Source organism: Mustela putorius, unplaced genomic scaffold (genome assembly GCF_011764305.1).
Source record: "Mustela putorius furo isolate JIRA1106 unplaced genomic scaffold, ASM1176430v1.1 tig00000129_pilon_pilon_pilon, whole genome shotgun sequence".
NCBI classification, from domain to species: Eukaryota; Metazoa; Chordata; class Mammalia; order Carnivora; family Mustelidae; genus Mustela; species Mustela putorius.
Genome location: NW_025421290.1, coordinates 51007289 through 51260764, shown reverse-complemented (window position 1 = coordinate 51260764; position 253476 = coordinate 51007289). Strand labels below are relative to the sequence as shown.

Below are 253476 nucleotides of genomic sequence, written 5' to 3'. Positions count from 1 at the left end.
ATAAAAATAGGGACGCCCGGGAGTCTCAGTTGGTTAAGCAGCTGCCTTCGGCTCAGGTCATGATCCCAGCGTCCTGGGATCGAGTCCCACATCGGGCTCCTTGCTCAGCAGGGAGCCTGCTTCTCCCTCTGCCTCTGCCTGCCTCTCTGTCTGCCTGTGCTCGCTCCCCCCCCCCCCCGATAAATAAATAAAATCTTAAAAAAAAAAAATAGGGGCGCCTGGGTGGCTCAGTGGTTTGGGCTGCTGCCTTCGGCTCGGGTCATGATCTCAGGGTCCTGGGATCAAGCCCCGCATCGGGCTCCCTGCTCCGCAGGAAGCCTGCTCTCTCTCTCTCTCTCTCTCTCTCTCTGCCTGCCTCTCTGCCTGCTTGTGATCTCTGTCAAATAAATAAATAAAATCTTTTTTAAAAATAAATAAAAAAATAACAATAACAATAAAGGCACAAAGATGCAATGGGCACAGGGCACTTGTCCCTTGCCTATTGCCACCCTGGGGCCTGGGGCAGTGAGTCACCGGCCGCCGGGGCCCTCGCCCTGAGGTCCCGCGTGGGCACCCCCACAGCCTCCTCATGCTTCCCTCCCGGTAGGCCAGCTTAGGCAGGCGCAGCGCACTCCCGGCAGCCCTCGCCTCCCAGCTCCAGATGCTCACTTGCCCTGGGACACCCAGCTCTCCGCTCTCCCTGCCCACCCCGACACTCAGAAGAAAGGAAGTTGTCCCCGAACCAACATGGCTAGTGGGGCGGGCCTGAGAGCCGGGCTGTACCGGATCCGGCAGCGCCTGCGGGCAGACCACAGCCCAGGCAAAGGCCTTGAGAGTCCGCGTTGCTGGCTGTTGGGCGAGCTGCGGGCGCCTTGAGGGGCAGGACCGCATCCGGAATCAGAAAGTCCCCAAGAACAGAGAGCCAGGTGTGATACAGCGACTCAGGTGGCCCGCTGGGACCCGGCGCTTTCCCCGAGGCCCGACCGCCACAGCTCCACCAAGCCTAGCAGAGACTTGTCCCGTGGGTGTCCCTCCCCCGCTAAGCCTGGGCGACGGCCGGTTGGGAGGGCGCCTCAGGGGGCCCCTCCCGTGAGAGCTCTAGGGGACAAGGAGGACCCGACCAAACCCTCCGCCACCCCCACCCCCCCCCCCCGCCCCTGGCCCTCCCCACAGCCAGCCCGCGCTGTCCCCGCACCTGCTTGGCACGCGGCCCCCTTGACCTCGCGGGGCCCGCGCTGGTCGTGCGCTGCGGGGAAGGGCGGCCGCCAGGCGGCGCCCGCGACCCGGCGTCCGGGACCGGGGTCCTGGCCGGGTGGAGGGAACCGCGGAGAGCGAGCCGCGGGCCGGCCGCGCAGCTGTCGCTCCTGGGTCCCCGCTGAGCGCACCTGCCCTCGCGCTGGCGGACAGGTGGCCGCGGCTCCGGGCGCGAGCTGCTTGCCCGTGGGGGCTCCGCGACCCGTCAACGCCACAACCACGCGCCACGGCGGAAGGTCGGCGCGCGGCCCCGTGGTTCTCGCAGCTTCCGCCGCCCCTCGGAGCTGGGTCTGGCGGACCCGCCTCAGGCCCCACGGGGTGCAGCGCCGTCAGCGTGGGCCCCCGCCTGGCAGACAAGGAGCCCACGCTGCCTGCGCCCTTCTCCCCGCAGGCGGGTCCCCCCTCCCGGGTAACCCCAGCTCCCCCTTCCTGCCCGCAGCCCCCTGCGCCGGCCCCTTGGGGCTCTGCTCTGGCCTTGGAGAGACACCCCCTCCTCCGCGTAATCTCCACCCCCTCCTCTGTCCTCAGGCCCCACTACAGCTCCTGTGTTTCGGGCTCTAGGGGAACAGGGTGGAGAAAGTCAAGAAAGAAGTTGAAAAGAGGGAAGGAGCCCACAGGTGTACCTGGGCTGGGGCCTGGACCCTCAGGTCAGGAAGGGCTGCTGTGAGAACGGAAGGTGCTCCTCCCCCTTCCTGGGCCTCCCTCTGGTTGCTCTGGAGGCTTATGGAGCCCTGCCATCCTGCTCTTCTCCAGCCTCAGTTTCCCCCCAGCAGGCCTCCCAGGGCTGTCCCCAGGCTGACAGGGCCCCCACATGGCACTGTGGGGTCAGCAGCAAGCAGGGCAGCACAGGTGGTGGTGAACCAGGCAAAGAGCACCTGTCACCAAGCACGGCAGGCCGGGGCCAGGGAGGAGCAGGGCACAGGGGCTGATGGCACCAGCCCTAGCATGACCTCCTGGTGACCCAGGGTACAGCTGGCAGGTGGAGGACCTTAACTCCTGGCCTCCGGTGTGGCCTCACCATGGCCCTGAGCTCCACACAAGGGAAGCCTCCCTGCCATCAGTTCTGCCCCAGGAGAAAGGAAGGCTCTCTTCCTGCCTCCTCCCCTGACCTGGGCTGACTCCTGCCCTGCCCCAGCACCCTGGTTCCAGCCCCTGCCTCTGCCCAAGGAAGCCTTCTGGAGCCTCCCAGCAGCCACTGCCTCTGTCCCTGCCCACCCTCAGTGGGGTCCTGCAGAAGCTCACAGAACCTGGGTCCCTTCCCTGATGTCCAGACCCCACCCTTTGACATCAGGTGACAAAGGGAGTCAGGGCCAGCTGCCCAGGGCCCCAGGGCCTCTCTGTGGTCCACTGGCCCCGGTGACAGCCCGAGGCCTTGGCCAAGGCAGCTACCCACCCGTGTGTCTCTGGGCCACTGTCTGTGAAGGGGGCCCACGTGGAGCCCTGGGGGTGGCCGCAGCCATCACGTGGCAAGGAGCCCAGTAGGTCCCAAAGCCTCCTGGAGGCAGACCTCATCTGAACTCAGAGCCATTCATGTCCTCCTTTTAGACCAGGGTGTCCCCTAAGTCCTAGTCCAGCAGAGCCGCCTCTCCTCCGCAGCACTTGGCAAGCAGAGGAGGCCGGACATCTTGCCTCCCGTTGCGCCTGGGGGTGGACGTGAAGCTCCTGGGGACTCCAGGGCAGTGGCTCCCGCCGCTCCGCGGAGCGCCTCGTGCGGTTGTGTGTGTGCACGTGTGTGCTCTGCGCGTGCACGGGTACGCGGCGCGGTGTGTGCGTGCGCGCGCGCTGGCGTGACGGGGTGGGACAGACGCGGTCCGCCCTGGGACACCCCTCCCCACCCCCGCCCGGGCAGACGCAGGTGGGCCGGGGCCTGGGGCTGGAGCGGGGCTGGGCGACTGGGGGCAGCCCCTGACCCGGCCGGAGCCCGAGTCCCCGCAGCGGCAGTCCCGGGAGGTGCGCTGGGAACGTGCACGGGGCGGCCCGCGGCGGCGCCATGGCAACGCGGCCCAGAGCGCTCCCCCTCCCCGCTCCCGTCCCGAGTGCGCGGGCTCCCGCTCCCGCTCCCGCTCCCGCTCCCAGCTTCGGAAGGGCGCAGGGCTTCCCGGCCTGGGGCGGGGGAGCGGGGCTGCGTGCCCCGGCGTCTGCGGGCCCCCTCCTGGCCGGCCGCCCGCCCCCGGATGCTGGGCGCAGCCCGTGGGTGTTCAGTGTCCCGTTCCATTGAAGGGAGGGGGGTGCAGAAATGCCCAGCATCCAGCAGGTGCCCAGCCACCCCAGGGTCCTTCCCGCTTCCGGGTGGGCTGTGGTCTCAGGGGTTGCAAAAGAGCTTTGAAGCCGCCCAGAAATCTCAGGGCTCTCTGTGCTGCTGCGGTGACAGCAAGCTTCAAAATTCTCTGGACCCCGACCCTAGGCCTCAGGTCAAGGCTTCCCAGTGTGGGAGGGGCAGCCAGGAGCACTGTGGAGAGAGCCCTGAGCTGCACATACGTCCCCTCAAGGGATGGGACCCATGGGAGGGCCAGTGCCCTTCACCGGGTCACATGCCTTCTCAGCCTCGGTCATCAGCAGGGCCAGGACACCAGGGCCAGACTGCACTCAGGGCAGGCAGGGCCGCCATTCTTTGAGGGAGAGCCCCTGGGCCTGACAGTAGCCGTGCCTGCCTCTGGGACCTAGCTGACCGTCTAGGGCCAGCTCCAAGCCCACTGCCTCCGCCGGCGGGAAGCTTGCCTGGCCTGAAGCTGTCTGGATGGGGACAAGTGTTTCCAGTGCGCAGGGAGGCTAAGCAAGTTGCTGGAGGAGACCTGGTGCATTCATGAGGTGGCCTGAGGGACAGTGTGGTGACCCATGCTGACGTCCACATGGGCCTGCTGCCGTTGGCCACCCTGGACCCCTTCCCCCCTCATCCCAAGGGTCTCACACAGTCATCCCTGGGGCAGGGGCAGTGCCCTGGGCAGGGAGGGCTGAGGGTCAATACGGCTGTGAGGATACTTTGTGGAGCAGGAGGGACCCTGGAGACAGGAAGCCCTTGGGCCCCCAGGGGGTGGGTGTCACAAGACACCACTCATCTGAAACCAGTTGTTTTCCTGACCTCACCTGGTGAGCGGGAAGGCCGAGACACCTGCCATGGGATCTCAGGCCGGGGCACCCGCTGGACCTCAGGCACCTGCAGACAGGGAGCTCTGGGGGTCCACCTGCAGACTCAGTCCCAGCTCCCGCTGGGGACCAGAGTCCCTGCGCCCAGGGACGCCCGGCGCCCAGCAGACGTCCTCACTGCTTCACCAGCAGATGCCAGCGCGCCCCACGCGGGAGGAATGAATGAATGAGGCTTGCACGGGGGACAGCCCCATGCACCAGTTTGTGAGTGGGGGGGTGGGGCTGTCCGTCTGTACGTTTGCACACGCGCATGGGTGTGCTCTGCCTCAGGCGCCAGCTGCAGCTGCCCTCCCCTCCTCCACCTCAGGCCCCCTAATTTATGCCATGAGGGGGGCCGTCCACTCACTTGTTCCCCGCCTGGCAGCGGCTTTGTCCCCAGGCGGATTCCCAACGGCCGCCTTTGGGAAGAAAGGGCCCTTCACTGGCCGGCAGTGAGGTCACCAAGAGGGGCCGGACGCACACAAAGGCCGCCGTGCCCCCCCCCCCCCGCTGGCAGCTGCCTTTTTGTCCCCAGCTCTCAGCCTAAAAGAGACCCCAAGGGGCCCCAACTCAGCCTAGGCCAGGCCCAGCCTTCCTCCTGGGAAAATGAATGGCATGGGGGAGGGGCGGAAGCCGCCCGTCCCTGGGCATGGCTCCCGAGGAGTGACAGCACCGGCTGGGGTGCAGACCCCACCCCAAACGCTATGCTGGGCCTGGGGCAGCTGTGGGGGCCTCAGCTCTGTTGGGGCGTGTCTGTATCTGGGTGTTCCCCGGATAGGCAGGCCACCAGGCTTCAGGGGTGGGGGCCGCAGGAAGGGGAGAGAGCGGGGTGTTAGGAGGCTGTCCTGAGGCAGGCGTAGCCGCTGTGCCACGGGCCTGGGGCGGGGCTTGCTCGTGGGGGGAGGCTCGAGGCAGAGCGCCTCGCACTCTGCCACCCAAACTGGCTCCTCCCGGGATCCCGTGATGCCTGGCCTGTGCGTGTGTTTGCTGTGCGTGTGCGCGCGCACGCGCTCGCGTGTGCACATGCTTGCACGTGCGCGGGAGCGTAGTGGGGTGAGAGGGGCTGGCGGCCTCCATTGGTCTCTCCGGGCTGTGAGAGGAGCCGGGGGAGCCCTGGTGCAGGGGACCCAGGGGGGGAAAAGGCGCTGGATGGGAGATGCGTGGGCAAAGGTCTGGTGGCCTGACCTAGGAGTTCAGCAGGGCTGTGGGGTGGGAAGCCGGCCGCGTGGACACGTGGACCTCCCTCCCTAGCCTGCTGAGCCGCCCCCCTCCCCCGCCAGCTGGTGGCACTTGGGCCCAGAGCTCCTTAGCAGTCTCTCCGCGGAGGGAGGAAGTGGAGCCTGAAGGGAGCAAAACAAAAGCCCTTGGCTTGTCCCAGACAAACAGCGGCCAGGCTGGACACCAGGGACAGCCGCTGGGGGCCCACGGCCCTGCCAAGACGTGGTTGCGAGCAGAGCCTGCCCTGGCCAGACTCGAGGTGTGGGTGCCAAGCGCAAGGGCCAGGGACAAACAGCAGATGGCAGAGGACTGGGGTCCCACCAAAACCTCTAAGATCTGCCCAGGGCCCCCTGAAGTCCCTGCATCTGGACTCCGGGCTGGGGGCACCAGCCAGGAAGCATGAGCAGAGGCGGCAGAGGCTGGGGGCAGGGAGGGCGGGGTCACCCCGTGTTGCAGGAGCCCAGCTCCTGGGCCTGGGTCAGGAGGCGGCCGCAGGGGATCAGGCACTGGGAAGAGGCTGCACTCTCCCCCGAGGGGCCAGGCACCCTGTGCACCTTCAGGTTGGGGGGCAGCAGAGCTGGGGGATAGGGGAGGCGGGGGCCTCTGGTTCCTACCCCTCCCCGGGAAACAGCTCCTGCCCGGTTGCCTAGTGCCCGGAATGTCCATTGTGCGGGTAGCTTAGCAACACGCCTCGGTCACCCCTGCCGTCCCCGCCCCACAGCCCGCGGCCCGCATTCCTGGGCCCAGAGTCTCCACAGGCCTCCCGCGTATCCAGCAGCCCCGAGCCCTCCCCGCCTCTGCGCCCAGCACCTGGGAGCCGCGGCCACTGGCACCGGCGGGTGGGGGGAGGGGCGCCTGCCACGTGCTTCCTCCCGGCCGCGCCTGTGCCTCTGAGGCCACAGCCCCGGGTTCCCCCGCGCTTCCTTCCCGCTTCAGCCCCGTTTAGGTCCACCTTCTCGCCAATGTGGTGACTGTAGGGAGAGCCACAAGCGGCTGTGGGGAAGGCAGGGGTGAAGGGGCAGGGACGGGAAAGGGGCATGGGTTCCAGGGGACGCCTGAGCCAGGAGAATGGCCTGGGTGCCCCCACTGCATGTGCATTACACTGTGATGAAAGGGATTTCTGAGCCATTTTCTGGGGGACAGATCAGACCCGTTGGCAGCAGTGGAGCAGGGGTCCGGGGCTGAGGAGGAGATGGGGTGGTCGCCCGGAGCCGAGAAGCCAGGGCAGGCGCTACCTCCGGCGTGTGGGACGGAGCCTTCTCGGGGGTGGGAAGCAAGGGACCCTGCTGCCCCCATCTTCCTGCACCGGGGCCCCTGTGCCAGCCCCAAACCCACGTCTGGGTCTGCGGCCGCTGGATCCGTGCCGCTGCGGGGAGCAGAGAATGGACGGCTCCGTGTCGCCCTGCCAAGGACCAGCTCACTGCCTCCTGCCCGCCCTACAGCACGTGACCCCGCTGCCCCCCCCCAACCCTTCCCCAGGCTGGAAAACCCTAGAAAAGCACCAGGGCCCTGACCCCAGGAGGGGAGGCTGTGAGCGGGAGTCTGAGCCCCCACAGGGGCAGGGCTGCTGCCCCAGAACCCAGAGCGACCAATTGGTTGGAGCAGCCCTGGGCATTTTCCCCTTTAAAAGAAGGCGTCATGGGAAATGTCAGGAAAATACAAATGCCGAGAAAATGCACAGCCTTCCAGGTCCAAGGAGGGCCGAGAAAATGCACAGCCTTCCAGGTCCGAGGAGGGCCGGCGCTTGTGCTCTGCCCGCCGCCTTGACTCCCCTCACCCCGTGTCCAGCCACTTTCCCCGTTCAGGGGCTCATGATCGTTCCTTCAACCCACGGAATAGCCACTCAGGCTTCCCATTGCCCAAATGTCTCATTTTGTGAAATGAGCTGGAGACAGTCGTCTCAGGGGAAGGACTTGGGGACTTGACACAAACATTCCAGCCAGGCTGAGGCAAAGTGGAGCCCTAATTGACAACAGCCTGGCCTTGGAGAGGGAGGTCGATGGTCTGGAAGCTTCCCTGGGGCTGGCTGGGCTGCTTACGCTCAGGATGTGTTGGGTTTGCTTAAGAAACAGGAGGAGGACGGTTGGGGAGACGCCAGGTCCCCTGGCAGGGATCCCCGCGCCCCCCCACCCCGGGTTCCACATTCTGTAGGTCCGGGGTGGTGTGCTGGTCCCTGGCGGCCGCGGGAGAGTCGCAGCCCCAGGGAGGGTTCCTGGACCCGCGTGCGGCCAGGGTCGGGACGGGTCGTGCCGCGGGGAACAGGAGAACCGCCGAGGGGGTTTGCGAGGAGGGCCCGGCCCGCACAGAGCACGGGAGTCCGCCTGGCGGAGGACACGACCTTCCTCCACCAGGGGAGGAAGGGGGGCCCTGGAGGGGGTCACAGGGGGTCTCCGGAGGCAAAGGGCAAGGTGGGCCAGCGAGCTGGGGTGGGGCGGAGCCCCCTGACCCGCCCGCGGGCCGGCGCGGCGGCGGGGCTGCCGCGGGTGGGGGCAGCAGCAGGTGGCCGGCGGGGGGCGATGGGGTGGCCCGCCTGGCGGGGCGGGGGTGCGGGGCCAACCCGTGCGCCGACCCTCCTCCCCGCCCCGGCCCCTCGGCTCCTTCTAAAAATGGGCGTGCGCCCAGCCCGTCCCCCTCGGAAGGGACAGATGTCAGGGAGAAAGCTGATTACTGTCGGAGGCTGGAGGCTGTGACCGGAGCTCCGGGTGAGGGTGACCCAATTCCGAGCTATTCTCGGCCTGGTGGGAGCCGAGCTATTCCCTCCCGCCGACGCCGCGGCTCCGGGGGCGGCCTGACTTTGAAACGCCCTCGTCGCTCGGCGGGGCCCGGGTCCCTCGGCCCGCCCCTCGCACCCCGCCCGCGGGGTCTCCCTCCCCACCGCGCCGGCGGGCGGGCCGCGTGACCGGGGCCGCGGCTCGGAAGGGGCCCGCCCGCCCCTCCTGCGCGCGAGGCCGCGGCCGCCGCCGAGCAGGGCGCGCCCGAGAAGGGAGGAGCGCGCGGCCGCGGCGGGCGGGGGCGCAGCGCCGAGGTCCCGGCGGACCTGGGAGGCCGGGAGAGGCCGGGAGAGGCCGGGAGAGGCCGGGAGCCCGCGAGAGGCGTGGGGAGCCCGCGAGGCGCGTGGGGAGCCCGCGAGGCGCGTGGGGAGCCCGCGAGGCGCGTGGGGTGGGGGCAGGCGTCCGGGGCCGCCGGGGCGGGCGGGTCCCCGCGGTGCTCGCGGCGCCTCACGTCGCGCTTCCCTCGGAGCGCGGGGGCCACGAGGGCGGGGAAGTCTCTCTCGTCGTCCTCAAGCGCCCCTGGGGCCAACCGCCCTTCAAGGCTTGCCTCAGGTCGCAAAGGACACGCTCAGATGGACCCAGCAGCCGCGGCCGAATTCTGGCCGCCTGGGAATCTGCCGCAGGGCCTGGGGGCTTCCTGGAGGCGGCAGTGAGAACAATCAGACGTTCCAGGACACCGGGCTGGCTCCGGCGGACGAGTGCGCCATCGCGCCACTCCTGATCTCGGGGCCGTGCGTCTGAGCCCCACAATGGGTGCAGACATTATGTTTTAAAAAATAAATTTTAACTTAAAAGAAATAAACCAGAAATGTTCCGTGAGGACTGCGGAGCAAATGCTGACTTGATCCTTCAGCTCATGGCAGCTCCTCCCCACCCCCAGCCCAAGGCAGGCACTGTGTTCGTCGTCCTCTGCCAGGAGGAGGGAGGTGACTTGTCGCCATGGCGCCAGAGGGAGGACGGGAAGCGGGCAGGCTCAGAGCCTGCGCCCATCAGGGCTCGCCTCCCCCCGCAGAGGAGGGCAGAGCGAAGTCTGGCCATCCTGGCTCCAGTTCAAGTCCAGATTCCGGGTCCCTCTGGGGCTGCAGGGGCCACCTGCTGGCAAAGCCCTCCTGACAGTCCCAACCCCCAACCACACCCACCCTGACCCCCAGAGTTTAACCCCTTCCCCTGCTTTGTTTGCTCCCACCGTGCACTTCTCACCTGCACAGTCTGTGCCTGGTTCCCTGCCCCAAGGACAGGCCGGGCTGCCCCAAATGTCTGGGTCCTCAGCACCAGGAGGGGCATGGTTTGCACTTGCTGGGTGGGAGCACCCCGTGAGAGGCTGGCAAGGAGGGCAAGGTTCTGAGAATCGGGCACAATCAGCCCCCACCTGCACACTCCCTCCTGGGGGTCATCAAGAGCTAAGACCTCCAGCAAGGCTGACCCGGGTACCCTCACATCTGAGGCCCCGCCTGGAGGCAGGGCCATCCCCAGGCTGCCCCGTGAGCCCAGAAGCCTTTTGGCAGAGTGGGGCACTGGGTCTGGGCGGTTGGCCTGTGCTTGGAGCAGCCTTGCCAACAGGGCAGGCAGCTCCCAGCCTGGAGGAGGTGTCCTAGACACCTAGTGAAGCTTCCCACCAGCACTTCCCATCTTACTCTTCCCGGCCTGCAAGCTGGTCTCCTGCCCCAGGCCTACCCACTCCCACCTGGCGAGGCTTCCTGCTCTGCCTCCTCCAATTTCCACCCACCCTTCCAGCCCCTGTATGACTCTTCTGAGGAGTCTTCCAGGATTACAGCAGAGATTTCTCTCCCCTTTGGCCTCTGGGGTCACAACCTAGGGGACCACACAGGGTGGGAGAAGGTCCCTGGTGGGCAGGCAGAAGCTAGAGGTCTGTATCCCGAGTCTCATTTCCTCTGGGCCTCAGTTTCTCCACATGTGCAGTGAGCTAGGGTGGGTCAGGAACAGGATCATCTCCCTGGGCCTGGGGTCCCACGTTCCTTGGAAGACAGGGTTAGGGGTTGGGGGGGGAAGGTTGGTGGGCCACAGATCTAGAGTAGGGGTGGGGGGCAGGTGTGGGGAAGTCCACCCGCTGTCTGTCTTCACGGAACAAACAGCCCTTCCCTGTCACATGGCTAGACAACGTGTGGCCCCCAGGGGCCTGCATCCACCCAGTGCCTGTCGGAAATTCAGGCTCAGTCCCAGGACCCTCGCCGCCCCAGGGGCTCCCGCTGGGGGAGGTGAGCCCCTCACAGGTAGGGAAGGCAAAGCATGGGCTCAGGCAGCACACACCAGGGCTGACGAGGGCAAGGCGGGAGGGCCCTTCCTGGGGGAAGCGGCTGGAGCCAGCCTCCATGGAGACCGAAGCGGACTCTAATCCTGTCCATAGCGCAGGATCCGGGGCTGCCGCCCAGGGACGGGGTGAGCCAGGGACTCTAGGCCTTCAGGGACCCTAGGCCTTGGCGGGGGTAGAGGCAGCAGGATGTGTCACAGCGTGAGTACAGGAATTTCCAGGAAAAACGGAGCATCACAGGGAGCATCTGGGTGAATCCTCGCCCTGTGACCAGCCCCATGCCGCTGACTTGCAGGGGTGATGACAAAGACCTGCAGACTCACTCGCCACGGGCGCTGGTGGTACCTCTGGACCCAGGACCCCCTTCTGCAGAACCGAGGCGCACTCACCGGGGATCGCGGGCTGGGCGATGCGGGAGAATAGTGGGGCAGCCCGAGACTGCTGGTGGGAGGCACGGAGACACCGGCGTGGGTCTCAAAGGGTGCACAGGTGTTCCTGGGGGGCTTAGGGTGACATGGAGCTCCAGGCTGAAGCTGAATGGGGCCCGGAGGTTACCTGGGGTGAGACTGATGCCCAGGGGCTTGTGTGGGGCCTGGCAGCACAGCCGAGGGGCCAGAGGGCCCCCCCGGACTTCGGACCTGCCCCGGGCCAGGTGTGAGGGTCTCCTGACCTCAATCCTCTAGCTCCCACAGGCCCAGGGATGCGCAGGGCTGTAGTCTAGGCCATCCTCAGGCCGCGTGGAGGGAGGAGGATGCTCGGGCAGGTCCGTGCGCTCTGCAGAGCATGGAGGGTTATGACCTGGGCCAGGGGTCTCACCCAGCTTTCTTCAAGGCCAGCCCAAGGCACAGGTCCCTCCTGTCCCCCAAGCTAGGCATTTGCTCAGAGGTCGGGACGAGTGTAAGAACACTGGGTTGGTGGTTCCAGGGCCCCAGAGAACTCTGATGGGACTCGGTTCCTGTCAGGAGCCTGGGCAGGAGAGGGGAGGCCCCCCAGGCCTCTAAAGCTGCCCCAGGAGCCCAGTCCTCCAGCAGGCCCACCCCACCCGGCTCCTTTGCGAGGACTCACAGGCCTGGGGCTGGAAGGGCAGGCCTGTTTTTGGAGGGGGTGGGGGGGGTTCTTCTTGAGTTCTAGGCCCTTCCAGAAGCACAAGAGGCGGTCCATGCTGTAAATGCCATGCCAGGCCGGGCCGTGAAGGCAGGGTCCAGTGCTCTGGGACACACAGAAGGACAAGCACGCACGCGCACACACACACACAGGCAGACCCCCCCTCCCCCTCACTAGGACAAGTGGCCCTTTCTGCAGCTGAGTGGGGGTGGCCACACACTTGCCCCTTTGTCCATCATGTCCCAGGCTGCTGTCTGACAGGGAGAGGAAGCAGGGGGGCAGGGGCTGTGTGTGGGGAGGTCCAGCCTGGACACTGGCACTGGGGAACAAGGGTCTGGTGTGAGGGTCACCGAAGAGACCAGTGAGCATGGCCGAGACAACAGTGTTTATTTCCAGCCCCCCTGCCAGCACCTTCCCTGGGGCTCTTGTCCTAATGGGGGAAACGGAAGCTCTGGAGGACGGGGGAGGCCAAGGGCAGACGCTCAGGCCCTTCATGCAACCGAGGCAGGCGGGGATGCCGGCCGCTCGGCCCAGAGCTGGCAGCCAGGGCTGCTGCCCTCTGTCCCGGATGCGCCCCCCGTGCCCCTGGCACTCCTGTGAGGGGCAGAGGCACCCAAGCAGCCCCGGGGCTGGCCAGCCGGGGTTCCAACAGCTCTGAGAGGGCTGGGTGGGTTACCTGAGGCACTTCACCATCCCCCTCAGGGTCCTGGCCGCGTGGGCGCTGTTCTCACCAACACGCCAGGGCTCTGGCTGGACTGGGGCCACGGAAGGCACTTCCAGCTGCGAGAGAAGCGCGGCAGAGGAGCAGGGCTGCCAAGGGCCCCCTCCCTTCCATGGGAGGGGGTACAGGGCACCCCCACTTGGCCTGCAGGGCACCTCACGGGGACAGGGATGGGGGTGTGCTCAGGCCTGAGGCCACCTAGAAAGCCTACCTCTCCCGCCCCCAGCCGGGCACAATCAGCTCTGGGGGCCCCCAGTCCCGGTGGTCCTCCTCCTCCTGGCTCCAGCCCTGCTCCCTGCCAGTTTGGGGCTACCTGGGAAGTGGTCAGACCCGGGCCCCACCACCTATAGCCCTTGGTCTCAACAACCAGAAGAGCAGGAGACTCTGTAGCAAGAGAGCAGCAGCGGGGGGTGGGGGCGTCCAGCAGGCTGATGGGCCGGAGGCTTTCCTCTCCAGAGAGGCTGCAGGGAGGGAACCAGGCTGTGGGAGGCCCTGCCCCGCCCGCTGCAGGCCCCAAGGTCCGTCTAAAGGCAGGCCCAGCAGGCTCACCGACCATATAAGGCGGCCTGTGGCCAGCTCCCCGCTCCCCGCAGCTCCTGGCAGGAGGCCCACTAGCCCGGGGTCTTGGTAGCAAAGGTCAGGTAGCCCGTGTGGCCCACAGCCTCCTTCATGGGCGTCCCGCTGCGGAAGGGGTGCACGTCGGGGTGCGGGTGGGCCCCCAGGTCGGGCGCGGGCAGGCTGACCGTGCGCACGTTGAACACCTGCGGCAGGACCTCCAGCGTGCTGAGCTCCGAGAAGCCGCGGGCGGCCAGCGCCTGGCAGGTCCGCTGCACTTGCTCGATGCACGGCGAGAAGGAGCAGAAGCGCCCACCTGTGGGGAGCCAGGCTTGGGGTTGGAGGGCTGGGGGTGGCAGGGGGGAGGCCGGGCCCCCCACTGTCCCCGGGGCAGCGGGGGTGAGGGGGGCAGGGGTGGGCCCAGACCACGGTGGGGCCGCAGCTCCCCTGGAGCTGCGTACAAGGGACCGCTTAGAGCGAGCCCACGACCCTGATTCCGTCTGGACTTGGGCACCGCTACCCTCCACTTCCACAAGGAAGCCAAGGCCTGGGGCCGGGAGGAACCACCCATCAGGGGTCAGGGCGGAACCTCTGCCTGGCAGCCGCCAGATCACCCTCCCAGAACAGATCCAGCCATGCAGTGCGGCAGCAGCGGGGGAAGGGGTTCACAGGCGGTGGGAGCTGCTGCTGTCATGGGAAATTAGAGGCTGTCACCTGCTCGGGGGAACAGGAGGCGCCTACTCCGAGCGGAGCCTGACGGCCGAGGATGACAGGGTGCAGGCGGAGCTGACAGCCCTTCCTGCCTCCTCCCACCACGGCCCACCCGCGGTGTCCCTCAGCCTGGCCCAGGGCCAGCCCACATCCCTCTCCTAGCAGGGAGGGTGTGGGGAAGCTGCGGCGGGGACAGGGACGTGGCCGGGTGAGTCCTCAAATGGCCCGGAGGCCTGGTCAGCCACACCTGGGGACAGAGACACCCCCCGCCCCCGACAGGTCTTCAAGAAGGTGTGGGCCTGGAGGAGGCACGAGCAGTCTGAAGCCAACCCAGGGAGGGCGCAGGGTCATCCCCAAGAAGGAACCCGACCCAATGCGTACCACCAGGAAAACAGGCCCCACCAGGCGAGGGCCCAAGCTTGCGGGCCAGCCCAAGTTCCACAGAGCCTGGGGACGGCCCTTCGTGGGGGTCTGCACAGAGCAGGCAGGGGAGCCACTGGAAAATGCAAGGCCCACAAGTAAGTTGGGAGCCTCTGGGACCAACAAGATCAGACACAGCAAGAGCCCAAAGGAGGGAGCTTAGAGGAGCTTGGGGGATGGGGACGATAGATGGCACCCAGGGCCAGCCACCAGGAAGGAAGCTTCGTGACAGGAAGAAGGCCCAAGAGTGTGACCCCCTGGGCTTGGCCCAGGCTGGGCAGCTGGCTCCAGCCTCCATGGGACTGGGACCCGGGACTATGGTGCCTGAGGGCAAAGCTGGAAGGCATGCAGGTGTGGGGAAGCGAGGCCCACCTTGGCAAAACCCAGGGTCACGGTCACAACAGGGGACCCCCTGGGAACCGTTGCCTGGAGCCCCTCACTCGTGAAGCCGCGCCTTGGCACCTCTTTCGGAGGGGCGGCCCTTCCCCGGGGGCCCCCTGGGCTCCCCCCCTGCTCTCCTGGCTGCACTACTCAGCAGGGAGGAGGGAAGGGGCCCTGCCTGGGCCGGCTCCTTCTCCAGAAAAGGGAAAAACCCAGGGCCTCACCAGCTCCTCCCTGGCAAAGAGCCAACCTTCCCGCCTCCACATCCAGCATCTTCCCTAAAAGGGGCCGTCAGCCGGCTTGTGGCTGGGGGGAAGGGAGACTCTACTGGCAAGGGCTGGGGTCAGGGGCTGACCTCCAACCCCTGAGATGTTCCCTGGCATGGGCCCCACATCTCACCGAGGTGGAGCTGCCACATTCCCCGGCAGACTCAGACCTCACGTCCGCGCGAGAGTGGGACAAGGCCAAGGGGCAGGGTCAGCCGGGGCTGCCTTCTCCCCGACCCTACTCCTTCCAACCTCCCCTCTCATGGGCTGACCTCAATGTTGAGTCCTCAGCCAGCCTGACCCACCCCTATTTTGGGCCAAAAGGGGCCCTGGCCTGGCCAGGCTGCGTGGCCTGGTGGTTTCTGACCCCTCTGGACTTCAGGTGGCCCAAGGCCCAGCCCAAGAGCTTAGCCCCTGGGCCGCACCGGAGCCCGCACTGTACCTTCCACCTTGAGGGCGTCCCAGGCATGGCCCACGGCCTCCCAAGGAGATGGGATGTCCAGGAAAACCGCATCTGCCACCTGGGTCACGCCGAAGCCGCTGCGGCACACGTCGTGGTTGCGCACCGTCACCCAGCGGCCCACCCGATGCTCCTGGAACTCCTCCCGGGCCTTCTCCGCGCGCTGCTGGTGAAACTCCACCGTGTGCAGGTGGCCCGTGGGCGCGATGGTGCGGATGATGGCGTGGGACACGGAGCCACTGCCAGTGCCTGACGGGACGGCACGCATGTCAGGCGGGCCTGCTGGGGACACTCGAAAGAACTCCACCCTCACCCTGAAAGACCCACACAGGCCCCGCGGGGACAGACGATCCCAGTTACTTGGGGGCATTGCTCCCAGAGCGGCCCGTCAGGTCCCGGCCGCCTAGAGTCTGGTTAGCTGGGGCTGCACCAGGGCTGGGTGGGGACAGGAGCTGGGGTTTATTTCTTGAGTCTGCCCTGGGCCTGGGGGGGCGGGGAGTGGCAGCCCTACCCAATCCCACGCCAGAGGCAGGGTCTGGACAGAGTGGACAGGGCAGCGCGGGCCTGTCCCGTACCCTCCACCCGGTGGCGGGTCCCCAGCCCCTTCCCCCAGCTCCTGGCCCGCTCAGGCCGCCCATCCCTCTGCCCCTCACCCACGTCCGCCACACAGGGGCAGCGCTGTCCTCCTCCCCGCGGCCTCACGGCAATGAGCTGGGACACGGCAACCACCTGGCGACACGGCGCCAGTCTTCCCCGCCACCGTGCCCTGGTTCTCTTCCACCTGTTCTGGCCACTCCTTAGCTGCCTTCAGCCACCCCTCAGCTTGGACTTCCTACCTGGCAGCCCCCAGCGGGGCTACGGCCCCACCCCCACAATGACCCCCCCCCCCCGTGGTTTCAGATGCCAGCCTTGATGAACACGCTGCAAGGCCATGTCCCTGCCCTCCAGACTCCTACCCAGTGTCCAGTGCACACGCCTCCCCCACCCTGCCCCAAACAGCTGACCGGCACTCAGCAGGAGCAAGAGCAAACCTGGGCCCGCTCCAATCCCAAACCCCTCCCTGTCAAGCCTTCCCAGCCCAGTCAAAGTCGCCCAGAGCTCAGCCAGACACCCCGAAGCGCGCTCGGTGCCCCTCTCCACCCAGCATTCAACCCACTAGTCACTCGTGTCTCCCCTCACTCCCACCCTGCCACCCCGCTGCCTGGGGTGACCACCACCAGCTGGCCCGGCCGCCCTCTATCCCGCCTCAAACACAGCACAGGGTCTCTTCACCTCAGTCACACCTGCCTTCCCCGCCCCACACCATGCAGGGTCCGACCCCTAATGGCCGTCTGACCTCACTGCCTGCTCTGGCCACTCGGGCCTCCTTGCTGGGCCCGCACTTGGCATGGCTCGCCCGTAGGGAGACGCTCTCCCTCGGCTCTTGGCAGTGCCTCCTCATCATTCCCAGCTGAACATCTTGTCAGAAGTTTTCCCCGACCAAACCAGCTGGAGGGACCCCTGGGAGTCGCCCTCAAACGTGCAGCCTTACGACAATCAACTCAGCACTGAAATGGTGACACTGGGCTGACTCCCTGCTCGGGGAAGCAGAAACCCGACCTGTGCTACTCAGGGCCGGACCCACAGTTCCTAGACCAGGGGCCGGCACAGCAGAGCCCAGAAGCATGCCCACCGCACACACACAGTAGCAGGGGGTGGCACCGTCTTGCAGTCCTACTGTCCTGCCGCCACCATCACCCCAGGTCCCCTGCGGATGAGCAGATGGCCACTGCCCAGCCCCTGCCCACCCTCTGACCCTTCCCATTTCAGAGTGTTTGGCTGGGCAACAGGAACCATCCAATTGTCCACATGCAGAAGGGCGAGATGGCCTCGAGTCCTCAGAAAGTTGGAAAGTTGGTGGAAACTTCGTGACCTTGGAGCCCAGCTGCGCAGCCCATGTCGAACGTGCTGGAAATCTAGGTGCACGCGTGCCTGGGCTGTTCCTGGCTGCGGTGTATGCTTCAATCTCCGTCCTAGCTGGTCCCATTGCCCATGTGTATGTATGTGTGTGTAAGGGCCAAGACGGACCTCAGGCCCCGGACTTGGTACAGTGCTGCCGGCCGAGGATGAGCTTGAGGCAGTCTCCCTACCTACAATGAGCACCTCAGAGCAGCTCTGGCCTCCCTCCGGGAAGGGGTGGTTAGGGACTGCTAGGCCAGGCGCTCCCTGCTCTTCTGTCAGCAAAGAGGTAGGCAACGGCAGTCGGCAGCCAGGCCAGAGCCGAGAGGCACTCTGGCCCTGCCCCACCAAGGCAGGCAGGACCCTCACCGAACACCAGCTCCTGGCGGAGAAAGCGCTGGTCCTGCCCCATCAACTCTCATTCAGGTCACAGCGTCAGCCTCCTAACCAGTTCCACCCCGTCTCACTCCCTGCAGTTAGCCCCCCAGAGACTTCCTGCAAGAGACAGGCGGAGCACCCACAACCGTCCTCAGGAAGGGCAGGCTGGAGGCTGTCTCGATGCTGGGTCGGATCTCCATGTTCACGTCACTTTTCTAGAAACAGAACTGAGGTAGCCCACAGAACTCACCGGATTCACAGACCACAGAGCCAGGCCGGAGCTCCAGCATCATGGTGAGCAGAGCAATGTCGGTGGAGTAGAGGATCTGCGTGCGGTGTGGCAGGTTCAGGGTCCAGAGCTCAGGCGTGGGGTGCAGCACATACACCCAGCCACCGCGGCCACAGGTCACCTTGGAGCCGAAGGGGCGGCCGATGAGGTCTACGGAGTGCCGCAGGACACCATGCCGGGTCTGGGTCTGTGCCCCACGCTGCACGCGCACTGCTACCATTGCACCATGGCCCAGCGACAGGATGGCCGTGTCACCCTCTTTGATCAGCTCCTCATAGGCCACGAAGCTCATGGTGTTGCGACCGGGCAGGTGGCTGGGACCTGGGAGGAAGCGGGTCGACGTGAGTGCGCAAAGGTGCCGGGAGGGTGCACCTGGAATCTGGGCGAGGGCTGTGAGGCCCAGAGCCCCGCGGTGCGAGTGGGGCGGCTGCCTCGGTCCCTGGCTGCACCCTGGCTGGACAGGTTAAACCCTCCTCGGTCTGGGTCACGAGGCCCAAGTCACCGGCCCTAATCACAGAGGGAGGAACGGAAGCGGGGCCACGGCGGAGGACGGGCCCAAGGTTTCCCACCAAGCAAGGGCCGGAGCCCAGCCGACTGGCTGCCATGCTCCGGGGGCGAGATGAGGGCCCGGCCGCCGCGGGGCAGCGGCCGCTGGTCTGCGCGGTCACCTCCAGGCCGGGCTCCATTCCGCGAAGCCCCCCTCCCTGTCTCCCCCCAAGCGGGCTCTCAGGGGGATGCAGGAGCCGTCAGGGCGCCCCGGGAGGGGTCGGGGTGCGTCAGGCCGGGTCGGCACCCGGCGGGGGCGGCCGGAGCACAGTCTCACCCGCCTCGCGCGGCGGGGGCCGCTCCCGGACGCTCCGCACGTGCCGCCGCGACGGCGGCTCCACGCTTCCGGCTCCGGCCCGGCGCCCGCCGATGACGTCACGGAGCCCCGCCCCCCGCGCCCCCGCCCCCCTCGCGGGACGCCGGGACCCGCGGGCAGCCCCGCCCGGCCGCCGAGCGCGCCTCCTGGGCGCCTTTCCGTCCGCGGCGGCTTCCCTGTTTACACAAGCTCGTGCGGGGACCCTCGGGGGGCTGCAGCGTCCCCGCGGCCGGGCTGCCGTGGGCGGGCACCGGGGCTGGGCTTCCCGGCGAGGCCGGCCCTCGCTAGCTGCCCAGGCGCGTCGAGGCGCTTTGCCTCGGCCGTGGTGCCCGCGGGACCGCCCTGGGAGCCCCTCGGACCGGGCCCCGGGGTGGACTCCGGAAAGTGGCGTTGCAGACCGGTGGGTTGTCCGGGAAGGTGTCCCGACGGCCTTAGGCCGGGCCCGGGCTCCCCCGCGGGCACGTCCTCCACTGCAGCGAAGCCGTGGGGCAGGGGCAGGGGCAGGGGAGGGGCAGGTCGGTGGTGCCGAGACGCAGGAGCTGGGTTCGCGCTGGGGTCCCGGAGGCCCAGGCGAGCGGCCTGAGCGGGGGCTGGGGGCTGGGCAGCGGGAAGGCGAGGGCCAGAAAAGGGAAGCGCAGCCCTGTTCTGTCTCAGCCCGGCTGACTCAGAGCCAGCTCCTCGGTGGACAGTGGGGGAGGGAGCACGACGGGGCCGCGGGACGCCTTTCTGCGTCTCCCAGCTTCCAGCAGCCAGGCCTTGGCCTGTTGGCCTGAAAGGGATAGAGACTCTCCCGCCGACCCCTGCTACCCAGAGGCTGAGTCAGGGCTTAAACCAGGGCCAGCTAGCAATGACCCCCGGGCCACACCCCAGGCCCACATAGCTCCTGCCTGGCAAAATGGGAGTGGCCAGGCCTGCCAGAGGGTCTGTGGCCCTTGCCATGGATCCCACAAAATCCGTGGTGGAAACCCCTGCCTAACCTCAGGTCCACCGCCCCCACCCTGCCCCCACCATGCCCCTGCCCTGGCTGGACCTCGGTCTGGGAACCTTCCTTGGGGGGTGGTAAAAAGTTAAGGGGACTTAGGCGGCCTCCCATTCCCCGTGGTTCATGTTCCTCTGGGATCAGGTGCCTGTGTGTCTCATCACGGTCTCCCTGCCTCTCTGCCCCTTGCTCCCAGCACTGAGACCAGCCGCCCCATTTGCGGCTGCCTCTGTTCCAGGTGATCTTCGCTCCTTTCGTGATGCACCTGCCTGAGTCACCGCCTAATCGCTCCCCTGGGAGATGTCAGCGTTCAACTTCTGGGGGTTCCTCTTCCTCAACCTCTCAGCTGCAGTACGGAGCTGGGGCTGGGCGCCTACTAAGAGTCTAAATTAGAACTTGGTGACTCCGCCGTGGTTTCCTGTGGTCCCAACTTCCCACTTGCCTCTGTCCGTAACTGGCTGGCCCAGCTCCTTCCTCCAGGCAGCCTACCCAGAGTTGTCCGTCTGTCCCATCCACACCTGCCCCAGCCCTCAGTCTGTGTCCTCAAAGCACCAGCTTCTCCCAAGCTCCAGCTGATGACCCAGGTCAGGTGGGCACCTTGCTTTGGGCAGAGTTTACATATTGAGGCTTCACTAACAAGAACTGATTCTGTATAAGCCCAGCTAAGTCTCATCATATTAAACTCTCTCCACAATCCTATGGAGCAGGGGACTGCGCGGGGGTGCGGATCAGTTTACAGATGGGAAAATGCAGACTCAAGAGAGGTTAGGTAGTTGCCTCAGGTCACATAGGCAATGGGTCCACAGTTGGACTGGAATGTAAAGCCAGTAAATCTTGACTTCAGAGAACCAATGGTAGGTCTGAATAAAGGTGAGAGCAGGCAGGAAAAAGACCTTGGAGAAAAGGGTTAGAGTCACTCTGGGGGAAAGGGAGAAGCTGAAGATTCGCACTGGGGGAGGCTGCACCTGGCAGGGACCAAGCTCCTCCCCTCTCTGACTAGCCTAGCCTCCTGCCTCAGAGTGCTTGACCCCAAAGCAGCTCCCACTCCTCTCCTGACCCCAAGCAGCTTCCCCTTTGGTTCTTCAGAACTAGGGACAGAGCACAAAGAGGAAGAAATGCTCAGCCTGACTGCCTCCTTTTTAAAAAGATTTTATTTTATTTTATTTATTATTATTTTTTAAAGATTTTATTTATTCACTTGACAGAGATCACAAGTAGGCCGAGAGGCAGGCAGAGAGAGAGGAGGAACCTGGCTCCCCGCTGAGCAGAGAGTCCGATGCGGGGCTCGATCCCAGGACCCTGAGATCATGACCCGAGCCGAAGGCAGAAGCTTTAACCCACTGAGCCACCCAGGCGCCCCCAAAAGATTTTATTTTTAAATAATCTCTACACACAGCATGTGGCTCAAACTCACAACCCCAATATCAAGGGTTGCGTGCTCTCCCCACTGAGCCAACGGGGCAGCCCATACCCTGACTGCCCTCTGAGGACAGACTCTGAGAATGACCTCTGGCCCCCTGCTTGGCTCTCCCATCTGGCCTGCCTCTGCATGCCTACAGCTGCAGCACCATTAGGCAGGCTAAGTCCCACAGGTGCAAAGCTGAGGATTCCATTGAAGCTTCCCTCCCCCTCCAGGGCCAGCTGGTTAATGTGCAACCAGCTGTGATTTCTGAGGAACCTGGACCATAAACTGGTTGGGTGATGTCACCCAGCTTCTTGCCCAGACACTGCCAAACCGGCTCCTTGGGCCCTGGGGAAAATGGAGGGTCCGCAGGTAAGGGTTAGGCCACTGGGGCAATGTTATTCTAGCTGCGGTGGAGGCTGGCACCATCCAGGCCTCCCCACCCCTTGCTCCTCTGCTCTGGGACCACCCAGGCTCCCAAGCAGCCTCTGCCTGGTAGGGGCCGCCATGACCTTTAGGTCTAAGGGCCTTGAATCTCTCCTCCCCTTCCCCCAGCACAGCTGTCGATCACCCATGCTGTGAGTCTAGTCCAGCCGAGGCTTGGCCTGCCCCAGGGGTCCCCAGGATGGGCTCCAGGTTAAGTTAGCCCAGGGCTGGGCACTCCCGGACCATTGAGGGTTTGCTGGACCTCTGACCTGTCTCTCCCGTCTCCCACCTCTGGTCTTCCTTCACTTCTCTGCAGCATGGTACAACACCCATGTCCGAATGCCGAGGACTGCTCGAGCCTCCGGCAGGAGGGTCACAGGGGCCTGACCTTGAGCAGGGCAGCCCCAAACCTCTGGACTGCCCCTCGCCAGTGTGGGCCGAGCTCTAGGGAGGAGAGGGAGCAAGACTTTCCGGCCTTCCACCCAGTAGGCCAGGCCCATAGTGGCCTGAGGGTGGAGAGGGGGTTCTTCTGAGAAGCCCCGAGTTCCACATCCCCACCCCCATGTCTGAAAGCCAAGTCAGCCTCCAGACTTCCAGAAACAGAAACTTGAGCCCATCAGGCTGTGGCTGGGGGTGGGGAGGTAAAGAGAGCAACTGCAGATGATTTCTAAAACTGGAGGAGGGGCTGCCCGAGCACAGTGCGCAGAAATTTCAGTCTTAAGGGACACCTGCTATCTGGGCAGCCCGGGGCCATTTGCCACTTCGCGTTGCTTTGTTTTACGTACCTGAGAGAATGCCGACACGGAACAGGTCAAAGCATGCTAAGGCGCACGAGGGAAGGGGCTGAGCGCAGGGACTGCCTGCCGGCACTGGCCCCGCGGCGGCGCACGTAGGCAGAGGTGAAGGGACTCGCTCCTCCTCTGGGTTTTTGCTCCAGTGCCCATTCCCCAGAGGCACCAGAGACACTGGGACTGCTCGCGCTGCCTGTGCCCCGCCCCTGCCCAGCAGCACCCATCTCCTCCCCGATCCGCCAGTATTTCCTTCTGGTTTCCTTCTGGTTCGGGTGGCCGCTTGCTTGGGGCCAGCCTTCGGGCAGCGGCGCCACGTTCACCTCGCAGCCTGCAGGGATGCTGTGCGACACACACAGTGCTACAGGCTTCGTCTCCTTTCCTGCTTTATTCACAGGACAGTGTATGGTGGACATGGACACACAAGCTCCAATTCACTTTTTTCCCCTTTTTTTTTTCATTAAAAAATAAAAAAAGATTTTATTTACTGGGACGCCTGGGCGGCTCAGTGGGTTAGGCCTCTGCCTTTGGCTCAGGTCACAATCTCGGGGTCCCGGGATCCAGCCCCACATTCCGATCTCTGCTCAGCGGGGAGTCTGCTTGCCCCCCCCCTTCCGCACCACTTGTGCTCTCTCTCTCAGGTAAACAAACAAATAAATACCTTAAAAAAAAAAAAGATGTAATTTATTTATTTAAAGAGGCCACGTGAGTGGGGGAAGGGCAGAGGGCAAGGGAGAGAGACTCTAGAGCCCCCCACACTGCAGGCAAAGAGCCTGTCTTGCTTTGGAGCCTGATCTCACCACCTCGAGGTCATGACCTGAGCTGAAATCAAGAGTCAGAGGTTTAACCGACTGAGCCACCCAGACGCCCCTTTCTCTTCATTTGACCGCAGGCAGGAATTGCATTACTCCAAGCTAAAAGCAGACCCCAATGGTTACATTATGTAAGCCACGAGGTTTCTGAACTTGCGATAAGGGACAGAAGGGAAATTCTACTCATTGCAAGGAAATCCTCATGTAAGCTTCAGTGAATCAAAAGCACTTAAAACCCATGAAACTGGGGCGCCCGGCTGGCTCGGTCGATGGAGCACGCGACCCTTGATCTCGGGGTTGTGAGTTGGAGCCTCACGTTGTGGGCTGAGATTACTTAAAAAAAGATGAACAACAACAACAGCCCAGCCTCGCAACTTCCGCTGGCCGTCCTTAGTCAGCCCGGTCTCTGTGAGGAACTGGTGCATGCTTTCGCGCGGTCAGCCTGCAGCGGAATCACTTCTCCGTATTCCGGGTGCTCGTTGCATCACCGTTGTAGGCAGGCTTCCTCTTAAACACCTTCATTAAGTTCTTTCTCTTGTAATCATTGGTGACTTGGAAGTAGGAAGGGTCTTCCTGCCCTTTCTCTGTTGAATGCTCTTATGGATGTGACCCGCAGTGCCAGCAGGAAGCAGATCATTACTCTTATGTGCATTAGCAAAGGGTTCAGAAGAGTGGAGGTTCTGGAGGGCAGACATAGGACAGGATCCCTTTTCCTCGGTGGAAATGGCCGACAGAAGGCCTCCTGGGAGAAGGCAGGTGGATCTTCAAGAGGTGAGGGGTTTGAGGGGGAGGCTGCTGAGTCCTTGCTGGTGGCTCAATGACTAGGGGTCTAACTCATTTTTTAAAATAACTGTGTAATACTCCATGCTGGGGACACGCCTTCCTACCCCTGGCCAGTCCCCAAGTGATGGGCATCGAGTTCTATCCAAGCTCATTTGTATGTTTCTCCCACTGCACATCTCTATCCGCAAAGAGAAATGAGACTGTCCTTTCTACAGGCTGGATTCCTAGAAGGGGGATTGCTGGGTCATGGAGTACAAGCAATTTTAATTTTAATATACTGCCAAATTACCTTCCAAAAAGGATGTAGCCGTTCACAGTTGAGCAGTGTGTGAAGGCCTGTCTATCCACATTCCAGCCCGTAGCCAGCCCTGGCTGGTGTCAGTCTTTCACATTTTTGCCATCTGGGTGTATTGGGGGCAGTGGAAGGAAGGTATAGTCCTAGTTTTAATTTGGATGATTCTGACTTTTAGTGAGGGGCGGTTTTGGGTTTTGTTTGTTTTTAAATGTCACACATGCTTATTGTTTGTTCGTGTTTCCTCCCATCTTTGCCGAGAGTCTCTGGGGCCTGCCTTTGGGGGTGGGGTGGTGAGATGACCCTGTCCCCGGTGGAAAGGGGCCAAGGCTGGGGTCTGGAGGCTCTGAGGCTGTGCAACCCCGGTGGCCTCCAGAGCCATGTTGTTCTCTCATCTCCCAGGAAGGGCTGAGCCGGGGGTCTCTGGCTCGGGTCCCCCGGAGTCGGGGCACTTGCCCAAGGTCAAGGTACCGCGGGAGCCGCCCCGCTGGACCGCAGCCAGACTGCGCCTCCCGGCGCGCCCTCGCTCTGCACCAACATTGCCCGGGAGATGCCTCCGGACACCTTGAGGAAGGTCGGCGGCTCCTGGCCGGCTCGGACCGGGCGGGGGTGGGGTGGGGGAGGGTGAGTACCTGCTGCGGGAGCGCGGAACGTTCACGCCTGGCCCCTCGTCGTGACGGCCGCGGGCCCCGGCGGGACCGGGGAAGGTCAGAGCCCGGCTGCAGAGGAGCCCGAGCGCCCTCAAGTGCCCCGCGGCTCCCTGCCTCAGTTTCCCGCCCGGAGGCAGCGTGGGAGGGAACTTCCAGCACGTCCAAAGGCTTGAGGTTTCGGCCGCGGGGTCCTGGGCGGACGCCGGGCGGGGTGGGCGGGCTGCGCGGGGTCCCGGCGAGGAGACAGCAGGGGTGGGCGGCCTGGGGGGGTTGTCGGGGGCTGCGGGCGGCGGACAAAGCGGCGGCACCACCCCGCAGCGCGGGCCAATGGAATGAATGGGCTATAAATAGCGGCCAATGGGCGGCCCGCGTCGCGCCCCTTAAGAGCCGCGGGAGCGCGGAGCCGCGGCTGTTCGCCTGCGCCGCGCCCGGAGCTGCCCACGGACGGAGAGCCCCTGCCCCGCCCGGCCACCCGGTGAGTGGGCCGGAGGACGGGCGGAGGCCGCCGGGGCGCTGGGGCGGGGGCGCTGCTGCGCACGAAGGGGCTTGTGGGCCGCAGAGCCCCGCACACCGGGGTCCGCCGCCTGCAGCGCGCGCCGGCGGGGCCTGGGGTCCCGGGCGGTGCGGGAACGCCCTGCGCGAGCTGCGGACCCCGCTGACCTTGGCCGCGTCCCAGGGTGACCAGGAGCCCGGGCAGCGAGGCCCCGCGCGGCCTGCGCGTCCCCGAGGGGCACGGTGCGCCGGGTCCTCCCTGACCCCCGAATCTCCCCGCAGCTCGCCGCCGCCGCCGCCGCCATGCCCTTCTCCAACAGCCACAACACGTTGAAGCTGCGCTTCCCGGCCGAGGACGAGTTCCCCGACCTCAGCGGCCACAACAACCACATGGCCAAGGTGCTGACCCCCGAGCTGTACGCGGACCTGCGCGCCAAGAGCACGCCAAGCGGCTTCACGCTGGACGACGTCATCCAGACCGGCGTGGACAACCCGGGTACGCGCACCTTGGTCCCGGGGTCAGGGTGCGGGTTCTGATCCGCAAGAAATCTCCGTGGGGCTAGGGTCCAGCGCCTCCCCCAGAACCCCGCTCGGGCCGGGGTTCCGCCGTCCCCCTTCCCGGGCGCAGCTGCAGGGTCCTGACGCGCTCACCTAGGCCTGGCAGTGACGTCACTGCCCCATCCCGCGTCCCCCCAGGCCACCCCTACATCATGACCGTGGGCTGCGTGGCAGGCGACGAGGAGTCCTATGACGTGTTCAAGGAGCTCTTCGACCCCATCATTGAGGACCGGCACGGCGGCTACAAGCCCAGCGACGAGCACAAGACCGACCTCAACCCCGACAACCTGCAGGTGCGGGGCGGCCCCAGGTGGCGGGGCGGGCTTGGGGAGGGGTCTCCCGGCGCTCACCCCGGCTCCGCCCCCAGGGCGGCGACGACCTGGACCCCAATTACGTGCTGAGCTCGCGGGTGCGCACGGGTCGCAGCATCCGCGGCTTCTGCCTTCCCCCGCACTGCAGCCGCGGGGAGCGCCGCGCCATCGAGAAGCTCGCGGTGGAAGGTAGGGGTCGGGCCGGCCGGCTGCCCCCCCCCCCCCCGGTCCGGGGTATCAGTCACCCCAGTCACCCGAGCCGCCGCTGCCACTCTCTTATCTGCGCGCCGTGTCCGGTTTCCCGGGGGGACGGAGGCCCAAGGCCCAGCGAGGTCGCGGTCTCGGACCAACGCCTGGACCGGGCTCACACAAAGCCGGGCGGGCGTGGGGGCCGGGGCCCGTGGGTGTCCTCCTGAGCCTGCGCCTCTGCAGCTCTGTCGAGCCTGGACGGGGACCTGGCCGGCCGCTACTACGCTCTCAAGAGCATGACCGAGGCGGAGCAGCAGCAGCTCATCGACGACCACTTCCTCTTCGATAAGCCCGTGTCGCCCCTGCTGCTGGCCTCGGGCATGGCCCGTGACTGGCCAGACGCCCGCGGTATTTGGTGCGTGCCCCCCTTCCCCTCCCGCGGGTCCCCCTTTCCCCTCCCTTTGGCCCTCCCCCCACGCCGCCGCCGCCGAGGAGGAAGAGGGAGGGGCCGCACTCCTGGGACAGGTTTGGTTCCTCCGGGCCGCCTCGCAGGTGACCTTGACCGCGCAGGTACGTGAGAGGGACTCCAGCTGGAGGCGGCTCAGGCCTCGGGGGAGCTTAGAAGGGGGCGACGGGTGGCGCTGGCTTCTCTCCTGCACCCTCCTCTTGGGAGCTGGAGCTTCGTGTTTTCTGTCTCCTTTCTCCTCTCCTTCTCCACCGGGACTTTGCCAGGTGCCGGGTGACGCAGACGCGTCCCAGCGGGGGCTGGGGGAAGGTTACAGCCTCGGGCCTGCGCTGCCTGCGAAGGGCGGTTTCAACGTCCAGATACGCCACTTCCCTCCGCCCCTGACCGCCTAGGTGGGGCGCTCCGCCCTCCCCCACCCCTCAGACGCGGGCCCGGGACTGGCAGGGCGGGGCGCAGCTCAGGCTTCTGGGGACAGCTGGATTGAGCACCTCGGGGACTTGGAGAGTTCCTGGGGCCTGGGGTCCCCCTAGAGCTTTATTCTGGATGTGTCCTAAGACCATAGTCCAAGGAGGAGGCCTGACTGGGCCCCTCCCCCAGGCACAACGACAAGAAGACCTTCCTGGTGTGGGTCAACGAGGAGGACCACCTGCGCGTCATCTCCATGCAGAAAGGGGGCAACATGAAGGAGGTGTTCACCCGCTTCTGCAGTGGCCTCACCCAGGTCAGGCCTGACCACCCCGAGCTGGGGGGGCACAAGTGGGGTTTGGGGCCAGGGAGGGGCCAGGGCCAAACTCCAGAGCTCAGGCAGGGAGTGGGTGTTCCCCCTGGGTCCCCCTGGGCCCTCAGGTCCCAGCTAATCCCTTGGTGGGGGGCTCTCAGCTAGGGCTCACCTCTCCCACTTCTCAAACTCCAGATTGAAACACTCTTCAAGTCGAAGAATTACGAATTCATGTGGAACCCTCACCTGGGGTACATCCTCACCTGCCCATCCAACCTGGGCACAGGCCTGCGGGCAGGTGTGCACATCAAGCTGCCCCACCTGGGCAAGCATGAGAAGTTCCCGGAGGTGCTCAAGCGGCTGCGGCTTCAGAAACGAGGCACCGGTGAGTGGGGCAGCGGCTGCCGGCAGTCCTCCCTCTGGGGCAGCCCCCCACCCGACTCCTGCTGACCTGGTCATCTCCCCAGGTGGTGTGGACACAGCTGCTGTGGGGGGCGTCTTCGACGTCTCCAACGCGGACCGCCTGGGCTTCTCGGAGGTGGAGCTGGTGCAGATGGTGGTGGACGGCGTGAAGCTGCTCATCGAGATGGAGCAGCGGCTGGAGCAAGGCCAGGCCATCGACGACCTCGTGCCGGCCCAGAAGTGAGGCCCCGGCCCCCACCGCCACCACCACCAGCCCTGCCGCTTCCTAACTTATTGCCCGGGCAGTGCCCGCCATGCACCCCTGATGTTCGCCACTTGGCGGCTGAGCCCTTAGCCTCGCTGTAGAGACTTCTGTCGCCCTTGGTAGAGTTTATTTTTGTGATGGCTAAGACGTTGCTGATGCTGAAATAAAACTAGGGTTTCGGCCTGCTGTGAGTCTTGGAGTAGTGTGTCCCCTTCCGGGCAGATGTGGTGCCCAGAAGCCAGGCTGTGGGGGCCTCCGTCCTTTCTGCTTCGCTTTCTCTAAGAAGGGACTGCAGTCGGGAGGCCGTCGCCCTGCTGTGCCCATCCCTCCTGTTCCCAGAACAACTCCCTTGCCGCCCTGTCTACTTGGCTTCCTCGCAGGCCTGGGACGGGCCCGTGGGCCGGCGACAGGGAGAGGGAGGAGCTCCTAGGTGGCAGAGCCCCACCCCCAGCGTCTAGGGGCTTTCGGGCCTGGGGGGTGGAGCCTAGTACTTAGCCCAGCCCCATCCTGCGCGAGGGGGAGGTGTGGATGCCGCCGGGGGTGGGCAGGAGCCCAGAAGAACGTGCCCCGCTCCAGGTTCTCTCCAGTCTCTCCCCTCGGCTGCCCTTCCTCTGAGCTTCCTAGGCTGAACGGGCCTGCCCTTCAGTCCTCTCAGAAAGCCCTGGGGGCCCCTTTGGAGCTCCCTCTTCCCTGCAGCCTCCTTTCTAGGGCCTCATGGGACCCCCACCATATGGGCCCTGGGCAGCAGTGTGGGGGTCGGGCCTGTTTGGGGTAGGGGCTCCTTGGTCTCCGTTTCGCAGCCAGTTCACAGCTGCCACTGTCCTCAGCTGCTCTTTCGCTGTGGGGGGCTGGGCCAGGGCGTGGGGAGTAGGAGCCGACCCGGTGAGCCAGCCAGGGGCAGGGCCCGGCCTCCAGCTCCACAGTTCTGGGGGCAGCCTGTGCTGCCACCTGCTGGCCAGGGCCACCTCGGACTTGGTCCCCCACCCGACTTGACTAACCACCCCTAAGGTTACCCTGCAATTGGGCAAAGAAGCCAGGCCTGGCCTCTGTGCCCTCTGCATCCTGGGCCGGGACAGTCTGGCTCACTGAAGCTTGGGCTTTCGTGTCCACCACCCTGGGGCCCAGGGCCCGCAGTGCAGAAGCTCCAGGAGGGGGCAGGGCCCCTGGTGCACATGGTTGACAAGGATAGGGACTCTGAATCCATCCTTTGGGTTTGGGGCTGGCACTTGGTCCCCACCTTCGCTGACCGGCCTGGGTGCCCATCAGTACGGCTCCTCTTTTTTTAGCTTCAGTCCGTGGGGACTGGGCCAGACAAGAGTGTACACTGCAGACTGCAGAGTCCGGTAATTTAGGAGAAAGGGCCCTGAGGAGCACAGGAAGTATGTCCCGCTGGAAGCGCCTTCTGCTGGCCGCCCCCCGGGGGGCCCGTGCCCACGCTCCTTCTAGGCCAAGGCCGTCCTGCTTGCACAGGCTCAGGGATGAGCGATTGTTCTGCTCTGCCCTGAGGTGTGGACAGGCGTCAGGCAGGCACTTCACCTCCTGAGAGGTTTCTATGCTGTCTGGACCGTTAGAATGGGGCCCCCTTCCTTCACTACCAGTGGTTATGTAAAATAATGAGCTGGAACCTCCACACCTGTGCAGGCCTCGCAACAGGACACCCGGGAAGGCCTGGCTCAGGACTTCTCGCAGGCAGGGAAGCCTGACCTCCCCCAGAGCCGGGCAGGCCCGGCCCCACGCTCCTCACCTGTGCTGCCCCCTCCAGCGCCTGGGTGCTCTCAGGAAGCTGGGCAAACTGGCGTGCTTGCCACGGGCCCAGAACTACACCTACTTTTATGGGCCACTTGTTTTATTTCCCCTGTAATTTTCTCTTTGCTCACTTTTATTCTCATTTTATTTGGTGCTGCTGAATGCACTTTTCTAGCTGAGTCAGTTCTTTCTGGGACAAAGTGGGGCTTACGGTGCTCTCCCCTCACTGGGGGTACCTCTGCTTGCCTGTCCCTGGACCCTCTGACCAGAGTCCCTACAACCTCCCCCTTTAAACAGGGTGAATTTAATTTTCCTTATGAAATCACAGTCAAACATGGGAAGTCTAAGAACACCCTATCACACCACAACATGGAGAAAACATTCTTTTATTTGCTTCCGGTCTCGGATGGACACCCACCAGTCAGCAGCACTAAGAGCATCTATCCCTGTCCCCCGCCCCCCCCCACGCCAGGCCGGGGCCCCGCCAGGACACGCCCCCCAGGCAGGGCTTCTCAACTGTACCCACTCACACCAGGCAGGTGACTCTTGGGAGGGCGGGGGCTTCCCTGGGCACTGTTACCCACCCCCACCCGGTGTGAAGGCCATGCAGACATGGCCAAACGTAACCTGAGGGCCAAAATCTCCACTTGCCTCTTTGAATGGGAATTAATTTTTTTCTTAAGTAAGCTCTGCATCCAACATGAGGCTTGAACTCACAACCGCAAGACCAAGAGCCACACGCTCTACTGACTGAGCCTGCCACGTGCCCCACGCTCCAACTGCCTCTGGGAGAACCACTGCCCTACAGAAGTAGTTAAGAGGTACAGTGACTCAGAATGGGGAAGAACGGGTCAGGACTGCTGGTTACAAATCCAGGCCACCTCCCTCTGAGGGGCGCCATGCAAGCATCCCAATCGTGTGAAGAAATCCGCGAGACGGAGGCATGCTTAAAAAAGTTGGAAGTGTAAAAGCAGGTTATAAAACAGCTTGTACTCTGGATCCCAGAGCATGTATGGAAAAAACCCCGAACAGTAGTTAACTGTGGGTGGTGGGGTAACAGGTGATTTCCTTCTTTATACTGTTTTCCAGATTTTCTACAGTGAACATGTATTACTTATATAAGTTGAAATAAATTCTTTTTTAAGTGGTGTTTAAAAAGATGCTCTCATGTGTCACAGTTCGTGGGAGACCACTAAGGCAGGACGTCACTGCCACCGCCCGTCCGTTGCTCGGCACAAACTGATCACCGCCCCTGGGGTGGAAACAGACTCGAGGCGAGGGAGGAATGGCTCCACGGTCACCGGTCTGAGACCACACGTTCCAAGTCCTGCGCTCTTTGTGCTGCTCCTTGACTTTTCAGAACATTCTAGACCCTCAGTGTGCAGCTCCTGCCACTCTGAGCATCGACCGCACAGGCAGCAGCTGCCGGGTGCCCACAGGGAACCGTCCTAAAGCAGCCTGGAGTCTGCGCCCTGCACTTGAGCGGATTCTGAGCCACTTTCTTCCTCCACAGGTAACAAAGGGAAGCAGTGTGTGGCAAGACTCATCTTTGTGGCCGCGAGGTTTCCATGGATGAGGGAAGCAGCCTGTCAGCGTGGAGAACTAGGGGTTTCACCTGTGAACTGGAGGACTCTGCCCTTGGTTCCTCAGTCTGGTCCCAGACTGTCTGCAGGGCCCCATGCGCGGTGCATACACTCCTTCCCCCTTTCTCCCCAGACCTGTCTTTGTAGAACTCATTCTGCTTCAGTGAAGTCTTTCAAAGAACCAAACATGATGTTTTTGGTTTTGGAAATAGGACTTTCACACCCTTCTCAGAGTTGGGGGCTTGTCAAAACAACTTAAATATTTAACTTTAAGACCCAGAATTGCTTCAAGTACTCCTGGCTCCTCCCATTCACGCGAAATCCGTCTCTTAGTAGCCATTCTCCCCTTCTCCTTTCAGAGCAAAACCCCGGCTCTGAGCCCAGCATGCAGCTGCACTGCTCGAGGAGCACATTTCAGAGACGCCCCTGAGGCAGCTGTAACCATGGGGATACAAACGCTCCAGCAGCCATCTTGGGCTGTGAGGCAAGGGCCAGCTAGGGCCAGCAAACGAACACCTGCACATGTGCAGTGCACGCACCTGGCATGCACACGTGCCACGGCCAGCCCCGCTCCTGCTGGGGCGATGGGGACTGGGGTGCTGCCCTGCCGTTCATGGACCCAACTGCAAGGCTTGCTGGTCTGGCAGGACTTCAAGGTGAATCTGTCCAAGACTTTGGTTGGAACTCAAACCAGTAGCTCCAGAAACACAGCCTGGGTTACCCCTCCCCTTCCCAAAGCCAGTGTGCACTCGGCACGGCAACATGCGAGAGGAGACACACAGCAGAGCCACCAACACCTCTAGGCCTGCTTTCATTCGCTGCTTTTGGTCTGACCTCGAGCTCCCTCCTGCATGCCTGTTTCCTGCTTTCCACATCTGGTCCACCCTACCGGAGGCCCACCTATGCCCAAATTCCTGGGAAACTCTCCCTGCCTGCCCTAGCCCTCCTTTTGGGAAGGACCTCAGTCCACACATGTCATTGTCCTTGGGCTTTATCCTTTAGTCACTCTCCTGTCATATCCTGCTTCGCTGTGACTTTTCTCTAGAACCCGGACTGTGGGGTCAGGCTTCGGGTCTTCCTCCGTCCATCCTGCCCCACCCCAAGCGGGCTGCTTCCATTACTGGGAAAGGTGGCCTGTGTTAACACATCCCCTGGGGTTACTCCAGAAACACACGACTTAGCAACAAAAGACAATGTCCATTAAGTTTTCACTAAAGTGAAAAGTCTAGTTTTGTCAATACTTTTGACCCACCAACTGCCCAACACATTCTGAAGCACTTCAAACGCTGTACCCTTTCGAGAAGAAATAATGACGGTGGCCCGTGTTTAACCACACTCGAAACTGCGGACTCTGTGCTTGACAGGATCCATCCGTGCTGCTGCAGCAAAAATCAGAGCAACATGCTTACCTTAGCGAGGAAATGCTCTGGGTACAGGGAGGCCCGAGGTCCTGCCTCGTCCTCCTCATTCTTCCCGGAGACCAGAAAGGAGGGCCAAAGCGCTTTCCATCTTCTCCGTTCTCCTCGCCCGAAGAACACAGGAGAACAGGACTTGGCCCAGCTCCAGTGTTTTGGTCTAACTTATTACTGACACGATTCCAGGAAATGCAGCCCAACAAAATGTGCCCTGCATCTTTAGTGATGTGGGGACAAAAGACACATGGCGGCACCTTTCTGGGTAGCAGAACCCTGCCCGCTACATACAGGCTGGGCCGCTGTTTGATGGGCCGCAAGACAAGCCCAACAGGATTCTCCAGAGTTCAGAGAAGGTGGGGAGAAGACCCAGTGACCCAGGGCTCTGGGGCTGAGAGGATGGGAACCGCAGAGATCGGAGGCAGCAGGTGACGAATGAGCTGGGTGCTGCAGAGCGAGCAGAAGCTGGCCAGGAGGACAGGAGCAGAGGAGGGACCAGCTTGATCAGTGCCCCGGGGTACACAGAGCAGCTCCCGGTGCCACAACAGGAAATGGCCCTCAGGGGCACCGTCTACCAAAGGATTTTGGGTGCCATATTCATGAACAGGACTACATATGCTCCTATTTCCCAGCTTATTTCCATGCAAAACACGTCTGATTTGAGAATGTATTCACACCTACCCACACCTGCTGGCAGCTCCCTTTAGAGAGTGAGGGAGAGGCAAGTCAGTGCAGACCTCACTCCAGAAGGAGCTGGCATGCTGGTGCCCCACACTGGCCAGGATGCTTCCACTTTGGTCCCTGGGACCTGGCTTCCTAGTGTAGCAGGGTCTATTTTTGTCTGGCGACAGAACTCTACCCCAATCCTGCCATGTCACTTCCTGAGAAAGTACTGGACCAAAGTCCTCTTAAGAGAACAGAGGTGCATTGTCTGACATACTTTACTGGGATGGTGACAAGACAGAGCCTGTTCAGCGGGGCACTGGCCATGGCACGGCCCCTACACGCGTGCTGAGTCTGAAGTAGGATGAGCCTTCCATGGCTGCCTTTGCACACTCACAGCTTCCCTTTCCATGAGCAGACCAGGGGGTGCTTCAGGCTGCCCCTGGAACCTCCACCCCCTCCCCTTCGTGTAGCACTGACCATACCACATTTCCAGACTCTGTGCGCCTCTCCCGGTGAGAGCGAGCTATTAGCAGACTTAGGTTTTACCATAGTTCTTTTAGGATCCCCAGAGTTCAGCATGGGGCCCTCCAGAGTAGCTGTCTCACTCTGACCCTCCAAAAATGCATGTTGAACCAACCTGTGAACAAACCACCATGAAAAATATTCACATTTTGTCCTGAAACACCTGAAAGGAACTGGGGCAGTTTAACTTGGGGAAGCAAAACTCAGGAAGAAACACAATTTTTATCTTCAAATATTTGAGCCCTGACTAGTGAAACCTCCTAGGAGTAGGAGGCCACCAGGGCTGGGCAAGAAGCTGCTTGAGCATCAGGAACATCCGGGACCAGACAGGACTCTCCACCAGCCCCCCTCCCCCAGCCCAGGGTGTGTGCACGTGCGTGTGCACACCCTGGCACTGAAGGTGCCCAGCAGAAGCTGGACAAGTTCCCGATGAGCAATTCCACATTCCCCTCCAGCTCGAGGGATGCGTTCTAGAGCTCTGGCTTAAAATAGCACAGAGAGGTGGGTTCAGCGGGTGGGAGGCAGAGAGCAGGAAGCTGCAGAAGGCACGAGCTGGGGGAAGGGCTGCGGCATGATCAGCTGTCCCTGCTCTCACTGACGCCCCCCAGGAAGGCACCTATTTGTCAACCCACTTGGTGAGAAGGTATCTCACCACGGCCACAAACCACTGCGATGAGTATCTGGGGAGCTGGAAAAAGACAGGAGAACCTCAGAATTTGTAACGAATCAAGCCCCACCACAGAAACAGCAAGACAAATCAACAAAGCAATCCAACCAAAGCCAACAGCCGTGGAAGGGCCTCCTGTAGCCCCAGACTCCCTAGCCTTCCCGGAGAGACCTGGGTCATCTCAGCAAGCTGTGCTCTAGTCTCGCCCCAAGGAGCAGGCTCCCTGTCTCAGGCAGGAGGTACCTGAGCTCTGCGCCTCCTTCCTGTCTCCCCTCCGGCTTGGTGCCTGCGACCAAGCACTGGGAGCTGAGGGCTACTGTTCACACCCCAAAGACTACTCCAACCTCCAGCTTGCCACTCCGCTGCCAAGCCTCGCACGGCTGCTCTCTTAATGCCCTAAGCATCACGCTGTGCATCTCTGCGGTGTGGGACACGGATTAAGGGTCTAAGCCAAGAGCTTAAACCCCCAGTTTCACATCGGATGGCAAATGTCATATGATTCAGGACCTAATCCTGGACGCCCACAGCACCCACCCAAGGACTGGTGTGTCTTCCACCTGACTTGACCGAATGACACAATATAGGCATCAGCTATTTGGACAACTCGGTGAAGAGAAAAGCACATTCCCAGCCACCTCTGAGCCTTGACTATAAAACAAAGTTCTCTCAACTCAGACAGTTGCTGGAGACCAAGGACAACGGGCCACAAATCGAAACACCAGTTCCTACAGCTGTGCTTGCCTCATCCTTGGGCCTTGGGCTATGGGGCAACCTCAGTAAGAGTTCTGACTGAAGCCACTGAAACTGCCTTGTGCTTTCCAGGTATTTCTTGCCCATTCTACAACTATTACTACTTACTACTACTACTACTACTTCTCCTCCATCAACACCATCATCATTATTTTAAATGAATACTTATTTTGTATTAAGTACCCGGATTTAGGGGGAAACACACACAAACCAGGGCGCCTGGGTGGCTCAGTGGGTTAAGCCGCTGCCTTCGGCTCAGGTCATGATCTCAGGGTCCTGGGATCGAGTCCCACGTTGGGCTCTCTGCTCAGCGGGGAGCCTGCTTCCCTTCCTCTCTCTCTGCCTGCTTCTCTGCCTACTTGTAATCTCTGTCAAATAAATAAAAAAAAAAAAATCTTAAACCCCCCCCCCCAAAAAAAAACCCACCACAAAACACACACACAAACCACCCTTCCCCTTGGGGCCTGATTTCTAACAAGGACAGGGAGGGACAAAATGCATTTGTCCGCCCTGCTGATGTAGCACAACATGAAGCAGCAGAGTGGGATGACAGACCTGGGCAAGCTGGTTGGAAAAGCCGGTGTGGTGTGGTGTGATTTTACTTTATTTCTTAAAATGCAGGCTGCACGTCCAACGTGGGGCTTAAACTCATGGGCCTGAGATCAAGAGTCACATGCTCTGTGGACTCTGGGACGGCCAGGCACTCCTGAACCGATGGGATTTTAATGTGATGGCAGGGGCATGTGGGCAGCTTAGTCGTGGCTGGGCGTCCGATGCTCGAATTCAGTGCAGAGTCTGCTGGAGATTCTCCCTCCCTCCCTCCCTCGGCCCCTCCCCTCGCTCTTGCTCTCTTTCTAAAATAAATCTTTAAAAGTGAAGGCAACAGTAGGCCTGTTGGAGGAGAGGTGACCAGCAGTCTGAAGGGAGGGTGGGGTGGGGTAGAGCGAGGATGGGTGGCACCATCTGCCTCCTCTGCCCAAGCTCTTCCACCAGACTCACACTCTTCCCCGACCCGAGGACATATGCCAAAACCTGGAGCCTGGAACACAACGGAACAGGCTGGTGTCCTGTCATCAGGCTCAGAGACCAGAACTCTACATTTTAGAAATTGGGGTAATTCCCCCCCTTTTTAAAGTATGTACGTATGTGTAAGTATTTATTTTTAAATTTTTATTTATTATTATTTTTAAAAGATTATTTATTTATTTGACAGAGAGTGAGAGAGAGAGAGAGATCACCAGCAGAGGGGAGGGTCGGAGGCAGAAGCAGACTCCCCGCTGAGCAAAGAGCCCCATCCCAGGACCTTGAAATCATGACCTGAGCTGAAGGCAGATGCTTCACTCACTGAGCCACCCAGGTGCCCCTTTTCTTAGTAAGTCCTAGTTGGGAGGGCAGAGAGCCCAGTGTTCAAGGACTTCAGGCTATGCTGGGTGGGGCGGAAGAGCACAGGGTTAGCTGGACTTCCTGTTTGAAAGGACCTGCACTGAGTCACCTAGGTGGCTCAGGTGGTTAAAGCCTCTGCCTTCAGCTCGGGTCATGACCTCAGGGTCCTGGGATTGAGCCCCGCATCGGTCTCCCTGCTCAGCGAGGAGCCTGCTCCCTAACCCAACTCTCTCTCTGCCTGCCTCTCTGCCTAGTTGTGGTCTCTGTCTGTCAAATAAATAAAAAAAAAATCTTAAAAAAAAAGAAAAAGAAAAAGAAAAAGGGCCTGTACCTGTGTGAGCGGCATAGTCACTAGCATCTGCCAAACACCCCGCTCTGCACTTGCCACCCAGGGGACTCTGCCAGTGACCCAGAGTGAGAGATCATCACTACCATACTTTAAAGAGGCAACCTCAGGTCATGAACCCAGAGCCTGGAAACCAGGCAGCCTTGATGAAGGCCATATACCTCAACTGGTAAGCCACGTTGCCTAATTCAGGTTTTTTTTTTTTTTTTTTTAAGATTTTATTTATTTGTCAGAGAGAGGGAGAGAGAGTGAGCACAGGCAGACAGAGAGGCAGGCAGAGGCAGAGGGAGAAGCAGGCTCCCCGCCGAGCAAGGAGCCCGACGTGGGACTCGATCCCAGGATACCGGGATCATGACCTGAGTGGAAGGCAGCTGCTTAACCAACTGAGCCACCCAGGCATCCCGCCTAATTCAGGTTTAAACAGGGCTCTGATGTCTGAGGGAAGTGAATTCTGAGAGGTCCTCTGGCCTGTTAAAATCCATCCTACACCAGCCTTCCCGGCCATCTAGACCCATCTAGACCCTACTGTAGTAACCAGCGGACAGACCTCAGCACCTCTGCCACTGCCCGCAGCTCACCTCCCCACAGAGTTCTTGTTACTGGGAGTTCATAGAGGCTTCCCTGCAGCGTCCGCTCCGCTATCCTAGCAAGCTGGCTCCCACCTTCAGAGTCTCAGCCCCACCCCCATCCCCTTCTTCCCCATCCAGTCCCTCTGATGGTTTCTTTCCCTTGTGACCGCCCTTCCCCAGGGGGAGAAGCCAGGTCCAGATGCCCTGCAGGAGCTCTGATTTCTAAGGAGCACAATGCTGGTTTGACACTGATCAAGCCCAGCTTCCCCCCCGGCAGTGCCATCACACCAATGGTGCACATCCCTATTCCCTCCGAGGGATTATCCGCCCCCCCCCTCCTTGCCCCCCCAGGTTCTGGTCTCTCAAAGTGGTAGACCAAAGACTCATTTACAAAGCTGTGAAAATCTGTCCTCTCTGTTGACTGGAGAGAATTTCGGATTCTACTCTTGGGGAGAGTCACACCCAGACTCACTGGTGCAGTCAGGGCACCTGCAAGGAACATCCTTCACTCACTGTCATTCCCTTTGAGAGCAACCATTCCCCCCAGTGTAAAGTGGGCTTCTGAGCTCTTTAAAGGGTCTCATGGCAAATCAGCAAAAATAAACCAAACCAGGGGTGCCTGGGTGGCTTAGTGGGTTAAGGCCTCTGCCTTCACTCAGGTCCTGGGTTCGAGTCCCGCATAGGGCTCTCTGCTCAGCGGGGAGCCTGCTTCCTTCTCTCTCTCTGCCTGCCTCTCAGCCTACTGATCTGTCTGTCAAATAAATAAAATCTTAAAAAAAAAAAAAAAAAACCAAACCCCCCAACCCCCAAAATAACAAAAACATCCCGCAAAAAGCCAAGTTTTGAGCAGGCAGACACATCTCCCTGCACCCGTGTCCCCCACTCTGTGGACACTGAGGTCACCATGCACACCACTCACAGAGCAGGAACAGCCAGGAAAGGGTATTCCAGGGACGGTTTCCACAGCAACCGTAAAGTGCTCATAAAGCACACGCAGCGAGATCTTTCTTTCAAATACCCTTCTCTAGGTTTCTGGGGAAACACACAATGTGAGAACAGTCACGGTTGTGCTTCTCACAGGCAGACATGTTCCCTCCCAGCTTTCTGCCTGGGTCTTCACTCTTAGAAATGAAAGGCTGGCTCAAGAGCCAGACAAGTCATTAAGAAATGCTGTCTTGGGGGCACCTGAGTGGCTCAGTCATTAGGTGTCTGTCTTTGGCTCAGATCATGATCCCAGGGTCCTGGGATCAAGCCTCGCATCAGGCTCCCTGCTCAGCAGGAAGCCTGCTTCTCCCTCTCCCACTGTCCCTGCTTGTGTTCCCCCTCTCGCTGTCAAGTAAATAAATAAAATCTTAAAAAAAAAAAAAAATGCTGTCTTGAGTCCTCTGATTCGCCTGATCCAGACGCGAGTCAGCTTACCGGAACCGTAACTCTGGTTTCGGGAGTAGGTCAACACTCCTGTCACGTAAATAAAAGCAGTAGCACCACCCCCACCACATTCCTTGCCTCACCTCTGAGGGACTCCAGAGCAGTCAACAAGGGAAAAATGTGGCCTTGTCATTGCGTCTAAAGTGATTTTCAAGTACTCTAGAATATTCCTTTCCAAAATTCATGTATGCGGAATAAAAACACATTATAAAAATGTACAATTCTAAAGGAAAGGCAGGGGCCCTTAGTAATCGATTTGATTTCATGTTTTAGCTGCAGTAAAGGCAACGCTTTCTTTGCTGCCACTGAAATCAAACCGATGTCAGTCAGTGGTAGAAGCTTTTAAATGAGACCCACCTGAACGACCTCTGTGAACGGTACCCGGTCTCACCGGATTAGTAGTGCATTCATGTGCCCACACGCTTCGGACAAACCAACAACTGACAATAACGTGTACACAGAGTGGTCATCTCATCAGAGCACACGGGGAATGAACTTCTCTCAAAGGAGCCTAACTTCCAGTCTTCAGTGTGTCCTTGAGGACAAAACGATGGCAAACGTCAGCAGAGCTCGGCTTCTCCCTCTGCAAACTTCCACAGGGCAGTGGCGGGGAGAGCCTGCGCACGCAGAGCTGGGGAGGAAGTGGGTGTGCAAAGGAACCGGGTCTAGAGGAGGAACTAAAATTCCCCCGGTGAAAGGAGGGAGCGAAGTTTGAGAGCCCCCGTCAGGTCTACAGCCGTCCCTGAGGGCGGGCCCCTCCCGCCTCACTGCTCCTCCCAGGTCACACCCCTTTCCTGGGAGCTTCTGTCCCATATCCGCATAGGATCCACCCAAGGGGCTAAGGGGCTGAGGGCTTCTGGGGTCCCTCCTGGGTCTCCACATGGTGTCTGAAGGACCCCCCAATTTATTGCATTCAAAACCACTCTCTTGCTCACCCTCCCCCCACAGTAAGCTGCCCCATCCCAATGGGCAGCAAACCTGTCCTTTCTGCTGTTCAGGCCAAAAACGTGTACAGCCTTGGGCTTCTGCTCACTTGTCCACAGCCAGCCCAAGAGCAAATGCAGTTGCTTATTTCAGGACATCGCCATAGCTGACCACGGTCTCACTGGGCAGCAGTAACTCTTGCCTGATCACTGCCTACAGCCTCTGAAAGGCTTTCCTGGCTTCCCCTTGCTCCCTGACAGGACAAGCCACAACCCCATCCCCCCCAATTTAACATGGCACCAACCAACCCTCAGGTCTCTAGGAATGCCTGAGCCCACTCTGCATTTTTTTCTTGGCACTGACCACTTAGTTCCTCCGTTGACTTACTGTTCACAGGCTGCAGTCCTACTAGAACATCAGCTTCAAGAGGCTATAGGGATGTTTGTTTTGTTCACCGACTCGTCTCCAAACACCTAAAACAGTCTTCTGCCCGTGGCAGCGTATATTTGACTGAGTGACTGTCCAGACGTTCATACTTTGACCACCGACAAAAAACCCAGAACTCAAAAGAGCACCACAATCAATGTGGCAATTTTCCCAAGAGACTGAAGTGTCACCCTAAGTGATGAATTCATTACCTTACTCCTTCTGTATAACCATGTAGGTGGTGGAAATAAGCTGTAGAATTGATTTATGCTCTGAATCACAAAAAAATAAATAAATAAATAAAAAGAACCCAAGAGAGGAAAATTACATACTTCATGGAGAACCCAGAACCGTCAAGACCCGGTGTCTCTCTGCATGGGTTCACGGAGGTTCCTGATTCCCTTCCTCCTCAGGTCGCCAGGAGGGCCGACTTCTCCCTTTACTGCCTTTGGAGAAAAAAGATGCTAGTAATCACAAAATGCTGGGCTCCACGGTAAGGACAAAGCGGCCCCAGGCCTTCATCACTTTCCATTTGCTTTTGTTCAGTCAACTTGGTGGTGGAGGCAAAAACATACTTTTTAGTCACTGCCTTAATCTGAGTCTTAAATACAGTATTAGGAGACAATGCAAGATTTTACTGAGAAAAAGTGAATTTTTAATTATCTTGTGAATCTACTTAGAAAAACACAAGCAATTTCACAACTATAAATTTAAACCTTTTGCACTAAAAAAAAAACACAAAACAACAAACACAAAACCACAGGCATGAACTGTAAACCTGTATTAATTATCAACTAGTCTTAAGGTTAATTCTTAGTAGTAATTCAATATTTTCCTCCTTGGCAATTTTAATGTTTTAGCACCAAATGATCTCCCACAGAGGTACTTGTAACAACTCTGGCTGCCAGCGTAAGGAGAGCCGTCCATATGCACTACTTCACACGCACAGTCCACGCTCACACCACACAGACAGGAGGCCCGTGGCGATGATGTCACACGCTGACTTTCAGGGCAATGGAAATAAGACAGAGGGCATGCGTGTCACACATCTTTAATGTAGTGCATTTGTAGAAAAAAGGCCAGCTTCCGCTCCCAGGCGTGCTCTCGTCCTTATATTTTAATATCATGATTTAGAAGATGCAGACGTTATTACCTAAATATTATTCTATACATTTCCATCAGTGTTCAAGAAAACACTTAAAATTGCTACTTAATTTACACTGTAATTACTGGGTTACAGCTTTAGCTCATTGGCAATTTTGGAAGCAATATTTTTGAAAGCTATGGATGTCCCTGATATCCGCTTAAACCGGACCCCATTCAGAGACAGTCTTGGCAGCTTGCACACCTCCATCTCCCACTGCACGAGGTTCTCTGCGTGCCCGTCACCGTGGACACAGAAGAGTAAGAAGCGCTCTCTCTGCTCGTAGTCACAGTTATTGGCGTCCAGCACTTTGCGGATTTCCCGCATCATGTCATTGGGATCCATGGAACTAGTGGTTTTCATGCTCCAGGTAAAGCGCAGGGAGCGAGGTTTTGCTTCTTTGTTTTCATCCTTTTGCTCAGCAGATACGTTGCGACTGAAATGCACAGTGGCAGCTTTATTTTTAATTGCACAGAAAAACCAACCTTTTCTAGTCCAGCTAGTTCATAATCAACATCTTTGCTCTGACAGAGTAACTGGCCCCCACGCTGCTCTTGCACAGGCTCCCATGTGGTGATCTGTTCCTTTACTGAGAAGCATTCCTCTAGTACTCATCCCCCACGCGCTTTTCAAACCATGACCTACACACGCAAAGCTCTACCTGGCTGGAAAATCTTCGCCAGCCATCTATACTTAATAACATGAAGAAAATAATCTATTAAACAGAATCCCTGGAACTCAGGTGAAGGACAGAGCTGAGCACTTCTCCAAGAAGAGCCCAGCTTTCTTCTCCAGGCTGACTGCAGGTGGCAAGGAGCTGGCGGGCCGCCAAAGGCCCAGCTTAGGGAGGCGGGGTCAGCAGGCCAGCCTCTGGCTCTGACCAGCACGGCTGCCCCTGCACCATCACTTCTCCTGTTGGGTCGGCTCCTCATAACCTTCACTCAGGACAGCCAGGGCCTCCACTTCGTTCAAAATCATCTTCCCCGCAGGTGGCCCCTGATGCTGTGTATACTGTGGGGGGCGGGCGGGGGCCTTCTCTCCATTCCCTCCACCTACCTCAGTATTTTTTCTGCCGCTTTGTTAAACCACTAATTCTATGGTTAAAAATAATTCTTAGATGACATTATCTTACTACTGAAGCAGAAAAATGAAATGTTAAGGCCCATTTGCTGCAGAGCAGAGCACTCCAACAACCGATTGGAATGCAACCTCTACTGACCCGGAGTAGACGGGGTGGTCCGAACATCGACAAGGGGATGTCACAGTGGTGCCCCCGGCACAGTTCTCTCAGAAAGTCCACGACTTTCTGAGTCTACCATATTTTGCTCTTCATGGCATTTAATTATCATTGCTACAAACTTTTATTTACAGTCTCGTGTGTACACTGGAATGCTTCAATCAGGACAATGCCAGACACTCTTGTGTATTAAAAACACCCAGTACATGCATGTTAAAAACACTTCATCCTGTGGCAAATTCGTCAGAGCCGAGGGTGGGCCACAGGTTTACTAGGTACGTAGCTGCCCATGTGGTGGCAGAATATTCAATTTAGTTAAAAATCCAGTCAAACCAGTCAGAAGCTTCCTACGTGCAAAATGCTGTATTAGACACTAAACAGGTTACGAAAATGAGCAAAAGCTCTCAAGCTAAGTTGGGGCTGGGGGAGGGAAGACTGACCAGCTCAAGGCAACAGCAGCAGTACAGGAAAGGTAGGAGCAGTCCGCAGAGGGTGGCAGGACAAAAGGTGGAGCCTCTAAAGGGAGGGGTGCAGGGGGATGCGGAAATGGCTTCCAGGAGGGGTGGCTTCTGGAAAGAGCAACCAAGAAGGATGGGATTCCAGTACAGCGGGGCGGAGGAAGAGAGCTCGTGTGCCAAGCAGAGGGAATGTCTTAAGGGAAGGCGAGGACGTATAGAAAGCACAGAGGACACTGAGTGTACAGATGGGCTGGAACTGGGGGCACAGCATCACCCCTACGAAAGCCGCGGAGTACTCGTGGCAGGCAAACTCAGAACAGCTAGAGCCTGCTCAAGGCTGGCACGGGCAGGCCTGGGTTGGGAGTGACGTCTCAGCTGGGGTAGGGGTGAGGCTGGGAGAGGCCAGGGCTGCTGAGGCCACCTAGAGCAGGTCAGGCAATGGGGCCACTGCAAGTTTTCAATCAGAAAAGTCCCATGATCAGAGCTGAGCTTTAAAAAGACCAGCAGGAGAGCAACTGGGTTCACAGGGACCCGAGACAGCATGTTGGCGGTAATGGGTATCGAAAGGGCCTAAGTGGACGAGATCTGCAACCACAGAGGCCTGTCTGAGCCTAACTGGTGAACTCCCCCAACTTCCAAACCTGTGTAATGAAATACGGAATGATCTACAGAATGTAAAAGCAAATTGCTTGACTACATAATCATTCTTAAACATCTAATTTAAGGGGCGCCTGGGTGGCTCAGTGGGTTGAGGCCTCGGTCTTCGGCTCGGGTTGTGAACTCAGGGTCCTGGGATAGAGCCCCGAATCGGGCTCTCTGCTCAGCGGGGAGCCTGCTTCCCCACCCTCTCTCTGCCTGCCTCTCTGTCTACTTGTGATCTCTCTCTGTGTCAAGTAAATAAATAAAATCTTTAAAAAAACAAAAACAAAACAAAACAACATCTAATTTAAGACACGAAAAATTCTTCTCAATATTCTGCTTTCATTCTTTGAGACCAGAATCATGCAGGAGTTATGGACACGCCAACAGGGCTCCTACTGACTCCCAGAGCTACTTTCAGGCTGTCAGTGCCCAGGCAGGAGGGCTCCGTATTGCACCACCCAAACACCAGTGGAAAGCCCTAGTCAGTCTGGGAGGCGGAAGGCTTTCACCAGCGGTTAGCCATGGCACTCTGGTGCCCTCAAGCGGCCACTGGGAGGCGGCAGCAGTGACACTGGTGCTTCAAGAACCATAGAACGTGGACCTCACCAAGCAATCCTACATTGACAGCAGGCATATGATGCAGGACATTCAGAAAAGAGCATCGTTTCTGCCACACACACAAGGTAAATACCTATAAAATATTTTAAGTAAAAATCATTTCCCTCACCTTGAGCCCTCATATCTCCCGTTCCTCTCATATTCAGTTGGAAGCCTCAACGAACAGAATGCAGAAGCACAGAGAAGTGGGAAAGAGAAAAGAAATCTTACAGACCAGTACACGACCACCCATATACAAATACAGATGTCATGAATGAACAAATCCAAAGCAGTTTAGGTCACCGGCTGTGCTTGTTAAACTCGTCCCGTCAAGGGGGTGACTCGGCCCCCACCATCCTTCTCCATGCGCGCTCACAGGTGGGGTGGGAGGCCCCGGCCACACACCTGCATCACATCTGCAACAGGTACTCTTGCCTGGCTTTGGAACTGGAGATTTTATTCTGACTTTTTAACCCTTGCCCCAAAGTGTAATGGGTTTTAACTAAAAGGAAATGAATTCTATCAGTTAAATCCTACCTACAACTACCAAATTTCCTGTACAAGGAAAAATTTGGCAACGGGGAAGATTAAAAAACAATCACGTAGTGGAATTTCCCTTAGAAGGAAAGCACTCCTCCCACAGTTTTAACAAAGAGCTCATGTTCACATAGCTTTTCAGTGATCCACTGACCTCATCAACACACAGACCCCCCACAGCCTGGCTTTCTGGGCACAGGTGGCTCATATGGCAGATTTTCTGCTTCATTCTCTGTGCATTCCAAGACGGTGAGCAACATTTTTGTTCTCTTGACTTATCGTCATCAAAAAGTAATCATCTGGTAGGAATATATAAGATTTACCACATGCTTTCAGTAAAGTAGTAAGGCCTACTTCCTTCAGTGGTTGGTGGAAAGCAGGTTTTAGACAGAATACTATTTACTCTTCAACTCTCTGAAAATATTAAAACTTTTCTGCTGTAAGCTGCCCACATCTTTATTTCTGAAAACCTCAAACCAAATGAGGCTATAGGTTTGAATTTTGTGCTTGTTTCGCATGTAAAAATATTAGCTAATTTCCCAGTCATTTTAAAGTGTTTTGCTAATTCAATCCTTCATGGTATAAAAGATGGCAACAGTTACCACTTACCTTCTGCAGGCTTGAGGCCAATCAGTAATTGTACATTAATATTACTGAACAACTCATTCTTCAAACAGAAGCATGCTAAGTGTTATTAGTATGAAGACAGAATTATTTGGATGCTAAATAATTCTAGCAAAGAAAGAAAATGCACAGAGCATGCACAGGCCTACTGTTACGTGGGTGCCACAGTCCCTTTACAAATGCCTGACAGAGTTAATCTATTTCTTTCCAAGGTTTCCTTACAAAGAAATAAGTATTTAGTTCTGAGCAGAAAGTTTAGTTTTTAAGAAAACAAAACAAAACAAAAAAACAAGGCTAGAAAGCCAAACCTGATGTTAATTGCAGGAGCCATTTTGGGGTAAGGATCGGAAAAAAAAATGTGTATATATAAATCCTACCTTTTGATAAACCTGAATGACATGTTTCTAAAAGAAATTAAGCCAAAAACAAAATTAACAAAAATGACTTGCACAAATTAAATAGAAAATCTAGTCAATTATAGAGAGAAAGAAAAACAACAAATAAAATAGGGCTCCTCTTCTGTCTAAAGAACAATGGAACAGAGACATTTGTTGAAAAAGTAAAATTACAGGTAACTGAGTATGTAAAAATCTGTACTTGTAAGAAAAATTCAGCAATAAATATTGACATTAGCTGTAATTAAATATATTTAAGGGTTTTCAGAGAGATATACTGTAAGATGATAAAATCCAACATCCTATGTTAAAGAAGTGACAGAAATCATCCGCAGTACGATACAGTAAGAGGGTAACACCTCTCGATCCTCTTGAGAATGTCTTAGAAACAAAAACCTCACCTTCTTATATAACATTAAAAATTTCATTTAAAAGTGTTCAACCATTAAGAGAACCTTTACTTATCTCAGGAAGATGATTTAAACATTCACAGAATGCCTATTACAGTGTAGGACATAAATCACTTTTTAAGAAAAAACTAAGTGATTGGGATTTAAAATGAAGCGGACTTTTCGGAGTTTTAGATGGCAAAATGAATGGATATTAAATAATAAGATAATGGGGTTTTCAATTGATGTTTTATGGAATAAACTGGAAGAGCTGTATTGAGAAGGGGCTTTTTGCTCGTTAAAAATTAAGGAGATGCTTAGGTTGTTCTGAACAGAATCTGACCAAAGAAATTCCAAACTACGAGTCAGGCTTGCACGATCATGTGGTCAGCATTCCTGGGCAAGTGCAGGCTGGCTCACCTAACTATTTCTGAAACCTCCCAGTTCTGTGATTAAACAAAGGGTTCACTCTGCGTGAACGAAGGGATGAAGGCCTTGGACTTGTTGTTCTAACATGGATAAGCTGGCACTGCTTCAGATACAACCACTTAAAAAACATCTAACTAGTGCAGATACCAGCCAACCACGTCGTAATCAAATCAGAAGCAGTACACAGCAGGGTTACACGCAGTAGAGAAGATCACACACATGACAGTACTTTGTAAATAATTAAGCACTACATAAATATAAGGCAGGAATTATGCAAAAGATTATTTTAGTTGAAAACTGATTAAAAGGTCTTTAAGATATATATATATTTTTTAAAGATTTTATTTATTTATTTGACAGAGAGAGATCACAAGTAGATGGAGAGGCAGGCAGAGAGAGAGAGAGAGAGAGAGAGAGAGAGACACGCAGGCTCCCTGCTGAGCAGAGAGCCCGATGCGGGACTCGATCCCAGGACCCTGAGATCATGACCTGAGCCGAAGGCAGCGGCTTAACCCACTGAGCCACCCAGGCGCCCTTTAAGATGTATTTTAATTTCCCAATTTTCTACCTGAGTTAAGTCGGGGTTACTGGTCAAGTGCCGTAGGACTGTTTTTCTTCACATTTCCTGCCATGAATCCCGGTGGTGTATAAAGAGGAGCAGCGGCAGGACTGAGGCTTGGTTCATGGGGGCCCGTGAACCAATCTGAGGCACACAGAGGCATGAACATCCTGTCTCAGGGTATGAGCACCCTATGTCCCCAGGAGGGGACAGCCTCACTCCTTCTGACTACTGAGGTGGAAGAGCACACGGCTCTCCGGAGCCCCACATACTCAGGGCAGAGTCAGAGCCACGAGCAGATGCAGACCTGGTGCCGGCTGTCCTCCCACCACACCTCAGCAGCCTCCGATGCAGCACCTCCAAAAGCACCCCTGCGCCGCCTCTCTCACAGGCACCAGGACTCTGATCCGCACAGTCATTGTTAGGGCGGGATTAGCAGCCTTCGCTGATCTAACACTTAGTTGTATCAGTGTACCTCTAAAGGACAGTAAACTGAGGCTACAGACCTCAGTGTGCAAACTTTAACAAATAGAAGACTATATTTCTGCCAATCTTTAGGGGTAGAAATTGCCTGGAAATGTAAAGTAAGATAACCCCTAAGATTTTTCTAAAATTAAACCAAGAAAGCTCAGTCTCCAATTTTAATTCAAAGACATGAAAAGAAAATTAGACATTAGAAAATGAGGGACAAGGACCCACACTGTCCCTGACAGCCTTGCAGGGCAGCACGCACAGCGGACTCAAGGGCCTCTTCTGGAGGCACAGACCTGGCTTGGCAACTTTTGGCTGTATAACTTTGAACTTAAACTCTTAAACTCTCTGAACCTCATCTCCCACGTGGTCCTACAAAATTGGGATAATATCTATTACACAGGCAGACTGTGGAGGAGATTAAATGAATGTAAGAGAATGTGTGCGTAGACATGTGCATCTTTATCAACGTAAAACAAGTACATCTCTATAAGTCTATAGACATCTGTTCACCTTAGCACTCGATAAGCAATCACGAAATGTTAGCTGATGTTACTTGTAACAATGATAGCATTAGGATGACCAAAAAAGAGCACAAAGGTAACAAATAAATTCAAGGATATTCTTGATTTGTAAGGTTTTATTTAAAGAGCCCATTAGAGACTGAAGCGTGAAGACAAACAGCGGCCTGTCCTGAAACCAGCTCAGACAGATCTGACTGGGTGCGTCCCCCACTGCACCCAGGGCTCTCCCCGTGTATAACACCAGTCAGCAGTAAGCAAGGCCAGGGAGCGAAAAGCCAGCAGGACGATAAATGGCTCGTTCCCTACCACCTGAGTTTCAGAGGCAGATTCCATTTCAGTTTAGTCCACAAGGAAGAAACTAGGGAACAGAGAGGCCTGGGACAGGCCCTAGGATAACCCTGAGAGGGAGGAAGAAATTATTCTGGAGGTCACCAGACCCTTCTTGGATTCAGCTCCCTGCTTCTCTTACTGGTCCCAAGTGGGTGCCCCAAACCTGGCAAAGTCCTTTGGACCATTCTACTCTTCTGCCCAGTTGGGAACAGGGGGTCTCAGCAAAGGGGTAGAGTAAGAAGCTGGACTGTAACTTCTGGCCCCCCTCTGACCTCCAATCAATAAGATAAAGCAGAAGTCCTCCCTAATCCGGTCGCCAGTGTCCTGACGACAAGCAGATTACCTGGAGAAAGGTAGCTGAATGTGACTTGGCTAAGTTCAAGTGATTGATCTAAAAGAATTTAACATTACTGGAGGAATTAAGGAGACTGAAAAGTGGGATCTGGCTTACAGGTTAAATACCAAAGATAGCAGGAAACAAAGCAGCCAGCTAGTGAGCCACAGGGAATGTGGAGAAACAGAGGAGGGGGGTGCCAGCCGTATCAGACTCTGTTGTTCTGAGTAAAATAAAAATGATGCACAAGAGGGTCTGCAACATGGGAGCTGCAGGACGCCCTGGACATACTACTCCATGGTGAGGCAAGATTTTACTTATTTATTTGAGAGAGAGAGAGCAGAAGCTGAGGGAGGGCAGAAGGGGAGAGGGCAGCAGACTTCCCACTGAGCAGGGAGCTTAATGCTGGACTCAATCCTGCGACTATGGGATCATGACCTGAGCTGCAGGCAGACCCTTAACAGACTGAATCATCCAGGTGCCTGTGAGGCTCAATTTCTGGGAAACTCTTCTGGGAGTCCTGAGAGTACAGTGGCATTCAGGTCTCCTGAGTGTGGTCCTAGCTAATGGTGCCTCTGCCTGTGCGCGTATGGTGCATAGAGGCACTTTTTCTTCTTCCTCTTACAGCAGTCAATGATTCTAAGCCTTTGCAGCCTCCAGATTAGGTTATGGAAATAAAGTTCAAAGTACCTAAAGGGAAAAATGATTTTTATACACCATCAGATGCTAGCTTCTTGCTGAGAAGAAATCAGGAATTTTATCTGCCAAACTATATGTTTAAGCAAGTTACCTTGTTCTTACTATGACTTACTGACAGAGAGAACAGTTTTAAGATTTAGACCTTCGGAAACTTAGTGTTCTTCAATGACAATGACAGGAGGTGAGAGAGGTAAGAGAAGAAATGTCTCTCTCCTCCATGTCCAGACCACACGCTGTCTTTGGCAGCAACTGCCCCTGGAGTGCCAGCCTATACTGGAGGTGGGGTTTTACTGAACTGCAGTAAACATGCCATGTGGACAGAAGTGTGCAACAGCCTCCTTAGTGCTGGAGGACTTTTGGTGCTGTGAGGATTCTGAGCTCTGTAATTCCTACTCCAAAAGGTTTTAAAGTATAAAGTTCTATATATAAACCAGAAAAACATGAGCTAAAGACAAAGCGAAAGGTGCCTGGGTGGCTCAGTCGTTAAGTGTCTTTGGCTCAGGTCATGATCCCAGGGTCCTGCGATCGAGTCCCGCATTGGGCTCCCTGCTCAGTGGGGAGCCTGCTTCTCCCTCTATTCTTCCCCATTGCTCGTGATCTCTCTCAGCAAAAAAAAAAAAAAGTTAAAGACAAAGTGAAAAGTATTTGGGCAGTTGCTTCACACAACAGAGAAGACGTTTCTTGTTTTGCTCTTATATTCGCTCCAAACCACCAGCACAACCCAGCACTTACCTCCTTGTAAGTTTTGAAGTTAATTTACTAAAAAGATTAGTGGAGCCTCGGCTTCGAGTCTGTGACAATGGTGTGGCTTCGTGGGACAGGCTGGGTGAGGCAGGCGGGCCATTATACGTGGCAGTCCGCCGCTCCCGGGGCTGGCCATGGAAAGTGCTGCGACTGGCTGTGCCCCGTGGGAAGCGGAGTCGGTCTGGCGTGGCTGCGCTGCTGACACTGTGCGTCGAGGCAACTGGAGTCCTCGGATCAGGAATAGTGCTAGAAGATCAGAACAGAATGGTCTCACATCTTTGTTCACAAGAGCCCAGCTTTGTGGCAAACATGGCACACAAAAATCTACAATAGACCTCTTATATATGGTGGAGAAAACCAGTTCTAATAAATGTCTAGACCCATGGGGGTGTTTTATAGGGTTCAGGACCAAAAGGCAAGCTAAACAGGAGGGTATCAAATAAACAGTATATAATGAAACACAGCCTCATGGGGTTTAAGGTAATAGGACATACGTATTTTCAAGGACAAGATAAATGCAGGGAAATTCTAGGACAAAGGAATGGCTAACTCGAGCTTTTCCCTTTGCTTCCTTCTCAGAGTTGCTTACATGCAGAGAACCTTGCCAATATAAAATAAACAGAGGCTATGCAGGTGAAATCGAAGAATAGGCAACTAAAATGTTTTAGAAGCACACAAACACGAATGGCACGTTTACTATCAGATCCCACATGCTAAGAGCAGCACCGTGGAGAGGAGGGGGATTGCTTACACCCTTTGCAGTATGCAAAGGCATGAAGACACACAGACGACCAAGGACACCATGACACAGGATGCACTTAACTAAAACCACACACAGGAAGGGTACTTTGTGCACAAGAGTAACGACCCGTGGACTATAAAATCCACAGCACAGCATGGAGCAGCGGCGGGCACACACGAGTCTCACGAGGAATGTGCAGTTGTCTTACACAGCCTTGCTGTTATCTCCTTCACTGTCTACTGGAGGTACCATCATCGTGGGGTGCCCCGAGGCTGACATGGACATCGACTTCTGATGTCTCAGCCGACAGGTGGAAGCTGTGGCACAAACTGAGGCAGGGCTAGCTGCGTAAGCGAACAGTTCTGTCAGGCTGGGAGGGGGTTTGGGTTCAGGCAGAGGCAGAAACAACAATATGATGGCGCAGTGACAAAAAGAGCGACCTGCTATTTCAAGCACACACCTTCCTCCCCAAACCAGCTCAATTTTGCCTTAGAACAAAAATCTCTTAACCCTGTTTTAAGGATTCAGCAGCAATTACTAACCTGTAGCTGCTTTTTTCCCAAACAATGAAAGATGTTTTAGCTTTAAAGAAGAAAAATGACATCTTGTTTGAATATTTATGAGAGGGGCAGTGTTTTCTAAGCTGTGTACAAAACCAAGCCTCTCCCGAAAGAGAGGCTCCATTCCAACTGGAGCCGTCAAGTGAACCCACAACGTGAGCACACTGTGCCCTACCTGGTCTCCCAGCGCACAGACGTAGTTTAAATGGACTAGTAAAAGGATAGAAATAGTAACTAGGTGCATTTATCCAAGGGTCCTATGCTGTTTAAAGACAGATGACAATCTTCCTATGCAAAGGGCATTCACTTCTTTATAAACAAGTCAAAATCCCTACGGGGTCAACAGAGCCCCCTTTTTCAAGGCAGAAAATCTAGCATGAGTAGTTCAACTGCTCGCAGACAAAGAAAGAGTAACAGACGTGGCTGTGGACCCCGACGGCTTCACCTGGCCCGGAGTGAAGGAGCCTCACCATGGCCACGCTGCTTCTTAATTCCAGCTCAGTCATCCTGTCCTTGTTCCAAAGAGGCAGTTTCTCTCCTTTGAGGCGAGCCAGGGATTCAGAATTCTGATTCTGCACATCAGTCTGTACACCCTCCCCACCTCTACCCCAGGGTCTCCCCACACAGGGTCTTCCCTCCTGTCCCACACTGGCCTATACCTTAGCACCCGTCTTCACTGGTCTCCTGGCCTTCACTGGGTGCTCATCGGCTACAGCCTTTCGAAAGCACGCTGTGTCTTCAGGACCAAGTTCAAACCCCTCAAACTCCTAGCTACACCCTCAGGCACCCACGGCCCGGCCCTGGCTGCATCTCCAGGCTCTACCTTCTGCTGTTACCTCTGGGAACTTGACTTTTGGAAGCTCCTATCATGTGCAATCCCTTGGTCATATATCAGGTCAAATAACTTTCATAGGAACTATTCTCTGTGCCTGGAGAACAAGCATCGTCGATTTTCATAAAAATTTAACGCAGTCACCCTCTCCACGAAGTTTCCCCTGATGCCCTCTCCCATCAGCAGCGAATCACCCCCTTTTATACTACCTTCATCTGCTACTATGCCCCATATTATATCACAGTGACCCTTCCCTGCTAGACTGTCCTGCAAGCATTGTGCTCAATAAATGCTCTCCTCACTGAAAAGGTACGTTCGAGAGTCCCTGGCATTCTGACAGTCCTGACTGAGGGGGTGAGGAGATGTGTCTGTAATAAATTTCTCAAGAAGATAAGTTGTCCCTGCATTTTTGTTTGAGAATTCTGTCTTCTGACCTGGGAGAAAGGCTCTAATATAGTCACAAAAGAATTGGAAACAAATGTCTTATGAAGATAAATACAGATTCGATTTCATGTTTTTGCCATTCAGCATTGACTCTTTTTCCCAAGCCAACGACACTTGAATTCCGCTATGAGGGAAACCAAGCTCCGAGGCTCTGGATTCAGACTCCACCCCAGACTTTCCCAGCCACTCTGGCCAGTGACAGACTGGCCAGAACCACACCAGCATGGACCCAGAGCCAAGCCCAGGGCTTCTGTCTGAGGAGAGCTCAGTGGGAAGATGCCAAGCCAAATGCTGCTGAGCCCAACCAGGAAACCCCTACAGAGAAAGCGGAATTAGGAGACGGACCCTGACTCCTTCCCTGCACTTTTCTAGTGATAGGAACTCAAAAGATGCACTTTTCAAAAAAAGATTTATTTGAGAGAGTCAAGTACATGCGAGGGGGTGAGGGACAAAGGGAGGAGCGAATCCCAAGCAGAATCCCTACTGAGCACGGGCCGGATGCGGAGCTCAGTATCACAACCCTGAGGTCACAACTGACCCGAAATCAAGAGTCGGTTGGCGCTCAACTGACTGAGCCACCCAGGTGCCCCTGATTCAACTTTTTATTTTTATTTTTTAAAGATTTACTTATTTATTTGACACACAGAGATTGCAAGTAGGCAACGCAGCAGGCAGAGAGAGCAGGGGAAGCAGACTCCCAGCTGAGCAGAGAGCCCAATGCAGGGCTCCATCCCAGGAGCCTGAGACCATGACCCAAGTGGAAGGTAGAGGCTTAACCCAGTGAGCCACCCAGGAGTCCCTCAACTCTCTTTGAAGACTAGTCAAGTGCAGTAGTGAGAAGCAGAGGGAAAACAGCAGAATAAGGAGTGATTCAACTATTTGAGAAATGCTTGTTTCTCATACACACAAACATACATATATATACACACAACTTCATTTTTAAACAAGTTACAAATAAATATGATGGTCTTTTGTGCTCTATTATCTTTTTAGGGCAGGTCAAGGGTCAACCCACTTGATGCCTCTGCCCAGCGGCTGACATTCTCCTGCTCAAATTAGGAGCTAGGATCAATGCGTGCATTAAAAGCAAGGGAAGAAAGACGGGTTTTCTGGCTTCTTCCCTGGAGAATATGAATGATCCCAAAGACCTGAAGAAGGAAAGAGCTTTTAGTGAGCACACAGAGCAAGAAGATGCCTGATCTACTGCCTGCCAAGGTACCCCGCTCAACGGCTGGACTGTGCAGGCAAGACCTATAAGGCACATAAGCATGGCAAGACTGGATACTTTGCAGCAAAACAGTGACCCTCCTTAAAGTTATAAACTTTTCTCAAAAGGGAAGTGTAAGGGGCGCCTGCGTGGCTCAGTCGACCAGCCGACTCTTGATTTTAGCTCAGGTGGTGATCTCAGGGTCCAGAGATCAAGCCCCAAATGGGGCTCCACCCTCAGGGTGGAGTCTGCTTCTCCCTCTTCTTCTGCTCCCCCTCCACAGCTCTGTCTCTATCTTCTCTCTCTCTCAAACAAATAAATAAAAGCTTTAAAAAAAAAACAACAACAAAAAAGGAGGGGGGTGTGCCTGGGTGGCTCAGTGGGTTCAAGCCTCTGCCTTCAGCTCAGGTCATGATCTCAGGGTCCTGGGATCGAGTCCCGCATCGGGCTCTCTGCTTAGCCAGAAGCCTGCTTCCTCCTCTCTCTTTGCCTGCCTCTCCTCTCTGCCTACTTGTGATGCGTATCTCTCAAATAAATAAAATCTTAAAAAAAAAAAAAAGGTAAGTGTAAGTTGATATTTCATTGTAAATTTTTAAATTTTTGACACACTAATCCTGAAGGAAATTAAATGAATTATTTTAGAAATTTAATCCCTGTCACATCACGAGTTTCACAAACCGAGCAACAAGACATGTGGTTTTTTTGTTTGTTTGTTTGTTTTTACTTCTACAGTAGGCTTAGAGCCTTGATTTAGGAAACAGTAAACTCACTAAATGTCTTTTGAATTTCAAATTTGTACAAAGTCACAAAAAATTTTTTTTTAAAGATTTTATTTGACAGAGAGAGAGAGAAAGAGAGAGCGTGCAAGAGTGTGCACACAACCAGGGGGAGCAGCAGGCAGAGGGAGAGGGGGAAGCAGGCCCCCAACTGAGTAAGGAGCTTAATGTGGTGCTTGATGCCAGGACCCTGAGCCAAAGGCAGACGCTTAACCAACTGGGCCACTCAGGTGCCCCTTAAGTCACAAAAATTCTGTTTATAACAGACAACCCCAGTATCACACTGGGCTGTATATTCTAAAAGAAAGCTAAGAAAACTGGACAAAATGTTACCAACCAAAAAGTGCTAAAAATGGTGATTATATTTAATAGATTAGCCCATAATCATCTACATCAGCAAAACAGCAGCTGCATTACATTTTTAGAATTTCTGGGCCCAAGGGAAAACCATTTTCTTTTTCAAAAGATTTTATTTATTCATGTGAGAGAGAGAGAGAGAGAGGCAGAGGCAGAGAGAGAAGCAGGCTCTCTGGAGCCCAATGCGGGACTTGATCCCAGGAGCCTAGAATCATGACCTGAGCCAAAGGCAGACCATGAAAACCATTTTCAAACCTTAACCAGCTCAAGTTGTACGAGATTCTTGTTAGTCTAATTGCTCTGTATTTATGTCTGTATTTTTGTCTTTTTTGGAAACTACTCTACCTACAGCTAGTTACTAAAGGATAGGTATTTTGAATTCGTTTGATATGACATTTATGCCATATTGGAACACTCTGAAATGGAATGTTTTGGTTGCTGATTCAAACCATACTCTGTAATTGGGCAAAGGCAGAATTAAAAATATAACCAAAAGATACATGTGTGAACTTTCTCTGCTCAATCCCTATACCTTGATTCAGGACAAAGGGATAAATGGATAAAATAACAGAGACATTTTACAATTTTAAAATCTTACCTAGAATATCAAATACCTAAAAACTTCTCTGAAAAGATTCTGTTGTGCTTTATTGTAACTATATCACACTACTTCTTTGGGGGCCCTCAAATGAACACTTCAGTAGTCTCTGGACATATCTAAAAGTATAAGAAAGAGCAGGACAGGGTCCATGTTATGTGTGGAGGTTAGCAAAATAATTAAGAAGTCAGTGTAAAGTAAGATTCAAGACATTCTTCACACTCCCATCTGAATGGTTTACTGGTGCGTCCGTCCATAAGCCAGGATGTGTTCAGCATCATATGTCAGTCTCTGTGCTAACTGGTTTAAGACTCGCTGTAAAGAACTACACAACTGTGATACAATCACACAACTGAAGTTGTGGTTACACTCTCTCACGCCTAGTTTATACGGACCATTGGTCACTGCTGGAAATGCGCCACAGTCAGAGTCTGCCATCAGAAGGCAGAATAACTACATCAGGAGACAGAGCAGAAAGGAAGCTGGATTTTGGCATGCCTGGTGTCAAAACAACGGTCTAACTCAGAAAACAGTTCACATGTTCTCAAGCCAAAGTAACAGTTTGCCAAATCCTGTAACTTCTGTTCTTTAAACAACAACGATTTCTTTATTTTCATACAACAAAGCTGATAAAACAGAACGACTGTACTGGTAAGAATCAATCCATAAAATCAATTCTAAAATCAAACAACCATGACATGGCCAATGGGGAGAGCTTTAAACATCGCCCCATGCTCATGGCAGGCCTTGGACAACAGCAGAAGAATTGTGTAGGATATGCATAGTTTCAGTTCAGACTCGCACAGCCTTTACTAGCCATGCTCAACATTGGAATTCTGTATAAACATACATCCATATAAGAAAAAAGTCCCACATATTCATGGCTAAAAACAAAAATGAAAGTCCTTCTTCAGAATTTTTTTTTTAATATTTTATTTATTTATTTGACAGACAGAGATCACAAGTAGGCAGAGAGGCAGGCAGAGAGAGAGGAGGAAGCAGGCTCCCCGCCGAGCAGAGAGCCCGAGGCGGGGCTCGATCCCAGGATCCTGAGATCATGACCCGAGCGGAAGGCAGAGGCTCAACCCACTGAACCACCTAGGCGCCCCCCTTCTTCAGAAGTTAACAGGGATCCAGGCATCCTGTAGCTCACTGCGATTTTAGTCAAGGAGTCAAAGATCTACATCTCTCTACAGAGAGAAGAAAGTAACTGTCTGGTTAAAAAGTCATCTGGGCACAGAGAAGAAGCAGTGGATCTGATTAAAGACTCAGCATCTACTTTAGGGGTGAGAACGTTCTAACACTTACTGCCCTAACTGAAGGTAAAAAATATGACTAGTTTGGCATTCAAGCCTCTAATAATTTCCCACATTTTTTCAATGAATCTGTATGATAAAAAAGAAAATCCAGATACTATACAAATTTGGGGCCTTGTCTTGAGTGGTTTGACATTGAGACTATTTGGCTAAAGATAAAAAACAAAACAAACAACAACAACAAAAAACCACTTTCAAAAGCAAAACATTTAAATGAAGCTCATGGAAGCAATGAGGCCTAGGCTGGGATACGAGAAGTCGGTCTCAGCAGGGAAGACACAGACAGGTGGTGACTCCAAAGAAATTAGAGAATTCTTCAAACTATTTCCGAAGAGTGAGTCGAATCCTGCAGGAAGGGACAGTTAGAAGACCATGTGCACACATACAAACATAAGCCAGAAAGCAGGGAGTAGTAGATCCTGGTCTTAAGAGCCTTTTAAAAAGTCTGACTCTATACCTCAGAGAAATGTATTTCCTAAAGATCAAGAAGAAGCTGGTAGAACAGTTCAGCAATTTAGAAGAATTTCCGAAAGGAAAAAGAGTCATGAAACAACATTTACATTAGAAGCTTCTAATTGTCTTCTACTGAGAAATCTATTAAATAACACTGAACTAGAAGAAATCTGATAGATTTGAGAATGTAAAAGAAAGAAACTTTACCAGAGAATAGACTACTATTAAATACCTACAAGCTATATAGCACAGCTGCCATCACATACTCAAGTTATTAACAGTTCTTAATCATGAGGAAAAAGACAACGTTAAAACAAGTACACATACAGGAATCAGAAGAGAGAATCCTGAAATGTAAATATTTAAAAAAATGCACGGAATAATCCACATAATCTCACACAATAAGGTTTTAGCTTCATGTCAACTCAGAGTTAAGTAGTCTATGGGAGAGGGAAATGATGGTCTTGTTTTGAGGATGGAAGAGGAAAGCAGAATCTTTGCTTAGGCCGTGATGGAAGTTAGTGACCAAACATTTGACTAATGAGATCTTGAGGGAACAGAAACCATACGATGCATCTTCAGAAAGTAAATATCAGGAAAAAAGAAACCATTTTGATGCCAGACATGGGACTGTGACGAGACCAGACAATGTTCAAGTTAGGTGGCCAGGGGACAACGAAAATGGCGGGAATTTACTTAATAGATTTCTACTCCAGAACTTCGCTTGCGCATTGTGGCTTTACCTCACCCCTCTGCATTTAATTTATACTCTACTCTTCCTGATAGAAGAGAAGGAAATCCATGCTTGCCTGAGAAACTTCTTCCATAAAGGATATATTTAACTACTCTACCAATCCCAACCTCTTTCTTCTCTTTTTTCTCTCCCCCTAAAGGATGGTCTTAGGCCCTACTCAATCCCACTTTTCCCACTCAGCTTCTCCACTTGGCCCCTCTGGTCACCTGCTGGCCTGTTCCTGAAGGTTCCCCACATGCCTCACACCGTGCTACAGAGGCTTGGCTCCCTGCGCCCTGGGTCCTTATCCCTCCCCGCTTCACCCTTCGTTCAACTTGTTAACGCACACAAAATAATGTCCACTTCCCTACTTGTTACTCTACAATTATAACACAGCTTAAGATGTGTCTCCTATAGGAAAGCTCCCTCATTTAACTCAATCCTTTCCACTACCACACGTACAACCTGCCAGGAAAACAAGCTCTGAACAATGACAGGAATTGGAATTCTAGTATCTTGCTCAAAATTTCCATCATATTTAACTTACCGTGAAAGAATACTTACCATTATTATCTGAATTTTGATTATAAAAATTGAGAAGTAAACAACATGCTTCCATTTCTTTTGGGAAAAACAGATTTTCTTGCAAACAAGTGAAATTTCGTACCTGTTTTCTTTCCCATTCTGAATTACTGAATGTCTATCAGCTGTGGTTCTTTCACTGCAAACGTAAGTATTTCGCCGTGTCATTCCACCAGATGCTGTATTACTCTATTAAAAAAAAGGGGTGGGGGTTGCCTTTTTACCATTTAGTAATAAGGAGGTACAATGAGGAAAAACAAGCTCATTTAAATACACAAGAATAATTTAGTCTTTGAATAAACCAACAGTAAGCTATCAGTGGTACTGGCTAAAAGATCACAAAAGAGGGTGGAAGCAACAGCCTCTGCTGTCTCCTGGCAGAAAGAGTGAAACTTGGCTATGGTAGAGCAACTCTTAAAAAGCCAGCTATGGGGCGCCTGGATGGCTCAGTAGGTTAAGCATTTGCCTTCAGCTCAGGTCATCAGGGTCCTGGGATCGAGTCCCATATCCGTCTCTCTGCTCAGCAGGAAGCCTGCTTCCTCCTCTCTGTCTGTCTCTCTCTGCCTGCCTCTCTGCCTACTTGCGATCTCTCTCTGTCAAATAGATAAATAAAATCTTAAAAAAAAAAAAAAAAAGCCAGGGGCGCCTGGGTAGCTCAGTGGGTTAAGCCTCTCTGCCTTCGGCTCAGGTCATGACCTCAGGGTCCTGGGATCAAGCCCCGCAGCAGACTTTCTGCTCAGCAGGGAGCCTGCTTCCCCCCCCCTCTCTGCCTACTTGTGATCTTTCTTTCTGTCAAATAAAGAAATAAAATCTTTAAAAAAATAAATAAAAAATAAAAATAAAAAGAGAAAAAAAAAGCCGGCTACAATAATCCATAAATTAGTTCATATATTACTTTAAACAGAGTGGGAAGATAGAGATCCACTGTTTTTAAAAGCTAATAATTTTAAAATAAAAATTAAAAAAGGATTAGAAACATAAGGTAAACATACAAATAAAATAAATATCAAGCATGAGAATAATAAGAGTGAAAAACAAAAGACTAAACATAAGTATTAAAAATATAAAATTATTAGTAAAGACACAGGGGTAAGTCTGTACAACCTTGCATTACACAGATTCAGAGATATGACACCAAAGGATGAATAACAAAAGGAAAAAAAAATTGAACCCCGTGTCAGGTTCTTTCAGGTCATGACTTGAGCCGAAGGAGGATGATTAACAACTGAACACTAGGACCCAGGCGCCCCCCGCAAATTTCTTTTCTTTTTCTTTTTTTTTTTTTTTTAAAGATTTTATTCATTTGACAGTGAGAGCAGGAACACAAACAGGGGGAGTAGGAGAGGTAGAAACAGGTTTCCCGAAGAGCAGAGAGCCTGATGCAGGGGTTGATCCTAGGACCCTGGGACCACGACCTGAGCCAAAGGCAAATGCCCAACGACTGAACCATCCAGGCGCCCCCACACCTATTTTTGAAAAGCTAATGCTTTCAAAATTAAGCAAGGAAGAGGCACTTGGGTGGTTTAGTTAAGCATCTGCCTTTGGCTTGGGTCATGGTCCCAGGGTCCTGTAAGCAAACCCCATTTCAGGTTCCTTGCTCAGTAGGAGTCTGCTTCTCCCTCTCTCTCCTGCTCCCCTTGCTTATACTCTGTCTCTCTCTCTCTCTAATAAATAAAATCTTTAAAAAAAAATTAAGCAAGGAAAGAAATGCTTTCAAAATTAACAAGCAAGGAGTTAACAACTACAGAATTTTATTAGATTAAGAAGAATTTTTTTTTTCAAAGATTTTATTTATTTATTTGACAGACAGAGATCACAAGTAGGCAGAGAGGCAGGCAGAGAGAGAGGAGGAAGCAGGCTCCCTGCTAAGCAGAGAGCCCGATGTGGGGCTCAATCCCAGGACCCTGGGATCATGACCTGAGCCGAAGGCAGAGGCTTTAACTCACTGAGCCACCCAGGCGCCCCAGATTAAGAAGAATTTTTTTTTTTAAGATTTTATTTATTTATTTGACAGAGATCACAAGTAGGCAGAGAGGCAGACAGCGAGGCAGGCAGAGAGAGAGAGAGAGGAGGAAGCAGGCTCCCCGCTGAGCAGAGCCCGATGCGGGGCTCGATCCCAGGACCCCGAGATCATGACCTGAGCCGAAGGCAGAGGTTTAAGCCACTGAGCCACCCAGGTGCCCCTAAGAAGAATTTTTATACAAAGAGAAACACAGCCACCTTTAATACAGCACAAGGAGACCACGTACAGGGAAATTCCAGTCTAAATGGGAGAAAATTTTAGTAACATGACTTTTTTTCTTTTATAAATAATCAGATACGGATGACTGATAATACTGGGGGGTGTATCTTCAAAAGGGAGGTATGCAGTTGAGTAGAGCAATAGGGACAGAAAGTCATGAGGGCAGAGGACAGGGTCTTAGCTTGCTCTCACAACTCTCAACAAAAGCTGGAGACTGAACTGAACTTGTAGGACTGTGACATGACAACCCAACTTTATGGCATTAGGAAGGCAAAATCAAAAACCTTGCAAATAGGGTTTACTCTGATAAAACACAAGGTCAGAGGATGGCAGAGACAAACCCCCTGGGGCCTCTCTATGAGCTCCTATCCCCAGAACAGCACAAACAAGAGCGTCCGGAAAAGAGCAGCTGAGCTTCTCCGTGGGCCCCCACACTTTGGGTTTTCTGAGGTAGAGAGAGGGCTGTGCCATTGTTAACTTTGAAGGAAAAATATGTGGTTATAGAATATTCCTAATACTGTATATCCTCTGGAAATTCTTTCTAAAATTACTTCAAGAGTGTTAAGAATTATAATCATTATATTAGTCAGATAGAACATGTTTCAATTCACAGAAAAGTTCCTGAAACTGAATAGACTGAATTTAATTTAATAAATACTACCAACTTAAGGGGGAGATTTGTTAAGAATAGGGATTAAGAGATGGATACAGATCAGCAGTATAATTTTAGGAAATTACCTAACTTTTCTTCATTTTCTCACCTTAAAATTTTAGCTATTACATGGAGAAACACTTGCACAGTCCCTGGTACGCAGTAAGGACTCAGTCAAATGCTTTTTGCATCTGAAGATGCACACCACATCGCTGGCCCTCAACCAATCAGACCTCCCAGTGTCCTCTGCACACTCTGTTAGGCTTCTGTCTGCAGCCGTCTGCCTGCTCTGTCGTCATTTGGTTTTATTTATTTCCTGGCAGGTATGAGGTATTTCTATTTCTCAGCACCTGATATGACCTAAAGCTCAGCAGATGTTTGTGGAATAACCAGACACAGTCCTTGGCAAGAAAGATCTGAACACTCATCTAGTGGGATGGGGCTCAGCAAGAAACACCTTCAACCCAGGTACTGAGGGTGATCTCTACAGGCTGAGATTGGGCATGGTGGCCTGATGAGGACAGCACTGTAGGTGGATGAGAAGAGAGGAACAGAACGTCCAGACCGCCATAACCCTACAATCCTAGGAATGCTCTCTAGCTTAACAATACTTACACTAGGGACAGTAGAGCTTTTCTTGCGTTCAGGAATATCGGCCTTATTGGGATTACTTGCGTTCCCAAGCATGGGACTGGCTGGAGCAATTCCCTTTCCTCCCACGGCACTTCCGCTTGACTTCCGGGAAGGAATTCCGTCTTCTTTGAGGTCACTATCTGCAGTGCTGGTCTGACTCCTTTTTGGATATGCCACAACTGAAGGAATAGCCGGTCCAGCTAAAATGAAGAGTTTACTTTTTAAAAGTCAGAATACAGTTTTACAATTTATTCTGTGAAAATAAACATATTTTATAAGAGGACCTAAGACTGCTATCATCTAAAAAAATACGAGAGTCAAATCCTGTAAGAGGATGTTTCCCGTTCACATATAATGTCGACCCCTCAAGAACAAACCAGTTCCCCCTCACCCCAGGACTTTACGAATAATTCCCTTTAAACTGGGTGATTCAGAACAATCTGTAGGCATTTTGCTAAATGTCCTGTTGTTCAGAGGCACTGAAAACCTCTCCTTAAAAACTAACCTGAACATGAACAAAGAAAGACTCAGATCAATGCTAGGTTTATAAATTTTTTTTTTTTTTAATTTATTTGATAGACAGAGATCACAAGTAGTCAGAGAGGCAGGCAGAGAGAGAGGAAGGAAAGCAGGCTCCCTGCTGAGCAGAGAGCCCGATGCAGGGCTCGATCCCAGGACCCTGGGATCAGGACCTGAGCCGAAGGCAGAGGCTTTAACCCACTGAGCCACCCAGGCGCCCCAACGCTAGGTTTATAAATGTCATGTGCACATTCATAGGTTACAGGCAACATAAGTATGTACATGTGCTCGTGCGTAAGCAAGCACGTGCGTGTGTGCGCGCGCACACACACACGTCTCTGGATCCCCACACGTGGGGCTGCCTAGAAGGCAGAAGAATTGTTAAGTTTGGTAACCATATCTCTTAGGGTCCAAAGCCTCAAAAAAGATTCATTTCTGAATCTTAAATATTTTAAGATTGAGGATGTTTAGTCACATCAACAGAGTGTGTGGCTGAGAACAACCCAAGTCAAAAATTTAAACCAATGGGGCGCCTGGGTGGCTCAGTGGGTTAAAGCCTTTGCCTTCAGCTCAGGTCATGATCTCAGGGTCCTGGGATCGAGCCCTGCATCAGGGGTGAAGGCGGGTGGTCTCTGCTCAGCAGGGAGCCTGCTTCCTCCTCTCTCTGCCTGCCTCTCTGCCCACTTGTGATCTCTGTCAAATAAATAAACAATAAGTAAGTAAGTAAGTAAGTAAATAAATAAATATCCTTAAGGAAAAAAAACTTTAAACCAAGCATGGCAAACTGGGGTACTATATGTTTTCCATGGAAGGCCACATATAGCCACATAAATTTAGCTTAAGCAAAACTGAAAACCATTTTCCCAGTTCAAGTGCTCAACTGCCACATGTGGCCAGTGACTACTCTATGGGACAGAACAGATCTAGAACATTTTCACCACTGCAGCAAGTGCTGGACAATGATCAGGAAAGTAAATCCAATGCAGAGATGGGGAAGAGAGTGAAACAGAGGACCAGAGACGGAAGCAGGGGTACCAGAAGAGTTAGTGTACCAAGGAGATCAGAGCCTTGAGATGTTCATGCCATCATTGGTAGGACTGGTAGGAAAGAAATGCCCTGAAAAGAAATCAAGTCAGTTTCCCATCCCAGGAGGCCTAAACCAAAGGCTGCTTCCCAATGTCAGGAGGTCTCTTGTGTAAGGGGAGACTGCAAGGAACACACTGGAATGGTCTCAGACTTACCATGGTCACTGTACCGCCTCTGCTTCTGGCTGGAAGAAACACTTCTCTGCACCTTGTGGTGAGGAGACTGGCCAGTACTGTTGTTGAGGTCACTGCTTGGCCTAACCTTAGCAAGTGAAAGATTGCTGCTAGAACTGGAGTCACTAGCATCCAGCTAAGAGGAAATGAGAAGAACAGAGCAAAAACCACAACACGGACCCAAGTGGTATGTTAGGAAACTAAACTTCTCGTAACACACAAACCTCTCACAAACAGTTCATTCTACAGATGAAGAATCACATCACATTATAGATGAAGAATTCTGTACAAAAGTACACAATTTGTACAAAAATGACAACCTTCAATTTGGGGAAAAATATTTTTCTGACTGATGAAAAAGCTCACAAAAGGATAGGTGTTTATGAGATTCGTTCTAGGCGTTTTCATATAATTTAAAATGCTCTCTGTTCACTCATCTCATACTTTCTTTACATCATTTCTAAACTACTAATGACTATAGGTTAACTTAGAACATTCAAGTTTGGTATAATACCCACCGTTAAGGTTCTACCTCAAAGTTAAAACAGTAGTTTGTAATGGTCAGAGCAGTTAGGTCTGTCATTTGCAGGTAAATTTAAAAATGATACATCAAATATTATACATAGTAACGAAATAAAGTCTAAGAAAAGAGCTTATTAAACTCATTTACCTAAAAGTCATGTTAGCTCTTTCTGATTACTCTTACCTCCGAAGATTTTCTCCCCAATAGCAAATACGTAGCTGTGATCTCATCATATTTCATCTTACTAAGAGATTCTTGAATTTCTTCTTGTGAATATCCCATTCCCACCATAATATCTAAAAGAAGGACATAATATAGTATATGTGTTTTGTTTGGATACAAAATCACTGTGTTACAGGATAAAATTTCCTTTATTTGACCCAAAATGTTGTAGATTTTCTAACCTAAACGGGCGGTTAGCTTATTTCTGAGTTACTAAGTGATATTTTACACTATAGTAAGTTCCTAAATATGACAACACATAAGGTGAATCATGTAACTTATGTTTAACTTCCTATTATTCCCATTTTAGCATATCCACAGGCGTCAATACAGAAATATGTTACTTGCACACACACAGCATGCAGGTACAGAGTAATTACCTATTCTTTTCTGGTCTGAGATGTCTAGCTCTGGTTCAACAAATGGTTTAAGTTCATCTTCTTCGTGGCCTGCATTGATCCATCTGTCCTTCATGATTTGCTGAAAGGTGAACTTTTCATTAGCAGTGTAGAACAAAACATACTAATATCCATAATATTAAGAAAAATTTATTTTCAACATTTCAAGGATTATATCTCAAAGGGTAACTTTCAGAAAAACCTTTAATGTCTCAATTTCTGCTTAAAAAGACCCAGAACAGTATTCAGTATGTCCTACAATCCAAGCAAAGTTCTAAAAATACTATAAAGATTCTCCAAAATCGTTACTTATTTTGCACTTATGCAATTACCTCTAGAGTGCCTCGTTTTATTGGGTTTAGCACCAGGAAGCGTTTGAGAAGGTTTTCACAGTCTGTGGACATGTAGAAAGGGATTCTGTATTTCCCTCTTAATACTCTTTCTCTCAGTTCCTTTGCGGGGGGACAGGGAGAAAAGAAAACTAGTGAGTCAATTTTTAGGTTAAAAAAGAACCCACTTAGACCCCATCATACCAACAGATTATTAAAATATTAATCCTAATCATTTAATAAAATGTTTAGCATTCTGAAGAAAGTGGATAACAACTGGTTCTTATACCTTTAGGTTCTGTCCATCAAAGGGGAGTGACCCGCTGACTAGAGTGTAGAGAATCACGCCAAGGCTCCACACGTCCACTTCTGGCCCATCGTATTTCTTGCCCTGGAAGAGCTCTGGGGCTGCATATGGAGGACTGCCACAAAACGTATCCAGTTTACTGCCAACAGTAAATTCATTGCTAAAACCAAAGTCAGCTATTTTAATGTTCATATCAGCATCTAACAATAGATTTTCGGCCTAGAGGGAAAACATCAAGACAAAAATGAAATTTAACCAAAATAGAATTAGAACTGTGATAGAATTAGGCATTTCATAAAAGCTTTTTGTAATGATATAAAGTTAATATATCCTAATGAAAAAAACGAGAAAACATTCTTTCTAGAGGAAAAGCAAAAAAAAAAAAAAAGGAGATAAATTAGAATTTCTAATTTTATTTTAAAGTAATCACTATACCCAATGTGGGGCTGGAACTCACAACCCTAGGATCAAGAGTCAGATGCTCTACTGAGCCAGCCAGGCACCCCAAGATTTCTGATATAAGAGTAACGGATATAAGGTACAGGTGAACTCTGGCAATATTTTAAACAACAAATGCCCAATGATCAAAAAAAATCATTTATATAGCTTTCTTAACTAGTAAGTGGCTTTAAAAAAATGAATACTTGCTTTAAATGGCCAACCACGTTTTATTAAAAAAATTGCTAAAGAGCTGTGCAGTGGCTATCACCGGGGAGGGGAAAGCCCCAGACCTCATTCAAGATACAGATCATAGTCATTTTCATTTATTTCACCAAATATCCACAACGTGCCAATGACACATCTGGCATTATATATTTGTGTCTGAATATGTAATGATGAACAAGACAGACAGGGTCTGGCCCTCAAGGAGCTGTTAGAGGGGGGAAGGCAGAAAACCAAGCAGCTGCACTCTGACCTAAATGCTGTAACTGAGGATGTGTGGGGAGCTGGGGGCTTGGCACTGAAAGGCGCAGGAAGGTTTCCTAGAGGGGGTGAAATCAAAGCTGTTGCCCGGAGCTTCGGTAAAAACAGTCTGAAAACCCAGAACATGTTTTACAAGAAACTGAGACAGTGTGTGTGAAAGCGGTGCAGGGGACATGGCCATGGCCAAATCACAAAGGGCAGTTTATTTTTTTTTTTTAAAGATTTTATTTATTTTGTTTGACAGACAGAGATTACAAGTAGGCAGAGAGGCAGGCAGAGAGAGAGAGAGAGAGAGAGAGAGAGAGAGGAGGAAGCAGGCTCTCTGCTGAGCAGAGAGCCCGATGCGGGACTCGATCCCAGGACCCTGAGATCATGACCTGAGCCGAAGGCAGCGGCTTAACCCACTGAGCCACCCAGGCGCCCCGTCACAAAGGGCAGTTTAATGACCAATAGAAAGTTCAAGTTTTCAATCTAATGGCAATGGGGAGCCGTTAGAGTCACTCAAGCAGGAAAACAACAATCTTATTTCTATTAAAAAAAAAAAAAAAAGATTTTATTTATTTATTTGACAGAGAGAGAGAGAGAGATCATAAGTAGGCAGAGATGCAGGTGGTGTGGGGGGTGGAGGGCGGGGGGGTGCGGGGAAGCAGACTCCCTGCTGAGCAGAGAGCCCGATGCAGGGCTCGATCCTTGTTCCCAAGACCCTGAGATCATGACCCAAGCCAAAGGCAGAGGCTTAACCCACTGAGCCACCCAGGTGCCCCTCTTATTTCTATTTTTAAAAGGCCATTCTGGGGGCACCTGGGTGGCTCTGTGGGTTGGGCCTCTGCCTTTGGCTCGGGTCATGATCTCGGGGTCCTGGGATCGAGTCCCGCATCGGGCTCTTTGCTCGGTGGGAAGCCTGCTTCCCTTCCTCTCTCTCTGCCTGCCTTTCTGCCTACTTGTGATCTCTGTCTGTCAATAAATAAATAAAATCTTAAAAAAAAAAAAAAAGGCCATTCTGGTTGCAGCATGTAAAAGAGATGAGGGAGGGAGACACGAGACTGGAAGCAGGAAGACTAACAAAAAGCTGGTGAACGAGATATTGGCAGTCTGGAGGAGGACAGTGGTCCCAGGGAGAGAAAAGAGCGGGCTCAAGAAGTATGGGGAACAGTAGCAAAAGGACCCGGAGACTGAGCGGATGTTAGAGTACAGGAGAATGAGGCACCAAGGGACATGAGGTGTCAGAACAAGAACATTCCCATTCAGGAAGGAAGAAGGTAGGCTGCGAGCCTGCTGAACCCGAGGGACAGGAGCAGAGTTTAGCGGGTGCCTATCTGTCACCTCAGGCTGCAGGCATGGAATCTGGGGGTCATCAGCACACAGGTGGCCACTGCAGCTACTAGAGTGGACGTGTACACAGCACAGATGGGTGTGGAGAAGGACAAGCTGATGATGATGACATGCGGAGAGGGAGGAAGCGAGTACCGACAAACACAGGTGGTATTTAGGGAGATATGGCCGTGGAGCTGGAGAGAGAAAGCAAGCATATGCGGAAGGGGACTTGGGGTGGAGGTTTTTTGGTAGAATATGGTCCAGACTTCAGCATGATTTTATAAATGCTGCGGGTGGGAAGCCAGTAGGTAGAGAGGGACCAGAACCCAGAGGCAGGGTCAGCTGAGCCAGCCTACTGACTGTAACAAGAATGTTCTGAGAGGTGAAGGGCAGGTGTTGGCGCAGCTTACTTTGCAGGTTTGCTGGGAAACTGAAGGAGTTTCTGCCTGGCATTTCTATGTTATCTGGGAAACAGAACCTTATTCTATGCCAAGAGTGAGGGCAGGGGCAGGTCTTCAGCACCACTGTTAACAGGAGAGAACACTGGCCAGAGACAGAGAAGACGTAGCCAGGTGGTACTGAGGGCACCATCTAGGTGACAGCAAACATTTCTGGAGGTCCCCCTGTTTGGTAGTGTGATAATATTTCTACAGAGACCAACTATGAGCTACCTTCACTAAAACGTAAGATACTTTTACAAAAAATTTTTATTTTTTTGTATGTGTTATATATGTGTTTTGTATGTGTTTGTATGTGTTATGTTAGTCAAAATAAAATACATCATTAGTGTTTGATGCAGTGTTCCAAGATTCATTGTTTATGCACCACACCCAGTGCTCCGTGCAATACATGCCCTCCTTAGTACCCACCACCAGGCTCACCCAACCCTCACCCCCGTAAGATACTTTAAATAAACTTCATATTTCATTAATACCAAAATCTGATTAAAAGGATTAATTATTATGTAAGTGATGGATCAATAAATTCTACTCCTGAAAGCAATAAAAAGATCAATTATTATAGGATTTACTTTGTCTTAATAACACAGTCTAATTAGTGACCACCAAGAGAACTGACCACATACAGGCAGAGAATACTCTCACAGACCAAGGGCCCTGCAACTCACCTTGAGGTCTCTGTGCACAATCCGCTTTTGGTGGCAGTACTGGACTGCAGAAACAATCTGCACAGGAGAGACACAGGTTAATCATCATCATTAAGATGAAAACCTCATTAATGTTCACACATGCAAAATACTCTGTGAGCACCTGACTCTGGGTCTCTAAAAATAATTTTCTTGTGCTTTGAACTTTCCAATTGGAGAAATTCAGGGGTGAGGGTAAGAAAAGATAGGTGAGGATGTTCTTCTTGCTCTCTCTAGTTTTCAATGGGTAGTCTCCTCTTGGGCTTATCCCCTGACACTCTGGTAGTCTGTGAATATGATGCCATGGCCCAAGAAATCACCAGGATCTGGAGGACCCTAGCTGCCCCCAGAGCCAGGATCGGATGGTTCTAGTGCAAGCTTTCCATGTCCATGTAATTAATTCAAAACCAAACTGTTAGTTATAGACTATCCATGGCCAGGCGTTCATCCAGGTTGGGTCTCCTCTGTTAATTCTCTTCCCAGTCAGGACTGCTCCTTACAACAAATACTCATGTCCTTTTAGCTGATGTGGATTCCAAGACAGCAAAACTTACTCACCTCTCTGATGATCAGTTTCCTCTTCCTTAAAATGGAAGAGTAAATGTAATATATGTGAACTAGACTAGGTAAGTTATCATGTGCTTGATCTGTAAGGGTCCCTTCTACTCTCAGCAAATGATGTATATTTTTTATTACTTATTTAGTAAATTTTGGGTCACTCCTGTTGATTAAACAACTATTTTGCTGAAATTTTACACTTATTTGTAATTTTTAAGAAGCCTTCTTTTTGGGGGCACCTGGGTGGCTCAGTGGTTAGGGCCTCTGCCTTCGGCTTGGGTCATGATCCTGGGACCCTGGGATTGAGCCTCACGTTGGGCTCTCTGCTCAGTGGGGAGCCTGCCTCCTCCTCTCTCTCTGCCTGCCTCTCTACCTACTTGTGATCTGTCTGCCAAATAAATAAAAAATTCTTAAAAAAAAAAAAAAAGCCGCCTTTTCTTTCTCTCTCTCTTTTTTTTCTAAAGATTTTATTTATTTATTTGACAGACAGAGATCACAAGTAGGCAGAGGCAGGCAGAGAGAGAGAGAGGGAAGCAGGCTTCCTGCTGAGCAGAGAGCCTGATGCAGGGCTCCATCCCAGGACCCTGGGATCATGACCTGAGCTGAAGGCAGAGGCTTTAACCCACTGAGCCACTCAGGTGCCCCATCTTTTTCTCTCTTTTTGAAAGATTTTATGTATTATTTATTTGAGAGAGAGAGAGAGAGCAAAACAAGCGGGGGTGGGGTGGGAACAGCAGAAGTAGAGGGACAAGCAGGCTCCCCACAGAGCAGTGAGCCTGATTTGGGGCTTGATCCCAGGGTCCTGGGATCATGACCTGAGCTGAAGTGAAGCCAGACACTTAATTGACTGAGCCACCCAGGTACCCCAGAAGCCTCCTTTTCTAATTAATAAAAGTTTTATATGCCTATTACAGGAATTTTAGGAAATATAGAAAGGTATGCATAAACGCATGCCTGCTAACATCTCTTATTGTTTTAGTGTGTCTGCTTCTAATCTTGTTGGTGTTATGCCAGTGTAACTACATATGACCACATACATGCAAAACTGGAGTTCTAATGATAATACTGCTTGTTTCTCCAGATCACCATCAGCTTTTAACTGTAAGCTCCACACAACAACCTACATTGAACATAAACCCTCAGAGAATGCTGTTTTTTGTTTTTAGGGAGGCTTCATGCCCAGTGTGGGGCTTGAACTCATGACCTTGACCTTACTTCTGCCTCATCCAACTTTCCCTCTTCTCTCCCCAACCCCATTAATACTGAGATTTCTCCTACAGGTTACTTTCAAATTCTGCCTTTGAATAAGTATTTGACAATTTCCTACCCTTTCTCAAAGTGATCAGAGTTGTTCTCCTTTTACCTCCAAACAACTCAAAGTTAACCTTTTTAAAGCCACAATAACCTGAAAATATTCAACCTTAAGTCACTGGGTTTTTTGTTTGCTTTGCATTCTTTTAAGCTGGAAGCAGTTATTTCTTTAAAAAGGTTGAGGATCTGGATGTTGTCCAGATTGAAATATGAATGCAAACTTAATTTACCTCTAGTCAGACAGGAAAAAGCAGAGGCAGCTACATTACCAACCCACCAAGAAAGAGGTGAGGAAAGATGAAAGCCAGGAATCTGTTCTCTTTCTTTGAAAAGAATAGAGCTCATTCAAAAGCTTAAAACCACACAAATGGTCATTAGGATGAGAATGGCCGAGGAGGTGGGAAGGAGACACTATCTGCATTTGGATGCGGAAAGAAGGGCCTGTTTCTGACAGACAGTATTTTCATGAGGAGTGTACCTTGTGTATGGCATACCTTCCTCTTTGCCTCAGAGAGGAAGACTTCTTATTCAGTCAAAGTAAGAATGGCTTATAAACTTTTGTAAAGCATGGCAATTTATAATGGAGCACAGTGGAAACACCAATATCCTGATTGATCCTTCCAGGTTTAAATGAAGGATGTTTAGGAAATACTAAGGCAAAATGAAAGGATTACATTACATTGTAAACAGTATAAATCAAGCCATTAGCTGTAAAAGCACATAAATTATCTTTCCTTGACCATCTTACGGGTTCCTCAAATAAAGACTACAGAATTTCTGCAGGGAATTTATTTATTTATTTATTTATTTTTAAAAAGATTTTATTTATTTATTTGACAGAGAGAGAGAGAGAGATCACAAGCAGGCAGAGAGGCAGTCAGAGAGAGGGGGAAGTAGGCTCGCAGCTGAGCAGAGAGCCCGATGTAGGGGTCAATACCAGGACCCTGAGATCACGACCTGAGCGAAGGCAGAGACTTAACCCACTGAGCCACTCAGGTGCCCCGAAATGTATTTATTTATTTATTTTTTTTAAAAAAGATTTTATTTATTTATTTGACAGGCAGAGAGGCAGGCAGAGAGAGAGGAGGGGAAGCAGGATCCCTGCTGAGCAGAGAGCCTGATGCGGCTGAGCCCAGGACCCCCGGGATCATGACCTGAACCGAAGGCAGCGGCTTTAACCCACTGCGCCACCCAGATGTCCCGAAGTTTTTTTTAAAGGTTATTTATTTTTTTGAGAGAGCGAGAGAGCATGAATCGGGTGGAGACACCAGAGAGAAGGAGAAGCAGACTTCCCGCTGAGCAGGGAGGCCGACTCAAGGCTTGATCCCAGGACTCTTGAGAGGCCCCTCTGCAGGAAATTTAAAATAAAAGCCTGCGTGATTGACTCCACTGGTAGGTTAGTAACTGTCCGAGTCCCTCCAACAAGTCAGACCCTGCCAGGGGGATGGGTGGAGATGGAAGTAGTGAGGAACAGTCAGTCACAGGGTTGCTTCCTTGGAGATGGTCAGGCTCAAACCTGCTGTTCCTCACAGTCAACAAACCATATTCACATAAATGTGAGTCAGACAGATTCAACTTAGTGGGAAGGGATTTAAGAATTATGAGGCAAAAAAAATCTCTTGGCTTTTAAGTGGTCAATTTATAAAAATGAAGAGTATAGTTATGGAAAGGGCCAAACAGACTTTGTTTTATCATAAAGAGAAACTTGTGCTTCCCTCTGTAGATCACAGAATAAAATGATATCAGAACTGGAAAGCACTAGGGGCGCCTGGGTGGCTCAGTCATTAAGCGTCGGCCTTCAGATCACGTCAGGATCCCAGGACCCAGGATCAAGCCCTGTATTGGGCTCCCTGCTCAGCGGGAAGCCTGCTTCCTCCCTCTTCCACTGCCCCTGCTTGTGTTCCCTTCTCTTGCTCTCTCTCTATCTCTCTCTTTTCTCTTGCTGTCTCTCTCTGTGAAATAAAGAAATAAAAATATTTTTTTAAAAAGATTTTATTTATTTTTTTGTCAGAGAGAGCACGCACAAGCAGGCAGAGCTGCAGGCAGAGGCAGAGAGAAGCAGGCTCCCTGCTGATCAAGGAGCCCAATGTAGGACTCAATCCCAGCACCCTGGGATCACGACCCAAGCGGAAGGCAGCGGCTTAACCCACTGAGCCACCCAGGTGTCCCTAAATAAATAAAAATCTTAAAAAAGGGGGGGGGCGTGGCGCACCTGGGTGGTTCAGTGCGTTAAGCCTCTGCCTTCAGCTCAGGTCATGATCTCAGGGTCCTGGGGTTGAGCCCTGCATCGGGCTCTCTGCTCGGTGGGGAGCCTGTTCCTGCCCTCCCCGCCTCCCCGCCTCTCTGCCTACTTGTGATCTCTCTGTGTCAAATAAATAAACAAAATCTTAAAAAAAAAAAAAAGAATTGGAAAGCACTTCAAAACTAATCATCAAGTATAACTTCCAATCTTTGTAGGTAGAAAAGTTGAGGATACAAAGAGTTAAATTATAGCCAAAGATTAGTCTTAAAATTTGTTATTTAATAGGTTTTAATTAAAAATACCATTAGTATTAATGTTTTTAAGTTAAATTTAAGCCTACTCCTAGCTTATGTGAGACAAAAATTAATGAATTTTGAGATTGTGACACTCTTCTTGTTAAAAACTGGGAAATGGTTTTAATTAATGCAATCATAAATGTTTTGAAAGACTCTAGATTTTTGAGGCTATTGTCAAAAACTAAGGTTAAGAGTGAGGTGAAAATCTTGAGAAAGCTAGAAACGGAACCCATCATTGCCTCTTACACAGTGCCTTAGGCATGAAAGATAATTAATAGATAAATTTTTGTTAAACTGAATGGCCAACCAACCACACCCTGCTCCATCCAGTGGGCCTTATAACCATTTAGAGAGGCAAACATTGTCTGTTTCAGGGTTTAAAGCAAGATTACTTTATTAAATGAATAAAGGTGCATTAATTCATACCTGTCTAAATTTAGCTCTTGCTTCCTTTTCCTTCATTCTTCCATGTGCAACCAAATAGTCAAACACTTCACCTGTAATCAAGAGAAATAAAAGTAGCAGAAGTCCTACTTCTGAGCATTAATTTTCCCATAAACTGATGATGTTTCACTTTTAGAAATGCTCTAATTTTTATTTTTAAATACAGGCATGAAGATAACAGAAACGTGGATTTTGAACTTAAGGCCTAGCCTTAAGTTTAACTACAGGCAAAAGATCTTTGATAAAATCTTTAAACTAGAGAAAAACCTTAAAATTAAGCTTTCCTATGTTTATACAACATTTTAAGGGTTATATTTTCAACGTGTTTTAATAAAAACTGAAAGTTAAAACGGGAAAATGATATGTGTTAAAAGAGGATGGTATCTCCACTGTAGGATTATTAAAAAAGCAGTTCCTGAATATAATAATTAATTCAACAAATATTTATTGAGTGCCTACTAACTGCCAGGCACTCTTCTAAGCTCTAGGGAAATACAGCAGTGAGCCAAGTGAAGTCCTTTTCCTCATGAAGAGTTTACATTCTAGTAGCGAGAGAGAGGTAATCAACAAACATGAGAATGGGACGGCAGCTGACAAGGACTGTGGAGCAGATGTAGGGGAAGAAAGAGAAGTGTGTCCGCCTGTGCAAGAGCTTTGGGGACTACTGGGAGGGAGAGGGCACTGTCATTATCAGGGAGACGTCTAGGCGGAGCAAATAGCAAAGAGCAGTAAGGCTATATAGCCAAAGAAGTATGAACAAGGAGAAGGACATTACTGGATGGTCATGGAAGATGGGAAGGAGGTGTCAGGCCATGAAGAGTCCCGCAGGCTTTGCTCTGAGTGAGAAGCAGCAGAGGAGGCTATGAAATGACCGACCTCTTGAAAAGGTCACTCTGGCTGCCAGAGAGGAAAAGAGGTCAGGGTTGGGGAAGAGACAGAAAGATAAGAGGGAGTAGCACAATAATCAGGGCAAGAATGAGGAAGGCTGGGCCTCAAGCGGGAAGTGGCAGTGGTGGGGAGAAGTGGGGGGGTTCAGGATTCAGTGGGAAGGTCAAGCCAACAGAACATGCTAGTGGACATCCACTTGGTAGTTTATACAGTAATAATTCCTCAGGGAAGAGGTGGTACTTCAGGAAATACCTTAGCATTGCCAATTGCTTATCAATTGGGAATAAAGAAACAATACCTCTCATATCAACAGAAAAGGGTACTAATTGAGCAAATTATGTTTCCCAAAATATGCCCTGGGAAAGAATCACATCTACTTTATACAAATAAAGAATACTTCCAGCAGCTGAGTGACAACATTCAACTAAAGGATTCTGATAATTAAAAAAATGCTTAGTTTCGGAACATAACATACTTTTGAGGAAAAAGTTACTCTGAATTATATATTAGTATCTCTAGCTTTTAAGCTTCTAGCCTAGCTGAAACATTTTAAAATAATGGATGGGCATAAATATTTTTAAGTTATCACCTGATTGCATAATGATCTTTTAAAACACATTACAAACTGTTAATTTACACAATTCGTGTAAATGATATGTGTTAAAAGAAACGTGTTAAAAGAATATGTGAAGTTAAATGTCAGCTCAATAAAGTGTCCACATTTTCTAAGCAAATGACCTTTCTATTTGCAGAATAGTATACGATGTCAAAACAAGTGGTTAAAAAGTGAAAGCAACTAAACATGTGTTCATATCATACAAAAACCAGTTTCGACTTAAAAGAAATTAGTTGACTGAACCCACTAGTTGCTGTACCCATTAGTTGCTGTAGAGTAACTTGGAGAAAAGTCCAAGCCTGTCAAAATTTTTAAAAATATTTTTATAAATTCAAGAGCAATATAAACCTCTTAAGAGATTTTGGAACAATAAAGTCATACTCATGATCACTAAATTATATATCAGGAATTCAACCCAGAGCTCTTTATTTTCCTTATTAAAAATGTATTAGCTCAGATTAAGAAGCTACACTGAAAACCTCAAAAGGCTATTTGTTGGAAAAAGACAACAAACAGTGGCTCTTCCCACCCAGGTCAGGGACCCTGTGGTTGAGAGGACACTGAACAGGTCAGTTCAGAAAGCCCTCGGTCCCAGCTGGGGTCCTGTCACTAAACATGTGACGGAACTGCTGGCATAGAACCACCTTCCAGAGTGGTTTCATCTGTAAAAATTAGGCAGTTGCCTTGGATAGACTTCTAAGATTCCTTCCAACTGTAAAATTCCATGATTCTACCAAACTGAGAAATACCAGGCTAAAGAGGACTAGGTAGTCAATTTAGTGACACTTTGGCTGTCCAGATGACAAATGTGCTGGGGATGATACAATGAAACAGATGTGCTGGGGACTGGTAGTGCTTTGTTGAGCTGATTAAAATAGCCCAAAGCCAAGAAAGACCTATGACTGAGGAGTGATGTTATAGCGCTGAGCAGCATACTGAGCCCTCAGAGGACGGCTGTGTTAGCACACCACTAAGAAGCTCAGACACTGCTGACTCATCAGGTCACACTGTCAGTGAGAGGTCCTGCATAGACTGACCCCATGTCCTTGTTTTCAAAAGCCCACCCTCTTTCTACAAAAATTGGATGAGTTGTGCCCCTATATAAGAAAAAGGGTTATGACCCTAATGCCTAGATGAGAAAGGACAGCCGTGACCAACTGACCAATCAGGAGAGCATATCTACTGTCAGAAGGCTAGGGCTGAGGGCTTGGCAGGGTGACCACAATGACATCCCGGTTCCCGTTTCCTCAAGGGTAAAAGCCCATCCTTCCCTGTCTGGCCACATCATGGAGTCCTTGTGAGGATCACAGGAGATCTGATGAGAGACAGCACCTGTGCACTGTAGAAACTATAGTTTCTACAAAGAAAAGATTATGACCTTAACTCTGTAACACAAGCAGAAAGTACCAGAACTCCGTATAGACTTGTGGTGCTGCAATTCAGTTTCCGTTCTTCTACTCCTCCCCAATGTGAAAACACCCAACTAAATTCTCAAACCACACATCTGAACTCTGAATCAGACAATAATGAATATGAGAAAGCTCATCAAAGGTTTTCCTACTATAACTCATTCCTGCCCACAGCAGGTTTATTATAATCTATTTAATTGTTAATTCATTACAATGAGGCTGTGGTTTTGTCTGATCAAAATGCTGACGATAAAATAAAACTAGTATAAGCAAGAGAGTCAAAGCTATACTCATGTCCCTAGTTAAACAGAGTATGTCCCCAGTAGAAGTCCCCACACTTGAATTCTTATTTGTTAAGCATCTGCATTGTGCCAGGCACTATGTGGAGGTATCAAGGTAGGGAGAACACAAAGACAAATCAGAAAGCTTCTGCTCTCCGCAGACAAGGAGACTCACATGTGGTCCAAAAACTAGAAGCCCAACCCAACCTCAACCCCAAAAGCAGTATCTCTGTAAAAGAGAACAGTTATATACATGCATTTCAGAAAAATGACTACATGTATATAACCTTGTAGGCAAAAAATGACAAGTCCTTGATCTTTAAGGAACATCTGAATATATGCATTGCAACCACCACTCTGGCCTTTGAAAAGACGAACATCAATGACATTAAAATCTGATAAAGAGAAAAAAAAATCTGATAAAGAAAACCATCCAATAGGCAGTACTGCATATTTATAGGCATATTTATTTTAAACAGGCTAATGCACTGACATATTTAAAAATCCAACTTCTTAAACAAAATGTGGTGTGCATATATACATAATGGTATATTACTGAGCCTTAAAGAGGAAGGAGAACTCTGACATGGATGAAACTTGAGGACATTATGCGGAGTGAAACAGGCATAAAAGGACAAATGCTATGAGATTCTACTCATGTGACTACCTAGAGTCACATCCGCAGAGACAGGAAATAGAATGGTGAATCCCAGGGGCTGGGGAGGAGGAAAGGGAAGTTAGTGTTTAACGGGGACAGAGTTTCAGTTTGGGAAAATGAGAAAGTTCTGGGGATGGGTGATGGTCATGGCTATCCAACAATGTGAATGTACTTAATGCCACAGAACTGTACAGAACTGTATGGTGAAAATGCTAAATTTTGTGTTATGTACATCTTACCACAATAAAAAAAAAATCCAAGTTTTGGATATTATTAATAATGCTAATAGTGAAATACTTAATAGCAACCCACAGAAGAGCCAAGACAGCTTTACTGATTGTCATGCTACCGTATTACAACTCTGGATGTTAAACGAAACCTTCGCAATGATCCACATGGCAGTGTGGTTGTGTGTCCTTCTAAAAGGGAAGAAAGAAAGAACAACTATGGAAGTTTCTTACCTCCACTTGCATACTCCATGATTAGGTAGAGCGTTTTGTCAGTTTCAATGACTTCGAACAACTTCACTGAGGAAGGGGAGGCGGTACCGAGAAAAAGAAACAAAGGTCTGTATGCATATACACTGTACATATAAACTGTAAGTACGAAAAGTAACTTTTAGCCTGTTGAAAATTTTCATAACTGGCTGTGGTTTAATAGAATGTTTTGGGGGAATTTTATCATAAATTACAACACATTTTATAAAAGCACGGAATTCCTTAAGAGTCAAGATATGTCTGGGTCCTCAAACGGCGTAACGTGGGCATGCACTCAGCAGTCCAGGCTGTGTACCTACTCGCATCTCCTCTGTCCTCATCCCGTATGGTGCCTACACTGGCTAGCTGCCCTCCCTGCTGACTGTGCCTCTCCCTCAGGAAAAGGGTTCTTCACATTCAATCTGCAGGAACTGCTCAGATCTATTCTACTTCTCCAAGTTTAAGTGCATTCACTTGTCATTATGGCTTTAAGGATATATAGAACAATTTCACTTGAGACTTCTGTTGCTTGGGAAACTTCTGTTCACTTGTTCTCAGAGAACAAGATTCTTTTGTTACTATTCTGAAGCCAGAGATGGGAAATAGAAGGGATTATGCTATAATTAACTGAAAAGGACTTTTTAAAGAATTATTTGCCCTGGGTCAGTGTGACTTTGTTATATAGCAGTCTCTTGTTACGGATCAAAATAAGATTTCTATTAGTTTTAATTCACAAAACCAAATCAAACCAATATATACATATTTTAAAATGAAACTGAAATACATTTCTAAAGCTATTGAATCACTACTTTTTATACCTACTTTATTTTGGTAATATATACTCTAAAGTTAAATTTACCAAAAAATGGGGGATGGGGTGCTGGTCTCTTATATTGTAGGCTATTTTCTGACACTTTAATATAGAGTATCAGACCAAATTAAGTGCCTTATACAGTAAGTAATATATGTTTGTTGAACTGATGAATAAAACTATCATATCATTTCTAAAATAAGATGTTCAGGTTGATGGGAAAAATGATTTAAAGAAATTTAAGGCATATATGCTGGTAAACCATCAACATACAAATAAAACTTTTCTAAAACCAACACAGATATTGGGTCTTCTGGAAAAACTATCTGAATCCAACAGAAATTTAAATTATTAGAATTATTAAATTATTAAATTAGAATTATTAAATTACTATCAAAGATATGCTATTTGGGAGTAAGTAGAGAGAACTCTAATCAGGGCACAACCTAACTAAAGAACAAAATAACTACGTTTAAGTAGGCTAGTTCTAGGATGCAGTGATTGGTTATTTGGTGAAAACCTGGAATCTGAAACCAAGAATTAGCCAGGTAACCCCCAGGGCTGAAATGAAAAGTGAAGAAAGGTTTTCTTCCCATGATTATATTCCTTGTTACTTTTCTCCAAACATTGGATTTCACTGATTCTAAGATTAAATTTTTTCACATTTTAACTAATATCACTAAGAATAAGATGACAGCTTGGCATAATTTTTTCCTTAGTAGCATGTAAAATAATGTCTTTTAAATGATGTGGCTTAGACCTGATGAAGTGGCTTGTGTCTCCATTTTATCTTCTATTCTTGTGCCTTAAAATTTTTTTTTTTTTTTTTGCCTTAAGAATTCTTGATATGATACCCATAACATCAATTCGTGCCCCCCACTTTCTAGAACTGATTTTGATACTAAACTGGTAAAAGTGCCTGTCTTCATAGCTACTTCATTCTTGAAATAATATTTTAGATTGTAGGAGCTATCACTGTATAAAAAAAACAGATTATTCAAAAAGAGCTCTAGGGAAACCTGGGTGGCTCAGTGGGTTAAGCCTCTACCTTCGGCTTGGGTCATGATCTCAGGGTCCTGGGATCAAGCCCCGCATTGGGCTTTCTGCTCAGAGGGAAGCTTGCTTCCCCAACCCCCTGCTCCGCCTGCCTCTCTGCCTACTTGTGAATTCTTTCCCTCTGTTAAAATAAATAAATAAAACCATAAAAGAGCTCTATTATGTTATGTATGGGATCAAACATTTTCACTGAGATGAATATACAAAATACTAAGTAATTTGCATAGTTTCACTTTGCTCCCATGATTATGATGAGAGCAGGACATGATGACCCTTCCTCATCCTTACTTACTTATTTTTAAGTAGGCTTAACACCCAAATTGGGGCTTGAACTCATGACCCTGAGATCAAGTCACCTGCTCTACTGACTGAACCAGCCAGGCACCCTATACCCTTCCTTTAAATCCACCTCATCAAACCTAGCACTGAACTATGCACACAGAGGGCACATGAAGCAAATCTGTGCTGTATAAAACAATTCCTAAAAAAATTCCATTAGATAGCAGGTGTCCTATATCTTTTAAAATATGATTCAATGGACAAGTAATTTCTTAAGAACACTGCCACAGCAAAACCTGTTACGTCTGAAAATCTTAACTCTGATTTAATTTCTTTTCCCATATATGAATTAAATAAAATTACTTTCTAATATGCACTAAAACTTGGAAAGTTATGATCTGATTAGAGTTTCTACTGCATTAAAACTTTAAATTCAAGAGTTTCATACCTAAGGTTTTAACCTACCTTTAGTAATCGCAAAAAGTTAATACAAATGATAAACAATTTATATAAATAAATATTTTATGAAAAGTATACCTGGGCTAGGAGGGGGGAAGGACTCTCCTATCACTCTTGGCATATAGGTTGAGACCCCAAATGGAATGCATTTAGACCCAAAAATATTTAAGAAAGCAGAAAATACCTATGTTTGGATGATTTAAAATCTTCATTATTCTTACTTCTCTGAAGAGCTAAAAAACAAACACATAGTTCCCCAACACAGGTTATTAAACATTCTACTCCACTGTTGCAACATAAATTTAAACCTTCTCTTAGACAACTGCCTCACTGAGAGTGTTCAACAGTCTACATCTGACGTGAGCATGCAAGTCCAGAGCAGCTATACAGACTTCAGTTTTGGCTCTGGGAAAAGCAGAAGTTGCAGAGGAGGAGGATACCACAACCTGAATTACATTTTGCTATCTTGAACATGTAAGATCGGATTTAGCCAAGAATACCTTGTGATTAAACTCAGTCTGATTCAATATATCACTGCAAATCCAAATGTGTACAGTCCTGAGGAACTACTTCGTGATTGTGTTAGAACTGATGATTCCAAGTAATTCTATGAGAAGATTTTGAACAAAACCACTGTGGGAAATCCTTGTTGGAGAAGACAGGTAATTTAGCACAGCAGCTATGGCAGACGGTTCAATTATGGTCCTAATGAGTTCTGCCTTGCATGTTTACACTTTGGTATAAGCTGGGTGACTTGCTCTGGCCAATGGGACATTATCAAATTTGAAAACAAGAAGAGAGTGAGTGGATCAATGCTTGCGTATGAAGCACTTGCTCTCTTGGAATAAAGATGCCATGATATGAGGAGGCCAGTTTGGCCTCTTTGAGGATGAAAGAGTACATGCAGGGAAAGACCCACTGTCCCACCCGAGTTCAGCCCCATCACTTCATCAGCCGAATGCTGCCACACCAACGAACCTAGAGGATGCCATAAGAAAAACCATCCAGGTAAGACTGGTGGAGCTGCCAAACCATCACAGAGAATAAGGAGAAATATTAAACTTTGTTGATTAAACATGTGCTGTGAATTCAGAAGAGAGCTGTGGTGTTACGGCCTAGGCTAGTATCAGAAGATCTCAGAAAAGAACAATTTTAGAGGTCATCTTATCCAACCCTCTTGCAGACAAGTGGAAACCAGGAAAGGAGAGGAAAAGATCTCCCAAGGTCCTGCTCTCTTTCTGTGGGGAACTGGGCCAGAACCAAAGTCTGCCAACAACCAGCATATATAACCGCTGGGAGGCATGGGCCGGGAAGAACTTGGAGGGAGGAGGAGAAGCTGGCTATGTGGGAAGAAATCTGGGGAGAAATCACAGGTTTACTACACTTGTCCCGTCTATCACATCTAACCTAGAACTGAATCAGTACTTCACAACTAAGAGCATGGAGATGGACATGGACCCATCTGAGCTCTAAACTGAGCTCAGAGCTTAAAAACATGGAGTCAGATGAGTAAGATTCCTTTCCTGAATAGTGGATCATCTCTAAAGGCTGAAGCACTTTTATTCCAACACAAATATCTCCTGTTGCTGTTGTAGTCATTCCCGCGTTTTGTGTTCTGAGATGAGAAGACAGCTACTCTGACCACCACTCAGGCTTGAGTTCTTAGTTTCCCTCTGTCAAGCCAACACAGAAACCCTGTCTTCCAATTCATTATAGTTGAATTTGTAGCTTATAATCTGAATCTCCCAGTTATTCCCACAACTGCTAAAGCAGGAGAGTTCCAAGCTGGATACAATACCAACACAAGTTAGGACCCTGCATTTAGTGTAAAACTCCGACTACGGCCATGGCGACTTCTACTATCCCTGCAACACGAGCTCCAGCCAGGCTCTTCCAGCCACCCTGATTCCTCTCAGGTATCAAAACATTTGAACTGCTTCCTCCCTTCGAGTCTTTTCTCCGTTCTGTCCTTGAAGTCTCTAGCAGATTTCTCTGAAAACCTTATCTAAGAAAATCTCCCTTGTTTTGCATCATAGTGGTCTGTTTACTTCTTCTCCAGAACGTCTTTCAAGTATCAAGATCCATTTCGGTGTACCTGTTCATTGTTGCCTTGTCACCCACCTGGGCTGGGGAAAGGCAACTGGCCTCCTTCCACTACCAGATACTTGAAACCAGGCCTGGCACACAACAGGAACACTTTTGTTTGACAAATGCCTTTATGAAAGTACTAACTACCAAGAAGTATGGTTTGAACCGGCCTCCTTAGCATTCTAATGACCACAATGCTTTTAAATCCCGAGTACCAGAATGCTAGGTGCAGAGTTGTCATAATTCTGCTGGCAGGAGAGCAGGTCAAATGAAGGCAATCATTTTTAAATCCCTACTAGCAATGCAGCACTGAAACACAGTAATCAGAGCCACACAGCGGGAAAACATAAAATATTACAGGAATTCAAGAAAGGCAGAGCTCACTTTAATTTGGGGTAGCAGGCACCACTGGACGTAACCAGATTCATGCAAGACTCCAAACGATGTCCACAGTAAAAAAACGAGCTATGTGTGCTTTGTATATGTGGTTGTGGCTAATTAAGACCATTTATTTAAGAAAGACCAAGTGATCCGTCTGGCAGAAAAGCACATTTCGGAGTGTGGGTTTCAGGCTACCGACATCAGAATCATGAGTGTCTATGCAAACTCCAGGTCCCTGGGCCCTACCTCTTGCTAGATCTGAAGTGGGACAAAGAATCTTACTTAGAGGAAGCACCCTAGGTATGGTGGTTTTAAAATATGTCCACAAATTCTTTGACAATCCTCTGCAAAAGGTAGAAGTTCATATCCCTCTCTTCTGAGTGTGGGGCGCACTTAGTGAGTGACTCACCGAAAATGACTAGATACTGGGGCCCCCTCCATGCTCTCAGAGATCACTTGCTTGTGTGTTGTGGGGGCATTAAACACCTCGATGGACAGACGCCAGATGGCAAGGTACTGAGGCCTCTTCATGCCCACAGCTGGTGAGGAACTATAGCCCCTCAACAGAGCCAGGTTAGAGGGCCCTTCTGGAAGCAGACCCACCAGCCTAATCAAGTCTTCAGATACCTGCAGCTATGGCTCTTACCCAAAATTTCCTAACAGCACCTGTGCCATCACTCCCAAACACACGACTCACAGAACTTCAGGGTAACAAATGGTTTTGTTTCAGTTGTTCAGTTTTGGGGTAATCTGTTAGAGAGCAGTTGGAAACTAAAACACTGCAGACAACCCATGAGTTACACCAAGGCACATGCTGTGAAATCCCAGAGGAAAGGTAAACGGTACCAGACAGAGGGCTGGGTCGCACGAGCTTAACTCTGGAGGCAGGAAGAATACCCACAGATTCCCTAGTAGAATAGTGTCAGGATATTACCAAATAACTTTACATATTTGCTGCTATCAGAACTGTTTCAAGCAGAAATGAGTAAATAAATCTATAGCAAGTTAATCAAGGAGGTGGAGAGGAAGCAAGAAGCCAAGAGCTACGAGGTATCCGCTGTGTCTGAAGCACAAGGCTAGATGCTTCCACCTATGATATAACCCAATGTTCACAACTCTGTCCAGCGACTCTGATCAGGTCCAGTAGACATGAAGGAGAACTGAGTAAGTTGAGAAACATGTCCAAGGACTCCCAGTTAGTAGGTGCTGGAGCCAGGATTCCAAGGTCCACGCTCATCTCATGATGCCATGTAGCTGCCTTTGAAATTTAAAAGTAAAATCACTGATAAGATTATAAACTGCTGGTTCAGAAAATTCCAGAGCAACAGATGGGCACTGGCACAACTTTTAGAAGTTGACAATCTGCATGTAAGTGATAAAAATGTCAGAGATTCTGGGGAAGATGGAGGAAAAAAAACACTCAAAAACCCCACAAAAACACGCCAGAGATTTCATGTAATTGTATCAACTGTGAACCATAGCTGAAGACAGTTAAATTTGGACAGAAATAACTTACTGAAGAGAAAGCATGAAATTTTAGGAAGTCCCTATTGGGATTATACAACGTGTATTTTTTTTAAGTTTTGTTATTATAAAAGGACACTTAACGAGACCCTATCTTAATTCAACTTACTTCTCTGCATTCTTTTTCAATCTTATGCAGATGCTAGTTATAAAAAACAAAACGAAAGAACACAACTAGTTGAAGTGCAAAAATTCTCAATTCGCTGACCAATTTGCAACCTCCCAACATCTTCAAGTCCTCTAGGAACCGGTATCCAGGAGGAGAACAAACATGTTCGAAGGCAGAGATCGGGGATCCTGGTGATCAGAACACCAAGGACCCCAAATGTACAGTACCATAGACTGAAGAGATGTCCCAACAACCAGGACCTGGAATTCCCAGGAGTTATCTTTGGAAAAAGACAATTTAACAAGCAAAGGAAAAGTAAAGTGAGCACATAAAAAAGAACACGGAGGGTGGGGAAGGGAGGTCACATAAGACTGTGATCTAGATCATGACGGTGAAAGTATTCAGACTCCCCTCTCCAGATACATAATAGGTACAAGAAGGAACAGGCTGTGACGGTGAAAGCCTGTGCTTTCATGGCAGCAGAGTGACAGGCTGAATGACAACTTATGTCAGAAATAATGAAGCAAACATAATGACCACCCTCTTCTTGCATAGAAAATAGTCATGCTATAAATCTAAGATTTGTGGGTAATTACCAGCACTCTTGGATAAAGAAAAGGAGACACAGTAAGGAAACAATCAGAGAGTAAAGAAGAGGGAGGCTGAGTGGGCGCGGATACTCCTAGGTGGGTCCACGTGCCACTGTGAGACAGAGAAGACATGACAGGCTGCAGCAAGGCAGACGGAGCTGCTTCTGGACGTGCAGTGTGAGGGCGCTTGAGGCCAGTCAGAGTACATGGTATTTGGGTCTGAAGCTCAGGAGAAAAATCTGGGCTAGAGATACGTTCCGTAGAATTACCAGCATAGAAATAGCATCCTTGGGAAAGAAAGAACATTGCCTAACTGTGCAGGATGAAAAGACAGGAACTCCAAAAAGCAAACAGTTCAGAGAAGAAACAACTCGAGTCCACAATGGAGACTCAGAAAAGGAGGCAGCCAGAGACACAGAATGAAATCCAGACACTGGAGCCTAATGCCTAGAACAGACCTACACGTGCGGCCCATGTTCTATTCAAAAACAGCATCCCAGGTCTTAACCCGTCTCAAGGGTGCTTCAGGAAGGAAAAATAGAAGGATGATGGACCTGCTTTTCCTCTTCACCTTGCAGAAACCTCTGTCCCTTTGTCCTACTACACTGCTACCGCAGCTCTGCTGAACAGAAGAAAAAATCAAAGACTCTCTTAGATGACACCAAGGGAGAGAGGCTGGCAAAAGCTCACAGAGTTAATGCAGAAGAAACTGCGAAGAAAACACATTGTGTAAAAAAGGAAAATTATGTCTTTCCTTTTCTATACACAGAATATCTCTGGAAGGACAAACAGAAACCAGTGGCACTGGTTGTCCCAGGGGCAGGATCAGGGAGGTGGGTAGTCAAAGGCTGAATGAAGACCTTTCCTTCAATACTCTTTCTGTCCTTTGAACTTGAAGACACATAACTGTATTATCTACTTCCCTTCCCTCAATTAATCTGATTTTTAAGAAGGGTTGAGAATGAACAAAGAAAAGGTTTTTGTTTTTGTTTCTTAGGCTAAAAGGGAAATTCTTGAAAAAGACAAGGTAGCTAGGAAAGCTGTATTTTGATCATTCTTTTTTTTTTTAAATTTTGATCATTCTTAATAAGAAGAGCATTTCTAAAAGAAAAAAAAAAAAAAGAGGAAGAACATTTCTTATCTCTTTTCACCATGTGGGTGGAGGATGCCAGTGGGTGAAAGGCAACAAAGTCTTCTAGGGAGTATCTCTGAAGTAAAGTAAATATGAGAGCCACTGTTGTAACGCAAAATTTAAGGCAGATACAGATTGGAGTCACTCTCAGAATCACTCCAACATTAAATATTTTAAAATTAGGAACAGAATAGGAAAGTTAGAGAATGATAGGGAAATAAGATAATTATTAACAGCATAACCAAAGACCATTTGTCTAACACTAGCCAAAAGCAGTAACTACTCCCACTCAGGAAGAGAGATCTATAGATGTGGAGATATGACAGTTCTGTTTATTATGATGTATTTAACTAGAATTTTACTGATGTCATATAGGTCACGGACACATTTTTGCTAATATCACAGTGAACATCCTTGTACAGTAGTCCCCTGCCCCCCAACCTTCTCTGCACTTTCAGTTCCCTGCGATCGGCTTCAATCCAGCAGATGATACTCCTTCTGGTAGATGGTCAGAAGGTCAGTAGAGCCTAACGCTGCGTCATAGAGCCCACCTCATTTCAACCCATCACAAAGTCATTTTATTATCCTGCATCATCACAAAAAGGTTAAGTACAGTACAATAAAATGTTTTGAGGGCGCTTGGGTGGCTCAGTGGGTTAATAAGCCTCTGCCTTCAGCTCAGGTCATGAGCTTAGGGTCCTGGGATCAAGCCCCACATCGGGCTCCCTGCTCAGTTGGGAGCCTGCTTCCCCCCTCTCTCTCTGCCTGCCTCTCTGTCTACTTGTAACCTCTCCCTCTGTCAAATAAATAAATGAAATCTTTAAATAAAATGTTTTGAGACCGCATTCACATAACTTTACTACAGTATATAACTATAATTATTCTTTTTTTTTTTTTTAAAGACTATTTATTTGACAGACAGAGATCACAAGTAGGCAGAGAGGCAGGCAGAGAGGGAGGAAGCAGGCTCCCGGCTGAGCAGAGAGCCCGATGCAGGGCTCGATCCCAGGACCCTGGGATCATGACCTGAGCTGAAGGCAGAGGCTTTAACCCACTGAACCACCCAGGCGCCCCGGCTATACTTATTCTATTTGGGGGGCTATACATAGCCAAAGGGGCAGAGGCTGAAGGAGAGAGAATCTCAAGCTGACTCCAGGCCCGGTGCAGAGCCCCATGCAGGGCTTGATCCACAACATTGAGATCATGACCTGAGCTGAAACCAAGAGTTAGACACTTAACTGACTGAGACACCCAGGTGCTCCTATAATTGTCTTATCTTATTATTAGTTTTATTTTATTTTATTTTATTATTTTATTATTATTATTATTTTTTAAGATTTTATCTATTTATTTGACAGACAGAGATCACAAGTAGGCAGAGAGGCAGAGAGAGAGAGAGGAGGAAGCAGGCTCCCCGCTGAGCAGAGAGCCCGATGCAGGGCTCGATCCCAGGACCCTGGGATCATGACCCGAGGCGAAGGCAGAGGCTTTAACCCACTGAGCCACCCAGGCGCCCCCCCCCCCTTTTTTTTAAAAAGAGAGAGATTTATTTATTTGAGAGAGTGTGTGTGTACGCAGGGGAAGGGCAGAGGGAGAGAATGTCCAAGCAGACTCTTGCTGAGTGGGGAGACTGATGTGGGACTTGATCTCACAAGCCATGAGATCAGGACCTGAGCCAAATCCAAGAGTTGGAAGCTTAACTGACTGAGACACCCAGGCGCCCCATATTTTATTATTAGTTATTATTACTACTCTTTTACTGTGCCTAAGTTATAAATTAAACTTTATCATAGGTGTGTATGTACAGGAAAAACATAGTATATATATATGGGTCAGTACTATTCACAGGTACAGGTATCTACAGGGAGTCTGGGAACATGACACCCTCAGAAAAAGGGGGACTATGTATATACAGGGATATACTACTTGTACACTCAAGCAAATATTCTGGCAGGGTAGGTTCTTAGAGATAGGATGGGGGCCAAAAGGCATACTGGCTTTCTTTTTTCTTTTTTTTAAGATTTTATTATTTTTAAAATTTTTATTTATCTTTAAAGATTTTATTTATTTATTTGACAGCAGACAGACAGACAGGCTGAGAGAGGAGGAAGAAGGTTCCCCACTGAGCAGAGAGGCCGAAGCAGGACTTGATCCCAGGACCCCAGGATCATGACCTGAGCCGAAGGCAGAGGCTTTAACCCACTGAGCCACCCAGGCGCCCCTAAGATTTTATTTTTTAAAGTTCTACACCCAACATGGGGGTTTGACTCACAACCCAAAGATCAAGAGTCACATGCTCTACTGACTGAGACAGCCAGGAGCCATGCATGCCCTCAACACTTTGCTAGTGCTGTATTACTTGATTAAAACATATTATGCTATTGGGGTGCCTGGCTGGCTCAGTGGGTTAAGCCTCTGCCTTTGGCTCAAGTAATGATCTCAGGGTCCTGGGATCCAGCCCTGCCTGCCTCTCTGCCTACTTGTGATCTGTCAAATAAATAAATAAAATCTTAAAAAAAAAAAAAACCAAACAAACATATTATACTATTGGCAACAGTGAGATTTCCTGTTTCCCTACAGTCTAGCCAACATTATGCATTATTCGTCTCTTGCAGATCTGACTGGTGAAAAAACGGTATCTTTAGGATGTTGAATATTTTTACTTGAATACTGACCATCTGTCCTATTAATTACTTAAGTATATCTTTTGATTATTTTCTATTAGATTATATATTTTCACCGATTTGCACAACCTTTTATAGAGTAAGAAAATAAGACTGGTGTATGCCAAGGCAGATATTGTTGGTTACTTATCCAACCTCGCCCCTGCCCTCCTCTTCTGTTTGTCCCTCTTTGTGAAGTGCCCACAGATAATCCTTCCAACTTTTTAAAGTATTTCATCTACTGTTTACCTACTTATTTCCAAGGATTTTTTGAAAAAATTTTTTAATTAAAAAAAAAGATTTATTTGTTTATTTGATAGGGAGTGAGATCACAAGTAGGCAGAGTGGCAGGCAGAGAGAGAGGAGGAAGCAGGCTCCCTGCTGAGCAGAGATCCTGATGTGGGGCTCGATCCCAGGACCCTGAGATCGTGACCTGAGCGGAAGGCAGAGGCTTTAACCCACTGAGCCACCCAGGCGCCCCTGTAAATCTCCTTTCAAATACTTTCAAACAGTTCAGTAATTTTTTTCCCTCGTAGATATTCATATTCTGAAAGCCTTTGTCCTGTTCTCAAGACACACTCTGTCGGACTTCCCCCTCTGAACCCTACGCTTTCTCTTATTTGGAATTCTCTCTTGTGGTAGTGAAGGACACACCACCAATATGCCCTGAGGAAGGGTAAGGACACGGTTAACTGTGAAACCCTGCGTGCCCCAGAATATGTGATTCTATCTTTAAATGTGACTGACACTTTGGCTGGGTAAAGAATTCTAGATGAGATTCTTTTCTCTCAGAAAAATTAACCCCCCACCTTTAATAAGATATAACTGACATGTAACACTGTGTAAATTTAAGGTGTACAATGTAATCGTTTGAAACACATATGTATTTTGTGAAATCTTTACATGAGGTTGGTTAACACATCTTTCACCTCCATAATTACCATTTTGTTGTTGTTATGGTGGTGGTGAGAACATTTAAGATCCATTCTCATAGCAGCTTGAGCGTATGCAAACCAGCATTAACCACAGTCACCACGCTGTACATGAGATCCCTGACACCTATCCATCTTGTAACTGGGAAGTTTGTTCCCTTTGGATCCATATGTCCCCACTTCCTCCACCCCCAATCCCTAGCAACCACCATCTATTCTGCTTCTAGGAGTTCAGTTTTTAAGATTTACATTTAAGTGAGATCATACAGTATTTGTCTTTTTCCATCTGATTTGTTTAGTGCACCCTCAAAATATGTTGCCCCAAATGGCAGGATTCCCTTTTTTATGGAATATTATGTAGAATAATATATATTCCTGCATGTGTGTAAGTAATCTCACATCTTTATCCATCATTTGTAGACACTTAATGTGTACCAATGTCTTAGCTATTGTGAATAATCCTGGAGCGAACAATGGAGATCAGTTATCTCTTTGAGATGTTGATTTCACCTCCTATGGATATATGCTCAGAAATGAAACTGCTAGATAACCACGGAGGCTCTACTGTTAATTGGTAAAGGACCCTCCACACTATCTTCCATAAGCAGCTACAAAGTTTACATTTCCACCATCGGCACAAGGGCTGCCATTTCTCGTTCTTGCCAGCATCGATCACTTTTTGATAATAGCCATTGTAATAAGCTTAAGGTGATAAATATTTCATTGTGGTTTTTATTTGCCTTTTACTGATGATGAGCGATACTGAACACCTTTTTATTTTTAAGATTTTATTTATTTATTTGATAGAGATCACAAGTAGATGGAGAGGCAGGCAGAGAGAGAGAGAGAGAGAGAGAGATGGAAGCAGGCTCCTGCTGAGCAGAGAGCCCGATGCGGGACTCGATCCCAGGACCCTGAGATCATGACCTGAGCCGAAAGCAGCGGCTTAACCCACTGAGCCACCCAGGCGCCCACTGAACACCTTTTCATGCACATACTGGTTATACGTAGGTCTTCTTTGGGAAAAAAATCTATTTAAATCTTCACCCATTTTAATTATATTTTTGTTTTTGCTACTGAATTATAGGAGTTCCTTATCTATTTTGGATATTAATCCCTTACCAGATAAACAGTTTCTAAATATTTTTCTCCCATTTTGTGGGCTGCCTTTTCACTTTGTTGACTGTATCTTTTGCTGTGCATTAAGTTTTCTGAAATTCCACTAGTTGGTTTTTGCTTTTGTTGTCATACCCCAAAAATCATTGCCAAGTTCAAGGGGGAAAAGAGCTTTCCCCCTACGTTTTCTTCTAGGAGCTTTATGGTTTAGGTTGTCTGTTTAAGACCTTAATCCACTTCAGGTTAATTTTTGTGGGTCGTGTAGGATAGGGGTCCAATTTCAAACTTTTGCCTGTGAATATCCAGTTGGTTCAGAATTTTAAAGACCTGGATCCATATTCTTTTAGCTTAAAGCAATGCAGACGAGTGTAATGCCATTTTGTTACAATTCTGTTTATGACTTTATTTTTCCTCTTCATTCTCGTTAACCTGGATATATTTAAATTTTAACATACCAGAGATTTTGATCTGTGGTACATTAGCATTCAAAACAGATACACTGTGAGTCTTCTGGCATGTTTGCACTGGGCGCCAAGCCTTTTCCATCTGAAAATTTAGGTTCCACAGTTCTGGGAAATGACCTTTTGTTATTCCTTGATAATTTCCCCTCCCATCCTCAGTTCTTTTTAGCATTCTGCTTTATCACAAACTACACCATCTAGACAGATACTTCAGTTTTATATCTTATCCTCCTTAATTCTCAAGTCTTTGAATTTGTATAGTATTTTCTGAGAGATCTTCTTGACTTTATTTTCCAACCCTTTTACTGACTTTCTTCCTACCTTCTTCTTTCTTCTTAAAAGTACCTTCCCTCAATGGTCCTTTTTCAGTGCGTCATATTCTTCTTTCATGAATATAACTGTTGTTGTACTACTGTCTGTCTCTTTTTTAAATCTTTGGAAATAAAAATTGTAATTTTCCTTTCCTTTCCTTTTTTTTTTTTTTTTTTAAAGTAGTCTAGTTTCCTCTTCTAGTTTTTCTTTTTTATTCTTATTTATTTTAGTCTCTGGTTATTCTCAAATATCCGGAGATTTCTGTTTGTCGTTCCGTATTTCCATATTTAAGAGAGGCACCAAAACTCTGGACTGAGTGTTACATACATGAGGGCTGGACTCTAAGATGACTGGGCAGAAATTAGGAGCTTCAACTCAACACCCAACTGTATCTGTATTCTCTCTTTTTTTTTTTTTTTTAAGATTTTATTTATTTGTCAGAGGGAGAGAGAGCGAGCACAGGCAGACAGAGAGGCAGGCAGAGGCAGAGGGAGAAGCAGGCTCCCTGCCGAGCAAAAAGCCCGACGTGGGACTCGATCCCAGGATGCCGGGATCATGACCTGAGCCGAAGGCAGCTGCCCGACCAACTGAGCCACCCAGGCGTCCCTCTGTATTCTCTTTTAAGTCAGTTTTCCCAGAGAAGAAATCTATTCTCTTTTCAGGCAATACAAAAGGGGCTAACAAAGTTCTGGGAGGTGAGCAAAGAAAGTGAGTGGAGAAAGTGTCTCACCACTCAGTGGGTCCTTGTTTGCAGTATGAGATCCTCAAGTCTAGATGCTCTTTGATTTAGCCTCTTTGGAAAACAAACTGCTCCATTTCTAACTGGGAGGTGGCTTGGAGGCCCTTGTATCATTTTTCAGCTGTTCTACTTGTAACCCCACCCATAAAAGGAGCTCAGAGAACTTATTTCAAAGCTTTCTGAATCCTGTGGCATGACTCAGCATGATTCTTCTTGCTACCAGCCTACCTACCTTCGCCCTTAACTCCTGCTCTTAGAGGCTTGGTTTCCGCTCCCTCTGGTTTGCTGTATCTATTAAACATTACACACACACACTTACACACTCCATCTGACAAAACTAAGTTTAATTCTTTGTCCTCTAGTTCTCTCCTATTCTGACACTTCCACTCATTCATTCATTCATTTTGAGAGAGAGAGCGAGCGAGCGCACGTGAGAGATGGGGAGGGGCAGAGAGAGAGAGAATCTTAGGCAGGCTCCACACCCATCCGAAGCCCAATGCGGGGCTTGATCTCACAACCCTGAGTCATAACCCAAGCCGAAACTGAGAGCTGGACGTTCAACCAGCTGAGCCACCCAGGTGTACCTGACACTTCCTTTTTAATTCCTTTACCACTATTTAGTGAGTGGACGGAGGGAGCAAAGATAAATGTGCTCATGTTCAATTCTAAGTCCTAGAGCTAATATTTTTAATTCCTGGTTTTGAATGTATATGAGACTGAACTGTAGTTTTCTTCCCTGTTTCCAACACATTTTGATAGCAGTGTTTCTGAATTTGAGAAATGAATCAGGAGCGTCCCCTTCTTTCTCAAGTTCTGAAACAGCTGGACAGAAGTGGTACTACCTATTCAGTGAAGGTATGAAAGGAGTCAAACATGAAATTCTGGGTTTGGCAATTTGAGGCGGGCATCTGGCCTTTCACCGATTTCTCAATTTCTTTTATAGTTAATGGTGCATATAGATTCTTCCCTAGAGTTAATTTTGGTAACTATGTTTTCCCTTTAAGAAATGTTCACCCAGGGACGCCTGGGTGGCTCAGTGGGTTGGAGCCTCTGACTTCGGCTCAGGTCATGATCCCAGGGTCCTGGGATCGAGTCCCACATCAGCTCTCTGCTCGGCAGGGAACCTGCTTCCTTCCCCCTCTCTGCCTGCCTCTCTGCCTGCTTGTGCTCTCTGTCTGTCAAATAAATAAATAAATCTTAAAAAAAAAAAAAAGAAAAGAAAAGAAAAAGAAATGTTCACCCAGGGGCACCTGGGTGGCTCAGTGGGTTAAGCTTCTGCCTCCCACCCAGGTCGTGGTCTCAGAGTCTGGGGATCAAGCTCCACATCGGACTCTCTGCTTGGTGGGAGCCTGCTTCCCTCTCTCTCTGCCTACTGTGATTTCTCTCTCTCTCTCTCTGTCAAATAAACAACAACAACAACAACAGAAATGTTTACCCATTTCTTAGGTTGGTCCTAATTTATTTGCACAAAAGGTACCCTGTGAATTATCACCCTTGTGATAATTTTACTTCTTTTCTATCTGGTCTTTTCTATGCTCCTCATTCCATACTTCATATTTTCTTTCCCTTTATTTTTTTTATTGCCTCCTTCTCATCCCCCCTCAAAAATAACAACAAAATCCAAAGCTTTAGATTTTTTTCTGTTTTTCAAATTCACGAATTCCTTAGTTTCTTACGTAATTATTATTTATTTATAACAGATTTATAACACATTTATTCTGTTCCCTTTCTAACATAGTTTAATATTTAACATTTTCATACTTTTTTGTTTAATAGTGTGTTTGAAGCTACAAATATTCTTAAACAACAAAAGCAGTATTCTATAGGTTCTGATATGTAGTTTGTTAGTGCTAATTTCTAGATATATTGCACTTTTGGTGTGTATTTTAATATTTGATCTATGAATTCTATGTGTTTTAAGTTCTACATGTTTGTACTTTTTGTTTCTATTTTTACTGCTCTTCATTCAGAAAATGTAGCCAGAAGGGGGGCCTGGCTGGCTCAGGGTGGAGTGAAGATCTGTGATCTCCTATTGTGGCTCAAGTCCCATGCTGGGTTGGAGACTACTCAAAATAAAAAGTTTTTTAAGAAAAAGAAAGAAGAAAAAGAAGTAGGAGGAGAAGAAGGAAGAGGAGGAGGAAGAGGAGGGGAAGAAGAGGAAGAGAAGAGGAGGAAGAAGGGGAAAAAAAATTGTAGCCTAGAAAGATTAACAGAACCACTGCTTATGTATATGTACTGCTTAACCCTAAAGAAATCATTTACCTTGTAGCCATCATAAATTTCAATAGTTACTACATTAAATCCTGGCACAAAGTTATAACATATCCTTAGAAAGGGGTGTGTAAAAAAAACCACACCAAGTTGTAATATAGGCTTAGTATATTAAGATCTGTATCTTTTTTCCTACTTAATGTGTCATGCATGGCCTGAGAGAGGTCAAGTCTTTTGTCATGTGCGTTAATTTAGCTCAGATTTGACATGACATGTACTTTGGGGTTCCATTTATTATGTGCCATTCTTCTATTAAAAATAAAATGTAGGGGGGCACCTGGGTGGCTCAGTGAGTTAAGCCTCTGCCTTCAGTTCAGGTCATGATCTCAGGGTCCTGGGATAGAGCCCCATATAGGGATCTCTGCTCAGCAGGGAGCCTGCTTCCTCCTCTCTCTCTGCCTGCCTCTCTGCCAACTGTGATCTCTGTCTGTCAAATAAATAAATAAAATCTTTAAAAATAAATAAAATAAAATAAAATAAAATAAAATGTAGGGGGGCGCCTGGGTGGCTCAGTCATTAAGTGTCTGCTGTCAGCTCGGGTCGTGATCCCAGTGTCCTGGCATGGAGCCCCGCATCAGGCTCCTTACTCAGCGGGAAGCCTGCTTCTCCCTCTCCCACATCCCCTGCTTGTGTTCCCTCTCTCGCTGTCTCTGTCAAATAAATAAATAAAGTCCTTAAAAAAAAAAAAAAAGTAGGGGCACCTGGGTGGTTTAGCAGTCCACTCTTGATTTTGCCTTAGGTCATGATCTCAGGGTCAGATCATGAGACAGAGATTTTAAAAACTTTAAGACAACAGAGACAAGTATCTTTATGGCCCTAGGCAAGGAAGAATTTCTTAAATATATATATATATATTTTTTTTAATTTATTTTTATTTATTTGACAGACAGAAATCACAAGTAGGCAGAGAGGCAGGCAGAGAGAGGAGGGGAAGCAGGCTTCCTGCCGAACAGAGAGCCTGATGGGCTTGATCCCAGGACCCTGGGATCATGACCTGAGCTGAAGGCAGAGGCTTTAACCCACTGAGCCACCCAAGCGCCCCAGAAGAATTTCTTAAAACTGAACAAAAGACTCAAAGAGGCACTTCACAGAAGAAACAAAAAACAATAAAAATATGAAAAGATGTAATACTTCCCAGTAATCAGGGAAATATAAATAAAAATCATAAGGAAATGTTATTTTTATATCCATCAGATTGGCAAGGATTAAAAAAAATCAGACAAATTCAGCGGTGCCTGGGTGGTTCAGTGGGTTAATAAGCCTCTGCCTTCAGCTCAGGTCATGGTCTCAGGGTCCTGGTGATCGATCAAGCCCTGCATCGGACTCTCTGCTCCGCAGGGAACCTGCTTCCCCCTTTTCTCTGCCTGCCTATCTGCCTACTTGTGATCTCTCTCTGTCAAATAAATAAATAAAATCTTAAAAAAAAAAAAAAGAATTAGTGTTTTAAAAAGAAAAGGAAAAAAAAAAGAAACTCTTACACAAATGTACCAGGACACATAACAGGACAACTCACAGCAACAATGTTTGTAATACAAATAGCTCTAAGCAATCTGAAGGTCTCTGAATCAGAGAATGCGTATGTAAATCATGGTATATTCATGTAATAGAACACCATATAATCATGAAAATGAGCAGAGTAGAGAATGTGAATTAGCTAAATATGTCAACATGGAACACAATTTGGGTAAGAAAAAGCAAATAGGAGAAGAGTACATATGATTACGTTTACCTAGTATTTAAAACCTTTACAGTATTTTTTTAAAAGATAAAAAAAATAAAACCTTTACACTATTTTATTTTATTTTTAATTTTTATTTATTTATTTGACAGACAGAGATCACAAGTAGGCAGAGAGGCAGGCAGAGAGAGAGAGAGAGGAGGAAGCAGGCTCCCTGCTGAGCAGAGAGCCTGATGTGAGGCTCGATCCCAGGACCCTGAGCTGAAGGCAGAGGCTTTAACCCACTGAGCCACCCAGGCGCCCCAACCTTTACACTATTTTAATGAGAGAATGCATATATGGTGAAATTATAAAGACAATCAAGAAAACAACAAGGATATCCTCATCAGTGGTTACCTGGTAGGTGGGAAAGGAAGAAGGGGAATCAAGTTGGAGAGGGCCGCAGTGTGAGCGATTTATAAGGTACTGATGATCCATTTCTTGAAGTAAATGGGTGTTTATTTCCCATTATATTTACACTATAAACATCCAGCTTTTTTGGTATGTAAAGCAGTTAATAAAAATTAAAACTAATTTAAAATAATTGCTTAGATTTAACTAATAAAATTAAGCAATTTTTAAAAATTCAAAATAGGGGCGCCTGGGTGGCTCAGTGGGTTAAGCCGCTGCCTTCGGCTCAGGTCATGATCTCAGGGTCCTGAGATCGAGTCCCGCATTGGGCTTTCTGCTCAGCAGGGAGCTTGCTTCCTCCTCTCTCTCTCTCTGCCTGCCTCTCTGCCTACTTGTGATCTCTCTCTGTCAAATAAATAAATAAAAGCTTTAAAATAAAATAAAAATTCAAAATAAAAGCAGCAGCAACATGGATTTTTATATTAAATATTTCCAAGACAAAGAGATTCTTCCACTCCCCAAAATCCCAGGTTCTAGTGGTCAAATTCCTGGAATCAGGGTAATATGAGATGATATTTTAGTGTTAAAATAAATTTGGCACTTAACAGATTTTACTGGGTATCCACCATATACAAGCTGAACTTCAGTACACTCCTTTGCTATCCCCATAAGGAAGGGGCTGGACCTGATCCCTTCCAAGGGGACATGGTGGAACAAGGCTCTAACTCTAGTGCAGTCGCTTCCTCACTGGATGACTGAACAAGCTGCAAAACGCTAGAAAACTTCAGTCTGCTCATCTGTAAAATATAGATTAAAAAAAAAAAGCTGTGTCACAGGGCTGATGTTAAAAACAGGCAATGTGTGATATAGGTGCTGTGCACAGTCATTAAGAATTTCAGCTCTGGGGAAGCCTGGGTGGCTCATCAGTTAATTGCCTGCCTTCAGCTCAGGTCATGATCGCAGGGTCGTGGGGCTGAGATCCCATGTCAGGCTCCTTGCTCAAAGGGGAGCCTGCTTCTCCCTCTGCCTGCTGCTCTCTCTCTCTCCGACAAGTAAATAAACAAAATTAAAAAAAAAAAAAAAAATTGAGCTCTGGAGCACTACACCTGGCCCAACCTGACTCTAGCACTCACTGAGTGAGTCTAGGTGACGTGACCTTCCGGGGATTCTGGTGCCCTCATGATTAAAGGAGTCTAAGAGGTGGGAAGCTTGGAATAGTTCCTGGCACACAAGACACACTCAGTATGGGGTTGTGATTTTGGCTGTTGTTGTTAGTATGACTCTCCCAAAGACCTAATTTGTGCCCAATTTTTGATTTTCTACAAATGGGTCCATGCCATGCTCTAAGTTTAACCGATTTAAAATATTTGGTTCTTTAGGGACTTTTCTAAAATAGCATAATGAGGGGTGCCTGGGCGGCTCAGAGAGTTAGACCTCTGTCTTCGGTTCAGGTCATGGTTGCAGGGTCCTGGGATTGAGCCCCGCGCATCATGCTCTCTGCTCAGCGGGGAGCCTGCTTCTCCCTCTCTCTCTGCCTGCCTGTCTACTTGTGATCTCTCTCTCTGTCAAATAAATAAATAATATCTTTACAAAATAAAATAAAATAGCATCATGAATCATGGCTACAATTATAATATATAGTGGTATAATTATAATTGGTATAAGAATTGCTATAATTTGGGGCGCGTGGGTGGCTCAGTGGGTTAAAGCCTCTGCCTTCGGCTCAGGTCATGATCTCAGGGTCCTGGGATCGAGTCCCGCATCGGGTTCTCTGCTCACCAGGGAGCCTGCTTCTCCCTCTCTCTCTGCCTGCCTCTCTGCCTATTGTGATCTGTCTGTCAAATGAATAAATAAAATCTTAAAAAAAAAAAAAAGAATTGTTATAATTTATAAAAATAAATTATATATTCTCAAATTCACAATCTACTTGAAATATCAAGCTGCATTATTTTCTACTGAAGCAAAAATAAGTCTTGTAATAAACTGAAAAGTTCCCCATAAAGCAGTGGCAACACTGAAGCTCTATTTTCTTGCATTTCTTTCTTTTTTTTTTTTTTAAATCATGAAAAAACTGTATTTAGATTTAGCCAGCTGGACTCAGTTTAGATGATCCCAATTTTGTTGGCAACATCCAAAGCATCATAGTCAGGGGCCAGCCGAACGTATGCCTTCCTCTCTCCATCAGGCCTGATTAAGGTGCTGACCTTGGCTACATCCATGTCATCGAGCTTCTTCACAGCCTGTTTGATCTGGTGCTTGTCGGCCTTGACATCCACCATGAACACGAGTGTGTTGTCTTCTCTTTTCTTCATGGCGGACTCAGTAGTCAGGGGGAACCTGATGATGGCATAGTGGTCAAGCTTGTTTCTCCTGGGGGCGCTCTTTTGAGGGTATTTGGGTTGCCTTCAGAGACGCAGAGTCTTGGGTCGTCGGAACGTAGGTGATGTGCGGATCTTCTTTTTTTTGTGACTGTGGACGCCTTTCAGCACCACTTTCTTAGCTTCCTTTGCTTTGGCTTCAGCTTTGGGAGGGGCAGGGGCTTCCTTCTTAGCTTTCAGTGCCATCTTCGTAAAAGGGATTTCCCTATTTTCTTGCATTTCTATTACAGCTTTTGAAATTTAAAAATAAAGAAATATACATATATTTTGTCTCAATACTTTGAATATGTATAATCAAGAAGAGTTTTATTTTTTTAATTTTTAAAAAGATTTTATTTATTTATTTGACAGAGAGAGTGAGCAAGCACAAGCAGGGGGAATAGCAGAAGGAGAGGAAGAAGAAGGCCTTGAGCAGGGAGCCTGATGCAGGACTTGATCCCAGGACTCTGGGATCATGACCTGAGTCAAAGGCAGATGGCCAACCATCTGAGCCACCCAGCACCCTCAAGAAGGGTTTTAGATTTCATGTACCCTACCCTGTTTTTTGAGTTTACCAGATTCATTACACTGATCTGGATGCAGGCACTGTACTGGGATTGAGCCAGTAAATAATAAACAGAACCCTTGTAACTACTGTTGTTAATGTCCTAAACTGCTAGCTTGCTACAAGTCAAGCTGGAAAGAAGAGGTATACAGAAAAGATGAACAGACTTGTTCAATGAATAAGGTTTCCAGAGCGCCTGGGTGGCTCAGCCAGATAAGCAGCTGCCTTCGGCTCAGGTCTTGATCCCAGGGTCCTGGGATCAAGCCCCACATTGGGCTTCCTGCTCAGCGAAGAGCCTGCTTCTCCCTCTCCCTGCTGCTCTGCCCTACTTCTGCTCTCTCTCTCTCTGTCAAACAGATAAATCTTTAAAAAGAAAAAAAAAAAGAAAAAGAAAAAGAAAAAGGTTCCCAAAATGACTTATGCCTACCTGATGGGAAAGGGGAAAGAAAGAAGTCCAATACGGAGGCATTCCAGGAAATGAGATGGAGAGGAGGTGAACTACTGGCAATGGCAGCGACAGCAATGTCTAAGACTTAGACCACCGAGGGAAGAGTCATTTTTAAAATGACAAGGTGACCTTGTGGGAGATAAGAGAAATTATGAACTTACAAGGGAACCAAAGCCAAATGGTCTAGAAGCCATTCTCACTTGGGCTGTGTACTTTGGAACCTTCCTCTTCACCCCAGGCCAATCAAGCTAGAACTGGGGAGGTTGGGTGTGTTCTGAAGGAAACTTTTTTTTTTTTTAACTCCACAGATGATACTACTACACAGCAAGGGTTGAAAATGACTGGTTTAAGAAGTCTGAAGCAAAAAAGACCCAAGTAACCCAGTGGTAGTAGCAATAAAAGTAACTACATTGTCTAGACCACATGAAAAGCACGAACTGGGTTCTCTCTCTGCCTTCAAATTATACAGTTCCCTGATTTGTCCCACAGCGAACATTCTCTGGGATGCCAAAAAGGCCACTACTGTTACAGAGCTCTGAGCACTAGCAGTGGCTCCAAAACAAACACTTGCTTTAAAAAGAAAACATGCTGAGTGGGTGTAAGTAGATTTCCCTAAAAACACCCTTATAAAAGGAATCTGTAGTCAACAGTAATTAAATAATCCTTCAGCAACCTACTGTATTTTGCATATACTTGAACTTAGTGTCCATTCTTTTTTTTTCCTTCATTAATTTTCACTAAATTATTTTTAAACACAGGATTTCCCTTTCTCTCTTCCTAAAAGTCAGACTGAAGAATAGTCCTTGAATCTTAACTCAAAAAGGGCTTTGCTACTAGGTCAGCAGGATCAACTAAAAGATGGAGTCTTCACTGAAGGGCCTTGTCAGATACTTTAATTGGATCAAGACATCCTTATCTAGTTCATGCAGCACCAAACTAGAAGTGACAGCAAACAGGAGACTCACTATTCAAAAATAAGTCAATAGACTGGAACTGTGGCAGAAATCCAATTAAATGAACTGTAGTAGTTACCAAACTCAGGTAAGAAAAAAAACAGTTGCAGGTATCAAATAAATTGGGCCTGTGTCGAGAGCAATTCCTGTGGCTGGCCCAAGAGGCTGAGTATTGACTCTGGAGAAGGAACCAAGAAGACTCAGAAGAGCTGGCTATGTCTGCAGTGATAGATTTGACCTCTCTAGCTCTACATGGCAGAATAGAAAACAGTGTTGTAGACATTTCTAGAAGACAGATGCTAGTGCAAACTAAAGGGGAAAAAAAATCTATTAACTAGAGTCATTCACCACTGGAACAAGATAACAAGATGACGTAAGGTAAGAAGTGTGCCTCTGTCCCTGGATGTGTTTAAAACTGGCCAAGTAACTAGCTGTCATAAATACATATTCTGAGCAATTATTATAAATTTCTTGCTTTAAATTAAGGGGCTCCAGTTAAAAAAAAAAAGAATTACTGTTTAAATGAATTGTGGCAGAGTATGGTGACAATTAAGTTTCTGCCACCAAGAAGACTGAGTATTTCTAACATAAGAAAATCTTAGAACAACCCAAGGGAAGGTCAGGGAATCACTGAAAAGTTTACTGCACATAGATGACTGTTCCTTAAAAGCACTGGGTACCAGGGGCTCCCACAGGGCCCGATGGGAGCCCTGCAGCAGCCTCCTACACGCACTACTCTGCAGTCACTCAGCTCTCCCTAGCCTGTTGCTGCGCCACCCCTTAGGCTGTGCATGCAGTCCCCCTGCTAACACTTAGTGCTCCCACGCCAACACCACAATAAGACTACAAAGGACTTTCCATCTTTTTTACTCGGTAAAAACTATTTATTGTAATAATAGTTACTATTATTATTATAAGTAGGCTCCAGGCCCAGTGTGGAGCTCAATGTGGAGCTTGAACTCAAGACCCTGAGATCAAGACCTGAGCTGAGATCAAGAGTCAGTGCCTTAACCAACCGAACCACTCAGGCACACTGGTAAAAAAATATTTAGATCCTTCAAGGCCTATGTAAAATTTTATTGCAAACCACTTGGGTTCACCCTTATCACCAAATAAGTCCACTTTATCTGACTCACTGGAGACATCACAGACCTTGGTGCAGGAGGACACAGATGTTTCTTAAATAAATGAGTAAGAGGTCACCCCTACTTTTCATTCAAATCTACATATTCCTTCAATATTATCTCTTCAGCCTATGTTTTAAAATGTAGGTTTTACTATTATTTAGGTATGGTGAGCCAACACATCAGGACTGGCACTAAAAAGGTAACTGTTATTAACAGTTCACAAGAGAAGGGGGGCACACAGTGCCATCTGGAGCCACATGGGAAAGTACCAGGCTTAGTCAGGAGGCACAAGGAGCAAGGGGAAAGCATAGGAAAGAGTATCTTGGTTTCCACAGGAAACGCAAGGTCAAGGAGGGTAGACTGGATTATCTGGACCATTTCAGTAGGCTCTGGGGTATAAATACAGTCTCTAGCTGTCTGGCACTTGGGCCTGGGATGATTAGGGCAAAGGAATATTGCCTCCTAGAGTTTAAGAGCCAGATAAAGGAGGTGGTTCTGAGTATGAACTCTGGATTAATGCGTCTGCACATACACAGTACACTCACAGGGGAGTCGTCTGCTATTTCTAGGAATTAGCTGCCCTGGGAGGGGCGGTCTCTCCCAGGGCGGCACAGTCCTAGGTGCTAGAATATTAAGAAAACAGGAAATAGGGAAATACAGTTAATACACCTTGCTTTATTTTCTTCATAGCACTGATGTGACAAGACATTATGTATCTGTTTGCTGCCGCTCTCCTACTAGGATGTCAATTCCATTAAAGCAGGAACTTAACATTGCTTAGAACAGTGTCTGGCATATAGTAGGTATTTAATAATAAGTGTATTAAATGAATGACTGAATAGATAAACAAACCTGCATAAAAACATGGCTTATGTAATGTTTGGAGAGAGAGGAGGAATACAAGGCCTACTTCTCTTATGTACTTGAAATATTCCTCCCAACTTTAAACTACTAACTTCTTTACAGGAACCATAAAGGAAGATCTAGGGTTAGTTCCAGTTCTAGTTCTCATAATCCTGAATTGGGGAAATTTAACTAATCACAGTAAGGAGACATGGGTGTGTGTGTGTGTGTGTGTGTGTGTGTGGAAAGAGTTGTATTTTGGAGTCAGAGCAGGATTTACATGCTCACCCCGCCACTTACTAGCTAGAGAACTGAACTAGATCTACTTCTGAATCAGTCTCCTCACTGGAAAATCAACAGAGCATGAAGATGAAAACATACCCATCAGACTAGCTAATGTGAAAAAGTTCAACACTTCTATGTGTAAGAACATGGGAGGCACAGGCTATAGTATCTAATGACAGTGAATCCCCTGGTAACAAACATTCAGTCGTGACCTTAGGCTTACCAAAGTGCTCCGTTATCTCAACTGTGGCAAACACATTTGCATTTAGAGTTCAGTAATGCTTGATTCAAAGCTGACTATACCTGCCCTGGAAGGATTGCCCAAGTACCCATCACTTGTAAGTTAAAAAACTGTGGGCAGGTTTTCAAATCTCCCTGGCCTTTCTTTCCTGAATAATGAAACTTAGCTGACAAAGTTGTAAAGGGTGAATGAATGCTACGGACTGAACTTGAATCCCCCAAGATTCATATGTTGAAACCCTAACCCACCATGTGACAGCATTTGGAGATGGGGCATTTAGGAGTTAGGTAGGTTTAGATGGGTCTTAGGGTAGGTCCTCACAATGAGATTAGTGGAGACATCAGAGAAGGTGCTTTCTCATTCTCCCTCTGCCATGAAAATACAGCAAGATAGCAGCTCCCTGCAAGTCAGAAGGAGCACTCTCACCTGAACCCCATCAGGACAACACCCTGATTTTGGGCTTCCCAGCCTCTAGAACTGTGTGAAATAAAGGTCTACTGTTTATATGCTACTCAACCCATGGTATTTTGTTGTAGCAGTGTGAGCAAACTAATACAATGGGTTCATATAAGTCATACACCCAGAAAAATGCTCAGCATTAAATGCTCAAATATCTGTGGCGCCTGGGGGGCTCAGTGGGTTAAGCCTCTGCCTTTGGCTCAGGTCATGATCTCAGGGTCCTGGAACCCACATCGGGCTCTCTGCTCCTTGGGGAGCCTCCTTCCCCCTCTCTATGCCTGCCTCTCTGCTTGCTTGTGATCTCTCTCTCTCTCTCTCTCAAATAAATAAATAAAAATCGTTTAGATGCTCAAATATCTGTCATTACCGGAAATAGTGCACTGCAATTAAGTCCTACAAAAGAGACTGAGCCAGAACCTACTGCTCAATTCTTTTTTTTTTTTTTTTAAAGATTTTATTTATTTATTTGACAGAGAGAGATCACAAGCAGGCAGAGAGGCAGGCAGAGAGAGAGGAAGGGAAGCAGGCCCCCTGCTGAGCAGAGAGCCCCATGCGGGACTTGATCCCAGGACCCTGAGATCATGACCTGAGCCGAAGGCAGTGGCTTAACCCATTGAGCCACCCAGGCGCCCCATCTACTGCTCACTTCTTAAGCTTTATTTCCTATAAGGGGAATTTTTTTTTTTAAGATTTTATTTATTGGACAGAGATCACAAGTAGGCAGAGAGGCAGGCAGAGAGAGAGGGGGAAGCAGGCTCCTTGCTGAGCGGAAAGCCCAATGCGGGGCTCGATCCTAGGACCCTGGGATCATGACCCAAGCTGAAGGCAGAGGCTTTAACCCACTGAGCCACCCAGGCGCCCCAAGGAGAAATTTTTAAACAAACAAAAAACATCTTTTACCAAACCCAAGCAAACAAAAACCTAGTATTTAGCAGGACACATAATAATGACAAGCATTCATTCAGTCCTTATCGTGGGTTAGGGACTATTCTCTGTTCTTCTAAGGGTTTTTAAATATTAATTTATTTACATAGTAACTTTAAAAAAAAAGATTTTATTTATTTATTTGACAAAGAGAGACAGTGAGAGAGGGAACACAAGCAGGGGTAGTGGGAGAGGGAGAAGCAGGCTCCCCACTGAGCAGGGAGCCCGATGCAGGGCTGCATCCCAGGACCCTGGGATCACGACCTGAGCCAAAGGCAGCTTAACCCACTGAGCAACCCAGGTGCCCTTAGTAACTTCTTTCTAGATACTTCTCCTGAGGCAAGGGAAACAAAATAAAAAAACAAACTACTGGGACTACAGCAAAAGAAACAATCAACAGAACTAAAAGACAACCTACAGAACGGGAGAAAAGATATCTGTAAGTGACACATCCAATAAAGGGTTAGTGTCCAAAATATATAAAGAACTGGTACAACTCAACACCCCAAAAAATGAATAATCCAATTAAAAAATGGGCAAAAAAAATGAACATTTTTCCAAAGACATATAGATGGCCAACAGATACATGAAAGAAACTCATCATGACTTAGTATCAGGGAAATGCAAATTAAAACAACAACGTGGTATCAACTCAATACTGCCAGAAGGGCTAAAAACAGAAGATCAACCAACAGCAGGTATCAGGTATTGGTGAGGACATGGAGAAAAGGGAACCCTCTTGCACCACTGGTAGAATAAAAACTGGTGTAACTGTTGTAGAAAACAGTATGGAAGTCCCTCAAAAAGTTAAAATAGAACTACCCTGTGATCTAGCAATTGCACTACTGGTATTTACCCAAATACAAAAATACTAATTCAAAAGGTTACACACACCCCCATGTTTATATCAGCATTATCTACAATAGACAAATTACAGAAAAAGCCCAAGTGTCCATCAACTGACAAATGGATAAATAAGATTTTACACACATACACAGGAATATTACTCAGTCACAAAAAAGAATGAAATCTTTCCATTTGCAATGATGTGGATTGATCTGAAGAGTATAATGCTAAGCGAAATAAATTAGGCAGAAAGAGACAAATATCGGGTGCCTGGGTGGCTCAGTGGGTTAAGCCGCTGCCTTCGGCTCAGGTCATGATCTCAGGGTCCTGGGATCGAGTCCCGCATGGGGTTCTCTGCTCAGCAGGGAGCCTGCTTCCCTCTCTCTCTCTCTCTGCCTGCCTCTCTGCCTACTTGTGATCTCTGTCTGTCAAATAAATAAATAAAATCTTAAAAAAAAAAAGAGAGAAGAAAGAGACAAATCTATGATTTCAGTCATGTGTGAAATTTAAGCAACAAAACAAACAAGAAAAGGGGAAAAAAAGAGGAGAGGGAGGCAAACCAAGAAACAGATCCTTAACTCCAGAGAACAAAGGGTTACTAGAAGGGAGGTGGGAGGATGGATAGTTGAGGCAGGTTTTGGGGCTGAAGGAGCACACTTACTGCACGGAGCACTGGGCATTGGATGGAAGTACTGAAATGCCTCTATTGTACACCTAAAACTAATATTACATTGAATGTTAAAACTAACTGGAACTTAACAAAAACTTAAAAGAAGAAAGTAAAAAAATAAATGTCAACTCATTTAATTCTTACTATAGCCCTATGACCTACTACTATTATTATTCCCATTTTATAAGTAGGGAAACTAAGACCCTGGGGAAGTTAAACGACTTGTCACACAGATTAAGCCTGGATTTGAATCCATGTGGCCAGGCTTCACAATGCTCCTAACCATCACTCCATATTCTCTCTTCATGTTAACATTCTACTCCGAGACTGAAAAAGAACAGCAGTAACTTTAGATGGGATATACTGGGTATACTGGAATGTCTTAAGAGACTAGCATTTTTGAAGATTTTATTTATTTATCTGACAGGGAGAGAGAGATCATAAGTAGGCAGGGAGGCAGGCAGAGAGGGGGTAGCCCAATGCGGGGCTCGACCCCAGGACCCTGAGACCATGACCTGAGCCAAAGGCAGAGAGGCTTAACCACTGAGCCACCCAGGTGCCCCAAGAGACTAGCATTTTGAATAGGTAAACAAATTTCTAAAAATGAGCCATAAGTTGCTTAATGACAGACTAAAATAAGACCCAGCAAAATTACTCGCATAGGGGCGCTTGGGTGGCTCAGTGGGTTAAGCTTCTGCCTTCGGCTCAGGTCATGGTCTCAGGGTCCTGGGATCCAGCCCCGCATGGGGCTTTCTGCTCAGCAGGGAGCCTAATTCCTCCTCTCTTTCTGCCTGCCTCTCTGCCTACTTGTGATTTCTGTCTGTCAAATAAATAAAAAAAAAAAAATTAAAAAAAAATTACTCGCATATACCAAACCAAAGCTAAAAATAACTCTGTAAAACCAAAAAGAAGACTAATATATTTCTTATACCTGCTGCTTTCAAAACCATTATAGGTACACATTTAAAAGGCTGACCTTTAAAAAAAAAAAAAAAGCTGATCTAACTCATAGTTCAAAGTTCAGAATACCTCTTACTAGAATCTAACATGAAGAAATGAAGAAATGAATCTAACAATGAAGAAACCTGTCTGTGAAAGTAACACTAGTTTGCAACGTGCACAATTCAATGTGTAAGCCTGAATAATTTGAACATGTTGAAAAGGACACTATTTTAACACCTGTGTTAAAACACTCCTTAAATGAGACAGTCCACATTTTTTGGTGTGGCAGCACAAAAAAATTGTATTTTGTTGATGGCAGAATGTTCCTTAAAGTGGATGTTCGGGGCGCCTGGGTGGCTCAGTGGGTTAAGCCTCTGCCTTTGGCTCAGATCATGGTCTCAGGGTCCTGGGATCGAGCCCCGCATCGGGCTCTCTGTTCGGCAGGGAGCCTGCTTCCCTTCCTCTCTCTCTCTGCCTGCTTCTCTGCCTACTTGTGATCTCTGTCTGTCAAATAAATAAATAAAATCTTAAAAAAAAAAAAAATAAAGTGGATGTTAGCTTCTAAGGTGCTATATTAGTTTCAGGTGTACAATATGATGACTCTATATATTACTTGGTGCTCATCATGATAAACACTGAGAAATGTATAAGCTTCATGGCTTAAAATTACAATATAAAGATTATGATGTGATAAAACTGTGCTTGGTGCTGAGGAACAAAAAAGACTGTAGGAAGTACAATTCCAAGAGAAAGGACCCCATGTAAACTCTACCCTGTGGGAACGTCTCCATGGAAAAGGAATTCAATGAAAAACAACTGTACAGAAATATATAGAGAATGCTTCTAATATATAAGAAAAGAATATGAACTAATACATGCAATTTAAACAATGCCCTAAATTTCAATAAATGGTGCTGGGAAAACAACAGAGCTACATGCAAAAGATGAAACTGGAACAGTATGGGGGAGATTCCTCAAAAAAGAAAAAAAACAAACAAAAAAGAGAGAGAGATGAAACTGGACCACTTTTTTACACAACACACAAAAATAAACTCAAAAGTGATTAAAGGCCTAAATGTGAGAACTGAAACCATAAAACTCCTAGAAGAAAACATAGGCAGTAATTTCTTCGACACCAACCAAAGAAACAGTCTTCCAGATTTGCCTCTTCAGGCAAGGGAAACCAAAGCAAAATTAAACTATTGAGGCTACACCAAAATAGAAAGCCTTTACACAGCAAAGGAAGCCATCATCTTTAAAACCATAAAGCATCAACAAAACCATAAAGCAACCTACTAAATGAGAAAAGATATATCCAATAAGGAGTCAAAATCCAAAATATATACAGAACGTATAAAACCCAACACCAGAAAATAAATATTATCCAATAAAAATGGGCAGAGGATCTGAATAGACATTTTTCCCCTGGAAGACATCCAAATGGCCAACAGATACATGAAAAAGATGCTCAGCACCACTCATCACCAGGAAAATGCAAATCAACACCACAATGTGGTAACACTTCACACCTGTCAGAAAGGCCAGAATCAAAAGGACAACAAATAACAAAAGTTGGGGAGGACGTGGAGAAAAAGAAACCATAATGCACTGTGGGTGGGTATGGAAGCTGGTGCAGTCACTATGGAAAACATCAGGGAGGTTCTTCAAAAGATTAAAAATAGAATTATTGTTAAGATTAGTAATTCCACCACTGAATATTTACCCAAAGAAAATGAAAACACTAAACTGAAAAGATACATGCAGCTGTGTTTCTTGGAACACTATTTACAATAGCCAAGATGTGGAAGTAACCCAAGTGTCCATTCACAGATGAGTGAGTAATGAAGATGTGTATACACACACACACACACACACACACACACACACACACACACTCACACAAGAATATTACTCAGCCATAGAAAAGAACAAGATCTTGTCATTTTCAACATGGATGGATCTAGAAAGTAGAATACTAAGTGAAGTAAGTCAGAGAAAGACAAATACCACATGATTTCGCTCAAATGTAGAATTTATGAAGCAAATGAACAAAGAAAAAAAGAGACAAACAACACTTGAAAAACAAAATATTTTATTTATTCATTTTTAGAGAGAACAAGGGGAAGCAGGGAAAGAGAGACGTACAGACTCTGTACTGAATGCGGAGCCCAACATGGGGCTCAATCCTGCAACCTGAGATCACGACCTGAGCCAAAACCAAGAGTTGAACACTTAACCAACTGAGCCACCCAGGTGTCCCAAAATAATAGACTCTTTAAAAAAAATTGTTTAAATTTGTTATTAACATGTAATGTATGATTAGCCTCAGGGGTACAGGTCTGTGAATCACCAGGTTTACACACTTCACAGCATTCACCATAGCACATACCTTCCCCAATGTCCATAGCAAAATAACAGACTCTTTTTTTTTTAAAGATTTTATTTATTTATTTGACAGACAGAGATCACAAGTAGGTAGAGAGGCAGGCAGAGAGAGAGAGAGGAGGAAGCAGGCTCCCCACTGAGCAGAGAGCCCGATGTGGGGCTCAATCCCAGGACCCTGAGATCATGACCTGAGCTGAAGGCAGAGGCTTGAACCCACTGAGCCACCCAGGCGCCCGCAAAATAACAGACTCTTAAATACAGAGAACAAACTGGTGGTTGCCAGAGAGGAGGTGGGTGGGGGGCGGATGAACAAGGCAAAGGGGATTAAGAGTGCACTTACCATGATGAGCACTGAATAATGTACGGGACTACTCAATCATTATACTGTACCCCTGAAACTAATATAAAACTGTATGTAAATTATACTTCAATAGAAAAATAAAAAATAAAATAATGGCCGGTAAGCTTAAAATACTATACTTATCAAGTTATTTAACCTGGACAGATCTAGCTTCTTAAGGTCTTACCTATTATATTATGTGCCCAAATTAATAAGCTGATATAAATATGCATAATCACACTATCAGCCTAACCATACAATCTATCATGTACTAAACTGATATTGATGTGACAAAAATAATTTGTAATAACAATAATAAAAGATGGGGCGCTTGGGTGGCTCAGTGGGTTAAAGCCTCTGCCTTCAGCTCAGGTCATGATTCCAGGGTCCTGGGATTGAGCTCTGCATCGAGTCCTGCGTCGGGGTCTCTGCTCTGTGGTGAGCCTGCTTCCCTTTCTCTCTCTGCCTGCCTCTCTACCTACTTGTGATCTCTGCCTGTCAAATAAATAAATAAAATCTTTAAAAAAATAATAAAAGAATAGCAGCAATAAAACATTCTTAGCCAAAATAATGAAAAAAAGCAAGGAAGGAGGGAAAAATTACAATCAACTAAAGATAAAACCACAATAAAATTCTTCCTAGAAAATTGCTAGAATTCCAGTTATCTGCAAGGATGCTTGAATAGTGTAAGATTTGTAACGTTAGGATACTGAAGTAGAATCCTCAGTAAACTTCTTTATATGTTGATTTTAGTTCTGAATACCAAATTTTAGTAACCCCTAACTTACTAATACCAAGTCTTTAGATATATGAAGAAATAAAAGTTTTAAAATAATAGACAGTTTTATATTCATAAGAAAGGACTGGAATTTTGGGATCCATTCCAGGGCCATCTTGAATGCCATTAAGACTCACTCCCGCCTACAGAACCACTTGTTAAGTACCATTTTTAGCGCAAGGTAAAGTCCCTTCCTCCCCACCTCTCTCTCTCACACACACACACACACACACACATACACACAGACAGGACTTCAACATTATGATGATACAAACAGACAATACCCATTAGGAAAACACTAGGAATTTATATAGGGCAATACACTTACAATATCTTATACGTGAAATGCTATGAAGTTTACAGAGCTCTTTTAAGTGCATTATTTTACTAACACAGCCATCCTGAGAAGATGAAGTTATCACTATTTTAAAGACCAGAAACATGAGGTTAAGAAAATTAACTAGGGGGAAAAAAAAAAGTTAAGTAAAGTAACTGGCTCAAGGTCAAATTAGACATTTGATTATGTGGCAGAGCAGGTATTAATTCAGACTTCTTGTCCTAGTTCAAGGTCGCTAAAACCCCAACTACTACAGGCCAAATCTAGAAATTGAATGATATAAAGGCTTTGGAAGACTAAAAAGAACTAGAAGGATTTTATTGTGAAGATCATTTGCACCAGTGAAATACCTATGCCAAGGCCTTAACCTGAGCAATAACATCTCTCTGGACTAGTCATTAAGACATTGCAAAGAGGTCCACAGGATTCTAACATGCAACACGGTTGAGGACTTCTGATCTCTATCAGATGATACAAACTGCAACAGTGCATTACAAGCATGTTTTCAACTATCATTTGTATTTTTATATTTTCCTTTCATACAAATTAATCACCACTCCTTAATTAGTTACAGTGACAGAGTTTAATAAAGCCAAAGTGCTGACTTTAAAGACCTCAGTATTAGCTATGAGAAAGGTGTATAATGCTGCGTAAGAGTAATTACACAAAACGAAACGCTCTGTTCTAGCCAATAGCTAGAATATTCAATTAAAATGTACAGCCTTCAATTTGTGCTACTAAGAACATTTAAAAATCATTATCTTCATCTGAAGGAAAAAAAATCCCACAACTTCTCCTATAATATTATATCTACAATGCACTCACTGAGGAGCAGGAAGCTACTACACCAAATGTAATATATGCAAACAGCAGCTGAGGTCTTTGTGCGACATATTAGATGGCAATTAGCACCGAAAATCATTTTAATAAATAATGGATATTGAACCAACCTTACCTTTTGTAGACTTGTCGGATTCAACTGAGTTTTGTCAATTATTTTTATTGCAACCTAGAAAAGAATAAATAAATGTTTACAGATTTTACAAATTTAGTAATTATAGACTAACTGGTAATAGTTTTGTAAATGCTCAGACATGTGGGACATCAGAAAGACAGAGCGAGACTGATTATATAATGAAAACACTTCTAAAAACGTAGGACAATGAAGCAAATCTATTCCCTATTTAGTGATACTTAAAAATTAAATTTTTTTTTTTTTAATTTTAATCCAAAGGCAGGAGTGGGTGGTGGCTGCACCATTCCTGGAAATACTGCAATACCAGGTCAATGCACGGAGTAGACGGAGCAAGCTCCTATTCCATTTCCTAGTTCCCAAAATCCATCTCATGTACTGTCCTCAGAGAGAGGATGTAGCAGATATTAAACTGATAAAGAAGAGATACTATACTTGATCTTAGCCAAAAGGCTGAGAAGCAATCCAATATTTTAATTTCATCTGATGCTGGGATCCAAGGGCAGGAAGCAGAGCTTTTACAGATTTACACAGCCCAGAATGCCTTGCTCACAGTGTCTTGCATACAATAGGAGCTTGATAATTAAGTAAATACATGAACTAATAGGTTGGAGTTCAATCTGAAAACTTTAAAAACATTTTACTAAAAAAAAATAGAAAAGATCTTTTGGTAGTTAAAAGAAGGAAAACAGACTAGTTCCAGAACAATCTGTAGGCTAACCAAGTGAAACATGTACAGAGGCAACAAATGGATTACCCGGTCACTTTTGTTCAAAAAGGGCCAAGTAAACCCCAAGCAGTCTTAAAATAAGCCACTAAGATACAGAAAGAAAGATCTACAGTTTCCAGCCATAAAAGCTTATCTTTAAAAAAGAAAAAAATTAGTTTTACTAATATTTACTAAGTGGACCTACAGCGGTGTCCTTATCTGATATATTGTCATTTCTAGAATAAAAGTGACTTCTAGGAACTAGGGATATCATAATGAAGGGAGAGGGTAACAAAAGGGGATGAAAGGGAACGTAAGTGAAGAAAGAGGCTTTTTTTCCATTAGCATATAATGTATTTGCCCCAGGGGTACAGGTCTGTGAATCCCCAGGTTTACACACTTCACAGCACTCACCATAGGACATAGTTTCCCCAACGTCCAGAACCCCACCCCCCCTTCTCCCAACCCCCTTTCCTCTGGCAACCCTCTGTTTGTTTTGTGAGATTAAGAGTCTCTTATGGTTTATCTCCCTCCCGATCCCACCTTGTTTCATTTATTCTTTTCCTACCCCCCCCCAACCCCCCATGTTGCATCTCCACTTCCTTGTATCAGGGAGATCATATGACAGTTGTCTTTCTCCGATTGACTTATTTCGCTAAGCATGATACCCTCTAGTTCCATCCACATTGTCGTAAATGGCAATGTCCACAATAGCCAAACTACGGAAAGAACCTAGATGTCCAACAACAGATGAATGGATAAAGAAGATGGGAGATATATATATATATGCAGCCATCAAAAGAAATCCTTGCCAGCATCTGTCATTTCCTGACTTGTTAATTTTAGCCATTCCGACTGGTGTGAGGTGGTATCTCATTGTGGTTTTGATTTGTATTTCCCTGATGCCGAGTGATATGGAGCACTTTTTCATGTGTCTGTTGGCCATCTGGAAATCATCTTTGCAGAAATGTCTGTTCATGTCCTCTGCCCATTTCTTGAATGGATTATTTGTTCTTTGGCTGTAGAGTTTGATAAGTTCTTTATAGATTTTGGATACTAGCCCTTTATCTGATATGTTATTGGCAAATATCTTCTCCCATTTTGTCAGTTGTCTTTTGGTTTTGTTAACTGTTTCCTTTGCTGTGCAAAAGCTTTTGATCTTGATGAAGTCCCAATAGTTTATTTTTGCCCCAGCTTCCCTTGCCTTTGGTGATGTTCCTAGGAAGAAGTTGCTGCGGCTGAGGTCAAAGAGTTGTTGCCTGTGTTCTCCTCAAGGATTTTGATGGATTCCTGTCTCACGTTGAGGTCCTTCATCCATTTTGAGTCTATTTTCATGTGTGGTGTAAGGAAATGGTACAGTTTCATTTTTCTGCATGTGGCTGTCCAATTATCCCAACACCATTTATTGAAGAGGCTGTCTTTTTTCCACTGGACATTCTTTACTGTTTTGTCGAAGATTAGTTGACCATAGAGTTGAGGGTCTATTTCTGGGCTCTCCATTCTGTTCCACTGATCTATGTGTCTGTTTTTGGGCCAGTACCATACTGTCTTGATGATGACAGCTTTGTAACAGAGCTTGAAGTCTGGAATTATGATGCTATCAACTTTGGCTTTCTTTTTCAATATTCCTCTGGCTATTCAAGGTCTCTTCTGGCTCCATATAAATTTTAGGATTATCTATTCCATTTCTTTGAAAAAAATGGATGGGATTTTGATAGGGATTGCATTAAATGTGTAGATTGCTTTAGGTAGCATAGACATTTTCACAATATTTCTTCTTCCAATCCATAAGCATGGAACATTTTTCCACTTCTTTGTGTCTTCCTCAATTTCTTTCATGAGTACTTTATAGTTTTCTGACTATAGATTCTTTTTGCCTCTTTGGTTAGGTTTATTCCTAGGTATCTTATGGTTTTGGGTGCAACTGTAAATGGGATTGGCTCCTTAATTTCTCTTTCTTCTGTCTTGCTGTTGGTATAAAGAAATGCAACTAATTTCTGTGCACTGATTTTATATCCTGACACTTTACTGAATTCCTGTACAAGTTCTAGGAGATCTGGAGTGGAGTCTTTTGGGTTTTCCACATATAGTGGAAAGAGGTTTTGCCACGAACTGGAGAACATAATTAACTCAGCTTTGCAACTGAAGTCCAGGACCACAAATGGTCTCACCATACACTGAGGATGCTGTATTCCTAATGTGCATCCTTCAGGACCAGATCCAGCAAGAAGCACCACTGAAGAAAGGGAATCAAAGTCTGGGGAAAGTGCTTTGAGACTGCCTCGCAAACTTTTTGGTCTCCTTTACACTCTTAAAGATTACTGATGATCCCAAATGTGGGTTATATCTATTAAAATTTACCTTATTACAAATGAATACTGAGAAATTATAAAAATAAGTATTGTACATAACAAGATTCATTTCAACATAATATTTAACAAATGGTGCTGGGAAAACTGGATATCCACATGCAGAAGAATGAAGTTGGACTCCTACCTAACATTACCCACAAAAATTACTACAAAATGCATCAAACACCTAAATTTAAGATTTAAAACTATCAAACTCTTAGAAGAAAACATACAGCAAAAGCTTCACAACACTGGACTGGGAAGTGATTTCTTAGATATGACACAAAGGCAAAGGCAACAAAAGAAACAGCCAAATTAGACCTCATAAAATTTTTGTGCATCAAAAGACAATATTAATAGGGGAAAAGGGCAACCCAGACAATGGGAAAAGTATTTACAAATCATAGATGTGAGAAGGGATTAATATCCAGAATATAGAGAGAACTCCTACAACTCAATGACAAAAAACCCAACTGAAAAATGGGCAAATGACTTGAAGAGACATTTCCTCAAAGAAGATACACAGCAGACCCCTGAACAATATGGGGGGGGGGGGCACCCATATTGTTGAAAAATCTACGAGTAACTTTTGACTCCCCCCAGAACATTAACTACAAATAGCCTACTCTTGATGGGAAGCCTTACTGATAATATATACAATTGATTAACACATCTTTTGTATGTTGTGTGTGGTTTTATTTTTTATTTTTTTAATATTTTATTTATTTACTTGAGAGAGGAGAAAAGAGTGAGGGAGCATGAGAGGGGAGAGGGTCAGAGGGAGAAGCGAACTCCCTGCCGAGCAGGGAGCCTGATGCGGAACTCGATCCCAGGACTCCAGGATCATGACCTGAGCTGAAGGCAGTCGCTTAACCAACTGAGCCACCCAGGTGCCCCTGTTGTGTGTGTTTTTACAATAAAGTAAGCTAGAGAAAAGAAAACGTATTACAAAAATGTTAAGAGAAAATACATTATAGTACTGTATTGCATTTATAAAATAAAAATCTATGTATAAGTAACCTGCCCAATTCAAACCATGTAGTTCAAGGGTTAACTGTACTAACAGCCAGTAAGCACATAGAAAAGATGTTCAACATCACGGATCATTAGGGAAATGCAAACCAAAACTCCAACATACCACTTCACACCCATCAAGATGGCTACTATAAAAAACCAAAACCACCTCCCAGAAAACAACAAGCAGTAAGGATGTAGGGAAACCGGAACCTTGTGCACTTCTGTTAAGAATGTAAAATAGTACAATTGCTATGGAAAACAGAACAGAGTTCCTCAAAAAAATTAAAAACAGAATTACCATATAATGAAGCAATTCCAAGCAACCAAAAGCAGGGACACAAACAGATCTTTGTAGACCCATGTTCACAGCAGCACTATTCACTTAATAGCTAACATATGGAAATAACCCAGGCGTCCACTGTGTGATGAATGGATAATCCTAATGTAGTGTCTCCATATAGTAGGTATTTTTCAGTCTTTTTTTTTTTTAAAGATTTTATTTATTTATTTGAAAGACAGAGAATGAGTAAGCGAGAGAGAGAGAGAGAGAGAGAGAGAGAAGAAGCTGGAGGAGGGGCTGAGGGAGAGGGAGAAGCAGGCTCCCTGCTGAGCAGAAAGCCCAGTGCAGGGCTCAATCCCAGGACCTTGGGATCATGACCTGAGCCCAAGGCAGACGCTTAACTGACTGAGCCACCCAGGCACCCCAAATATTTTTCAGTCTTGAAATGGGAGGAAATTCTGACACATGCTATAGCATGAAGGAACCTTGAGGACACTATGCTAAATGAAACAAGCCAGACACAAAAGGACAAAATAATGATTCCACTTTATGAGGTTCCTAGAGAATTCACATTCATAGAGACAGAAAGTAGAATGGGGTAAGGAAAGAATGGGGGAGTCAGTGTTCATGGATACAAAGTTTCAGTTTTACAAGATGAAAACAGATCTGGAGATGCATGATGGTGATGGTTGCACATTATAAATGTATTAGATACTACTTAAACATACACTTAAAAACATTTAAGAGGTTAATTTTAAGTTATGTGCATTTTATCACAATAAACTAAAAAAAATAAGCCCATGATATGTTAATATAAATAACATTTTTATGAAATTCTCACATATCCTGTATTCAATGTGTTGTGATACCACATGTTATGTAGCCTCTGGAAATTTTTACTTAAGGTTCATGAATGAAAATGGAAAAAGTACTATCTTAATGGTATTACAAAAATAGTACTGACTTTGCAGACTCCCTAAAAGGTTCTCCAGAGAGACCTCCAAGGGTCCCCACACCTACTTCAAGAACTGCTGTACTTATTCATAGTAACACTTAAAAACAACGACCCCTGCTCTACTTGGTCTAAACTCTCCATCTGCCTAAGTTATCTATTACTTCCTATGAGTCCACACGCTGAACCATGCTGCTAACACGGCACGCAGTGAACTTGACTCTGGAAAGTAAGGACCCACCATCCCAGCACACCCCAACTGGGGAGAAAAAAGAAATCAGAATTGGAGGAGGGGCGGTCAGTCAGCATGCATGTTTGAAAAAAGCAAAGATAGAATTCTGATTTCATATGTGGAAAACTATAGTTAAGTCTTGGTGGAAACTATAGTAAAAAAAAAAAAAAAAAGTGAAAGGCAAAGTCAGAGGCTGGAATATATAAACAAAGACCTTGTTCACATCTCCGCTGGGGACTGGCATCCTGTTAAGAGTTCCAACATGCTACTAGATACATAAGAAGCATCTGATAAATGCTTCCTGAGCTGATGTGAGGCCCTGAACATTCATACTCAGTAACCACACGTGTTTGAGATGGAGACAGAAGAGTGAAGAAATAGGGTTTCTGGTGTTTTAGCAGATATCAATGTAATTTTAAAAAATACATTATTTCAAGGATGCTTGGTTGGCTCAGGCGGTTAAGCATCTGCTTTCTGCTCAGATCATGATCTCAGGGTCCTGGGATCAAGCCTGCATCACATCCAGGCTCCCTGAATCGGCAGAAGTCTGCTTCTCTCTCTCCTGCCACCCCCTCCCATGCTCATGCTCTCTCTTGCTTGCTCTCTCAAATAAATAAAATCTTTTTTAAAAAATTACATTATTTCAAGGTTTAATGGATTAATTTTCTTCAAACTTTACTTTCCTAAGTAATTTTATGTGGGATCCATGGATCTCCTAATTTCCAAAGAAACCCCTTAGATATACCTTCTCCTTTCTGGCAACCTTCTGTTTTCTTCCTCCTTCTGATTGTCAGATCTATCAAATATGCTGTCTTTCTGGTTCTTCTTCCCTCTGAACCTCTGAGACCTGGTTTCTATTCTCATGACCACATTCCTGATCATTAGCTGCTTCTGGCTCTATTCAGTATCCGCCTTCCACAGTAAAGATTCTATTCTTAATCATTGCCTTTTTCAAATACTGCTATTCAAGCAGTATTTAAAGCAAAAACAGGAGCTCAAAATATGTTTCATTCAGCTAAATCAAACTGTCGAAGAGAGTCATTTTATTAAGTCATTTATTAAAATAAGTGTCCCTTAAGTGAAACACTGTTACTTAGAATGATGTGAGTTTGTGTGGCCATGAAGCCTGAGGGGGAAGCCCGTAATGCCCTCTTCCTCCAGTTCCCTGCTGGGGTGACTCAACTACCAAATAACCTTGGCCCAGAACTGGAGCCTGGGGGAGACCTCAGACCTCAAGTCAATAAAAGAGGAAGCAACTGTGGGGGCAACAACAATGCCTGAGAAAGACGGGGACTGGAGAGACCACACACGTGCTCCCAAGGTTGTGGAGTTTTGGGAGGTTTTTTGGCGGGGGGGTGGGGGGGGTGGGGGGTGGCATGTGCATAGCAAAAGCCAGGGGAGCTCACTGGCAAGGAAAGAGGAGTGTCCCTGCCACTTGTTGCATAAAGTTCTGGGAAATTCCATTTATTCACCCTGATGCCAGAAACAAAGTGGAAAATTACAAAATAGGAATAAAGAGACCTCATGCAAGAGAAGGGCTTCCCCCAATATACGTCACCCTAGAGGGCCCAATAAACCTGTAACAAACGCCCACCAGAGAAATAAATACCCTTATCTTCCACTTCCTGTCAATCTTCTACTGGTCAAAGGTCCCAATATCCTGCTTCCAACATGCATTAAAACATCCATAAACACTAAAATAGCAGTCAAAAAAAGATCCCATGTTCTTTAAGAGGATGCAGAAGCCCGGAAGGATGCACTATTAGTCAGCTCAGGCTGCGATAACAATAATACCATAGATCCAGTGGCTTAAACAACAGAAATTTATTTTCTCACAGACTGGGAGTCTGGAAGTCCAAGATCAGAGTCTGACCAGCACGGTTAGTTTCTGGTGAGGCTTTTCCTCTTGGCTTGCAGATGGCCCCCCTCTAACAGTGTCCTTACATGGTGGAGAGGGCAGCTTTCTGATGTCTCTTCTTGTAAAGCCACTAATCTTACTGGATCAGGACTCTACTTTTATGATCTAATTTAACCTACTTCCACAAAAGCCCTATCTCCAAACACTGGGGATTAGGGATTTAATATATGATTCTGAGAGACACAATTCAGTCCACAGCATAAAGACCAAGCTGAACTACTACGACACATGGCTACAACATAAAACTTCAAATTAAAGCACAGTGCCCAACACACGAACGACACACAATATGGAATAGCATCACAAGCATAAAGTGCGGTAAGAGACACGGAATAACACGTACTGCATGATTCCATTAGCATGTTAAGGAAAACAAAAAATGAACTACGGTGCTAGAAGTCAAGACAGTGGTTACCCTGGGGAGGAAAGATAGGAAAGTGATTAGAAGAAGACAGAAGGGAAGCTTCTGGGGTTCAAGTCACAGTATAGTTCTGCCCTGGGTTGTAGTTATGCAAATGTATACTTTGTATTAATTCATCAAGGTGTACACACTTATGATTTGGATACTTTTTCTGGATGTGTGTTATATTTCAATAAAGAGTTTATTTTAAAAAAATCAATCATGACACTAAATAATCATGAAAAGACAGTAAATAATGCCTAAAACTGGAAAACTAAGTAAGAGCATGCTGTGTGTTAACTATACTTCAATAAAAAAGGTTTTTAAAGAAAAAAAGCGTTATAAAGATACAAGTAAAACATAAATAATCAGTTAATATTGTACACCTGAAACTAATATAACACTGTGTGTTAACCAACTGGAATTAAATAAAGACTTAAAAAAAAAAAAAAAGAACCAGTTTAAAAGACTGAAAGTGACCACCTTGGAAGATTAGGAAATGAGGGTGGGGGATTAAGTGAGACAGTTTTTATTTTTATTTATTTATTTTTAAAAGATTTTTATTTATTTATTTGACAGACAGAGATCACAAGTAGGCAGAGAGGCAGGCAGAGAAAGAGGAGGAAGGAGGCTCCCTGCTGAGCAGAGAGCTGGATGTGGGGCTCGATCCCAGGACCCTGAGATCATAACCTGAGCTGAAGGCAGAGGCTTAACCCACTGAGGAACCCCTACGAATAAAAACAGAATGACAAAGAGAATGGGAGAGGTGTCATCAGGAGACAAGGGACTTTAAACAATTTCTGGAAGAAAAAATCTGAGGGCACATACAAGCCTAGAGTGTGCCCAAAGAAGGGCACAATCCAGGGAAACCTCACTGAGAAAATCACTTTGTGCTGTGTATGTGGCAACTTTCCTACTGGCCACCAGGAAGCTTAGCCAGGCACCTGACCAGCAGCCTCCACATACCCTGTCCCATACAGAAAGCTCCCAATTTGCTTCTTAGTGCTCCCCACTTGAAAAATTAACGGCAAATCAAAAATCACAGACAAGGAAAGCCTTTGATTTTTTGATACCCTTCTCCATATATGTGTTAGGGGAAAACACCAGATAACTGATGCTTCTCTTTCAAAAACAGAGATAGTTGTTTGTTGCTGAGTATGGTAATTATGTTCTACAAAGTCATTGTGAATACTGCTCCTAGAAGAAACACAGAGTTAGGTTCCTATGGGCCCCTGGTCATAACAATTTTCATCAACTGATCAATATATAACCTTGCTTTATGTGTGTTTCTTTTTTTTTTTTTTTTAAAGATTTTATTTATTTATTTGACAGAGATCACAAGTAGGCGGAGAGGCAGGCAGAGAGAGAGGAGGAAGCAGGCTCCCCGCTGAGAAGGGAGCCCGATGCGGGGCTCGATCCCAGGACCCTGGGATCATGACCTGAGCCGAAGGCAGAGGCTTTAACCCATTGAGCCACCCAGGCGCCCCTGTGTGTTTCTTTTTAAGAACATCTTATTTACCACACATCATTGCTTCATTAACACTGAACTGTCAGCCAGCCACAGAACCTAACTCCTGTCTGAATGAAGCTTATCTAAAAATGTGTTTTCTCTATCAGGCACATCTCAGTCTTGCACTTAGAAACAGTAGCTAGTACTTCAGCCCTACACTTAGGGGCCATTTGAAACAGCAAAACTGACAACAGAAAGCACAAAAAGGCAAAAACCGTGGAGTAAAAAGACCGCAAAAAGAGCATCTGTTTCGCGGTACGGAAGCTGAAACAAGGCACAGCATCATCCCTTGGCTGGATCTCAGCCGAGGATGCATACCTTGGACAATTCAAACTTTCTGATGCTTTATGTATCTTCACAAATACTGCAAAAGCACTGCCAACTATTGATTATGGAAATACGAACAAATTGTAGTAAGCAGGTGAATCTTGAAAATATGGAATTTGCAAGTAAGATCAACTTTATCTATTCTAGAGATGGGTGATAGTGATAGTTGCAAAACAATGCAAATTTTTTTTTTTAAGATTTTATTTATTTGACAGAGAGAGACAAAGTGAGAGAGGTAACATAAGCAAGGGGAGAGGGAGAAGCAAGCCTCCTGCTGAGCAGGGAGCCCGATGCGGGGCTCGATCCCAAGACCCTGGGATCACAACCTGAGCCGAAAGCAGATCGACTGAGCCACCCAGGGACCCCCATCAATGCAAACGTTCTAAATGCCACTGAACTGTACACTCAAAAATGGTTAAAATGACTTCATACTACATATATTTAACCACAATAAAAAAAGCATAACAGTTGTGTAATTAAGTGATTTTTAATTTGTAGAAACTAGGTTCAGGTGAGGTTTTCTCTTTTTCTGCACAACTAAATACTCCACCCCCAGATTGTACTAAAAGCAAGATGAACATCTTTATGCTTTTCAATTATATCTATTACTGGAACAGGAGGCTCTCTTTCACCCTTCCGCTCACTCATCTCACAAATCTACTACTATTAATTTTCAAATGGAGCAAACTGTTCTGGATACCAACACTTTTTGGCAATCACTGTAACTGTTCTGAATAAACATTCCATTAATCATTGCCCCCTCTGCCACCAAATTACTACTTGCTGAGTTATAGTAGAGTATCAAAGAACAATATTTGCAATTATCTGAAAAAGGGAATTAAGACCTCCTCTCTTTTCTGGTTATATTATCTGTGTGAGGCTGGATTTTCCCCATAAACTTCAACCAAAACAATATACTGACAAAACTTAAGTGTAGAAGACTATATGAAAACCCAGCTACCTTCTATTAAGACAGACACTAAAGAGATTTGCAAAAAATTAAAACAATGTCACTCTTTTGAATAATTTGTTTTGTCCAACAGGGGTTTCTTTCTCATAAAAATGTCATTTAAATATAGTAGGTCTGTTATTTCTTTAAACGAATATAGGTTTAAAATTTTTTAGTGTTAATTTCTAGCATGGCAAATCTCAGTCTGTACAACCCATGTAAACAAAGGCTTTGGGGAGTCCTCAATTAAAAAAAAAAGATTTTATTTATTATTTATCAGACAGAAAGAGAGAGAGAGAGAGAGAGAGAGAACGCGCGAACGCGCGCGCGTGCACGCACACCAAGCAGGGGGAGTGGCAGGCAGAGGGAGAAGGAGCCTGATTCGGGTATTCATTCCCCAGGCCCTGGGATCATGACCTGAGCCAAAGGCAGATAGTTAACTGACTGAGCCACCCAAGAATCCAAGGAGTCCTCAATTTTAAAAGTTCAAGGCGTTCTGAGACACAGAATTTGGGAACTGTTATTCTAATCAATGCAACCCCGCACGACCACTAAACCTGGTACAGTGGCATGCAGAACTGCTCGGCATGAAATTCTGAGGGAGAGAAACCAGAGTACAAGACTATGACCAAGGCCTTTACTACCCACTACCCGCCCAGGGAGCTAACAGAAGAAACAGCATTCATGATCCCACAACTGAATACTACACAGACAAATAATCAGAGAATAAGAGCGAGCTGGGAGAGGGGCACCTGGGTGGCAGCTCATTTGGTTGGGCATCTGCCTTCAGCTCAGGTCATGGTCTCAGGGTCTTGGGATCAAGTTCTCCCTCTGCCTGCTGCTTCCCCTGCTTGTGCACTCTCCCTCTCTCTGACAAATGAATAAATAAAATCTTTAAAAAAAAAAAAGAAAGAGCTGGGAAGAAGGGGGAGGACATACAAATTTAACAGAAAGATGAAATTAAAGACATCCCCCAGAAAATAAAATAGAAACACACATGGAGATCAGATTTTTAAAAAAAATGTCAAGGCTCTTTTCCAAGAGTTCCAGTCTCTGATAAGTAAGAATTATAGAATAAAGATTTTTTGGGCACCTGGGTGGCTTAGTCAGTTAAGCATCTGCCTTTGGCTCAGGTCATGATCTCAGGGTCCTGGGATCAGGCCCCACATCGGGTTCCCTGCTCAGGCGGGAGCCTGCTTCTCCCTCTCCTGCTCCCCCTGTTTGAGCTGTCTCTCTGTCAAATAAATAAATTTAAAAATCTTAAAGAAAAAAAAAAAAAGATTTTAAAATAACAAAATGACACAATTCTATAGAACTGAAAGATAAAGAATTTCCAAACCACAAGGGTCCAATGAGCAATCAAGAAGAATGGATGTAATGGGTTAAAGCCTCTGCCTTCGGCTCAGGTCATGATCCCAGTGTCCTGGGAACGAGCCCCACATCGGGCGGTCTGCTCCACAGAGAGCCTGCTTCCTCCTCTCTCTCTCTCTGCCTGCCTCTCTGCCTACTTGTGATCTCTGTCTGTCAAATAAATAAATAAAATCTTTAAAAAAAAAAAAAAGAAGAAGAAGAAGAATAGATGCAGACCAACTCCTGCTACTTCACTGTGAAATTTCTGAACAGCAAGGATGAATGTGAATAGTCTAAAAAGCTTCTAGAGAAGAAAAAAATACTCACACAATTGAGTCAATTATATTGTATACTCCAATCTCTAGAACTACCAATACCAGAAAACTCTTCTGACCTTAATTTTGAGCTTCCCACTTTCTATCACCTCCTCCGCCTTTCCTCCATCTGTTTCTAGAACGCCAATAACTGTCTGAAATCATCAGGGTCCATAATCCACTGATCCCACAACCTTCTTATGATTTGTCTTCTCCCCCAAGTTATTTCCTATTCAAATCTATAGTCCTTCATTGTAATCACTCCCTGAGGTATTCCAAATCAATGTCCTTGCTCTGTTCCCATCCTCTACACTCAGTGTGACAAAAAACCCAACTATCTATAAATGCGACACCTGTGTCTGGGTAATTCCCAGCCCTGCTGCATATTCCCACTTTGTATCCGGGATCATCCCCAGCGAAGCCTTAAGGCCACCTGGCAATTCTACTGCATTCTTCCAGTCTGCTAACTCTTCTGCTGGCCCAGTTATTACTGTAACTTCTCACATCTCTATTTTCTAGCTCCTCAATAATCACAGTGTCAGCTGAATGATCTTTCCATTTTACTTTAAAAAAAAAAATAGCTGCCACAGGAAGAAAACCTCCCCAAGCTCCCACATCACCACACAGAGCCCTGAGCTACACCTATGCCAGGGTCCTTTACATTTCTCTGGTTTCTATGTAAGAACTGTCCACATGATCAAGGCCAGCACGTCCACCATGCCCTCTCACCCTCTTAAGTGTCTCTCCCACAGCACCACTTTCCCCCTTTCTGTCAGATTATTCCCATTAACAGATAAACATGTTGGTATTTTGCCCATCCTTTCAAAAACAGCTTGGTATGACATTTCTCTGTGTTTACTCTTCAGTATCCTGATTATGGTGGTCGTAACATGAATCTATACATGTGTTACAATTCAGAGAACTGTATGTCAAAGGAAAAAATGATGTGTAACTTTAAAAATAACAAAAACTTGATTAATTTTGATGTCTAAAATGAGGGTGAGTATAAAGGGTGCTCTGATATAAGATGTTTTACACATGTTACAGCCTTCCCATATTGTTCATAACAACAAAGGCAAAAATGCCATTCACAGCAGCAACAAAAATTTTAAAATACCTTGGAATGAACTTAAGAATTATGTAAACCATTTACCTAATCTGTAGAATTTATTTGTAACCCCCTTAAAGAAAAAATGATCCAGAGCCTAGAGGAAGAAAATTACAAACCCCCCAAACAAAATTGAGACATATTTCACATCCTATAAAGAAGGACTTGATATCATTAAAATAACAAATTTCCCCCAGATCAGTTTATAAATTCAGTTAATTCCGATCGAAATTAATCTTACCGAATTCCAGTAAGACTATTTTTGGGACATAGTATCTTGACTCTAAGATACACACTAAATGGCAAGAACGGGTATGAAGTTTTTAAAAAATAAGAATAATCTGCAGAGCATTTAACCTACTCTAAAACATACAAATGTAAAATTCAAAGCTGCAGTAATAAAATTACCACCGTATGGGTACAAGACTAAACAAACAGATCAGAGAAACAAAAAGACATATATGGGAATTTGGTATGTGAAAAAGCAGGTATCTTCACTTGGGGAAAAAGACGGATGATCCCAGGACAAGTGGTAATCCACATGGGAAAAAAAAAAGTTTGATCCCTACACTTCATACTAATCCCCCCAAATATATACCAAATGAATGAAACATTCAAACGTGAGCCATAGGAGTGTTTGAAGAAGATAACCATGTTTTAGATCTTGGGACAAAGTAAACCTTTCTCACCAAGTCATGAAACCCAGACAGATCAGACTGATACATGAAACACATAATGGGTTTAAATCACTAAGATTTATTTACTTTTTAAAGACTTTTATTTACTTATTTGAGAGAGAGGGAGAAGAGGGAGGGAGAATCTGAAGGAGACTTCCAGCTGAGCACAGAGCCCAAGAGGAAGCTCAATCCCACAACCATGAGATCATGACCTGAGCTGAAATCAAGAGTCAAACACTTAACTGACTGAGCCAACCAGGCATCCGAATCATTAAGATTTGAAAGAGGAAAGAAAAATGGATACAGGATACAAACGGGAAACTTATTTTAAGAAGCAAATATGAATGATGAAAATATCATCAATCTAGTTATCAAAAGGAAGCAAGTTTTAAAAAGATACCATTTTTTGTCCATTAGATAAGAATTATCTACATCGTATTAGTAAGGGTATAGAAGAATGGATACTTTCATTCAGTATGGCAGGATAATGAAGTACTCTGATATTTTCTCAAAAGCAATTTAGCAGTACCATTACAACGTCAAATAATCATCCTTTTTGACCTAAGACACCCACTTCTTGGAGTTTATCCTACAGAAACACTCTTAATAAGAGTAGACAGTTATGTTAAGGAGTGTTCACTGCAGATGTTTACAGCAGGAAAAAATCAGAAACCACTCAATGCCCACTGACAGGGGATAAACCATGGCACCAGCACACACTGGAAAAAAGAATGTGTCATATCTATGAGCACTAAGATTCAGATATGGTCAAGTATGTTGCTAAGAAAATGACTATTCTATCCATGAGTCCCTTTGTTAAAATAAACAAAAAGTTGATGTCTGTATAAAAAACTGTGGGAATATACACCAAACTGCTGAAAATGCTGATTTCTTTTTGAGGAGAGAAATCTCAAGGAACTTGTACTTCCTACATAATAAATTTCTATAATATAGAAATACAATGTTTACATTTTCCATGATTCTGCTTAATATCTACAATAGGGCAAAAACAAAAAAGTAGAGTAAAATGGCTTAATTAAAAATTTAGGGTAAAAAAGAACAGAAAAATTTTAAATTAAGCCACTCTGCTAGTCAGATTCCAGATTTCTGGAGAGAGAACCTACTAGATACAAACACAGTGGGCCAAACTGCAGCTAAGGAGAAGGGTAGAGGGTCTGTCTGTCCCATTCCTCTTCCAACCTACCAGCTGCCCATGTAAGGAAACTGGCCAAGTAACCAACCACCTAGAATTGGTGGGGCCTAAACTCAAGAGGTTTTTTCCTTATTTAGGAAAGTTCTGATCAAGGACAGCAAGGAAAGCCCCACCTGCTCATGCTTCTCCTGACTCTAAAGCAACCCAGGTACCTCAACAAGTACTAACCAGGGGTCTGTCATTTAAGTGATCTGAAGGGCGCCTGGGTGGCTCAGTGAGTTAAGCCACTGCCTTCGGTTCAGGTCATGATCTCAGGGTACTGGGATCGAGTCCCACATCGGGCTCTCTGCTCAGCAGGGAGGCTACTTCCTCCTCTCTCTCTCTCTGCCTGCCTCTCTGCCTACTTGTGATCTCTCTCTGTCCAAATAAATAAATAAAATCTTTAAAAAAAAAAAAGCTTTTTTCTGGAGTACCTGGGTGACTCCATTAAGTGTCTACCTTTGGCTCAGGTCATGATCCCGGGCTCCTGGGATGGAGTTCCTGGGTTCCTTGCTCAGCAGAAGTCAGTTTCTCCCTCTGCCTGCTCTACCTGCCACTTCCCGCTGCCTGAGCTCGCTCTCTCTCTCTCTTTCTCTCTCTCTGATAAATAAATAAATAAATAAAATATTTTTTTTAAAATTAGGTTCCTTGGGGTGCCTGGGTGGCTCAGTGAGTTAAGCCTCTGCCTTTAGCCCAGGTCATGATCTCAGGGTCCTGGGATCGAGCCCCGCATCGGGCTCTCTGCTCAGTGGGGAGCCTGCTTCCCTCTCTCTCTCTCTGCCTGCCTCTCTGCCTACTTGTGATCTCTCTCTCTGTCAAATAAATAAATAAAATCTTTAAATTAAAAAAAAAATTTAGGTTCCTTCAAAAGTACCATTATGGGCACCTGGGTGGCTCAGTGGGTTGGGCCTCTGCCTTTGGCTCAGGTCATGATCTCGGGGTCCTGGGATCGAGTCCCACATCGGGCTCTCTGCTCAGCAGGGAACCTGCTTCCCCCCAACCCCCTCTGCCTGCCTCTCTGCCTACTTGTGATCTCTATCAAATAAATAAATAAAATCTTAAAAAAAAAAAGTACCATTACAATCATTCAACATGCATTTATTAAGCACCTACTATGTGCCAAACACTGTGTTAAGTATGGGTATCTGCCCTAAAGCCTGGAGAGAAAGATTGGGAAAAAAGCAGTTCCAATGTAATATAAAGCATGCTATATTAGGGGAAGTATCAGGATTTTTAACCTGAGTCCCATGCCTGGGAAAAGAGAGTCTGTCAACAACTCTTCCCCAGAAGTGATCCCACACAAAAGGGTGAAGTGTATTTCAAGCAGAGGGAAGAGCAGGCATAAAGATCTAAATGAAAGAAGTCGGGACGCCTGGGTGGCTCAGTTGGTTAAGCAGCTGCCTTCGGCTCAGGTCATGATCCCAGCGTCCTGGGATCGAGTCCCATATCGGGCTCCTTGCTCCGCAGGGAGCCTGCTTCTCCGTCTGACTCTGCCTTCCACTCTGTCTGCCTGTGCTCACTCTTGCTCACTCTCTCTGACAAATAAATAAAATCTTAAAAAAAAAATAAATAAAAATAAATGAAAGAAGTCAAAGAAGCAAAACAGGTTCTGTATTATACATGTAGAACAGGAGGGAGTCAATTTAGTAGTTTTAACCAATGTACTTTTGATAAACACAGAATGGAGCTGAACCGAAAGCCAACCACAAAAGTCGGGAAAGCATATGCCTTCCTACACAACAACCAATCAAACATAAGCTTTGAGAAAAGTTTATCTGGGAAAATGAGAAACTTCTTTATGATAAAATCTCTAAGAACAGACAACACTATTGATTTGCAAGTACTATGAGCTTATACATGAAGTTCAGAGGAATTTTTACTCTGGTGGCAGAGGTTTACACTGAAAAACAAGACACTACCCATTTTTTAAGGCAAAAGCTCAAATACTTGATGTAATACTTACTTCATTTAAATAAATGAGAAAGCAAAAGAACTCCCAGATAACTAGTATGTAAGTTTCTTGTTCTTAAAAACAATATTTAATTAGCTTAGAAATTAACTCAAATATATACATTATCTTCCCCTCTCTCTCTCATATGAAACTAAATAGAGTTGGTGTCATAAGAGAAATTAGGCTTAATATTTACCTCTCTGCCTGTAAGGATGTGTCTTGCCAATTTCACTTTTGCAAAATTCCCCTTGCCGATTGTTTTCAACAGTCTGTAGTTTCCGATGTGAGGTTGTTCATCAGCACAGGAAGCTATAGAGTTTCTACACCGAGCTCCAGAGCGCCCAGTGCGAGAAGAAACTTCTGGCCGCCCATCTCCATGTGACGTGTGCTACAATATAACATACACAAAAATAAGGAAATGAAAGAACACATAGTACTTGCCAAATTTTAAAAGCCCCTAGTTGAAGAAACAAAACATTACTGCTTTATTTTTAATCTGAATGCATCTAGCACTTTAAAGGAATTTGCCCAACATGATCTAAATCTATGAGGAAAACAAGCAAATGCTGAGAAGAAAAATATCAAGGGTTGAAGTGGGTGTTCAGAAGGAAATGAGATATTTTCTGTATGTGCCTGCAACATAAAATAGGAGTAACAAGACTGCATTACATCAGAAAGAATGTAACCTGTCCATCAGCTATTAAGTGCACTTGTACATATGATCCCTCACCAGAGGAGGAGATTTTTGTGATTTATTCAGGGCCATGTCACTATTTAGTGAAAGATCCAAAGAGAATCTGTATTCCCAATTTCTTTCTACACTATGCTGCTAACAGTAATTCAAAATAATGTGTTTCAAGCAGCAGCCAGATTAGACAGCACAGGCAATTAACTTCTCTGACAGAGGCTGTAGCAACTTTTTTTCTGGACAGGTCCCCTGAGGCAAGGGAAACAAATGCAAAAATAAATAACTGGCACTACATTAAAATATAAAACTTCTTCACAGCAAAGGAAACAATCAATAGAACTAAAAGGCAACCTAGAGAGGGGTGCCTGGGTGGCTCAGTGGGTTAAGCCTCTGATCAGGTCATGATCCCAGGGTCCTCGGATCGAGCCCCACATCAGGCTCTCTGCTCAGTGGGGAGCCTGCAACCTCCTCTCTCTCGGCCTGCCTCTCTGCCTACTTGTGATCTCTCTCTCTGTCAAATAAATAAATAAAATCTTAAAAAATAAAATAAAATAAGGCAACCTACAGAATGGGAAAAGATATCTGCAAATGATGTATTTGTTAAAGAGTTAGTATTCAAAATATATAAAGAACTTATCAAATTCAACACCCCAAACCCAAATAATCCAGTTTTTTAAAAATGCGAAGATATGAACAGATATTTCTCAAAATATATACAGATGGCCAATAGACATATAAAAAGCAGCTCATTATGACTCATCATCAGTGAAATTCAAATTAAAACTACAATGTGATATCACCTCACACCTGTCAGAAGGCTAAAATCAACAACACAAGAAACAACAGGTGTTGGTAAGGACATGGAGAAAGGCGAACCCTCGTGCACTGCTGGTGGGAATGCACAGTGGTGCAGCCACTCTGGAAAACAGTGCAGACGTTCCTCAAAAAGTTAAAAATAGAGCTACCCTATGACCCAGCAATCACACTACTGGGTATTTACACTCAAAAAACAAAAACACTACCTCAAAGGGGTACATGCATCCCTATTATATAGCAGCATTATTTACAACAGCCAAGATGTGGAAACAGCCCGATGTCCACAGACTGATGAATGGATAAAGAAGATACAGGGGTACCTGGGCAGCTCAGTCCATTGAGCTCAGGTCATGATCTCAGAGTCCTGGGATTGAGCCCCAGGTCAGGCTCCCTGCTCACGGGGATTCACTTCTCCCTCTTCCTCTGCCCCACCCCCCAATGCTCTCAAATAAAACTAAAAAACAAAAAAAAAAAAAAAAAGGAGATACACGCACACACATACACACACAATGAAATACTATTCACCCATAAAAAAGAATGAATTTCCTATTTGCAACAACATGGATGGATCCAGAGGGCATAAATGCAAAGCAAAGTCAGTCAGTCAGAGAAAGACAGACACCATATGATTTCACTCATATGTGGAATTTAAGGAACAAAACAGATGTGTAAAGGGTGGGGGGAAGAGAGAGAGAGTGAGTCAAACCAAAGAACAGACTCTTAACTATAGAGAACTGATGGTTATTGGGGGGGAGGTGGGTGAGGGAATGGGGGAAAGAGGTGATGGGGATTAGGGAGCACGCTTGGTTCAACGAGCACCAGATCATGTATGGAGTTGTTGAGTCACTGTATCATACACCTTTAACTAATATAACACCATACATTAACTGGAATTAAAATAAAAACTTTAGGGGTGCCTGGGTGGCTCAGTGGGTTAGAGCCTCTGTCTTCAGCTTGGGTCACAATCCCAGGGTCCTGGGATTGAGCCCTGCGTCGGGTTCTGTGCTTGGCGGGGAGCCTGTCTCCCTGCCCCTGCGCCCTGCCCCGTCTGCCTCTCTGCCTACTGGTGATCTCTGTCAAATAAATAAATAAAATTTTGGGGGCGCCTGGGTGGCTCAGAGGGTTAAAGCCTCTGCCTTTGGCTCAGGTCATGATCCCAGGTGCCCTGGGATCAAGCACTACATCGGGCTCTCTCCTTGGTGGGAAGCCTGCTTCCTCCTCTCTCTCTCCACCTGCCTCTCTGCCTAGTTGTGATCTCTCTCTGTTGAATAAATAAATAAAATCTTAAAATAAACAAATAAATAAAATTTTTAAAAACAAAAATAAAAACTTAAAAAAAAAAACCAGCAAGACTACGTGGTCCTTGATCAATGTTAAATGAATACTCAACATGCTCCATAAAAGTAGAACAAAGCATACATACCTCTAACCATATTAAATAGAAAAGTACTAGAATTACAAACACCCACTGTGTACAATCCTGCATGCATAAACATCCAGCTGCTTCGTGCTTCCTTTTGCCCCACATGAAGGATGCTGTGGCCCACTGCCTGCCTCTAGGGCACTGCTTTCTCTCCCAGCACTCATACGTACACAGGAAATCTTCATTCTTTTCTCTTTTCTTTTTATGCAGGAAAATGTCCCTTCTTTCTCCTGGTTCTCGCACTACTAGATCAAAACAAGCCTGAATCTAGCTGACAAACCTAAGAAACTACGTTGTAACACACATATCAAGGAAAAAGGAAAAACAAGTGTTCTAAAGTAAAAGCTTAAGCATTTGTGCAACTAGCTTCTGAAGTCTTCAAAGATGTTTTTCAGAATTTCCCTGTTAAACTCCATCTACTTCCTCATATCCTCTAATTAAGTATTTCTCCCTCATGTACCAGGTTTTAGGACAGTTCGCTTCTGTTTTATTTCATTATCATATAAAACTGCATGCACACAATTTTTTTGTTTTTATTGTAAATGTATTATTTAAAGTAAAATAGGCTTTTATAAACCAGCTATAAATGTAAGTCATTTGTAATACTGTTCCTATAACAAAAAGGATTCTAATTTCCAAATAAGAACTTTGGAGAAATAGCCTATTTATAAATGAGGACCTGTTTATCAAAGAAATAAAACTAAAATAGCAACTAAGTTATAAGAGGAGAGCTTCACACAAAACAGGTACACTCGTAAACAAAACGTGCTGCTGGGGCGCCTGGGTGGCTCAGTGGGTTAAAGCCTCTGCCTTCGGCTCAGGTCATGATCCTGGGGTCCTGGGATGGAGCCCCGCATCCGGCTCTTTGCTCAGCAGGGAGCCTGCTTCCCCTTCTCTCTCTGCCTATTTGTGATCTCTGTCAAATAAATAAATAAAATCTTTTTTTTTAAAAAGTGCTGCTGTAATGCAATTTTGTATATCAAATGGAATATGGTTTATCTATCTATTTATTTATTTATTTAAAATATTTTATTTATTTATTTGACAGAGAGACACAGCGAGAGAGGGAACACAAGCAGGGGGAGAGGGAGAAGCACGAGAGGGAGAATCAGGCTCCCCACTAAGCAGGGAGCCCAACTCAAGGTTCAGTCCCAGGAACCACAACCTGAACCGAAGGCAGCTGCTGAACTGACTGAGTCACCCAGGCACCCCAGATTTTATGCATGTATGTGCCAGGCTTTGTTTTGGGTACTAGAAACACAGCAGTGCATAAAACAAAAAACCTGTTCCCATAAGCTACGTGTCAAGTGGTTTTACTATTTACACAATGAAAATACAGTCATTAAAATTATACTACTATCTGGGTGCCTGGATGGCTCAGTTGGTTGAGCATCTGCCTTTGGCTCATGTCATGATCCCACAGGATCAAGTCCCACATCAGTTTCCCTGCTCCAAGGGGAACCTCTTCTCCCTCTACCTCTGCCTCTCTGTCCCTCATGAATAAATAAATTTAAAAAAAAATTATACTACTGGGGCGCCTGGGTGGCTCAGTGGTTAAGCCGCTGCCTTAGGCTCGGGTCATGGTCTCGGGGTCCTGGGATCGAGCCCTGCATCGGGCTCTCTGCTCAGCAGGGAGCCTGCTTCCTCCTCTCTCTCTGCCTGCCTCTCTGCCTGCTTGTGATCTCTGTCTGTCAAAGAAATAAATAAAATCTTAAAAAAAAATTCTATTAAAAAATTATACTACTATCCAAAATTTGGGTTAAAAAGCTTTTGTAATGAAAAAATTATTTTTTTAAAGATTTTATTTATTTATCTGACAGACAGAACTCACAAGTAGGCAGAGAGGCAGGCAGAGAGAGAGAGAGAGGAGGAAGCAGGTTCCCTGCTGAGCAGAGAGCCCAACGCGGGACTCGATCCCAGGACCCCAGGATCATGACCTGAGCCGAAGGCAGAGGCTTTAACCCACTGAGCCACCCAGGCGCCCCTAAAAATTATTTTCTAATTTAAATGTTTTATAAATCCAGCTTTTCATGCATTACTTTCTAGAATGAGGCACAGTTAAATGGACAAAATATTAACACGTGCAAATCAACTGTCTTCTATTGCACGTAAAATACAAGTATTAAAAGAATCTTAAAATGCACAGGTGTCCAAAGTTTATACCTTTGCTTACTCTTACTTCCCAACCTACTTATGATAAAAAGAGTACCTCTTTAGCATCCACTAGATGTAACCTTCAGGAGGACAAGGATTTTTGTCTGTTTTGTTCATTATCAAATACTTCCAGAACTTGGGAGCAGTATCTGGCACAGAGCAGCTGTGCAATACATTGTTTCTGAATGAATGGGAAAAGAATCCCATGTTCTCTGTGATCTAATCCATTCCTCCTTTCAGGATACAGCATCCACTACTCTGTAGCATGGTCCTGGTCCCTCAGTTTGAATGCCCTTTCTTCTCTTCAAACCTAAGAAAACCCTACTCATTCCTTTATCTTTGGATCGTATCATTTGTTACTGTCTTTGTGAAGCTTTCCCAGACTTTTCCTGCAACCCATCAGATTTTTTTTCTTTTCCTTTGGGCTCCAGAGATACTTTGTATCTATCTATATTATGCTACTTTTTGTAGACAACTATTATCCACCATATTGACTCTTAAGCTTCCGGGTTTGTGGAGGAGTCCACTGACTTCACAAAGGGACTCACACCAGCTTCCCTCATTTGAGTTGGCAAAGCCATGTGCCTAAGTGTAGCCAATGGGATGTAAGTGAAAGTGACATGGCATTCCCAAGCAGAAGCACTTAACTGCTGGTGCTTGACTCCAACCATTTTCTGCTCTCCTGAATCCTGAGCATTGCCCAAAGGCAGAAGGAAGGGCACAGGACCAAACTGGCCTGGGCAGGGAGCTCAATCTTCATGGAGCCAATGAGCCCTCTGGCAAACTGTGTAAACAAAGGTTTTTACTGTGTTAATCCACTAGAATTTGGATTGTGTATGTTATCACAGTATAACTTAACCTAAACTAATATACTCATTTATACTAAACTAATATACTCATGCAAATAAACAATCATAACACAAACCAAAAAAGAAACTTTTATTTCCCCCATTAGCCTATAAACTCAGACAACGGATTGAAATACATGATGCCTGTTAAATTACAAGAGAGTTAAACTTAGTATATTTAGTTTGATGTTTCCTTAACATAAAGCCCTTAAATTAAAAAATCTAATGGTGCCTGGCTGGTTCAGTTGGTAAAGCATGGAACTTTTTTTTTCTTTTAAGATTTTATTTATTCATTCGACAGAGATCACAAGTAGGCAGAGAAGCAGGCAGAGAAAGGAGGAAACAGGCTTCCTGCTGAGCAGAGAGCCCGATGTGAGGCTCGATCCCAGGATCAGGACCCTAGGATCATGACCCGAGCCGAAGGCAGAGGCTTTAACCTACTGAGCCACCCAGGTGCCCAGAACGGGACTCTTGATCTCGGGGTTGTGAGTTAGAGCGCCATGTTGGGTATACAGAATACAAATCTTCTTCTTCTTTTTTTTTTTTTTTTAAAGATTTTATTTATTCATTTGAGAGAGAGAGCACAAAAAGGGCAACAGCGGAGGTAGAGAGAGAAGGAGGCTCTCTGCTGAGCAGGGAGCCCAAGGCAGGGCTTAATCTCAGGACCCTGAAATCATGACCTGAGCCGAAGGCAGACACTTCACTGACTGAACCATCCAGGCGCCCCAAAATCTTTTTTTAAAAAAGATTTTTTATTATTTGAGGGATACCTGGGTGGCTCAGCCAGTAAAGCTACTGCCTTCGGCTCAGGTCATGATCCCAGGGTCCTGGGATCAAGTCCCTCATCGGGTTCCTTGCTTGGCGGGGAGCCTGCTTCTCTCTCCACCTTTGACTGCCACTCTGCCTGCGTGCTCTCTATCTCTCTGACAAATAATTAAATAAATAAAATCTTGAAGGAAAAAAAAAGATTTTTATTATTTGAGACAGACAGCAAGAGAGAGTGAGAGAGTAGAAGCACAGGGAAAGGTAGAGGGGCAGCAGGGAGCCTGAAGTAGGGCTCCATCCTGGACTCCGGCATCATGACCTGAGCTGAAGGCAGACACTTAACCAACTGAGTACCCAGGTACCCCTTAAAAATAAAATCTTAACAAAAAAAATTCTCTCTTTCTCTCAAAACAGAAGCAATGTATTCATCAGGGATATTGGCCTATGGTCTTCTAGTAGGGTCCTTTTCCAGTTAAAACTGATTTCTTAAGCAGGCTTCTCAAATTTCAAGTTGGTGCTTTCAGGTAGGTAGAAAGGCAAACCTGGAATCATATTTATTGCGTTAAAAAAATTAAAGATAATTTCTGGGGGTATATGTGTGTCTAAGGTATATTCTCATTTGTGTCTTCCAGCTACATAATTATTTAAATTTGATGGCTCTTATCCATGGACACATTTTTAAGTCAGAGGTATAACATAAAATGGAATGCATTCCCCATTCATTTCTTATTGCTTCTTACATTAGTTTGATATGGCCCTGTAACAGTTAGCAGTGCTTCTACTTGGCCTTCATTTTATTCTTCCCATGCTACTATCAGTGACCCTAAAGGAAAAAAGTTTCTAATCTTTTTTTTTAGACTTTTTTTTTTTAATTTTTATTTATTTGACAGAGAGAGATGACAAGCAGGCAGAGAGACAGGCAGAGAGAGAGGAGGAAGCAGGCTCCCTGCTGAGCAGAGAGCCCGATGCGGGGCTCGATCCCAGGACCCTGGGATCATGACCTGAGCCGAAGGCAGCGGCTTAACCCACTGAACCACCCAGGCGCCCCAAAAGTTTCTAATCTTATATCACTCAGTATGGATACTAATCATTTTAACAAATAATTCTAAATTCTTGTACTAGCAGCCAATTAGTTCATGCACAGGCTTTTTTTTTTTTTTTCCTTCTCCCTAAGGAGCCAGCCAGTAAACAACGTGAGGACCAAAAAAAAAAAAAAGGTTATAGAATTCTTCATTATTCATATTACAACATTGTGTGGCAGCACTAAGCATGTAATTGGTACTCAAAGCTGTTAAATTTAGTTCTTAAAGATTGAGGGAGTCCTGAAACTTCTCTCCCATGGATTTGAGCTTACATCACTTCAGCCACCATGAAAATGAGATTACGGCCACTGCTACTGAAAATAATCAAAAGCAAGCCAAGGACAGGAAATTATTAACAAATTCATAAAGTGTCCATTTTCAAACTAAAAACCCTAATGCAAAACATTTAATTTTCCAGGTGATATATGGAAGCAAAGAATGGAGCAAACAATATAGCTACCTACTCAGTATTAAATTCTCCCTTCTTCATTACCAAGAGAACCTGGATGTGTTTGGCAAGGCTACAAGGCCAATTAAATATTTATCTCCTCAAACTTCTCTGCAGTTAGATGTACTGTATGGCTTGGTTCTGGCCAGTTCTCATTAATGAAGGCCGGGGGGTGGGGGTTCTGGGAAAATCTTTTGTTTCTCATAAAGGGGAACAGATACACTAGTACGGTCCCTTCCTCCTTTATCGAGCCTTCAAAAAACAACCATAACTGAAGATGGAGAAGTTATCCTGCAGCCATAAGGTCTCAAACATGAAAGAAAAAAGTTTTTTTTTTTTTTTTTTAAACCACCAATTCCAGGGTGCCTGGGTGGCTCAGTGGGTTAAGCCGCTGCCTTCGGCCCAAGTCATGATCTCAGAGTCCTGGGATGGAGTCCCGCATCGGACTCTCTGCTCAGCAGGGAGCCTGCTTCCTCCTCTCTCTCTCTCGCCTGCCTCTCTGCCTACTTGTGATCTCTCTCTGTCAAATAAATAAATAAAATCTTTAAAAAAATAAAAAATTAAAAAAAATTAAAAACCACCAATTCCAGGAGCACCTGGGTGGCTCAGTTGTTAAGCGTCTGCCTTCTCATGATCCCAGGGTCCTGGGATCAAGCCCCACATGGGGCTCCCTGCTCCGAGGGAGGCCTGCTTCTCCCTCTCCCACTCTCCCTGCTTGTGTTCCCTCTCTCACTGTCTCTCTCTCTGTCAAATAAAATCTTAAAAAAGAAAAGAAAAGAAAAAAATAAAAACCACCAACTCCAATATTACTGTACTACTGAACCAAAGCTAGAAGCTCCCTAGATGTCTTTTTTGAGAAAAGCAAACCCCTATTTGGTTAAGCCATTATGTTTGGGTTTTTTACTTTCAGCCGAAGTATTACTATCTATCAATGCTAATGTAAGAAGCAATAAGAAAAATGAATGGGGAACGCATTCCATTTTATGTTCTACATATTAGTTTTTCTCTAAAAAAAAGTCCGTATGTAAGAGTCATCAAATATAAATCACACAACCAAAAGATACAAATGAGAATATACCTAAGGTACACACCAAATTTTATTTTTAATTTACCATAATAAATACGGTTCCAGGCTTTTCCTTGTGTCTATCTGGGAAACCATCAACCTGAAACTTGAGAAGCCGACTTAAATCAGGTTTAAGTAGAAAAGGACACTACTAAAAAAAAAAAAACAAGAGGCCAAATCCCTGATGAATATGATGCAAAAATTCTCCATTCTTAATACTAGCACACTGAATTCAGCAGCAAAGTGAAAGGACCGTTTACCATGATAAAGAGGGATTTATCCCTGGGATGTAAGGATAATTTGGTATATCAATCAATGTGATATACCACATTAACAGTAAAGAAAATAATTGCATGATCATCTTGTCAGACACAGAAAAGGCATCCAACAAAATCCCAGACTTAAAAGTCAACATCCATTTATGGTGATAATGCTTGGCAAATTAGGCAATGAAAAAACATTATCTTGACATAAGAAGTCTATATACGTGAGAACTACAGCTAATATAATAAATGGTGAAAGGATAAGCTTTTCCTTTAAGATCAGAACAAGACAAGGGTACCCATTATCAAAACTCCTATTAAACATAGTACCAGGGACGCCTGGGTGGCTCAGTTGGTTGAGCCACTGCCTTCGGCTCGGGTCATGATTCCAAGGTCCTGGGATCGAGTCCCACATCGGGCTCCTTGCTTGGCGGGGAGCCTGCTTCTCTCGCTGCCTCTGCCTGCCTCTCTGCCTGCTTGTGTGTACTCTCTCTCTCTATCTCTGGCAAATAAATAAAATCTTTAAAAAAACAAAAAAAAAACAAAAAAAACATAGTACCAGAAGTCCTAATGGGAACAATTAGGCCAAGAAAAAAAAAAAAAGGTATCAGAATTGGAAAAGAATGGGGTGTCGGGGTGGCTCAGTGGGTTAAAGCCTCTGCCTTCGGCTCAGGTCATGATCGGCAGGGAGCCTGCTTCCTCCTCTCTCTCTCTGCCTGCCTCTCTGCCTACTTGTGATCTCTGTCTGTCAAATAAATAAATAAAATCTTTAAAAAAAAAAAGAATTGGAAAAGAAGTAAAATAGTCTCTATCTGCAAAAGATGATTTTATGGGGGTGCCTGGAGGGCTAAACTGGTAGAGCACATGACTCTTAATCTCAGGAGTAAATTGTAAATTCAAGCCCCACACTGGGTGGAGAGATTACTTTAAAAACAAAATCTTGAAAAAAAAAAGACATGATCTTTTATCTTTTTACCATAGTAAATATGGTTCCAGTCTTGGCCTTGTATCTATCTGGCAAAGCACCAGATACAGAAAACCCTAAAGACTCAACCAAAAAACTGTTGGGATATAATCAATATTCATATAATCAATGAATTCGGTGAAGCTGCAAGATATAGAATTGAATAAAAAAAGCAGTAGTGTTTCTATAAACTAACACTAAGATTTTTATTTATTTATTTGTCAGAGAGAGAGAGAGCATAAGCAGGGGGAGCAGCGGGCAGAGAGAGACGCAGGATTCCCACTGAGCAAGGAGCCTGACGAGGACTCAATCCCAGGACCCTAGGATCATGACCAGAGCCAAAGTCAAATGCTTAATCAACTGAGACAGACACCCAGGCATCCCTAATAATGAGACCTTTAAAAGGTTAATTAATTAATTATAAATCACAAACAAGGGAGGAGCAGAGGGAGAGAGAGAATCTCAAGCTGACTCTGTGCTGAGCCTGAAGCCCAATGTAGGGCTTGATCTAATGACCCTCAGATCAGGAACTAAGCCAGAATCAAGAGCCTGCCGCTTAACCAACTGAACCACTCAGGTAACCCCACTAACAATGAGATTTCTGAAAAGAAAGAAATCGATCCCATTTACAACAGCATCAAAAAGAATAAAATACTTCGGAATAAATTTAGGATATGAAAGATTCCATACTGAAAACTATAAAACACCAAAGAAAGAAACTGAAGACAACACAAATATCCTGTGTTCATGTGTTGGAAAAATTAATACTGGTAAATGTCAATACTACTAATAGCCATCTATAGGGGCACCTGGGTGGTTCAGTGGGTTAAGCCTCTGCCTTCAGCTCAGGTCATGATCCCAGGGTCCTGGGCTCTCTGCTCAGCAGGAAGCCTACTTCCCCCACTCTCTCTGCCTGCCTCTCTGCCTATTTGTGATCACTGTCTGTCAAATAAATAAATAAATAAATAAACCCTTGTGCACTGTGGGACTGTAAATTGGTATAGCCAATATGGAACACAGTATGGACAATTCTCAAAAAAGTAAAAGGTTCGATAATTGGATATCGATAATTTGATGCAGCAATTCTACTTCTGGGTAAATATCTAAAGGTAACAAGAACACTACCTCAAAAAGATTCCTGCATATAGCAGCATTATGTACAATAGTCAAGACAGGGAAACAAATTTAGTGTCCTTCCCTGGACAAGATAAAGAAACTGTGGTATATATATGCAGCAGAGTATTATTCAGCCATTAAAAAACAAGGAAATACTACCATTTGCAACAACATGGCTAGATCTTGAAGGCAATATGCTAAGTGAAATAAGTCAAAGAAAAATACTATACAGTTTCACATGTGAAATACAAAGCTGTAAAACAAAACAAAAAACAAAAACAAGAGCGCCTGGGTGGCTCAGTGGGTTAAGTCTCTGCCTTTGGCTCAGGGTCCTGGGATCAAGCCCTGTGCCAGGCTCTCTGCTCAGCGGGGGGCCTGCTTCCCCCGGCCTCTCTCTCTGCCTGCCTCTCTGCTACTTGTGATCTCTCTATCCAATAAATAAATAAAATCTTAAAAAAAAAAAAAAAAAAAGGAAAAGAAAACAAATAAAGGCTACTAGAAAAAGAGATCATACTTAAGATTACCAGAAGTTATAGGGAAGGGAAGGGAGAATTGGAGGAAGATGGTCAAAAGGTACAAACTTCCAGTTTTACAGTAAATTAAGGGATGTAATGTACACCTGGTTATTACTGCTAACACTGCTGTATGATACCTAGAAAAGTCATTAAAAGTGTAAATCCTAAGAATTCTTATTAAAAGGAGAATTTTTCCCCTTAATTTCTTCTTTCTTTTCATTGCATTTATTTTTAATTTTTATTTATTTATTTGACACAGAGAGAGAGAGATCACAAGTAGGCAGAGAGGCAGGCAGAGAGAGGGGGAAGCAGGCTCCCTGCAGAGCAGAGCCCGATGTGGGGCTCGACCCCAGGACCCCCAGATCATGACCTGAGCTGAAGGCAGAGGCTTAACCCACTGAGCCACCCAGGCACCCCTTTTGTATAAGACAGATGTTAGCTGAATGTATTGTGAGTCATTTCACAATGTGCATAAATTGAACCATCCTGCTGTATGCCTTAAACTTATACGGTGATCTATATCAATTACTTCTCAATAAAACTAGGGGGAAAAATCAGGTTTGAGAGTTTAAAATAACAACTTTACACTGTTTCAACTCCTCCTGAACAGAGCTTGGTCCCTTTTGTAAAACACAAGACATGTACCCAACACATCCTTTCTAATACCTAAAAAAAAACAAGCTACCTCCATAACACAGGGCAGGTTTTTCAAATGTTAAAAAAAAAAAATCTACAAAGCTAAATTGTGATGATAAAGGGCTGTCCCCCAAGTATTTTGTACTTTAGAGATACTTAGAAAATCAAATTCCACTTTGAAAGCAGTGGGGTGATTATTTCATTCACTACAGAAAAAAAATATGCTAAGATTAAACAATTTGTGATTTAAGAAACTTTCAGCAGACAAGAAACAGGATGGAACTTCCTTAATTTGACAAAAACCATGGACCAATGTGACTGGGTGGCTCAGTTGATTAAATGTCTGCCTTCACCTCAGGTCATAATCCGACAATCCTGGGACCAAAGTGCAGGAGGTATGTCTCTCCCTCTGGCCCCCTTCCCACTCATTCTCTCAACCTCCCTCTCTCCATTAAATAAAATCTTAAAAAAAAAAAAAAAATCATGGACCAAAAACCTTAAGTAAATACTACACTACGTGGAGATACTTAAGAATCCTTTGTTTAAAATTAGAAACAAGACAAAGCTGCCTATTATCACTGCTACTATTTAACATAATACTAAAGGTCATGGCCAGTACTTTAAGGAAAGAAAAAAGTTGTAAGATGTGAGAATCAGAAGGAAAGAGATAAAACTGTCAAACCAACAGAATCAGAAATACCACTAGAACTTGTGAAAGAGTCTGGTAAGATACAAGATCAACCTACAATGATATTTCTTTACACCTGTAGTAACCTGCCACAACATTTAACAAAAAATAACCATCCATTATATCAATAAGAAGTATAAAGCAGGTAGAAACTACCTTAATCAAGTATACAAGCTCTCTGGAGAAAGCTTTAAATTTTTAATAAAAGACATAAAGATACTCAAATAATGGAAATTCCATGCCCTGGCATACTAAAAATTTTATCCAAATTAATCTATAGGTTCAATGCAATTTCAATTAAAATTTCCAGTTAGTAGTTTCCAAATCAATTTTTTTTAAAGTTTTTGTGTAATTTTAATCTTACTCTGAAGTTTACATGGATGAATAATTGCCAGGTCAGTCTTGACGAAAGAGATTAAAAAAAAAAAAGCTCAGAAACAAAAAGTGATCAAGGTTAGTTAGCATAAGCATAACAAAACATATTTCTATTATGTACTCTCTAACAGCATTGCACTAAGAGAGACACGACATCTTTTCTGAACATTCTTGCCAAAAATATATAATCTTAATCTAATTGTGCGAGAACATCAGACAAACTTAAATTGAGAGACATTCCACAAAACAACTGACCAGTACTTGTCAAAACTGTCAACTGCAGGGGTGCCTGGGTGGCACAGTCAGTTAAGTGACAGACAGGTGATATCAGGTCAGGCTATGATCTCAGAGTCATGAGACTAAGCCCCACAGCAGGATCTGCACTCAGCGGGGAGTCTGCTTGGGATTCTCTCCCTCTCCCTCTGTCCCTTCCTCCACTGGTGTGCGGGTACTCTCTCTCTTTAAAAAAAAAAAACTGTCAAGGGGCGCCTGGGTGGCTCAGTGGGTTAAGCTGCTGCCTTCGGCTCGGGTCGTGATCTCAGGGTCCTGGGATTGAGTCCCGCATCGGGCTCTCTGCTCAGCGGGGAGCCTGCTTCCCTCTCTCTCTCTCTCTCTCTGCCTGCCTCTCCATCTACTTGTGATTTCTCTCTGTCAAATAAATAAATAAAATCTTAAAAAAAAAAAAAACTGTCAAGAGCATAAAAGATAGAGACAGAGGAATCATTACAAATTGGAGAAGACTAAGGAGACACAACAACTAAATGTAATGTGGGATCTCTGACTGGATTCTAGAAAAGAAAAAGAACCCTGAAGAAAAACTAGTGAAAATTCAAATAAATTCTGTAATCATCATCATTAACACTGTCAAACCAGTATCAATTTTCTGGCTTTCACAACTGAACCATGGTTACGTAGGTGTTAACATTAGGGGAATCTGGGTGAAAGGCATAAATGAACTCTGTACTACTTTGGCAATTTTTATCTAAGTTTACAACTATTTCAAAATAAAAAGTTCAATAGAGAAGATATATATACAGATAGTGAAATAAATCAAAGACAAATACTATATGGTCTCATATGATAGACTACAAAGCCACAGTCATGAAAAAGAACAGAAAACCTGTGGGGTATTGGCAAAATGGACAAACAGCCCTGTGCACCACAATACAAAACTGTAAGATATAAGTATGTAGAAATATAAGATACAATGAAAAGCGACCTATAAGCCAGTGGGAAAACCTGTTCACACATAAGCCTATGAAGAAAAATAAAACTAGATCCCTACCTGAGACCATATGCAAGGCACGCTTGGTCTAAAGGGATTAAAAATATACACATGAAAGGTAAAATGATAAAAGGTTAAGAAATGAAATAAAAGAGAATATCCTTGTGATCCGGGTATTTGAGTATAGCTTCAAATTAAAAGCACAAAAACAAAGCAAAAGCTTATGTTGGTAACACCAAAATTAAGGATTTGTTCAATAAAGGGCATTACAGAAAGATGACAGAAGGCGCCTGGGTGGCTCAGTGGGTTAAGCCTCTGCCTTTGGCTCAGGTTATGATCTCAGGGTCCTGGACTGGACACCATGTAAGGCTTCCCTGCTCAGGGGGGAGTCTGCTTCTCCCTCTAGCTCTGCCCCTGCCCCTATTCATGCTCGTTCTCTCTCTCTCTCAAATAAAATATCTTAAAAAAAAAAAAAAGGAAAAAACCCTAAAAAATAAATAAAACATATATCAGAGTAACATCTAGAAAATGAAGGAATGCCTAAGAATCAATAAGAAAAAGACAACAACCCAAGAGAAAAATGACAGAGGAGAAAGAGCAATTACAGAACACTCCAAAAGCCAAGGAATATATAGAGCTAATAAGAATCATACAGAAATACAAGTTAACAATGAGCTATCGCATTACACGTAACAGGCTTACAAAAAATTAAAACTGAATAATGCTAAATGATGCCAGGAACTAGGGATACTCTGCACTACTCACAGGAGTGTGGACTGATGTAGCCATCCAAAAGGGCAACTTCTGGCCCTATCTATATTTTCTGTCAAAGAGCAAGTCCATTTCTAGCTATAAATCCCAAGAAATTCCCACACAGCTCTGTAACAGACACACATGAAGATACTTACTATAGCATTTTTGTGGCTGCAGGAAGTGGAATGTCTAACCCCGGCGAGCAGATATGTCAAGTATGGTAGACAGATGCACACCACGGAGTGTGCTAGCCAGTGGTCAGAAAAGATCAGATGCATGGATGAGACATATGCAGTATTTACATGAAGGGCCAATGTACACTTTGTAAGGGCACATACATATATACACATTACAATGTATTAAACAAAGAACAGTCACTCTTGGAGGGATATGGGAAACATATATGGGAATTAAGAAAAGTAAATAAAACAAGAGAAGGAGCTCACACTGACCAAAGATAAGGTGACTTTCTGCAGCTGAATTTATAAGAAGTTTCTAAGAATATGAAAAACAGAAATGATGAACTATTATTGCTCATATCCATAAATTCAGTGAAATTGGTTTCACTTTGAATAAACTAGTATTACTAGTAAAACAGGTAAATTATCATAATAATGAAATGGACTGAAAAATAATTTACTCAGAAGGATTGTAAGGCAAAATAAATTGTGGCTAAAGAAAACTTTCACTCAGTAGCTTTTGACCAGTTAACTACAGGCTAAGCAACTAAGTGCCAGGCACTACAAAGTGATGAAATAAAGCATGGTGCCAAAGCTTTCAGGCACTCCTAACCCAGCTGAAGAGCTAACCTGGAGCACAGTAACTAATACAAGCGGCAATCCCTAGCTGGCAACTTATCTCTATGCTCATGGCTAGGCAGTCCTTTCTGCCTTGTTCCCCTTTCTATCTCCAACCCTTAGCTTAATTAATCCCTATCCTAAAGTACTAGACTGTGAGTCCCTCTGCAGTCTCAGAACACAGGACCTGGCAACCACCAGGGGTGAGATCTCTGGGTAAACAAATAGCCAAGCAGAATTGTCTGGTTGGGTATTAAGGTTATATAGTTGAGCAGTTAGAAATAAAGCTAGAAAGGTATATCAAGAACTTGGAATGCTAAACCAAAGACTTTAGATTATCTAGTTATTTAGAATAACACTACAGAAACTGTCTTAAGAGGGAATTAACATCCACAGAATGCCCATGAAGTGGTGTGGACTGGGCCAAGCACGTTATCGGTGTTATTTTCTTCAATCACAACAACCCCGAGTAGATGGTATTATTTCCTTGGATTAAAAAAAAAAAAAAAAAAAAAAAAAAACTACACATGTAAATGTGCAACATGGTAATTTTAGATAATAATACTGTATTGTATGTTTGCAAGTTGCTAAGAGAGTAGATCTTAAAATTCTCATCACAAGAAAAAAATTTTAACTATGCATGGTGATGAATGTTAATCATTCATTAACTATACTTACTGTGGTGATCACTTCACAATCAATACAAATATTGAATCATTACACTGTACACCTGATACTAATAAACTAGTATGTTTTATATGTCAATTACATCTCAACATAAAAAAAGTGAAATATTTTTAAGGCACGGATCGGGAATTAACTTGGTCATGATTAAGTTACATATATATTTTTTTAAAGATTTTATTTATTTACTTAGAGAGAAAGAGAGTGAGCAAGAGAGAGAGAAAGCACATGAGCCACAGGAGGGGCAGAGAAGCAAACTCCCCGTTGAGCAGGGAGCCAGATGCTGGACTCTATCCCAGGACTCTGGGATCATGACCTAAGTGGAAGGCAGACACTTAACCGCCCGAGTTACTTATATTTGAAGGCTTGTTTCTATTCCAGATATGCAATTCCAAATCCCAACTTCTTGTATGCTTTGTTTTTGTTCCTTTTTTTTGCTCCACATCTTGTCCACTCTACCTCAGGCATGCTTCATAATCACTCCCTCAACCAGTCTTACACTACCATCTTTCTCTCCATTTCCAAGCCCAGACACTATCATCAAGCCTCCCTTTAAGAAAGCTGTCTTAGGGGGCGCCTGGGTGGCTCAGTGGGTTAAGCCGCTGCCTTCGGTTCAGGTCATGATCTCAGGGTCCTGGGATTGAGCCCCGCATCAGGCTCTCTGCTCAGCAGGGAGCTTGCTTCCTGCTCTCTCTCTCCCTGCCTCTCTGCCTGCTTGTGATCTCTCTCTGTAAAATAAGTAAATAAAATCTTTTTAAAAAAAGAAAGCTATCTTAGGTTTTAAGAAGGGAGAGAGGAGATGCTCTCAGTAGAGTAACTACAGAGGGGAAAGGCTAGGGACACAGGGACAGAGATGAGAAGAACAGTTACCATCAACATTAACAATGGTTAACATTTAACTGTTACTATGTAACAGGCACTGTTTCAAATGTTTTAGCCACATTGTCTCATTTAATCACTAATTCAACCAATATTTTGTTGATCATCTCTAATAAATGGCAAGCATATTCTAGGTTATTTGTTACGTCAGTAAACAAAACAAATACTCCTGTCCCTGTGGGGCTTTCCTTATACTAGAGGAAACTGACAAAACACAAACTACATAAGAAACATGTAAATAATATGGGATGTAGGAAGTAACAACTGCAATAGAGAAAAGAAAAACTAGATCAGGGTTGGGGAGACTGGGAGAGCCACAGGTGATTAAACCACTGAGGCGGTATGTATTAAGAGGAGGTGTGAAAGTCAGTCATGAGGATATCTGGACGAAACGTGTTCAAAAAGAAGGGCAATGCCAAGGCCCTCAAAATGAAGTGTTCCTGGTGTGTTCCCAGAACAGCAATTAGACTCCTGGGTCTATGGGTGTAGTGGGTGCAGAGAGGTAGGAGATGAGAGCAAAGAGGGAAGGGAGGCCAGAGCACAGAAGGCCTTATTCTTGTAACAGCCCTGTGAGGTCAAGCTGGGGCAACAAAGAAATTAAGTAACTTGTCCAAGGTCACACAATAAAATGCTAAATCGGATTATAAACCCAAAGAGTTACTATTACAGTGATTTGGAAACATGAACCCAATGTCTTTGACACACTTCCCATTACAAGGTTAAAGTATATGTCCCCTCTGTTGAATCTGGGTGGTTGTGACAGATTTAACCAAGAAAAAATGACAAAAGTAATACTATGTGCCCTCTGAGGCTAGGTCATAAAAGACAGGCAACTTCTTTCTCTTCTGAAATGCTGAACCACCTTGGAATTCTCATCATACTGCTGCCTCCATGATGGAGTAGCCCTGGCAGACACTCTTGTCAAGTCCCGGCTGAGCCCAGCCTTCCACCAACGTGCCAGATATGTGAATGAAGAAGCAATCTAGGATGTAGATCTCCCAGCCCAGCTGTTCAAATCCCACTGGTCTTTTGAGATCCTCAGAACTCAAATCCCACATAGAAAAACAGAGATAAGCCATCCCTGTCTGAATTCCTTATACACAACCTGTGAGGGTAATAAAATGGCCATTGTTTTACACTACTAAGTTGTGGAGTTCCACAGTTGTTCCACAGCACTACTAAGAACCACTATACAATAAGCAGGAAATAAATATAAAGAACCTGCACTGGGGCGGCTTGGTGGCTCAGCATCCTTCGGCTCAGGTCATGATCTCAGGGTCCTAGGATCTAGCCTTGTTTCGAGCTCCCTGCTCAGAGGGGAATTTGCTTGTCCGTCTGCCCCTACCCCCTTGTTCATGCTCTTCCTCTCTCAAATAAACATATAAAATCTTAAAACAAAACACCTGAACTAAGTTAACATAAATGAACACAAAAAACAAAAAACCTGGAATACATTACCATGGTATGTGGAAGGTTCTTTATCATTAAATATCTGTAACGTCTAGATGTCAACCTTCTTTTGAGAGAAGAAAACAAACTCCTTTAGTCCATTCCACTAATAGAGCTAATTCATGCCTATGGGTACCAAGGAGAGCCTAGGAATAGGCAAGGGCTAGCAAGGGAGCGAAGAAAAGGAAAGACAGTACATGAACAGAATGCAATCAAAAACACCTCAAATGCCTTCAACAACAAAAGTTGATTGCCCTGGTTTAAATTATTCTTCTGGATAAGGATTGGCAATTCTCAGAAGGCTGAGTTAGGGAATGGTTCTAAGTGGACTCCTCTCCAGGATTCTCAAGCTAGAATCTGCTATTGTAGTCAATGAAGTCATAAAGGTACCTACTGCATAAAGAATTGGGTTATCTAAAATTCTAGAATAAAACTTTAGGTTCAGTTTATTCAAATTTTATATTAAATTCTACCAATATACATTTTCATGTGAAATGTCCATAATACAAACTCCCCAATAGTGAATGAACATCCACCCAAATGCAAATGCCTATTAGCAACAAATACAACCAAAACACCTCCTGCTCTGTTCAAATTTCAACTCTGAGCACCAAGATTCCATGTAACCCACTTACAAAATGCCTTACCTAGTCCACATAAGACTAACCATGGCTGAACAACTCAGGTGGCTAGAATGCAGTGCTGAAAAACTCTACGTTGAAGACAAAGTGAGACTCAAAAAAAAAAAAAAAAAATTAATCCTTGCTCACAGTGCAAGGATTATTGTACAAGCAGGTATATAGGGGTCAGCACAAACTCCTTATTACTACTTGCAGACCAACTCCAAGCACATTCTTTAAATTCTTGTGTAAAATAACACTAAAGCTGGGACAGTCACAGGGAAGAGATCTGTTCTCTCCTTTAGGTTTAATTTGATAGTTTAAAGTAGAGGGGAGATGGGGTATCTGGCTGGCTCAGCCAGTAGAGCATTCAACCCTTAATCCCAGGGCTGTATGTGAGTTCAAGCCCCATGTTGGGAGTAGAGTTAACTTTAAAAAAAAGAAAGAAAGAAAACAAAAGTACTGGAGTGTCTGACTCCTGATTTGGGCTCGGGTCCTGATCTCAGGGTCGTGGGATGGAGCTCGGAATCAAGTTCCACTCTCAGCACGGTGTCTGCTTGTCCCTCACCCTCTGCTCCTCCCCCCACCCTTGCACACACACTCTATCTCAAATAAATAAAATCTTTTAAAAAATATTTAGAAATACATAAAAATAAAATGGAAGTGGGACAATAGTTTTTCCTTTTCCTCCTTCCCCCAGCCCCCTTCACATGGCATCAGCCCCCCTCCACACTGAGACAAGGTGTGTCTGCTTTAGTCCTCCCTATGGTGATCAGAAAGGGCTGGAATCCCTGGCTTACTTCCAGGTTGAAAAGAAATTCCAGGGATAAAAATCTGGCTATATCTTACTTAGAATCCAGAACAACCTTCTTTGAAATTAAATAACAGGTACCACTAACTGATATTAAACTGTATATAAATCTCTTACAAGTAATCACAATGTAAATAATCATGTACTATATAAATAATCAAAGTGACCTATAGTCTGCTCATTGCCAATTTCCACTTTCACCTAATTTACATACAGAACAAACAAAATAACCCTCAAATTTAAGTCTCTAAGATGTTTTCTCAAAACACTTTGATGTAAAAAAATATTTATTCTCAGAAATCAACTTTTGGGACACTTGGATGGCTCAGTCGGTTAAGCGTCTGCCCTCAGCTCAGGTCATGATCCCAGGTTCCAGGATCAAGTCCCACATCAGGCTCCTTGCTCAGCAAGGAGTATGCTTTTCCCTCTGTCTGCCACTCCTTCTGCTTGTGTGCTCATGCTCCCCCCACCCACTCTGGCAAATACATAAATAAAATCTTAAAAAAAGAGAGAGATCAACTTTTTTAAAAAGGTATATCCTCTAAGGCACCCAGCACAGTATCATACACAAAGTAGGCACTCAAACTGGAACAGGTTAATAACAGTGTCATATAACCTATAGCTGACTAAACAAGAACACTAAAGAGACAAACTCTGATGGCTTGTCTGCATTAATAATAAGTAAGTACATGCTGCACATGCACAAGGAACCGTTAAATAATTGGCGAAGCCCTGGGGCCTCTGGTACTTTGGCAAATAATCCAGGCTTACAAAGTGCGATTTTTTTTTTTTAAAGATTCTATTTATTTATTTGACAGACCGAGATCACAAGTAGGCAGAGAGGCAGGCGAGGGGGGCGGTGCATGTCAGGAGGCAGGCTCCCTGCTGAGCAGAGAGCCCAATGCAGGGCTTGATCCCAGGACCCTGGGATCATGACCTGAGCTGAAGGCAGAGGCTTTCACCCACTGAACCACCCAGGTGCCCCCAAAGTGTGATATGTTTTAAAATTTAGATGAAAACTACATTTCTAATTTTACCAGTGTCCAAACAGAATTTGACCCTGGCTCTATAAAAGTCAACTGCAGAACATAAACTAAAACATAAACTTTTCTGTTGCCTTCAAAATGTATCTAAATTTCACGTTAGTTAACTGTAAGATAAGGACCCAAGAGATTCCAGTTTGAACAAAGTGTTAAAAAAGTATGTAACTGGGGCACCTGGGTGACCTTAGGTCATGATCCCAGGGTCCTGGGATCTGACCCCCTTGTCTGGCTCCCTACTCAGCAGGACCCTGCTTCTCCCTCTCCCTCTGCCTCTGTCCCTGCTTGCGCGTTTTCTCTCTCTCTCACATGCACCTGTGCGTGTTCTCTCTCTCAAATAAATAAAATCTTTTATAAAAATTAAAAAATAAAAAAGTAACTGAACAACTGAAGAAATCTGAAGGCTGACTGGATATTTGATATGAAGAAATTATGGTAAAGGAATTATAATTACAATTTTTATAAAAACAGAAGTTTTATCTCTTCTAAAAGCTTTAGAGATGAAGTGATATGATGTACTGAATTTGTTTCTTGGGGAGAAACCAAATGAAATAAGACTGGCCACTGAGCTGTTGAGTGCATGGACAGCTAACTATATACCAGGGTTTTTCAACCCTGGCACTATTGACATTTTTGGCCAGATATTTGTTGTTGTTGTTGTTGTTAGAGGAGGAAGGGGTCCTGTCCTGCATATTATAAAATGTTTAGCAGCATTCCTAGTCAGTAAACTCTCTTCAGTAGCAACAATCAAAAATGTCTCTAGAGGGGCCCCTGGGTGGCTCAGTGGGTTAAAGCCTCTGCCTTCAGTTCAGGTCATGATCTCAGGGTCCTGGGATCGAGCCCAGCATCAGGCTCTCTGCTCAGCAGGGAGCTTGCTTCCTCCTCTCTCTCTGCCTGCCTCTCTGCCTACTTGTGATCTCTGTCTGTCAAATAAATAAATAAAATCTTAAAAAAAAAAAAGTCTCTAGACATCATCAAAAGTCCACTGGGGGGGCAAAATCGTTCCTGGTTGAAAATCACTGATAAAAACTCACTAAATTCTGGGGTGGCTTGGTGGCTCAGTGTGTTAAAGCCTCTGCCTTCGGCTCAGGTCATGATCTTAGGGTCCTGGGATGGAGCTCCACATCGGGCTCTCTGCTCAGCAGAGAGCAGACTTAAAAACTTTTAAGTCTTTTTTTTATTATACACTGTGTTTGGGTACAACTACATCTCTCTAGTTGAGTAATTAGTACATAACTTTTATTTTTATTTTTTGAGAGAGATTTTTAAATTAGAAAAAAATTTTTTAAAGATTTTATTTATTTGAGAGAGATGACTGACAAGCAGGCAGAGAGGCAGGCAGAGAGAGGGGAGAAAGCAGGCTCCCTGCTGAGCAGAGAGACCTGATTTTGAGTTTTAAAATTATTTGATAGCAGTGTTATCTCTTATTTAAAAGGATTTTATTTCATTTATTTATTTGAGAGAGAACGCAGACGTGGGGTTAAAGAGCAGAGGGGGAGGGGAAAGAATCTCAAGCAGACTCCCCACTGAGTGCAGAGCCCAACACAAGGCTCGATCTCATGACCCTGAGATCATGACCTGGGCCAAAATCAAGAGTCAGACACTGAACAGAAATCAAGAATCGGCCACTCACCCAGGCACCCCAAACAGTATTATCTTTTATATACCCAACAGCTTAAAGTGTATATTCACATCTGTAAATCAAACAAAAGAAAACAGAGTAGTGTACTGAGATGAAGACGATATTCTTCTTGCACATCACCTGCCCCTTATGACTCTTTATTTTTTTAAAAGACTTTGTTTATTTATTTGACAGAGATCACAAGAAGACAGACAGAGGCAGGCGGGGGAGGGGGTGGGAAGCAGGCCCCTCCACCACCCCCGCGCCGAGCAGAGAGCCCCATTTGGGGCTTGATCCCAGGACCCTGGGATCATGACCTGAGCCGAAAGCAGAGGCTTAACCCACTGAGCCCCCCAGGCGCCCCATGACTCTTGATCTGTAAGCAACATTCCTATCACAGTTATACCTAATTATTCAAAATTTAGATAGGAGTCCCAGGAGGGGTGTCTGGGTGGTCCAGTCAGTTAAGTGTCTGACTCTTGATCTCATAGTTGTGAGTTCAAGTCTGACAGTGGGAGGCCTAGCATGGATCTACCCCAAAAAATTAATAAATAAGTAAGATTCCCAGGATAAATGGAAAGACAAAGAGCTTCTAATCATAACAGCCAAAACGTCCATCAATGGTGGATGGATTAAAAGTTGTTCTACGTTAACTGGATAACTTACGGAAGTGCTGAATCACTATATTGTACACCTGAAACTAATACAACACTTTATGGTAACTGGAAATGAAACCTAAAACTTTTATTTATTTATTTACTCATTTATTTATTAAGGATTTTATTTATTTATTTGACAGAAAGAGAGACCACAAGTAGGCAGAGAGGCAGGCAGAGAGAGCGAGCGATGTGGGGCTCAATTCCAGGACCCTGAGATCATGACCTGAGCGGAAGGCAGAGGCTTTAACCCACTGACCCACCCAGGCGAACTTCTATTTTTAAAAAACTGTATATACAAACAATGAACTACTACTGAGCAATAAAAAGGAATGAACTACTAATACACACACACAAACATGAATATAGATTCCATTTATGTAACATTCTAGAAGAGATAAAACTCCAGAGACACATAAAAAATCAGAGGTTGTGAAGAGCTGGGGGAATAGAGAAGGGACTCTGACGGGCGACAAAGTAAGCACCTTTCTGGGCAATGAAAATGTTCTATATCTTGATTACAATGGTGGTTACATATCTGTACATTTGTCACAACTCATCAAGCCTTACACTTAAGAAGAGTTCTATCTCAACAGACCTGACTTTAACAGTAGAGCTGCTCCAAAAACTGAGAGCTTCCATTCATTCTCATATCCTTACCAACTGGTGGGAAGTCTAATACTTAGTAGTTCAATAATGGCAGGTAAGTAACATGGCAAATGCCAGACTGTAACACTGACACAAGGGCACCACACTGTCAAAGACACACAACTACTCCCAGAACATTCTAATACAAACTTAAAAATGAAACAGGGCATGGTGAATTAAGGCAATGATGTGCTACAAATCCCTGACTGTAACACTATAAAAAATTCAATTAAATACATTCCACAAGAATAAAGGCACACTCCATATCCTATACTTCTTTCTGTGAGAAAGAGAGAGCGGGCGCGCAGACTTGAGCGAGGGAGAACACAGTGGGGTGGGGAGGGCAGAGGAAGAGGGAGAAGCAGGCTGCCCACCTAGCAGGGAGCCCAACGTGGGGCTCGATCCCAGGACCCTGGGATCAGGAACTGGGCTAAAGGCAGGCATTTAACTGACTGAGCCAGTAGGGCACCCACCCTACTTTTTTTTTTTTTTTTTAAAGATTTTATTTATTTATTTGACAGACATCACAAGGCAGGCAGAGAGAGAGGAAGGGAAGAGAGAGATGGAGGCAGAGAGGCAGGCAGAGAGAGAGGAAGGGAAGCAGGCTCCCTGATGAGCAGGGAGCCCGATGTGGGGCTTGATCCCAGGACCCCAGGATCATGATCTGAGCTAAAGGCAGAGGCTTTAACCCACTGAGCCACCCAGACGCCCCCTACGTTGTTTTCAAAGAATAAAGTTTAGTTGTTTCTAACAACACACTGTAATTCACCAGAGATCAAAGTAAAAAGACTCATTTAGTGTAAATCCTTCATTATCACAAATCTGTTTTTGGCTTCAGTTCATTTAGAAAGTATGGAGTGCCTGCTCTTGAGTCAATGTAAGATTTCGCTTTTCTGGGTGAAAGTCAATGATCGAAGCTAATCAACTCACTTTTTTGCTTACTCCACTCTGCAGAGCAGTCAAGGAATAGGAAAATGGTTAAGTCAGAAATGGGTTCTTCCGGGCGCCTGGGTGGCTCAGTGGGTTAAGCCGCTGCCTTCGGCTCAGGTCATGATCTCAGGGTCCTGGGATCGAGCCCCGCATCGGGCTCTCTGCTCAGCAGGGAGCCTGCTTCCTCCTCTCTCTCTCTGCCTGCCTCTCTGCCTACTTGTGATTTCTCTCTGTCAAATAAATAAATAAAATCTTTAAAAAAAAAAAAAAAAGAAAGGGGTTCTTCCAAGGGTCTATAAGAAAATGAATTCCCTGTGGGCCAGGGTGGCTCAGTCCGTTGAGCATCTGTCTTTGGATGTCTTCATTGGGGAAATGTCTGTTCATGTCGTCTGCCCAATTCTTGATTGGATTTTTTGGTTTTTGGGTGTTGAATTTGATAAGTTCTGTATAGATTTTGTGTTGCTTCTTTATACATGTTTAGTTAATTTGAGCCTTTGTGTTTTGCTCCCACTTGGGATTCTGAAGAGGTGGGAGAATGTTATACTCCTGTCAGTTTCTATTTCAGACCTATCCCTGATAACATGCAGTAACTAGAAGCATTAACTAAATTAAATATATGGGTGAATTTGACTGAAATTTATGTTGATATCTTCCTTGTTTTTAAATTACAGATGCAGAAATCTTGGTATTATATACAATCAAAAGGGTTTTCACAGTAATAATAAACCAAATAACTAAAAACTAATATTTGAATGAGTGAAGAGCGGCAATAAAACTTAGCCCAAGTAATATACTATGAAGCTGGAAGAACTGCTTTATCTCTTGTAAGGTTCTCTAAAAGAAACATATACCCTTAATACCAATGCCTCCTCATCTATACATGTATTCCAGTAACTAGTCAACAGAATAAGATCTTTAAAAAAAAAAAAAAAAAGACAAAATAGTGGGCTCTGTGTATAGCAGAAAAGTTTAGGAGACAAACACAAAAAGATTATTTTAATTATAAAAGACAAAAAGAGGTCAGATCTCAGGGTTGTAAGATAGAGTCCCACATCAGGCTTCCTGCTCCACACGGAGTCTGCTTACCCCGTTGATTCTGCCTCTCTCTTTCTCATGAAAAAATAAATAAATATGGGTTGAAAAAGAAAAAAGAAAATGAATAAATTCACTGACTCACCTAGTCTATGATTTTTTTTTTTTTAGATTTTATCTATTTATTTGACAGACATGGATCACAAGTAGGCAGAGAGGCAGACAGAGGGGGAGGGGAAGCAGGCTCCCCGCTGAGCAGAGCCCGATTCGGGGCTCGATCCCAGGACCCAGAGATCATGACCTGAGCCAAAGACAGAGGCTTAACCCACTGAGCCACCCAGGCGCCCTAGCCTATGACTTTGTATTATTCACTCTTTGTGGAACCTTCTACCCCATCTCAGGTGAAGGAACACATGCCACTGGACTACTCGCTCACCAGGCTAACGAGCGTCAAATACTCTACATCAATACACTGCAGGAATGCTTTAGACCAAAGTTTACAGGAACAGATTAAATCCCCGGAGAGTTATCCAGCGAACAAGTGGCATTTCGAAGATTAAAATGAAGGCACTTGATGCCAGGAGGCCACAAAGTCTCGGGACATTGTTGGAAGCGTGGAAACAGGCAGGGCAAGAAAGCTTTTCCTAAGGAACCGCGTTTTCTTGCCAGGAACCGGCTCCTAGCACGGATCACGACCGGCCCGGGAGGGGTCTTCAGGAGCTACGGGCGGGATGTGCGGCAGAAGACGTCCCCCAGCGCCACTGACTCAGGAGTTCTGGAGCCGGGGCGAGAAGAGCTCAGAACGCACTCGGGCAGCGTCAACATCTGTCCTCGGGAATTTCCCCAAGTTGTCGTTCCCTAAAAATGCTGTTCCTGGCCGTTCTAAAAGGTCTCGGGGAACAAAACCACAGGTCCCTTTTACAGAATCATCGGATGGGAGCGCTGGAAGGGGCGCAAGGCTCCTCTCAGCCAAAGTGCTTCCCCGCGCGCGCCCCGGAGCCAGCCGCGGGGGGCGGCGGGGGGCGGCGCGGGGCGGCGGGGGCGGCGCGGGGCGGCGGGGGCGGCGCGGCTTCCCTGCACGCCGGCCCTTCGGAGCGCGTCGCGCGGGGAGGAAACTGCTGCTGGACGCGGTCCCTACTCCCTCCGCAAACTTCTCTTCCCAAGAGCTCTGCACTTCCTCCCAAGGCCCCTCGGAGGTTCCTCGGTGGCCATCGGTCGTAGCGACTGTCACTAAACTTAGTCCCAGACCTCCCCACAGCGGGCACGAAGGACAGTCGCCTCGCCCCGATCGGCACCTCGTCGGCACCACGAAGCGTCCCCAGCTGACAGCGGCGGGGCTGCGGCCGGCCGACGCGGGGCTCTGCTCCGAGCAAGCACTACACCCGCAGCGGCGCGACCCACGCTCGGGCACACCCCCCCGCCCCCGCCGCGGCTCCCCCGGACCGCAGGTCACCGCCCGGCCAGGCACGCCAGACTCCGGCCGATCACCCAGGCGCGGCCCCGGCCCGCACGCCCCGCGCGGCAGGGCGGCCGCCTCCGGGAAGCGACCCGGCCGGGCTGCCCCCCGCTTCCCGCGGGCAGCGGCGGGCGCCCGGCCCCGGCGGACCCCGAGAACGCCCCGGCCACTTACGTTCTCAGCGTCTCTCTCATTCACCGTGGGCAGCGGGGTCCGAGTGGACATTGTACTTCACTTCGCTTCTGCACAATGCGACGGTGAAACAAATCAGCGCGGCCTTGGGGGGCCGGCGACCGCGTCCTCGAGGGCCCTGCGGTTCCGGAGCGGCGCCGCCGAGGGCGGCTCCCCTCCCCCACGGCCGTCTAGATCCCGGGCCGGGCCCGGGCCGTCCCTCCGCGGGTCCCGCGGCTCATGCTCCCCCCGGCCCCGGCGGCCGCGCCGAGGAGCCCCGCGGGCGGCGGTGGCGGGGCCGGGCCGGCGGCGGCGGCGGGCTGCGGGTCCGCCCGCCGGCGTCCCCGCGCCTCAGGGCGCCCCGCGGGCCCGGACCCCTTCGCCTCCTCGTCCGCCCTCGCCCGTCGCACCGCGGATTTCAGCGCCGGGGCCTCCACACGGCGCCGCCGGCTGCCCCTGAAGACGAGGACGAGGAGGATGTGGACAAGGTGAAGTGCAAGACAGGCCGCCGCGGGCTGCGGGCGTCGACCATGGAGGGAGCTGCGGAAGCGGCGCCTGCGCCCGGCTGCTCCGCGCCCTCGGGTTCACTTGCCGCCTCAGCCTCCACCCGCCGGCCGCCGCCGCTCCCGGTACCTCAGAGCCTCACGGACCCAAGATGGCCGCCCCTCGGCTTCCTCTGCTGCCTCCGGATGCCGGAAGTGACGGCACCGCCGCCTCCCGGAGCTCAGCCAATCAGAGCGGCCCGTGGAAGCCGCCCGGCTGCTGTTGCTAGGGGCGACTTGGTGCTGTCCCGGGCGGAGGCGGCGGCGCTCTGCGCGCGGACCCGGCGGCCCGGCGCGGTGGGCTGCGGGCGGCGGGCGCCGGGTGCCCGCGAAAGAGTCGGCGTGTGGGCCTGGGCGGGGGTCTGGCTGCGACTGCTGGGGCGGCATGTACAGTGCTGGTGGAACACTGAGGGCCGAGGTTGAGGTCGCGCCCGCGGGACCGCGCTGCACGGAATCGAGCCGCGGCAGCGGTTATAGGGCCGAGGCTGTGGGCATGATTCACGGTGACTCGAGACCCGAGGGTTCAGTCACCCTTCCTGCCTCCAGCCCCGGGTAGCCGGGGGCTGGGCGCGGCTCCCTCGAGGAGCTCGCGGCCAGGAGGGAGATGGACCCGGACTCGGCTTACACAGGGGTTGGAGGAGGAGCGAGGCGAAGCCCCCGGAGCTCCCAGGGACCAATTCCTCAACGGCAGCGTGTGGCTGCTGGACGGCTGGAAGCACCCCGGGTCCCAGCCCGGGGCCGAGCTCAGCCACGCTGGCGGCCTGGAGCATCGCAGGTGCCGCCCGAGGGCTCCCTCGCTCTGCGGTGCCTGGTGGTCCTGCGCAGACCCGCCCGCGGCGGCTGGAAGCCGCTGGTTCGGGGTTCGGAGGAAGGAGGCGGGTATTGGCTGAAGTAACACCAACTGTCACTGAGTCTACGTCGCGGATACGTTACATCTGTTCTCTCATTTAAGCCTCGGGTAACCCATATATTTTTTAAAGTAAGCTCTGTGCCAACATGTGGGGCTTGAATTCTCCCAAGAGCAAGAGTCATGCTCTAGGGACCGAGCCAGGCAGCTGGCCCTCAAGGTAACCAGCCTGTAAAGGGGCAGACACACTTGTCAACAGATAAGAGTGACTTGACTACCCCAGTTGGTTTGCTGCAGGCTGGGATTTGGACCCATGTCCTAAAGCTTCCCTAACAGATAAGTTCTTGTAGTCGATATGCCTTGTTTTTCTTTCTTTCTTTCCCGTCCCGCAGCATGTGAACCGTCTTGCTGTGTCTGGGACATTTCCTGCTCTGTGAGACATACATGTCTTTAAACCCCAGCATCATACCCAGAGAGGGTAGATGCTCCCACTGTAAAAACACATGAGGACTAAGGTGCATCTGGGGCTTCCATCTCACCCTCTCAGGCTAGTGTTCACTGGGCTAAGGGCAACCTTATTTAAAATGTTATTCTCTTGGAGTGCCTGGGTGGCTAAAGTTGGTTAAGCACTTGCCTTTGGTTCAGGACATGATCCCAGAGACCTGGGATCAGGCTCCAAGTCAGGCTCCCTGATCAGCAGGGAATCTGCTTCTCCCTTTCCCTCTCCCCCTGTTCCCATAAAATGTTATTCTCTCTCCCCCTTTTGGCCAAGGAGGCATGGCTAAATTCTCATTACATAAATGTGTGCTTCATACACTTCATCTGAAATGTGGGTGAGCACAAGATCCTGGTAGCCCTGGTTGGGCATAGCCCAATTTGGGGGATTGGGTCAGGGGAGCTTCCTGGGAAAGAGATGTTTATTTATGCCGAGTCTGAATGTGTGAGTAGAACTAGCCAGGGGAGTATGAGTGGAAAGGCTTTCTAAGCAGAAGGGCAGCCCGTATAGGAGCTCAGAGATGAGGAACAATATGGCCGAGTTGGGTAAGTGTCAAGAGAAGGAGGGGCGAGAGGTTAGGTTGGTGGGGTAGGCAGGGGCCAGGCTGGGACACCATGTGGCACTCAGTTCTTCGTCCTGATGAATGTCAACTAGACCAGCTGTGAAAACACCTGGAGGACACACAAAAGTGTTTCAGCCTTGGGTAATTGCTGAGAGACAGGGTTTAGACAATTCAGAACATTCCACATTGGCCAAAGTAGCTGAGGGATGAGGTTTCCAATTAAACATTTTTCTCATCAAGCCAAACCTTAAATAATGACTCAGGGAATGCCAAAAGATAGCAAGTGAAGCTGACACTAACTCACGATGCTTCTGGCTTTCATCAAGACTGGAGTTAAAGAAACACTTTTAGCTTTTCGTATATATATATATATATATATATATATATATATATACATACATATATATATATTTCGTGTGTATATATATATATATTTTGTGTGTATATATATATATATATATTCCTGCTTTTAAATTTTAAATCAATTAGCCAACATGTATTACATCATTAGTTTTTGATGTAGTGTTCAGTGATTCATCAGTTGCATGTAACACCCAGTGCCCATCACATCACAGGCCCTCCTCACCCTGAGCTTTTCATTTCACTTACGTCAAATGACATCAGGGTACTATAAAGACCTGGAAATGGGAAAATGGGAGGCAAAGTATGCATGTTACATGCACAAAAAGAAAAGTTGAAGTGTAGAAGGAGGAGAAAAGAAAAAATAAAGCAGTTATGTATGGCTCCGTGGTTTGAAAGGAACGGCAGGGCGCGGTCTGCATCTGGAAGTCACTCTCAGAATGCCTTCTTCTGTTCTTTTCCATGTTCCTTATTCTCTATCTTACATTAAGATAGGCTCTATCTTTGTCTCTGTAAGCTGAAGAGACATAAGGAAATCTACCAAGCTGGGTGTGTGCATAGGCAGAGCTGACTCACACCTCAGGAAGGAAGCTCATCCTGAGAGAAGCCGAGGATAATCTAGTCCTACCCTCATTACTGGGGGGCAGGAAAGGAATGGAGCCTCTGAGAGGTAAAGAGGCTTGTCTGCAGCGGCCCAGCTAGTTAGCAGCAGAGCCGGAAAGCTCTCCCCAGCCCCAGACCCGTGTCCTTGCCCCAGACCCAGCTAGTGTGGGCACCAGGAAGAAAGAATCTTCGAGTACCTGTGACGGCCCTGAGATGATCTCCTCCAGACTGGAGAGCAACAGGGAGTAGTCAGGGGGACTGGGAAGCTATTCCAGGCTGAGAAGGGCAGGAAGACTGTCTGAGCTGTGAGATCCTGAGCTGCCCGCCGGACCTCACAGAGGGCAATAATGGCCTTGTGCAGGAAACATAAGCACCCATTTGTGGAAGCCGTGACGGTTTGGGCTGTCTGTTACTCGCAGCCCAGTGCATTTCTAAACCAATTCTGTCACGTGTGGCAGTGAGATCTCCTGAGCCCCAGGCCTGCACTCTCTGCATACATCTAGTTCAGACAGGGCAGGACTGTCCGCCATGCTCACAGCCATGGCCTTCTGCCGGCATGTGGAAGGTGCTGGGGCCAGGAGCAATGCTTTGGTGTGCGTATGTGGAGGAGGGTGTGTGTGTGGGGGCAGGGGTAGAGAGCTGACCCAGAGCTGAGCACTGAGAATGAGCAAAGTCACAGAGAAGAGGCGTGCGATAATCTGGGATACCTGGGGTCTTTGTCGTGCCCAGAGGCAAGGGAAGGGGAGGAGCCAGGCCCCGTATAGGCCCAGTAGGCCATGGATGCTTGGAGGTGCTGGGAAATACGAAGTCCATTTCAGATCCACCCTCCAGGCCGCTGCCCAGCACCCCGGAGGGCAGAGCAGGCGCGCTGCTGCTCTAGTTCACTACTCTGGTCCCCTTCTTCACACCAGTGGGGCTATTATTGCCCTCAGGGAGGGCCCAACAGGAAGCTCATGAATTCGCATGTCTGAGACTGTGTTCCTGTTGTTCTCTGGCCTAGAACAGCTTCCCAGTCCCCCTGAATCCTCCCTGTCATCTCCCCTCTTCCATGGAGCCTTCCCAGACTGGCCTCCAGTGGGCTCTCCCCCACTGCCAGCATCCTTGATTTTTACTGCCTGTGGTCACTATACACTTATTGAGCTCCAGCTGTGTACCTGGCACGGCACCAAGCACTTAGACTACTAACTATCCAACAGCCAGTGATCCAGTGATGGATCCCTTTCATTCTGGGTAAGGGTGGGGTGCGCCTTCTAGCCCCCGCAGCTTAGCTCAGCAGAGTGTCCAGTTAGAAAGTCAGTACAGGGGACGCCTGGGTGGCTCAGTTGGTTAAGCAGCTGTCTTCGGCTCAGGTCATGATCCCAGCCTCCTGGGATCGAGTCCCACATCCGGCTCCTTGCTCAGCAGGGAGCCTGCTTCTCCCTCTGCCTCTGCCTGCCATTCTGTCTGCCTGTGCTTTATCTCTGATAAATAAATAAAATCTTAAAAAAAAATTTTTAAATAAAAAATAAATAAATAAATAAATAAATAAATAAAAAAGAAAAAAAAAGAAAGTCAGTACAGATCTGACAGGGACCACCCTTCTCTCTTCTAAGTGCTGCGTCCTTTCAGGATGATTATGGATGGGCTGCTTCTGAGACGGATCACAGACGTCCCAGCCTTCCTAAGCACACTGGTCTGGAAAATTCAGCTTTGACCCATAGTTACCCTTTTATCAGTTCCCATAATGCACTGCAATATTGGGATAGCATTGTGGGACATGGTGATAGAAAGGGCTGTTGGACTCTGCGCTCAATGGCCTCAAGCGATTGAAATGTTCTATTCTCTGATGTGCTGGAGATTGTCAGTCCAGGTCTAGATTTAGAAGCATATGTATATGACGTTCTGTTGGGTGACCTTCTAGATCCTGACAGTGTGGCTCTCTGTAGAGGGCCCTTTCCCTTGGCCACTCTGCTCTAAGCTGGGAAAGCCCACTGTTTCGAATGCATGCCAAGATCTATGGAGACAACGGCAGTGGGAGAGAAGCACGGGTTCTGGATTGGAACCTTGGATTTGAGCCCTGGCTCATGACCTTGAGTGCTGGGTGACCTTAGGCAAATCACTTCACATCTTTCAAAGCCAGTTTTTTCACCAGTCACATGGGAATAATAGTACCTGTCCCTCACAGTTGCTATGGGGATCCGCAGAGGTAATGCCCAGGGAACAGAGAGCACGTATGTGCAGAGTTCACCTTCCCTGGGCAGTCACACATCTCAGTTCTCCCCAGGATGAACCGTGGAGACGACAGGCTTCTTAGGCCACACATGGCCAAGAGTTAGAGACTCACTCCTTCCAGGTTTCCTCATCCAATCCCACTTACCTCACAGAGTCCCTTGTTACAGGAGGTGATAATGGAGGCAAGCGCTCTTGGTAAGAGGTCTAGCAATACAGGGTGAGCTGTAAAGTGTTCACGTCATTGCCTCAGGAACATGGAGACTGTGGAAGGGCAGATGGCTTGCTCAAGCTCCCAGGGCAGAGACCAGTGCTCTAGGTCCCAGGCCAGTGGCTCAGACACCGTCCTGGCCAAAGACAGTCAGGCAATAAAAGAGTGCAGGAGAGCCAGGACGACTGGGTGACGACAAAGACCCAGGACCTCTCCGCAGCCTTGCATCATCTACTCCTTAGGGGCTGACCTACGGAAGTAAGCACACGTCCCAGTACAAATAATAACTTTCCCAGAAACAGTCTCAGCTCTATTTGTGGTTCCTGTGCCATCACGGGAACCAGTGGATTCCCATGAAAAGCCACATTCTCCCCTAGTGACAGCCCTCCCTCCTTTGTTTCCTACCTTCCTTTGTGGCTCCCCGATAGAGTAAGGACCGTGCACCCATTTTGTGTGAAGCAGTGTTTGAAGCCCTGGGGATACAGCTCTGTGTCAAGTGTCACAAGACACACATAAAAAAAATTCATGGGTGATACAATTTAGGGCATGATAACATTTTTTTTTTAAAGATTTTATTTATTTATTTATTTGGCAGCTCAGAGTAGGCAGAGAGGCAGGCAGAGAGAGTGGGGGAAGCAGGCTCCCTGCTGAGCAGAGAGCCCGATGTGGGGCTCGATCCCAGGACCCTGGGATCATGACCCGAGCCGAAGGCAGAGGCTTTAACCCACTGAGCCACCCAGGCGCCCCATGATAACTTATAAAAATTAATGAGGGTACAGTGATAGAGACAAGCTCTTTTAAGATTTTTGTATTTCATTTGGAAGAGACAGAACGAGAGAGAGATGGGGGAGGGGCAGAAAGAGAGAATCTTCAAGCAGACTCCCCACTGAGCATGGAGTCTGATTTGGAACTCACTCCTGAGTCCCTGAGATCACGACCTGAGCTGAAACCAAGTGTGGGACACTTAACCGACAGCGCCACCCAGGCGCCTCAAGATTAAGCGCCTTTGTTTTGATTCAAATCATATATATGTTTTTTGGCAATAGATGCACTTGGTGCATAAGTTACAAGGTATGAAGGGAATCACGATTTTTAAAAAGCCCTCCTCCACCCTATAACAATCTCTTTTTTCAAAAAACACCAAGAGGGTGACAGGACAGGGCTGCCTGGCTGACTCAGTCAGTGGGGCATGAGAATTGTGGGTTCAAACCTCGTGTTGGGTATAGACATGACTTAAAAATTAAAAAATAAAGGGGCACCTGGGTGGCTCAGTTGGTTAAGTGTCCAACTCTTCTTTTCAGCTCAGATCATGATCTCAGAGTGGTGAAATCGAGCCCCACATTGGGCTCCACACTGGGCATGGAGCCTGCTTAAAATTCTTTCTCTCCCTCTGCCCTTCCCCCCTTGCCTGTGAGCGCTCGCTTGCTCTCTCTCTCTCTCCAGGAAAAAAAAAAAAAAAAGAGGGTGATAGCACAAATCTACAACTCAAACTAGGAGGAGGTATAAGTGTTAAACTAGTCATACTATACTACGTAAAGAATGTTTATAATTTAATAAGATAAATAATCTACTAGACATTTGGGCGAGACATTAGAACAGGCCCTTCACAGTGGCAATAAATACTAGAACACACGCTTAAACTCATCTGCTATTGCACATGCAAACCAACAGCAGACTGAGTCACTGTGTAACAGTCACCAGATGGGCACAACCGGCACAGTTTGACACGCCACGCTTTGCTGAGAATGTGGAGCAAAGGAAGCTTTGGGCGCCGCTGCTGGGACGTGAGCCTGGCACCAGAGGCAAGAGCAGAAAATCATGAAACACAGCACGAAGACCACGCAGAGCACCAACGGAGCCAAAAAGTGGTTCTTTGCAAAAACGAATACCATTGGCGCATCTTGGGAAGCAATCTGACATCGGCAAGTAACGTGGAAGCTGGCCATGCCCCACACCGTGGCCGTCCCGGCCACAGCATTTGCCCGGGAGAGGCTCCTGACATGCGCACCGGGGCATGTTACTGCGCGGGAAAACGGTTGCCACATTGCTGTTGGGCACGTCGCTCCAGTCTCTGGTCACGCTGCCATCTCCTCTTCCTGTGTCTTCCTCCGTTCTGCCTGGCTCATAGAAGGATCCTTGTGATGGCATTTAGGGCCCACTCAGATAATCCAGGATCATCTACCCAGCTCAAGGTCCTTAATTTAACTACACTGGCAGGCAGGATCTTTGCCATATAAGGTAACATCCACAGATTCCAGGGATTAAAACCCGATATTCGGGGGGCCACTGTGCAGCCAACTATTCCTGGACTAACTAACTTGCCCACAGTCACCAAGTTAAGTGACAAAATGATCAAAAAATGGTGGCTGATATATGCAGGCCATTTATATCGGTTAATTCTTCACTGGTTGGTAATAGATTTAATCTTCTCTTGAGGTCCGTGCACTAGGCATAATTAATGGTGACTGGCCACCTTTCTGTTGCTTATTATAGATCCCTTACAGGAAGCTAACAGGGAGTGGCCCTCAAGAAAGGAGATTCAGGGCGCCTGGGTGGCTCAGTTGTTAAACATCTGCCTTCGGCTCAGGTCATGATCCCAGGGTCCTGGGATGGAGCCCCACATTGGGCTCCCCGCTCTGCTTCTCCTTCTCCCACTACTCCTGCTTGTGTTCCCTCTCTTGCTGTGGCTCCCTCTGTCAAATAAGTAAATAAAATCTTTAAACAAAACAAAACACAAAAGAACGGAGATTCAACCCTTCCTGCCCTTCCTGCACTACCCTTTCCACGACCATGATTCCGATCGTTCATCAGATGCCCAGAACACGTCAACCAGGAAAGTGGCTGTCCCGACTGCATTTGGAAAATATTTGTTACCAGTACGTTTGACTCCAGGTCAAAGACAGGGGCAGGACTGAAAGAGCGAAACTTCAAAAGTCTAACCTTTCCTGTTAAATAAATCTCTGACCTCACACGACAGTTTAGGAGCTGGGCATGACGAGGCCACATGGAACCTGTTGGGTTGTCAGAACAAGATTCTGTTCTGGCGGGTGTAACCTCAGACATGAGCTGTCCAGGGCTGGCCTTCTGAGTCAGCCTGAGGCCCACCTACATGCCCTTCCCTGGGGCTGCTGGACTCAAAGCCGCCTTTCACCAAGAGAGGAGGAGACAGGATGACTTGCAGTGCATGATGTGTACAGGCTTGGATGGGTAACTGGGGTGCTTGAATATGAATAAGCAGGAACTGGCCTCTGCAGCCAGGACGCCCGAAGGAGATCCTTGATAAGGCATTCGGGTCTAGACCTACAGCAGGCAAGCAAGTACACAGATAATGTATAGGTCAAACGAACCAAGAAGGAAAAAGTAGAATTGAATCATATAACCATTTTACTCATCAAAACTTGTGAGATACAACAAAATGGTATTTAGAGTGAAAATCAAAGAATTTTATGCTCAAATAAGAAAAGAAGATGGGCCAGGGTGCCTGGATGTCTCAGTTGGCTGAGCATGCAACCCTTGATCTCTGGGTCATGAGTTCAAGTCCATGCTGGATAAAGAGCTTACTTAAAAAATATACCAATGAGCTATGTGTTAATATTACGTAGTCAGAAAAAGAACACATTATACCAAAAGAAAGTAAAAAGGACAAGTGGAAAGCAGAAATTAATGAAATGAAGAATAAAGATAAAATGAGTTCAACAAAGCCAAGAAACAGTTCCTTGAAAAAACTGGTAAAAACACAATCAAACAAAAGCAAAAACAAAACAAAACAAAAGGCAAAACTCTAGCCTGGCTAATTAGAATAAAAGAGAGAAATGAAGAGTAAAGTATTAGAAAATACAAAGTAAGAAATGACTATAGATATTACAGAGGTTAAAAAAAATGTAATCATCAAATTTGTGTTAATAGAAAGCTTATAATTCCCAGAAACTATAACATCATGACTATCCAAGAAGAAATAGAAAATGAAGAACTCCATAACTAGTAAGGAAATTGAAGGGCAAATAACTCCATAGGTGAGTTCTATCAAACTGTATTATTTCAGTTTTATACAAATTCTTTCAGACAAGAAGAAAGGCTGAGAACCCAAGACCTAAGCAAGCAGCTCAAGAAGCTTGAAAAGAAACAGTAAACTAAATCCAAAGAAAGTATAAGAAAGGGAATAATAAAGAGGAGAACTTAATGAAATGGAAAACAAACAGAATCAACAAAACTGCAAGTCTCAGCACTGGTGAAACCGATCACGGCAAGGGAACACAGGAGACAAGGTCAAAAGTGAGAAAGAGACATTACTAGAGATCCTTCAGACATTAAAGTGCCAGTAAGAGAGTATCATGAACAGCTTTGTAACAATACGTTTAAAATCTTATATGATATGGACCAATTTCTAGAATAATATACCTGACCAAATTGGCCTGAGAATAAATAGAAAATCGAGGAGTATCATACCAATGAAATTGAAACTACAATTCAAAACATTCCCCAGAGAAAACTCTAGACCCTGATGATTTCACAGAAATCAAGCAGTGTAATTCACCCAAATGGCAAAATAAAGGAGAAAATAATCATATAAACACACTAACACCTGCAAAAAAACAATTGATTCAATATTCCTAGCCACCTAGGAATAGACTGAAACTTCCTTGATCCGTTAAAACATCTAAACAAATCTGCACCAAACATTGTCATTCCTAATGTTTCAATGTTTCCAGCTTTCTCTTTGCCATCAGGAAAATACAAGGACACCCACTTTCGCTTATTTAAATCAAGATTGTCCTGGAGCTCCTGGTAAGTGCAGGAAGAAAAAAGAAATAAAAGATAAAGGATTGGGAAGGGATACACAAAACTGTCATTATTTGCGATGGTATGCACATAGAAAATCTAAAATATGGGTGCCAGGGTGGCTCAGTCGTTAAGTGTCTGCCTTCAGTTCAGGTCGTGATCCCAGGGTCCTGGGAATCCACGCCGGCATAGGCATTAGGCTCCCTGTTCAGCGGGAAACCTGCTTCTCCCTCTCCCACTCCCCCTGCTGTGTTCCCTCTCTTGCTGTGTCTCTCTCTGTGAAATAAATAAATAAAATCTTTAAAAAAGAGAAAATCTAAAATAAATACATGGATAATTATTAGAATTAATAAGTGACTTTAGTAAGTTTGCTGGGCATAAGATCAGAGTGTGAAAAGGAATTGTATTTCTGTAAAGTAGACACAGGAGCTAGAGAATGAATCTTTGTAAAGACATATATAGGATGTGCAAGACAGCTACATAGAAAACTAAAGGAAATTATAAGAAACGAAAGAATAAATAAAAGGTGAGATATATCATGTTTATATATCAGAAGACTCATTATTATAATGTATTAATTCTTCTATAAAACTGATGGGTACTTCCAATGCAATCGCAAAAAAACATGCATGAAGGGGTGTGTGCATATATGTTACAGATATGTAGCTTGACAAACTGATTCTAAATTTCTATAAAATGCAAAGGACCAAGAATATCCAAAATCGTTTGAAAGCAGAGGAACAAATAAGAGAATGGCTTCATTGGGTATCAAGGCTTATTATAAAGTATGGTAATTAAGACACTGTGTTATTAGTGTATGAATACAAAGATAATCCCATGGCTTCTCAAGCAGCAGACCAACATGTATGTAGATACCTGATTTTTGTTTGTTTGTTTGTTTTTAATTTATTTGACAGACAGAGATCACAAGTAGGCAGAGAGAGAGAGAGGAGGAAGCAAGCTCCCCGCTGAGCAGAGAGCCCGATGTGGGCCTCGATCCCAGGACCCTGGGATCATGATCTGAGCTGAAGGCAGAGGCTTTAACCCACTGAGCCACCCAGGCGCTCCCCCTTTGCTGGTTTTTAATTGGGGTATTTCTATTTTTATTATTGAGTTGTCAAAGTTCTTGCTATAGCAGCGACATCAGGGAAGATGGAATAGGAAGAGTCAGGAATCCCTCTCCCCACCTACATAACAACTGTACAGAATCATCTGATGTAACTATTTTGGAGCTCTTACATCTATCAGCTTTTTACTTTCTAGGGGAGGGCTTGGATGGTGAACCCCAATTACTTTTGGGTGATTTTATCTCTTAGCATGGTAATGGCTACCCATCCCCCTGTCCCCTCCACCCAATAGCAGGGAGCCATGCCCATGTTCCTATAATGCTTTGTTGGAGCCCTGGTGGGCAATAGGACATTGTTCTCCAAATATCAGGGACCCGTGTCCTGACTGTGGATTGCTGCTTGTGACCACAGGTGTGCAGACACAGAGCTGGCTCTCAGGACCGAGTCCCCACCAGCTGAAGCAACGTCTAGGGAATCTAAAGCCACAGTGCCTGTTTCTTTAGCTGTTTTTATTTGTTTGGTTTTTGGTTTTGCTTTCCTTTTTCCCTTTTGGGAACCAGATAATTCAGGATTTGGACATTCAAAAGCAAACACATGTGCAGGGGAATTTGGAAACGTCACTGTACATTTCCAGGAAAAGAGTCTCAGAAAAGACCTGAGAAGACCTTAAGTTTACACCTCAGACTGATCCTCAACACAAAAATACCCTACAATAACTGTTTTATGAAAAAAGGGGTGCCAGGATGGCTCAGTCAGTTGAGCATTCAACTCTTAATTTTGGCCAGGGTCATGATCTCAAGGTTGTGAGATCAAGCCCTGTGTCAGTTTCTATAATGAGTAAGGGGCCTGCTTGGGATTCTCTCTTTCCCTTTGTTCTCCACACCATCCCCCAACTCACTCTCTAAAAAAAAAAAAAAAAAAAAAAAAGACTTGATAAAAAAAGAAAACTCTGGGGAAGGGAAATAAGCTGATTTCTGGAGCTACCACATTGTAAAATTCAGATCCTCAGTTTTCAGTGAAAACCGCCAGAAATCACAACATATACAAAAATCAGGAAAGTCTAGCCCACTCAAAAACAGAAACCTCACCTAAGGAAGAGATGGTGGATTTGCGAGAAAAACTTGGAAACAACTGTCTTGAGAATCATAGGAGAAGGGAGGGAAAAATCAAACAAGACAAAACCAGAGAGGGAGACAAATCATGAGAGATTCTTAATCTCAGGAAACAAACTGAGGGTTCCTGGAGGGGAGGTGGCTGGGGTGGCTGGATGAGGGACATTGTGGAGTGTATGTGTTATGTGAGAAAAAATAAAAATAAAATAAAATAAAATACCTATCTTTTTAGGGTGTTGAAAATGTTCTCATATTAGTTTGTGGGGATGGTTGCACAGCTCTGTGAACACACTGAAACCACCAAATTGTACAATTTACAGGGGTGGGTTTTATTGTATGTGAAATATATCTCAATAAACTTGTAAAAGACAAAGAGAAAAAAAGAAACAACTGTCTTAAAAATATTCAAAGAGCTAAAGGCTTACATAGAGTCAAGAAAATGATATATGAACAAAATGGAAATATCAGTGAAGAGATGGAAGCATGAAAATAAATAAAAAGGAATTTTAGATCTGAAAAGTATAATAATTAAAAAGAAGAATTCACGAGAGGGATTCAAGAGTAAATTTGAGCGGGCAGAAGAAAAAATGAGCAAACTTGAAGATAAGACAAAGGAAATTATTGAGTCTAAAACACAGAATGGAAAAGATTAAAGAAATGTGAGAAAACCTAAGGGACCAACATATGCACTGTGGGGGTCTCAGAAGGACAAGTAAGAGAGGAAGGGACGAAGAGATTAATTGAAGAAATCATGACTGACAGCTTCTCAACTTTGATGACAGACATGAATGGAGCCACTCAAAAGACTCACTACGACACATAATAAAATTATCAAATCACAAAGACAAAGAGAATCTTGAAAGCAACAAGAAAGGAGCAAGTCATCTCCGACAGGGGATTCCCAGTAAGATTATCAGCAAATTTATCAGAAACCTTGAAGGCCAGAAGACAACGGGTTGAAATATTTAAATGCTGAAGGAAAACAAAACACAAAAAGACAAACAAAAAACAAGCAACTGTCAAGCAAGAATCCTGTATTTGGGAGAAGTGTCCTCCAAAAATAGAGAAATTAAGGTATTCCTTGATAAACCAAAACTAAGAAAGTTCATTACCATGAGGCCAGCTCTACAAGAAATGGTGAAAGGACTTCTTCAGGCTGAAATGAAAGGACTCTAGGCAATAACTTGACAGTCTCGAAGAAATAAAGATTTCCAGTAAGAGTAAAGACATGGGCAATTGTAAAAGCTAGTATTATTGGAATTTTTGTTTGTAATCCCACTTTTAATTCTCTATGATTTGAAAGACTAGGGGCACCTGGGTGGCTCAGTCCATTAAGCATCTTCCTTTGGCTCAGGTCATGATCCCGGGGTCCTGGGATTAAGCCCCACAACAGGCTCCCTGCTCAGCGGGGAGTCTGCTTCTCCTTCTGCCCCTCCCCCTGCTTGTGTTCTCTTTCTATCAAATCAATAAATAAAACCTTTTTAAAACGACTAACGAATAAAAAAGTTATTAGCCTATGTTACTGGACACACAATGCATAAAGACAGCAATAAATTAAAGAGGTGGTAATGACGCTGGACAGAAGCAGAGTCAGATAGACCAGAAGTCAAGGTGATATAAATTTGAATATATTAGAGTTATATTAGAGTTATATCCTATAACTCTGGGATATAATCCTAAACAACTCTATTTGCTTTGGGTAATATTGCCTTTACCATTCTAACAGGTGTGAGGCAATATCATTGTGGTTTTGATTTGCATCCCCCTGATGATTAATAATGTTGAGTATCTTTTTTTTCTAAAGATGTTATTTATTCATTTGAGAGAGAGAGAGCGCGTGCAAGTGGGACTGGTGGGGAGGAGCAGAGGACGAAGGAGAAGCAGACTCCCCACTGAGGAGGGAGCCCAACTCTGGGCTCTATCCCAGGACCCCAGGATCATGACTTGAGCCAAAAGCAGACACCCAACTGACTGAGCTACCCAGGTGCCCATTAATGTACCCATTAGTCATCCATATGTCTGCTTTACAGACAGTGTCTAGTTAATTTTTATAGGATTATTTGTGGGTTATTTTTGCTACTAAACTGTATGAGTTCTTTATATATTTTGGATATTAGTCCTTTATAAGATATATGTTTTCCAAATATCTTCTCCCATTCAATAGGCTGCCTTTTCACTTTGTTGATGGTTCCTTTGCTGTGAGGAAGCTTTTAGCTTGATGAAGTCCCACTTGTTTATTTTCACTTCTATTGATTTTGCTTTTGGTGTAAAATTCAAGATTCAAAACTGATTCAAAGAATCATCACCAAGATCCATGTGAAAGAGGTACCTTTTCTTCCAGGAGTTTTCTGGTTTCAGGTCTTATGTTCAAGTTTAATCCATTTTGAGTTTTAACTCTTTTGTATGTTGTGAAACCGTAGTCCAGTGTCGTTCTTCTGCATTGTGGCTGTCCAATTTCCCCAACAGCGTTTGTTGAAGAGACTGTCTCTTCCCCGTTGTGTATTATTGGCTCTTTGTTGTAAATTGATTGACCATATTGGTGTGGGTTTACTTCTGGGCTCTCTATCCTGTTTTGTCGATCTATGCGTCTGTTTTTATGCTAATACTATACTCTTTTAATTACTATAGCTTTTTTCTATACTTAAAGGAAAGGGATAAATTTTATTTATTTATTTTTCAGCATGATAAGTGAACTCTTTAATCCCCACCCCCTATTCTCCCTCATGCTCCACCTACCTCCCCTCTGGAAACCATCAGTTTGTTCTCTATATTTAAAAGAGTCTGTTTCTGGGCGCCTGGGTGGCTCAGTCAGTTAAGTGTCTGCCTTCTGGTTAGGTCATGATCCCAGGGTCCTGGGACCAAGCCCTGCACTGGGCTCCCTGCTCAGCAGGAAGCCTGCTTCTCCCTCTCCTACTCCCCCTGCTTGTGTTCCCTCTCTCACTGTGTGTCTCTGTCAAATAAAAAATAAAATCTTAAAAAAAAGGAAACAGACTTTTTTTTTAATTTTTAAAGATTTTACTTATTTGTTTGACAGAGAACATAAGCAAGGGGAGTGGCAGAAAGAGGGAGAGGGAGAAGCAGACTCCCTACTGAGCAGGGACCCTGATATAGGACTCAATTCCAGGCCCCCAGGATGATGACCTGAGCTGAAGGCAGACACTTAACTGACTGAGCCACCCAGGCGCCCCCAAAGAGTCTGTTTCTTGCTTTCTCTCTCACTCTTTTTTTCTTTAGTTTGTTGTTCTGTTTCTTAAATTCCACGTATGAGTGAGGTCATATAGTATTTGTCTTTCTCTGATTTATTTCACATATGCTCTAAAGCAAAAAGGTTGAGAAGTAATTCTGATTATTTTGCTTAGCATTATACTCTCTAGCTCTATGCATGGTGTTGCAAATGGCAAGATTGCATTCTTTTTTGTGGCTGAATAATATTCCATTGTTTATACACACATCTTCTTTATCCATCATCTATCAATGGGCATTTCGGCTATTTCCACAGTTTGGGTATTATAAATAATGCTGCAATAAATATAGGGGGGATGTATCCCTTTGAATTAGTATTTTTGTATTTTTTGGGTAAATACCCAGTAGTGCGATTTCTGGATTGTAGGGTAGATCCATTTTTAACTTTTAAAAAATATTTTATTTGGGGCACCTGGGTGGCTCAGTGGATTAAGCCTCTGCCTTCAGCTCTGGTCATGGTCTTGGCGTCCTGGAATCGAAGCCCTGAATCAGGCTCCCTGCTGAGCTCCCCACCCCCTGCTGTTCTGCCTACTTGCAATCTCTCTCTCTCTGTCAAATAAATATATAAAATCTTAAGAAAAAAGATTTTATTTGACACAGAAAGAGAGAGCACAAGCTATGGGGCAGGGCAGAGAGGGAGAGGGGGAGAGAGAAGCAGACTCCCTCCTAAGCAGGGACACCCCCCCTCACCCCTGCCAACACAGGGCTCGATCCCAGGACCCTGAGATCATGACCTGACAGTTAACTAACTAACCCACTTAGGTGCCCATATTTTTAGCTTTTTGAGGAGCCTTCATACTGTTTTCCAGAGTGGATGCATCAGTTTGCACTCCCACCAACAGCACAGGAGGGCTCCCCTTTCTCCGCATCCTCTCCAACGCTTGTTTTGTTGTTGATTTTAGCCCTCTGACAGGTGTGAGGTGATACCTCATTGCAGTTTTGATTTGCATTTCCCTGGTGCTGAGTGATGTTGAGCATCTTCTCGTGTATCTGTTGGACATCTGTATGTTTTCTTTGGAGAAATGTCTATTCGTGTCTTCTGCCCATTTTAAAATTTTTAAAAATTTATTTATTTGAGAGAGAGAGAGCAGGAGCGGGGGGGGGGGGCAGAGGGAGAGGGAGAAGCAGACTCCCTGCCCAGCAGGGGGCTTCTCTTTTTTTTTTTTTTTTTTTTTTTTTTTTTTTTTTTTTTTTTTTTTTTTTTTTTTTTTTTTTTTTTTTGACTGAGGCACCTCCATGTGTGGCTCAATCCCAAGACCCTGAGATCATGACCTGAGCTGAAGGCAGACACTTAAGTGACTGAGCCACCTCCATGCCCCTCTTCTGCCTATTTTTGATTGGATTATTTGTTTGTTGGATGTTGAGTTTATCAGTTCTTTAGACGTTTTGGATACTAATTCTTTATTGGATACGTCATACGCAACTATCTTCTCCCAGTCATTAAGTTGCCTTTTAGTTCTGTTGATTGCTTTTTGCACTGTGCAGAAACTTTTTATTTTGATGTGGTCCCAATAGTTTATTTTTGCTTTTATTTCCCTTACCTCGGGAGACATATCTAGCCGACATCAGATAAATTACTGCCTGTGCTCTCTTCAAGGATTTTTATTATTTCAAGCCTCACATTTAGGTATTCATTTAAAAAAGGATTTATTTATTTATTAGAGAGAGAGAGAGACAGAGAGAGAAGAGTTGGGGGGGCAAAGGGGCAGGAGGAGAGAATCCACAAGCAGACTCCATGCCTAGTGTGGAGACCGATACTGGCATGATCACAGGACCCTGAGATCACGACCTGAGCTGAACCCAGAGTCTGACACTTAATTGAGTCACTCAGGCGCCCCACATTTAGGTTTCTAATGCATTTTGAGTTAATTTGTGTGTAATAGTGAAATTGTTCCAGTTACATTCTTTAAAAAAATTTTTAAATTTATTTATTTGAGAAAGAGAGAGAGTGAACACTCACTTGCAAGTGGGGATAGGGGCAGAGGGAGAGAAATCCTTAAGCAGATTTCCGGCTGAGCACGAAGCCCAGCACTGGGCTCAATCCCAGAACCCCAAGATCATGACTCAAGCCAAAATCAAGAGTGATTCCTCAGTCAACTGAGCTACCCAGGCACCCCACATATTTTTGCATGGAGCTGTCCAGTTTTCCCAACATCATTTGTTGAAAATACTGTCTTTTCTTTTTTTTTTTTAAAGATTTTATTTATTTATTTATTTTAAAAAATATTTTATTTATTTACTTGACAGAGAGAGAGAGATCACAAGTAGGCAGAGAGGCAGTCAGAGAGAGGGGGAAGCAGGCTTCCTGCTGAGCTGAGAGCCCGATGCGGGGCTCGATCCCAGCACCCTGAGACCATGCCCCAAGCCGAAGGCAGAGTCAACCCACTGAGCCACCCAGGAGCCCCAAAACTGTCTTTTTCTCATTGTATATTCATTTCTTCTCTGTCGAAGGTTAATTGACCATAGGTTTTCTATTTTATCCCATTGATCTATGTGGCTATTTTCATGCCAGTACCATACTGTTTTAATTATTACCACTTCGTAATACAAATAACTTGAGGTCTGGAATTGTGATACTTCCAATTTTCTTTTTCTTTCTCAAGATTGCTCTGGCTAAAAAAAAAAAAAAAAAAAAAAAAAAGATTGCTCTGGCTATTCAAGGTGTTTGTGGTTCTGCACAAATTTTAGGATTGTTTGTTCTAGTTCTGTGAAAAATGTTGTTGGTATTTTGACAGGGAGTGCATTAAATCTGTAGATTGCTTTGGGTACTATAGATATTTTAACAGTATTTTCTTCCAACCCATGAAGATGGAATGTCTTTCCATTTCCTTTAAAAAAAAAAAAAGATTTTATTTATTTGATAGACAGCGAGAGGGAACACAAGCAGGGGGAGTGGGAGAGGGAGAAGCAGGTTTCCTGCTGAGCAGGGGGCCCAATGCGGGGCTCGATCCCAGGACCCTGGGATTATGACCTGAGCCGAAGGCAGACACTTAACAACTGAGCCACCCAGGCGCCCTGTCTTTCCATTTCTTAGCATCATCTTGAATTTCTTTCTTCAGTGTTTCACGGTTTTCAGAGTACAAGACTTTCACCTCTTTGGTTAGGTTTATTCCTAGATATTTTATTCCTTTCAGAGCAATTATTAGGATCGCTTTCCTTCATTATTAGGATTGTTTCCTTAATTGCACTTTCTGCTGCTGTTCCATTATTAGTGTATAGGGATGTAACAGATTTTTGTACATTGACTTTGTATCCTGCAAATTTACTAAATTAATTTGTCAGTTCTAATGTTTTTTTGGTGTAGTCTTCAGGGTTTTCTATATATAATATCATGTCCCTTGCAATAGTGAGAGTGTTACTTCTTCCTTAACAATTTGGATGCCTTTTATTTCTTTACGTTGTCTAATTGCTGTGGCTAGGACCTGCAGTACGTTGTTGAATAAAAGTGGTGAGACTAGGCATCATTGTCTTGTTCCAGACCTTAGAGGAAAAGGTCTAAGTATCATATCATCACTGATGTATAATTGATGTATGATATCATACACTGAATATGATATTATCTGTGGGTTTTTCATATAAGGCCTTTATTATATTGAGGTATGTTTCTTCTAGACCTATTTTGCAGAGGGTTTCTATCATGAAGTTTGTTTTGTTTTGTTTTGTTTTTAGAGAGAGAGAGTACACATGTGCAAGCAGCAAGGAGGGGAGCGAGGGACAGAGGGAGAGGACGAGATGAATCTTAAACAGGCTCCATGCTTGGTGCAGAGCTGATGCAGGGCTCCATCTCCTGACCCCGAATCAGACGCTTGATCGACTGAGCCACCCAGGTGTCTAACTTTGGATTTTTCTTTTCTTTTTTAAAGATTTTATTTGTTTCTTTGACATAGAGAGAGAGAGAGAGATCACAAGTAGGCAGAAAGGCAGGTGGGGGGGGGTGGGGAGCAGGCTCCCTGTTGAGCAGAGAACCCAATGCGGGGCTCGATCCCAGGACCCTGAGATCATGACCTGAACCAAAGGCAGAGGCTTAACCCTCTGAGCCACCCAGGTGCCCCTGGATTTTTCTTTATGTGTAGGTGATCCATGACTTGGTTTTTGAACACTTCTTAGGTCTGACCTCCAGGCCTTTGAGTTCCAAGTCTGCCATGCCTCAGACTGGGTAGGGCTCAATCACCTCACTTTCAATCTGTAGGTATCTTTCTGTTTGAAATGAGTCTCTTGTAGGCAGCATACAGATTACTATTATTATTATTATTTTAAGATTTTATTTATTTATTTGACAGACAGAGATCACAAGTAGGCAGAGAGGCAGGCAGAGAGAGAGGAGGAAGCAGGCCCCCACTGAGCAGAGAGCCCTATTCGGGGTCGATCCCAGGACCCTGAGATCATGACCTGAGCCGAATGCAGAGGCTTTAACCCACTGAGCCACCCAGGCGCCCCAGATAATTATTTTTTGAACTCACTTTGTCATCCTATGTCTTTTAATTGGAACATTTAGTCCATTTACATTCAAAGTAATTATTGATCGATACATATATTTATTGCCTTTTTGTTACTTGTTTCGTGGCTATTCTTGCAGTTTTTTTCTTTCTTCCCTTGCCCTCTTCTCTCACAGTGAGTTGACTTCTTAGTGATATACTTTGATTCCTTTCTCTTCATTCTTTACACCAGTTTTCAATTTGTGGTTACCATTAGGTTTGTCTATAACACCTTCCGTGTATAGCAGTCTAAGTTGATGGTTAAGCTTGAATCCATTCTTTACTCCTACTCTGCTCCCCACCATGTTTTACATATATGCTGTTATATTTTATATCTTTCTATTTTATGAATCTCTTGACTAATTTTTACAGAAATACTGATTTTTACTGCTTTTGTGTTTTTTACTTTTCATACTCTCATTTATGGTCATTCCTCTCCACCCAGAGTCCCCTTTAAAATTTTTGGTAGGGCTGGTTTGGCGATGATGAAGCTCCTTTAGTTTTTATTTGTCTAAGAAACTATCTCTTCCTTCTATTCTGAATGATAGCCTTTCCAGGAAGAGTATTCTTGGCTATAGATTTTTCCCTTTCAGCTCTTTGAATATATCACACCACTTTCTTCTGGCCTGCAAAGTTTCTACTGAGAAACCCTCTGATAGCCTTATGGTGTTTCCCTTGTATGTAACTGTCTTCCTCCCCTACCCCGTCCCCCATCCCCCACCCCTGCTGCTTTAAAATATCACTACTTTTTGCCATTTTAATCATTATGTATCTTGGCATGGACTTCCTTGTGTTGGATTTGGGGTGGGGGCAGAATCTCTGCTTTCTTCCCCAGATTAGGGGGGTTTTCAGCTATTATTTCTTCAAATACATTTTTGCCCCCTTCTCTCTCTCTTCTTCTGAGATCCCTATAATACAAATACTGTGCTTGATGGAGTCACTGAGTTCCCTAAGACTATTCTCAATATGTGTAATTTTCTTTCCTTTCCTTTGCTCAGCTTGGTTACTTTCCATTAATCGGTCTTATAGGTTGTTAATTCATTCATCTACTTCATCTAGCCTGCTCTTTATTCCAACAAATATATTTTTAATCTCCTTTATTGTGTTATTATCTCTGATTGGTTCTTTTTAAAAATCTGTGTTAAGGATCTCATGGATGTCCTCCACTATTTTCTTAAGTCCAGTATCTTTATGATCATTACTTTAAATTCTCTATCAAGGGGTACCTGAGTGGCTCAGTCAGTTGTGTCTGACTTTTGGTTTCAGCTTAGGTCATATTCTCAGGGTCATGAGATCAAACCCCATGTCAGTCTCCACACTCAGCTCAGAGTCTGCTTGGAATTCTCTTTCTCTCTCCCTCTGCCCTCCTCCTCATTCATACTTTCTGTCTAAAAACAAATAAAATGTTAAAAAGATAAATTCTCTATCAAGTATATTACTTATATCCATTTCATTTAGGTCTCTTGCTGTGGTTTGGTCTTGTACTTTCATTTAGAACGTATTTCTCTGTCTCCTCATTTTGTCTAATTCTGTGTGTCTGTTTCGGTGTTAGGAAAATCAGCTACTTCCCTTGCTCTTAAAACCTTTTATTTTAGAGAGAGAGTGTGTGCCTGCGAGTGGGGGTAGGGCAGAGGGAGGGAGAGAAGCAGACTACCTGCTGAGTGGTAAGCCTGATGTGGGGCTCAACCCCAGGACCCTAAGATCATGATCTGATTTGAAATCAAGAATCCATCGCTTAACAGACTGAGCCATCCAGGTGCCCCAAATTCTCTGGCTATCAACATAATAGCCTTATGAAGAAAAGGTCCTATAGTGCCTTGTATTACAGTGTCCCCTGTTCCCCAGGGCCTAGCTCTTCAAGGAATGTCTTCCATGTGAATTGTGGATGCTCTGCTCTTCAATCTTGGCCTCTTTTTCCTTCAGTCCAATTGTCTGCAAAGGCTCTCTGCCTATTGTGGACAGTGTCTGGTCCCTAGCAGGAGGGGGTGTGTTTTAGCAAGGTACATAGTGGTCTGCTTGCAAAATGAATCCACTCTTGCGAACTCCATAGCTGAAGACTGCAAAATGCACAGGTCAGATGTGGTGTTGACAGTGTTTGTGCCAGTCTTCCGGGAGAGGGGACCCACAGTTCTGGGACTAAGGGGAGTGTGACTGGGAAGGGTGGACCAAGTTCGGTAATGTGCGTTGATGCAGCACTGGTTCCTGCAAGTGGTTTCTGCTTATGCTCGGGGGTGGGGGAGGGAAGTGGCACCTGCCCGCTCCTTGTGTCTGAAGGGGTCTCCCATGCTCCCTGCCTCTCAGGGACACACTCTGTGTCAAGCAAATCACTATCCCTTCTGTCTGCCCCTTTCAAACTGCTGTCTACACTATCTGCAAAGGCGGTTGTTATGCTGTTTCTCTAAGGGACTCCACTTCCTAACACCCTCTGCGCTCTCCCAGAGCCAAGTCAGCCAATTTTTAAAATTTCAGGGTTTAGGTCCTATTGGTTATAAGAACTCACAAAATTCCGTCCCTCGGGGCACCTGGGTGGCTCAGTGGGTTAAGCCTCTGCCTTCAGCTCAGGTCATAATCCCAAAGTCTCTGCTCCACTTGTGATCTCGCTCTGTCAAATAGCAAAAATCTTTAAAAAAAAAAAAATTCCGTCCCTCTCACTTTCAAAGGCAAATGTTATGAGGATTCATCCTTCCCATTCCTGGGTTCTCTCGTGGGGAAGCCCATTTTTTGCCTTTCTCTGCCATCAGCTCCCTCCCCGCCACAGATAGCTACGGCTTATTTGCTCCCAGCCTATCTTTGCTATTCCCACCTTCCTCGATGTGTCCTCTCCTCTGCTTTAGTTGTGGAGTTTGTTCTGCCGGTCTTCAGGTCATTTTCTGGGTTATTTATGCTGATGTGAGTGTTACAACTCTATCTGTGGAAAGAGGCAAACTTAGGGCCACCCTACTCCGCCATCTCATTACTGTAGCTTTGTAATATAGTTTGAAATCAGGGAGTGTGGTGGGTCCGGCTTTGCTCTTTCTCAAGATTGCTTTGGCTATTTGAGGTCTTTTGTGGTTCCATACAAATTTTAAGATTGTACTGTGAAAAATGGCACTGAAATTTTGATAGAGATCGCATCAGTCTGTATATTTCTTTGGGTGGTATGGACATTATAATAATATTAATTCTACCACTCTGTAAGCACAGGGTATCTTTCCATTTATTTGTATCTTCTTAATTTCTTTTGTAAATATCTTACAGTTTTTAATATACAGTTCTTTGGGGCGCCTGGGTTTCTCAGTCTCTTCAGCATTTGCCTTTGGCTCAGGTCATGATCTCAGGGTCCTGGGATCTGGCCCCATGTCAGCCTCCCTGCTCAGTAGGAGTCTGCTTCTTCTTCTCCCTCTGTGGTTGCTCTCTCTCAAGTAAATAAACGAAACATTTTAAAAAATAATATACAGCTTTTTCATTTCTTTGGTTAAACTTGTTCCTAGGTAGTTTCTTCTTCTTCTCCCCCTTTTTTTTTTTTTTTAAGACTTTATTTATTTGGGGGAGAGAGAGAGAGCACAAGCAGGGGGAGGGGCGGAGTGAGAGGGTAAAGCAAACTCCCCACTGAGAGGCATGGGGCTCGCTCCCAGGACCCTAGGATCATGACTTGAGCCAAAGGCAGAAACTTAACCGACTGAACCACCCAGGAGCCCCTGTACTTTATTCTTTTCAATACAACTATAATTGGGGTTGTTTACTTAATTCCTTTGATAGCTTATTATTAGTATATAGAATTGCAACTAATTTTTGTGTATTTATTTTGTATCCTGCATCTTTACTGAATTTATTTTTTCTGATAGTTTTTTGATGAAGTTTTTAGGGTTTTCCATATATGATGTCAGTCATCCACAAATAGTGACAGTTTTACTTCTTCCTTTATAATATAGATGCCTTTTCTTACCTAATTCCTGTAGCTAGGATTTCCAATCAAAGTGGCAAGAGGGGGGTATCCTCTTGTCCTGATCTTTAGGAAAAACTTTCAGCTTTTCATTGAATGTGATGTTAGTTGTGGGCTTATCATATATGGCCTTTATTATGTTGAGAAATATTCCCTCTGTACTTGCTTTATTGAGAGTTTTTATAATAAATGGATATTGCATTTTGTCAAATGTTTTTCCTGAATTAATTAATTATATGATTATTTCCTCTTTTAAGGTGGAGTATCACATTGATTTGTGGATGTTGAACCCGGGATCCTTGCATCTCTGGAAAAAATCCCACTTGATCATGGTGTATGATCCTTTTAATGTATTTTTCAATTCAGTTTGCTAATACTTTGTTGAGAATTTTTTCATTTATGTTCATTAGAGATATTGACCTCTAATTTTCTTTTCTTGTGGCATCCTTGGCAGGCTTTATTATCAGGGTAATGCTGGCCTCATAAAATAAGTTTGGAAGAGTTCTTCCCTCTTCTAGTTTTTGAAAGAGTTTGAGAATGCTTGAGATTGATTCTTTGAGTGTTTGGTAGAATTCACCAGTGAGGCCATCTGGTCCTAGACTTGTTTGGTTGGAGGTTTTTGATTACTGATTCAATCTCCTTACTGTATTCAGTCTGTTCAAATTTTCTGTTTCATCATGGCTCAGTCTTGGTAGGTTGTATGTTTCTATAAATATATCCATTTCTTCTATGTTGTCCAATTTATTGGCATATAATTGTCTGCAATAGTCTCTTATGATCCTTTGCATTTCTGTGGTATCAGTTCTAACATCTTTCATTTCTATTTATTTTTTGAGTCCTTTTTCTCTTGGTGAGTCTACCTAAAGGTTTCTCAGTTTAGTTTATCTTTTCAGTGAGCCAGCTCTTAGTTTCATTGAACTTCTCCCTTGTCTTTTTAGTCTCTATTTATTTCTACTCTGCTATATCTTTCCTTCTATTCAACTTTGGGCTTCATTTCTTCTTCTAGTTTCTTGAGGTGGAGAGTTAGGTTGTTTGATACATTTCTTGTTTCTTGAGGTAGGTATTTAAGCAGAGTAGACTTCTGTCCTACAATTGCTTTTGCTTCATCCCATAAATTCTGGTATGTTATATTTTTGTTTTTGTTTGTCTCAAGGTACTTTTGGTTCCTTTGGATTTCCTCATTGACCTATTGGTTGTTCAGTAGCTGTTCTTTAGTCTCCACATATTTGTGAACTTTCCAGTTTTCTTCAAATAATTTCTGGTTTCATACCATTGTGTTTGGAAAAAGTGCTTGACATTTCAAGAGTTTTAAAATTTATTGACTTGTTTTGTGGCCTAACATACGGTCTATACCATATAATGTTCCATGTGCACTGGTAAAGGACGCATACTCTGTTGCTTTTAGATGGAATACTCAGTACATATCTAAGTCCCATTTTCCTTAACATGTCATTTTTGGCTCATACTGATTTTCTGCCTGGATGATCTATCCATTGATAAAAGTGGGGCAATAAAGTCCTCTACTATTGTATTGCTATTTCTTCCTTTAGCTCTTTTAATATTCATTTTATATTATTTTGGTGTTCCTCTTTGGGTGCATAAATATTTTCAATGTTGTATCTTCTTGTTTAATTGATCCCTTCATCATTATGTAGCACTGTTTTTTGTTTAGTCTTTGTTTTAAACTGTTTAGTTACTCCAGTTTTCTCCTTGTTTCCATTTGTATGGGATATCTTTTTTGTTTTCATTGACTCTTCTCCATTATTTTTCTATTCTCTATTTCGTTTTTCCTTCCTTCTGCTGGCTTTGGGTTTAGTTTGTTCTTTTTTCTAGTTCCTTAAGTTGTAAAGTGAGGGTGTTGAAATTTTTGTTTTGTAATGTAAGCAGGTATAGCTTAGCATAGCTTTTGCTGTGCCCCGTAAGTTTTACTTTTTATTTTCACTCATCTCTAAATATTTTTTTAAAAAGATTTTATTTATTTGACAGAGAGAGAGATCACAAGTAGGAGAGAGGCAGGCAGAGAGAAGGGGGGCACAGGCTTCCTGCTGAGAAGAGAACCTGATGTGAGGCTTGATCCCGGGACCCTGAGATCATGACCTGAGCTGAAGGCAGAGGCTTAACCTGCTGAGCCACCCTGGTGCCTCTCTAAATATTTTCTAATTTCCTTTGTGATTTCTTCTTTGATCTATTGATTGTTTAAGAGCATTTCCACTTTTCTCTCCCCTAGTTTTATTTCTTTTGATTTCTAACTTCATCCCATTGTGGTCAGAGAAGATGCTTTGCATAGTATCTTTTAAAATATATTGAGGCTTATTTTTTACCCTAACATATAGCCTATCCTAGAAAATGTCCCATGTGCACAGGAGAAGAATGTGAGTTGTTGGGTGAAATGGTCTGTAAACATCCTTAGATCTAGTTATTCAAGTCCTCTATTTCATTACTTTGGCTGGTTATTATTTTTTTTTTAAGATTTTATTTATTTGAGAGACAGACACAGAGAGAGCGTGAGTGAGGAGAAGGTCAGAGGGAGAAGCAGACTCCCCATGGAGGGGAGCCCGATGTAGGACTCGATCCCGGGACTCCAGGATCATGACCTGAGCTGAAGGCAGTCGTCCAACCAACTGAGCCACCCAGGCACCTCTCTGCTGGTTATTCTATTATTGAGTGGGGAATTAAAGTCTCCCACCACTATTGTAGAACTATTTCTGCTTTCAATTCTGTCAGTTTTTCCTTCATTTTCCTGGTGTGTTATTAGTTGTGTCTATGTTCACAATTCTATTTTTTTTTAACTGTATTGAAATTTTTACTAATGTCTTTTTTCTTATATACCTTCATTGATTTAAAGTTTATTTTGTTTCATATTAGTATAGTCACCTCTGATCTCTACTGGTTACTATTTGCATGGAATATATTTTTTTGCCACCCTTATTTATTTGACAGAGAGAGCTCACAAGTAGGCAGAGAGGCAGGCAGAGAGAGAGGAGGAAGCAGGCTCACTGCCGAGCAGAGAACCCGATGCGGGGCTCGATCCCAGGACCCTGGGATCATAACCTGAGCTGAAGGCAGAGGCTTTAACCCACTGAGCCACCCAGGTGCCCCTAAGATTAGTCTTTTACATTAGTGTGCTTGGAATGTAAAATTAGTCTTTTTAGATAGCATGTAGTTGCCATCATGTGTTATTTTGCCAATCCCTACATTTTGATCGGAGTTTAATCCATTTATGTTTACGTATGTTCGTACGTAATGTAAGCTCCATGCCCAACATGCAGCCCAACGTGGGACTTGAACTCATGGCCCTGAGATCAACACTTGAGCTGAGATCAAGAGTTGGACACTTAACAGACTGAGCACCTCAGGTACCCCACCATTTACATTTAAATTAATACTGGGAAGTAGGGACTTAATTTTTTTTTAAAGATTTTGACAGAGAGATAAGAGCACAAGTAGGCAGAGCAGCAGGCAGAGGCAGAGAGAGAAGGCTCCCCTTGAGCAACGAGCCCAATGTAGGACTTGATCCCAGGACCCTGGGATCGTGACCTGAGCTGAAGGGAGCTGCTTGACCGACTGAGCCACCCAGGCCTCCCAGCAGGGACTTAATTTTGTCATTGTGCAGTTTTCTGTATACCTTACAGCGTTTTTTGTCCATTTCCTGAATTACTGTCATCTTCTGTTTAATAGATATTTGTATTTAAATGTTTCTCATTTCCTGTTGCATATATTCTACAGCTATCTTCTTTGTGGTTACCATAGGGATTATACTTAACATCCTAAAGTTTTAACACTCTAATTTGAATCAATACCAGCTTAACCTCATTAACATACAAAACCTTAGCTTCATGGCTCTGTTCTTATCCCGTCATTATTGATGCCACAAAACTGCAGCTTTATGCAGAGTGGTGTCCAAAAACAAGTAATTTTTAAAAATTCATTAGTCTCTTCAATTATGTAGGAAAAAAAAAAAAAAAAAAAACTTGGGATATCTGGGTGGCTCAGTCAGTTAGGTGTCTGCCTTCAGCTCAGGTCATGGTTCCAGTATCGCGGGATCAAGTCCTCTATCAGGATCTTTGCTCAACAAGGAGCCTGCTTCTCCCTCTCTGCCTGTTGCTCACCCTGCTTGTGCTCTGACAAATAAAATCTTTGGGGGAAAAAAATAAAAATTGGGACTTGAGAACACACTAGTAATACTAGCTTTTAGATTAATACTTAAAAAAAAATGTATTCTCTGGAGTTACAAACCATTGTCACAATACTAGCTTCTATAACTCCCTGTGTATTTAATGTTTCTTATGGCTTTTTGAATTACTGTCTAGTATTCATCTCACACTGCAGGCGCCCCTCAAGAACTCTTGCAGGTCAAGTCTGGAGGTGACAAACCTTGGCTGCTGGTTACCTGGGAATGTTGTATTTCCTCCTTCACCTAACGGCAGTTTTTCATTTAGTACTTTGAATATACCAGCCTTCTGGCCAAGTTTCTCATGATACATCTGATTGTCTTATGGGGGTGATGCGTATATACAATCCTGTATGTATGATTTGCTCCTCTTGGTTTTCAAGATCCTATTGTCATTTGAAAATTAGTGTGTCTCAGTATGGATCTGAGTTTATCTTTCTTGGGAGTTTACTGAGCCTCTTGGATGTTTGCGGAGCTTCATTTCATTTGCCTTGGGAACATTTCAACCATATTTCTTCAAATATTCTCTCTGCCCCTATGTTTTCTTTCTGAGACTCCCATAGTGTAGATGTTGGTTCTCTTAATGGTGTTTTACAGGTCACTAAGGTTCTGTTCAGGTTTCTTCCTGTTGTTTTTTTTTTTTGTTTTTTCAGACTCAGTAACTTCCAGTATTTAATATTTTCTCCAGCATGCCCAAATCTACCTTTGAATCCCTCTTGTGAATTTAGCATTTCATTTATACTTTTTTGCTCCAGAATTTTTTGGATTTTAAGGGTTCCTATTTCTATTGATATTTCTATTTTGTTCAGAAATTTCTCCACATCTTCCTTTGGTTCTTTTGACTGTCTTTAAGATAGTTAAGCTCTGTTCAGATCTGCAATCAGGCCTTTTTTTCTTTTGAATGGCTCATACTTTCCTACTTCCTAGTATGCCTTGTGATTCTTTTGTTATTGTACAGTGGACATTTATGTCTAATGAAGTGTTAACTGTGTAAACAGGATTCTCTCCCATCTCCAGGAATTGCTGCATTTTATTAAGTTACAGGTTACAGGAGTACCTGGGTGGCTCAGGGGATTAAGCATCTGCCTTTGGCTCAGGTCATGACCTCAGGGTCCTGGGATCAAGCTGCTTGGGAGGGGGCTGCTCAGCAGAGTCTGCTTCCCCCTCTCCCTCTGATCCTCCACGCCGCTTGTGGTGTCTCAAAGAAAATCTTAAAAAATAAATTAGTTATATAAATTTTTTTTTAAAGATTTCATCCAATTATTTGTCAGAGAGCAAGTGAGTGCACAAGTAGGGGGGAAGAGAAGCAGGATTCCCACTGAGCAGGGACCCCGATGGGGTACTTGATCCCAGGACCCTGGGATTATGACGTGAGCCGAAGGCAGACACTTAATGGACTGGAGCCACCCAGACGTCCCTGGTTTTATTTGGTTATAGGCTTTCTCTGTGCCAAGGATCACCCTGAGCTATTATGGTCTTTTCAGATCTTTTGAGTCCAAGCCTTTCCCTGAGCATGTGTGGTCACCTTCTAATTTCCCCTTGTTAAGTGCAGTTGCTTTCAAACATCCTAGCCTTTAATACTATCTAGCCCCCAAGGCAAAGAGGAGAAAAATGAAGGTGGCGGGGTTAGCATCTCTTTACACCCACTGGAAGCCACTTCAGCCTGAAGCGGGGCTTGCAATCATGGGGGCATGTGCAACAATGGCTTCCTTCTTTGTATGCACTCTGATCAGAAGCAGCAGAGAACAGATCCCTGGTATCTAGAGGACAGTGTCCTTTCGGTCTGCCCTGGCTCCTACAGGGTGTGCAGGCTGTTCCAGGAACGTGTGCACAGCTGCCTGCCCTACATATACGGGTGGAGGATGGGTAGCCACCACTGTGCTGGGATCAGAAATGGACTAAAATTAGCTGCACTTTACTGTCCAGGTCAGTCTCCTGGAAGTTAAGCCTTCAACATACTCCCCAGTTCCAGACTCTCAGTGCAGCTGATGTCAAGGTGGGGACAGATTGCTGGTGCTTCCTACTCTGCCCTCTTCCTGAATCCTCAATTCGAGTTTTATCCCTTTACTGATGTTTTCGTGCAGTCTTGGTTGGGGATGGGGTCAGTTTGGATTCAATCCACAAAATCTTAGCAATAAGCCACAGCTATTTTCAGGTCCCATGTTTAAATAATACCTTCATTTTTTAAATTTTTAAAAAAGATTTTATTTATTTGGCACAGAGATCACAAGTAGACAGAGAGGCAGACAGAGAGGAGGAAGCAGGCTCCCCGCTGAGCAGAGAGCCCGATGTGGGGCTCGACCCCAGGACCCTGAGACCATGACCTGAGCAGAAGGCAGAGGCTTAACCCACTGAGCCACCTGGGTGCCCCTAAATAATACTGAGAGGTGCCCGGGTGGCTCAGTGGGTTAAGTGTCCGGCTCTTGATCTCAGAGTTGTAAATTCAGGTCCCATGTTGGGCTCCACCCTGGGCAGAGCCTACTTATCATACACATATTATTTAAATTTAAGTAATTTTACACCCAACATGGAGCTTGAACTCAAGACTGCAAGATCAAATCACATGCTCCACGGACTGAGCCAGCCCCTTCAAGTTGCATTTAGTTCTCTTAACAAGTACTTTGGCATTCTGGACTTCATGAAAAGGAACAGGGGAAGGTAAAAAAGAATGGAGCCTATTTTTATATAAAGTTATACGGCAAGAACTGGTTAGGAGAAGCAAGCATGCTCTCATGCCATTCGCTTTCCAATGACCCACCGACTCACCAAAGTATCCTTTGCTTTTTCTATCCAACCATCTGTTCCTTCACCCCGACAGCAGCTGTCCACCTGCCGACCTGCCCGCGGACTACTTCTGTTCTACCCACCTGTGGAATCCAGGCACTTGGGGGGGGGGGGGGGAGTCCCCTGAGTACCTGCTATGTGCAAGTCTGGTTCTGGATTTGTACATAGTAAATCAGATTTACTGATTTGTACAAGTAAATCAGAACAAGGTTCCTAGCCTTGCTGCTATCTGGGGGGGGGGGGGGGAATGGAGAACTCTGTGAGCACAGACTGTGCTGTTGCCTTGCAGGAAGGTCTCCCAATCCAGACCTCAGGTGCAGAGTCCTATCGAGCCGCCTCCTGGGTTCTTCCACCAACACACGCCAAAGCCGTTGCAAACTGTATGAACGGTCTTCCCTTCACACAGCTTGTCCTTCTCCCCACAGCCCGTGTTCTATCTAGTCTGGTCATCACAGCCTTTTCCCTCACATAAGGTGCTCCTCCTGAGTTTCCTTGGGGCTCTACTACTTGGGGTTCCCTGTGGCTCAGCTAGGATTCCTCCACTCTGTAACCGCCCCCACCCCCAAACCCTCTCTGACAGAGACTCAAGTCACAACTGAGCAAGGCCAGCTCTTTGTAAGGTAACCTCCAGGGTTTAAGGCCCCCCTCTATCAGATGTTAAGATCTGCACAGCACGGCCTGTGTTCTGTCCTCAGGCTGCATGGTGGTGGAGACCTGTTCTGTAGACTGCTTATGAGAAGGCAGCCATGTTTTAAACCCCGTGACAACCCTGTCCCCCTTAGTCACAGCTGCCTGTGCCAAGAGCGCTTACAACAGCTGGCAATAAACTAATCAACCGGATAGAAATGTTGAGGATCTGTGAAGTTTATCACATACACCCTGACGGGAATTTCAATTATGAAGCTTGAAGGCTTGGGCAGAAACAAGCTTCCTGGCCACAGGACAACCTGTGAAAGCAAGGTCACAGAGAGATGGAGGACAGTTCCGGGGAACCCGAAGTTTATGGGTAGTAGAAAAAGAAAAAACCAAGAGAGCAGACAAGTGGGCAGTGCCTCGGATGCCACAATGTCTCTACAAAGCTGGACTTGTGCAAGGTTCCCAGAAATTCCATGATCACGAGACTCATTGGAGAACCATCCTCTTCTCTACATCTGGAGAAAGTTCTTTATCGAGAACTTCACATTTACGACTTGTGGTTACACCTGAAGACACTCTTCTTCTGAGTTTGAGGGCCCCAACCTGCAGTCTAGAAAAGAAAAACCCTGTGCCCACTCAGGTCCTGAACCTCCAGAGACCCTCCAGCGTGCTGACCTCAAGACCGGCAATGGGGCCTTCGCTCAGTGGGGAGCCTGCTTCTCCCTCTGCCTGCTGCCCGCCCTGCTGTGCTGTGACAAGATCTTCAGGGAAAAAAGAAAATAAAAATTGGGACTTAAGCAACAGATTCCAGTAACACTAGCTTTTAGATTATACCTGAAATGGGAGATCTGGCCTCAAGGGTGAAGTTCCAGCACTGCTGGGTTCTCAGATTTTGCCTTTGGGATGGGGACTTGGGTCTGCGCTCTTCAATCTGGGACACTGTGCCTTCAAAGCAGCTAAAGCTGTTTGGGGCCTCCAACCTCCTCAGGGTAGCAATGCATCCCTGTCTTTACTAGCCCACCCCTCACAGCAGCTGCTGGCTGTCAGCCACAGGGCTCCCAGTGGCTCCGCTGCCAAAGCAGCACGATGCACACTTACTGTTTCCTACTGTCACAAGGCCCCATTCTAAGCCTGGAGCGTGCAGAAGGCCTCCCTGCCTACAGCCTCATCTGCTGCGGTCATCCACAGGGAACGGATCCCTCTCCAGACATGCTCCCCTCCTCTTCCCGCCCAAATTTCTCCTCATACTCAACCTCAGAGATGCTTCTAAATTCAGGCAGTCCTGAAGTGCCCAGTCATTTCCTCTCTCAAGTTCTATCCCCATCCTGTGTGTGTTGGTCTGGGAACTACAGAGCAGGGACAAAGCTGGACCAACTGCAAATTTATTCAAGGTCTGAGGCAGGTCGGGAGCTCAGGGGATCTGCCAGGATGCCTGAGGGGATGGCGTCAGGTCCCTGGGAAACCCTGCTTCCCAGTCTGGAGCAGACGGCTCCTGAGGGCTCTAGCCCCTTCAGCAGTGTCACCGCACACTAAGGTGAAGACCCTGCAAGCTGCCACCCTGTCTTTCCTGCACAAACCAGCCCAACGATCAGAAAGTTCTTCCTCATCTGTGTTAAGTCCCCCACAGGGCAAGAAATCTGGAAGCTGGAAGGTGCAGAGCATTAGCTTAGGCAGAAATGTTGGGGGGTCCAGCCTGTGGGTGTGCCACAGGACCCCAGGACAGTTGTCTCCACTCTGGGGAGCTTGTCAGCTAACTCAATGTGTTAGATGGGAGACAGGTTGAACTGGCTACTGGTTTAGGTGGTATTTGCAGCTATTATGGGATCCCAGCAGAAACCATGGACTGTGTCAAGTGTCGCTCTTGACACCCACCTAGGGCACACGGAGAGCTTTGTAAACACTGGACTACCTCCTAACTGCTCCCGGGCCAAAAATAACTTAGCTACCCAATGCTCTCCTCAGTCTACTCGGATTCCTGCTCCCGATGTCTGGAGGTCCCAGCGCACACTATCTTGCCATATCCCAGACAGGCCAATTTTCTATAACTGCCCGAACCCAGTTAACACCTCCATGGACTGCAGTATTGGGCTTCCATCAGAATTTTAAGTGCTGCACAGAGAAGTTACCATCCCATTAGGGAGACGTGCAATCTAGAGAGGCCCTGGCCAGAATCCAGGTCTGATTCCAAAGTCCAGGTGAGTAGGTCACTGAGTAACATCCCAAAGGCAGGGACTGGGGCAAGAGACCCTACTGGTTAGCTCTAAGAGCCCAACACCATATTCTCCTGGTCTAGGTTCTGAGGAAAAATTCTCTTCATGTAGCTAGTGATCATCCCCATATTCTAGCACACAAGAATTATAATCTGGTTCCATTTTCTGGCTGCGAACAATCAGATGTTAAGTTTGTGGAGTACAGAACTCTACTGCAGGTGGACACAAAACCCAGGCCCCCAATCTTCTAAAGAGCAAAGGCTCACAAGGTCAGACTCTGAAGACTATGTAAGCCCGATCTGAGAACTCTGCCAAGTCATTTCTCCACATGACTCCACTTTATGTCCTGTCAATTCTAAAGAGTCAAGGTCTATGTAGGGACAGGTCAGAGAAATAAATGCACTGTATGGAGTACCGGTACCGCGTCCTGGTACTGAGAGTGCCTTAAGGAACCATAGTAGTCCACTGGGCTGCCACGTCTGAAGAGCAATCCACAGGACAACGTGACATGGGCCAAATCTGCATTTCTGGGTTACTCTAGAGTGCGGGCAGATCAAACTGTAGCTATCGGAGTCCACTAAGGATCGTTTGCAGAACTGTTAAAAAAATTTTTAATCTCAATTATGGTTGGACTATTGTGCTGAAGCTCTAAGTAGATTCCAGCAGAATCCTTTCATTTTGATTTTAAACGTATCTTTATCTCTGCAGTGCAGGACAAAGTGGCTGGGCACAGGAGTCAGATTAGATGATGATCTCGGGATAACAGTATGTATCTCAGATCACAATGAGGATCAACACAACAAATGAAAAATCCAGAAAGGTGGCTCACTGGGCATGCACCAGTATACCCTTCTCTATTTTCCATTCTTTCAGAGGTGCCAGCTTTCATTTCTAAGTCATCTTCAAGCCAAAGGGCTTTACTCAGGGATTACTCAGTACACTGGAGTAAACCATGGCAGAAACTGCAACACAGCCTGACAAGAAAAGCCCTGAGCACTTTATACTCCCTTCCCTGCTCCAGCCTTTAGACCTACAGGTCCATCAGTTTCAGTAAAATCTTGTTGGAAAGCAATCTCCTCCATTTCCCTTAATCAGAGATCTATTACACAACTATATACCTGACATCTCTATTCTCTACAGCAAGCACCCATCAAGATTTCAAAAAGTCAGATTAAGACAGACCTTTTCAGTTTGCAGTTAGCTACAGAACAAGGATATGAGACCTACAGAACATCACTGACCCACAGTAATGAGCACGGCGTCCGTTTTTCTGAGCGAGGCTGGGACCCACAGAAGGAAACACCCCAACACAAATCCACAGCAGCAGCTACAAAATACGGCGAGTTCAATGCTTCAATCTTATAAAAAGAATCTAGATTAATTTTAATATTAAAGCAGAGACAAAATATAATTTTAACATTGTTTTAATCAAGTAATGTAGCTGTTTGAAACAGGAAATTTTAAGACCACTGAATAGATCAAAGTGAAGGGTTAATTTATTAGGACAGCCTCTACGGATAAAACTCCTATTATGTGGATTTGAATTCCACTGAAGTTTGGCACCAGACTGAATACTAGTCTAAGCCAAAATTTTTTCTTTAATGTTTAGAAGCCCCAAACAGGTTTTCCTTCAGGTTAAAGAAAGGAAAAACAAAACAAAAACAACCCCAACTGTAACAGAACCCTATCAGCTTGACATTGGGTATGTTGAATGCAGCTTGGCTTAGGTCACCAGGATCTCCTAGACGACTTCAGATGATGAAAACAAACTGGCCTACAGCAAAGAATTTGAAACCTCAGTGAGATGTAATTTGTAAAAATTTCATCTCTTTCGTGTGACAAAGCACATTCCCTCCAGGTAGGTGCTTCTGCTTCACTCATCAAAATCGATCAAAAGGTAGGGGGCAGGGAAAGGACGGGGACTGATTTGTAGGTCTCCAGTAAGACTACTTGATTTTACCTCCTTGAAATATCAAGCTAACAAGGTTTTATTGTATCAAATGTTTGTATAATTTCCAATGTGAAAAATCCTTACATACATTATATTAAGGTCTCATTATAATCTGTAAAAATGGATCACAAAAGAAAGGTGAATGATGTAAGACAGCGCTTCCAATAAAATTAACCCTCTGGATTGATTCCCACTGTACTTTGTGCAAGTTTTTCCTTTGAAGATGATCGCTCAGATACAGCCATAACCCATATCACTTGAGTTTGGATCAGCTAATTAAGCCGAATTCACCAATAAGTTATTTCTAAATCTAACTCTCAGGATGGGCTGGGGTCAGGCCCTGATCACCTGCATTCAGTGGCCACCATCAGACTTCTTGGCTGTCTGATATAGTCAATGTGAAATAAAAAACACCTTTAGTCTTACACCAAAATATAGGCTTTAACTTGAAGTACGCTTTTAGCGTCTTTTAAATAAGACATTTTGGGGGGAGGGGGAAATCAAGTCTGAGACACGGTAACACTTATTTTGGCAAGATAGCAACCAAAGCCTAAAAAGCATAAGCTAAGTATCCACATGTAAAAGGCATTAAAGAACAAACCATATTATCAGGAGAAAATCCACAATGAAAAGATACAGTATGCCCTTAATATTTTGAAATTAAATCATAACAAAAGTTGAAAAATTATGCGCAGTTTTTGCTAGAGATTAAGTGCACCTTTTCCTGCTTCCCCCAAATAAAATCATAGCTTACTATATAATCACACCCTAGTTTCAGAATTTTCCCAGTCAGTACAAAGCAACAGCTACATACACATAAAATGCTTGTTAATGTAAGAACTCCCCTGGCTCATCCAACGTGCAATGCACATGACTCCAAAGACTACAATTTGGGGTAAGTATACACGAACTGAAAAAACACAATTCAAGTTTCAAAACCTGCTCTTAAAATTATTTATAGGACACTCAGGTCATTTTTACGTCTCAGTAAGATAACGATGTTGCACTGCCATTTGATTATCAGTCCACCTCAGCATGGGAAGAATGTACATTACCAGATGCCAATCTGAGGGACTGAACGCTTGAAAGTACTGTATTTCTCAATGGCTGATTAAGATAATTATACATAAGCTTATGTTTACATTCTGCTGAAGACATCTTTACAGTTTCAGCATCTAACAAAATCTAACAGGCTCCAAAAATCTTATCAGGTTAATGATGGTGCAGTGTTTTTTAAAAAGGAGCCATTTCAGCTTAAGTCATTCAAAGCCAAAATCTGAAGAATGACCAAAAATCAAATCTTTATTTAACTGTATAAATGTGATCCAAATGTGTCCACCACTAATTTTTCAAAAAGAAACATGCTATAAATAAGCAAACTATATCTGCTCACTGATAGGTGTATGGACTCCCTAGATGTCTTGTTGGGCTTAATTACAGACCACTCACAGCAATACATTTTTAGTAGAAAGTGTAGCATGATGTTAAGCCGTTTTAGCTTTTGCACATACATGTTGCACTTCTGGCTGATGATGCAGAAAGACCCGCAGCATCACGCTGTTAAGCTGGGCCGCACGCACCCCTTTAAATGGCATCAATATCAATGTCATCATCCTTGTTGTCAGACTTCACAGCTTCAACTTTAGGTACACTGGCAGTCTTCGAATATACCACCTGGTAAGACAATTTTATTTATTGTAAATCTTTATCCCAATGAACCTGTTTGTAAAATTAATAATATAAATCAATGGTCAACAAGGGAGGAAAAAGTACCCAAACACAGCCATCTTTTTTGAGAAAGTGTGCATGTGGGCAGGGGGAGCGCAAGTGGCAGCAGAGGTAGAAAATCCCAAGGAAGCTTCACAGATTTCACAGGGCTTGATCTCAAAACCCTGAGAGGAAATCAAGAGTGGGTTGGATGCTTAGCCTACCAAACCACCCAGGTGTCCCAGAGCCATCACCTCGCACAAGTTTTTGTTATTTGAAAACTTAAGTTCTCTCTGAATACTAAATTCTCTTAAGGTCTCTCTCAGCCAGATAGCATCTTAATTTTTATGGACAACTAGCACGTGTATACTCAACCTATACTAATACTCCTTTGAAAATTCGTAGTCTACTGACGATCATGTCTAGGGGCAGGAAAGATATCCCTAGCCCTTTATATTAACATGTTAAATTCCCAAATTATTGAGACCACGTTCTGCTGCATCTTGAAATTTCAAATTACCCAAGTATTATTTTCAAATCCCAAACCCTAACACAGTTCACCTCAATATTCTCATCTTCATCATCTTCTTCACCACCAGAAGATTCCTCCTCCGCTTCCTTCAACCATTTTATAAACGGTTCTGCTTTGACACGAATCTCTTTGGCAAGATCTTTTGAGACATATTTCTTAGAGGCCTAGAAAATGTTCAATACAATTTTTTTAGTTGGAGAAATCTAAAATTTAACTTATCTGACTACACTGAGCTCTTTAAAGTGACTGGGTCATATCTTAGTCTTGACTTCTCAACAGATCCATTTATTCAACAATTAATAATGAGTCCAAGGAGTTTAAATACTTTCTTCCCTTATTACTAGGAAGCTGCCATACTGGGAATCACCTACACATTATACCAGTGACTACATTTCAATGTAGCAGAAACTCAGTTATCAGAAGTTACTTCTTCCTAAATTGCCCCAACAACATCTCAGTAATACTTCTGATTCTCAAGAATCTGATTGTATGTATCTATCTATTCCCCACCTTTTCTGACCAGCTGATGATGACTTCTTCCTCCAACAGATCTGCATCATACATCTCCTTCAAGATATGGGGAATCTTGGAAATGAGCTGAGCTTGATGCATTGCTACCACACACTCCAAACCGTGAAGAAGGTACCGTTGAGCTTTTTTGTTGTTGTGACAAAACTGGAAATAAATGTATTAACAAGCTTTTAAAGTTTTAATTAAGTATACACATTGCTTCAAGATTGTGCCTTAAGGCTATATAGCCTTAAACAGTGGCTTAAAAAGTCAATGCATAAAAATCTGGGTACTACTTTAGCTATGAAACTATACACAGTATTTTCCAAATATTCCCATGCTTGTTAAGATAGGTCAATTATCTCCAGTTTTAGGATAACAGACAACAAGTTCCCAGGGTCACACAGCTCTAACCTCATTTATGAACCTAAAAATAATTTGCTTACTCGTAGGAAATGGCGCCTGTATTTCTTAATTTGTTCTCTAATCTTCTCATTAAAAAGAACTTCAGTCAAAACAAGAGGGCCCATGGCTTTTACATCCAATCTTTCTGCTTCAGCAACAATTTCTTTGTCTGATGAGTCAATGATACCTTCTTCTTTCTTCTTCTGCAAATAAAAGGAAGCAGTTCAGTGAAATGGAGACACATTTTCGTCCAGAGATACTAGTCCCCACTTTCATGGACTTTTTTTCCTACCAAATTTATTATGGTTTCAGGATTTTCCCATGAAATGCACATGCCAATATAGTACCTGGAACCACCTCAGGAAGTATCTGAACAAAAAGTTTGAGTATTGAAAAGATACTGTAGGAAAAAAAGTTACATGCCAGATAATAAGCATAAAGTAACGAACACCTTTACAAAAACCCAAGAAACTTCTTATCAAGAAAATGTTTAGCTGCTACTGACCCAAGTTATTTTACCTTAACGAAATCAAACAGAATATTGACCCGCTCTTCAACAGTCCTTTCCAAATCATCAGTGAGTGTCAGAACTTTTGCATGATCACTGATTTCATCCATTCTGCGTCTTTGAGCTTCCTCAGTTGTATCCTCCCCCCAATCATCATCCTCCTCTTCTTCCTGTCAAGAACAAGTATATGTAGTCAAATGCCATAAAAACACAAAAATACTTCTGATATCTCGTCATGTTAATGGCACTAGGTTCATTTCTCACAAATATAAATTGGACCTACATTAATTTAATCAACCGCGCATAACCAGGAACCCAAGATACCATTGCAATGTTAAAATGAAGATTTTTTAAAGTTTTATCTGACAGAGATCACAAGTAGGCAGAGAAGCAGGCAGAGAGCCCAGTATGGGACTCGATCCCAGGACCCTGGGATCATGACCTGAGCCGAAAGGCAGAGGCTTAACCTGCCGATCCACCCAGGCACCCCTCTGCCCCTTTCTAAAAGGATTCTTTTTATTTGAGAGAGGGCACACATGCGCGCACCTGCTCATGAGGTGGGGAGGGACGAGAGCAGCAGACTCCCTGCCGAGCAGGAAGCTGATGTGGGACTCCAGGATCATGACCTGAGCTGAAGGCAGTCACTTAAGCAATTAAGTCACCCAGGTGCCCGAGTTTCCTTTCTTCTCCCGTCCCACCAGGTACTGTATTTCCCCCGACTTTAGTGCCCACCACACATTCACCACTCCACTCACCGCAGCGTGCGGAGGAGGACTGATCTCATTTGGCGGTGGGGGTGGGGGCGTCTCACTGCTAGACACAGAACCGTTTTCCTTGTCTTTGCCCTTCCGGTTTTTCTTTTCCTTTTCTTTCTTCCCTGTACCGCTATCGCTATTCTCTACAGCAAAACAAAGAAAGAAGTGGAAGTTTAATACTACAGTTTACAATACACCTTACTGTCTCCCATAGACATTTAAAACCCTTTGCTTCCTTTTGCTTTGGAACCTTCCCTCAGAAAACCATACACAAGAACAATGCTACTTAGAATTCTAGGGTTCACAAACCGAATTCTTCCACTATCATTTCCTATGTGAAAAAACTCAGAGTAAGGACCCAATGTCCTAGAACAGGGATATTAACTGTTCAGTAAAATTAACAAAGTGGTGGTATCTCAGAAAATGAGCAGCTTAGTGAAGGCGGGCACTCCTGACTCTCTTGTCCCCCGTGAACCTAAACATGAGCACTTCTCAACTCCACTTTAGTCCAGAGCTGTTAACACTGTCTAAGTCTATATAACAGTTGGTCTCATGGAGGAGAACACTGGAATAGGTTAGACTTTATTGCTATAGCAAGCTTAAATTGTGTCAGACAACTTCCATCGTCTGCCACAGAGTGTTGCTTGCAAAGTTCTAAAGCCACTTGGGCTTAATGAGCTGGGACCCTGATTCATAAAACACTGTGTTCCAGAAGTGGATTGTTTCCTGGGATCCTAATTTTATGTATTTTTAAAAAATATTCGAGAGAGAGAGAGAACACACTTGCATGTATGCACACAAAAGGAGCAGAAGCAGCACATACCCATTAAGCAGGGAGCCTGATGCAGGGCTTGACCCCAGCCAAAAGCAGATGCTCAACAGACAGAGCCACGGAGGCGCTCCTGTTTTACAATATCCATTCCACCTATTCTAAAAGGACAGATCTTGGAAACTGAAATCACAGGGCACCTGGGTGCCCTTCAGCTTGGGTCATGGTCCCGGAGTCCTGGGACAGAATCCCACATCAGGCTCCTAGCTCTGCGGGAGTCTGCTTCTCTCTCTCATGCAAGCTTTCTCTCAAGTAAATAAAATTTCAGGAAAGAAAAAGTTGACAACACAGCAAAGTTTAAGTTGTAGCCTGTTCTCACCCTGAATGGTATGTTTTTCAAAGTTATAGACTCAACAGAACGAGGCACAAAAATTGGGACATTCCTTATAGTCTAGTTTCACAACAGCAAAAAAGCTTCCATTTTTTCCAATGATCAGCTGCCTCACATTAAAATCCTTCAAGTTCTTCATAAAGACTTACCAGGTGGGTTTTTGAGAATGAACGTGCAGAGTTTATGATGTGTGTCAAGCATGCCTCGATAGCCACAGGCTTTACAAGAATTACCTATTGTTTGCTTCTTTGGATTGACATGCTGCCAAAGAATAAAAACAAGTCAGTCATCTATAAACTACAACAAATTTTGTAAAAAACAAGATGTTAAATAATTCAAAAAATTTGCTGCTTTACACAACCTGTTTGCAATTAAGTTTGCTCTGCCTTCTCAGGAGCATACATGTGGTGATATCAAAGACTGACCACAAAAGGAGATATGCAGTTTTTCCTCAGAAAGACTCACCAGCTCGGTTTCAGGATTCTCACACTCAGGACAAAGAACAAATTTTTTAATGAATCCATCCAACATGTCTTGCAGCTTATTCGCCTCATGAGATCCATTGACAATGTAACGGTCATTCTTAACATCAAACTGGGTCTGTGCTCCCAGCTCACAACCAAAATATTTGGTGGGATCTATTGGGGGGGGGGGGAAGATTTATTATCTGGATGTTCTACTACTCATTCACCCTTATACAAATACAACTCCCTTATATTTTTATACCAGGTTAAAATGTGTTGAGCAGCTTTGTTTACCAACAGGAACTAACCAGCTGGTTTTCCAGCCCAAGACTCCACTTAACCCTGAAACACACGAGCATACAACTCACTCCAATCACACAGATCCAAGTCTGTCATGACCACAGTGACACACTATGCTTTGTCAGACTCCTCTTAAGAAGCGTTACTTACACGTTGGAGGCCGATTAAGCGCCTTTGCAACGTCAACCATGTTGACTATAACTGTCTTGATACCATTTCCTTTGCCCTCAACCTAAAGAAAAAAATAACTTTAATTTTGCATTATCTACCCCAGGACGTGCAATCTTCAAGATTCTAGCAAAAGAGCTAGGCCTCAAAACGAAACCCAAGAGGGGTATTACCTTGGCAATCAGACGGGGCATCTTGTAGCGATAGAACTGGTCTGACACACTGCGGTTGACATTGACAGACATTTTGGCTTATTAGTGGCTTTATCAATAAGATGAAGAGATCTTTGATTGCAACTTTTTGGTATCTTCTGTCTGGAGAAGAAGGGATGACATAAACGACTGCAAGAGTTCTCGGTCTCTGACATGAAAAAATTTTCGCCACTGAGGCTGTAGGCTTCTTGCTTGTATGCTATGTGTCCCCAATACAGGTACCAATGGCTGCGCAACAGCTCTGCAAGAGAAGGAAGAGCGCACAACCCCCACGCTTAGCGGGATCCCCGCGGAGGAAGCCTCCCTTCGCCTCCCGGTGACCCCACGAAGCACCCCGGTTCGCGGGCGGCGCCGCGAACACTCTCCTCGAACACGGAACACCTGTCGCAACAGAAAGGGGCTCCGCGTGGAGCAGGACGGGCCTCCAGCCGGGAGCCGCCACTCTCCCCACTGCGCTGCGTCCGCCCGGCCAAGGATCGCTTCCGGGGGCGCGGCCACATCGCCACAACCGCGGACGCAAGGGCCACGAGCTCTTCCCCGCAGACCCGGCCTCGGCCACGAACAAACTTCCCAGCCTCCCCGCTCAGGCCGTGTCCAGCACCCGGCCGCGCTCGGGGAGGCCCTGGCCCGGCCCAGGACACGGCGTCTCGCGGAAGTGCGCACGGACCGCGGGGGCAACGACCGAGCGCAGTCGCCCCCGCGCCTCCCGTCCCCGCTCCGCGCGCGCACGCACTCGACCTTCGCTCCGGTGCCCATGGCCACCGGCCGCTCAGCCCGGGGCAGCGACCCCGCCATGCGCGCCACCCGGCCTCGGCGCGCCGGGGGAAACGAAAGCGGCCGAGGGGCGCCGGCCCGGGCCGCCCCCGCCCCCGCCCCCGCCCCCGCGCGGGCGATGACTCATGAATGCAGCAACGGGGCCTGAGTCAGCCCGCGCGGCGCGCTCCCGCGGGGCGGGGGAGGGGCCGGGGCCCGGCGGGGGGAGGGGACCGGGGCGGAGGAGGGGGGGGCGGACGGGGGAGGCGGGGAGGGGCGGGGGCCGGGGCGGAGGGCAGGGCGGCGGGGGCGCGGGGCCCGCCCGCCCGCCCGAACTGCGCCACACGCGCGCGGGTCACGCGGCGCGCCGCCATCTTGTGCGGCCGCCATCTCCCCGCCGGCCCGCCCGCGGACTCACCGTTTTCGTCAAATAAAGACATAAACCCAACGCTGCTCGCCCGGGACTGGGATGAAGTGAGGCGCGTGTGAACCCGAGTCCGAGGAGGGGCGGCGGAGGCGGCGGAGCACGCAGCGAGCAGCGGCCGGGCCAGGCGCCGCCGAGCAGCGGGGAGGGGCTGTCCCAGCGACGTCCGGGGTCCACACCCTTCAGCGCCCGGGGCCTGGCGACCTGGCGCGGAAAGACGGCGCCGTGAGCCGCGGGCGTCGGGGCGCCTTCCCCGCCAGCCAGCGGCCCGCGGGGGTCGAGGGGGCGGGGAGGACTGGGGAGGGGGCGCGGGGCCGCCGCCCCTTCACCGGACTCACCTCTGGAATGTTCTCGCTCTGACTGAACAACGCCGCCGCCGCGCTCAAGCTACCCTCGGCCCCAGCGCCCGCCCCCCGCAGCAGGCTGCTCCGCTCGTTGGCCCGAGGCGTGCGCGACCTCGCTCGTGATTGGCCACGTGCCACGTCAGTCGTGTCTTTCTCCGCCCCTTCTGCTTCCTGAGGCTCCTCTCGCCGCCTCAGCCAGCCCCCAGTCCCCGGGTCCCGGGTTCGTTCCCCTGCCCTCCCCTCCCCCGCCTTTCCCAGAGGCCTTCGCGGTCTCGCGAGAGCCGGCCGGCCGCGGCGGGGGGTTGGCCGCTGGGCCACACTGTGTCGGTTTGAGCGCGGGGGCGGGGGGGAAGATGGCGGTTGGTTCCCCTCCCCCGTCGCCTGGACCCGGCCGCGTTCCAGCCGAGCTCCCCGTCGCGGCGGGGGCTCCGCCTCGCCCGGGGGCGGGGCGGGGGAGGTCCTCTCTGCCTCTTCCGGCCGCTGGGGACGCCCGCCGTCGGGCTTCTCGGAGGAAGTTGTGCTTCCTCCCCCTCGCGGGGCCTGGGCCTTTCGCCCCGACTGCTGGTCTTTCCTCCGGCGGGGTCCGCTGTCACCTTGACAGGGTCGCGGTGCGGCCCCCCGCCCGCGCGCCCGGCCGGTCGGCCCCGGGCCCGCAGGCCTGGCGGGGCTTGGCACGCCGAGCGCCCGCTCCCCGAGGAGGGAGCCCCGGATGAGCTCGGGACCCCGGGACCCCGGGACCCTCCGGGAAGCGCGCTGCGCCGTGACTTGGCGCGAAGCACACGTCTCACTGGGTCACCGTTCCCGGGACCCACCTCCCCCGTTAATAAATTGTGGCCGCCTCGCGGGGCAGAGCGTAGCCGAAGCAGGCGTTCCTCGCCGCTGACCGGAGAGCCTCTGCGGTCCTCCTGCCGCGGAGGCGATTGCAGAAACGGGTATTCGGTTTCAGCGGGCGAACTGCGGCTGTGAAGGCGCGCCCAGAGCCCGTCGCCACGGCTGCAAACATGCTGGCGGCGGTAAAAGCAAGAGCCGAACGGGGCGGAGGGCGGTTTCCCGGGCTGGAAGCAGCTGTTGAGGTCAGGATGAGGCGGGTACGGGGCTGCCCATTGTTCGCCCAATCCTGTATGCAAGAGAGTTGGAACTGAAAGGTATGTTGCTTTTTACCAAAGTTGAGGATATTCTTCCAGGATTTACAAGCTTTGTAAGTGGGTGGGGAAGTTACTAAATCCAAGGGGCGGTCCAGAATGGAGGGAACTTGTGTCCTTCCTGCAGGAGCGAATGCGATGCTCACACGCTGTATGCGTGGTGGACCGCGTGCCTAACGCTTTAGGGGTACCCGATGCCCACCAGGTCAATGGGAAAGGTAGACCCGGACAAGCTGCTCCTGGATCAGCCTGTAGCGGGACCTGGCCGTTCCGAAACATGGGCGTTTTTGCACACAAGTGACACTGTTTTAGAAACTGTTGGAAAATACGGGTATGAAACTAGTCTGAAGTGAGGGGCTGGCCTGGTCAGAAAAAAATTTTTTTTAAGATTTTATTTATCTATTGGGGCGCCTGGGTGGCTCAGTAGGTTAAGCCGCTGCCTTCAGCTCAGGTCGTGATCTCAAGGTCCTGGGATCGAGCCCCACAAGGAGCTCCCTGCTCAGCAGGGAACCATGCCCCCCCCCCACTTGTGATTTCTCTCTCTGTCAAATAAACAAATAAAATCTTAAAAAAAAAAGATTTTATTTGTTTATTTGATGGAGAGACAGAGAGGAAACAAGCAGGGAAGGAGGAAGTGGGAGAAACAGACTCCCCACTGAGCAGAGAGCCCGATGTGGGGCTCAATCCCAGGACTCTGAGATCTTGACTTGAGCCTAAGGTAGACACTTAATGACTGAGCCACCCAGGCACGCCCAGAATGGGTTTTTAATGAAGCTAAATACCAGGTGAGTTGTTATTATTTGGGGCCAGGTATTTTTGATGGCCCCATATTTAATTTCATTCAAAAAGTTTGTACTAATTTTAAATTTCATTTTTAGCAGGTGTACCACTCATTTGTCTCTAATGAGGGACAATTTTAAAAAATTATTGTTAACCTTACCATCTATTGAATGCTTCTCATAGCATAGGAATTCGCTTAGTGCTTTGAATACACTCTCTTATTTACTTCCTAGCTCCTATGGAGAATTTTTATTCCTATTTTACAAATAAGCAAACGGAAGCTTAGTGGAAGAAAATCAAGCAACTTGCTCAAGATCACATGCTAGTAAGTGACAGAGCTGGAATTTAAGCCGAGCTCTGACCCCAGAGTCTGTTCCCTCTGACCCCAGAGTCTGTTTCCTCATGACCCCGCATTCACAAGTAAACATAAACATACGTAAATCTAGGCAGTTTCAGGTGTAACCCTATTTAATCCTTAAACAACCATGTGAGGGAGTGTTGTTAGTCCCATTTTACAGGTGAGGAAAGAGTCGGGAAGGTTAATTTTCTCAAAGTCACCTGTCTAATAAATGGTGGACGGTGTTTGAACTCTAGCTTGACGCCAGGCTCATTGCACAATTCTGCTTCCTACTTCTGACTCCCCGCCTCATTTGGCTGCAGTTCCCCCAGTCAGGTGCTCACCGTTCGCTAAGTAATGGGCACTTGGTGCCCTTGGAATCGTCGTCCAATGAGTGCCCGAAAGTACACATTTCCGCGCCGGCCTCCCTTGGATGACAGGCAGGAATAGCCGCTGAGAAGGGGAGTCGGTAAGTCAGCCTTGCGGTTATTCAGAAACGGGTCTGTTCTGTTTAGCATGAATTTGCCCCTCAAGCAAAATCAAATCTTCCTGGACGGAGAGAACCTTGTGGTTCTGAGATGCGGGCCCCTGAGGGACCAACACGTTGCCCTCTGTGGTGGGCTGTCTGGTTGGACAGCTGGCCTCAGTGACTTCCCCCTCTTAGCTACCGCCAACCTCCAGCGCACTGCTGAAGCCGCACACTCTTCGTTATTCTGACTCCCCAGCTTGGGGATGAGTTACAGGGGATGCGCGTGGTTTTTCTTCCAGCGCCAGCCTGTCACCGAGGTTGTGCATAGAGTAGACATTCCGAGCCGCTGGGAGGGAACTGCAGGTTATCTGATGAGTACGGAGGCAGTCAAAGGTATTGGCTGCTTTGAAAGCCAGTGTCCTGGGGCGCCTTGGTGGCTCAGTAGGTTAAGCCTCTGCCTTCAGCCCAGGTCATGATCTCAGGGTCCTGGGATCGAGCCCCGCGTTGGGCCTGCTCCCTCTGCTGCTCCCCCTGCTTGTTCTCTCTCTCTGTCAAATAAATAAATAAATAAATCTGGGAAAAAAAAAAAAAAAAAAAAGCCAGTGTCCTAAACCATGGTACTCTAACGCACCAATATTGAGCATGTCTGAGTGGCTGGGACACAGGCCCCGCCCACATTGCCGGCAGTGCTCAGGGGACCGCAGCTCTCCCGCCTGCTGGACGCCACAGGAAGCTTGCCCCCTTCCTGAAATCTCCAACCCTCCAGGCAGGATGGCTCCCTGCCTCTGTGACAGGCCCCTCCCAGCCTCCCAATACTTTTGGCATTCAGTGCCCCTCTGGCATTCAGTGGCATGTGATTGTATTTACCTGTTCACTCGTCTGCCTTCCTCATTAGGCTAAACAGCTTGTGGGCAGGGAACCTGTCAGCTCCAGAAGAGGCAGAGGCAGGAAGCAGAGATGGCCTTGGGGAAGAGATGAAGCATCCTCAGGAGGTGTGGCTAGAGGCCCGTCTTCCTGTTCCCAAGCATTTGAGTCCAGTCAGGCTCCATATTATGTCATTCCTGGAAAAAGAGAAGGAAGTACAAAATTGTATTGATTTCAGTGGATGATGGAGAAATGTGGGTGATCGGGCTTGCCCCAGTCGAGTCTTCTGGGAGGCAAGGTGTATGCTTACAAGGTGTAAGCAAGCCCCCTCACTTGCTTGAGGCTAGTGGTAGTAGGGAGGGTGTTTGCTCACACTTAGCTCACAGCTTTGGGGATGCACCATGTGTGCAATGGAAGGTCTGGAAGAGGCCCGGTGTGGCACGCAGCTGGCTCTCTTGCCTGCGATTCCCGAAGATTCCTGACAGCCATCTGCAGACCTTTGTTAGAGAGCATCTTTGCGTGTTCCCATCGCTGCCTTTAGTTGTGAATCTGGCACATTCTAGCCACCCAGGTGGAGCAGCCAGTGAGCCAGTGAGCTCACTGATTGTGGATGAGCTGTGGGTCGGGACCTTGCAGGGTAGCAATAGACTCACGCAACCCAGAAGCACAGTCTGTTATGTGCTCAGCAGAGTCAGCTGCTACTTTGGGTGAAGTTGTTATCTAGACCTAATTTGGGGGGGGGGGGGGTTATTTATTTATCTGAGAGAGAGAGAAATCATGAGCTGGGGGTGGGGACAGAAGGACAAGTGAACTCCCTGCTGAGCAGGGAACTAGATGTGGGGCTTGGTCCCAGGACCCTGGGATCATGACCTGAGCCGAAGGCAGATGCTTAACCACTGAGCCACCCAGGCGCCCCATGACCTAATTTTTGAGTACAAATCATCTATGACTATATTCTCGATTCTATTTCTTAAAGGATGCCTCTCTGGCTTATCTGTGCATGACTTGGTTTCCCAAAGCCAGTAATTCTCAAATGTGGGTGAGCATCAGATTCTCTGGAGGGCTTGGGTCACCTGGGTGGCTCAGTTGGTTAAGTGTTCGACTCTTGATTTTGGCTCAGGTCATGATCTCAAGGTCGTGAGACTGAGCCCTGTATCAGGCTCCCCACTTAGTGGGGAGCTTGCTGCTCTCCCTCTCCTTCGGGCCCTCCTGCATGTGTTTGAGGAGGTCCAGGTGGGGCCCAGAACTTCGCTTTCTAACAGATTCCCAGGCGCTGCCAGTGCTGTGGTCCCAGACTACTGTGCCTTAAGGTCCAGGGGCCGCACGACTTTGGAGCCCAGGTAGCTCTTTTTCCCTCACCATAGACTCCACAGCTTGGTTTGGAGATACCCCATGAGCCCTCATTCAGACAGTCTGTGAATTAAACTAAGTCAAAAAGAACAAAATCGAGGTCCCAATGACTGGATGCAGCCGTGGCCCGATGGAGAAGTCGTGGGGCCGGCTCTTGGATGGCAGTCTTGTGTGCACCATGCCCAGTGGGACTGCGACAGTCAGTCGTTCCAGGCACAGCCTGCCCGCACCCCTCGCCGTGTTATTACCCGCATGCTGGCGCCTCAGCGAGCCGCCAGTGCCCTGCCATGCCCTGCTCCTGCGGCTGCGGAAACGAAGACTCTGAGAGGGGCTTCGTCTCCAGGTTGGGGCTGGGCCTGACTTCTGGCTGTTCGGCTTCCTCGCTGAGTAGGACCTCGTGATCCTGTCTGGCTTATCCCGGTTCTAGAGTTTGCTTCTCTTCCTTTGGCTGGATTTTAATGGCTCTCATGCCCTTTTTTTGATGCGTCAGACAGGACTTGGGATCCAAGGGCTGAGGACATGCTTTGCTCATGCCCCCGATCTTCCTCACCCTGCCACTGAGCACCCGGGCTGCGGCTGAGCCTGACATTCGGCACGCAAATGGGACTCCGTGGGTGCCATCGCCACCGGTACAGTTATCTTGTTTGTGAGCCAACATTGAAGAACCTGGGAGATTTCCTGCGATTTCAGATCTCTGATTCCTTAGGAAGCGGGCAGTGCTGGGACACACTCCTGCTCTGTCCCTCAGAGCCGAAGGTGGGGCATGAGAGCCCAGGAGAGCGCAGAGCCATGGTCTGTGCGGGTGTGCACCTGCGCCCGTGCCTGCCTGGGCACTGGGGCAGGTAAGACATCGCACTCATGGTCTTGGGCCGCCCTAATGAAGTATCACACACCTGGCGTGAAACAGCAGAGATGTGTTCTCTCCTGGTTCTGGGACTCAGAGGTCTGAAGTCAAGGTACTGCCATGGCGGCAGTGGTCCTCTCCCTGTTCCCCGGGGTGGATTGACGTGCCTGGCCCTTGCTCAGCATTCGTGGTTGGGAGACAGGGCTCCCCAAGTGTCAGCAAGCACCCCAGGGGGCGTCTAGCTTCCTGGAGCTCACGTAGTAAGACAGCCTTGTGGCCTTAGTGCTTCACGGACATTAGCCCACCGAATCCCTAAAACAGCCCTCCTGGAGGGGGGCAGGCTTGTTGCCCCACATTGTGGTAAGGAGGCTGAGGTCAGGGGGTTGACAGAGCTTTGTCAAAGTCAGAGCAGACTTGGTGTGTGGGGACAGCAGTGAGTGCCACATCGGTCAGACCCTCTGCCCCTGTGATATGGGGGCGAGGGGAGCCTTTATGTCAGCTGCCATCCCAAAGGCCGGTGCTCGTCACATTTAGTCCCTCCCCTGCTCTGTCTCTTCCCGGGGCGATTACTGGGGCTCTCGGCCTGATTATTTTCTCAAGCCTGAAGATGATGTTTCTATATTTCCATTTGAACAAGATTTAGTCCATTTTTAGGGTCAGTTTCCTCTGTCTTTTTGCATTCTCTAGTAGATGGTAGAACCATCCAGAAGCCATAACAATATGCTCTAAATAACCTTTATTTTGTGGTACTGATCTGAGTAAATATAGTTCACACCAGATGGGACTTGTTGCAATCTAGATTTCTGAAAGAAAGAATGGATTCATTTTGAGTTTCTTTACATTAAGTGAGTGATTTTTTTTTTCCCCCTTGGGCAGTCAACTCCCACGTTCAATATTCCTAGCATGACATTTTGTACTGTTATACTTGGTAAGTAAAGGCCAGCTATTCTGACCTTCATGTGCCAGGAGTCTGTGCTCAGAGCTCCGTTTTTGGTTTAGCTCATAAAGGCTGCTTGCATGTTTGTGTATTTCATGCAGAAAGAAGTCTTTTGGGCTAAGTCATTCTCGGCTAGATATTCACAAAGTTCATGGCTATTTTTAACACACACCTTTACTGCTTTAAAACCACAGTTAGCATTTAAAGCCATGACTGGCTTATTTCACTTTGCATAATACCTTCAAATTTCATCCATTGCGGGAGGCGAAATAAGCCAGTCACAAGAGGACAAGTACTGTGTAAGTCCCCTTACAGGAGGTTCGCCAGGGTAGGCGGGTTCACAGAGGCAGAAAGTTGCATGGTGGTTGCCAGGCGCTGGGGAAGGGGGGATAGGGAGTAGGTGTTTAATGGGGACAGAGTGTCAGGTGGGGAAGATGGAAGCATTCTGGAGACCCATGGTGGGGATGGTTGGATGATGTGAATGTTCTCAGTGCCACTGAACCATATAAAAGTGGTTGGAAGGGTCAATTTTATGTTACATCTATTTTACCAAAGTCGGACAACAACAACAAAAAATTCCTACGATGACCTAAACAACTGTATCTAAATAAAGCGATGACGGATGTAGAGAAGCCTCACTCCTGCGATGAAATACAACGTGCCCCACACGGACGACCGACAGTCACGTGTCTATTTATATGAAATTCGTTTTCTGTTTTATGATTTTCTATATTTTTCAATTGAAAAAGGTCCTTGGAAAAATATAAATGTCAGCTCTCTGACGAACTCTGTGACTTTGGCCACCTTTTTTGCATTTTGAGCTATTATTACCCCGTACGCCAGGTGGGGAGATTTAAAGGCGGAACAAGTAGAAACCAAAGTCAATCGAGATCATCGGGCAGTGGGATTTGAGTGGTGACAGTCAACAGCAGTGCTGGAAACTTCTTTGCTCCCCCCACCCCCGCAAGAGCAAGAGTCGTAAACCTAAGTCCTTTAAGGGCAGGGCAGGAGATGACACAGTGTGGAGAAGGTGGGCGCAGGGCAGGGAGGGTTGGCGAGGACTGTGGCACGAGGACAGGAAGGTCTCCACGTTCAGTGAAGCAAACAGAACAAAACAAAAACTCCACGGAGTCCACAAGACACAACAGGGTTGTATCTGGCCTGTGGGCCACCGGTTTATAGTTTCTGCTTTTGGGTGAGAGCCTTTTGGGTCTGGGAGCAGAGAGGTGCCCCCTCTACCTTTCAGAAAAATCTGAGATGCAGATATGGACTGCTTCAGAAAGAACGGGTCTGGAATCTGGATCTTACACAGTAATTTCAGGGCTCTTTTCTTCCTACCTGCTGGCTGGAGATGTGTTTTGTTCCACCCCCCCCCCCCCAATAGTGTATCATTCCAAGTTTGAATTTGAATCTCTTTTTAAAAACATAGATAAATTTCATCTTACTGCACAAATCAAGTCAGTGCCTAGTATTTTTCTATTTTAGTAATAGCTGCACGTTCTAAAAAAATCTAACACTTAGTGGTCACCAACAAATTTTGATACACACACTGTACTGCGTGTCTGCCTGCCTTTCCAAAATTGCCGTTACTTGCATTTGGTTCTTTGGATTAAAATGCAGAAGGAGTTTATTGGTGGACATTTTCATATCTCAGGATTCTGCTGGCCTTCTAAGATACATAGCAGGTTTTGAGAAAGGTGGATTTTTTTAAAAAAGATTTTATTTTTTGAATTAATTTATTTGACAGACGGAGATCACAAGTAGGCAGAAAGTCAGGCAGAGAGAGGAGGAAGCAGGCTCCCTGCCGAGCAGAGAGCCCGACTTAGGGCTTGATCCCAGGACCCTGGGATCACGACCTGAGCCAAAGGCAGAGGCTTTAACCCACTGAGCCACCCAGGCACCCTGAGAAAGATAGATTTTTCTATCTATGGCTCTCAGGTGAGAACTGAGGTTATTTTCAGGAGACCTCTAAACCAGGGCCATGAACTGGCAGACCCAGGAGGAGTATGGCCCATGCAGATGTTTTGGTGATCATGTTTTGGGGGAGGAAGGGGTGACATGGCTTTAGGTCCTCATGTGCTCGGGGGTGTCCAGCAAGCTCCCCAGCTCCCGTGCTAATGACATCTCCCCTTTCATGAACCTACAGCCCTGCAGCTCCTCCCTGGCCACAGAAGGCATGTGAGGTTGTGACCCATCTCACTCCAGGGACATCACAGTGTGAGGCTCTCAAAAGGAGGTTCTCCAGGACATGTGTTCACAACTTAAAAATGTCATCTGACCTTGCCGGGGACAACTACTCGTGTGGTTGGCAGACTCGTCCCCTTGAACAGGGGACAGACCTGGTTATCTACCCTCGTGGGAGGGGTGAGTCCCAAGGAGTGGCGAAGGAGACCCCATGTGTATAGAAACGAAATTCGTGACCATTCCAGCCCAGCGCAGCCCGGTACGCATGTCCAGAGCCATCCCCCCAAGCCCTGCAGGGCCATCAACAGAAGGCATGAGGAGACCATAGTCTTTTTATTCTGCACTTGCTGGGCAGCAAGTTCTGAGCAAAGTTCTTGTGCATAGAAGGTTAGAACCCATGTTACTAACAAGCACTGGCTCTGAGGGGGAGCTTGGGGGACTTCCTCAGTCCAGTTTGCTTAGAACCTCCATGGTTTTAGCGACAAAAATCCCTCACCCTGGGAAACCTCTCGGTCCCAGGCAAACTGGAACAATTCGTCCCCCTGGGGAGGGGCACACGTTTTACCTAAATGAGCTGGTGCAATATAAAGCAGGATGCGGAAGAAGGGGGCCGAAAGGACCGTGGAGGTCAAGTCCCCAGAGCGTGTGGTCTGCCTTGCAGACACTGGCCAGAGAGCACTTGCTTAAATTTTACTCTGCTTGGTCCTTGAAGGGACGGGGGCCCTTTGGGTTGGAGAGAAGCTGAAAGGCTTCGTGGGGCAGCGAGGAAATCCAGGGGAGATTTGAAGGGAGAGCCAGGAATATGCCAGCAGGAAGGCGGAAGGCTGGGCCCTGGGCCTCCTGCTAAGGAGCTCTTGGCTCTTCTCATCCAGCTGGAATTGCCTGGGTGGTCCCAGCCACGGTGTCAGGATACCTCTAGGAGTCTGGCTCTGCCCTTGGCCACTTTCTCTTTTAAATCCCTGGAATACAAAGTGATCAGCTGACATCACTTTGTCTGGGAGAACTTGGATCCCAGCTGCCCCCTGGGCTGGCCCTGATGTCTCCTGTTCTTGCTTTCTCTCTGACCTGCTGTCCCCCCTGCTCTGGGTGGGGTTGGGGGACTGGAAAATGCCCGCACCCCCCCCCCCCCCGCCTCCCCCCTGATGAGCCTCATTCTTGGCGCCTGCTCACGGACTCTTTTTGGAGTCCCACACCTGCCTGGTAGCTTCCTGCCATTCCTTCGGGAAACACGATTGCCGATTACCCTCCCAACCTGAACAACAGAGATTCCTGCTTTGAGAGACCCTGACCTTCGAAACAAAAATCCTGTGTCATGCTTTGTCTTCCCAGAGGTGAGCAGGGCACCGAAGAGAAGGAAGGACCTGTCGCATCCGCACGGGCTCCTCTCCTCTTGAGCCAGACTGTGGGTTGTCCACGAGCAAGTGCACAGCTGGTTCGGGGGCTGCTGGGGCATCCGGCGCCGCTTCCTGCCCACACTGGCTCTTTATTAAGCGCTGAGTGTTGGGGCCAGTGATGGGACCCCACTGCATTAGGGAATGGCCCCGCGGTAAAACTTCTTACTCCCACAGCTGCTTGTCCCCGCCAGGAGGAGTGAGGTTTGGGCAGCACAGGCCTGAGAAGCGTGAGATTGAGGGAGGTTGTCACTAATCGACAAGGACATGCTATGTTGGCTCCGGCTTTCCGTTAACCCAGCAGCACATGGTGAGTGCCTCCCCCGTGCGTTGCCGCGTCAGCCCCTGTGCTGCCCGGGAAACCCACCATCTGGGAGGGAAATCACCGACGGGATGTAGCATTCAGAGAAATGATGCGGACTGTGGGCCGCGGTGGGCAAGGTCGGGAGTCCGTGTGTGGGGGGCGGTGGCCTCGTCAGGCTCTTGGGAGGGGGGAGGAGGTTGGAGGGAGGAGGGAGGAGAGAGGGGAGGAGGCAGGAGAGGCTTTGGGAGTGAAGGTGAGGAGGCAGAGACTGCTTCTAGAAAACCGTGACTGGCCCAGGCCCCCAGGTCTCAGAGAGGGCACTCGTGGGACACCACATGAGTTCAGGGAGAAGTGCTCTGTGGTCGGCACGATTTTTGATTGATGGACCAACATTTACTGGCCGCCTCCTGTGTGCAATCCTGTGCAAGGCTCCTGGGGCACAAGGATGAGCTGGAGAGCTGTGGTGCTCGTGGGGCGGCCGGCTCAGCAGTGCGTGCAGATGAAACGAGAGGCTGGGGTGAGCAGAAAGGGTGAGTGAAAAGGTAAGCCCCGGGTGTTGGCTTGGGCGCAGGAAAGTGCCCAGCCACATGAATTCCCTAAACTCGGGGCAGGAGGTGGCCAGAGAAGCTGTGTGGGGGGACCCTCCAGGCAGGGAAGAGCACAGGTAAAGGCCCAGCATCAGGAAGAGGGGATGCAGGCTTCTGGGAGAGGAAGGTGTCCCACCTGATGCGGGGCCACGGGCGTGCCCACAAGCCGCACGGAGGGGAGACGGTGCGTGAAGAGGGGTGGCTGAACCCCAGCGTGGAATGAGCTCCCCAAGGCTCTGAGCAGAGTGGTGGGCCCAGGGGAGCAGGCTCGGCGGGGTCCCCCCTACCTGGGCATTGGAGGAGGGAATGGGCCTCCATCCGGGTGGTGGTGTGGGGGCAGGAGACATACAGAAGGCACGGGTGGGGGCAGCAGAAGTAGCCCCGCCCCGTTTGCTCTCCCAGTGACCATTCCTCAAGTGTGGGCTCGGGCTGGGCCTGGGAGACCTCAACTAGCCTGGCTTCCTTCCCTGCCCACCAGGACCCGGCAGGGCCTCCGACGTGCCCAGGAGCTACACCGTGAACCTGGCAGGAGGGGGTCGGTGTTGCACGGCGGCGCACGGAGAGTTTTCTAGCCCCCCCCCACCCCGGGCCTGCAGAGCTCCCTCTGCACATATCACCCTCAGGGACCCGGGTCTCCCCACAGCTGGCTGCTTGGTGTCTGCGCCCGAGAGGCCAGTCGTAGAGGCCGCGGAGTCTCCCTCCAAGGCGCTTCTCCTCCTTCGTGCGATGATCCTGGGGTCTGTGGCCAGGAGCAGGTGTGTTTGTGATGACATCAGAGTCCTGGTGAGCTGAGCCTTTTCTCATGATTTTATGACCATCTCTGTCCTTCAGAGAACTTGGTCGCAAGGTCGGTCCCTGCTGGTGGTGCTCCCCGGCTTGTCCGCTGCCATTTCCTGGCTTTGCACGGTCTTGGGTTTATGCGTGTCTTTGGCAAATGACATTTATCCAGATTTTTTTCAACAGTGTGTCAGTTAAAAAAAAAAAAAACTGTCCCTTTGTCCCTCTGACTGACAGGTTTAGTCCATCTTAACTACTGATTTGGGCCCGTTTCTACCATTTTCACTTGTTAGGTCAGCTTTTCCCTCTTTTCCTGTATTTCTTTGTAACCCTCTGGTCTTCTGCGTTGGCGCCTGTGTGCGCGCCTCCAAGTGCAGGACGGGGCAGCTGCTCACATCTTTGGTCTCGCCGACCCCTTGGCTCCTCTCGCATCCGGAACACCTGCCGCGTACTTCCACGGGGCTCCAGGGCTCAGTTACCCCTGCGGGTGTCAGCTACTCTGTCAGGCCTTGCGTTCAGCGGGGAGGGCTGAGGGTGAGTGGATGAACTCTGAGGGGAGAGGCCCGTGTGCAAGCAAGCTTGGAGCCACCCTATAGAGACTGTAATCCCCAGCCCCCCGGCTTGTTTGAGGGGTGGTGGGAGGCTACAGAAGGGACCACTAGGGGCTTCTTGGTTTCCTCAGTTCTTCCCAGGGCCTCTCAAGATCAGGGTTTCTGTGGGCCCTGGTCTCACTCCTGGGGCTCCGGGAGCAGGCACAGGAGTGACCAAGCCAGGCCCCGTGGACCTCGAGGCCGTGCGAGGAGAAGCTGGCACAAACCACCGCCACCCCCAGATCCTTTTCCTCTTTCCTTCTCCCACAGTCCCACCGCCTTCTGCCTGAGTCTAAGCCCACCACCCCTGTGGTCAGGAGCTTCCAGGACTCTCTACCATTGCACGAATTCTCTTCCTCTGGGTCAGATGCGCTGTCCAACACTCACTGCTCTGTGTGTGGTCTGGACCAGCGGCAGCGGCCTCCCTGGGAAGTTTTTTATAATCGTAGAATTTCAGGCCTCAGCTTGGACCTACTACATCAGATTTTGCATTTTTTAAAAAAATATTTATTTATTCATTTATTTGTCAGAGATAGAGCACAAGCAGGGGGAGTGGCAGGCAGAGGGAGAAGCAGACTGCCTACTGAACGGGGAGCCTATGTGGGACTCCATCCTTGGGACCACGACCTAAGCCGAAGGCAGACGTTTCACCAACTGAGCCACCCCCGCATCCCTGACTTTGCACTTTTTAAAAAGCAGCTATATTGGGCTGTGACTGACGAGCAATGAGATGCGCGTATTTAAAGCTCACATTCTGTTAAGTTTTGGCATCTGTGTGGGCCTGCAAAGCCATCACCACATTCAACACCGTGCAAAGCTCATCCTTGCAAAAGTTTCCAGTGCCCCCGGGACCCCTCCCACCTACCCCCCACCTCACGCCTTCCTGAGCCACCACTGGTCTGCCTTCCATCACTAGAGCTTGGTTCGAGGTTTCCAGGGTATTTTCCTGGCTGCTCTTGTCTGGCGAGAGTAATTACCTTGAGATCTAGTCTCATGGTTTGTGCGCATTCCCGGTTCATTCCTCTGATGGCTGAGTCCTACCTGTTGCATAGACCGACCCCAGTTGCTTTATCCAGGCACCAGCTGATGGACATTTGGGCTGTTGCTAGTTTCCGGCCATCACACAGAAAGTTGCTGTGAATGTCTGCATACAAATCTCTAAAGAGACTTGTTTTCTTTTCTCTCAGGTAATTACCCACGAGTGGGACGCTGGATCATATGGTAGGTGTCTCTTTGGTCTTTAATGGAACTCCCAAGATGTTTTCCAAAGAGGCTGAACCATTTAACATTCTCATGAGCAACATCTGAGCGTTCCAGTTCCTCCACGTCCTCGTTAACACTTGGTGTGGTCTGCCCTTTTCCTTTTCGTCCTCCTGGTGAGGGTGTGATCGCATCTCGTCATGGTTTAGACTTGCATTTCCTTCATGACTAATGACATCTTTTCATGTGCTCCTGTGCCATTTGCATATTTCCTTTGATGAGGTGCCTGCTCAAATCCATGAACTGTTTCGAAATTGTGGTGTTTGTTTTCTGAGTTTCAGGAGTTCCTTATCTTCTGGATAAAATTTGTTTTGTTTCTGTTTTGTCCTTCTCGGGACTTGGCAGACTCTTTCATGTGAGGACTTAGGTCTCTCTTCCATTCTGGAAAGTTTCATTATTTCTTTCTCCTCTTTCTTCTTGTTTTGAAATCCCTGGTAGTGAAGGCTGAGTGTCCCTTGGCTTTTCCTTCCCCTTTTTGTCCCCGTGTTAAGCACAGGCACCTTCCCTGGTGCCTGGGGCTTCACTAGGGAGCCAAAGCAGCAAACATCCCTCCTTAGTCGGGAGACGGGGTGAATGCCGCAGTCTAATAAACCAGCAAGTTATTCCCTCTGTTACAAGGTGAGCTTTGCTGTGGAAGAACACAGAACAGGGGAGTGGGGAGGGGAGCCTGCATGGAGAGTTGGGGGAGGGTTAGGGCTTGTCTCACCAGGAAGGGAGGTAAAGACCTGAAGGAGGAGGCAGGTCAGCCACACACAGATCTGGGAAGAGCTTGTGGGGGTGCCAGAATGGTTGGAGTGGAAGGAGAGTGGGGGGTTGTGAAGGTGTCCGGTCAGAGGGGAGCAGGGCCAGGCCCTGGGGCAGGGGGTCAGTTTAGATCCTGTGAGGGGTGGGGAGGCCAGGCAGGAGGCTTTGCAGTTGTCTGGGGAGGGATGGGGCTGCAGCTTTCTGAGGTAATCCGGGTCCTCCGAGAAGCAGCGGGACTCAAGGTTTGCATGAAGGAAAGGGGAAACGGGAAGATGGGAAGCAGGTGCAGAGGGCAGGAAGAGCCCCGACAGCCGTGCACGTCGGACTGGGAGGCAAGGAGGGAAGGCTGGCAGCATTCTCGAGGGCCTGCTGCCCCAGCAAGGCCGGGCACAGCCATCAGAGGAGGCCCTGTCTCCTAGGAATGTCCTTGCTGCATAGGTCATGGCTGGGAGCTGCCATGGGAAGCTTGGATCTCAGAGGTCAGCAGCTGGGCCCGGAGGCCAGTTATCTTCCCTGGAGGTGGGGGTCCTCGACCTCACGGCCGCCACATCCTTCTGGTCATGACCAGCCTGGTCCTTTCCCTTCCCCTCACCCCCTGATTATAGAGGCCCAGGTCAAGTGACCCTGAACCATGTGTTTGTCACAGGCTCTTGGCTGCTTCCCCGCCTGCATCCTTTTCTTTGGAGGTCAAGCCCTGAGTTGACGGGTGTTGGGGTTAAAGAGAAGCTGATTCTTTTGCTGCCGTGTAGGTCCCAGCAGAGGGGAGATGGAAAATCAGGTCACGAGGTCTAGGAAAGAATGTAGGTTAATTAAAGTTTAAAACAGAGATCTTTCTGCAGTTTTTCCATGAGTCAGCATCGTGTCTGGGGCAAGAGGCACGGGCACACTGGGTCCGATGGGGTTGAACCTGGGGCTATGATTAGGGTGAGGGCCCCCACTGGAGGGAGCAGGCCGGGCTTGCTTGCAAGTTTCCATGCTTTTAAGCAGCATTGGCAGCCCCCCGTGAGTATCCTTGGCTGCTTGGGGAGTGGGGAGGGTCCTAACTCAGGCTGAGAATCCGGGCCAGCCGTTTGTGTGAATCCTATTTGCTGCATGAAGCTGGCGGCCCGGACCGTGGGCGACTTCTTGGGGGACGAGAGCGGCTGCAAGGGGAAGGGCTTTGGTGGCGGCAGTGTTTGGGTGACCTCATGACCATCTGTGGAATAAATAAAGGTGGACATGATCTTGAGGAAAATTGCTGAGTCCTGGTGTCACTCTGGAGGAGGCAGAGGTGGCCCCAGGGAGAATCCACTCACCCGGGGCTGGACTTGACATTCCCGGGGGGCTCATGTCCCGAGATCCCCCATCCCAGGCAGAAGCTTCTCCGGATGCTTCTCCCTTCCTGGGCGAGGAGAAGAGTTGGACCGGGATCCTTGCTTCCTCCATTTCCCCTCCGACTTCAGGGGAGGGGAGGCCGCACCCACGCCTTCCACCAGAAGGCCAAGGTGGGGGGCTGTCAGACTGGTGTCCTTGGCCCTGGGGAGGGGTCTGCTTATCTGAGCTCGAAGTCCTCCCTGGTTGCGGACACCAGCAATCAGTGCTGACACCACGTGTGCACGGGGCAGTGAGGGGAACGTGCACGTGACTGTGGGTCACGGTCATAAGTCCAAGAAGAGGGGCGCCTGCGTGGCTCATTTGTGAAGCGTCTGCCTTCGGCTCAGGTCATGGTCTCAGGGTCCTGGGATCAAGTCCCGCATTGGGCTCTCTGCTCAGCGGGGATCCTGCTTCTCCCTCTCCCTCTGCCGCTTACCCTGCTTGTTCTCTCTCTCTCTCTCTGTGTCTCTGTGTCAAACAAATAAATACCATCTTAAAAAAAAAAAAAGTGTGAGATGCTCTCAGAGGGGCTCTGCCTCGACACTGAGTGTGTGTGCTTGGGGGGGCATGTGGGTATGAGCCCCCCTCCCCAGCCGTCCCCTGGAATCATCAGGCAAAGGCTGGAGGAACCACTTGGGCTCGGTCTCCCTTGATTATAATTCCTGTGCTGCAAGCTCACCCCCCAAGGTGAGGGACTGCGGTGGGGGGCGTTCGGAGGTGATTAGGTCGTGCAGGTGAAGCCTCCTGAGTGGGATCGATGCTCTTGCAAAGGAGGCCCTGGGGAGCCCCCCAGCCCCTTCCAGCCATGGGAGGTCACGAACAAATCGGCTGACTGAACTGGGACGCGGGGGTTCACTGGACACCGCATCTGCTGGGTCTGTTGCAGACTCAGCCTCCAGCACTGTCATCTGTGAGCCCCCCTGGCTGTGGGATTGTTACAGCAGCCCAAATTCAGGCAGGTGAGTAGGGCCCCACAGTCACCACCTGCCCCCTTTGCCTGGGCCCCGGGGCTTCCGTTGCTAAAACCCAGCCGAGTTTGTCCCTCCTGAAGGCCCCGGCAATACTGTGGAGACCTTTCAGCTTGGAAAGTTGCTGTATGTCTTGGAGACATTCTGGAGACTGTGAAGAACATTTGTCTCAACGTGGCCGCTTGGCCTCCCTGGCACCTAGGCAGGAGCTGGGCAGAGAGAGGCTGGCCGCTGGGGTCTGGGACTCTGGATGTGAGGTGCTGTCACTGACCCTTGCCCTGGAACCCCCCCTGCCCCCCGGAGCCAGCTTTTCCTAGCTCGCCCAGGTCTTCCCATGGTCTTAAGTGACTCTTGGCCCCCCACCAGACTTGGTCAGCAGGATCTTCTCTGGTGTTTGCCTGGGGAGGGAGGGGCGCTGAGGAAGTAGGTGAATGATGGAACCGGCAGAACTTTACCTACAAGGCTCCTGGACACTTCTGCTCATAGCACGGGGAGTATAAGCGAGGCAGGCACGGGCATCTCCTTGTGGACAGTTCAGGAATCCAGGCATCCCAACGAGGAAGGACGTCTAAGTCCCCGCAGTGCTGACAGTACCCCATACCCTGAATTCCTCCCCTCCATATGGCCAGGGACCTCCTGGGTTGAGGGGACCCTTTCCTTCTTTAGGCTTCATCACTTTACAGATAACTTCTGGAACTCTGTAAGAATAAAGGGATAGCTTCCTTTGTCTACAGCCAGCTACGTGTCACCTGTTACCGCTGAATCTAGAACAATCCGCCCTGGAAGTGCCGCCATCGGGTCTCAAATACCCCTCAGCTGATGCCAACCTCTTGTTACATAGACTTTCTTGGGCACTGCATTATCGAGATACAACATTCGCAAGGAGCCCGTGAGGTCTTTGATCCTCATACTTTTCCCAAAGGCATCATAACCCTTTCTCTTTGCTCCATAATTGCAAAACGTTTTTATTTTTTGATTTATTAAATACCCATTAGAATCACCAGTTTGATTAATTTTTAAAATTCTGCATCATCTGTTTCTTTCCAACGTCTTTGCATCTACATTTGCCTTCTACACTTATCCACCCGTGGACAGCATCAAATGTTATTTATAAATGTCAAAAAATATGAAAATACTGTCTTATGTCCCCTCAGCAAAATGCAGTGGTCCAAGTTCTTATTACAGAATATTGGCTGAAGTCTTTCTCTGATTGTGAATATGTTTCCTCTTTGGCTTTAGAAATACGAATTTGAGAGAATGGATCATGGATATGGTCATCTGCAGACCCACTGAGACTCCTAGCCCTGCGGCTACAGGGAGCGTGGGTCTTGGCGGGGGCGAGGGTGGTGGGCGACTGTCCAATTGGCATCAAATTCCTCCACTGAGGTTGGTGTACCTGGGGAAAGAACCCTTCTGGCCCATCACCGAAGGCAATGCCTTTTTTTTTTTTTTTTTTAAGATTTTATTTATTTGACGGAGACAGTGAGAGAGGGAATACCAGTAGGAGTCGGAGCGGAGAAGCAGACTCGCTGCTGAGCAGGGAGCCTGACCTGGGGCTCCATCCCAGGACCCTGAGACACCCAGCCTCCCCTAAGGCCTTGTCTTCAAACTGGAGCCTCTGAGGTGTTCGCCAGCTGTCATGTTGCGTTGGCATATTGCAACCGGCATTTTAAAAAATGGTAGAATTAAGGTTTCTAAGTGAAATACAGGATAACCAGTTACATTTGAATTTCAGTTACATAATAATTTCTTTCCCTATAAATATACCCCAAATATTGTGTGGAAGGTATACAACTAAAAAAAAAAAAAGAGAGAGAGAGAGAAAAGAAAAGAAGTCATTGTTATTTATCTGAAATTCAAAGAACAACCCGGAGTCCTGTATTTTCTTACCAAATCCGGCCACCCTAAGTAGCACAGAACAGAAACTATCAAAAGGGGTCAGGCACACATATAGGCAAGTCCTGGGCACCCGGGATGTGTCTCGCTGTGGGCCGGAGCCTGCGGTGTGGGAGCCCAGCCCAGCGCCCGGGCGTGTTTCCTGGGGACTGGTGCGCGGTGCGGGGCCCCTGGGCTGCTGTGATGGTCTTTGTGCTGGTCTCTGCCCCCAGCTCGCAGCTCCGGATGTTCATTAAAACCTTACTCAGAAACTTTCGCCCGTCGAGGAAGGAGGCTCTCGCCTTGCTCTGAGCGGAAGACTTCAGTCCCGCGGCCTGGGCCTCGCCGGGGCGGCGGCGACCCCAGGTGGGCGAAGCCCCCGACGCCCGCGGACGCTTCCGCCTCTGGCCGCCAGGTGGCGACGCGCGGCCGCGGTTTGTGCGGAGCGAGGCTGTCGGCGCAGACCCGGGGCCTGGGGACCGAGCTGCCCTCCCCGTGTCCCCTGCGCGCCTCGCCGCAGCCGGGGCCGGGTCCTTCCCTCGCCCGATCCTGCAGCCGGGCCCCCAGCCGCCCGGACGTGCCCCGAACCCGGCGGGGGAGGCGGGGGAGGCGGGGCAGGCGAGCGCGGGTGGGTGGGTGGGTGGGCGCTCCCGGCCTGCAGGTGCGGCGCGGGGGCACCGTCTCCCCGCCAGGAGAGCGGAGCCCGGGGACTGCGGACCGGGACCCCGAGCTCCCTCGGCGGGCGGCCCCCAGCTGCGCGCTCTGTGCCCCGCGTTCTGAGCCTGCCTCCCCGCCTGGCGCCCCGCAGCGCGCTGGTTCCTCCCACCCACCGGCCTTTCCCTTGACCCTGCATATTTATTTAGACTCTCAAAATGGTTAGCATCCCCCAGTCCTTCACGCAACTGCAAGCGGATCCTTACTGAGCTGTTTCTTCATATCCTGAATTTGGGGTCCCAGCCTCCACACACCCCTCCTCCCCCTTGCTTGTCTCCTGCCCTGGTGACCGTGTCCAGGCTGATGGCATCCGCCGTGGAGGAAGAGGAGAGGCGGTGGGGTTCAGTGGTTGGGTCTGTGGGGGCTGGGAGTGGACACTGCAGTCCCTGTCCACTCACTGCCACCTCCGGGTTTGGGGGGGCATGGCCCGTGTCCACACTGGCACTCTTGGGGGCTCTGCTGGCAGGGAGCATGAAGGTGAGTGAGGACTGGAACATCTGTCCCCATCCATGGGTCCCCTGCCAGGTTTCTTTAGGATTCTAGGAGAGAGAAGAGGAGTTTTGCTAGACTCTGGCTACAGTCCCCGTGGACCCGTGGGTTTCCGAACCAATAAATGAAGGCAAGCTTTCCCATCCCCGGTGGGACAGACTGACCCGGGGCTCTGTGGTCTGGGGTCACCTCCAGGGCGTTTCCCCACACACATGCCCTCCGCCCCTCCCAGGGCCAGCCGCTCACCCCTGGCCTGCCTCCACTCGGGCCTGCACCCCCCTCAGCCAGCAGCCGCCAGGAGTGGGGGGAGACAGACACGGGTGCAGATTCTGAAAGGGAAAGTTGGGCACCACCATGAATAAGGAGAATTGTGGAGTTTTCCAGAGAGTGGGGTTCTGAGGGGCATCTGAGTGGGGAAAGTCCCTTCTCTCCGGGCCCCAGCCCCGCTTAGGCAACACCATGGGAACAGCCCGCTGCCAAGTTTCCACATTCCACTCCTGGAAATATGATCACAGATGGGGGCTGTGGGGGCCACTGCCAGCAGGCCCACGGCTCCTGAGAGGGGAGCAAAGCCTGGGGAGTCACCCAGCCTCAGAGTCAGTGGGCCTTGCGGGGGGCCTGGCCCAGCCCCCATGACCGCAGGAGGGGTGCAGGGGGAGTGGCCTCAGAGAGGCTTTCATCCACCAGCTCCAGGCCCGAGCTTATGCAGCTGACCAGCCTTTGGGAAGAGGAATGCAGAACAGTGAAGACGTAGAGAGGTCAGGGTCATGGGGTACACGTGGGGCTGTTCTGTTCTTGTCTTGGGGGCTGGCCTGATTCCCGGAGGAGGAGCAGGAGAGGGAGGGAAGGGGTGGGCAGGGGCACTGAAGGATTGGGGAGGAGGGGAGGGGGGATGGGCCAAAAGGTATTTAGGACTTCAAGGTCCCCTCATAATTGTGACTGAGACCTTGGGGTACAGGAGTGCGGCTGCGTAGGGGTGAGTTGACTGGATCTGGATGCAGTCGCTGGTCTGTGCCTGGATGGGACCGTGGTGGGAACAGAGACAAGCTACCGGATTTCATCCACTTTGGGAGGATTTTGTATGAGGGGGTCGGACTGGCGGGTCGCGGAGCTGGCGGCAGGGTTATCTCCCTCTGGAGTTAGGGGGGAGTGTGTGTCTGTCTTTGATGGCGCCCCCATCTCTAGGATCCCCCTGAGCACTTGTTTTATTTTCGATTGGCCTCTGCTTTTTCTAACTCGAAAACCTTTATTCCGCGGGTCAGGGAGCCAGTGTAGAACTTGCTGCTTGCTAAAAATCCTTGTCTCGGCTTCATGATCAGTCACTGATGAGTACTGAAAGACGTGTTTGGGATTTCACCAGGCTTATCTTTAAGTGGCCCCAAGAGAAAATTCCATTTATTTTCCAACAGAAGGGGTGGCTGAGTAGCCCACGGTCTGTCCTCCCGAGGGATCAAGGATGCCGCCAGAGAAGGGAGTGAGGACCACGGGGGTGACTCCGAGCCGTCTGCAGGGGGTCCTGTCCTGGTTGGCAGAGTCACAGGAAAGGTGTAAAGATGTCCCCGCCCCAACCCCCTGGGGCATGCGACTATGGGGTGTGGAGAAAGGGACTGTGCAGATGTGACTGCGAGTGTCCCGGAGGCATCACACAAGTCCTTAAGGGTGGGCAGCTTTCCCAGGTGTGGTCAGAAGAAGAGAGGGGATGCCCGGCCAGGGATGTGGTCTTGCCGGCTTCCACGGCAAGGAAGGTGGGCCCTGAGCAGGGAGCAGGGGTGCTTTCTAGAAGCCGTGAGCGCTGCCCTTGGCTCTGTCCTCTCTCAGCGAGGAATCTCGTCAGCCTATAGGTGGCTTCAGCTTTCCATGAAGACACTACGGTCTTCTTAGTGCAGCGAATCGGCATCTTTCTGCCGGGATGTCAGAAGTTTTTGTAGTGGGATTGTGGTCTGAGGGCACGTTTAAAACCTTGATGGGTCTGGCACATGCCCCCCTCCCCCAGTGCCGAGGGGACCACTTTCTGGTGCATGGGAACCATGGGGATGCACGGCCGGGTTCCCAGTCCCACCCATCCGAAGCGAGGATAAGGGGGTGACGGTGCTTTGATCCAATCTGTCTGGTGAACCTAGTAGGAAGGCTTTGGGAATTTAGGTGCCAAGGGAGAGAACTGGCCTGGAGGGTTTGGGGGGGGCCTCAGAGTCATGGGGAGGGTCTCCGTCTTGAGCTCACTTGTGCTGTGGGAACGTGAAAGCAGCTGGCTGGGGTCGGGCTTTCCTGGGACCCCTCCAGCGGTGTGCCCAGCAGCGTGGAGGGGAGGGGGCATTGAGGGGAGCCTGGGGTCCCTCCAGTGCCGTCGGGGCGTGAGGAGCCGGCCAGGCAGCCCCTGGAACTAGACGGGGGGAGGGCAGGACGTCCTCGCAGGCGGCGGCTGTGGGCTGTGTGGGCCCTGGGGTGTCCTGTAAGGGCCTAGAGAACCCATAGGGAGCAGGTGTTTGTGTCGAGCATGAGCTTATCCACCAAGATTGTGCTGAACAAAAGAAATGAGAACTCAGTGGTTTCCGAGAAACCACAGAAAAATGGTAAGCAAAACTGAAAGTAAAACCCTTTCCTTCCTGAACAGAATGGGACCTTCGGGGATTCCCAGAGACCGTTTCTCTCCGGCCTGGCCGACCCACCTTCTGGCCCCAAGAGTTTCCCAAGTCTGGGGTTTATCAGTTTACAGGAGCGAGGCGTCTAGTGAGGGGGGGTGGTGGCAGCTCCTCTGCTGGCCCCAGCCCAGCTGAGGGGTTGGTTTTGTTCTTGGTTCTCCCTCCTGTCCCTGCTGGTCACCCCTTTGTCCCCACAGCCTCGCCAAGGCCCCCGAAGGTTGACCCGTTTCATCAGAACGCATGTGAGCGCTCCCACCTGGGGGTGCGGCCTGGGCAGGCACATGTGTACGGACTTCCCTTCAGGCTGTGGGAGCATCTCTCTGGTTCTGGATTCTGGATACATTCACAGCCCAAAGGTCTTTGGATCAGGAAAAAAGGATACTCTGGGAGCATCCCTCGCCCCCAGCGTTTCTAGGAGGAGCTGCTCCCCAGGCTAAACCCGGGTTCCAGCACCTTCCCGCAGCACCTGTCAGTTAGGGCCTGCCCCGTGCCGCTGTCAGGGAGTGAAGGAGGTTGTCCAGGACAAGCTCCCCGCTCGGGACAGAAGCCCTATTTTGCACACACGGGGGGATATTGTGGTATGCGTGTATGGCGGTGGCCAGACCCCCGAGAACTCCGTGTGTTCTGTCACCGTGTCCCGTCGTGCAGTAGGGGTACATGCGCGTTTCTGTCTCTGTGAGCAGGAAGTACTGACCATAGGGGATGGCGGATAAGCCAGGGCAGTCCTTAGGCCGCTGTTCTAGAAACAGAGGACTGTTCTCGCACGCCAAATGGGCCCTCATGACAAGGCCACGGGACTGTGCTGTGTGTGATCCCTTCGAGCAAAGACCGGATCCCACTGCCTTGGTGGGGAGGGGGGATTTGGAGGGACCAGTGCTGTAGGGGAGCACACACTCCTCTCCACCCAGCCGGAAGGAGAATTAAAGTGACGGGAGACAGATCCACTGGAGGAAAAAAACCAAAGGGTTTTGGACCGAAGTAGGAGATTAGTGAATATCTAACAGCTGTTTATATGGCCTTGTTGGCTCTGACTTTCCTATCTCTGGTGATGAGGCTGTCTTTTTCTTTACTGACAGGGCACCTTTCATGGGGGGGACTTACTTTCTGCTTTCGGGGGACAGAGGAGGGTCTGAGGGACCTTCCCAAATAGCTTTCATTTAAAATAATCCACAGGCCATTTTGGTGGCCCACCCTTGGCCGCTGGAGCGTGGAGACATCCAGCGCTTCCCGGAAGTCATGCAGTGAAGCCGGGGGGCGGGTTGCAGCTAAGGGGGTGTGTGGCAGACAGAACAGCACCCCCAAGACGCCCGCGGAAGCCGACGGAAATGAGGCTGCTGGTGGGGCACCTCACAGAGGGACCCAGCCTGGGAGGCTGGGGGGGCGTGCGGCCATCACGGGGTCCTTCGCAGGGGGAGACTGAGGCAGAGCCGAGAGCAGATGTGAGCCGGGAGTTGCTGGGTCTGCAGCCTAGAGGAAAGGCTCCATGAGGCACGAGGGCAGGCAGCACCTGGAGGGGGGCACCCAGGAAATGGAGAGGGACACAGCCCAGAACTTGGACTCCACAGCAGAAGCACACAAAGCTTGTGCAGTTTGGGCCTCTATGATACGGTAATTTGTTACAGAAGCAGCAGGACACTCCTATGGGCTGTGTGGGGTCCAGGTAGGAGACCCCCATTGTGTGTCCTAGGGGCCCCCTGGCTAGTGGCTGACAACTGCCGTCTGGGGGAGGCAGAGCCGAGTCTCCATGCTGGATGTGGAAGGCAGGGCCGGCCTGTCAGGTCAGAGCCCAGAGGGGCACCGTTAGGTCACTGCGGCTGGGGAGAGGGTGGTCCAGAGGGAGAAAGGTGGCCCTGGCCCACACTGGACAGAAGCCGCTCCAGGGTTTGGGCGATGCTGCGGGTGGCTGGATCCAGTGTGGCCTCCTGGGCAGTGAGCGCTTCCAAGGAGAGAGAGGCTTTCAAGAACCGCAGCAGAGATCATGCCCTTGTAGGTGAGAACGCAACCACTGCTAGAGACGGGCAGCAGGGACTTGAACCGACGTCTGCACGTCCACGTTCGACAGCATTATCCACGGGAGCTGACACCTGAAGCCATCCAGGTGTCCATGGACACACAAGTTTGTACAGAGGGGCGGCCCGTGCTCGCAGTGGAGTACGACGCAGCCTTAAAAAGGAAGGAGGGGCGCCTGGGGGGCTCAGTCTTTGAGCCTCTGCCTTGGTCCAGGTCATGATCTCAGGGTCCTGGGATCGAGCCCCGCATCGGGTTCCCTGCTCAGCGGGGAGCCTGCTTCTCCCTCTCCCGCTTCCCCTGCTTGTGTTCCCTCTCTCACTTTCTCTTTCAGTCAAATAAATAGATAGAATCTTAAAAAAACAAAAGGGGAGGAAATTCTGCTACAACATGGTGAAGCTTGAGGACATGGTGTCAGCCACACCAGGACAAATGCCCTGTGGTCCCACCTCTGTGAGGGCCCTAGAAGGGTCAGAGTCGCAGAGACCCAGAAAGTAGGGGGTCAGGGGTCAGGGGCTGGGGCGGGAGGGATGGGGGTTCCTGTTCAAAGGGGATAAGTTTTTGTTTGCAATGACCAAAAAGTTCTGAAGATGGATGGTGGGGACAGCCGCACAGCTCAGTAAAGGGGTGTTAGCCGCAGCGCGGAATGGCCTGCGTACAAACAGCTGGAACAGTGACTTGGATGCTGTGCGTGTCTTACCGTAAGTAAACAGAGCGTTCTCATCTCAGCAGCACTTACACTAAAAGTGGAAGGATACAGAGAAGACGGGCACGGCCCCCGCGTGACCACGACACACAAATTCGTGAATCATTCAACATTAAAAAAAAAAAAGATTTATTTACTTATTTGGGGGAAAGCGCACGGGCAGGGGGAGGGGCAGACAGAGGGAGAGGGAGAGGCAGGCTCCCCACTGAGCAGAGAACCTGATGTGGGGCTCGATCCCAGGACCCTGGGACCATGACCTGAGCCGAAGGCAGAAGCTTACCCCACTGAGCCGTGCAGGCGCCCAACAGCTGTATTTGTAGACGCAGAGGAAGTTTCTCCGGCAGTTTACAGCTTCCTCCTATTTATTTCTTTTGTTCGGCTGCAGGCTGGTGGGAGCGCTCTCTAAGGCCGGCTGCAGTCGGACACTAAGGCAGAGAGATGGACCGGCTGGAAAGAAGTGGCCTCTGGGGCAAGAAGAAACCCAGGCTGGAAGAAGAGAAAGCAAGCAGCGAGCTCCAACAAATCCTGCCCAGTGATGCCCGGGGGGACCCGAGGCAACAGCGCAAGGGCCGTCCTCCCAAGCTGGCACAGTGGCTCACAGGGTTTTCCGGGACGATTCCTCAGAAACAAAAGACCCCACGATGTTTTTCATCTGACAGAAAATTCCAAAGGTAGGCGTCTTGCCTTATGTATTTCTTTTAAAGATTATTTATTTGAGAGAGAGAGAGAGCACGAGAGAGTACAGCCGGGGGTGGGGGGGGGCGGGCAGAGGGAGAAGCAGGCTTCCTGCTGACCCCGGGACCCCGGGACCACAAGCAGAGCCGAAGGCAGACGCTCGAGCGCCGGGTCCCCCCGGCGTCCCTGGGCCTCACTTTTATATCCGGATCCTTTATCCCGTTCCTTCAGGTTTTTGCTCACGTGTTCATCATTTCGTGCAGTATTTACTGTACGTGCCAGCCTTGCAGATGTCACTCTGGGCGCCTGGAGGGGACCGGGCACAGCAGAAGTGTGCCTGGACCCCAAGGTGAGCGGGACTGTTCGCCGGCTCCTCCACACCAGCGGTGCGGGTAGCCGAGCCCAGGGGGCCTCTGACACGGTGTGGGGGGAGCAGGAGAGGGACTGAAGCCGAGTGAAGAGGCCCGTAGTCACCACCCCTGTGAGAAGCACCTCCCGGTGGCAAAGCTGGCAAAACCAAGGTTCAGGGTGGCGGGGCTCTTTGCCCCCGGACCCGCAGCCGCCGAGAAGGTCACGGTTGCGATGCGGACCGGCAGAGCATGCTCCGGCTTGAGCCCCAGGCTAGGACTACAGGAGTGTGTGAAGAGGGGCCGGGGGTGGGGTCGGAGCTGTGTGCAGGGCGTCTGTGTCTGAGCCGTGTTTGTGTCCCCGTGACCCATCGTGGGTCTGTGCCCAGAGAAGCTCGCTGAATGACCTGGAGTGCAACGGCAGGGCGGGGGCTGGGCTGCTTATGAAAGCTCTGGTCCGCTGCTGTGGGTTTGTGGGAGGGGCTGGGGCCTTGACAATCTGGGGAATGTTTTTCAGAGGGGCAAACGCTTCAGCTTTTCCCTGAGGCCAGGGGAAGTTGCAGAATGGCCCTGGGAGCGTGAGGTCATTGGGCCGTAAGATGTCACCAGCTCCTTTCCGTCTCTGGCACCAGGCATCGTCATTCAAGAGGGGACAAGTGTTTATCAGTTGGTTCACAGGCGATGGCATCTTTGAGGGTCCCCCCTGCCCCCATCCTCGCTTGCCCTGTAACTGGTAACATCAGGCAACCTTGCCAGGATGGTCACTTTTCAGGGACATTTCACTTTTGTTCCCTGGCCAGCTGTTGCCGGCCCCTCATGTTGCTGGCCTGTGATGCCAGGAGATGGGCTGGTGGCCGGGAGCAGCCAAGCTGTGCTCGGCTCAACGGGCCTGCCTGGGACACGGGTGGACACCACAGCGGCCCCCACCCCCACGTCTGCCTTTGCCTGCCTGACCCATGCCCCCCAGTATCCTTGCTGAAGAAACGGTACCGATGCAGCCATGTTTGCACAAGGCCCGGGAGGTCTCCGGGCTTTGTAAGATCAGCTCTTCTGTTTTTGGGTAGGGGGATGACGGCCTCCCACCCAGAAAACAGCCAGGTTGGTGCAGGATAAGCAGGGGCCTATGTTGGAGGGAGGGAGCAAGCGGGTTCTAGAGGAGTGAGTGCTGTCCTGGGGAGATAGCGCGGGAGCCGTTTTCAGGAGTCACACTAAAAATGTAAGAAGAAACAGGTGAAGTTAGTTTCAGTAATATACTTTATTTAGCCCAATATAGCTAACATAGTATTTCAGCATGTTTCAACTTTTCGTCAGTATTAGAACCAAGATATTTAACCTGTTCTCTCCCCCCGCCCCACCCCCACTAAGTCTTTGAGTTCTGCTGTGTGATCTACACTGACAGCAGCTAGGTTTGCCCATTTCAAGGGCTCAGTAACCACGTGGGGCTTGGGGCTGCCGTGTTGGACGGTGCGGCTCTGGAAGGAAAGGGAAGCATGTCCGAGCAGCCCTGCGTCTGGTGAAGCCACAGAGGTTGCCGCACTTACAGTTCCTAGTGTTGAGTCTAAGCTAATTAATTACTAGCAACAAGGAGCTGTCTATGAGATGGAATAGGGACTCAAAATAATTACATGTGTGGAAGGCCGTCCTGTTTGGATTCAAAATAATTTCCATCCCATACTCCACTCCTCCTCAATTCTTTGTATTATTATAAGTTCAGATGTTTTCACTGAGAGACCCAACGAACTAGGGACTTAAGATAAAGCAAGATAAAATTTGCTTCTCTCATGGAAGATTTGAGTGGGTGGTTCGGGGCTTCTCAGGGCTCAGAGACCCAGACCTCTCCATTGTATTCCTTCATTATCCTCCACATGGGGTTCCTGTCTCATGGCCCAGAATGGCTGCCCAGGTCCTGGCCTCATATGTAAATTCCAGCTGTCAGAAAGGAGAAATAGGAAAGGGGAGTACATGTTGCCCTTGACAACAGAAAGTCACTCTGAGCCCCAACTTGGAATATAACTGCCCTCTCACTTTGAAATTTCCAAAAGTTAAAGCTCAAAAATGCCCTTTCAAGTTAAAGTCCAGAAGAATTGGTGTCTGAGTGTTCAAATGCTTTGGACAACCCTGCCCACCGATTCCTCCTTTGGTGTTGAGTCTCACTGGACCAGCCTCTTGCAGCTCCAGGCTGGAGAGTCATGGTGGGGTTCCTCTGGGATCCAAAGCAGAATCCTTCCCTTCCCGTCTCTTCCTCTGGGCACAGCAGGAGGCCCAGGACCAGCACCATTAGCACCTCCTGGGCACCTGTCAGAAATGCACATTCCTGGGCACCTGGGTGGCTCAGAGGGTTTAAGTGCCTGCCTTTGGCTCAGGTCATGATATCCAGGTCCTGGGATGGAGCCCCATGTGGGGCTCCCAGCTCAGCAGGGAGTCTGCTTCTCCCTCTCCGTCTGCCTCTCCCCCTGCTTGTGCTCACTCTCTCTCTGTCTCTGTATCTCTCTCAAATGAATAAATAAAATCTTTAAAAAAAAAAAGAAAGAAAGAAAGACATGCATATGCATTCCTTATGAGAACCCCTTGCTAGAACATTTTTCACTAAGTCTGCTGGACCTCCCTCTCTGGCCCTCTGGTGGGGAAAGTGCTTTTGCTGTCTCCGTGTTGGGTTCGTAGGCCCACAGCTGAGGAAGGCATGGACCATGCAGGGCCTTGGGAGCTTACAGGTTCTCGGGAAGAAACTGCGGTTGTTAGGTTTTTCTGCTCCAGAAGCCATACTGGAAGCCCACAGGTCTTCTGCAACCGTTGTAATAAGCCTGTGGCCTTCTGATCCTGACTGGCCAGGAGGCGCTTCTTTCCCAAAGGCTTTTGAAACCTCCTCCGGGTCTTCTTGTCGGTTCCCGGATGGGTGGGTTCTGTACAGCTCAGCCTACCCCCACCCGACTCAGGGCGCCCCTCCCCCTCCCAGATCCACAGGTCTTCCAGGCACCTGAGCCGTCCTTTTGCTCTCTTTCTTCCAGGCTTCCTGGAGTTGGTCCAGGATGGGTGGTTCCTGGAGGCCTGCCAGAGCATCTCCAGGTTGGAGGAGGAAGGGCAGAACTGCGGCGCCCAGTATGAGGCTGTGGCCCGGAGCATGTGGCAGGTTGTCCAGCAGGCTCTGGATGGCACCGGGCCCAGCCAGGAGCTGGAGCAGAAGCTCCGGGCGGTGCTGGCCACTGTGGAGTGGACACAGGACCAGCACGAAAGGCGGAAGGCCAGTGCCCCCCAGGACGGCGGAGTGGCCACCTGGGCTGGTCAGCTGAATAAGCTACTGAGAAATGATGCTGAGACCCAAGTGCCCACCCTGGGCCCCAAGGACCAGCTGGACCTGTACCTGGAGAAGCTAGACAAGGCAGTGAGACAGGGCCTGGGGTCCCCGCGGGCGAGCCGGTTGGGGACCTGCCTCTGGGAGGTCTACAGGATGTACTTCCACGAGGTTCTCCTCGGCCGCCTCTCCGAGCTCACTCAGTCCTGCGGTGCCGACTTGAAAAGCTGTCAGGTCCTGTACACCTGGGGCAAGACCAACTTGTTCGAGCAGCCTGGGTGAGTCCTCTTGGGGGATCTTGGGGTGCTAGGCGAGGCCACTGCTCTGGGGGAGGCCCTCGGGCCAGAGCTGTGGTCCACGGAGAGCCTTTGGAGGAGCCGCCAGGGCGGGGCCGGTGGTCGGGGAAGGGCGGACGCAGCTGGCCTTGGGGACAGCGTGTGCACAGGCCTGTGTTCGTGCGTGCCTGTGTGTCTGCTGCGTGGTGTGCGTATGGTGTTTAGCGCGTTGGGGGTTGTGTTTGCGCGCGCGTGTGTGTGAGACCGCCGAGACTTGTCAACAACAATGGAGACTCTCCCTCCCACTTCTCAACCCCGGCTGCCCTCTCCAGTCACGGGGCTTGTGCAGGGTTGGGGGGCAGGCAGCACAGGCCGGGGAGGGGGCGAGGCCCGGCCTGGGGTGCCCTGCCCTTAGCACCGTGCCCTGCCCATGCCACCGCCCCTCTGCCAACCCGGCTCAGCTCTTGGCCCCTCACGGCTCCTTCTAACCCAGCAGGGAGACACTTGCAAAAGCGTGCCGGACCTCCTGGGAGCCAGTGGTTGGGCACCTCCTGGACCCCCTGATGTTTGTTACTTGGATGTCCCAAATGCAGCAGATGCTGGTAGGGCTGATCCAGGTAAATGGGTCCAGCAGTATCTGTCACCCAGAGGCCTCCTCGTCCTGCATCTGGGGCCCAGCAGGCAGAGGCCGGGCCAGGGTGGCCCTGGGTGGGGGGCTGCGGGAGTGGCGGTTGGGCACCGTCACGTGGGAGGTAACAGTGGCCGTGGCTCCGAGGTGGGAGGATCATGGTCTAGCGGGCCCATAGGGAGAGCGCCTGACCGGAGGTCTCTGCCTTGACCAGTGAGTACCGTCTGGCTTCTTCCATATCAGCAGCTCCAGAGCAGGGCCGGTGAGCCCCGGGTGGAAAGCTGGCTGCCCCAAGGTGGGTGCACGTGGTGAATCCAAGGCAGACACAAGGAGGACTGGAGGGGACAGTGACTCTCCAGCTGTGATCGCTTTTAACCAATGTGATCTCCTGTACCAGTGTTCCTGGTCTTGGCACAGACGTGTCGAGAGTCCTGGGGACCAGTGGAAGAGATGTTCAGGATACAGGGAAGCCCTTTGCCTTTCTTAGCTCATGGGCTGAGAGAAAAAGCTTTACGATGGTGCCATAAAGAATCGGTATCGATTTAGCTGGAACTTTCCAGTAACTGGTATAGAAGTGTCTGGCCTTTTCCTTGGCTGTGAACTCAGGGCTCTGTCTCCTTGAAGCCCCTGGGTTTTGAGGCCCCCTGTCCTTCGTGGCTCCCCCCAAAACTGTGGAGCTGCAGTCTGGGCTGAATGAAGGAAGACGGGTCTTAGCATTCCCTGTTCTCCCACACCCCATCTGTCAAGGGATGTGCTGTGTGTCGGAGGGCTGGAGGCTGTGAAAGCGGAGGTTTACTCGGAACTGGGTCCCTCGGGGTTGGGGGGATTTCAGGCCGCTGGCCGACTCCGGGGCTGGCTCCGGTTCTCAGCCTCTCCCCCGCCCTCAGTTGAGGGCTGGATCTGGTGTGCCCCAGAGAGGAACGGGGATAGAAGTTGCTTTTACTGTTTTCTGGGCAGGAAGAGTTGAGAAAGCATCTAGACAGAGTCCTGTTCTACGATCTGAAAAAGTGGGCCCAGTGTTCCCACCCAACGTTTCTCGACGTTTTCCAGGTACGCACCAGTCTGCACCCTCCCAGCCTGCCACACGGGGTGGGCCCTTGGCCCCTTCCCGAGCACCTGGCCTGGTGAGGGGGTGACTGACAGGCGGTGGGGCACTCCTGCAGCAAGGGTGGAGCCCGGAGGAGGGCGGGCTCCGGGCGTCGAAGCATCAGAGTCCCAGGGGCCCCAGGGCAGGGCTGCTGGGCATGTCTTCTCGGGAGGGGCCTCTTCCTGGAATGTCTCAACTCACGGTCTTGCTTGGGCCTCAGGTAGGACCTGCACTGGGATCACTATCTGGGGACGCCTTAGGGAGAGGGTGGAGCCCTACTGGGGTAAAGGATGTTCAGCCCAGGAGGAGGAGAGGCCACCAGCGTGTGTGGTGGTGGTGAAGGGAGGGGCATGGGGGGGGGGTTCCAGGGAGCGAGCGAGGCCTGGCAAGATGGGGGGTGTGAAGGGTGATGAGGGCCTGGTGGGGGGTGTCTGCTCTGGGCCACCTGCAGAGTGGCACAGGTGTTGGGCGGCCTGTGCATGTCCGCCCTTCCAGCCCTTCCTGCAAGAAAAGTGTCAGTCATATTGAGGGCGGACACAGTCTCCTGGGGTCCACTGGCCGTGTGACAGGTTCCTGGGTCCCCCTGAGAGCCCACTTGCTTTGACTGACAGCTGCTGGAAGAAGGCATGAATGCAGCACACCCCATGGGACTACCTATCAGTAGCCAGGTGCAAGGGATGGTTCTGGAAACATTTTCAGACTTTCTGAAAAGGTAAGTGAAAAGGTGGTCCTTGATCAGAGAAGACGGCATGGGAGGCTGGGTCCACAGAACCCCAGTGCGAGCGCCGCCCCGGCCTCCAGCCACTGGCCGCCAGGTGCTTGGCCAGTTCCCAAAGCAGGGGAAGGTTCAAGCATCAGCTTTGGGTGCTCCCAGTCTGGCTGGCTTCACCTCCGCCGTGGCTCTGGAAATGTCCCATGGCGGCATCGTCTGACACGGGGGCTCTGGCCTCGTGTGGCCGTCGAGCTAGTTCCATGGAGACACCATGATTAAATTTTATTTAATTTTAATTAATTGACCTTTAAACACCATACGGGGCTGTGGCTCCCATACTGGGCAGCAGGATTACGATTGGGAGAGTCATGAATGTACAGGGTTGAATTCTGTCTTTAGTTAAAATTTGCTGTTTTGCTCATGAAGGATGCTTTGGACTGATTTTGATTTTTTAAAAATATTTCATTCAAATATTATCTCGGTTGCGGATCCTGGCCAGGGACCTGGTAGATGACCAGCTTCCCTGTTTCGTCTGCTTTTCACCATCACACCCCTGCACCACACACCCGGCTCTGCCCTGGCCTCAGGGTTTGGGTGGGGACCCTGCCTCTTTCCTGCCAGGGCTGGAGCTGGGGGGTCCGTGTTGTGGGCTCCCCCGGTCTCAGACGGAGCACTGTGTAGACCACATCCCGAGGCGCCTCTCTCTAGGGCCTTCAGAGAAGCTGTGTTCACCTGCCACAGGTTCCATTACAGGCAGACATGAAGCAGGTTACTGAAGAGAGACCAAACCTGCATTTTTCAGTAAATCCAGCCAGGTTTTAAATGTTTAAGAAAATGTGGCAGGGTGGCCAGGTTGATCTGTGTTCTTGGGACTCAGACAGGTGAGGGTGCCCTTTCTTTCCTGTCTTTGGGGAGGAGTGTGCTGTCCCTCATCCTCTCCTCGTTCTCTGTTGTAAGCGGGCTTCAGTGGCCCAGCCCAGGCCTGGGGGTGCCAGCCTCCCCTTCCTGAGAGCTCCGCACCCCCAGGCCTCACCCCGACTCTCCGGGAGGAGGGGCCAGCCTGGCTCCCAGAGCACTGCCTCCCCTCCCTCCCCTTCCTTCCCTGCGGGGGTGGGGGCGGGCGCAGCTCTCAAATACAGCATTCGTGGCAGTTCCCACGTCCACAGGGAAAAACCACTCCCGTCTTGTTCTGGAAGCATCTACCACTAACGGTCACCGAGAGCATTACATGAAAAGGTCCTTAGGAAGCGTCCGGCTGCAGGGTCGGACAGCTGGGTTGCGGTCACCCACATGTGTGATTCTGCTAGGGACGCGGCAGTGAAGCGGGGAGGGAGCAGGTCCTCGGGGGCCCGGCTGGGGGGGCCCGGCTGGGGGGGCCAGGCTGGGGGCCCGGGCTGGGGGGGCCAGGCTGGGGGCCCGGGCTGGGGGCAGGAACTCATCTCCATCCGCCACCGCAGCTACCAGCAGAAGGCTGTCGGCTTCATCCAGCAGAACGCGGTCGCTGGGGCCTTCCCGGAGCTGCACGTGCTGGCAAACTGCTGCATCCTCAGGTGCGAGCGGGTGCGGCCCGCGTGTGGGCGGGGCCAGTGGGCGGGGCCAGTGGGCGTGTCGGGGTGTGGCGGGTGTGGGCGTTGTCGGTGGGTGTGTTGGGGGCGGAGAGCAGGGGTGGGCGGGGCCGGTGGGCGGGGCCGGGCGGCGCCAGTGGGAGCAGGCGGGCCAGGCGGCAGGTCCGCGTGGACCGCGTGGAGAAGCGGGCGAGCACCGCCGTGTGCGTGAAGCGGGCGAACACCCCCGTGTGCGTACGGGACCGCCAGCTGTCGGTGGCCCTGGTTGCCTCCGGCAGAGGAGTCTCCCACCGTACCTTCGGCATTTTAAGCCACGTGGATACAACAGTCTGTCAATAGGTCAGACAGCAACAGCAGCAGAAATGAGGGGGCGTCCCCGAGTGCGGAGAGGGGCACCGGTGTGGGTGGTGTGCAGCCTGGGGCTGTGGCAGGCTCTGGGCCAGGCCCCATGGACCCCACTGGTTGCCCCACCAGGGAAACGTGGCAGGAGCTGACCCAGAAACGCGATCCGCTGGTGGACCTGGGCCCCTGTGTGCAAGGGACCATCCATGACATTGAGGACCACAGCCGGGATCACCCCCTGCCTAGAGTCAGAGCCTTGTGCCAGGTGAAGCCACCCTCTGTCCCCTGCTCCCCTGAGGGGTCTTTGCTGCTCCCAGAGAACCTGGGCAGGAGGCGCCTGCCTGTGTCTCTGGGGACTTGCACCCAGCCCAGCAGAGCCTTTGCTGGGGTGACAGGGCAAGGTGCTGGTCAGGCCTCTTGCCTTCCCCATGCCTTTGGAGCAGAAGGTCAGGGCCAGCTTCCTGAGTGGCCTGAGGGAGGGGCCCTGTCCCTGTGGATGGGCTGGGACACCCAGGGCTTGGGCTCTCTGCCCCTTCTGAGGCCTGGTTCCCTCCTCCCTGAGGGCAACTTCCTTTGTCCCCTGTTCCTTTCTCCACCTGTGCAACTGCTCTCCTGCCAGGTCAGCTGAGGCCTGACACCTTCTCCCTCTCTCCCAATCTGGTTCTGCACCCAGGGCAGCTGGAGTCCCTTCACTATGTCCCAGAGCCTCTGCCTGCCCACCTTCGTCTCCCCTGAGCTGTGGCTGCCACATACCCCAGAAAATGCAGTCCCCGAGGATACCCAGGGGCTGGCCCCAGAGCTGACGTCTTGAGAGGGCAAGGTGGTCTCCTAGGATGTGGAAATCACGGGAAGGCATTTCTCATTCAAACTGAAGGTTCAGGGCACTGTCCTCATGGGGCTTCCTGGGTGGAAGATAGGAGGAAGTAGTGGGCGGGTCTCCATTCCTGCAGCTCTGTCCAGTGATCCGTTTTCCACTGCGCCACCGGCTCCTGAGACATCTGCCATTGGATTTTCCACAGAGATTTGAGTGCCTGGGAGGACCCAGCGAGGTCGTGCCCTTCCAGGAATGCTGACATGCTGCCCTGCCTCTCCCTGGGCCGTGGCAGACCTTACTAGTCAATCCCACCATCCTGTTTGGAGTCATTTGGAGCCAGGGGGTCCTTCTCTACACAGAGCTCATGGATTGGCCTTGGCACCCTGTTTTGTAGATGAGGTGGATGAGGCTGCGGAAGGGTACTGGTGGGCGGGGATGCCAGGGGACTGGTTAAACACCGGGGATGCCAGGATCCCCTGGTTAAACACCGAGCAGGCTGGCCTTGCCACTTCTGCCCATCCCCTCTGGTGTCCACTGAGAACCAAGCAGGCCCTTGTCCCATGTCTCAGGAGGCTAATCTGGAGGGAGAGGTATCATGGAGGTCCCGTGTGAGGCCTTGGTCGTGTGGGGACCCAGGGGAGAGACCTGGGCGGACTTGGGAGGCACCAAGGAGGAGCTCAAGTCAAGGGCTGCACTAGGAATCTGGGCCGCTCCCGGGAGTTGGCGGGGGGAGGGTGGACAGTGGATGCGCCACTGGCTCCCTCCGTGTGGTCCCTTCTGGTCCGGGACCGCGCGCCCAGTGAGGAGAGGCAGGGCCTGTGAGGCTGGAGAGAGTAGGCAGGGGTGGGAGAGAGCCGAGCCAGCCGGGCGCCGCGGGCCTCCGTGACGTCAGATCCTCCTGTCCTCAGAGTCTGCTGAGGGACCACTTCGGGCAGAAGAACAAGGGTCTGGTTGGAGCTCTGCAGTTCCCGTGGCAGGGCCTGGAGGGCTGCCCCACCGTGCACTCCACTGCCACGTACGAGGTAGGAGGCCAGCTTGTGGGGTGGGGGGCACTGACTTGCCAAGAAACCAGTTAGGGTTTCCATCCGAATGGTGGTGGGGACAGGCCCCTGCCGGGCCTGGGCGAGAGGTATCTGTTTGGCAGCCCGCCAGCCCGCCAGCCCCATCCATGAGACCAGGTCCTCGGACAGCTTTCCCCCAGGCCTCTCCATCTCTTTGTTCTTTTGGGGGAGCAGAGAACCATGCGACGTTTGCACATGGTGGTCTTTGGTGAGTATGTCGTTGCCCTGGCCACCCACCTCAAGATGCTGGAGCCCAGGAGGTGGGAGGGCCTGCAGCATCAGGTGCAGACAGACACCAGGGCTCTGCACAACATCTTCACGAAGCACAGGGTGAGCCGCGGGCCCCTCAGGTGGGCCAGGGGCTGTGGGGCTTTGTTCTCCCTCTCCAGATCTTGTCTCTCCTGGCCCCCTGCCTGGGCTGGGTGTGCTCTCCTCACCCAAACCATGCTCAGGCCCGCCAGCACTGGGCCTTGGATCCCACATCTGAGGCTGGGGCCACCTGCCTTCACTGCAAAGGCTGAGCGATGGGGGCGGGGAGGTCGCAAGCTAGGGGAAGGCAGCTCCCCCTCCCCCGTCCCCCTGCCCAAGAAAGCCTGTGGGGAGCTCAGGAGGTAACGCCAGCGGGACTGGAGAACCCTGGCCAGCCGTGGCGGCCCTGGGCCTGAAGGGTAGGCCCGGGCTGCGGGCCTACACAGGGGGAGGCGGCTGGGTCCTCCTAAGAGAGGAGGCTGGGAACACAGGGCCTGGGCTCACCCCACAGCTGCTCCCTGCAGGACCTCAGCTTGGCCCACCCGAAGGAGCCCATCATGGAGATCTTCCAGTCCACTGAGAACAAGAACAAGGAGACCGTGGATGACTGGCTGGCCTCCTTCCGGGACAGATTCCCGGGTTACGTGAGGTATGAGGGAGAATAAGGGGAGAGGGACGGTCGAGAGGGGGAGGGGAAGCCTGCGAAGGTGCGGCACTGCTGGGGCCCAGCGGGGCAAGGCCACGCCAAAGGCACAAGTGCCTAGGTACGGAGGGTCAGTCTCTGCCAGGCACTGCGACCTTAGACTGGAGTCTCGCAGCTCAGTGATCCCCATTCCCAGATAGGAAAACTGAGGCCAGAGAGCAAGGGTCTGGGTAAGGACTTGCCCAGAGTCCCCAACAAAATGCTGCAGGCAGGGCAGGACAGTCACCCACGTGGGGGTCTCAGGGAGGTTCGTCTCCCTGCTGCTCCCCGCTCCCAGGCTTCACCGGGCAGGACCCTCAGAGTGTTCCTGTCCTGACTTCTTCTCAGAATTCCCAGGGCTCCCTGCTAGGCTGCCTAGGGGTCCCCCGAGGGAAGGGGGGTGGGGTCTTGGAGAGTCTGCTAGTGTCCAGTTGTCCTGGAAGATAGTGCTCCAGACGCCATTTGCGCACACTCACGGTGCACAGACCAGGAGCTCACAGGTGCACAGAGGCTGTCTCCCCCCTCCCAGCACACAGGACCAGCCACGCAGCTCTGTGGACTTGGAGGAGATCAAGGTTTATAGAAGGTCCTGCTGCCGCTGCTGCTGATATCCCCAGCTCAGACAAGGTGACCCAGGCTGCAAGGCTCCAGGGGAGGTGCCAGGAGAGGGTCCAGCCCCGGGCAGGGTGGGGAGCCGGGTCAAGGGGCAGCCGGAGCGCGATCTTCTTGTTTTCAGTAGACACAGCCTCACCTTGTGGCCTAGGCCAGCAGTTCTCAGATATTTTGGTCTCAGGACCCCTTTACTCTGAACAATTACTAAACTGAAGAACCGTGGATTATGTGATTATATATATCACATTAGAAATTAAAACCAAGATGGGTGCCTGGGTGGCTCAGTGGGTTAAGAATCTGCCTTCACCTCAGGTCATGATCTCAGGGTCCTGGGATCGAGCCCCACATCGGGCTCTCTGCTCGGTGGGGAGCCTGCTTCCCCCTCTCTCTGCCTGCCTCTCTGCCTACTTGTGATCTCTGTCTGTCAAATAAATAAATAAAATCTTAAAAAAACTTTTATAAAACACTAATTTAGAAATATTAATTTTAAAATAATAAACCCATAACATGTTAACATGACAAATAATGATTTTTAAGAGAAAAAATTTAAGTATTTGCTGAAATAATAATGAACTTAATATGGGTGTCATTGTTTCATACGCTTGCAAATGGCTTTGTCTGGCTTGGTAGGAGACAGGTAGATCCTCATGTCTGCTGCTGCGTCCAATCTGTTGTGACAGGCTCTGGCTGAAGCCTGTGGGGAAGGTCCAGCTATTCATAAACTAGTTCCTGTTGGGGAAGGGGAGGGTACTGTCATGCCTCTTTTAGATATTTGTTATTCTTCTTTGATACCAGGCCCAAACTGGACAGGTAGTAGTTGATTAAAGATTAGGACATGGATTCTGAAAGCAGCTGGATGAGTTTTATGAATTTTGCATGCTCTGTTGTAGTAAAATCCGTTGTGGCCCATCTTGCACTTTGAATGGCTCTTCTACCCATATGTGAATTTGTGACATCGAGTGTTTGTCACCTGGCAAACACCAGTCCACGGAGTGACACGGATCCAGGTGTTGGCACGTTTTATCATACCCTATCCAAAAAGCACCATTGTGGATGCTGCCATCAATTTCATCAGAAGAGTCTGTAGCAGTTGGGAATCCCAGGCTCACATTGGAAGACACAAGTTTTCCAGAATCCTGATTTTTGCTTTGAGGTCTCAAATTTTTATCATTGGCAACAAATACTGTCTGTTGTTTACTCTGAAGCAGCCAGCCCACATCCTCCATTCTCAAGAAAATGCCATCAACAACTGAACAGTCTGTCCATTGGTCGTTCTTTCAAGTAAAAATGGTTTTCCAGGGGCACCTGGGGTGGCTCAGTGGGTGAAGCATCTTGCCTTTGGCTCAGGTCATGATCCTGGGGCCCTGGGATTGAGCCCCGTGTCCAGCTACCTACTCAGTGGGGAGTCTGATTCTCTCTATCCCTGCCCCTGCTCATGCTCTCTCTCTCAAATAAATAAAATCTTAAAACAAAACAAAACAAAACAAAACAGGGGCACCTGGGTGGCTCAGTGGGTTCAACTTCTGCCTTCAGCTCAGGTCATGATCTCAGGGTCCTGGGATTGCAGGGAGCCTGTTTCCCTTTCTCTCTCTGCCTGCTTCTCTGCCTACTTGTGATCTCTGTCAAATAAATAAATAAAATCTTAAAAAAAAAAAACAAAGAAAACAAACAAACAAAAAACCCCAAACGGTGTTGTGTCGAATAAGTGGCTAGTTTAGCTTGTAACTCAAACAGTGGGCTCCACAGGTACTTTTGCTCAGGGCAGCCACTGCCTTTCATGGGGCAGTAGAAGGGCTAGCGATGAACCGTGCATTTCTTCATGGAGAATATTAAACATTTGTGTACTCAGGGTTGAGATTTAATAAAAGTAACTATTTTATCCTTTTATCAACACATTTTATTTTATTATTTTTAAAAATAAGACAAATTTTATTTTTGTTTTTGTTTTTAAAGATTTTATTTATTTGATAGAAAGAGACAGCACGAGAGGAAACACAAGCAGGGGGGGTGGGAAAGGGAGAATCAGGCTTCCTGCTGAGTAGGGAGCCTGATGCGGGACTTGATCCCAGGACCCTGGGATCATGACCCAAGCCGAAGGCAGACGCCTAACTACTGAGCCACCCAGGTGCCCCTGTCAGTAACTTTTAAAGTGAAAATGGACTTTTTTTTCCTGTGAGTGCATGATGGTGAGGGGTACTAGAATTTGCTGTCCCCGCCTTGGCACGGGCCAAGGTTCCAGCAGCTTTATCCACTGTGGCTTTTGGACCATGGGTACAATTGTCTGCGCCGCAAGAAGGGTAAACAATGCTTTAGTATAGTGGAAAGAGTTTTGACCTCACAGGTCCCCTGAAGGATCTCAGGACCCTAGGGTTCCATGGAATGTATTTTGAGAACCACTGGTCTGGCTGCACCGGGCTCTTCCTCTGCCCACGTGCTTGCTGGAGGTTGACTCATCTGAAATTACTGAAGTTTGAACATGTTTCCCCCCAATAAAAATGACAAATTCGTACAGTTCAAACAGATTATTTCATCTTTGCACATCCTGTTCCACATCCCTGGGGTCTCTTCCCATCTGTTGAAATTCTCCTCCTTCGAGGTGTGGCTCAGACTTCCAAGTCTGACGCTCACTTTCTCCTCTGAAGTGCACATCACAGTCTCCCTTCGGCCAAGATCTGTCTTGTCTGCTCATTGGCAAGTGTCCTGATGGCAGAGGACCAGCCACATTTGTCTTGGTCCCAAAGGGGTCTGGCAGTGCTCTGACTCCCTGGACAGAGGTGGAGGCGAGCTCAAGCTTCAGGGAGGGAGCCTCGGGGTGTGGAATTGGGTGGCTGTGATACCCACCCAGGGAGAAGGTTCTGGGGGCCCACTTCACACATGACGGCCTGATTTCCAGGAGGAAGCCAATACTGTCAAGTCTGGACTCTTCTATCTGGAGGAGTCCCTGGGGCATTTATCCCAGAAACCCAGCCATCAAGCAATAAGGCAGGTCCAGCCCTGTGGGAGGCTCCGTGCCGCTGCTCCAGCCAGCAGCCCCCCTGAGGACCCCGCCCTGAGCCCCAGATTCCTGCAGCCCGGCTACCGTCAGATGTAGTGTCGGAATTAAAGGCCAACACAGCCTGTGGCTGTCTATACCACTGGAGACTTACTGGGTGGGGAAGCCCTCTTGGTTGGTGTCAGAAGAGCCAAGAACCAAGGGACAGTCTTCCCAGAGTCACCTCGGTCGCCCACGCCTTCCTGGGCGGACGGACACTTGCTGCTGCTTCCGGGCTGCGGGAACGGGCCGCAGCGAACAGGCCTCCATTTCATGGCAGTCTGAAGTGGTCAAGTCGTTTGTCCTTTTCCTTCCTTTTGTCCTCCTGGACATCATTCTCCTTTCTGGGGAATAAACGAATAGCTCCTGCACGTCTGTGTTTAAGACATGCTGTGGCCCGGACCTCGTGGAAGGGTTCCCGTGCCCAGTAGCCTCTCCCCGAGGCTCAGGCCCGGAGCTCCACCATATGGTGTAACAGACGGCCAGTTTGTGTATTTCCTTTGTCCCTGGAGATGCTGAAGAGTTTTCAAATCTAAATTTCCAGGTGTAAGAGTCTTTTTGTGTTCAGATTTTGTTTTTAAGACCTAGTTTTATTACAGGGAATGAATCAGTGCTGCTGGTGCGGTCTCTGTTTCTTGGGAATGGTTCAGCCTGCAGCCCTGATTGCCTCCCAGCCCGGCCCCCACACGCCTCATCCACAGCCTGGTCCTTCCTTAGGGCTGACACACTTTCTGGCCTGGAGTCCAAAGGGAGGGCCTCACATGCCTCATATTTGTAGAAAGAAGTGGCTCGTTCGTCCGTTCCCTCCTCTCTGGCCTCGGGCCTTCCCTCCATGTGCCGCACCTGCTGGAGAGAATGGCCAGGCCGTCTCCTTCCTGAGCTTCTATTCCGGTGGGTCTCAGCCCCTTCTCTTCCTCTCTGACACCCCGCAAGCACTGTTTGTTCTGACTGTGTCCCCAGGGGTGGTTCCTGACCCAGCAGGGAGGACCATGGCTGGCAGGGATCAGGGCCAATGCCTGTGGGCTGCAGAGCCCCAGGGACAGCTCAGGGACCAGCCCTATCTCCCACCCCAGGGCTGGACCACAGGGAGAGAGCTCTGGGCATGGGCCGGGTGGGGAGGGTCCCCAGATGTGGATTCTCCACCCAAATCACATTATATAAGGAAGCAATCCGAAAACAAAACAAAAGAAAAAACTTGAGCCGTACATTTCATTTAAAGCCATCCCGGACGGAGGCTGGGCAGTTCAAACACTGATCCTCTCCTAGGAGAAGTGCCTTCATTCTGGATGTCAAATTACTTCTCCAAATAGTTTCCGAAGGACACTGAGCTCCATGAAAACAAGCAAGCGCACAAGGACAGAGGGGCCACGAGCGAGACCCAGCAGGGCCGGCAGACGGCGGACGGGCCCGTGAAGCCCAGCTCCCAGTCACACCGTGTCCCCAACACAGACGGCAAAGCATTACCAATGGTGCCGGAGAAGTAAGACACAAGCTTGAAAACGTCTGCGTGGGCCGAGGCTGACTTCTGGCACCGGGACTGGCGAGGGGCCTTTGGGGCCTCTTGGGGAACAGAGACACCAGACGATGGGTTTCTCAGCATCATGAAAAAACCCCGTTCTAACAGTTTCCCCTCCCGGAGCCTCCTGTGTGATGCCAAGTGCATTCCTGGCTCTCTGTCTTGTTCATAGCAGCCCACTGGGGTGGCCAAGCTTCCAGAAATGCTTTAGGACCAGTCCTGGGCGCCCTCACCAGGACACTGGTCCCATGGCATCCCGAGAGGGTGCTCCCACGTCACTGAATGCCTCTTACCCTCTGGACACTCTGCCCCGGCTCCCTTCCCACTGGCTCCCCCCAGTCCCTGGGGCGGGCAATACTTCCCAGACATGGCAGCTCCTTCCCCATATAACCTAGTCCCCTGGGGGCAGAGACGGTGCGTCCCTGCTTGGGTGTGCCTGGTCCTGACCCAGGCTGTTGGTCTGAAGGCATGAGGGCTGGTGAGGCGGGGGCGGACCCCCCATGTGGGGGGAGGCTTCTCCCACTCCCAAGGCTGCCCTCAAGAAGAGGTCAAGGAGAGCCTGCTGGTGAGCAGCCTGGTTTCCCTGGAACGTTCCACATGCGAATGCCGAGGGCTCTGACGGGGTGACCCTGGCTGCCGACGGGACACCCACTCAGCACCCACTCAGCACTCAGCAGTACTTTGAATGGCTGCTGGACATCAAGCTACGATCTGATCTCATGCGTGGCAGAGCTGAAAATGTGACAGGCCTCCTCTAGCCAAGATGGGGCTCTGACAGGAGCAGAGCGGCTTTCAGACACGGATGGTGATGTTGGGAGGGACGAGGCTGAGAATCTTCGAGACCACATTCCTGTGAGCCCTCTGAGTCAGCAGGAGCAAGGCTCCCCCTTCCCCTGAGAGTCTGCAGAGCCTTCCCCCGAGGCAGGGGTCTTGCAAGATGTCACCGGTCTCTCTCCAGCTCTGTCCCTGCCAGGCCTCAGTGGGTCGCAGCTGATAAACACGGTAGGTACTGAAGACAGAGGAGCAGGGGAATACAGTCTCTTTGGGGGGTGAGGGTGGCTGGGGCTTGGTTCTTCACCAAAGGGCGCCTGGCTGAGATCTGCGTAGGGCTGAGAAGGGGCTAGTGGTTGCTGCTGGAAACTTGCAGGGGAGCGGGTGGGGATGAGAAGGGTAGACGTGAACGAGTGGGCGTTGGTCTCATTGTGTCTGGGGCTCCATTTGCCGTCATATCTCCCGAAGCTCGTACAGATGCACCAACATTTATGTCTGTTATGGTCTCAAGATGAATGCACCTCTTTGCTCTTTTCTATGTCTGATAATAATCCTTCCTCTGGGCGCGCCTGGGTGGTGCTCTGGGTTAAGTATCCAACTCTCGATTTCAGCTCAGTTCATGGTCTTAGGGTCCTAAGATCGGCCCCGTGTGGTGCGGGGCTCCACGCTCAGTCGGGAGACTGAGGAGTCTTTTCCCTCTGCCCCTCCCCCCCAACCTTGAGCTCTCTCTCTCTGAAACGAAGAAAATCTTAAAAATAATAATCCTTTCTCTGAAATCTATTTTTAAAAAGATTTTATTTATTAATTTATTTGACAGAGAGAGAGAGAGACAGAGAGAGATCACAAGTAGGCAGAGAGGCAGGCAGAGAGAGAGGGAAGCAGGCTCCCCGCTGAGCAGAGAGCTGAAATCTATTTTATCGGATGTTGTTAGAGCCACATAATTTTTCTGTGATTGGACATGACATTTTTTCCATCCTCTTGCTTTTTTTTTTTTTTTTAAAGATTTTATTTATTTATTTGAGAGAGAGAGAAAGACAGAGAGAGCATGAGAGGAGAGAGGTCAGCAGGAGAAGCAGCTCCCTGCTGAATAGGGAGCCTGATGTGGGACTTGAACCCAGGACTCCATGATCATGACCTGAGCCGAAGGCAGTTGCTTAACCAACTGAGCCACCCAGGTGCCCTCCATCCTCTTACTTTTAAGCTATTTTGTCTTCATATTTAAAGTGGGTTTCTTACAGGGAGCATACAGCTGGATCTTTTAAAATTCTTTTTAAATTTTTACTAAATCTCACAATTTCTGCTATTTCATAGGGGGGTTTCGACCGTTTCCCCTTATGTGAGTCCTTTCTCCTCTTCCATCTGCGTCATTCATTGTTCTGTTCTAACCGGTTGTCGGTTCTTATCCTAATGGGCTCCATTTTCCTATTTGTTGATTGCTAGATACTGGGAAATCAGATGATATGAAGTTTACATTTTTTGGCCCTGGATATATATTTTTTAAGATTTTATTTATCTATTTGACAGAGACAGAGGGCAGAAGCAGGCAGAGGGGAAGAGAGAAGCAGGCTCCCCACCAAGCAAGGAGCCTGATGTGGGACCAACTGAGCTGCGGCGCCCTGGGTTTTTTTTCTTTTTTTTTTAAAGATTTTATTTATTTATTTGACAGAGAGAAATCACAAGTAGACGGAGAGGCAGGCAGAGAGAGAGAGAGGGAAGCAGGTTCCCTGCTGAGCAGAGAGCCCGATGCAGGGCTCTATCCCAGGATCCTGAGATCATGACCTGAGCTGAAGGCAGAGGCTTAACCAACTGAGCCACCCAGGCGCCCAGCCCTGGGTATTTTTATATTCTGTAAATATTCTTGATCTTTGCTCTGGGATGCAGTTCAGTTACTTGGTGGGGTCCCACAGCATTTAGTCTACTGTTAGTTTTCCCTGTGCACCTACTCCTAGGGCAGGACACAGAAAGCAGCGTGCGTCCCCCAAACCATGGCCAAGAACGCTCCGCAGCGCTCACGCCGGACAACCGAACAGCCAGCCCCAGCGCGGTGGACAGAAGTCGGCCACTGTCCCACACGGGGACATGATCCAGCAAACAGAAGGAAGGAGCCACACCCGCTCGGCAGCACATTCTCGGACAACCCAGCACGGAGGCTCATGCTGCAGGCGTCCCTGTGGACGACGGCCGGAGACAGGTGACAGTCGTTCTGCTGTGAAGGAACCGAGCTGCTTCCCTGTGGGGACGACGGGGGGAGGGGAGACAATGGGGCTTCTGGGGGAGCGACTCGGGGAGGCTCACGCCGCGTCGATGTTCGCGGCTGCCCACCCACGTCCTGGGCCTGGTTCTACAAGTACGATACACTGCACTTTAGAACTTTGCTCACACGTGCTCGCAGACGGGTCCGTGTAGAAACGGCCCATCCCTGGATGCCGTCAGGGGCAAGGGTCTGACCCTGATCTGGCCTGGACATCTGCTTTGACCCTGGTCGCCTGCGGCACCGCCGAGGGGCAGCGACCCCCTGACAGCGAGATCTGCTGGGTGCGCGCTGCGGGCACCAGGGAGTGACGGCAAAGACACAGCAGCGCCTGCGCTTCTCGGGCTGAGAATGCCCGCGAGCCCTGCCTTCCCTCCTGGGCTCAGCTGCCCCTCAGCACCTAACAATCCACCTGGCTCTGCTTCCGGGGCCAGCGGCTGGCAAACAAGCCCTCCTCATCCCGCCCCCCGCCCCCAGTCCTCACTTAGCCGTCGTCCTGGCCGGCACAGCACGCGGGCCTGTCTTCCTGCCGCTGCCCACCAGGAAGAGAGGGGCGCGGAGAGACGTGCCCTCGGTCCCCCCCAAGAGGAGACAAAGGTCAAGGACAGTCGGGCACATTCAGGGCATCAGCAGCCCCGAAGGAGTCAGCGGAGCCGCCTGTGTGGGGCCCGGGGGGCTCCAATCAGGATTTGGCCAAGGCAGCCATTCCTAACAGGAAGAGGTTCTTTTCAGCTGCGGCCACAGCACAACGTTCCTTGGAAACCACTAGATGCGGAATCCGCCAAGTGACGTTAGAGGACTCACACTATCAAGGACAGTGAACGCAGTTCCGCACGTGCGCTGTACATGACCCCCGCCGACTCGGGGCGCGTCCACGGACCCCAAAACCACAGGGGGAGGGGGCCGGGTCTCATCCAGGCTTTCCAGGCAATTCCAATGCACCAGAGCTCCAGATCGCCCCCCAGCTGGGAGCGGCTTCTGAGGGGAGACCATCTGCCCCAAGTGAAACACAGGGTCCCTTACCAAGGTCATTTCCAACACATACCTGGACGCAGACCCAGAGGAGCAAGGGAGCCTTTGGTTCGGATCTATGTCCCAGAAGGAAGGAGGGAGCGATTCTGGTGTCTCCCGGAGCTTTTTCTTTTTTTTCTTTTTTTTTTTTTTTTTTTAATTTTATTTAATTGACAGAGAGATCACAAGTAGTCAGAGAGGCAGGCAGAGAGAGAGAGGAGGAAGCAGGCTCCCCGCTGAGCAGAGAGCCCGATGTGGGGCTCGATCCCAGGACCCTGGGATCATGTCCTGAGCCGAAGGCAGAGGCTTTAACCCACTGAGCCACCCGGGGGCCCCTCCCGGAGCTTTTTGGTTCGGCGGAGACATCTGCTCTCTCTCACCATCAGGACGTGGTTTGCCAGGACAGAGCCGGGGTCCCCAGCCCGCGGGGGACCAGAGCCCCCACACTGAGTATGCCGGGGAAGCCGGGCACCAGCATCTGTGGGAGCCGGTCCCGAGGCAGCACCGGGGTCTCGAGGAGAGCATGGAGCCCTCCCTGGCAGCCTGCCCTTGTGTGGGGGCTGGGAGGCCTGATGAGCTTTAACTAGAACCTCCTGGGCCTTTCCACCACCTGGCACCTGCAGGTGAGCTGGGCTGACTTTCCAGCGCCCATGGTTTCCCTCATTGTGAAAGTGTCCTCGCCGCGGTGACCTACTGGCAGGGCTGCGGGGAGACCCCTCCATGCCGCTGGGACCCCAGTGGACCTCCATTCTGGCCACATGTGAGAGTCCCCTGGGCAGGTCTGGAACCTGTGGCTTCTGTCCACTTGGGCCTGAGCCGATTCCCCGGGGATTTCTGTGGCTCGAGGATGGTCACGCAGGGTGAGAAGGAGCCGCCCTGCTCCACTCCGGTGGGCTACGGGGTGGGGGAGGCACTGGGGGCTCTCCTTGGGGGGCCGCTGCTCCGGGCTTCCCCTTCCTCCGGGTCCGAGGAGCCAGCAGTCCCTGTCCCGCTCTCTCTGCGGACTTGCCTGAGCACGTGACATTCCAACTGGGCTGTTTAATGTGGTGACCCCAGTATTTCGGGGTTCAGCTACAGTGTCTGGGACAGTGTGATCCTGCACATGGCTGGTGTTCTTTCCCTGGGGGTTCGGCCCTGCAGGGGCCCACGCCTGGACATGGGGGCCAGCCTGGTCCCTGGCGGGGCTGGAGCCAGGCCCTGCCCATGATGGGGGTTTCCTCCTGCCCCTCCTTCTCTGGTGTTTCGGCAGGGATGCCCCCTGGTCTCAGGGGCTCTCTCTGGAGCCTCTGGTCGCTGGCAGTCCTGCCTTTGAATGCTGTCCCCACCCTTCTCCTGCCTGCTCCCTGCCCCTCCGGGATGGGGCCACCAAAGGGGAGGGGCCCTGGCCCCAGAAAAGCCTTCCCTCAGGTCCCGCTGAGAAGACTTTATCAAGGGACCAAGCCAGTGACAGATCGTGCTCCACAGTTGAGAGGCTCCCACGAGGAGAGGGGGCCCAGTGGGGGGGGGTTTCAGATGGAGGCAGGGGCCAGGTGTCCCAGGGGAGGGGACACCAGAGACTAGAGCCTCAGTGTGAAGCTCCCTGGCAGGCCCCCTTCATCTGCCCTTGGGTTTGGGGTCCTTCCTGCAGGGATGGGGTGGACAGGCTTCAAGTGCGCTGCCCAGACAAGCCTGACCTTGAGCAAGGTCAGCCTGGTTCTAGCCTCACGAATGGATCTGGAATGGCCAAGCAATTCCACCACTTCCTGGGAGCTTTCTTGCAGGGACCCGATTCGCTTCTGGGCCTCTCCTTGGAAGTGGGGGAAAGCCAGGGACCGACGGAGGGACCCTGGGTGGGTGGGGTTTGGGCCGAGGCCAGGCAGTGAGGCTCAGAGCAGCACCAGCCGGCTCTCCCGGGTCTGTGCTAGGGTGGGAGAAAGAGCTGCGTCGGAGGGGACTTGCCCCAAGATCTCCAGGCACGGGGGAGACAAGGTAGGTGCAGTGTCAGCTCAGCAGACCAGACAGAGAGACTGTCATGTCTTCAGGGCCCCAGCCCCCCTGCTGCAGAAATGGGCAGCGGACCCTGCAGGGCGTGGGCCCTTAAAGCCTGAGGCATTCTGGGCTGGGACCTGCTTGTCAAGGTCTGGAGCGGGTGACTGGGCAGGGACTTTCTGGCGGCAGCCCGGGCCTGCAGGCTCCCCAGGACCCCTGCTCTGGCCCCACATCCTGCAGGTAGGGAGGAACCCATGTTCTTATCTGTGCGAGGCCACCCTGGGACATGGGGTGGGGGTGCGTCCCTCTACAGCCCAGAGGGACGCCTGTTTCCAGGCACAGGGCACGAGGTGCTGTGGGGTGCAGGGATTTGGAAATTGACCTGCTGGCTGTGCCGGGACCTGGATGGACGCTCAGGGGACATGGCGGTGCGTCCCTTTGCACGAGCTGGCGGGAATACGAGCCACTGGGCCAGGGAAAGAGGCGCCAAGGGGGGAGGCCCAGGCCCGGGGCTGCTCCGGGGCTGGCTGCACCTCTGCCCTGGAGCCCAGGTTCCCCCCCATCAGTCCCCAGGGGTCCCCCACACCTCACCCCGCTCGGGCATAGGAAGCTTGGCAGCACAAGAGCAGCCCCTGGGCAGCAGCAGCGGAGGCAGAGGATGGGGCAGGGAAGGGGGGGGTCCCGGGGCAGGTGCGGAGCGCCCCCTCCCCACTCCAGCTTTGACGTCTGGGAGCGATTGGAGCCCCAAAGCCAGGGCGGGCAGTCTGGTGGCATCTGCCTTCCACGCTGCGTCTGTCCGAAGCAGGCCGCGTCCTCTGTGCTGAGTGCGGTGTAAAGGAAGGAGCGCTGGGAGGGGCCCCTGACCTTGTCCAGAAATGCCCCCTCGCTGGCGGTGACCCAGCAGGAAGTCGTGCTGCAGGAAACACTCCTCCTCCCCGCCAGGCTCCCTGGAGGAAAGCAGCAGCTCTCTCCGTGTCTTATCTTAGAGGCCGAGGTCGAGGAAGATGGCCAAGTGGGGACACGTGTGGGGAGGGTCCAGGTCTGCTGCTGGAGCTACTGTCCATGGGGCGGCTTGTCTGGAGCGGGGGCGTGGTGAGTGGCAGACACACTGAAATCCATAGCAGTACCGGGACTCTGGTAGCGTAGGATTCTGCAAAACGCAGTTATATTTGTTTAGTATCATATTTTGTTCTCACCTCAGTCATCCTTTTTTTGGTTTTAGTATTTTTATTTTATGTATTATTTTATTATATTTTTATTATTTATTATTTTAGATATTAATTTATTATTTTATTAATATTATTTTACATCTTTTCTCTATTAATCCTACTGCCTGAAAATTAGAGTTTTTGTGGTCTCCCCTTGTGGTGGCTTATTCCTCATCTGTTCAGTATCTTTTGACCGTGAACTTGGTCTGAGAGGACAACAGGAAGCCCCAGCTGGAGGCGCGCCCCTCCAGAGAAGCTGGCATTTCTTCGGGCGGTGTCCTTACACAACTACCCATCTGGGCCCGTTTAATACTAATT

General features: G+C 48.2%; 5 protein-coding genes, 3 non-coding genes and 1 pseudogene across 27 annotated transcripts; 3 read left to right on the top strand and 6 right to left on the bottom strand.

Moving 5' to 3' along the window:
- Nucleotides 1-12088: 12088 nt before the first annotated feature.
- On the bottom strand, nt 12089-18786 carry TRMT61A (tRNA methyltransferase 61A). 2 transcript variants are annotated; one of them, XM_045074268.1, is made up of 4 exons: nt 18661-18786; nt 17799-18158; nt 15215-15481; nt 12089-13310 (listed from the first exon to the last, which is right to left on the bottom strand). In XM_045074268.1, exons 2-4 carry the CDS (start codon nt 18127-18129, stop codon nt 13051-13053), a joined length of 858 nt encoding a protein of 285 aa, XP_044930203.1. In that variant the 5' UTR covers nt 18130-18158; nt 18661-18786; the 3' UTR covers nt 12089-13050. The 2 variants fall into 2 exon arrangements, with proteins under 2 accessions (XP_044930203.1, XP_004754686.1); XM_004754629.2 differs by lacking the exon at nt 18661-18786 and adding an exon at nt 18506-18643.
- Nucleotides 18787-22979: 4193 nt separating this feature from the next.
- Nucleotides 22980-25075, bottom strand: LOC101689708 (annotated as a pseudogene).
- A 97-nt stretch (nt 25076-25172) lies between these two features.
- CKB (creatine kinase B) lies at nt 25173-28418 on the top strand. Its single transcript, XM_045074254.1, is given in 8 exon segments — nt 25173-25306; nt 25606-25819; nt 26020-26229; nt 26232-26381; nt 26625-26796; nt 27445-27568; nt 27761-27950; nt 28033-28418. Coding segments are annotated over 7 exon segments (1218 nt in total). The 5' UTR covers nt 25173-25306; nt 25606-25626; the 3' UTR covers nt 28212-28418.
- A 13271-nt stretch (nt 28419-41689) lies between these two features.
- MARK3 (microtubule affinity regulating kinase 3) lies at nt 41690-159642 on the bottom strand. 7 transcript variants are annotated; one of them, XM_045074209.1, is made up of 18 exons: nt 159336-159642; nt 130910-131101; nt 113459-113512; nt 81802-81850; nt 78998-79063; nt 74667-74737; nt 69816-69872; nt 66434-66670; nt 66148-66267; nt 65798-65897; nt 65379-65491; nt 64655-64808; nt 62877-63094; nt 59453-59556; nt 50756-51013; nt 46271-46297; nt 44863-44907; nt 41690-42234 (listed from the first exon to the last, which is right to left on the bottom strand). In XM_045074209.1, the coding sequence occupies exons 1-18, from the start codon at nt 159384-159386 to the stop codon at nt 41889-41891; spliced, it is 2262 nt and encodes a 753-aa protein (XP_044930144.1). In that variant the 5' UTR covers nt 159387-159642; the 3' UTR covers nt 41690-41888. The 7 variants fall into 7 exon arrangements, with proteins under 7 accessions (XP_044930144.1, XP_044930159.1, XP_044930152.1 ...); XM_045074224.1 differs by having other exon boundaries at nt 64655-64760; XM_045074217.1 differs by lacking the exon at nt 44863-44907.
- On the bottom strand, nt 113750-113941 carry LOC123390599. Its single transcript, XR_006605146.1, has one exon. It is a non-coding gene; the product is annotated as a U2 spliceosomal RNA (small nuclear RNA).
- A 35326-nt stretch (nt 159643-194968) lies between the features above and the next one.
- Nucleotides 194969-204001, bottom strand: EIF5 (eukaryotic translation initiation factor 5). 3 transcript variants are annotated; one of them, XM_045074187.1, is made up of 12 exons: nt 203748-204001; nt 203404-203613; nt 202194-202473; nt 202003-202084; nt 201554-201726; nt 201238-201349; nt 199929-200071; nt 199185-199343; nt 198707-198868; nt 198261-198425; nt 197780-197914; nt 194969-197185 (listed from the first exon to the last, which is right to left on the bottom strand). In XM_045074187.1, the coding sequence occupies exons 3-12, from the start codon at nt 202263-202265 to the stop codon at nt 197096-197098; spliced, it is 1293 nt and encodes a 430-aa protein (XP_044930122.1). In that variant the 5' UTR covers nt 202266-202473; nt 203404-203613; nt 203748-204001; the 3' UTR covers nt 194969-197095. The 3 variants fall into 3 exon arrangements, with proteins under 3 accessions (XP_044930122.1, XP_044930136.1, XP_044930129.1); XM_045074201.1 differs by lacking the exon at nt 203404-203613; XM_045074194.1 differs by lacking the exons at nt 203404-203613; nt 203748-204001 and adding an exon at nt 202971-203086.
- LOC123390581 lies at nt 200451-200574 on the bottom strand. Its single transcript, XR_006605128.1, has one exon. It is a non-coding gene; the product is annotated as a small nucleolar RNA SNORA28 (small nucleolar RNA).
- A 20361-nt stretch (nt 204002-224362) lies between the features above and the next one.
- LOC101691502 lies at nt 224363-242656 on the top strand. 11 transcript variants are annotated; one of them, XM_045074134.1, is made up of 13 exons: nt 224364-224470; nt 229450-229735; nt 233092-233653; nt 234147-234267; nt 235236-235328; nt 235977-236077; nt 237535-237627; nt 238117-238249; nt 239707-239820; nt 239989-240189; nt 240633-240757; nt 241320-241417; nt 242293-242656. In XM_045074134.1, the coding sequence occupies exons 2-12, from the start codon at nt 229600-229602 to the stop codon at nt 241396-241398; spliced, it is 1758 nt and encodes a 585-aa protein (XP_044930069.1). In that variant the 5' UTR covers nt 224364-224470; nt 229450-229599; the 3' UTR covers nt 241399-241417; nt 242293-242656. The 11 variants fall into 11 exon arrangements, 8 of the variants coding, with proteins under 8 accessions (XP_044930079.1, XP_044930102.1, XP_044930069.1 ...); XM_013057379.2 differs by having other exon boundaries at nt 234144-234267; XM_045074151.1 differs by having other exon boundaries at nt 224365-224470; nt 234144-234267; nt 240034-240189.
- On the top strand, nt 229075-229181 carry LOC123390627. Its single transcript, XR_006605162.1, has one exon. It is a non-coding gene; the product is annotated as a U6 spliceosomal RNA (small nuclear RNA).
- Nucleotides 242657-253476: the final 10820 nt, after the last annotated feature.

Coding starts and splice junctions, on each gene's coding strand:
- MARK3 (XM_045074209.1), bottom strand. CDS start 159,386: ATGTCCACTCGGACCCCGCTGCCCACGGTGAATGAGAGAGACGCTGAG. Junction 63,095..64,654: donor GAGGCGGTACAGTGACCATG/GTAAGTCTGAGA, acceptor TCTTCATTTTAG/CTGGACCGGCTATTCCTTCA. Junction 46,298..50,755: donor ACTTCAAAACTTACAAGGAG/GTAAGTGCTGGG, acceptor AATTTCTTTTAG/AAACATGTCATTCAGGTTTA.
- EIF5 (XM_045074187.1), bottom strand. CDS start 202,265: ATGTCTGTCAATGTCAACCGCAGTGTGTCAGACCAGTTCTATCGCTAC. Junction 202,085..202,193: donor TGCCCCGTCTGATTGCCAAG/GTAATACCCCTC, acceptor TTTTTTCTTTAG/GTTGAGGGCAAAGGAAATGG. Junction 198,426..198,706: donor ACAGGCGCCATTTCCTACGA/GTAAGCAAATTA, acceptor ATTTATTTCCAG/TTTTGTCACAACAACAAAAA.
- LOC101691502 (XM_013057379.2), top strand. CDS start 229,600: ATGCCCGGGGGGACCCGAGGCAACAGCGCAAGGGCCGTCCTCCCAAGC. Junction 229,736..233,091: donor TCTGACAGAAAATTCCAAAG/GTAGGCGTCTTG, acceptor TCTTTCTTCCAG/GCTTCCTGGAGTTGGTCCAG. Junction 237,628..238,116: donor GCAAACTGCTGCATCCTCAG/GTGCGAGCGGGT, acceptor TTGCCCCACCAG/GGAAACGTGGCAGGAGCTGA.
- TRMT61A (XM_045074268.1), bottom strand. CDS start 18,129: ATGAGCTTCGTGGCCTATGAGGAGCTGATCAAAGAGGGTGACACGGCC. Junction 15,482..17,798: donor CTCTGTGGTCTGTGAATCCG/GTGAGTTCTGTG, acceptor CCGTCCCGTCAG/GCACTGGCAGTGGCTCCGTG. Junction 13,311..15,214: donor GGACGCCCTCAAGGTGGAAG/GTACAGTGCGGG, acceptor GGCTCCCCACAG/GTGGGCGCTTCTGCTCCTTC.